At 45.9% G+C, this 288,358-nt stretch overlaps 2 protein-coding genes and 1 pseudogene across 4 annotated transcripts; all 3 read right to left on the reverse strand.

Moving 5' to 3' along the window:
- Positions 1 to 40,323: 40,323 nt before the first annotated feature.
- On the reverse strand, positions 40,324 to 64,065 carry RBP1 (retinol binding protein 1). Of its 2 annotated transcripts, XM_077130261.1 has the most exons (4): positions 63,899 to 64,065; positions 63,383 to 63,561; positions 42,871 to 42,972; positions 40,620 to 40,889 (listed from the first exon to the last, which is right to left on the reverse strand). In XM_077130261.1, the coding sequence occupies exons 1-4, from the start codon at positions 63,969 to 63,971 to the stop codon at positions 40,836 to 40,838; spliced, it is 408 nt and encodes a 135-aa protein (XP_076986376.1). In that variant the 5' UTR covers positions 63,972 to 64,065; the 3' UTR covers positions 40,620 to 40,835. The 2 variants fall into 2 exon arrangements, with proteins under 2 accessions (XP_076986375.1, XP_076986376.1); XM_077130260.1 differs by lacking the exons at positions 63,383 to 63,561; positions 63,899 to 64,065 and adding an exon at positions 54,250 to 54,783 and having other exon boundaries at positions 40,324 to 40,889.
- Positions 64,066 to 82,536: 18,471 nt separating this feature from the next.
- Positions 82,537 to 218,148, reverse strand: NMNAT3 (nicotinamide nucleotide adenylyltransferase 3). Of its 2 annotated transcripts, none has more exons than XM_077130259.1 (5): positions 217,967 to 218,148; positions 174,917 to 175,062; positions 98,945 to 99,128; positions 95,461 to 95,543; positions 82,537 to 83,386 (listed from the first exon to the last, which is right to left on the reverse strand). In XM_077130259.1, the coding sequence occupies exons 2-5, from the start codon at positions 175,023 to 175,025 to the stop codon at positions 83,004 to 83,006; spliced, it is 759 nt and encodes a 252-aa protein (XP_076986374.1). In that variant the 5' UTR covers positions 175,026 to 175,062; positions 217,967 to 218,148; the 3' UTR covers positions 82,537 to 83,003. The 2 variants fall into 2 exon arrangements, with proteins under 2 accessions (XP_076986374.1, XP_076986373.1); XM_077130258.1 differs by having other exon boundaries at positions 174,917 to 175,066.
- LOC143657787 (eukaryotic translation initiation factor 4B pseudogene) lies at positions 137,618 to 174,817 on the reverse strand (annotated as a pseudogene).
- Positions 218,149 to 288,358: the final 70,210 nt, after the last annotated feature.

Consider the following 288,358-nt stretch of genomic DNA (forward strand, 5'->3'; position numbering starts at 1 on the left):
GTTACCGGAAACGGAATCACAGGCTATCTTTGGTGGTTCCTGTGTTCCTTTCTTGAGTGTGCCCTGGGTATTCATCTAGACATTGGGGAAATGCCATGAATAAAATGGACAACTCAATATGATTTTATCCTGAATTATTTCGATCTTTGAGAGTCAAGATAATACTTTGGTTGTGTTGGGCCCTAGAAATCTATAGCTGTTTATGGATTTTCATGCACTAAAACAGGGGTCAGCGAGTGTTTTTTGTAAAGGGTCAGGTAGTAAATATTTTGGGCTTGTGGAACCTATGGTCTCTGTCACACTACTCAAACTCTGCCTTAAGAGCATGAAAGCAGCCATAGGCAATTCATAAATTAATGGACATGGCTGTATTTCAATAAAATGTAATTTATTTTTTTAAAAGGTGATGTCTCCACACTAAAATAAAACATGCTTCTGGACAATTGGAGCCACAATCAAAATGAAATGGCTCAGAAGAGCAGCTGCAGAGAGGGCTAGAAATTACCAGGAAGAACCAGCCAGCCTGACCTTTACTTAATCTCTGCACCAACAAATTCCACCCATCATTTCAGGTCTTGCTCTGATACCCTTGGCTGTAGATAGCCTTTATTGGCCACTCTGTCCTCTGCTCTTCCCCCCTCCTCACCTGTCTCACCACCAAGCCCTTTCGGGAGTCTCTTCTATTAGGCATCGAGTCTGGTTTTTCCTACTAGATTAAAAATTCCTAGGGAGCTGTAGCCTGGTCTCATCTTCCACCTTGTCTGGCTTATGGTAGGTTAACTGTCACTTATGCAAATAAAATAAATAAATACATAAGCATTAGGGAAATGCAGATGAAAACCGCAGTGAGGTACCACTTCATACTCTCTAAAATGGCTACTATGAAAAAAATGGAAAATCACAAGTGGTGGAGAGGATGTGGAGAATCAGGCACACCCATTCATTGCTGGTGGGAAGGTAAAATGGTACAGTCACTGTGGAAGGCAGTTCGGAGGTTCCTCAGAAAGTTAAGGGTAGAACTGCCATATAATCTGGCAAGCTCTGTTCTAGGTATATACTCAAAGCAGGGACATGGATAGATACTTGTCCACTGATGTTCATAGCAGCATTATTCACAATTGCCAAAAGACAGAAGCAACTCAAGTGTTCATCAACAGATGAATGAATAAGCAAAATATGACATCTCTGTCTCCACACACGCACACACGGGATGTTATGTAGTTATGAAAAGGAAACAAAGTTCTGATACATGCAACAACATGGATGAACCTTGAAGATATCATGTTGAGTGAGATAAAGCCAGACACAAAAGGACAAATAGTGCATGATCTCCCTGATGTGAAATAATTAGAATAAGCACATTTGTAGTCAGAAACTAGAATATAGGTTACCAGGGGCTGGGGAAGAGGTAGGGAATGGGGAGTTAAGACTTAATTGGTACAGAACTTCTGTTGGAGGTGATGGTAAAGTTTTGGTAGTGGATGCTGGTGATTGTAGCAAAACACCGTGGGTGGAATGACACTATCCAGGTGTATTTTTGAATATGGTTACAAGGAAAAACTTTAGGTTTCAGATATGTTAACAGAACTAAAAAAATTTTAAACTATAGAACTGTACAACACAGTGAATTTGGAAGTAAGCTATGAACTATAAATAAAAGTACAATCATAATAATATTCTTTCATCAATTTAAACAAAGCTACTACACTAATACAAAGTACTAAAAATAGGGGTTTATATGAGAAGTCTGTATTTTCTGCATTATTTTTCTATAAACCTACAACTTCTCTCATTTTATGGCCAACTAGAGTTCCCAGGATAAAATCATGCCAAATATGAGCTCATAATCCAAAACTGTAAAACACATATGAAAATAATCCACCAAGAGCAAGGATTAACAGAAACATACAGCCACATTTGTTGTCCAGGAGATTCAGATAATAAAATGATCATAAGCAGACTACAAAATAAGTATTTTTAAATGAATGAAGAAATTTTAAAAGCACTAGAAGCATGAGAAAGGAATATAATAATGTTTTCTAAAAATAGAAAAATAACCAGGGTTCCATAAATTTAAAATATGGTTACTAAAATTAAAATGGCAATAGATGAATTAAACAAGCACAGCTGAGGAGAGAATTAGTAAAATGGAAGATAGAGCCAAGGAAATAACCAGAAGTATGTAACATAGTACACAATTGTGGTGGAAATTTAGAACATCAAAATAAAAATAATTTTTTAATGTCTTTGAGAGAAGACAAAACGGCCATGCAAATTAACTAGGATGGAATAAGACTGATATCAGGCTTCTCAACAACTTTGATAGAAGACAACAATAACAATAACTTGTAACAGTTAAGGAAAAATATTCTTAAACAATAAGTCTAAACCCAGATAACTATCAGTCAAGTATGAAGGTTATAAAAATTTAGAAGTCTGAAATATAAGGGCTCCAAATTTGGAACAACCCAAACACCCATCAACAAACTAATGGGTAAGCAAATTGTGGTATATTCACATAAAGGAATAGTACTCAACAGTAAAAAGGCATTCTCTCCTGATATGCATGTACCATGTATGAATGTCATAGACATTATGCTGAGGGAAAGAAGTTTCCCACAAAAGATCACGTACTACTTGATTCCATTTACATGAACTTCTAGAAAAGAACAAATATAATCTACAGTGACAAAAAACAGATCAGTGTTTGGCAGGTATAGGGAGAAGAAGCAGGGACAGGCCAGGAAAGGGCACGAGGGAACTTTCAGGGGAGGGAGGGTAGCTTGATTTGTGTGGTTATTATACAGGTGTTTCTGTGTTTACAAGTGCCAAAACTCAAACTCTATAAGCTCCATGCCCCCCCCCTTTTTTGGTAGGTAAATTAAAACTTAATTAAAAAAAAGTGCTGATTATTTATATGAAAAACCTAAACTAAAATTCCATATGATACCACATGAGAAGTTGTTTGAGTGATATGAGTTAAATATGTGCTAAGGAATCTGTAATTGCCTGTTTGTCTAATTGTTTATAAGAAATATGTTAAAGAATTATCTTAAAAATTTAAGAGCAACTTCTAGAGCTATGGTACTCAAATTCCAGCAAATGTCAGAATTGTCTGGAGGGCTTATTAAAACACAGATTGCTGGACTCTACCCTAGAGCTTCTGATTCAGTGGAAATTTCTAATTTCATGAGAATTTCTGAGTCAGTGAGAATTTCCATTTCTGATAAGTTCCCAGACGATACTGATGTTGCTAGTTCCAGGACCACAGTTTGAGAATGACTGCTGTAGAAGAATAGAAATACAAAAGGAAACCAATAGAGGAGAATTAGAAAATCTTAAACAAAAAATGGAGTCAGCCACACAAAATTTTGAATCCAGTTTTTGCCACTTCCTAGAAATAGGACCCTGGGACTCTTACCATTTTTAATTCTCAGATTCATTCTTTGAGTCTCAGGGTTGTTGCAAGAATTCACTGTAATAATAAACATAACGCTCTTAGCAGAGTCCCTGGCACATAGTATGTGTAGGATGATTTTGATATGATATGGGTCATAGATCAAGCTCCTAGCAGTGTTTGACCTGTCTTAGGCCCTCAACGAAACACAGGTCCAGCTTACACTTCAGTCCCAGATCTGTGCATGTAGGGTGGAGGGTGATACTGGAGGGAAAAAGTGGAAGACAGTTGATTAGAGAAAGCAATTACCACTCAATGACTCAGTCAGTATTGTCCCTACATCTTCCATTCTAGGAGGACCACTTATTGCAGAATTAGCTCAGAAAAGCAACTTCCAATGTTCTGTCCGAGGGCGCCCAACACTTCACCCATACCTGACAAAGCTCATGCCTGGATGTTTTATTTCCTCAATCGCCTGGATGGTTCAACTTATAAACTTACTTAACACCAAGTCTTAGGTGGGTCATAAAACTACAAAATTCATCAGTCCTAAACCAGTCTTCCTACATTGTAGAAACCTTTCTGAAGACCACACTAAGAAGGGCAGAGGTGGGTTCCCCCAGGAGCTTGGATCTGCACGTGTATTCGTCAGCTAAGTATGAGCACAGCAAAAACTCCCTCGTGTCTACTGCAGTCCCTCAGAAGCAGGCTGACTGCTGGTAGCGGGGCCCCTTGGCTGGCTCCCTGAGGCCAGGCAGCCTTTCCTGCACCCTGCTCTCTCCTTTCTCTGAGGTAAGAAGGTGTTCCCTCAGCAGGAAACGAGCCATCCGCTGGATGCTTACTCAGCTTCTCCACAGGCGCCCATTCCTTCCCTCCCCTCCAGCACTGCCCCTGTGACTCGCATTTCTAATCCAATAGGGATATGGGAACCAGAGATTCCACCAGCTTTGTCTTCACTCCCAGTCCCCAGGAAGAGGGGGATCTGGGTGTCCCCCAGCCTTCAGATTGCTGGGCCTCGCCGTAGTTTTCTGTGTAAATTGTATCCCTTCTCTATTCTCACCCCCAGAGTAGGGAGGTCACAACCCCTCATCCCTCTCCATTCGCCCCCCCGCCCCCACCCTCTCACCTGCTCTCAGGATGAAGCAGGGGGCGGGCAGGGGGCGGGCAGGGGTCCTTCCAATCTCTTCCCATGGGGTTGCCCCTGCCTGTGCCCCTGGCATCCCGCCCCAAGGAAACTGCTGCCTCCTGAATTTTCTTTTCTCCAGATCCAAAGAATGTCTGACATTTTCATCTTATACACCTGGAAATCTTTCCAAATCAGCACACATCACCTACTTCATTCCATTCATTATTTCATTCTTATTTTATTGCATTTTTGAATAGGTAACTGTTTTAGTTTGCTGGCTACCAGAATGCAAAATACCAGAAAAGGAATGGCTTTTGAAAAGGGAAATTTAATAAGTTGCAAGCTGATAGTTCTAAGGCTGCAAAAATGTCCCAATTAAATCAAGGCTATAGAAACGTCCACTCTGAGGCATCAGGGAAAGATACCTTGGTTCAAGAAGGCTGATGACGTTCAGGGTTTCTCTCTCAGCTGGAAAGGCACATGGTGAACACGGCGACGTCTGCGAGCTTCCTCTCCAGGCTTCTCGTTTCGTGAAGCTCCCCAGGGAGCGTTTTCCTTCTTCATCTCCAAAGGTCTCTGGTTGCATGGACTTTCAGCCTTGTGGCTCTCGTCATTCTGAAGCCTTCTCCAAAATGTTTCCTCTTTTGAGGATTCCAGTAAACTAATCAAGCCTCACGTGGAATGGATGGAGCCACAATTCCCTCTCATCAAAGTTTAATACCCACAGCTGGGTGTGTCACACTCCATGGAGATAACCTAACCAAGCTTCCAACCTACGTGATTGAATAGGGATTCAAAGAAGCGGCTGCTTTTACAAAATGAGATTAGGATTAAAACGTGACTTTTCTAGGGTACATAAATCCTTTCAAACCGGCAGTAACATAGCCAACATATGAAAAGAAAACACATGATTTGAACATATGGTCCAAAAATCAAGCTTTTCACATCTTGCTTTTTTATCTAAAATATCTTGGCAAACTTTCCATATCAATCCAGAGAGTTTTCCCAGGCTTTCTGACTGTCACGTTATAGCCCCCCGCTGCGATGTATTGTAATGAGAGTAGCTAGTCTCCAGCCAGAGGGCATGGGATTAGGTGTAATCACCAGCACCTGATCTGTCTAGTACATGTGTTTTGTGTACATTATAGAAAATCTTACAGTGCCTTTCAAGTAGGTTGTTCTGAGTTTGGAGAGTTCTTGTTGCATCACATTCTTGCCAACCCTGTGCATTACCATACGATTTTGAAATATCTTTGCCAGATTAGTTTGTAAAAAAAATGCATTTTGCTGTTTTAATGCAGACTCCTTTGAATATGAGTACAATTGGGCATATTTTCAAATATTTATGAGAATTTCTTTTTTATGAGTTGCGTTTTCAGATCCTTTGACCATTTTAAATTGGACTGTTAGTCTTTTCTATTGATTTAAATATATATTGATTTAATATAGTAAGGACATTAATCCTACTGTGTAACTGGATTAATTATGTAACTGGATGAAAAAAAGGCTTCAGTTTCTCATTTGCCTTTTAACGTTCTTTACTATCCTTTTTCTTATTTTCTGTTTTTTACAAGTAATGCATGCAGTTGTTACCAAAGCCAAAATTCCAAAAGGCTTAAAAATGGGAATCTTTTACCCCACCTCCTACCGCTAAGTTTCTGCATCCCAGAAGCAGCCTTTTCATCTTTTAAAACTGTTTCCCTGGTGCTAACCTCTGCATTTCTGAAGTTTGTATCACTTTTCTTTATTACTTCAGTGTTAGACATTTTTAAATGGGCAAACACAGCTAGTGAGAATTCTGTCTAGTCCACTCATCAGGTTGTCCCTGCCTTTAATTGTCTTTAATTAGGCTATTTCACAGCTCTGTAGAGAAAGAAGTTAACTTGTAGAACTTACAGTAATGTAAATGTTTTCAGTCTTTAGTTAAGCAATTGATTTCTGATTATAACACTGCAAATGGGTTGTCTGGTAGGAATATAAATCTCTGCAAATGAAATCCTCATTTGAGCCAGTTTAATATCATACTGGTTCCCTCATTAATTAATGAGTTAGATAAAATATCGGCCAATTTGCCAAGTGTTCATTTTGTATTTATATGATAGCTCTGATTTGGTGCTGACAGTTTGGGAGGCCCATCTGAGTCGCACAATGGATACACTGGTCAGAGCCAGGAAAACTTTGTGCCCAGAGAAGTGTTAAATGTCATGAGCAGTTTAAGCAGAGGCCCCTTTTCTCTTGCCTCCTAGAAGTAAATCCTAGTCAACAACAGAACTTTTTTACTTTGCTCACTCTCTGTTCTCTGTAGTTTTTTTTCCTTGTTACTAATTTGTGTTTTTATTTTTAGCTCATTAATTGGCAAGTTAAACCTCATTTGGCAGCAGCAATCATTGCAAATTTGGGCTGTTGTCTGAGCATAGGTAATCTCTGTAGATGCATGAAACAGATCTATTCTCTGTTGGGTGAGGGATGACAGAAAAATCTCATTTGTCAGTCTATCTTGTTTGTCTGTTTTATCTGTTTGTCTATCTTGAATTCAAATCAGTTGCAACGTTCATGCCCTCTGGAGAAGGAGGAGAGGAAGGAGCACAGCTTTTTGATATCTGGGAGGGTGAATTAGTCTTTTCAAAGTTCTGTTATCCCTTGTGTCACTTGATCTGTGGCTAAAATTGCAAAATTTTTGTCCATAACTTGGAAACGCTTTTACCTTTCAATGTGTGAGTGTAACATTTTCCTATCTCTGGAAGGTGTAAATAAATTATCTTGCAAAATCTCTTAAAGGATCACATCTTGATTGGTTCATGGAATACATAAGTACTTATACAAATGAAATATCCTTAAAATATCTGGAAAGTAAAGAAATTGGACCTCTAACACATTAAAAGTGGTGTAAAAATGTGCTGAAATTATTCTTCCTGAAGCTGTCTTCAAAATGTTCTAAGAATCCAAACTCACATAATTAAGAAAAATGTTTGGCAACCAAGACTAGTTTAATAATGTGGGTTTAATAAAAACAACTTTGTCTTCTCTGATTTATCACTCTCAAGTAATATCATAAGCAAACAGTTTATGCTACTTGTGCATGCATTTCCTAAATATTAACAGGTTTATTGATCAAATAAACTAATGTTGCTCCTACACAAAGCTTAAGATTATGAAAAATGTGAATTTGTGTTTAACTAAATTGAATCATTATTCTGACAAACGATTTCAACAATGAATATGTTTTGTAGCATGTAATCTTGAAGATAATTTCCAAGATCTCAAAGTATCTTAAAACCTTGAGCTGGTAATAAATTGAATTAATTAATGTTAGATCAATGGATATCTAGATAATTTTTAAGTAAAATGTATTGTTTACTGAGCATAATTTTTATATGATGTTGGAGAGAATATATCAATAAGTCATGTCAATGAATATGCTTGTTTTTGCCACATAAGGTTGTATGTTACTGTAGAAAGCTGCATTAGGAGCTTTGCTAATCTGCTAAAATGCTTGAGTATGACAGATACTTCTCAATTATCCACTCTCTAGTTTTCTCTGAGAGTAGAAGTTAATTACTTTAGTTAACAGTTATAATTAAATGAGTGGTTGCAATAGAGACATAGAAAATACAGCTGAGTATATGCTTTTGCTTTTCTAAAGTAATAACTTTCAAGATGTTTGCCCTGCAGCCCTCTTTGCACTCTTAAAACTTATTGAGGACCCTAAAGAGATTTTGATGATATAGGTTATAACTAGTTATGTTTACTACATTAAAATCAAAACTGAGAAATGTTTAAAATGCTCATTTGTTGGTTCATTTGAAGATAGCAACATTGATTATAATGCATAAATAACATCTTAATATTCTTGTGAAATTAGTTTTGACCTGTGGACTCCCTGAGATTTGCATCAGAATAAAAGTGCCAGTTTGTTTAAGACTATGAAAGAGTATAATAAGACAAAACTTGGAAAGTCAATTTTACTTTCCTTGGTTTATAATATTAAGAATGTAAAGAAGCTATGAAAGGTATTAAAACTTTTATCAAGTCTTCTCAATCTGATGGGTCTGCTTTCTTGGTTTACTGACTGATGTCTTTCTGGGGTGATCAACCCTGCTGATTTGCCCGAGACTGGGCGTTTCCTGGGATGGAGGATTTTCAGTGCTAAAACCTAGAGGGTCCTGGGTGTTCGTTGGTTGCCCTAATTACCTTCTGTGTAATCTGCCACAAAAACAAAGATTCCGTGACTTACATGAGTAAATTTACATGCTTTATGTTGATCTTATGCCCTTCATTACAAAAAAGAAGTGAAAGAAGGAGGAGGAGAAAGTTTCCTCACTTTTGAAAATGCTAAGGTTCTTTACAGTTGTGTTAGCCTCTACATTTAATTTTAGATGTTTTATTGTCACTTTCATTCAATAGGCAGCCGAATATTGTTTCTCAGGAATTCATGATCCGATTTTGATCCAATGTCCATATCTCTTCTGACAACTTTTTTGAAGTGTTCTCCAAAAATTGGGTCTGAAATATAGAAAAATAAAGTAAACTTTCAGAGCATTTTGGTTTTTGCACCTAAAATGGTCTTTGCTATTTTCCAGAGGGCTCTTGATAAATCATTAATATTTGTTCTTTCCCCTTATAAAAAAAAGATACTATAAATAATTATGTTTGGTGGGTTGTGTGGGAAGAGTCATCAAATCAAAAAAGATGTGCAACTGTTTAAAAAGTTGAAAAAGTGATCAGATATTGACTAAAGATATGAATGAAGCTGATCTGAATAGGATGAAGATAAATCAGAATACAGGGTAAAGGATGATATGGCCTATATTTAAAACTTTCACTTCTGTGTGAGACAAAAGGAGGAGATGTTTATTTGATGTAAAACTTATATTTCGGGTAGTATATTATCTAATTTAGCTTGTATTGTCAGTTTATTTGAACACCATAATTACATGGAATCTTGAATAGGGAGTGAGATCTTGCTGGTTTGTCCAGGTTAGTGTGATGTGATAAATCCCAGAGTTATTTGGGCAGAGAATAAAAAGTGTTTGCAAAGTCTGCTTAGGGGACTGGGAAGTAAGGAGGAAATATTCAACTTCCCCATCTGGGGAATTCCTGATATTCTCGCAAGAAGTCAGGACAATGAGTTCAATAGGCTGAGCCCATGATCTTGGGGTTCAACCCTATGAAACTGATTCCTGAAAAGGAGAAGCTAAGCCTATTTATAATTATGCCTAAGAGTCACCCCCAGAAAGCCTCTTTTGTTGCTCAGATGTGGCCTCTCTCTCTAGGTCAACTTGGTAGGTGAACTCACTGTCCTCCCCACTTCATCGGTCATGACTGCCAGGAGTGTAAACCTCCCTGGCCAAGTGGGACAGAACTCCCAGGATGAGCTGGGACCTTGAATCAAGGGATTGAGAAAGCCTTCTTGACCAAAAAGGAGAAGAGAGAAATGAGACAAAATAAAATTCCAGAGGCTGAGAGAATTTCAGTCAGAGTCAAGAGGTTATCCTGGAGGTTATTCTCATAGACATCCCTTTTTAGTCTATGGTGTGTTGAAGTGGCTGAAGGTAAGCTCAACCTGAAACTGTTGAGCTGTGTTCCAGTAGCCTTGATTCTTGAAGAAGCTATATAACTATATAGATTTTACTATGTGACCATGTAATTGTCAAAACTTTATGTCTGATGCTCCTTTTATCCAGGTTATGGGCAGATGAGTGAAAAAAATAAGGACAAAAATAAATAAATAATAGGAGGGGATAAGGGGTAAAAAAAATTTGGGTAGATGGAAATACTAGTGGTCAATGAGAGGGAGAGGTAAGGGGTATGGATGTATGAGTTTTTTGTGTTTTGTTTTTGGGGGGGGGAGGGTGCATGGTCCGGGAATTGAACTTGGGTCTCTCACATGCAATTCAAGCATTCTACCTCAACCACCTGTGCACCCCTGGATGTATGAGTTTTTTTAAATTTCTTTTTCTGGAGTGATGCAAATATTCTAAGAAATGATGATGGTGATGAGTACCCAGCTATGTGATGATATTGTGAGCCATTGATAGTGTACTGCGGTGGACTGTATGTGGACTGTATGTGTGTGAAGATTTCTCAATAAAAATATTTTTTTCAAGGAAAGAGATAGTCAGCCTTCCCTAGGTTGAATTTGTTTAAGTAAAATGTTATTAATATAACATCTCAGAAATTTATGCCTTATGAGAATTTCCTGGAGATTTGTTGATGTCCTTACTTTCTGTATGTGCTTGACTATCAGGGGAAAACACTGACCAAAAGTCTTATAGAAAAGATTTGTTGAGTTTTCCTTATTTATCTGAGTATTAGTAGAGCTTTGCCTAATGTAATTAGTCAACAAAAAATATTTCATTACTGTTTAAAATGCTGTTTGGACACAGATTTGCATTTTATTTTATTTGAATCAAGTAATTTCTGGACCATTGGCTCTCAATGTGCATCAGAGCTAGCCATGCAGTATTATAGAAATACAGGTTTCCAGACCCTACTCCAAACTTACTTAATCTCTTTACTTGATATTCTTGGTGTATTATATATAAGGTATCTCAGGATTATTATATACTATATCTCAAGAATTTTTCCTCTATAAAATATATTCACTCATTTTTAAAATAAATTTGATGTGACATCACCATCTTAGAATGTAGACTTAATCATCACCTCAGAGACATTTTGTCTAAAAATTTTTTTTGGAATGGGTTGATTTCCTTTGTTCGGCATAATAGAAACAATCAGGTTTCCTTGTCTGTTGCATTATTCTTCTTTTGAACTCTCACCAGTTCTTTTACATTTGAAAAATTTCAGCAATAAAATAACTATTTGTCATCCCACCAACAGTTGTTGTTTTACAGTGATACTTACCTGGCATCTCTCCATGAGCTTCATGCTACAGCGTGTCTTTAATAAGGGACAACTTCAGAACCTTGTGGGAAATGATTGTACCACGTACTTCAAAACAGACTTCTCCAAATATAGATTTTGCTGGCATCGCTTAGGCAACTTTCAGGCTGCCTCAGTGGACTGAGTCTGAATTTCCAGAACTTTTCAGTGGAGAAGAAGTTGGCTTCCCGAGCCTGCTATCTCAAGGTCCAGTGAAAAAGAATTATTACACAGAACTGAACAGATTGATGAATGACATTTTACTGTGGCTATTTGGAATCGTGTTAATGATGCTGCTATAGTTTCCCAGGCTGCTGAAAGCAAATACCTTGAAATGGATCGGTTAACTGATGGGAATTGATTCACTCACAGTTTTGAGGGAAAATGTCCAAATCAAGGCATTTTCAAGGTGATGCTTCCCTCTCGAAGACCATCTGCGGCAGTCCTTGGCTTCTCTGTCCCAAGGCAAGGTGTGTGACAGCATCTGCTGGTCTCTTCTGCTCTTCTGGATTTCACTGATGTCAGCTTCTTGCTTTTGTGACTTTCCCTGGCTCTGTCTGCATTTCATTCTCTTATAAAGGGCTCCAGTAATAGGAGTAAGACCCACCCTGAGCGAGGTGGCCACACCTTCCTGAAGCAGTCTTGCCTAAACTTCCTAATTATAATGGGTTTATACCCACGGGAATGAATTAAATTTAAGAACATATTTTTCTGGGGTACTACAGCTTCAAATAACCACAGTTGCTTTAATGCACTATTTTCCAGAAATATTAGGAAGCCACTCTTCTCTCTTTTTAAAGTCTCAATAATTCATAGCAAGTAGGCAAACTCTTTTTAATCAACAAAAATGAAACATTTTTAAATGATCTCTAATTCTATCAACTCCTCAGAGTTTAGGAACTCTTATTGTCCCTTGCTTTTCACGGCAATGTAGTTATGTGCATGGATTTATTAAGGATCTGTCTTGTTCTTCTTCTTTTTTTTTTTAACCAGAGTAAATTTAAGCAAATTGACAGTACAACCAAGACCTTCCTGGAGTGTCATATTTCAGAACGATAATCTTTTAATGAGGCTACTTTTTTTTTTTTTTCTGCATGGGTAGGCACCAGGAATTGAACCCGAGTCTCAGGCATCACAGGTGAGAACTCTGCCACTGAGCCACCACTGCACTGCCCAGTGAGGCTACTTTTAAGAAACAAGGTTTGGCTGTACCTGTAGGGCTGTTGTCTACAATGACTTCCTGGGAAAGCTGGCCCAACACCTGGCTAACAGGTCCACTCTCCAGCGTGGTACGGAGGTCACTTTCCAGCAGCCCAGGACAGTTAAGATGTTTTAGGGACCTTGAAAAGAGATTAATTCATCTATACTTGCAGATAAAGTCGCAGTTTTGTGGACTTGTTTCTAGCCTTGGGATAGCAAATAATAGAAGCTTCTAAAAGTCCAATCTGAGATTTTTTATGAAAACTTCCAGACTAAAATTAATTTTGTAATCGTTCAATGTTGTATGGCTCTAAATACCACAAAACAAATGTAAAGAGACCTATAGTAACACTGTTACTGCATCGATGGAAATAATCAGGCCAAACCAAATGCGAACAGTCTAATTTTGTGTAATTAGTTATCCAGTACATTTCAAATAACTTCCTCATGATTTAAAATTCCATTTTCTCAACTACGTCGCCATGTGCAGTTGAGTCTATTTCTGGGTCTCTATTTTATGCCACTGACTCATCTGTTTTCATAGACTGGGGTCAAACTATTTTAATTTTGGTAATATCTGTAGAATTAGAGTTATTCCCCATCTTTTCTTTTCAGCCTCATGCAATGTTCCTGGCACATACATTTTGTTTATTTTTTCAGAATTAATGTAGATTGAATTTGTCTCACTTCTCAAATATCCGGTGATTAGTTTTACTGGGACCACATTCAATGTATACATTGATTTAGAAAAAATGGGCATTTAAGAAATGTTGAGTCTTCTCGTACAGTTACAAGGTAGGGTTTTACATTTATTCAAATCTCATTTTATATGAAGACAGTGTAAAGTTTTTGGTACTTCCATACTTTTATTAGTTATTTCTAAATATTTTATATGTTTTTGCTATTATAAATGGAATCTTTTTACCCATTATATTTTCGAATTGTTTCTTGTTTGTATCTAGGAAAGGTACTGATTTGGGCAGATTTGAACATTTCAATTAGCTCTTTGAATTCTCTTATTAGGAGCAATAATTTTTAGTTGGTTTGCTTTTATTTTCCATGTACCTAATCATTTCATCTGTAAATAATGATAGTGTTGCTTCCTCATTTCCAATTTCTGTACTTTGATTGCTTTTGAATGCCAACTGCAGTAGCTACTCCTTCTGGAAGATGGTTAAATGATGGTAAGGAGAGTGGACATTCTTCCCTTATTTTTGATTTTAGTACAAACACTCCTAATGCTTTAGCAGTAGTCAGATGTTAGCTTTTAGTCTGATATGTCTTGTCATATATGTGTATTTTATTAAGCTTATTTTTAAGCTAGTATCAGAAATGTATATTCAGCATCTAAGGAGAATAGAAATACATGATTTTCTCCTTTGACATATTAATATGATGAATCACATTGAACCTCATTACATGCCAGGAATTGACACTATTGGTCATGGTATATTCTTTTTTTTGTTAGAGAAATTGTGGGTTTATAGAACAATCACGCATAAAATACAGGATTCCCACACACCAACCCATCACCAGCACTTTGCCTTGGTGTGGAATCTTTGTTACAATTGATGATAACATACTTTTATAATTGTACTAATAATTAAAATCCATGGCTTAACTTAGGGTTCCCTGTTTGTGCAGTGTAGATCCATGGATTTTTTTTTATTTCATTCTGTTACTATATGTACAATCTAACACTTTGTCTTTTAATCATATTCAGATATACATATTTCATTGCTATTAATTGCATTCATAATGTTTGGGCTACCGTTACTGTCATTATTTGAGGGGTATAATCACTGACCTAGGAAAAAATCAACAGAATCGATATGCAGTCTGTTAGGAGTGATAAGAGAATTCAGAAAGTTTGCCAGGTATAAGAGCAACCTACAAAAATCAATAGCATTACCCTATGCCAGCCATAACTTACTAGAAAATATAATAAAAAAAGAAGAAACCGTTCAAAAGGCAAGAAATATACAGAGTCTAGGAATCACAGAGAGCAAGAACATGCAAAGTCTCTGTGGAGAGCTCTCAAAACTCTATTAAAGGACATAGAAGATGATTGAATAAACAGAGAGACATTCTATGCTCTTGACTGGGATAATTTAACATTCTAGAAGTTTCTCTCGAATTTCCCACAAGTTCATCTATAAATTCAATATAAGACCAAACAAAATTCCAGATGGACTTTTTAAGGAACATAATAAAATTACTCCAGTATCTATATAGAGGAATGAAGGTCCATAAATAACTGCACTTTATAAAGAAGAATAATAGGTGAGGATTTGTTTTACCAGATATTAAGATATACTACAAGGCCAGAGTAATAAATATGGTGCGGTATTGACACAAGCACAGATAAATAGACCAATGGAGCAGAATAAAAAACTCAGAGACAGACCCCTGTGTATGTGGGAAGTTAATGTAAGTAGAAGTAGCATCACAAATCAATGGGAAAGGGGCAGAGAATAAGCAAACTGGCTCACCATATAGAGAAAAATAAAAACAAGTATCTCCCTAACACCCCACACGAAGGTGCATTCTAGGTAAATTAAAAACCTAAAAGTGAATGGTGAAACTATAAAGTTATTGGAAGAAAATGTGGGAGACTTTCCTTGGTCCTAAGGGCAAAGAAAGACTTTTTAAACAAAACTTCAGAAGCACAAGCCATAAGGCAAAAGACTTATTAATTTTATAATTAATGCACTGTAAGTTTACAGAAAAGAAAACCCAACATTCTAACAAACACTTGAAATGCTGTGCAAACTCATTTGGAATCAGAGAAATGTGACTTATCACAACAGTGAGATATATCCATTAAATTGGCCAAAGGTAGAAGGCTGGATAATGTCAAGTGTGGTGGAGATAGAGGGATATGGAAACTTATGTCCCATTGGAGACCATGTAGTCAGTGCTGACAATGAAGAGAACAGTTTGGCCGAGTTCAGTCTAATCAAGCCCACACATTTCCTGCACCCCAGCTCTTTCATTCTTGGGTATATATTACTAGGCAATTTTCACATAGATCCATGAGGGGATTGCATAGGGATGCTGGAGGAAACCTGTGTATCCATTACTGGAAAGGTGAGGAACTAAAATGTGGTGGATGTACACTGTGAAGTATCAAACAGCCCTTAAAAGCACTGTGCTCAGCAAAAAAAATTTTTAAGTAGTATATACAAGGAGATACATTACATAATACTTTTGCATAAATTAAAAATACTGTACCATAGATTTACTTATTGAATCTTTACGACTTTTCACCCCTGGTCCCACACTGTATCAAGCAAACCTATCAAGATATAAATTATTTCCATTAGTCCAGAAAATAACCCCTGTACCCTCCAATCAATAACCACACCCATTATATGCACCTCTGTTTGATTTCTATCATTATATTTCAATTTTTCCAGTTCTTAAAATTTTACAAATGAAATAAATCAGAATGTACTCTTTGGTGTCAGCAACTTTTGCTCAAAATACTGTTTTAAGATTCACCCATATCATTGTGGATCAGAAGTTCACTAGGTTTTGCTTCTTGAATTTGACATCATCTACCTGTGCCACAGAATGTTAATCAATTTTCCTCTTGGTGGACACTTAAAATTTGGGCTATTGTGAATAAAGATGACATGAATAGTCATGCCCTCATCATACACACGTGTTTTCATTTCCCCTGAGTGACTACCTGAGGGCAAATGAGGTTAATCACATTGAGATATATATGGAATTCTTTCCTTTTAAACAACTCTCTTGAGGTATAATTTGCATGACATATATTTTACCTGATTTAAATATAAAATTCATTTATTTTTAGTAAATGTACAATTTAAGTAACCATCGCTGCAATCTGATTTTGAACATTTCTAATACCCCATAACGATCCCTCTTATTCCCCCCTCAAGTTCTCCCTCAGCTGCATTTGACACAGTTGGTCTCTCGGTACTTCTGGAAATGCTCTCCTCACTTGGCCTCCAGTTAACCACATTCTCCTTTTTAATTTTTCTCTGACCTCATTGTCGTTTCCTTCTCTATCTCCTCTGCTGGATTCTCTTTTTTTATGAAATCCCTAAACATTATTGCTTCCTCCAGTTCCCTCCCGGGACCATTATTTTCTTCTTCAGCAACTCATCTGCTCGCTGCCCACATTTAACCTCCTGGCTTTAAACATCTTCTATACTGGCAAGACTTTTACTGTATTAATCAAATCTTTCCCATGCAGTCCAGATTCACACATGGCTGCTTCCATCTCACCTCCTTGTACTTGCTGCTCCTCATTTTCTCCTTTCCCATGCATGGTGGCTCCATCCTGACAGCTGCTCAGGACACATCTTTGCTGTGTTTTTCTTCACCTTGCATCCATTCCATCAGCAATCTCATTTCCTGCCTGGTCAGAGCTGCAGTAGTCTTTGAGGATGACCGTGGAGTCTCTGAACCTTTCTCATTCTGCCCTTTCACCTCTACACTTTCTAAAGAGCATGATAAAAAGTGCATTTATGTGTTTATGTGTGTGTGTTGTAACATATTGTAAGGACTCAGGGCCTGGGTCCTGCTCTTGCCTCCATTTTGAGAGCTAGTCACTGCACACATCTACATACATGACTGGGACAGACATTAAAGGTCAAAGAATGTAAAACTGTCCTCCCTTAATCAGCTCTTGTGGGATTCTGCTGAAACTCCAAATCTTGTGAGACTAACCAAATCTTGCAAGACTCTACTGGAACTTAGAAGATGGCCCCCTCCTTGGCACACATTCTCTCTTGTTTGGGAAGAATGTTGACCAAGCAGCCACCATTGGGTAGAATTTTCTTCTTTTCCTAAGTCCCGAATTAAAACTCATGGGTAATATTCTGCCTGGCATGTCCTTTGGTCTTGGGGTGGTGTTGGGCTGGAATATTTGGTGAGCCAGCCAGGAGACTAAAGAGATACTGGCCATAAAGAGCACAAGTCTAGGGAAAGGAGACTCTGCAGGGGTAATCCTGGAGTGGTCTGCTTCCTTGTTGTGGGGAGGGGTCACCCACTTTTGTAACTGTGCTGCAGTTGGTTGGCTATTGTTAAATGTGGTATGGCTAACTACAGCAGGCTGTCTCAGAAAGACAGAGAAATCTGTAGATTTGATGGATGTGTTGAATGAGAGGCTATGCAATGCAGATAAAAGTTTAGAAATATTAGCATACCAGTATGTTAGAGTAAGAGTACAGACTGCCCAAGGGGCAAGTGAGGCATATTCTGACTTTCCCTAACTGGGACCCAAAGGCTTGGGATCCCTCCTATTCTTTATCTGATGATGAAAAGGAGAAAAAAAGAGGTTTGGGAAACAGAAGATGGAGTAATACCATCTTTTTATGCAGTGGCTCCAAAGGTTGCCTCTTTACTTCAAGGAATTAGCACTCAATTATATCGTTCCTTTAGTATTCTCTTAAATAGGGCCAATCAACCCAATTTTTGCCTTCATCTGGGAAAGAGAACAAAGGATTTTTATCATTCTCCCATGAGGCTATTTACATAGCTAGACCATCTGCCACAGGCTCGTAGCAAAGGATTTGTTTAAGTGAAGTGTAACTCTATTTCATTACATTGATGATGGCATGTTAACCAGAAATTCTTTTTCAAGACTAAAAGAAGTCTCAGACTTATTTCTATTTCATCTTAACAGTCAGGGATGGACAATTAATCACAATAAACTACGATGCTTTGTCTGAACTGTTAAATTCTTGGGTGTTGTATGGCTGAGAAAGGCAAAACTTATTCCTTTTTAAGTAATTGATAAGGTACAATGTTTTCCTATGCTGCATATACAAAAATAATTAAAAGCTTTCTTGGGATTGTTGGGATATTGGAAATCTTTTGTTTCTCACTTTGTCCAAATGCTAAAACCTGCATATATTTTGAATGGGAAAAGCCATTCCTGAGAATGGGATATACCTTCCACAGGCTGACTGTTGAAAAAGCCAAATTGGCTATAGCACCAACTCAGGCCTTATGGGGGTGGGGGAGGTGAGGAGAAGTGAGGGTGGACCCAGATGTGCCTTGTGAATTAGGTATGACCAGTACCAATATTGGCTTTGGGTGGGGCTTGTGGTAAAGGCAACAGGCAAAGAAAGTTCCCATCATCTTTTGGTCTGAATTACAATACAGCCCTTTAGGAAAACAACTATGTGCTGCCATAATGCCTTAAGGCAAGTTGAAAGACTAACTCAGTGGGAAGTTAAGAACAGCCATCCCCATACAGTGGTGGATACATGACACTGATGCTAAGCCTCACTCTGGCAGTGCACAATTAAGCACATTAGAAAAATGGAAAGCTTATCTGCTGCAGGGCAGCATTTTCAACATTTTCTTAGGTGCAGAAAGCATAATATCCTGACATCAGTTTCCTATGTGGAAGAACAATGCTTGCCCCTTCTTGCTGACCTTGCCAAGGTGGCTGTCTCTGTGCCTACCATTGACAGGTATGGCAGTATACATAAGTCTGCCTGGTATACTGATGGATCAGCATACAGGCAGCCAGCCTGTCAACTGTACAGCAGTAGCTGTACAACTTAGGATGGGCCACTATATGTGGGAAACTGGGATTGTGCAAAGTAGCCAATGAGCTATATTGTTGGCCATTGTTCATGAACCAAGCGATGTATTAACTATTTGTGCTGACAGTTGGGCAGTGTACCGGGACCTGACAGGGTGGAAGGTCACGCAGAAGCAAGAGCAATGGACTGTTGCTGGCCACCCCTTATGGAGAAAAGAAATCTGGGAAGACATCTGGAGTACCTGTCACAAGTGAAAGGTAATCTTATTTCATGCCTCTGCTATAATACTGATTCTTTACCTAGCAATATTGAAGCAAATGCTTTAGCAAAAATTCATAGTCTGAAGCCAACATTGCATGGGGCTGCTGAGTGGTTGTGTAGGAAGACAGGACACCAAGGTTACCAGACTCTGCGGAAACTGCACAGAAATTCCAGCTGCCCATCACCAGACAAAAACCAAAGAAGTTGTGGATGCCTGCTTCTCCTGTTTTCTGTGATGCCCATGTGTGCTTCCTCACCACATTGGTCGTGAGCAGATTCCAGTGGCCAGGTGGCCGTTACACCATATTGGGCGCCTTCTCTTATCTAGAAGTGTGAAATATGCTTTTGCAGCCATAGATATGGACAGTGGACTGCTGTTGGCCTTCCCAGTAGGGACAGCTAACCAAAGAGCTATAACATGCAGCTCAGAAAAGCTAAGTGCGTTTGTCAGGGTCCCTACACATGTGGACAATGATCTTTACCAGACAACTAACCCAAGCCTGGGTTACTGAACAGGTGTCTTAGGGACAGTTCATTTGCCTCACCATCCCACAGCAATGGGGTTAACTGAAAGAATGAATGGGCTTTGAAAGGGGTAATTAAAAGATAACAAGCAATCTCTGCAGCAGTGGGCATGCCAGTTGTATCTGGTCCTTATTTCCTGGCCCCAAACAGCTGCACCTTCTCCTGCTGAACTGGCTACAGTGGAACCCTTGCAGGTACTGTGAATTAGCTAAGAGGACCAGCAACGCTGCAGCCACAACGAGTTAATGAAAATAACTTGCTCTTGCCTGTGCTACAAACATTAAAAATTGGTGGAAATAAGGTTGATTGGCTGTGGTCCTGGCCAATGCAGCTGTGTGGGTTGGGAATCCTAAACTATGGAGTATTGGGGGCACCCAAAATTTAAGTATTAGACCACAGCTTACATGCAAGAAGCCAAAAGTTAGGAGTACATGGGTGGTTCAGTGGTAGAATGCAATGGCTTTGTTTCTTGAAAATTTAGTAAAATTTGCCAACGAAACCATCTGGGTCCAGTGCTATTGAGGGGAAGGGCATGCTTTGGCAACTTCTCAACTTGGTTCAAGGTCATTATTTATATTTTTAAATCTATTCTGGGGTCAGTTTTGATCTTTCATTTTTTGATTGAAAAATCTTCCATTTCTTGAAGAAATAACTGTACTTCCTTCTATTTCCTCTGTATTGGTGGCTATTTCCCTAATCTAATTTTCATTGTGTATACTTATGAGTTCTTTTTCTTGATTTGGTTAGCTGGTGGTTTATTTTATTTTAAAAGACCCAATTTTTGAATTTTCTCTATTTTTCTGTTTTCAGTGTCATTAATATCTGCTTTTTCCCTTCATCAATTTCTTCCTTGTACTTATTTTGCTCTTCTGTCTCTAAATTTAAAATTAATTCACTTATCTCCAGATATTCTCTGTTGAGGAATGATATACGTTTAAGGATATGATTATTTCCTCTGAGGCTAATTTCAGCAACAACCCTTAGGATATTTTACATGGTATTACCTTAAAAACTTTTATTTTGAAATAATTATAGATTCGTGAAAAGTTGCAAAAATAGTACAGGCACTCCCGTATGCCCACCACTCAGTCTTCTCCAACAATGAATCTCACATAACTGTGGGGCATTATCAAACCAGGAAATTGATGGGCACAGTACAATTAACTAGACTACAGTTCTGACTTGCATTTCTCCAGCGCTTTGCATGCCCTCATCTTTTGTATGTCTTTGTGCATAATGCTATGATATTTAATCACATGCATAGATTTGTACAACCACCAGCACAATCAAGCTACATAACTATTCTGTCCCACCCAGGAATTCCCTCCTGCTTCCCCTGCAAAGTCACGTGCTCCCTCCACTTCCCTGAGCATTGGTGACCCCTGATGTGTTCTCCAACACTGTAATTTGTCATTTAGGTGATGATATATAGATGGGATCATAGGGTACGTAGCCTTTTAGGATTGGCTTTTTCACTTTGCATAATGCCCCAAGATCCATCCAAATTGTTGCATTGTTTGTTCCTTTTTATTGCTGAGTAGTATTCCATTGTATATATGTAGCACAGCTTGTTTAGCCATACACTTTGGGTGTTTTTAGCTTTTGTCTGTTACAAATAAAGCTGCTGTGAGAATTCGTGTACAGGTTTTTGAGTTAACATAAGTTTTCATTTCTCAGGGATAAATGACCAAGAGTGTGATCGCTGGGTCATGTGCTAAATGTATGTTTAATATTTTAAGAAACTGCCAGATTATTTTCCAGAGTGCCAATACCATTTTGCATTCCCACCAGCAATATATGAGTGATCCTGTATTTCTCATCCTTGCCAGCACTTTCAGTATTTTTAATTTTAATAATTCTAATAGGTGTGTAGGGGTGTCTCATTGTGGTTTTAATTTGCATTTTTCTAATAACTAATGATGTTGAGCCTCACTTCATGTGCTTTTTTTGATACATAAAAGTTATCTGTTCGAGTTGAGAGGTTATCCTGGAGGTTCTTATTATGCATTAAGTAGATATCACCTTGTTATCCAAGATGTAATGGAGAGGCTGGAGGGAACTGCCTGAAAATGTAGAGCTGTGTTCCAGTAGCCATGTTTCTTGATGATGATTGTGTAATGGTACAGCTTTCACAATGTGACTGTGTGATTGTGAAAACCTTGTGTCTGATGCTCCTTTTATCTACCTTGTCAACAGACAAGTAGAACATATGGAATAAAAATAAATAATAAGGGGAACAAATGTTAAAATAAATTTAGTTTGCAATGCCAGTGATCAAAGAAAGGGAGGGGTAAGGGATATGGTATGTATAAATTTTTTTTCTGTTTTCATTTTCTTTTTCCAGATAGATGCAAATGTTAAAAGAAATGATCATGATGATGAATATGCAACTGTGTGATGATACTGTGAATTACTGATTATATATGTAGAACGAAATGATCAAAATAGGAATGTTTGCATTTGCTTGGTGTTTTTCGTATTTAAAAAAATAAAATAAAATAAGTAAAAAAAAAAGTTGTCTGTTCAGCTCTTTTTGCCCATTTTCCAATTGAATTGTTTGTTTTCTTATTGCTGAGTGTAGAGAGTTCTTTATCTATTCTGGATATGAGTTTTTGTCAGATTTGGATTTTGCAAATATTTGCTGCCATATAGTGTTTTTATTATCATCAATTTCTAACTATTCTGCCATTTCAGTTTTGATTGATTGTTTGATCCAACAGTTTTTTAAGGGAATATTTTTCCCTCTCCCAATCACCACGTGTAAGGCTTTGTTGTTGTTGTAACAGCTATGGTTTGGTTTGTTTTTGTTTTTGTTTTTGTTTCGTGGCCTGGGCAGGCTCCAGGGACCGAACCCCGTCTCCAGCATGGCAGGCAAGGACTCTGCCACTGAACCACCGTCGATTTCTGTTCGGTTCTTTTGTTGTTCATGCAATCAAATAATGTAGTTGGCATTATGTTTATTTATCAGAAATCAGTGACGTCCTCTTTATATATGAGCTATTTTTATTAATGCTCTCTGGGCATTAAAAAATAATTTTGACATTCAGGCTTGAGGGCATACATTCATTATACAAATATTAGTTCTACTTCAGTAATTATATGATTTTGGTGTCCTCTGTCTTTATTTGTTTTTGTAGCCTAGATATGATACTGCCTGAATGAGGTCCACAGGCAGACTTTGTTTCCAGTTGGATAATGGTGCCAAAAATATTGGCTCAAACTCCTTTCCCAGCTAGAAGGAAATTTTCGGTAGGATAAGGTCTCTGTCCAGAGGAATGTCTGTCATGATAATGTGATTCAAGTCAGAGGTGACCCCCTTGTGAAATAGACAGATGATACAGAGATGAGAAGGAAGCTGAGATGTTGGCAGACCTCTGAAAGGCTGAAAAAGGGGCAATGAAAAGAATGGAATTTAATAATGACAGAATGTCAACCATGGAAGTCATCCAGGGCTGGTGGTGAAGGCATCTTGTTTAGGTAGGGCCTTTAGCTGAGAAGAACAGATAAGGCTTGGGATGGGGGTGGGGGAATCTGGTTGATTACAGCAATCTTGAGGATTATCAATAGGGGCTATAATGTGGTGAGAGTCCCGAGGTGCAAAATTGCAAAGATTTTCTTAAGACATCCCAGGCATGATCTTGATATCCCAAATCAGATGATGCAATGCAAACCTCATCTGCATAGCCGCGCCCTCTTAGAGGTGGCCTCTTCTGTGGGCCAAAGGTTCCTACCCCTTGCTGCGTGGCAGGAAGATTTCTCCACATTTTCTGGAGGTCTTCCTAGTAGGGCCATAAATGATAAATGAAAGTACGGTCAAGGTTGGGTTGATAACCACAGTCTTTGAAGGTCAAGCTATTAATTAACCTACTTGCACAGTTCAATACCTGATAACTCAGAGAACACTGGGTGAAATGATGAGGGAGAGGACAGCAGCATCAGACAAGACCCTACCTGGCTGGAGAGAGTCTGATGGAAGCCATGAGCATGATCAAGTGGACCACAAGAAGGGTCCCTGGGATGGGTAACCTGACGATCCTTGTATGCCAGGATCACAGAAGCACCGAACCAATCAAAATCGAGTTGAATTAGTTAGGAGAAAATCAGTCAAGGAAGGCTTCTTGGAAGAGGGATGTTTCAGCCAGCACATAAGAATTTGCTAGAGAGGGAAGAGTGGGACATTTTTAGGAGGGACATGGGAAAAGAAATAATTCGGGGCAGGTAACATCACATTCAGTTCAGGAGAGGAGACTAGTTCAAACAGAAAGGTTGTGGCCAGGAACTTCAGGGAAGGACCTCAGGGAGGACCTCAGACATCGCAGTGACGAGGGAGGGCGCATTTAACAAGGAGTCAGGCTCCTCCTGTCAGTGTAGGCAGTTCCCTTAAATGCCCCCACCCCACACTCCCCTGGGTGCCCGAGGTGTCAAGGTGAGTCTATGATTGCCCTTTTAGATTAAGGCCTTGCATCCTTCAGGCTCTTCTTTTAGAAGCTAAAAGTCTGAAAATATTTCTTCACCCTGATAACCCCCCACACCCCAGTGTGCATCCACTGGGGCTGCATCTGGGCCCCCTAGAGTCTTCCCCACCTCTCCCTTTTCAAATGTCTGCGCAGCCTGCTCAGCCCATCCCCTGCGAGGGGCTTCCCTAGATTCCTGCACCACGTGCTGTTCTGTTTGCCAGCGAGATCCCACGCGCCTGTAGCGCTGGCCGCCCGGGAAGCAGCTGTCCCTGTCCCTGAAGGAATGCTCGCGGGGCAAGGGGATCCCACGCGTGTAGCGCTGGCAGCCCGGGAAGCAGCTGACCCTGATGGAATGCTCGCGGGGCAAGGGGATCCCACGCATGTAGCGCTGGCCGCCCGGGAAGCAGCTGACCCTGATGGAATGCTCGCAGGGTGAGGGGCCCAGCCTCGGCCCAGGCACCAGCTGGATGATCAGCCACATTGATGGAGGAATAAAAGATACCAGGGAGGCAGCTCAACTTCCTAAGGCCATTTTGAAACTGGTATCTGATATTTTCTTCTATTTATTTAGTTCCATCCAATTTTAAATAATTAAATTAAGAAGAGAACCACTGTCCTATTCTAGCCATTGGTTTTTAGCCTCTCCAGGATTCAAAAGAACTAATTGAGGTTTGCTCACTCCTCCTGACCCCTTTGCAACAGTGTCTCCTTTCTTCTAACACCGTGGCCAGAACCTGAAGTGTGGCCTCAGGGAACTGGCACAAGCTTTGGCATCAGAAAGACCCAGGGGCCAACCCAGAGCTGCCCGCTGGCTCTGCATGTGAGGCCTGGAAGAGCAGAGAGAACATCTTCCTATCAGCTGATGGGTCCAGAGGACAGGACATGCCAGTTCTCTGTGGTTCCTGAGACACTGTCTGCCACACAGAAGCCACCCTCACGCGTATCTGAGAGCCCCTGCAGAGTTATCTCATGCGGTGTGACAAATTACCCCAAAACCTAGTGACGTAAAACTGCATGAACATTTATCATCTCCCGGCTTCAGTGGGTGAGGAAGTTGAGAGCAGTTTAGCGATGCTGGAGGGCCTGTTAAAGGTGTTTGAGGCTGATGGTAGGAGGTCTCTCCACCGGGCAGCTCAAACGTCCTGGCGTGGGGGCCGGTCTCCCCAGGAGCCGGTGATCCGAGGCCGTGCAAAAGCCCAGAGGAAGCCGGATCCTTTCCTGACCAGCCTCAGAAGTCCCGGGTGTCACTTCTGCCCCAGCCCACGTTCAAGGGAAGGGGAATCAGACCCTGCCTTTTGAAGGAAGGTGTGCCAAAGAATTTGCCAACATACTTTAAAGCCACCGTAGCTCCTGCCTCCCCTAGGTCTCCCTCCTTCTCGTCCTCTGTCTTCACTTTCTCGTTCTTATTACTACTGTTCTTTCCCCAACCCCAGGGCCCGGGCTCCTTTGCCAAAGTTGTGTGTGCGTGTGTGTATGCGTGTGCGCGCACGTGTGCATGTGTGTGTGCGTGTGCGTGTGTGTGCACGTGTGTGTTGGTGGGGTGTGTGGATGCTGAGTTAGGTCCTAGAAATCTTAGGGGCACTGGGGGAGACTTTAGGTCCTTCACAATTTGACATTTGAATGTCTATAAGACAATTTTTTCTCTGGTTAACATTGAGACTGCCTCTTATTATAAAAATTTAATGCTTATAAAAATCTCTCATTCTGAATTTCAAAGACCACCCTCTCGGTAAGAGATGAGCGAGGAAGGAAGGAAAGTGGTTAGGGAGAAAGAACATTCTATCTTGATACATGTAAGTGAATAATTTTAAGCAATTTCACTAACTCCTCAGAGACAGTTTCTTTAGGAAGCTGGGATGATAATATTTGTTTTATAGGATTGTTATATTAGTTGCAAGTAACAGAATGCCAGCTCATCCTAGTTAAGAATAAACAAAAAGCCCAGGGTTAGCTGGCTTCAGGCAAGACTGGATCCTGTTGCTCGATGAAAAGGCACCTCTCCATCTCTTGCCTCCTCTTTCTTTCATTTCACTAAGACTCCATCCACTATATGGCTCTCAGCAGCTCCAGGCTTACCCTTTTGCATCCTCAAATGGTTGAAAGCAACTTTTCACCAGTAGTTTAAACTAAAAGTTCAGGATCATGCACTCGTCTCAGGTCCAGTAGCTAAGCCTGTGTTGTGTGTCCAAGCTTGAAATTAATTGGGGGGATGGAGGGGTTGGCTCTGCCCATGCAGCAAGGACTAGGTCTTACTAGGAGAAGAAAAGGGAAGACACAGAACAGGAGCACTGGTAGTGGTCCATAAACCTGATGGTGATTATTGAAGGAGAAAAAGTACAGAAAGTGCCTGGGAATTTATGGGAAATTTTTCCCCTGGATTTTTCTCCTTTCCTTTTCCTCCCTATTTAGTCATTTGATAAATCCTACAGATTCTAGATTCCCCCTTAGTACCGTTGATTGCAACAGCCCTTCTCACCACCCCAGTTGTTTTAGTGTGCCTGAATGGCTGTCACAAAACCACAACACAGGTTGGCTTTACAAGAGGAACTTATAGGCTCACAGTTTCAGAAGCCTGAAATCAAGGAAACAGCAGAACTTGCTTTATCCCCTAAATCTATAGTGTTCAGGTGCTGGTTGCTGGCAATTCTTGGGGTTCCTTGGCTTGAATCCCTGAGCCCAGCCACCTGGCGATGGCCTCTCCTTTATCTTCTGGGCTCCCACTGAATTCTGGCTTGGGCTCCTCCCTGTGACTTTCTCTCTCTACAAGGCCTCTAGCAATCTGATCAAGACCTACCCTCTTTCAGTTGGGCCACCCCTTACCTAAAGTAACTTCTTCAGAAGGCCCTATTTACAATGGCTTTGCAGCCACGGGGATGACGATTAAGACTGAGACAATGCTTTCTGTCGGGGTGCTCAAGTGCCCCCACCACACCCGTGTACTGCCCGCTCTGGCCTCGCTGCTGCTCTCCTGGCATATGTTGAGGGCAGTGTCCCACCAGCACCACTCCCGTCCTCCCAGAGCACCTGCCCTGCACCTAACTCTGGAAGGCCAACCTCCTGCACACACTTTCCGATGTCCTCTTAGCCCCAGAGCTCCATCTAGATGGTTTATGCCAGAGAAAGCGGCTGCCAGTGGTGGCAGAGCCAACTGGCTGGGCTGGAGAAGAGACACATGGTAGCCATGGCGCAGGGCACCACGGTTTCCTCTAACTCCGGAGACCAGAGCGCCTGTGAGCTGAGGGAGACCAGATGGCCAGAGAGTCCTGCAGCCTCTCCATCTCCATGTCCACCCAGCCTCACCCTCCATCCTACCTCAGGAGAAGCACTTACTTCCCATACTTTGATCAAAAATGGAAAGTACCTGGCTAACCCTGCCAGCCAGCTCATAGTAAAGGCAGATGGAGTTTGATTTTGTGTAGGCTCAGTTACTTATTTTAACTAGTTTTTTAAAGAGTTTTATTGTGGAAAATTTCAACTTCAAATATTTAACTAAATAGGATATTTGAATAGATTTTGTATCCCATCACCCATTTAGCACTTATCATCAGTCTTATTTCATCTTTATTCCTACTCCTCCTCCTTCTCCAATTATGTCTAAGCCAATCTCAGATATGATGGCCATTTATCCATAAAGATTTCAATGGGTATTGCTAAGACACAAAAATTCTTAAAATACTTGGCCATGCACATGAAAAGATTCTCAACTTCCATGGCTATTAGGGAAATACAAATCAAAACCACAATGAGATATCATCTGACATACTAGAATGGCCATAAATAAAAAAAAAAAACAGAAAACAACAAGTGCTGGAGAGGATGTGGAGAAAGAGGCACACTTATCCATTGTTGGTGGGAATGTAAAATGGGACAACCATTGTGGAAGGCAGTTTGGCAGTTCTTCAGGAAGCTAAGTATAGAATTGCCATATGATCCAGCAATCCCATTGCTGGTATCTGCTCAGAGGACATGAGGGCAAGGACACAAATGGACATTTGCACACTGATGTTTATAGCAGCATTAATTATGATTGTGGAGAAATGGAAACAGCCCAAATGTCCATCAATGGATGAGCGGCTAAACAAGCTGTGATACACGCATGCCATGGAATACTACCCAGCTGTAAGACAGAATAAAGTCATGACCCATGTAACAACGTGGATGGACCTTGAGGACGTTATGCTGACTGAAATAAGCCAGAAACAAAAGAACAAATACTGTATGGTCTCCCTAACACGAACCAACATTAATGAGTGAACTTTGAGAGTTAAAGAACACATGTTATCAGGAGATAGGAAGATGGTTGAGAGTGGGCATTTGGCGCTGAAGGAATATAGATTGTGTGATAGGACTGACTGTAAAGATTCAGAAACGGACAGCACAATACTATCTGACGGCAGGACAATAATACAAGCACACTGAACAAGCTGCATGTGAGCATGTTGAGGGAGGAGGGCTGGGGGCACATACAAAACCAGAAGGAAAGATAGAGGATAGAGACTGAGATAGAGTGGACAATGATGGTGATTAAATGTACAAATATAAAAATTATTTTGTGTGAGGGAGAACGAATGAATGTCAACATTACAAGTGGTTGAAAATGGGTGGTATACAGAAAGGGTATAATCAATGCAAGCTGCGGTCTATAGTCAACAGTAACACGGTAATATGCTCCCACTGAATGTAACAGGGCATTAGGCCCACACTAAATGTCAACGGGGGTGGGGGGCATGGGGGACGGATATGGATTCTTTGTGGAAGAAAAAGAAATGTTTTCATATAGATTATGGTGGTCAAGGCATGTCTATTTACTTAGGTTGGATTTTAAAATATGTGAATAAAATTGTTTAAAAATGAACAGAGAGAAACAAATGCTAGAGAAAATGTGAGAAAGAGATGCGCCTATCCACTGTTGGTAGGGAAATGGGAGGTGCAGCCCCTTGGAGGGCAGGGTGGTGGCTCCACAGGAGGCTGGGGTGGGGTTGCCATCAGATCCTGCAACTCCGTTGCTCAGTCTGTACCTGGAGGAACCGAGAGGTATAGCATGGAATTGTGTTTCAGTAGCCTTGATTCTTGAAGAAGACTGTATAATGATAAAGCTTTTACAATGTGAACATGTGATTGTGAAAACCTTGTGTCTGATGCTCCTTTAATCCAGGGAATGGACAGATGAGTAAAAAAAATTAAGAATAAAAATAAATAACTAATAGGGAAAGATGAAGGGTAAAAATTAGGTAGATTGAAATACTGTGGCTCAAAGAGAGGGAGGGGTGAAGAGTTTGGGGTGTATGATTTCTTTTTATTTCTTTTTCAGTGGTGATGCAAATGTTCTAAAAATGATCATGGTGATGAATGCACAAATATGGGATGCTATTGCAGCCACTGTTTGTATAATGTGGTTGGACTGGATGTGTGCAGATATTTCTCAATAACAGTTTTTAAAAAATGCATGGCCATAATGCCTTTTCACTCTTAAAAATGTAACAGTAATTCAAACACCCAGTTTGTATACAAATTTCTCTAATTTTCTCATGCAAGTTTTGTTTTATTTGATTCAGTTTATTTTGTTTTTAAAATCCATTTGTGAATCAGGAATCAAACAAGGCTATCTAGTACAATTAGCTGATATGATTCCTGAGTCTTTTAGGTTCTATGTTCCCTCCCCATATTTTCCCCCTTACAATTTATTTGTTGAAGAAAAAAAAAGACAGGTTGTTTGTCCTGTAGAGTTTGTCACAGTCTGCGTCTTGCTGATAGCATTCCCGTAGTGTCCTTTAACACGTTTCTCTGTCCTTGCATTTCCTTTAAATTTGTAGTCAGAGCAGACACGTGATCAGATTCCGAGTGGTTTTCTTGGCAATACCACTTCACAGGTGAAGGCATGAAGGAGGCAAATAGTGTCTGGTTGTGTCTCTATTTTGTGATGTCAACAGCCACTGATGATCATTGCCTCAACTCATTATCTTTCACGGCTTTTAACCATTTTTATTTTTTAAAGAGAATATATTCTCATTAAAAAATAATAAAGCATATAGATGATATAAGATGAAAAGAAAAAGTAAAGTTCATACTCTTGCCTCTGGCCCTCCACGTTTTACTCTTTAGAGGTTATCACTTTGACAAATTATTGGGCACTTGCAGTACTCCCAAAAATTGATATAATCAATTCAGGAAGGTGCGTGGGGATCTATTGCAGAGGTTTGCTAAGTGTGATACACACACGTGATCTGGTCTATTAAATGCATAAACACACCTATTTACATAAACAATCCCCCAAAATAAAGCAATGGAATATAATTACATACATTTATAATTATACCTAGATTATTATATTTTTATAAACTTCATAGAAGGGAAGTAACAATACAAGACAAACACCTAAGGAAATCTCAAGACGTACATGATTGGTTAACAAATGAATGACCATTTGAGAAAAGACTCTTGAGGGGGTTTTATTGTTTGTTAGTTTGTTTTTGACATGGGCAGGCACTGGGAATCGAACCTGGACCTGGTATGGCAGGCAAGCACTCTGCCTGCTGAGCCACCATGGCCTGCCCAACTCTTGTGGTTGTCAGCACAAAACCCCACTAGCTTAAGCTTGGAAGGGAAATTTGAAAAAAGGACACAGGAATAACCACTGGAGTCCACAGGTGGGAGGTGCCACTTGGCCTGATAAAGGGTTGTTGTGGCCAAGAACTGAAAAGCCATCAGGAACACAGCAGCAGCTGCCTTCCCAGGCTTCTCTCTGAGCCGTGGCTTCCTGTGTCTCTCCGTAGACCAGCCTTCTCTGCCTTCCCACACACCAGGCACAAGACCCCTTCCCCTGCACACAGAAGGGTGCAGCCACTCCAGAGGGCAGTGCAGGGTTCCTTGGGAGGCTAACTATAGAACGTCACATGATTCAGCAATCCCATTGCTAGGTGCATATGCAGAGAACTGAAGGTAAGGACACAAATGGGCATTTGCATACCGATGTTTATAGTGGCATTATTCATGTTTGCCAATAATCCATCAACTGGACGAGGGGCTAAAAAATGGTAAACAAGCTGTGGTATACACATAAGATGGAATACAATGCAGCTGTAAGACAGAATAAAGTCATGAAGCATGTAACAATGTGGATGGACCTTGAGGACATTATGCTGAGTGAAATCAGCCAGAAACAAAAGGACAAATACTGTATGGTCTCACTAATGTTAACTAACATTAACGAGGGAACTGTGAGTGTTAAAGGTGAGAACACAAGTTATCAGGAGATAGAAAGAGGGGAGAGATTGGGCATTTGCTGCTGAAGGAATACATACTGTGCAACAGGACTGAGCGTGAAGATTCAGAAATAGGGTGGGCCACAATGGCTCAGCAGGCAGAGTTCTCGCCTACCATGCCAGAGGACCCGGGTTCGATTCCTGGTGCCTACCCATGTTAAAAATATATATATATAGATTCAGAAATGGACAGCGCAATGCTAGCTGATGGCAGCACAATAATACAAGCACACTGAATGAAGCTGCATGTGAATATGGTTGAGGCGCCAGGGCTGGGGCATCTATGACACCAGAAGGAAAGACAGGAAAAGGCTGAGATGGTTTAACTTAGCAATGCCTAGAGTGGACAATGATGGTGATTAAGTGTACAAAATATAAGAATGTTTTCGCATGAGGGAGAATAAATGAAGGTCAACATTGCAAGGGGTTGAAAATGGGATGGTATACAGGAAAAAATATAATCAATGCAAATTAAGGTCTAGTCAACAGTAGCATTGTCATATTCCACTGATTGTAACAAAGGCAGTATGCTAAAACTAAATGTCAACAAGCAGGGATGTGGGGGAGGGGTATGGGATTCTTTGCAGAAGAAATGGAAATATCCTCATATACACTGTGGTGGTGAAGACTCGGCTATGCCTGCCATGCTGGAGACGCACCCAGGTTCAATTCCTGGTGCCTGCCCATTCAAAAAAAAAAAAAAAAGTTGAAAAAGTGATCAGGATCAGACTTCAACTAGAGATATGTTGAGATATTAATGAAGCTGATCTGATAGGACTAAGGTAAATCAGAATACAGGGTAAAGGATGATATGGTCTATATTTTAAAACTTCAACTTTGGTGTGAGACTAAAGGAGGAATGTTTATTTGGTGCAAAATTTATATTTTTGGTAGCGTATTATCTAATTTAACTTGTATGGTCAGTTTATTTGAATATTATAATTACATGGAACCTTGTATCGGGAGTGAGAGCTTATCGGTTTGCACAGGTTAGTGTGATGCCCTGATACATCCTAGAGTAATTTGGGCAGAGAATAAAAAAGTATTTGCAAAGTCCCCTGGAGGCACTGGGGAGAAAGGAGGAAATATTCAACTTTTCCATCTGGGGAACTCCTGATATTATCGAAAGCAGTGTAGACGACCATTTCAAAACTCTGAACCCTCGATCTTGGGGTTCACCCCTATGACACTTATTCTTGCAGAGGAGAAGCTAAACTTACTTATAATTATGCCTAAGAGTCGCCCCCATAGAACCTCTTTTGTTGCTTAGATGTGACCTCTCTCTCTAAGCCAACTCAGCAGGTGAACTCACTGCCCTCCCTGTACATGGGACATGACTCCCAGGGGTGTAAATCTCCCTGGCAATGTGGGACCTGGCTCCCAGGGATGAGCCAGGATCCGGCATCAAGGGATTGAGAAGGCCTTCTTGACCAAAAGGGAGAAGAGAAAAATGAGACAAAATAAAGTTTCAGTGGCTGAGAGATTTCAGAGTCGAGAGGTTATCCTGGAGATTATTCTTATGCATTATATAGCTCTCCTTTTTTAGTTCATGGTGTATTGGAGTAGCTGGAGGGAAGTACCTGAAACTGTGGAGCTGTGTCCAGAGCCTTGCTCCTTGAAGAAGATCATATAGGTCTTACAATGTGACCGTTGATTGTGAAAACCTTGTGGCTGACACTCCCTTTATCCAGGCTATGGACAGATGAGTAAGAAAATAAGAACAAAAAATAAATAATAGCAAGGGGTGGGAATAAAGGGTAAAAGAATTGGGTAGATTGCAATACTAGTGGGCAATGAGAGGAAGGGGTATGGGGTATGGTATGTACAAGTTTTTTCCTTTTTTCTCCTTATTTCTTTTTCTGTAGTGATGCAAATGTTGTACAAATGATCATGGTGATGAATACACTACTATGTGATGATATTGTGAGCCATTGATTATATACTTTGGATGGGCCAGATGGTGTGTGACGATATCTCAATAAAAATATTTTTTAAAAATTAAAGAAAACCAAAAGACCCCTCCCACCTGTCCTTGTGCCTTAAGGTTATGGATCCTTAATCTCAGCAATAGTAGAGACTCACCCATGTCTCTAAATCCCAGTTCCGGGCTCCTGGGAGAGATGATCTGATTGGCTCTGTGACCCCTGGTCCAATCAGCTATGGCTTTGGATCAGGACCTAATGCACAGACATGGCTGTAACTCCCTTCCGGCTGGTCTCAGGGAAGGAGGAGGATCATGAGACGGGAAGACAGTTCCCCAAAAGGTATAGCAGTCAGTCTTCTTAATTGCTAACAGAACCCACTTGTGTTAGTTTACAAGCTGTTGGAATGCAATATGCCAGAACTAGAACAGCTTTTAAAAAGGGAATTTAATAAGTTTCAAGTTTATGGTTTCAAGTCTATAAAATGTCCAAACTAAGGCAGCCATGGAAAGATACCTTAACTCAAGAAAGGTCAATGAGTCAGGAATACCTCTGTCAGCTGGTTAGTCACATGGCTGGCATCTCTTGGTCCCTTGCTCCTGGGCTCCGTTGTTTTTAGCCTCTGTTCCTGTGGGGGTTTCTCACTTTGCTTCTCTGGGGCTGGCCTTCATCTCTTGGCTTCCCTTGGCTCTCTCCAGGTTCTGGCTTGCTAACATCTCATGGTGACGTCTGCTGGACTCCAGGCATCTCCAAACATCTGCGTCTCTGTTTTCTAACATGCCGCCATTTGTGTTGGCTCTGCTCTGAAGTTTCTATCGGCTCTCTCTCCAAAATGCTTCCTCTTTTAAAGATCCACCTGGAATGGGTGAAGCCAATCTCCACCTAATCAAAAGGTCACCCTCACAATCAGCTGAGCCACAATTCTGTGGAGATCATCTAATTAAATGTCCAACCTACAGGACTGAATCAGGATTAAAAGAAACAGCTGCCACCACAAGATTGGGGCAGGAACCAGCACACCACTCTAGCTAGCTTACATGGAAAAGGAACTTATTATGGAAGTTAGGTGTTGCACTGTGCCAGTTTGAAAGGGTTATGTTTCTAGAAAAGCCTTGTAATCCTGACCCCATTGCGTGGAGCAGCCTTTTCTTTTAATCCCTATTCAGCACTCTAGGTTGGAAACTTGATTAGATTATCTCCACGGAGATGTGACTCAACCAGTTGTGGGTATTAAGCTTTGATTAGAAGGAGATGTAACTCCATACATTCCAGTTGGGTCTTGATTAGTTTACTGGAATCCTTTAAAAGAGGAAACATTTAGGAGATCCAGGAGAACCACAACAGAGCCATGAGAACCACGAGAGCCCACGCGGCCAGAGACGTTGGGAGATGAAGAAAGAAAACACCCTTGGGGGAGCTTCATGAAACAAGAAGTGTGGAGAGGAAGCTAGCAGACACTGCCATGCTCACCATGTGCCTTTCCAGTTGAAAGAGAAACCCTGAACTTCCTCGGCCTTTCTTGAGTGAAAGTAACCTCTTGTTGGTGCCTTAATTTGGACATTTTTATAGACTTGCTTTAATTGGGAAATTTTCATGGCCTTAGGACTATAAACTTGCAACTTAATAAATTCCCCCCCTTTAAAAGCCATTCCATTTCTGGTGTGTCGCATTCTGGCAGCTGGTGAACTGGGACACCCACAGATCTCCACAGTAAATCTTGGAGACTGCCTACGGGTCGAGACGGGTATACAATCTACCCTGCAGGCTGCCTCAGTGTCACTGCCAGCGCTATAGCACGCATGGCACTGGGCAGGGGAAACAGAAGTCCCACTGCTCGTGCCACCCAAAGCCACATCCCCCTGCTGCCACCGTGTCCACAGGATCAAATCCACCATCCCCCTCCTCGCGTGGTTCTCTTCCAGACCAGCGCAGCCCTCACGGACATCTAACTGGGGAGCATAGCAGGTCTTATGCTTGAATCCTGGCTGCAAACGAGGCGGTGAAAGTGAGTTCTGCTAGTACATGAGAGAGCTAAAATTTCTAATGAAGAAAATTCCCCACACATGAAAAAGCTCTTCATAGGATGATGGGCAGCGACCAATGTGACACATGCCCACGACGGATGTGTCAGAGCATCGTGAGACTGAGAGGAGGGCACTAGGAGTTCACACAGGGCCCACAACAGGGGCAGGCTGGGTGGGGAAGGGTCCCATTTGGCATCACATTCATGAAGGCTTCTCAGCTTTGACATTATTGCCAAATGAATTTATACAAAGAGGTCACAGAGAGACACGGGACAGAAAGAAGTTAAGTCTCCACTTTCAACCTGAGTACCACGCATGGAGCAGAGTGCCTCCGGCACACTGTGATTCATGGATTTGATAAATCCTATAATCATTTTGGGATCAACACAACATAGTCATATTTCATTGTTTCTTTGTGTGTATACTAAATTATTTAATTTGTTACTTGCACCCATTTAAAAAAAGCCACAGCCTTTGTAATTCTGACCTGGTATTTCTTCATTGTGGGGTGGGGGTGCACTCCCTTAAAAAAAAGAAAAGGTTAGGCTCATCCTTGAGTCTTGGAGCTCGAAGAAGGGGGTATTGAGGGCAGCAGGGAGCAGACGCAGGAGAGGAGCGGGGGACCCCAAACTTGTCTCTGAAGAGCTAGTAGGATCTTGATTTTTGGGGTGGGGTGGGATGATGTCACATTTGTAGGTGTCCCTTTTAGAGTGGCTCAAGTCTGTTTCCAAAGGTGCAGTCATCCTCGGGCCAACTCCTCTGAGAGTTCATCCCTGAGCCATTAGCAGGAGCCCACCACTCACCCTGCAGGCCCCAGCTCAGAGGGCCATGTGGGGCTGGGGTAGGTCAAGCACGGGAACTCAGGGTGGTGAGACCCCCAGACCCGCAGGTGGAGGTGGGGGGGCATGGGGTCATCACTCCTATCAGAGTTGGTGTGGATAAAGGAAATTCAGGAGCAATAAACAGCTGGATTGCAAGTCTTCAGCCCTCAAGCTGTTTAATTTGCACCTGAAAGGAATAGTAATGGTGTCCTAACACAGGTTATAAATTAGGGCTTCCACAGGGGTCCTTGAGGTTCACCTTGTCAGGATACTCACCTGGAAAGGTCTGGAGGGCTACATGGAGGCGGTGGAATCTCTGAAGTCCATCCTCCAGGCTGCCTGTGATGGGGGTCACTGCATCTGTGCAGCCGGAGCCCTGGGGTTCCGAACAGCATCTCGGGGTTGGGCGTGGCAGAGAATCTGCACCTGGGTTCACACCCCCAGGTGGGCTGGGAGTCCCTGCTCTAGCTTCCACCTGCCTGATTTGGGGGCCGCCCCTCCTGCATTCCTGCTGGCTGTTTTCCTGGCTCCCCCTGACCCTCGGCTCCCCCTGACCCTCGGCTCCTCCTGCTGTTCTGTTACAAGTCATGATGACTCCACACCTATGGTGCCTTTAAACTTTTTTTTTAACGCACATGCAAAAATTGGATTGTTATATGCTGGACATTGTTCAAATCCCTTTGCAAAGAAAATATATATCTACTCTAAGCTGCTTGCCTGGATTAAAGTAATTTAATCCTGACAAAAAGTCTGTGAGAATTTGTTAGCCCCAATTCAAAGATGAGTAAACTGAGTCACAAAGAATTCATGTGCTTCCCCTTCACCTCTTAGAGCTGGAAAGTAGCAGAGTTGGGATTTGAACCCAGGCCATGTGTCTCCAGAGACTTGGCAAGAACCTACCATCAGCCCAGGCTCAGCCTCTGCAGCTCCAGTTTCAGATGCAGCAAATTTGAGGTTAGAAGATGTATGTATTTTAATCAACTCTCACTTTGCACGTTTTGAAATAATGTAACACTCCTGTCCCCAGTTCAAAAATTGTCAGGCCCAGGGAACTGTAGGATGTGGGAACTCCTTTCAGAGGCTGGTGGCATGGGGGAGCTGGGCAGCAGGCAGCCTCCATCCTCTGTGGGTGGTTGTGGGCAGCGGCGATAGCCGCGATGCTTTGGGAATTCAGCATGTGACTCCATGCCTAGTGCCTGGCTGTGTGATCAGGCACCGCTGTCGGAACTGAAAATCCCTCTGATCCTCTAACAATGGCAGCCATGCATGAGTTAAGCAGCAGAGCTTGCAGTAATGATCAAGAACTGGAGCTCACATCAAAGCTTTGAACCAGTGGTAAGAGGAGCTAAGTGCCAAAAAGAAGGCCGGACGACCGCCATGACGCACGCAGCTGCCGATCTAGGAACAAGCCCTCTGCGAAATATTGGAGGGGCGCAGAGAAAATGAAAAGCAGCATCAAAGCCGATATATCCCACTGCCATTACAGATTAATGCATGATAGGAGACATCTCTACCTCTTTACATGTATTTTTGAGGAAGATTCGTCTCATATGAAGTGAATTTTTGAATTAAATGTGACTTCCTTGTGCTCAGTTCCTAAATGGTATCCCTTACTCTTTTTGCCTTTTACACTGAGAAAACGGCTGCTGGATTAGTTCTGCTGGAAGACTGGTAATGTCACTCTCCTGCTCAGAAACCTCCTGTGGCTCTCTACTGCTCACTAAAATAGGGTGTCTCTCCCGGAGCTGAAGCTCCCAAGGGTGGGGCTGTGACACTGACATGGCCATGAGTCCCCCCATCATTTGATCCCCCTGTTTCAGTTTCTTAGGTTGCTCAAGTAAATACCATGCAATGAGCTGGCTTAAAAAAAAAAGGAAGTTTCTTAGCTTATGATTTTGAGTCTAAAGAAAGTCCAAATGGAGGCATCATCAAGGCGTGCTTTCTCCCTGAGGACCGTGGCATTGCCGGGCTGGCTGCTCTTGATCCTTGGTACTTCACTTTGTCACACGGCCAGGCACATGGCAACTTCTGGTCTCTCCCTTCTTTTCCAGGTTCCACTGATTTCAATTATGGCTGCTTCCTCTGTGGCTTTCTCTCTCTCTCTCTTTCCTTCTCATCCTCCCTCCCTCATGTCTTAATTCATTCCACTTATAAAGAACTCAAATAATCGGATTAAAAGCCACCCTGACGGGGCTGGGCCACACACACAGAAGTAATCTCATTACAAGGTCCTCCAGACAATGGAAAGGATTACATTTAAGAACATGTTTTCTGTTTGCTGTACATAAAGTCCAAACCACTATGCCGCGTCACGTCGGGTGAGCCATTACGCATTGTAGGGGGAGGTCTGTGGGGGTCTCTGTGCCTGGGATGGGAAGGGAGGGCGGTCCAAGCGCTCCCGATGCCCAGTAGCATTGAGATGAGTGCCTGGCACATAACAGGCCACCAGCAGGTATCTGTGGGGCAAATGAATGCATGGTCTTTTGAAGAATTTTTGCCTTTGAGTTCTCTCTCTGGGAGAGACGAAGCTGCCAAAGTGAAGGGGTCTCCAGGATCTTATTTCTAGGGAAATGACCCCTGTAATAGAAAGTATGTCTCACATTTGCCTTGGGCAGAAACTCCCAACCTTGTCATTACTGACATTTTGGGCTCAATCCTTTGTGGAAGGGACAGTCCTGTGCATTGCAAGATGTTTAGCACAGCCCTGGCATCCACCCATTAGATGTCAACAGGTACACCCCACAAGCAGTGACAATCAAATATGTGTCCAGACACTCGAATGTCCACAGGGGGTGGGGACTAACTCACCCCCATTTGAGAACCACTGGCCTAGGGGAGTCTTTCTCAGCCCCAGTTGCACATTAGAATCGCCTGGGGTGCTTTAAAAACTGCTGCTGCCTGGGTCCTACCTCCAGACACTCAGATGTAATTGGTTCTGGGGAATAAACTGGATATAAGGAATTTTAAAAGCTCCCCAGGTGGCTCTAATGTGTGGCCAAGTGTGAGAACCACTGGTCTAGAGTGTGGCATTCCACACGTGCCACATGCATTACAAGTTTCACAGCCCACCTGTGCAGGAAATGTGGGTTTTTTTTTTTTTTGATTGACGAAGTGGGGCTCACTGGGGCCCAGCGAGCTGTGGTCAGGCCCTGTGAGTGGTGCGGGTGGGATTCAAACTCAGTTCATCTGGCTTCTAGCCCAGGATGTAGTTGGGGAAGACTGTGGGGTTGACCAATGGGGTCTTGAGCGTCTGAGTCTCCTCTTTCCCCATTGTTGTCCTTATGCGTCTCCCAACTCCCACCCCCCCTGCAGAATCCCCTCCCAGAACGATGTATCCAAGTTCTAGTCCGAACTACCTGTGAGTGTGACCTTGGAAATAGGGCCTTTGTAGCTAGAACTAAGATGAGGGCATGCTCCTCCAATGGGACTCGTGTCCTTATAAGAGGAAAAACTGGACATAGAGACACAGACACACAGGGGACAGGCCACCTGATGACAGCAGCGTGATGTGCCTTTGAGCCCAGGAACGCCAAAGGTGGCCGGCGGCCCCCAGAAGCTGGGGAGGGCAAGGAATGAACAACCCCCCATCAAGCCTCCAGAGGGACCACGGCCTTCCCGACACTCAGGTTTCAGGCTTCTGGCCTCCAGAACTGCGAGAGGATATGTTTCTGTGGTTTTACGTCCCCCCAGTTTGTGCCCTAGGAAACTACTATAGGTTTTGGTACTGGGAAGTAGAATGCTGCGTAACAAAACCTGCACATGCAAAAGGGGCAGGGATGATGGTGGGGTGGTGAGGTGTGAACCCATGCTACTCCCGAAACCACATCCACGAGGTGACGGCCTTTGTTTATGGTGCGCCTCGTTTTTGCTTTGGTCTTGATATTCTGTCCAGTTCCATTTCATCCCCAGATAACATGCTGAGCATCTCCTATGCATACGGTGCAGTTATGACGCTGCTCTCTGTTGCTCAGCTCTCCGTAGCTAGGCTCTAAGGTCACAGGGGTGGAAGGCACCTTCTCCTGATTTTTGCTGGCGCACTACACTACATTTTGGCCCTGGCTGGACGCATGGGGAAAGACATGCACGGGTGCAATATCAGGACTGATCTGCAGGTGGGTGGCTGGATTTCTCCCTTCCATCCAGGGGAAGAATCAGGAAAAGCCAGCTTCAGAAGCCTTGGAGGAAAAGCGAGCACGGTGGGGTTCTGAAGCTTTTCCAAAACAGACGTTTTAAGCAGAGATCACTTTTATTGGAAGCACTGTCTTAAGAAAATGAAAAGAGACAAAGCCAAGAGACAGATCTGCGAGCAGATGCCCAGGGCTGGCCGGACACCCCTGTGCCATGTTGTGCCCAGGGAGACCCCGGCCCACACTTCCGTGCCCCTCCCTCCTTGCAGCCAGGGTCCGGCCGGCGGCCGAGGCCTCAGTGGACCTTCTTAAACACTTGCTTGCAGATCACGCCCTGCGCTCGCATCTCCTGAAACAAAAGCACATGCTTGTTGCCAGCCAGAGCAAGGCCACACCTGCGAGCTTGGTGCATCCAGCTGTAGGAACTATGAAAACACCCACTGGCTGCTTTTTTTTTTTTTTCCCAAGAGTTGGTCCACTGCCCTGGAAAGGTGGCTGAACTGGCGATCAGACTGCTGCACACTGCATGGAGCTGGCTGGGGGAGCAAATGGGGCCCAGAGCTGACCCAGAGGACGCCCTGGTGCCTCCGCCATCTCCTCCCATCACCAAAGGGCCAAACGGCTCTAAGCACTTTTGAGGCCTCAGCCCAGGACAGGGTCTGTGTCCAGGCTGAAGGAGATTGGGCCCAGACACATGGCTAGCTCTGTAAGTTACACAACCAGGATTTGCAAACTAGCTCAGTGGTTCTCAGCTTCAGATGCACATTGCAGTCACCTGGGGAGTTGGATAAAAAGCCTGGGCCCCCGTGTGCACCAGTGATATCAGTATCTCACGGAGCGAACATGGAATTGGTATTTATTTCCCCCTGCAGGTGATTTTAAAACGCAGGCGGGAAAGCCCACGCATCCGCTAACCTGTCAGGTGGGAATGACAGCTCAGTGTTGCCACGTCTTTCAAGGTTTCTTGAAGAAGGTTGGGAATCTGGATATTTATATGACATCTCCCAATTTTTAAACTGTTGGCTGAAAAAGTACGAAGCCCTTTGAGGACCAAATAAAGCAGGTTTGTAACCTCGAGAGCCAGAGAACTGCTCAGCTGAAAGGGCCAATGGAGATCATTTAATCCACACTGTCTGCTCTGAGTTCAGGACACAGGCCCAAGGAGGGGCCTGGCTCCAGGTCTGCCTCTTAGGGGAGCCTGGCTCCAGGCTCTCCGCCCTCGGCCAAGCTGCCCCTGAAATTAACAGTCTCTCTTCAGCACTCACACGTCTCGAAGCTCTTGCAGACTCCGATCTCTGTGGAAACTCTGAGGTAGGGTGGCATTTTGCAGATGAGGCCAAGGGAAGGAAAAGACCTACTCGAGGGTTCCCAGTAAGCTGTGACCAGAATCTAGGGGACCCGGACCAGCTCCGTCCACCAGAGGAGGAGAGGTGGGGTGGCTAAGGGGTCAGAGGAGAGCTGGGAGGCCTCGCCTCAGGGGACATGTGCCTGTGCTATGTCCCAGGAAACAAGAGGCCTCAAGGACCACGGCCAGCCACTACCACGGATCTGTGTGTATTTTTCCCAGGCGGTGGACAGGGTGGAAGTGACTTTGACCTGAGGTTCCAAGCTGGAGGGCAGGGGGAGTGGGCCCAGCCTTGAGCTGAGGAAGGCTTCACCTGACCTAGATCTAGAGCATGTCCTAGAGAAGCTTAGAGAGTTCTCTATTGGCTCTGGCCTGCCATGGTTTGGCACGGTGAAAACAGATATCATCTGGGGGCAAAGTTTGGTTCTCCCACTTTCTGTATGTGCTACTTGGATATGCAACCTCATCTTTCAGAGTCCCCACATCCTCACCCCCCAGATAAGAACGATGGTACCTGGCCCATAGGGTTGCTGAGGAAGTGGGAGGAGCTAAGGAGTGACGGTGAGGAGATGCCCCCTTTGCTTCCCCCCCTCAGACTGGACACTGGATCAGCCGGGACCTTGAAAACTCATTGCTCAGATTTTGAAGTCACTTGAGCAACTTCTCCAGCCCCTTGGGAGAGAAGTTTTGGAGCAGAACCAAGGTCTTCCAAGGTCCACCCAGACCCAGCAGTGACCTCAGGAGACGTATCCCCCCCCCACCCAGCAGCTCACCAGGTGGAGGGGTGTTCCCCCCCGCCGCCCCCGCAGCTCACCAGGTGGAAGGGTGTTCCCCCCCGCCGCCCCCGCAGCTCACCAGGTGGAGGGGTGTTCCCCCCCCACGCCACCCCCCGCAGCTCACCAGGTGGAGGGGTGTTCCCCCCCGCCGCCCCCGCAGCTCACCAGGTGGAGGGGTGTTCCCCCCAACGCCGCCCCGTGCAGCTCACCAGGTGCAGCTCGTCGCCCTCGATCCACTGGGTCCAGCCGCGCCCCTCCTTCTCGCCCCTCTGCACACACTCGAGCTTGTCGCCGTCCCAGGTCACCGTGGTCTGCCACGCAGGAAGCACAGCCGTCAGTCAGGGGCGAGCAGCCCCCGGGAGCGGGGAGCCCCAACCTCGATAGCTGAGGGACGGACTCAGGCTGATTTCATTACAGAAGACTCACAGTCCACGGCTGCCTACGCACCCCCCTACCTGCCCCAACTGAACTCTGAAACTAAGACTTACAATTTACAAAAGGCTTCGTGAATGTCACTTAAAGTGTACTCTGCAGGGGACAAGTCACTGGGGTGGGGCTCTCAGGGCAAAGACTGAGGATGAGGCTAGTGGGGGGGAGGGGCTTCGAGGGCCGAGAAGACCCATGCAGTGGGTGAGGGCTGCGTCCCTGCAGCGTGCTGGCGTGGGGCCGACTTTCCAGGGCACCCGGCCCATCCCCGGACAGTTCATCCATTCATTCAGGGTTCCAGCCTCTTCTGGGTCGCGGGACACCAAACCATCCCACCCTTTCCCTAAAGAACCCGCCACCTCACGACGAGGATGACCCCAGGTATGAATGACCACGCGACAGGTGCAAACGGCGGCCCTGACCCGCTCAGCACCCGCTCTACCAGGCGCTCTCCACGCGGCTGGGTCCTCCTGCCTGCTCTGGGGCGCGGCTCAGCATCTCCACCCTCCCCACCGCGGCGCAGGGGCGTGCCCGGGTTGTCCAGACCTGAACAGAGGTCAGCGGGGCGCCCGCGTGCCCCTCCCCACTGCACTCCTCTGCTTCTTTACGTGCCCACGGTCTCCTTTTTTTGTGTGTGAAAAATAATGTATGCAAAAAACTATAAATTTCAAAGCACACTACCAAAGGCTGTGGGAGCCCAGATGGGATGTGAGGGAGGTGGGAGCTCGGGGAGGAGCCTGGGGGGAGAGGAGAATGGGGCACGGAGGCCCTGGGGCAGGGGTTCTCTGCAGACCGTGAGATGAAGGCAGAGAGACATGACTGCACAAGTCACGCTCAGGAAGTTCCTCAGATGGACACCAGGGAGCCCTGGGGACAGGACTACAATCCCATCGCCCTGCCTGGGCTCAGCAGAGTACAGATGACCACTGTCACCCCCACGGCCCGTGCACCCTCCCCAAGTCCTGTGGACCCCTGCTGGGTGCTGGGTGGGCTGCGGGCAAGACAGACAGGAGGAGGAGACCCAGTCTTTTGGGAGTGGCTCAAAGTGTAGGAATTTAGAGGCAGGGCCTTCCTGTCTCCCAGCCCGGTCAGGAGCAGTCTAGACGAGCCCTCTCTCACCCTGTGCCTCCCAGAGCTGGGTGTGAAAGGTGGAGAGGGCGTTTCTCCTATTTCAGCTGCCCGTCTCCTTTCCGATGTCCCTCCCTAAAGGGCAGCTGCACAGGACGAGCCTGCCTCCCCACGGCGGGGCTCTGAGCACGGGCACCCCTCCTTTGGGCCCCAGGGTTCCCATCTGTCATCCGAGGGGTGAGCAGGATTGGATCAGAGGTCTTGGCAGGGCAGGGCGGAGGGTCCAGGGCTCTGGTGGTCCTGCCTTGCCCGGCAGGGATTTGGCACGGTCAGGAACAGCCTCACAAGGACTTGGGAGATGAGGAGGAGTCCGGGGAATGGGTGTGGAGTGGGTGGGGCCGGATCCCACCCACACATCCTTCCCGGCACCTGCCCCCAGGCTCCCTTCTGGGATTTCTGGCTCCTGAGGGTGACGCTGCACAGCGGGGGCTGGTGGACTGCGGGGCCACCAGCGTCTGATGGGGGTTCACCTAGGCCCCTGCTCCCACCTGTCTGCAGAGCGGGCGGAGCATGCAAGGGTGTCCCTGCTCGGACACACGTCTGCGTGCACACACACCCCTGAACTGGAACGCCAGGGGGTAAGGTCTCAGGAGACACAGGCAGGGCGCCGCGCGCGCGCGGACACACACATACACACACACACACACACACACACACACACACACACACACACACACACACACACACACACACACACGGAGCCGCCCCCCCCCCCCCACGGAGCCAGGCTCCCACACCTGGTTCTGCATCGGTTTGGCCTCTCCGGGACTGCTGACTCAGAACTCTACTCTTCCCTTACAAAGGGATGGGCCTCAATCAGAAGCATGAGGAAGAATCGCTGGTTTTCAGTTACATGTTCACACCCTCGGTATTGGAAAATCCAAAAAAAAGCTCAAAGAAGAAAGCAGTAAAAAAAAAAAAAAAAAAGGGGGAGGGTGCCTATAATCTCCAAAGAAAAGAATTAATATTTTGATGTATTTCCTTCCAGCTTTTTCCCCCCTCTTTTCATCAATATATAAATTTTCTGTTTTTTACAATATTATTAAGATTGTATCATTTATGGTTTAGTATTCTAGTTTCTTCACTTAACAGGAGCAGTTTGCCACTTCAGCAAATATTCTCCATAAGCATTATTTTAATTGTTACGTGGTGTTCAGGAAATGGAAACGTAACATGCAGGGCCCAGTGCAAAATGAAAGTGCCGGGTCTTTGTTCAAAAGCACAGAGATGTTAAGAGGAGGCCACTGAGTATTAACCCAAGGCCAGGCACCCCCTTAGCTCTAGCCCCTGAACTGCCCCGGCCACTGGCCTGTGACCAGTTCTCCACTGTGCAGATGTCCCATCACTCAGCTGATGACCTGTTCTTGGACATTTAGGATTTTATTATTCTGTGCTATTGTAAGACTTCCGGGTACACATGGCCTGGAACACACTGTTTCCTTAGAATATAGTTCCACAAGAGGAAGGCCTGCCTCAAAGAGCACCCATCTCTCAGGCTTTGGATATATATTGCCAACTTGTCTCCAGAAAGCTCATGCACAGGTTCCAACACCAGTGCTGGGGGCTGACCATGAAAGAGGTGTTCGCCAACGTGTCAGCCTTTGCTCCTGGCCTACGGTGTCATCCTTTCCACATGGGGTGGCGTCCGGTAACAGGGCCACTTGGGTGTAAACAGCAATGCCTCGGCCCAAACGAATGATGGGTGGCAGAATTTCAGGCATGACAGCTCGAGGGACACAGGGAGGGAAAGGCTCTTTGGATGCAGAGAAGCCTTTCTTAGAGTCCTACAAATCAGACAGCATCAACAGAAGGATCCCTGATGCATGAACATTAACCCCAAGCTCTCGTTGACTCTCATCCTGAGTTTGATGGAACACGGGCTCTTCTCACCTGTCTGGGATGCAGTGGGGGTGCTGGAGGTTAGGTGGCTTGCTCAGCATCAACCAGCTAACGAGACAAAGAATCTGGGCTGGGACATGGCCTGCGTAGCTCAATGTTCCATGTCTTCCAGCCACAGCAGGCTACCTGGTAGATGCCCAGAAGTTGCCTGCTAAAGTCTTTGGGAGCCAAGAGACATGGGCATTGTGCTGGGACTGAGCAGAGGACACCTTCCAGTCTGCCCACTCGCTGCTGGACGTGGACGCTGCCAGAGCCTCTCCCCTTGGAGACCATCACAGCGAAGGGCAGTCAGAGAAGGGCACGGCCCAGGGTGGCTGACCCCGTGATCAGGGGAGCCCAGGGGCTGGCATGGCATGCCCAGAGGAGGGCTTTTAATTCTTGTAGGAAACAACCTAGTTTTAAGGAGTGGGAGAGGCATTCCAGGTAGTGTGGATAAGGACCCACGTTGGTGATAAGAGAGATGGGATAACAAGCAAGTGCTACAGAAACCTATGCTGGAAGTAGGGATAGCGACCGTGGGACTGAGGGCAGTCCAAGCCCAGTGCTGGGAAGTCGGACTGAGTCCTGGAGGGTGTCTGCAGTGCCTCCTGCCTTCACCAGCCCATGGCCATGACCTGTTGGGGGGAACCACCAGGGAGAGCACTCAGCAGGAGGGCCAGGAATGGGCCAGGCTGAACTCTGGGTTCAAGAGGCCTGGAAGCCCAGCTGCTGTTTGCTCTGAGCTCTCGGTTCCTGCCCCCGCCCCACTCCCACCTTGCATCTGATTGACTCCATATCCTTAACAAATGTTCCTCGGGACCAGACACACCAGGGTGCTGCATTCCTGGCTATTTGGAATGACTTTAGGCAACTGGATTAATTTCTCCGAGCTTCACACCTGATCTGCAAGAGAGCTAAATGATGCCTGCTGCGGTGGACTGCCGCCTTGGTGGCTGCCCATGAAGTACATACCATTTGCACCCTTTTGAAGTCCAACGGGACATTAGCAAGCATGTGGCAGGTACAGAAATTCATACATCAGGGCTGGCCTGCCTTCCCCCTTGGAACCCGGCTGGAATGGTCTAGGCTATTCTGCCAGAGAGAGAGGTCACATGGGGAATCCCAGCGGGATGGGAGGCAGGGAGGCCACGTGGAGGAGAACCGAGGAGTCCAGTTGAGCTTTCAGCGAGCACTGTCACATGAGGTGGAAACCGTGCCACCAATCTACAGAATCACAAGGGCTGTGGCGTTAAGCCATTAAGTTTTGGGGCAGTTTGTCTCACGGCAAGAGATAACACCTCCTTTTCAGGCTGTTCTGAGGCCTGGAGAAAATACACATGAAATGGATGGAGCTGGCATGTACGGGGCACTAGGTGATGGGAACCATGGTTACCGCCCCGACGCCCGGAGCTTGCACAGGGATGGGGCTTGCTGCATGAAGCTGAACAGTAACTAAAATCTGCCTCTGTTGTTTTAAGAGCTGGAGATTTCTGAAGCAGTGATGGACATGCTATCACCAAGGCTAAGTTTTTCTGAAGCTCCTTCCTTTCCAGGGAACTTGGATTCATTAGGAGACCTGGCAGGGGCTGCTGGCTGAGCCCACAGAGACCCCTCACCTGGGGCCCTCCTGGCTCTCCAGTGCTCCCAGGCCGGGCACTGTGGACCTGCTTCCCGGGGGGCAGGGCTGCAGCCTGTCTGTCCCGGGCGCAGGGCATGTGGAGGGCCTCGCCCACGGCCATTCTGCCTGCGAAGGCCAGAGCCCGGGCGGCCCCAGGTCTGACTTCGAAGCCCACGTGCACTTTAATTTTGGGAAAAAATTCACAAACCAGAGAGTGACCAGACACTTTCTATATAATACGAATCACTGAAAGATGCAAAATGGCCTTTCTTCCTAGAGTTTGTTTTTAAAGTGGGCTTCCCCCAGGAGGGGACGTATGGTCCCAGGGCAATGAGAAGTGTCCCCTGGCTCTGGGGCGTGGGTCAAATGAGTAGTTGGGTGTGCAGGGCAGGGGCTGGTAACAGAACCTGTGAAGTATCTGTCCTGTGCTGGGTGCTTTCCAAAAGGTTTTACTTGATTTTCAAGTTTTAGAGCTGAGAACACTTAGGCTTAGTTAAGTAAGGTGCCCAAGTCACCCAGGAGTTTGGGGTTGAACCATGATTTGGACCCAGTTCTTTTTGGCTAAAAAGTCTACAAGCTGTTCAGGTGGCAGGCTGAGTGAGGGGTGGGTGTTGACTCTCTTTTCTTCTCAGCCATTCTTAGGGGGCTGGCAATTGTCTAAAATCAGCATATTTAAGAGAAAAAGCCAGTTTCACTCTAAAAATTAAACTAACAAGCCTTAAAATGTGAACAAGCAATGAGAGACATAAAAGCTGTTAAAAACAGTAAAGCCATAAGGTCTTGGTGTGCATGAAAGAATGCCATTCTCTTACCATCGAGAAGCTAAGAGCAAATAATATGACAATGCTTGGGACAAAGAGAATCATAAAAATAAGACTAATAATTTTGATAACTGATTTTTTATATGTGTTAAACATGTCAGAAAGCGACAGGATAGATTTTAAAATAAGAAACCGTCAGACAGCTCAAGGCCGCATGGGGGCCAAGGTTCTGGATGGGGAGGAAGGAAATGGGGCTGGAGAAATCCACAGAGTCCCTGTGGAACTGCACCCATTCATTCCGTACATATTTTGAGTGTCCAAGCCAGGGCCTGGCACTGAGCATGGCCCGAAGGCTGGACCTGGCTTGGCCTGGAACAGCTCAGCCTGGAGGAACAATGGATATGGAAGCGGGCAATGCTGTTACCATGGTCTGTGCTGGGATGGGTGATGGGTGATCCCAGTTCCACACGGGGGATCAGGCCAGGCTTCCCGGAGGTCACTACACAGCACTGCTGTCGTTACCACTGTCACCATCATCACCACAGTGGCATGTATTGAATGCCCTCTAGGAGCCAGGCGGGGCACTAAGCGAAGTATGTGCCATATCAACTTGAATCCCTCTGACCTCCTGGGGTGGTTACTCTTCTCCCCATTTTACGGATGTGGAGAACGAGGCCTGAAGGTCATCCAGGCATGAAACGTGGAGGTGAGATTTGACTCTACAGCCTGGGTCCTTGGCCACTGTGCTCTGCAGTGCCCTGATCTAACCTGACCCTTGAATGAGTATGGGGTTTAGGGGATGGATTTTGTGGCATGGTTCTCTACAAAGGAAACAGCATTTAGCAATCATGGGTTCCATGACTCTTGCACACCCTACTCTCAGGGCCTACTGGAGAGGAAACAAGGAGATAGAGAATTTCGGCAGAACAGCCAAGTGCTGGGCAGATGGAGGCTGTGGAAGTGGGCATGTGCCTCATCCAGCCTCTGAGGGGGGGAAGATGGTCATCCTGGAGCTGAAGCCAAAAACACCACAGAAGTCAGGGTGAGCAGAAGTAGAAAGAGGAGGATGAACAAGGGAATTCCTGTCAGAGGGAACAGCATGGACAGATGCAGAGATCAGAGGCTGCAGGGGTGACAGGAGGGAGGCTTCTAAATGGGCTTGCCTGGTGGGAATTTAGTGGCATGACCTTCCCCCTGGAGCCTGACCCTGCACCTCCAACTCCAAAATCTACTGGGGAGACAGCTCACAGGCTCTCTTCTTCCTTGCATCGTGTCTTTACAGCTTCAGTTGGCCAAACCAGGTGGTATGGAAAAACCAGATGCTTGCTTATCTGGGAAGCAAAGCTGGCTGGGCTACCAGGAGTCAAGGCAATCAATCAGCCAGTTATCAGGTCCACCTGCAGAGGGGGAGGGAAATGGGGAGAGGACATGCCCTGCCAGAGAGTGCTCAGAGGGACTCGGGTGCACAGAGCTGACTCCAGGCCTTGCCCCTTCCGTGGGGGCTTTTGGCTGCTACTGTTTAATCTTTCAAGGAAAATTGCAGTAAATGTTTCTCAAAAGACATGCTAGCTCTATAACCAGGGAAGTGTGCGCAGGTCAGGGTGGAGAGGGGATTACCGCAGGGTCCCCACCTTAGAATCCACCTTAGAATGCACGGCTGAGAAAACGTGCATTACCATTTGTTGAATGAATGAATAGCAGAGAACATTCTAGGAGTACTCTTGTACTTTTTCAGGGAATGTATGTCCTTTTCTTTTAAGACAAAAATATCTCAGGCAACATAGATGTTTATTATTCTCCCATAGATTAACGTTATAGAAATAGGGTGGTGTGCCACCGGCTCTGAGAAATGACTTCTTGGGTTCCTACTATGCGCCAGGAACTTTGTAAACCATTTTCCACATAATGCTCAAGTCAGCTGGGTGGTGGGTGCCACTGCCTCATGTTACAGTTAGGAAACTGAGGCTCAGAAAATGCAGGCCCCTGCTCAGGGCACACGCCCGGGAGAGGTGTGTGAGGCACCCTTCAAACTCTCACCTGCTGGGCTCGCAGCCTTCATTCTGTGGCCACAGAGGCCGTGGCCGGCAATTAGCACCAGGCAGGCTGCAGGCTGGAGTCTGGCAGGGTCACCAGAGAGCAGCTTGGGCTGAGCTAGACATTCAGGAAAGAAATGGTCATAGGCCCTGGACAGAGGCAGGTCTGAGCTCAAATGCCATCCCAACCTCTTCCTAGCTGGGTGACACTGAGCAATTTGCTCGACCTCTCTGAGCCTTTATTTCCTCATCTGCAAAATGCAGCCCATGTGCCCTGCCACAGAGCAGAGGCATCAGGATGAAATGGAGCAAGGGGTTCCAAGGGTCTAGTTCAGGGTGGGACACGTAGACACATAATTGTCTGTAAACATTAGCTCTCTCTGCTTCTGGCCTTGGCCAGCCTGTTCTCTCCGGGTGTGGGGGGCACGTGCCCTTTCAGGCCAGCCTCCACTCATCTCACCCTGCCAGCTATTCGCACCTGCAGCAGCCACTACCAGAATGCTGTCTGCTGGGGGTCACCATTCATGGGGTGGAGGGGTTAATTATAGCAGCTGATATTTATGAAGCAGTTGCATTGCAGGCCTGGGCTCACCTAATCCTCACCATGAGGTCAGCACTCCATCCTTTATGAAATCCCCCTTTTTGCAGACAACGGGTGGCAAAGAAAAGTGGAGTCACGTGCCTGAGGCCAGCTGGTTTGTAAGTGGCAGAGGCGGGAATCCAAAGGTGTGGGCCTGGCTCCAGAGCTGAGCCCCTATAGCTCAGCCTCCCTGCTGGGCCCCAGCCTCAGAGGGAGCTGGGCTGTGGATGGCAGGAGGTTAAAAGAGGGCCAGGAACAGCTGCTTTCAGCCCTAGAAGCTGGAATTCACAGCCAGAAATGTGTCCAGCATTGTTGGGGAGAGTGGGATATGCATAAACCAGACAGACGCATCCCCAGTACCAGTACCTCCACTCCTTCAGCAAGGCAAGCTTCACACTGGAGATTTAACAAGCTCAGAGAGGGGGCGCAAGGGTAGTTCAGTGGTAGAATTCTTGCCTGCCATGCAGGAGTCTATGTGCTTCTCCCCAAAAACAAACAAGCAAAACAAACAAAAGACAAAAATTCAACAAATGGCACTGCAGTATCGGGATACTCACATGGAAAAATAATGAAATGTGACCCCGTCATTCAGCATACAGAAAAAAAAAGCTCACAGAGAAATGAATCCACAACTCTGTCCCCTTAAAGTAACAAGGAATACATCTCCCCCTGGTAACAATCGGAGTCAGGCTATCTGGATTCAGATCTCCTGGATTCAAATCTTAGCCCCATTAGCTACATAACCTCAAAAAAGTTGTACCTCTGTTCCGTGGAAAGTGCTTAGAAGAATCCCTGGCCTGTGCGAGCTATCAAACAAATATCAACTAAAATTTAAACAAGCAGTTCCTGCAGTCATGGGCAATGGCCACCACTTACTTTGTTTGAGGTTCTGCTATTTCTATTGAACAATCATTTAACAGGTATTGTGGAGTCCGTTATACTAGACCACAAAAATGTGGGACGTGCTGTGCAGAACCTCATGGATCGGTGCCAAGTGTCACAGGTGTCCTAGGGACAGCCGGGCAAAGGAAGGGATGGTGGCAGGATGGGGCGGCCAGGCCGGATCTGCAGAGCAGTGAATCCTGCACTGAGTCTCGTCCAGTAGGTACTATTCCGCCAGGAGACACACCTTAAGAGCACTGAGCCCCGGGAAGTGAGCAGAGAGATGCAAAAGAGGATGGTAAGTGAGGGAAGTGGGATGGGGCCGAGCATATGGTGTGAGGTAGAGGATGGGCCCCATCCTGGGGCGCCTGGGAGCCCTGAGGGTCTGCACTGGGGAGTGACAGTATGGTGAGATTCCCTTTTTAGAAGGTGAAGGATGGGCCGGCAGTGGTGAGGATGGTAGAGGGAGGTCACTGTGGAGATACTATAGTAATTAAATGAAATAATTCATGGAGAATGCTAAGCCTGGCATATAATAAGTGTTATAATATAATAAGAGATGTTGATGGTGGTTATTACTACAGGCAAGAGATTTTCAGAGCAGTGGGGATGGGGAAAGGGGAAGGAGAAGTTAAGAAGCTGAAATCTATGGAACCTGTTGACTTGACTGACTGCTCAGAAACATGTGGGACATTTGTCTCCATGCTGATGCTTTGTGTGGCTACGTAGTGGCCTATTGAATTAGAAAAGTCACTGCCTCTCTAAACACCGGAGGTTATCTGGCTTTAGTAACACCAGCAGGAGGCAGCCTGGTGTACAGACCACAAACTCACAAGTCAGAGGTCCCCCAAGTCCCAGGGCCACGGTGCCTGGGCAGGACCTTGGTTCCCCCCCACCCCCGTAAGACGGAGGAGGTGCCCCACCGCCCTAGACTGCTGGAGGAGCAAATGGACAGACAGACAGGGATAGGACAGGCCAGCCCCAGTGGGCCTTTGGATGGTGCTTGTGTCGGCTGCTCAGGATTACTCCTCCACAACCAGGCACACCTGGTACAGGTAGATGGAGCTTATTTTTTCCTTTTCTGGAATATAGTCCCAGAAGTAGTATCTCTGAGTCAAAGATAAGATGATTTTTTCTGACTCACTGTGCGTAGTTGGATGGTAATTTTGTTTCCCCATCTTCTAAGGGCAGGGCCGGTCCTGCCTGGAGCCGGGATGTACCGCCCTCTCTTTGCACTCACCTTGTTTGCGCCATTCTCCCCCCAGAGCACTCCTGCACTGTCTCCAGCTCAGGAGAGAGAAGGAAGAAGGAAGGAAGAGAGGAGGGAAGGAGGGAATATTAAACGGAGTTAGTACTCTGCGGCATTTGCATATTAAAGGATACACCTAGAGAAGTCTCTGGATAGTTAAGCAAAATAAATAAGGTCTGATGGCAGAATTTCAGACAGCCTGACAGATACGATACCCGGATACCCGGGGTTCCTCTTTGGAGGAGGGGATGGGAGCTTACACTCCAGCACAACTCCATTTATACAACCCAGGCAGCTACACCCGGTTTCCAGGGAGCAGGCTATTGTGACTCAGGCACAGACCTGGTTTCCAATCAACTCCAAGTCAAAAAATGCGTGAACTCCCACCCCTGTGAGAAGGTGGCTGCGCGGGCCAAGGGTGACTCATGGGGGAGTGTGGTCTGGGGGAGGGCAGAGTCTTCCTGCGGTTTTTCTCTTCCAACAAATGGGAGCTCACAGCCCTCCCCAGCTCACCTTCCAGACACTTCCTGTCCCACCCACCTCTTTAGGGGACCCGCACTGAGTGCATGCCTGGACATCCGCAGGGGCTGGGTAGCCGGCCCAGGCAGCCCAGGGAAGAGGGGCTCCAGGCTGAGTGTGCACTGAAATGCTGTCTCAGGCCCTGCTCAGACTTTGGCAGCTGAGACATCTGGAGGGCGGCAGGGCCGAGGGGAAGTCCTGGAGCAGCACTCGCAGGCTCTCCCACATGGCTGTCCTTTTCACCCCCCAGCCCCTGGGTCCCGGGGCAGCGGCTTCTGGAGAACAGGGCCCCTCCCAGCCTGCGCCGCCCGGCTCCCGGCACCCCGCACCCTGCTCCTCTCCCACCGCGCAGGGCCCTTCACCAGCTCCGGCCGCTTCGCCAGCTCTGTCCGGCTTTCCAGGCTGAGCCAAAGAAGAACGTTCTGCCTGCACTGCGGTGCCAGTGTAGCACCCACGCAGCACCCTGAGCCTGTCTGAAGTAATGCCCACCCCGCCTGCCCTTCTGGAGCCTTACCTTGCGCCTGGCCTGATGCGGGGGTCTATGCCCCCACTCCCCCGAATACGGTGGGGTCTCTGAGCCTGCTCTGACCAACAGAGTGTGGCAGAGGTCGCGACAGGACTCAGAGGCCAGGTCAGGCTTAACAAGGCCACCCACTTGGGCCTTGCTCCAGGGGACGCTCACTCGACAGCCCAGCTGGCAGGCGGTGGGACGGCCCGAGCAGCAGGGGTCAGCGAGAGGAGAGAGCCACCTGGCTGCTGGACCCCCTCCCAGGCAAGCTGTCCCCATCCCCGACGCGGCCTGCGGCAGGGACAAGCCTTCCCCTCTGCGCCCTGCCGAATGCTGATAAGTGAATAAAGTAAACGGCTGTTGTCTGAAGACACTAAGTTCCACAATGGCTTGTTTTACAGCGACAGAGAACTGATATTCCTCCTGGTCACGCTATTCCCACAGACACCCCCATCACATATTCTCACAAGCAGTGTGGACAACCAAAGCTACAGGCTGAGCCCCCAGTCTCGGGGTTTGTTCATATGAAACTTAACCCCACGAAGGATAGGTCAAACCTACTTAAAATTAGGCCTAAGGGTCACCCCCAAGAGAACCTCTTTTGTTGCTCAGATGTGGCCTCTCTCAGCCAATATAATAAGCAATCTCACCACCCTACCCCTGTCTATGTGGGACATGACTCCCAGGGGTGTGGACCTTCCTGGCAACGTGGGACAGAAATCCTAGAATGAGCTGAGACTCAGCATCAAGGGATTGAGAAAAACCCTAAAATGAGCTGAGACTCAGCATCAAGGGATTGAGAAAACCTTCTCGATCAAAAGGGGGAAGAGGGAAATGAGACAAAATAAAGTGTCCATGGCTGAGAGATTACGAACAGAGTTGAGAGGTTATCCTGGAGGTTATTCTTATGCATTAAGTAGATATCACCTTGTTAACCAAGATGTAATGGAGTGGCTGGAGGGAACTGCCTGAAACTGTAGAGCTGTGTGTTTCTAGATGATGATTCAATAATGATATAGCTTTCACAATGTGACTGTGGGATTGTGAAAACCTTGTGTCTGATGCTTCTTTTATCTACCTTGTCAACAGACGAGTAGAACATATGGAATAAAAATAAATAATAGGGAGAACAGATGTTAAAATAAATTTAGTAGATTGAAATGCTAGTGATCAATGAAAGGGAGGGGTAAGGAGTATGGTATGTATAATCTTTTCTTTCTGTTTGCGTTGTATTTCTTTTTCTGTTGTCTTTTATTTCTTTTTCTGAATTGATGCAAATGTTCTAAGAAATGATCATGATGATGAATATGCAACTATGTGATGATATTGTGAATTACTGATTAGATGTGGAGAACAGAATGATCACATGTTAAGAATGTTTTCGTTTGTTTGCTGCTTTTCTTAAATTAATAAAAAAAAAACCCATCACAGGTGCTCCTTTTATCCAGCACGCGTGTAGCACCTTGAACTTGTTTAAAGTAATTCCAGGGTATAGACAGATGAGGAAAAAAGAAGGATTAAAAAATAAATAACAACAGGGGAAGATAAAGGATAAAAACTGGGTAAATTGCAATCCTGTGGGTCAAAGAGAAGGAGGGGTAAGGGCTATGGGATGTATGAGTTCATTTTCCTTCTTTTTATTTCTTTTTTTTTAGAGTGATGCAAATGTTCTGAAAATGATCATGGTGAAGAAGACAAAGCGTGTGATGACACACTGAGTGTACAGTATGGTTGGGCTCTATGCGTGTGGATGTTTCTCAATAAAAACATTTTAAAAACCCACCAGGAGGGTTAACGCTGGCCCCTGTTATAGGTGACGACGCCGAGGCTCAGAGGGATGAGAGAGAGCTGGAGGGAGCAGGCGGGATTCAAATTCAGGTCAGTCCCACAGCCAAAGCCCCTCACTGCCCATCGCAGCCCCCCGGCCCCGCTGCACGCACAAATGGAATCACTTCCTCTGGCTCTCTGTCACAAACCTTTGAGGGCAGCTGCGTGTTTGGTGTCTCCAGCCAGACATGGCCCCTGGGGACAGGGCTGCACCTGTCCACTCTCAGTCGCACCACAGAGCTGGACACCCTTAGCCCAAAACCGAATTGTGGGGCAAATCTCCCCAGGAAGCTGGGACGGGCCAGCTCACCCCCGTTTCCCTTTCTTAGTAGCTGTCAGGACCCACAGCATCAGCACTGCCTGGACACCCATTAGAACAAATCCCAGGGGGCTGCCCGTGGCTTTTGTGTTGGAAACTCTGGGAGTGCAGTGTACTCAGCTTCAACCACTTATGGAAGTCTTAGCCTGTGGATTCTGACTTTTTAGGGAAACTTTTAGATGCAAGTGACAGAAATCCAACTCGAACAGCTGAAAGGGGAAGAAAGGTGAGGCTCTGGCTCCAGTACACGGGCAGCCCACCAGCGGGTCAGTGTGGGGACTTCGGCAACCGCGTAGACATGGCACACTCACTCTCTCTTGTGCCTGCTTCCCTGCTGGTCTCATCTCAGCTCCTCCTTCTGTGGGATCTCTCCAGGTGGCTGTAGAAGGCGGGGGTGGGTGGGTGGGGGGACTGACCTCATAAGCTCCAGGTTTACAAAACACCAGGTCATCACCTCTCTCCAACTGGCCTTAAATCAAACCCCAGGAAAGAGTGTGCATGGCGTGGCTTGGTGCCCAGCATCCTGTAACAGGCCCCGGGACTCTGCGGCCACCCTGGCCTGGGATGCTCACGCAGGAGACAACGTGTGCTGAGCTCGCAGCCCCTCCAGAACCCAACAAAAAAATGGGTGCTGCTCTGCCAGGGCGGGAAAACAATTTGGGGGCGAGGATCAAGCAGCTGTGACTCACTAACAAGCATGGGTGACTGCGCCTCGCCCCTCTCTCTGGGGTATCACTTGGGGGGCCCTGGCTCCCTATTGGACCTAGGATTTTGGCTCCACAAGCAGCTGTCCCTGAGCTACCTCCATGGTCCCCGAAGCTGCCCCGTGGCAGGGACAAAGCAGTGACTGGCTCCCATTTGCAGGTGGAAACAGTGAAGCAGCACATCCAACCACTCAGGCTTACTCTGCAGTTAGCAGGAGAGGGTTCAGAGCCAAGGCTGTGACCCCAAGACCTGCATTCCTGCTACACACCCTCACGCCTCCTTTCCAACAGCCTGTGCTTGGGGTGGCCTCAAGGCTCACAAAAACGATGGAGGTGGAGAGCTCTGTGGGCAGACCAGCTGGACCCTGCCCTCTGCCTGCAGCCGGTGGGGTGACTTTGGGCTAAAAAGGTACATTGTCCCTGGGCCTCAGCTGCTCACCTATAAAATGGCCATGATGCTACAGAACAGCGCGAGCACCGAAGGAGAAAGAGCGCGGGAAGGCGTTTGGTGTGGGCATGGCACTCAGTAGGGATTTAATAAATGCCCTTTTCCTCTGTTCCTGCCTTGCAGAAAACAAAACCTAACAAACCAGTGAGATTTCTGGAAACCAGTGAGATTTTTGGAAGCTACTTTGCGAATTTTATTTGGGTTGCTTTAATTCTTCTTTTCATAATCCTCAAAAGCACACTGCTGTCACCAATTTCAAAGGTCGGAGGACTATAGCTAAGACATGAAAGACACCCTGTGTTTCCGTCTTGGAAAGGACCCAGCTGAGTGCCAGGAACACAGGCCGGCCTGAGAGCTAACACAGGCTGAGCTCACAAGGCTCCCACACCCCAAGGCAAGCAGCTCCGCGGGGCAAGGAATTAATTCTGCTCCGGGCACTGGGCTGTTAAACATAAGAATAAAATAAATCTCTTTAATGGGCCAAGAACAGGATTAGAAAGCTGGTAAGAGTATAAACCCGTGTTAATAGGAGTTTGGAGGATTTCACCCATTATATGTATAATTGGGTGGATGGACAGATGGACTGAAGTGAGGAAGGGAGGGAAGGGAACAGGGGGATGGTTAAAAAAGAATTTAGAAAATCCATAAAGATTGGTATGAAAACATGGCTAAGAAATATTGAGTAGTGTGTGGTAAGGTCTTTTTCTTTTCTTTTTTTTTTAAGGCTTTAGATCGAGATATTGACCAATCCAGAGATAATAAATTTGGATTTATTGGATAGATAATAAATTTGAAGGTTTTCAGACAGACCCACCCGATCCTCTGGGGAGAGGAAGGGGCCAAGCAGGGGGAGGGGTCCTTTCCCCTTCTGACACACTCTCCTGTGCTATTTGAATTCTTTCCCTTTTATAAATAAACAAAGAAAGCAGCAGGGCGGAGGGCTGGAGGCGGAAGGCGGCTCTCTGGAGGGTCATCGTGAGTTCAAAGTTGAAGCTGAAGGCCAGGCCTCAGCAGGGAGGGGGGTCCTGTGAGAACAAAACTGCCTTCTCCAGGGAAAACCACCCCCCAACTACCAGGGCACCAGGCCAAACGGCCCTGCCACCACCGCACAGAGTCAGGTTCACGGCTCTGATTCCTGCTGGCTGAGGCTCAATCTGCTTCCACAAAAGCTGCTCTCACCGGGGATGGGGAGGGGAGAGGGGGCTAAAAACCAAATATTCCAAGAAATTCCACTCCCCAGGATAGGGGAGCGCGATTTGAAGGTCCCCCCACGCTGCCAAATCTCACTTCTGCCGCACTCACTCAATGAGGATGGCCTCTAACTAACTGGTCCTGGTGTTACGTGTCAATGGAGAGGCAGTGAGGACATCACTTAAAGCAGGGCCGCCTCTAGGTCTCTAGCTGAGACGTTTAGACGTTTCCACCCAAACTAGAGCCCCTGCTGCTGGAACTTCACATGAAAGGTGAGCTGTGCTGTGGAGTCTGCAGGGAGGCCGGAGAGCCATTTAAGGGGTCCACTCAGACCAGAGGATCCACTTCTCTGGCCAGTGGCACATGGCCCGAAACAGAGGTACAGAGAGATGTTTTGTTTCTCACATTTGAGCTGCATCGAGACTCCCTGGAGGGCTTGCCACAGATCCGGTCCCACGCCCAGAGGTGGGGCCCAAGGATTTTGTATTTCTCACAAGTTCCCTGGGAACACCGCAGAACTAAAGAAACCCACAGAGCAAATGATGACAAATGGCCACTGGATCCTGGGGTGAGGGTTGTGGTGAACTGGGGCGCGTTGCTTCTAAGGGGAGCCTCTGCACAGCGCCCCAGGCTCTGACCCCACGCCCAGGATTTTTTTTTTTTGAAACATTTTAACAAATAGTTATAGAACAGATTTTAAAGCTGGTGTGAGTGAGTTCCAGTTCCATGATTATTTGTTTTTACTTCTAGCTGTTCCAAGACACTGAAGACCAACAGAAATATCAATATAATGATTCAGCATTTGTTAAATCCTATCTTCTCTGTTATATTCCTCCTTCTCTTTAAATAACATAATACATAAAAGCAATAAATTTCAAAGCACATGGCAACAATTAGTTGTAGAACACATTTCAGACTTTGGTATAGGTTACAATTCCACAATTTTAGGTTTTTATTTCTAGACACGCCCAGTCTTTCTAGCTCTCTTGACTTTAAAAATTGTTTTGTTAAGAACAGCCAGAAACAGGAATTTCTCTGTGAAATCTTCCAGCCCTTGGCAATCATTGGCAACTGATACTGACATTTTTCTAACATCATGCGGCCTAAACAAAACACATCTGCAGGCCAGATTTCACCCCCCGGCTGCTGTCCCTAGTCACAGATAAGGTTCCCTGGAGAGAAGGCAAGAGACCCGGGCCTTTGGGGCGGGGTGTCTGCCTGACCGGCCTCTCCCAGCACACAGGGGCTGGCCCCGGCTGCCCAGGTCACAGGCAGCCTCCCTATTTTGTCCTCACTGTGCTTGACACCCCCACGCCCCCAGCTGCATTCTGCCCTCCAGCCTGCTGAGGTCTTTGCAGAGGCCCCAACCCTCCTCCTAGCCGGGCTTTCCCTCACCCCCCTGGCCTCTGCGCACAGGGCTCCCCCTGCTAGAACACCCTCCTCCCTTCTCTACATCTACCCTCACACTCGCCTGCCCTGCAGAGGCCTCACCCCTACCCTGGGGAACCCTCCCTGAGCACCGCCCCCAGCTCTGCACCCCTCCCCCCCACTCTCATCGCGGTCCTGGGCTGGGGTGGCCTGAAGGTGCTGCCGTCTCCTCCCCACCTCGGGCCACTCCTCAGGACACGCCAGGAGACCTGCCACCTCCGAGTCCCCAGGACTGGGGTCTGTCAGGGAACGGGCCGAATGCAGTTCTGCCGCCCTTGCCCTTGTCCTCATCCCGCTGTTTGTCTGGCTACCCTGTGTGTCCTTCAAGCACAGCTTGGTCTCCACTTCCCGTGGGCAGCTTCCCTGGCCTGGCAGGCTTGGGGCAGCGCGTGCGCAGCTTGGCTCTGCCGGCCACATCCTCTGGGCAGGGACCCGCGGCGATACCCGCCAGGAGCCCTCTCCCCAGTGTGGGGCTGCAAAGACGCTCGCAGGATCAACACAGAAACAAACGCACAGCAGATGAATGGTCTGTCCCCGCTCCAGGCTGGCGGGTGCAGGGCAGAAGGGGCAGCGGAGAACGTGATCTCCGGCAGCCACCACGGTGGCCCCTTGGCCGCAGCAGCCGCCCTCCCTGCAGCCGAGACCTGCCAGTTTCTCTCATCCCATCATCGGGCACCCCCACCCTCACCCCCGCTCTTCACCGTGGCACAGCGTACATCGGGGAGCTGGGACAAGGCCTCCTCAGTGGTCAGGGGAGGGCCCGAGCAGAGAGGCTGCCCCCCCCGAACAGGCAGCGACAACGGGAGCACGCGGCTGTCGACTTGGTGTGGGCCACCCTGATCCTGGGACAGCAAAGCTGACAACAAGTCCTACCCCGACTCACCTCGTTCAGCGGCTGGAACCCCTCACCCAAACTGCCCACCTGCCCCAGCCCCGTGCTGGGCTGAGAAGAGCCGGCGGCCACACGCTGTGTCGTTTGTGTCCCAGACCCTCCTTTCCTGCCCCCATCCGCTTGTCCTTTACATCTAAGTTCAGAAGTCACGGCCTCCCCAAACGCTGCCGGGACCCCTTCTCTGGGCTGTCACAACCCGTCACAGCACCGATCGCCCTGTGTTGGGACTGTGTGTGTCTCTACCACAAAACCCACAAGTTCCCGGACGCTGGGAATTGTTACCTGCTCAGCTCTGGCCAGTGCCGAGTGCAGAGCGCAGCCTTGGGGCAGAAGGGCAAGCACAGCCGTGGGTGACGGCAGGGACCCTGCAGCTGGGCAGACAGACTCGCACCCTCCTCCCACCCTTCACTTGAATGGCCCAGCATCACGGAGCACGTCATCGTGCTGGGTTTCCTGGTGGGTGCGGTGGGGCTGGACGTGGCGTAGTGAAGGCTCAGGGTGCTCAGATAAAATCTGAACAGCTCCTGGCACATTGCAAGCACTCAGTGAGTGTCGGCTGGTATTGCTAAGTGGGTTGTAAATGTTTCATGTGTTCATGGAAGAGGGTGACGATAATCAGCCAAGTACAGACCAACACACCCCAGAGGCCACCGTGGCCCGAAATGAAGATGTGCCCTGCGCAGCTGGGACAGAGACTGTTCTGAGGGTGCAGAGCTGCCCACAGCAGGCCTGGGAGCAGATCCTGGGCAGCTGCCAAAAACACAGCCCCTGCCCCCAGCCCCTGCCCCCAGCCTCTGCCCCAGCCCCTGCCCCAGCCTCTGACCCCAGCACCTGCCCCCAGCCTGTGCCCCCAGCCCCTGCCCCAGCCTCTGACCCCAACACCTGTCCCCAGCCCCTGCTCTAGCCCCAGCCCCAGCCTCAGCCCCTGCCCTAGCCCCTGCTCCAGCCTCTGACCCCAGCCCCAGCCCCAGCCCCAGCCCCAGCCCCAGCCCCTGCCCCTGTCCGAGGCTGACTCAGCTGGCTCACTCCTTCCCTCGGTGAGCCTCTCACGCAGATAAGAGGCCTCGGGCCTTTTAAAGGCACAACCTGATGTTTCACTACAACAAGGTTTTCTCCCATTGGGAGCCTCCAAGGACACTCCCCACCGGCCACCCCCTCTTCACCTCTCGTTCCAAACAGCAGCCTCGGACACCAGCTCCTGCCGAGCAAGCAAGGGGTGGGGCGGGGTGGCCCTCAGTGGGGGGCATCTGCAGCCACAGCCCTAACACCTCACCGTCTCAGCTCTCTCTGCGAGGGCGGGGGGGAGTCTGACAGAGAAGGCAGGACGGGGGCCAGGGTTCAAACCCCATCGCCACCAAGTCTGTGCCCCTCTCCGAACCTCAATCACTGTGTAACATGGAGCCCATCCCTTCCTCACGGCGCTGTGCTGTCGCCCTGGGAACCAGCCTAAGGGAGCAACGCACCGAAGAGCCCTGACCCCCCCAGTGACCCAGGGATGCTGATGGAGGGGTGGCAGCTGGGCTGACTTGCCGGAATCTGGGAGGCAGTGTTAATTGGGGTCTTCAGGTCACCAGCTTCCCACCCTTGGGGGAAACAGGGACTCACCCCCCCCCCCACACCCCAACCCCCGCTGCTCCTCTGGCCAGGGCTGCAGTGGCGCTGACCCACTGAGGAGATGTTGGCTACATGGGTTCAAAGGAGCTCAGTGGGCAGTTGGGGACGGGGGTGTGGAGCAGGGGATGGCCAGCAGCCAAATCCCTGCTTTGAAGAGAGGAGGGGCAGGTTAAGGGCTTCCTGCTCAGAAAAAGGCATCCCTGCTTCAGAGAGGCTTCATGCTAAGACATACAGAAAGTGAGCGTCTCAGAGGGGTTCCTTGTGTCTCTTCTTTCTTTTCTCACATCCCTCTCTCCTTCCACCAGCCCACAGTGCCGCCCACAGGCTTGCTGGGAATTCCAGTCCAGCCTCTCCTTGGCTGGGCAACTCTGGGCGTGTTGCTACATCTCCGAGACACCCTGTTCGCTCATCTGTAAAATGGGCACACTCATACGTCCCTCACAGGCTGTTGTGCAAATTAGGTCGGTCGTGTGCATAAAGCATCTGGCCCAATGCCTGGACATAGTGGAGACTCAACAAACCACAGCCTTCGTAACTATTCCCACGTGGTAGGGGCAGAGCCGCAGGCTTGTGCAGTCGGGGCTGCCTACAGCAGGGGTTGGGGGCGGGAGGATCCCCGGTAACCGGGAGCAGGCAGAGCCCCTGCCTCCCCCACCCACCCCACCCCCACCAGGCCCCGGACAGGAGGGGCCTGGCACGAGCTAGCGAGTCCTCACCATACACTTGCGGTCGTCTATGCCCGTCAGATCCTCCTCAAACTCCTTCCCAACCTGGAAATCCATGATGTAGTTCCTGAAAGTGCTCAGCGTGCGGATGACCATATGGTCGCCGTTCTGTATGATCTCTTTGTCTGGCTTCAGCAAGTTGGCAATTTTGCGCAAGGCCACATTGACATCTGCGGGGGGTGCGGAGGCAAAGGTGGGCGGGGAGGCCTCGGAGAGCCGGGCCCAGGGCCCGCTGCGCCCCAAACACCTCTGGGGTACCGCCGGCTTTGCGCTGTCTCGGCGCGGCGGGTCTGTGCCCTTTCCTCCAGCGCGCTTTGCTTCCTGTGTGCCACCCCCTTTTAAAACAAAAAGTAGCGAGCCAAGCCCGGCTTCTCCAGGGGAACCATCACATCCGCAGCCAACTATCTGACATCTGCCACCAACGCCCCCCCCCCCCCGAGTCCTGCTGCCACCCTCGGAGCGGCGGGCGCAGTCACCCCATCCGCTGTCGGGGCGCCCCGGGCTTACCGAGCGCGCGCAGGTACTCCTCGAAATTCTCGTTGCTCAGCATCTTCCAGTAGCCGGAGAAGTCCACGGGCATGGCGCGGGGCGGGCGCGGGCGGCTTCCACTCGGCCGGGGCAGCGGCGACCGAGCTGACCCGAGCGCGGGGAGGCCCGGAAATGCGCGCCCTCCCGCGGCGGGGGGCTCTGGGGGGCGGCGACAGCTGGACGCGTTGCTGCACAAAGCCCGCTGAGGAGCCCTGCAGCCGTCGCTCCTCCCCTCCCCCCGGGGGCGGGGGCGGGGGCGGGGGCCAGGTTTGTTCGCCGCCCTATCAAGGAAGAGGAGAGGGGGCAGGGGGCTGGGGTGAGGTTTGGGCCCCAACTCCTCCGTCCCTACGGGAAGTCTTCAAACGCCCTGAACTTCCCAGGCCCCGAGGGTTTGCTGGAGGGGTGGGGGAAGGGGCCGTTTGCTGGCCTTTGTCAAGAGCCCCGCGGTGGGGGGCCGGGGCGCGTGGGCGGCCAGGGTCGGGACTTCTGGGCAGTTTACCCTCGCTGAGAAATGTGGGGCGCTCTCCACCACCCTTGTCCCCACCCCGAATAAAAGGCAAAGCTGATGGCGTTCGGGGGGGGGGGCAGGTGGCTAGAAAAGGACCTCCGCGGCCACCCCGCCGCTGCGCGCACAAAGGCGAGGCCACGGGTCCCCACCCCGCCCACAGCCACCGGGCCTAGGCCACGTTTACTCACTTAATCCTCATTATTCCCAGGCAGCTCCTCTCCAGGACCTTAAGTCATTTCGCCAAAGGTGCAGAGATTTAGTGGGCTGGACGGGACTGAAAGCAGCATCTCTTGCATAGGGGGGTGCTGCAGACCAGGGGCCAGCGAGGCGCAGAGGGCAGGGGCCCTGCCACGGTCCGAGGAGGCCTGACCTCATTTTGCAGCTGCCCTTGCACACAGATCTGCTATGTCTTGGGGAGAAAGCCAGTCCACCCCCACATACCCCCTCCCAGGGCCCCCACTCTGAGGACTCCAGGCCCAGTGGGCAGACCTGCTGGCCCATGACCAGCCAGAGGGAGCTCTGCTCTCCCTGAGGCTGGAGCTGGCTGTGGGGAGGGAAGGCTTCAGAGCCCACCCTGTCCAAGGGGCTGCACACCCTGGCGGGCCACCAAATATGTCCCTGTTTGTCTTTATTTACTTTCAGTACTGTACCTTTTTACTTTTGGTTGCTTTCCAATGGGTTATTTACAGAATTACCTGTTGAAAATACAGAAAGGTATATTGTAAAAAGTGTCCTTCTGGGTGGGCCGTGGTGGCTCAGCAGGCAGAGTTCTGCCGGAGACCCAGGTTCAATTCCCGGTGCCTGCCCATGCAAAAAAACAAGGTGTCCTCATCCCTGCCTCCAGCTCCGCATTCCCCTTCCCCTAGCACCCGAGGTTTCCTGTTCCTGGTTAATGCTTCCGGAGATTATTTCATGCAGTGGTTCTCCAAGCCTGGTCTCCAGGCCAGCAGTGCAGGGATCAGATGGGAACTTGTGTGAACTGCAAATTCTCAGGCCCACCCCCTGCTGTCTGGGGGGGAGGCAAGCTGTGGTTTGACAAGCCCTCCGGGTGATTCAGATGTACAACCAAGTTTGAGAACCTCTGATTATGCAAATGTAAGCAACGGCCAATATACTGTTTTTATGTTTTTCTCCCCTTTTCAGTGAATGGCAGCATAGCACACCCTGTGCTCTGCACTTTGTATTTTCTTTTCTTTTTTTTTTTTCACTTACTCTATTTCAGGGACCTTTTCATAGCTGTACATAGAAAGTCTCCTCATTCTTTTGCACAGCTGTAGGATATTCCGTGGTTTATCCAGCCTCTCCCCTATTGCTGGACACTTAATGCACTTTCCCATCCTGTGCTATTAGAAACAGTGCTGCATCGAAGATCCCTGATCGCTTTTCATTCCCCTCCTGTGCAGAAATGTCATAGTGCTTTAAAACATCTGTCATTGCCACCAGGGAGATGGCATCCTCACATGGGTTGACTTTTTGACCTGCTATCGATGACTAAATATCTCTTTAAATTGCTTTCTGCACAAACCTCTGCCCCGAGTGGGAGTGGGGGTGGGCACGCTCTCCTCCCCCTTCAGCCCTGACATGGCCCCCCGTGGGGCCCCCGGTAGACCTCTCAGCACATCCCGCTGGATTTTCACTCCTGCCGAGTGAAAGAGCAGGGTTTCTCAATCTTGGCATGGTTGTCGTTTTGGGCCAGGTGACTCTTTGTTGTGGGGACTGTCCTGTGCATTGTAGGATGCTTAGAAGCATGCCTGGCCTCTCCCTACTAAATGCCAGTAGCACGCCCCCCACCCAAACTGTGACAACCACAGACATCTCCAGACATTGCCAAATGTTCCCCTGGGGGACGAAATTGGTCCCTGTCGAAGGCCATTGCTCCAGACAGCTATGCCCCACCAGGCCCCTGCTTTCGACCTCCCTGTCATCGGGCCCTGGGATGCTCAGGCCATCAGATCCCACAGGCCCTGGCTCCAAACCCTCCTAGACAGCCCAGGCTCAGCTTGGCAGGAGACTTAGGGCAGCCTAGCCCAGCCCTGCCTAACCTGAACGTACAAGAAGAGGCCCCTGGGGCTCATTTAGGCGGGTGGGTGGGCCTTGACCTATCTTAGGTTCCCTAAGACACCTGACTTGGGTTCCCTAAGACTTCTTTGCCCTCCTGGCTCACCAGGATGGAGGGCCAGCCAGAGCCATTCCTTGGTTCCTCCAGCCCCCAGCTAGTCTGCCCCTCTATCACCACCCAGGCTAGCCAAGTGGGTTTCTCATCCTTGTCAACCTCCTCACTGGGTGATGAGTCTCTGGAGATGGCTCATGCCAAATGCCCAGCACGGAGCCTGGCACACAGCAGGGGCCTGGCCAGCTCTGGCTTGTAACAGCAGGAGTAGTCCTCTCAGGCTCTAGGCAGAGGCCTGCCCCTCCCCTCCCTCTCTAATCCTCCCCTGGCCTCCTGAACAACCAGGATCTGGCAGCTTCTCCCTCCTCTGGCCACTTTGGACATCTGCTCACCTGACCCCACTCTTCTGAGCTCACCAGCGGAGCTGAGGGCCGTTGATTTGGCCTGGTGTGCCCTGTTCCCATCTGGTTTGGTTTAGTGTCCGGTAGTGTATCCTGCCCTTCCCAGGTGGGCTGTCCCAGATGCAGCCCCTAGGGCCTCTGCAGTTACTTTTGGAAGCAGCTGGAGATGGGCTGTGCATGCAGGCTCTAGCAGCAGACCAGACTGCCTGCTTTGAAGCTGGCTGTGTCACTGCCTCGTTGAGTGACTTGGGATATATTGCTTATCCTTTCTGCCTCAGTTCTCACATCTGTAAAATGGGGATGCTCAGACTCCTTACCTCTCAGGATTGTGAGGAGCAAAGGAGATGAGGGATGTAAGGATGTGGCCCCGAGAACTGTTTTGCTTGAGCCAGAGGAGACAGAGAAGTAAGGGGAAAAACACAGAAGTTGGTTGTTGCCTCTCAAGCAAAGAAAAGGAGGGCTCAATGCTTTCTTCTCAGGAACTGAACTGTGCTCTGGAGGGGTTGCAGCTTTGATTACATGCGATCAAATCCTCATGCCTGTAAGGGGGCAGCCTTCTGAATTTATTTGCAGGCATCTTCAGAAGAAACGTGGAGCTGCAGGAGATATGCTACCTTTCTTTTCCAGCCCTAGTCAATAGTCTGTGGGGAAAACAATCCCTGAGTTCCAGGATGCTCTTGATTTCAACCCAACTTCCACCCACTCACAGCCCACGTGTCTATCTGCTTTTTTAAAACTTTGGTATCTGCTTATGGTTTTCAGAGTCTACTCTAAGCCAATTCCTCCATGTGGGGAAATGTCTGGGGACCTCCCCTCACCTTGCAAGGGCACTTAGCCTTTCTGGAAGTTTAGTTCAGGTAGTCTGCTCTGCGCTCACCCTTCCCTGGTCCTTCAAGCATGCGTGTTCTAATGAATCATTTTTTGAGTTGTCTTGCTTTTATCACCACCTTCTACCTGGAATCAGAAGTCCTTATATTTTGCTTTTGGAAAATGTCAATTCAGTTTGTCTTCAATCCAGAGAGGCTGCCTCTTCCTTCTGCATCTTGATAATCTCACCCTGAAAATCGTCTAATCCCTCAGCAGGAAATCCAGTGTAGACTTGGCGTTCACCACTGTGCGTCCCTTTTCCCAGGGGTTACAACCCCACAAGTCCTGTCTATACTGGTTGCTCTCCAATGCCTTTAAACAGCTGTTTTGACATTTTATCCAGGTTTATCATTGCTTGTGGGGACTGCCTAATAAAAACTACTCCATTATGAGAGGAAAAAAAAGAAGGGGAAAAACAAGGGACAGCAGGGTGCTGGACCGTCCCCCGCCCCCCCTCGCCCCCTCTGGGGCTTTAAGATCAGACCAGTGAGATGGGGTGGAAAGTGCCCTGCGGCTGTGGGGAGGGAATGTTCGGCATTCCCCTGCCCATTCCACCTTGTTCCATTTAATCCACCAATCAGAAAGTATTTTGGGGGGTCCCTTCTGTCTGGAGTGATATCACTGGACATGTGTAAAGCACAGAAAGAGCAGCTTAGGAGAATATGTAGAGAAGAGGGAGGTGGTGTGAGGGGCTGGATGGGTCCAGGGCATGAGGCTCTAAAGACAGCCCAGGACTGCCAGGACCAGAGCAGAAGGAGGAGGCTGGGTGGGTGGAGGAGATGGGAGGGGTGCTGCAGGCAGGGGCCCACTTGGCACTGGTTGCGAGGTGCGGTTGACCAGGACGCCCCCGATGGGGTCTGCTTGCCCACCAGCCTTAAAGGAGAGCAGCTGCCGCTTAGGTGGGCTGAGGGCTCGTGCTGGGTTCCTGAACATTTCAACGTGCAAATGACACATCACTTCTACAAGCCCCAGAACTTAAACCTACTTTGGGGAGTGGTCTAGAAAATGGTTCTGCAGAGTGGGTCTGCTATCTTCCAGTTGACCCCTCATCCAATCGGAACATTGTTTCTGTAGATTGTGGCATACACTACATGAAAAGGTCTTCTCGCTCTTTCTCTGTTTTTCCCCTCCCTCGTTCCCTTCCTTCTTCACTCCCTTCCATCCTCCCTCCCTCACCCTCTTTGTTTTCTTTTCTGCTATCTGTTCCTTTCTCCTGCTTCTCCTCTTTCTCATGCCTCTTAACTCTTTTACTATGGAAAAGTTTAAAACTATATAAACAGAGAGAGAATAGTATATTGACCCCCCATGGATTCATCACCCAACTTCAGCAATTATTAACCCGTGGCCAATCTCATTCCATCTATATCTCTACCTACTCCCCCATTTCCAAAATCATTTTGAAGTAAATACCAGACATTATGTCGCTTCCTATGGAAACATTTTAAGAAGTATCTCTAAAAGAAAAGAACACATTTTTTTTATGAAAACACATAACCATAACACCATCATCGCAACTAAACACAGTAACATCAATTCCTTAACACTAGAAAGTAGTTAATTATCTCGTAGCATTTATCTGTTTGCTTGAATAGGACCCAAACAAGTTTCATACATTGCAGTTGGTTAATAAATCTCTTATATTTTATGGTTTATCCTTCCATTAAAATATATAAATATATATTCATATCTCTCCTTTCTTAAATGGTAGAATACTACATGCTTTTTATACTTAATAAGCCATGCTGGACACTACCCCCCAGTGATATAGGGACAGTGTCCTCAGTTCATCTTACAGCTGCAGAGCCTTCCCCTGTGTGCACGTGCCCTAGTTTAGTGAACCAGTGCCCTACTGATGGGCATTTGGTTTGTTTCCAGTCTTTTCCTGCTAAAAATAGTGCTGTAGCAAACAGTTTAAGTCTTTTTTATATTTTTGCCAGTCTGTCTTTGGGATAGATTCCTAGAAGAGGGGTGGTTGTGCCAAAACATGCATACTTTGTACTTCTGATATTACCCAATTTCCCTCTGGAGGATTGTACCACTTTGCCTTCCCACCAGCAGTCTATGGCAGGGTTTGTTTCCTCACAGCCTCGCTAACAGATTGCGATGCCAACCTTTTGGATTTTTGCAAGGTGAGAAGTAGTATGTCAGAGTAGTTTGCATTTGCATTTGGGGAGGGTTTCTTCCTTTCTTTCTTTTGTTTTGCATGGGCAGGCTCTGGAAATCGAACCGGGGTCTCTGGCATAGCACGTGAGAATTCTGCCATTGGGCCACTGTTGCACTGTCCTGGGAAGGGTTTTGATAACAAGAAGTGAGTAGTCATTTTCTTAACCAGGATTGTACAACACCCATTCGATTCCCTTTGTACATGTGGACGCTTATCAGAATGGGGAGAGAACTGCTGAGCACAGTACGAGTTCTGAGTGGTTTGATTGTTTATAAACTCAACCCACGGTCCCTAATCCTGATGTTACACCCCATGAGGGGTTACTCAGTGGAGCATACTACCAGGAGGCTGACCAGGCACAGAGCTCTGAGGGCCTCCTGGGATTTGATAAGATGGGAGGAGGTCTCATGGGCAGCCATAGCTGTCCACGGAGTCACGCAGGGGCCCAGTTCTTTTTTGGGGGGGGAGGGGGTGTCTTTTTCACATGCCAGACGCCTGCAGCTATTCCAGATGTGGTAGACTTCCCGGTTACTGCTAGATGGCCGGGGCAGCTTGGACAGGATGGTATGAAGGTGGGAGTTGGCAAGGATCCTGCCAAAGTGAGGATAATATAGTCCCAATTTTCCAGTTCTGTGGCTGCAAAGACATCTGTTTGCAAGGGAAATGCTGCCCAGAGTCTGAAGCCTGGGTCCGGTATAATCCTGTGATTTCTGGGGGGCAGGTGGGAAACCCACCAGCTTCTGCAGCAGTGCAGGAGGAAGCTACACACAGCAGTCCATGCCAGGTAGGGGATTGTCCTGGCTTGTCCTGGATCACAGCCCTGTACCACAGACTTTATGGAGTAGAGGCCCACTACTCCGGAAGAGGGAACTGGAGGAATTTCGGTAGAGTTGTGGACGTCTGACAGTAAGTTTCCCTGGGACATGTTCAGCTGGGAGACAGCATCTTGGAGAGTTGTGGCATAGCTGGTTGGAAGGAGGTCAGAAGCAGCCAGACTTTGAGTTTTAGTCTCATTTCGGTCTTTAAAGGGCTGTTTCATACTGTGGGAAATAGGGCAGATGGAAAGACTGGAGAATGTCATGTTTCCACACCTTACCGTGTCATGAGAGTGATGTGGAATGCTTTTTGCTCAGAAACATTAGTGAGATGTCAATGGGAGTTAAGTTACACCAGAGTCTCTGCCAGGTGGGCAGAGGGCCAGCATGATTTATCTGCCTATGGGTGCCCAGCCAGTGTCCCTCCCCTGGAATGTCCCAATGAAAGGGCTAAAGGTTATCTGAGAAGCTGCACCACTAGGGGCAGCCATTATCAAATTAGTTTTAGAAAAAAGATGGGTGTAGGCAAGTCTTGACTCACATGGTTGTTTCCTTTTCAATAGACCCATTGGGCCAGTGGCTGGGTAGAGGTGGCCAATCCCTTTTTTTGATCACTTACTGTGCTGGTTGGAAAGTATTACGCAACCCAGAAAAGCCATGTCTTACTCCTGTTCCAATCTTGTGGGGACAGCTGGTTTTTTTAATCCTGATTCAATACTGTGTGGTGGAAACTTTGATTAGGTTATCTCCACAGAGATGCGGCACGCCCAATTGTGGGCGTGACCTTTTGATTAGATGGAGATGTGACTCCACCCCTTCAGGGTGGGCCTTGATTAGTTTACTAGAGTGTTTAAAAGAGAAGACATTTTGGACAAACCTTAGAAACAAAGAGCCGAGCTGACGTCGACATTTGGAGATGGAGACAGAAGTAGCTTGGGTGCCAAGCAAGGACTCACAGAACGTGCAGACAGAGATGCTTGGAGAATTTTGCTTCAGAGCTGACACAGGTGTTGACGTGGAGAACAGAGACATGGATGTTTGGAGATGCTTGGAGCCCAGCAGATGTCACCATGAGATGCTAAGCAAGCTAGAACCTGGAGAGAGCCAAGGGAAGCCAAGAGATGAAAACCAGCCCTGGAGAAGTAAAGTGAGGAACCCCTGCAGGAACAGAGGCTGAAAGCAATGGAGCCCAGGAACAAGGGACCAGCAGATGCCAGCCACGTGACTACCCAGCTGACAGAGGCGTTCAGAAAAGCCTCCAGCCTTTCTTGATTGAAGGCAGCCTCTTACTGGTGCCTTAATTTGGACCTTCCACTTCCTTAGAACTGGAAACTTGTAACTTAAAAATTCCCTTTTTTTAAAAGCCATTCCAGTTCTGGTTATTGTATTCTGGCAGCTTAATAAATGAATACACTTACCTTGAGCAGTCTTGCTTAAATATTTGGTATAGTTGTGGTTTAGGACATGATCATGAGAGTGTGAGACTTAGAAGAAGGTTTATACAATTTTGTGTTTTCTCTTTGATGATTCATAAAATATGAGTTATATATATGCACAGCTTTCCCCATCTCCCTGCCTTCTATGGAAGACTATGAGTTTGCCTTCTCCACCCAGGCCTTCTTACCAAGCTAATCGAGGGGCTTGGGGGAGAGGAGGATTGGAGGAGGCCATCGAAAGGCTGCCTTGGAGGACAGAAGGTGAAAAGGTGGATTGGAAAGCAGAGAGGAGACAAGGAAGGGGAGGGCTGGGAGCAGTGGGGTGGGGACACAGAGTTCTTGTGCAGAGTTATGTGGTTTTGTGCTGACTGTAGGCCCCAGGATAAGATGTGATGCCATCTGTCTTCATTTTCAGAAAAGACTGAGCTTCAGAGAGGTTTTGTGACTTGGTCAAGGTCACATGATGGGGAGGGGCAGGGCTGGGACTGAATTTGTGTCTGGCACTGACTGACCCTGAAGCCCAAGGCCTTATCCACCCGCCGTCTCCTGAGCGAGGCCAGGGTTCCCGGGGAGCCGGCGGGCCTGCCGGAGCTCATAAACAAGCCCACGCGAGGGGACCCCAGAGAGAAAAGAAGGCTCCTATGTCATCATCGGCATGGAAGCAGGTTTTGAATCCCCACGTGAAATGAAAGCACAGGGCATATATTCTAAGCAGAAAAATCCATAAACAGTTAAAGATTAATGTACCTTAGTGAGGCTCTGGCCAGGTTTAAAAAGAATAAATCCTGCTAGACCAATGTTTTTGTGTTTTTGGGGCAGAATTATACAATGAAGAGACGAAAGGGGAGCAGCTGGTCAGACATGCACTGATTTCCAGGAAGCACTCAGAAATTTTCTGAGGACTTCCCCGGGCGTGAATTTGTATCAGGGCTGGGGCTGCCCTGTGAGGCTGTGGGAGGCAGCCCCAGGTGGGGGCTTGCAGGGGGAGGGGGGTGGGCTAAGATCACCCTTTCAGGGCTAGCCTAAGGCCACAGCCTATGTCCTGACCCCTTGGAAGGAGGAGAGGTCAAACATGCTTTAAGTCTGCATTCTACTCTTGTGGAAGGTTGCCCATCCACACTGATAAGAAATAGGCCAGGAACTCACTGATTCAGGGACAGAGAACACATTCCATCCAGCATTATAATCACCTTTGTACAGACTCTTCATCCGTGACCTCCGTTCCTGCTCACCCCACCTCCTGCCGGCAGAGTGACAGAATCCAGTGGGAGGGACAGGGCTGGGCTATGGAGGCTGGTTCTGAATCCTCGCCCCGCATTTCCCAGCTGTGTGGGCTTCAGTAAGTCATGTGACATCTCTTAGCCATCCCCCTCCTAGGGTAGTTTTGAGATGCCTGGTGCACACACCCTTGATGAATGTTGAGCCTTTCTCCTTGAGGTGATGAGAGGCTGTTGAATGTTTCTGACACCAGAGTGGCAGCAGCAAAATATGAAGATATTTTGGGACAAATGATCTTGGGTTGGGGTGAAGGACGGATGTACCGTAGCCTCTAAACATTTTACAAAAGCTCAGCTGAGGGCAAAGTGCCAGCCACCTCTGGGACACACCCCGCGTTTTTTTTCTCCCAAATCCCAATCCTCAGCTGAATGTTTCCGGAAGAGAGACCACTTGCTTCAGATTCCTGGGGTCGTGGTAAAACCTGGAGTCCTGGGCCCCCTCCAGCATACCGAATCAGTCTGGGCAGACTCAGAAAATGGCCTCTTTACCAGGTTCTCCAGGTGACTCTTACGCTCCTTGCACTCTGCAGTCTGAGCCGGGGTGCTGGTGCTGGGGGATCCCTCGGTTAGCCTGGCCCTGGCCCGTGCTCTGACCCTGGCACTAGAAAATTCTTGGATGCATACTAGGCCCAGGGTCTTTCTGAGAGCCTGGAGGCAATCAGAAAGCCTTGGCTTTCCTGTCTCTAGCAGCAGAACTCAGTAGGTGTGGTCGTGACTCTGCTAGGAGAGGATACTGTGGAGCCCGATGTGTGAGGGCTAAAGAAATTTCTAAAATCCTTTCCACAGCTGGCCCAGTGTCAACATAGATGCAAATGTCTAAGCTCAGCCTGGCTTTTCCAGGAAGACAGCACTGCTGACCGGGGCCACTGTCACCTCCACCCACCACTGTCCAGATGGCAGCTGCTGTCCGAGGGCACGTTTCACTCATTCTTCACCAGGGGTCTGAGTCTGTCTTTTCTTTTTCTTCTTTCCATCTTCCCCCCTCCCTTCCTTCCTTTTCTTCTCTCATTCTCCCTGCTTTCCTCTTACTTTCTAATTTCAAGCAAAAGAAACAGACTCTGGAGAACTTAAATAAGGAAATTTGCCGGAAAGATTGTCCCCAAGGGCTTAAAGAATTTATGGGAAATAAGAAACAAGTGCGACCTTGTATTAGGGACTGGTTAGAAATGGCCACAGGACAAATAAAACTCTGACCCGTTTTAGTCTGCTGCTGTGTTCTAGATTTAAATTCCAGGGGTGAGCATCCGGGTATGCACCACCGAAAGGGAATGAGGAAGAGAAGTGCTTAAAGGGAAATCAGGGTGCCATTAGGAAAGGGGGAGCAGGAGCTAGGCCATGCAGGCGTCCGCTCCATGGCGCACCTGGTCGGGGCACTGACAGGCCACACGACCTGCTTTCGCCCCAGCTGAGCACTCCAGGGGCCCAGTCCGGTGTGCGTGTGTTCGGGGTGGGGGTGGGCCAGCCTTGGGAACAGTGGCAACAGGGTGACCGGGCTGTGATGGAGGGACGGTGGGGGCTGCCGGAGCACAGAGGAGAGGCCCCCCTCCAGCTTTGGTGCAGGGAGGCTGGGGCATGGTCAGGAAAGCCAGTTCTTTGCATGGGGTCGCACCTTGAGATGAGAGAAATTCACTTCTCAAAAGCATCAATTTATACAAATTTGTCATCGGTCTGCTGAGAATCGGGGTTTGTTTCAGCTAAGCTGGAGCTCCAGAGAGGCTCCATGCCCCATACTTGGAGGCAGCCTCCTGGGGGTGCTGGCCCGGGCTGGTCTGCAGAGTCAGGGGGCTGTGGACGAGGCCCTGTGTACGTCCGTCCATTTGCTCCGCCCTCCCCTTTGGAAGCCACTTCCACCCAAACAGGCGCAGCGGCAATGATCCCTCTGCCCAACTGGCCCTCGCCCAGGTCCCCTCTGCTCATGGTGGGGAGGACAAGCGGGAAAGGACTGACACCCAGATGCCACCATCAGCCACCCTCCCCTTCCCCTCGCAGTGGCACGCCTGCTTCACCAGCAGCATGTCCTGCTCCCACCACCCCCGCGAAGCAGGAGCAAGATGACAGACGACAGAGGCACAACCTGCTGGGTTACTCTGTGACCTTAGGGGCGCTTACTCGAGTCACTGGAAGTAAGTCCCATCATTTTCTTCCCGCCTGCCCACCTCCCCCCTACAGACACTCACTGCCGCAGTTTCGGGAAGCAACAGGTGACCCTGCCCGCCCAGCCCTGGCCACACAGACTGGGGTGGACAAGTCCATCCTAGGCCTTGAGTCTCTTTCTGAGAGTCTGGAGTTGGGATGCTGAGATGAGGGATGAAGGTGGAAGGTCGTGTAGGCACAGGGCTGAAAGTGGAGCCCAGAAGCCAGCTTGTAGGTAGAGGAGGGCAGGAGGGAGAGAGGGAGGGAGTGGGGAAGAGAAAGAAAGAGAGAGTAGGAGATGGGAGAGGAAGAGAGAGGGGGAATGAGAAGAAGGTGGGAGAGGAAGAAAAGGAGAAGGAAGTTGGTGGTGGGGTGGTGAATTCCAATTCCTTCTTTCCCTTCTTTATGAAGCCTGTCTGTATGTCCTGTCCTTGGGTCCTTCCAATTCCTGGCATCTTGATGACATGCCACCCTCCCCGCCCCTCCTTTAGGCTAGCGTGAGGAGTTTCTGTTTGTCCTAAGGAAAAAACGAAACCTTGGCTACGGTGGCCAGCAAAGCGTAGGATCAATGTTTGCCCCCAACTGCTGTGTCTCTCTTTCCTTGGCAAGCGAATTCCTGAAATTCTTTGTTACAAAGTATCTACTGAAATGCAGAGATGGGCTCTGCTTTGACTCCTATTGAAGATGAAGAAGGTGACTCCCTGGAAAGGAATAAGGAAATGAAAATTTCAGCAGCTTTATGAGATTCAGCTTTTTTTTTCCCCAATTCAATTTACTTAAGAAGAATCTAGTGTCTAAAATCTGATAACACCTATTAAAATAAAAAGTACACATAACCATTTGACCCAGCAATATCACTCCCGGGAATCTATCCTACTAAAGCAATGGTTTGTAAAGGCTGATATATAAGGATGTTTACTGCACCGTTGTTTGCAGTAGCAAAAAACTGGAAAAAAAACCCTTTAGATAAGAACTTTCTAAACTGCTCCTCTGAGCCCTGCGTGACACATATTATTAAGTGTTTGTGGGTTTTAAAAGGGACTGTGTGTGCAAACATGCTTCAGAAACACTGGTTTAAACAAAGTTAAACAAGGCTTGTTTACCACGGGCTTCTCAAGCTACCAAGATGCTTATTCGGATATTAATTTATGAACTATTTATTGAACTCCTACTATGAGCCAGGAACTGTGGTCAAGACAAAGTCCCTGCTTTCAGGCAGCAGACGCAGGCACTGCTGGGGCAGTAGTTTCAGAAGTGACAAGGGTCACGAAGGAGAAGGGCCGCAGCCAGGAGGTGGGCAGAGGCAGCTGGGCCAGGGCTCCTGCGAGGTCCCCTGAGGCAGAGAGTTGAGAAGAGCTGGGACTGAGTCCAAGGAAGACAAGAAGGAAGAAAGCAAGTCAAGCAGGGGGAACCACACATGCACACGTGCCACGGTGGGGAAGAGAAGGGTGGGGTGCGGGACGGAGAGGTGTCCGCCCTGGCTGCAGCAGAGCCGAAAAGGGCTGTTGGAGGCGGAGAGGGGAGGCCCCCAGGAGGAGCTGGTCTTCACCCCAAGATCAAGCAAAGGAAGCTTGGAGGGATTTTTAAACAGCTTTATCGAGGTGCGAGTTGTATATCGAATTCCCTCATTTTACATGCACAGTTTGATGAGTTTTAGTGCTGGTACAGTCGTGCGTCTTTCCCCGCAGCCTGGTTTTAGGGTATTCCCATTACCCCCAGAAGCTCTCTGGGGCTTGTTTGCAGTCAGTCCCTCTCCCACCCATGAGCAGCCCCTGATCAGCTTTCTGCCTCTATAGATTTGCCTTTTCTAGAAATTCCATCTAAATGGAATTACAGTATGTCGTCTTATGTGCCTGGCTTCCTCCACTTAGCGAGTTTTGGGGTTCATTCATGTCGTCGCAGGTGCTGAACGGCGCCCCATTGGATGAATATAACACATTTTCTTTTTCCTTTCATGGGTAGATGGACATCTGGATTATTTCCAGTTTGGGGCTACAATGAATAATGCCACTGTAAACATCTGCATGCAAGCCCGAGTGGACGTATGGTTTCATCTCATTTCGGGGGCAGATTCCTAAGAGTGGAATTGCTGGACTGATGTTAACCATACTGGTGAGCATGAAGTACTCCGGTTTGCATTTCCCTAATGGCTCGTGGTATTGAGCATTTTTCAGGTGCTTGTTGTTTGTATATTTTTTTTGTGAAGTCTCTCTTTTGGGGGATCAGGTTTGGGTACTGGCGTGAAGGTCTCACAGGACTCAGCAGCAGTTCTGTTTACAGCTGAGGTGGCCCATGAAAGGACACATGGCAAGGTTTGCCAGGGTGAAAGACGCATCAGGTAGAATCTGGAGAGGTCCAGGTGCAGACTTGCAAAGTCCTCCCTCCCATGTGTTCAGCAATGACATGCAGGAACGCGTGTGCATGGCTCCACCCAGGGCGCCTGCTTGAGACTCGGAACCCAGGGTTTTTACTGTGAACTGCTGATGCAGGCACCCCCTGCTGTGCCACCGGCCACCCTTACGGGATTCCAGACTCCCAGAGGAGCAGCTGTCCACCACAGATCACACCGCGCCAAGCCTAGGCAAGTGAGCACGGCAGAGCCCAGTGGCCCGGGCACACCGCAGTCTCATCAGTTAGAAAAAGGACCTATTTCAAAAGCCGATTCTCAGACGCCAGCCAAGGGCCAGTCCTCTAAGCAGGGCCTTCTAAAGGACATCGGGTCTGCCGCTGGGTTAGCCCTGCCCCGCAGGTATCTATCCAAACCTTTTGCTCCTTGCTTTTATTGGGTTCTAAGTCTTCCTATTTTTGAGTTGTAAGAGTTCTTCACATATCCTGGATTCAAGTTGTTTTTGGATACATATTTTGTGACTATTTTCTTCCAGTGTGAGACTTGTCTTTTCATTTTCTCAGCGGTGTCCCTTGAACAAGTTGGACAGGGACGTAATATGGCCAGATTTGTGTGCCCACACAGACACACACACACGCACACCTGCAACTGCTCTGGATCCCGTGCAGAGAATGGACGGCAGGGATCAGAGCAGATGTGGGGAGACCTGTCCGGAGGCTGTGGCAATGGTGGACGTGACGGTGGCTCAGACTGGGGGTGGTAGGAGGGACAGAAAGAAGCGGCTGCCCATGAGGAACGGTCAGAAATTACGACTGACAGGCCTGCCAACCCACAGGAGAAAAAACGACAGGGCTCCCCAAACTTCCTTGACTACAGAACATAGCATTAGTACTGTCGTAAATAGCAAAGTGCCAGTTAATTTGTGTGGCTGTAGTGTTCTGGTAATTTGGGAAATGTGGGGCCAGATGAGCTTTAGGGTCCTTTCTAGTTCTCAGTCTATGGTGCCATGAAGTTCCTTTTGGGGTTATTTTGGCCATTCCAATATAATCGGAGGAATGTGCCTGGGCACACTACTACACATTGTTTATTAGTCACACACACATATGCATCTGCAATGCTGCAATGCTGGTCTAAGAAAATATAATTTCATGACTGAAGCTGCACGAAGTCTGTGCATACAGACTTTGTAAAAAACGAAGGCAGAAACATCGTTATATAGGAATTCCGAGAACGGGGAGGGAAGGAAATTCCTATTCATGTACTAACCCAATTACCAAACGCACCTCACAAATCCAGAGCACTATGAGTTTACAATGGGATTTCAAATCACACTGACCTAAGATGACCCCGACAGTATTACAGATGAGAAATGCTTCCCCGGGCCGGGGCACAGCGCTCCTCTCTCATTTGGGCTACCTATGCTATCACAGAAGGACCTTTACTTGAGGCTGGAAATTCTATTTACCCAGAAGCCCAAACCACTGTTTCTCTGTTCTTGGAAAAATAAACTAAATCCCTTGGCCAACTAGATACAAAGGAAGGCCTGAGGGACTGCAAAGGAAAATGAGATTAGGTATGCAGGTCAGTTTCAATGCAATGAATAGGGATGCAGCAGAAATACATATATTTTTTCTTCTGATACTAAGAAAAGGAAGGCCACATGAATCAATGAGACAAAATGAGAATACAGAAATAAGTTATACACACATACACATGCACATGCGTTTATAAAATAGGCTTTTTTTTTCTTAGTAGGGGACAATGAGGAGGCTCAGAAATGGATGTGTCACTTGGTGGAGTCGGTCACACACAGAGACATGGGCGAGAGGAATAAGCCTCTTCTCCAGGCTGGCTGGGCAAGGGGGATGGTGGCATGCAGGGATCCTGGCTCACTCCACAATAAAAACCTTTCCTGCCTCAGGGCCTCCGTACATGCTGTTCCCTCTGCTGGGAAGCCAGTTGCCCTCACTCACCCCCAAGCCTTGTGAACTCATCCTTCGTGACACAATCCGTCGCCACTGCCTTGGGGACGGGGGGCCCCTGCCGTCTACACTGTCATCAAGCTGAATCAATTCTTTGAGGTCTAAACCTCGTTTAATTTTGAGGGCCCCTTTTCAGAAAAAGAATCAAAGTTATGAGTCTGAAATTAGATGCCCACATAATGTGGGGCTCCCAGAGCCTTGGAAAGGGCCTGGGCAAGTGATGGGCCGAAGCTTACGCTTCATCAGCTCCGCGGGGACTCTGGTGCCTCCTGCTGCGGCGCACGGAGCACGCTGTGCATTTGCCTTCCGGGCGCCCGGCATGCTGGGAACGTAAGCTCCTGGAGGGCAGAGGCCGTGTCCATTTCGCTCACCGTTGTACCTCTCATGCCCAGTCCAGCACCTGGCAGTTGTCCTCCATCCATGATTTGAACAAATGAATCCCGAAATTTGAGTAATCATCATCATCATCATCATGAAACTCCCAGCTGCGACTCCTTGAGAATTTCCCACTTGCGGGGCCCGGAATGTTGGTGCTGAGTTTATGCTGGAATCCCTGGGCTGGAAAAACAGGAGTGAAAGAGCCACTCTGGGCCCTTGTCAACAAAGGGAGGTCGAAGCTGGACTGGGGCTGTGAGTCATGGATGTGGCTGCAATTCCTACCGTCACAGCACTGTGTTCCCACAGTAAACACAACTTCACCGCCCCCAAACAACAATAAAAACAAACACTGATCCTTTATAAGAGGATACCATTCTAAGAGTGGTGCTGCCTGGTCTTCCCTGCCGGGAAACAGAGGCCCCCCTCCTCATATGCACACCCCACAGACGTACACTTAACTAGAGGGCCTCAGCCGGGGGTACATATTTTGCACCTTGGAGGACATCCGGCAATGTTTGGGGGCCTTTCTGCTTGTTGTAATGGGGTGGGGGTGGGGGGGCTACTGGGATCTGTGGAGAGAGGACACGGGCGCTGCTAAGCATTCTACAGTGCACGGGATGCCCCCTCCCCGCCCCAGCAAAGAATTATCTGGCCCCAAATGTCAATCATGCTAAGGCTGAGCAACCCTGCCTGGAAACCCACAGACTTCCCCTATCACTTTTTCTCAACCCTACAACCGTTAGGATTTGGTTTCGGTTTTCCCCCCTCTGCCTTCTACACTCACCCAGGAGAGGGGGGCAACGTGGTCCAGAGGGCCAGCAGGAAGAGAGCGTCACCAGAGTAAACGGGACGTAATTTCAATCGAAAACTGACTGTAACAGGCACTGTTCTAGGCCACTGCAGTGAAGCACCTGGGAATTTTATTACAATGCAGATTCCCAGTGGGTCAGGGGTGGGACCTGAGCGTCTGCATTTCTAATAAGCTTCCAGGTGATTTTCAAACCTTGCTGGTCAGGGACCACATTTTCGAGTAGCAAATTTCTAGGCACTTCTGGGATGCTTCAGCAAGGAAACAAAGATCCCCCGCCTTTGGGGAGCTTCCAGTCTGGCTAGAAGTGTACTGGACACAAAGAAAGGGGACAGCTGGAGTAAGAGGCATTCAGAGTCTTAGAGAATTGGAGCTGGAAGAGAGCTTACAGGAAGTCTAATCAAACCTCTCCCTTTTAAAGGGAGAGCAACGAAGTCTCGCAGCGAGGAAGGGAGCTGGTCAAAGTCACACAGTGGCCTTGGCAGCTCTGGGGCAAGGCTGCTTGATTTCAAGTCACTTGAGTTGTCAGGGCCCCCTAGGAGGGCAACTCTCCACAGGGCTCCCCAGCACTCTGCACCCAGAAACTCTGATTTCCTACTTCACTTGTGTCCTTCATGTAGTGCATGAGGACACAGGGTACTTCTGGGGGAGATACCAGATTCCTTTCGACTGACCCTTTGTTTTAGTCATGGCGAAATCTGTAGCAAGGTAAGAGTTGGAGAAGTAAATTCTGAATGCAGTAAGCCTTTTGGTCAGCAAGTGTAAAAAGGAAACCCAAGGAGAATTAGGCCAATCTAAATCTCTTGCCAATCCAGAGTGGCAGGGCAAATCCCCAAGGCACATGGGCTGCTGCTCTCGCCAGAACAGGGCCAAGAACCCAGGGTTCAAATTAGAAAACCATCTGCATTGTGTTGAGAAGCAATTGCTTCCTCCACTGCCAGGGCCTGGGCACATAAACTCTCAAATTCACGCCCGTCTGACTGAAACAGCCGCAAATTTCATGGAGTACCCAAAAAGAAGTGCAACATCTGTTTTTTCAGGCATTAATAATGTAACAAAAGAGGGAAAAAAGAGAACGTTTCATTAGTATTTTTTGATGTCAATTTATTATTTATCCCTTTGCTAGAATTCAAACAGGAAGGCAGTGATAAAACATTAAAAAACATCCTTTGGCCCTGTCCAGGCATCTGTCTTACCTCCGTTCCTTTCTAGAAAGCAGCATATCAGAAGCCCTGGCGTTTATAGAATGACAGCATTAAAAATATCTTCTGTATCAAAAATATTGAGGATCACTCCTTAGAATTTCGTTTACATTTTATGAACGGCCAGTAGGCAGGCAGGCAATGAATGGCTCCTAAAGGAAATGTCACTGTGAATCAGCAAAGTGCAGCTTCCAGGTTTTTAACTCCTTTATTACGGTTAGTCTGTTTGAAACATGGGCACTGGCAGTCTCCACGGTTTGGCAGTTTGCACCCGTCCAACCTCTTCCACCAAGACCAGGGTGCTTGCACCGGTCCCAGCTGAAGCGCCCCAGGGCCCCTGTCCTGGCTGGTGGAAGGCGGTCCGCGAGCACATTTCCTCGTGGGGTGACACAAGGGTGGGCCTCCCCACCCCCCTGCCCACCTCGCACTGTCAGGCTTGCCCAATCCTACCGCCCGCCGCCATCTCAACTTCTTTGATCAATGTCCATCCTTGCGCTGTAGACATTTTCTTCCGAAAGAAGGAATTCCCATCTGGGCCAGAAAGTGCCTTGGAAGTAAAAGTCATCGCGGAATCACAGCCAACGGGACCAGGCGGCACCGCAGCAGACCTTACCCCGCACGCCGGGGGCAGGGGCAGGGGCTCCGCGGAGGGCACCCTAGCTCGCGTCCCCTCCGCTCCTCGGGGGGCCTGTGCGCTGGCCGGGGTCGTCCCCGGCGTAGAGCTGGTGGGCGCGGATGTAGGCGACCACAGCGTCGGGGAGCAGCTCCCGGACGCAGCAGCCCTGGCGGAGCGCGCGGCGCGCGGCAGTGGCACTGCCCTCGCTGTGCAGTGGCGCCCGCGCCACGTGGATGTTGTGCCGGAAGCGCCGCAGCACCGGCGAGGCCGCGATGCAGCCCTCGGGGTCGTGCCCCGCCCGGCCCACGCACACCAGCCCGAAGCGCTCCACGATCTCCTGCACGTGCGCTGCCTGCCAGAGCCCGGGCGTCTGGAAGGTCTTGAGGACGTCGGCCCCGCACAGCAGCTTCAGCTCCGGCGCGCCTGGAACGACAGGGGTGGGGCCCGCCGGTCACCTGGGGGCGCGGGGGCTCGCTGCCCGGGGGGCGCCGCGCGGTCCCCTGGGAGATGGCAGAGGCTGCTCCTGGGAAGCATCGGGAACTCAAAGGCTCGCGCTCATGCCTTAGCAGAAGAATAAAAAGGGAACTGGAAACTACTTTGGCATAGATGTAAGGAATGATGTCACCGCTCGGTCTTTTATTTCACGTCTGCAAATGACCAAGTTATTTAAAAAATATATGTTTTTCACTGTTTTAACTGAAATCTGACTGTGGCTGTTGGAACGCAGAGCAGAGAGGTCCAGAGGCGGGGATGCTGTGCTGGGAGCCTCTCCTGAGGGACGGGAAGGTGCTCAGAGCCGTGGAACTAGCAAGGTATATGGGCCTGGAGCGAGGCACCGCCCTGCTCAAAACCCATGTCAGTCCCACACTCTGACCTCAAACCTGGTCCTTTTTATTTTTTTTTTTGAATATTTTTATTGAGAAATCTTCACACACATACGGTCCATCCACAGTATACAATCAGTGGCTCACAATATATTCATCTCCATGATCATTTTTAGAACATTGTATCACTCCAGAAAAAAGAAATAAAGAGACAAACATCCCATACCCCTCCCTCTTACTGACCACTAGTAATTCAATCTACCCATTTTTTTTTTTTACCCCGTAACCCCCCTATTATTTATTTTTCCTTATTTTTTTACTCATCTGTCTGTATCCTGGATAAAAGGAGCATCAGACACGTTTTCACAATCACACGGGTCACACTGTAAAAGCTATATAGTTATACAGTCTTCTTCAAGGAGCAAGGCTACTGGAACACAGCTCAACAGTTTCAGCTACTTCTCTCCAGCCACTCCAATACACCATGACGTAAAAAGGGACATCTATACAATGTGTAAGAATAACCTACAGGATAACATCTCAATTCTGTTTGAAATCTCTCAGCCACTGAAACTTTATTTTGTCTCATTTCCGTCTTCCCCCTTTTGGTCAAGAAGGCTCTCTCAATACCATGAATCTGGGTCCCAGTAAATCCCAGGAGTTCTGTCACACATTGCCTGGGAGATTTACACCCCTGGGAGTCATGTCCCATGTAGGGGGGGGGGGCAGTGAGTTCACCTGCTGAGTTGGCTTAGAGAGAGAGGCCACATCTGAGCACCAAAAGAGGTTTTTTGGGGGTGACTCTTAGGCATAATTATAAATAGGCTTAGCCTCTCCTTTGCAGGAATAAGTTTCAGAGTACAGAGCCCCAAGATCGAGGGCTCAGCCTATTGAATTGGTTGTCCCCATTGCTTGCAAGAATATCAGAATTTCCCAGATGGGGAAGTTTAATATTTCCTCCTTTCTCTTCAGTCCCCCAAGAAAATACTGCAAATACTTTTTTTATTCTTTGCCCAAATTACTCTGGGATATATCATGTCATCACACTAACCTGTAAAAACCAACAAAATTCTCACGCCCTATTCAGGATTCCATGTAATTCTGATATTCAAATAAACTGACCATGCAAGTTGAATTAGATAACGCATTACCCAAAATTTAAATTCTGCACCAAATAAACATCTCCTCCTTTGGTCTCATACAGAAGTTGAAATTTAACAATATGAGCCATGTCACTCTTTGCCCTGCATTCTGATTTACCTTAGTCCTATCCAGATCAGCTTCATTCATATCTCTAGTTGAAGTCTGATCACTTTTTCAACTTTTTAAACAGTTGCTGTATGGGGTTCTGCTGATTTTCATAGATTCAGGCTCTCACTCTGAGTCTCATGTGTCACATAAATACTCAAAGTTCCAGGGAACAACCAGGTTATACACAAGTAGTTCAGTATCTCAGAATTTAGATAGAGCAGTTACCACTCCAGAATACACGTGGCTGCTGTAAGAGCTTTCATTCTAGGACCCTTTACAATAGGCGCCAGCCTGATAACCCATACCCTCAACTTCAATTCCCTGAGTTTGTATGTTATACTTAGTCCATATGAGTGAGGTATGATAATATTTCTTTGTTTCTGACATTTCATCCAATATACAGTCCTTAAGGTTTATATACCTAGTTGCATGCCTCACAACTTCATTCCTTCTTGCAGCTGCTCAGTAGTCCGTTTCTGTGTACACCCCAGTCCTCCCTTCCATTCCTCAGTGGATGTACCCCCAAAACCTGGTAAGATTATACTTCTAAAGTAAATTAATTTACTTATACAGTAAAATCTTTTCAGAAAGTTTAAAGGATTTTATAATTATACTGTTAATTATAAAGGACTTTTGGGTAACCCTAGTTAATAGCCCTTCATTTCAGTTTTCAATAAAATAAAGTGCAGGAACAACTTATCGGTGTGAATAATCCTGTGGCATTTGTTCAAACAGGATGGTGACTGTGATGATAAAACGATGCCTAACATTTACGGGGCACCTTTGCTGGGTATGTTATGCATGTGGTCTCACTTGACCCTCAGAACTGCTGTATGGGGTAGGGATCATTGTTGTGACCATTTTCCAGAGGGGAAACTGAGGCACGAAGAGGCAGCGACTTGCCCGAGGCCCCGCCCGGAGGAGGCGCCTGCAGAGGGCAGCTGTAACCACCGGGCTCTGCTGCCGCCTGCTGGCCGTGGCGTGCACTCGCATCCTAGCCAGGGGCCTTCCTTGCGGGCACTGTGCAGGAACCCCCGGGAAAAGGAGGTCCACACTAGAAGCAGGAGGCAGGGCTCTGGTGCTCCTGGAAGCTGCTGCCAGCGTCAGTCCCAGGAAGGCCGGTGGAAGGCCTCAGTAAGTGGTCATCTTACGCCCTTTTAACATGCGGCCTTCGAGGGCATCTGGGTGTGAGCGAGAAATGGCTGTACAAAGGAGCCCTGGACTGGCTGCGGGATGGAAAGCATGAGGCTGTATACGCCATGGAGATGTCTGCGCTCCGGCTTGTTGCAGCCAAGACCCTGCCTTCTCGGGGCTCCGTTTTCCCATCCATGGCAGGACGAGCACCCGATGACTTCACTCATCTTGGAGTGGCCACTGGCATCACTAGATCAGCACAAAGTTGATTCGACGGTGCTGAATGCACACTTTATTCAGACATTCATTCACTCGTGCACGTGTGCATGCTTAGTGCTCAGCATCCAGGACTCCGAGCCAGGGACCCTACATGCAACTTTGGCCTACGCATTCAAAAGTTCGTGCACCCTCAACTTGCAAATGGGGATATTAATATCCTTACCTTATAGAGATATTTTAAAATTAAATGAGCTCATAAATATTAAGTACTTAGAACTGTGCTAGACAGTGTAAAGGCAGCATGTGTTAACTGCCCTTCATTCATTTATCCATCTACCCATTTCCATCTGCTAGGGTTCTGCTCTAGAAAAACAGAATCAACAGGTGATATCCATAAATACAAAATGTATGAAAGTGTCTCACGCAACGGTGGGGATGTCAGAGTCCAGGGTCCTTAGGGCAGGCTGCGAGCTGGCAGCTCCCATGAAGGTCCTCGACAAACTCTCGGGAGAGGCTGGCTGGCCGAAGCAGGAAGAGTGACCGTCTCAGAATGAATCCTTCTTAAAAGCCTTCTGGTGATTAGATTAAGTATCACTCATTGCAGAAGACACTCCCTTTAGCTGACTGCAGATGCAATCAGCTGTGGATGCAGCCAACGTGCTCATGATTTAAGTCCATGAAATGTCGTCACAGCAATAGGTGGGCCAGAGCTTGCTTGACCAGACAACTGGGCACCACCAACTGGCCAAGCTGATGCATGACCCTGACCATCACACTATTCACCCCCCAATCTGTTCCTCTAAACACCCAGTCAACACTGACGGAGCCCTGGGCTTTGAAAAGTTGACCAAGAAGAAATTTACAGAGACGGTGAAGGAAGTGCGACTGGAACTTTTTCGATTGTTTGATTGCCCTAAATCTGTGACATCAGAGAGCATCAACTTGGGGTCCATGGGCACTGGGTTCCCTGGGAAAGTTAGTTAGCTCAGCCTCTGATTCCTCAGCTGTGACATGGGGCTAATATAACCCACTCTGGAAGCTATGGAAAGTGCAGGATGCAGAGACGGCAACGTCAAGTGCTTGCCTGGTGCAGCGGCTAGAACAGCCACAAGGGTGGTAACAGTCAGAGCAACCCACAGACACTCCCACGAGTGGGAGCGCTTGGTCTAAACACGAGAGGACAGTAGAAATGAAGCCACACACTGGTTCCGAAGGCGGCATCCAAATGAGACACGCGAGGCCACCTTGGAATATTCGGTGTCAAATGGAAACAGACAAAGTGCCTCTAGGGTTGTAGAGAAGGGAGTCCCTGCAAGCTTGCTGAGCTGGGCGTGGCACATCAGCCAGAGTTGGGTTGTCAAAGGACACCAGGTTTTGTCCACCACAAAGGATCACACCCAAGCGGCCCAGAGCTCAGCAACCGCATGACTGAGTCCAAAGAAACTGCAAATCTCAGGAGTGATGGGCCAGGCAGGGCTCCGGCAGCCAGAAAATGCTGAGTTCATCATGTAATTCACAACCCTGGGGTGTGACAGCACACGATGAAATACACAGCACACAGAGGGTCCTTTCCAGATACGGCACTAGGAACTTACATGCCACCTCATCAGAGGTCAAACCTATGCTGAGAGCCCTGCCTTTCTTTTTCTAACTACTCTTTCTTTTCTTCTCCTGATTACAAACGTGAAATCTGTGTCCATGATGGAACATATGGAAAATATGTAAGTATTTAAAGTAGGAAATAACAACCATCGGTAATTCTACTTTCTGGAAAAAGAATCATCAATATTTTGGTGTATTTCATTAGTCTTTTCTATCTAATTGGCTATGCAAACAGATGTGAAAGAATATTCATATGTTTATAGATATATAAATACAAAACATACTTGAGATTATTTACACAGCATTTTGTGACCTGTTTTTTTTCACACTTATCTCATAAGCATTTCTCAGTTTCATGAAAACCTTTTGTGTGGACCCTTCACCCTGTGTATATAGTATAATCTACGTAAACATTCCCTTATACGTAAACATTGAGGCTGCTTTTATTTTCTGCCATTGTAAAAATTAATGTAATAAAGATTTTTCTGTACAAATATCTGTCCCAATTTCTAATTATTTCCTTAGCCAGATTCCTTGAAGAGGAATCTATTGAGCAAACAGCATGGACATTTTTGAAAGCCTCTGATATATATTTTTGATAACTTAAAAAGCCTACTTTTCATTGGTGTAAACTTCCTTTTTCACCAGTAGCTTTAGAAGGGAACAAGATGAGTATATTTGGGGCCTGAAAGAGAGGGGATACAGGGCAAACAGCCAACATTATAGGGGTAGGGTGAGAAGCGCTACGAAAAGAATATGGGTGCATCTGGGGGAGGGGAGGGCCCAGTTTGATGAAGGTAGCTGCGGGGGGTGGGGGGAAGGGTCCCCAGGGAACAAGAGCTGTTGATGGGTCTCATAGGATAGACAGTGTTCAAAGGGGGAGGGAAGAAGGGAAAGGGGTGGAGGGGCAGGCCCGATAAGGAGCTAAGATAGGGATTCTGGGATTCTGGAAGCATCTGCAGAGAGTTGAAGCATGAGAGGCTGGCATCCTCAGCTAGGCAGGCCCTCTGGCATCCGCCTGGCTGCCTCTGCCCCTCATTGGGGGCTCCAGGCCTCCCCAGTGCCGGGGAGCGTCCCACACTTAGGCTGCTTTTGTGCCTAACTCAGACTGTCCCCTAAACCCTGACCACAGATAATCTACTCATCTGACGCATCTCGGGCAGGCGCCTCCTCCTCCAGGAAGCCTTCCTAATCCACACCTGGCCTCACCACCATTCTCAGGCCTGACTCCCAGCTCAGGTAGGGGGGGGGATGGCTGTCTTTTTTCTCAGCCTGGGCCGGGAGCCTGGCCAGGAGACTGCCTGCAGGACCCTGTCGGAGAGACTGCTGAGCCAGAAAGAAGGTGGAGGTTGAGGATGGGACCTGGGTCACAGTCACGGCTGGGGCTGGAGGAAGAGGCAGGCAGAGAGCAGAGGAGTGCAACGAACGCCATGTGAGTGATGATATGCGTGATGCAGTCTTTCTTTCTTAGCTTCCTACTCTAGTGCACAGCTCCCCAAACAGACAGTAAAGCACATCCACGAGGTACCTATTAAAAACCCAGCATCTGGGCCTCAAGCCCCTTCAGGGGTCTGGGCAGTTGCAGGAATTAGTGTTTGTAACAAGCTCTGCAGGCGATTCTGCTCGCGGTGGTCCTTCGCCCAGCATTTGGGGGCCACTGCTCCAGGGATTGCTATGAAACCTTGGCCTTTAGGGTCTGGGGATTTTTGAATCCTTTTAGAAGAGTGTTGTTCAATCTCTGCTCTGGGAAGAGTCGTCCCAAGAAATATTAATATGCGTTCAAAAAAAGTTCCACAATCAAAAAGTTGTAAAAATCCTGCAAGCCGTTTCCCATTCCTGTAGCCCCACCCTGCACATGAGCTAGTTGTGCACGTTGGAACAAGGGCTCTGAGCAGTCCTGCTGTAGGGAATCCACTTAGGTTTGTGTAACCTTGGGGTGCCCAAACCCTTGTGATCTGGAAGTACCGCCCGCCAAGCAGGGCTGGGAGAGCCTGCAGCAGCAGACCTGGCGCAAGGAGGGCCTGCTGGTGCACTGGCCCGGGAGACCAGTGGTTTTTCTGCTGCTGTCCCATCCTGCCCTGTCACACCACACTGCGTCCATCCTGCCTTGTCACAGCACACTGTGCCCATCCTGCCCTCCCACACCACACTGCGTCCATCCTGCCCTGTCACACCACACTGCGTCCATCCTGCCTTGTCACAGCACACTGTGTCCATCCTGCCCCGTCACACCACACTGTGTCCATCCTGCCCTCCCACTCCACACTGTGTCCATCCTGCCCCGTCACACCACACTGTGTCCATCCTGCCCCGTCACACCACACTGTGTCCATCCTGCCCCGTCACACCACACTGTGCCCATCCTGCCCCGTCACACCACACTGTGTCCATCCTGCCCCGTCACACCACACTGTGCCCATCCTGCCCCGTCACACCACACTGTGTCCATCCTGCCCCGTCACACCACACTGTGTCCATCCTGCCCTCCCACACCACACTGTGTCCATCCTGCCCTGTCACACCACACTGTGTCCATCCTGCCCTCCCACACCACACTGTGTCCATCCTGCCCCGTCACACCACACTGTGTCCATCCTGCCCCGTCACACCACACTGTGTCCATCCTGCCCCGTCACACCACACTGTGTCCATCCTGCCCCGTCACACCACACTGTGTCCATCCTGCCCTGTCACACCACACTGTGTCCGTCCTGCCCTCCCACACCACACTGTGCCCATCCTGCCCCGTCACACCACACTGTGTCCATCCTGCCCTGTCACGCCACACTGTGTCCATCCTGCCCTCCCACACCACACTGTGCCCATCCTGCCCTGTCACACCACACTGTGTCCGTCCTGCCCTCCCACACCACACTGTGCCCATCCTGCCCTGTCACACCACACTGTGTCCGTCCTGCCCTCCCACACCACACTGTGCCCATCCTGCCCCGTCACAGCACACTGTGTCCATCCTGCCCTCCCACACCACACTGTGTCCATCCTGCCTTGTCACATCACACTGTGTCCATCCTGCCCTGTCACACCACACTGTGTCCATCCTGCCTTGTCACATCACACTGTGTCCATCCTGCCCTCCCACACCACACTGTGTCCATCCTGCCTTGTCACATCACACTGTGTCCATCCTGCCCTGTCACACCACACTGTGTCCATCCTGCCCTCCCACACCACACTGTGTCCGTCCTGCCCTCCCACACCACACTGTGCCCATCCTGCCCCGTCACACCACACTGTGTCCGTCCTGCCCTGTCACGCCACACTGTGTCCATCCTGCCCCGTCACACCACACTGTGTCCATCCTGCCCTGTCACACCACACTGTGTCCGTCCTGCCCTCCCACACCACACTGTGCCCATCCTGCCCCGTCACACCACACTGTGTCCATCCTGCCCTGTCACACCACACTGTGTCCATCCTGCCCTCCCACACCACACTGTGTCCGTCCTGCCCTCCCACACCACACTGTGTCCGTCCTGCCCTCCCACACCACACTGTGTCCGTCCTGCCCTCCCACACCACACTGTGTCCATCCTGCCCTGTCACGCCACACTGTGTCCATCCTGCCCCGTCACACCACACTGTGTCCATCCTGCCTTGTCACAGCACACTGTGTCCATCCTGCCCCGTCACACCACACTGTGTCCGTCCTGCCCCGTCACACCACACTGTGTCCATCCTGCCCTGTCACGCCACACTGTGTCCATCCTGCCTTGTCACAGCATACTGTGTCCATCCTGCCCTCCCACGCCACACTGTGTCCATCCTGCCTTGTCACAGCATACTGTGTCCATCCTGCCCTGTCACGCCACACTGTGTCCATCCTGCCCTGTCACGCCACACTGTGTCCATCCTGCCCCGTCACATCACACTGTGCCCATCCTGCCCTGTCACGCCACACTGTGTCCATCCTGCCCTCCCACATCACACTGTGTCCATCCTGCCCCGTCACACCACACTGTGTCCATCCTGCCCCGTCACACCACACTGTGTCCATCCTGCCCTGTCACGCCACACTGTGTCCGTCCTGCCCTGTCACGCCACACTGTGTCCATCCTGCCCCGTCACATCACACTGTGCCCATCCTGCCCTGTCACGCCACACTGTGTCCATCCTGCCTTGTCACAGCATACTGTGTCCATCCTGCCCTCCCACGCCACACTGTGTCCATCCTGCCCTCCCACGCCACACTGTGTCCATCCTGCCCCGTCACATCACACTGTGTCCATCCTGCCCTGTCACACCACACTGTGTCCATCCTGCCCTCCCACATCACACTGTGCCCATCCTGCCCTGTCACACCACACTGTGTCCATCCTGCCCTCCCACGCCACAGTGTCCATCCTGCCCTTCCACACCACACTGTGCCCATCCTGCCTTGTCACGCCACACTGTGCCCATCCTGCCCTCCCACACCACACTGTGTCCATCCTGCCTTGTCACACCACACTGTGTCCATCCTGCCCTGTCACGCCACACTGTGTCCGTCCTGCCCTGTCACGCCACACTGTGTCCATCCTGCCCCGTCACATCACACTGTGTCCATCCTGCCCTGTCACGCCACACTGTGTCCATCCTGCCTTGTCACAGCATACTGTGTCCATCCTGCCCTCCCACGCCACACTGTGTCCATCCTGCCCTCCCACGCCACACTGTGTCCATCCTGCCCTCCCACGCCACACTGTGTCCATCCTGCCCCGTCACATCACACTGTGTCCATCCTGCCCTGTCACACCACACTGTGTCCATCCTGCCCTCCCACATCACACTGTGCCCATCCTGCCCTGTCACACCACACTGTGTCCATCCTGCCCTCCCACATCACACTGTGCCCATCCTGCCCTGTCACACCACACTGTGTCCATCCTGCCCTCCCACGCCACAGTGTCCATCCTGCCCTTCCACACCACACTGTGCCCATCCTGCCTTGTCACGCCACACTGTGCCCATCCTGCCCTCCCACACCACACTGTGTCCATCCTGCCTTGTCACACCACACTGTGTCCATCCTGCCCTGTCACGCCACACTGTGTCCGTCCTGCCCTGTCACGCCACACTGTGTCCATCCTGCCCCGTCACATCACACTGTGTCCATCCTGCCCTGTCACGCCACACTGTGTCCATCCTGCCCTGTCACACCACACTGTGTCCATCCTGCCCCGTCACACCACACTGTGTCCATCCTGCCCTCCCACGCCACACTGTGTCCATCCTGCCCTCCCACGCCACACTGTGTCCATCCTGCCCCGTCACATCACACTGTGTCCATCCTGCCCTGTCACACCACACTGTGTCCATCCTGCCCTCCCACATCACACTGTGCCCATCCTGCCCTGTCACACCACACTGTGTCCATCCTGCCCTCCCACATCACACTGTGCCCATCCTGCCCTGTCACACCACACTGTGTCCATCCTGCCCTCCCACATCACACTGTGCCCATCCTGCCCTGTCACATCACACTGTGTCCATCCTGCCCTGTCACGCCACACTGTGTCCGTCCTGCCCTGTCACGCCACACTGTGTCCATCCTGCCCCGTCACATCACACTGTGCCCATCCTGCCCTGTCACGCCACACTGTGTCCATCCTGCCTTGTCACAGCATACTGTGTCCATCCTGCCCTCCCACACCACACTGTGTCCGTCCTGCCCTCCCACTCCACACTGTGTCCATCCTGCCCTGTCACGCCACACTGTGTCCATCCTGCCTTGTCACAGCATACTGTGTCCATCCTGCCCTCCCACACCACACTGTGTCCGTCCTGCCCTCCCACTCCACACTGTGTCCATCCTGCCCTGTCACGCCACACTGTGTCCATCCTGCCTTGTCACAGCATACTGTGTCCATCCTGCCCTGTCACGCCACACTGTGTCCATCCTGCCCTGTCACGCCACACTGTGTCCATCCTGCCCCGTCACATCACACTGTGCCCATCCTGCCCTGTCACGCCACACTGTGTCCATCCTGCCCTGTCACGCCACACTGTGTCCATCCTGCCCCGTCACACCACACTGTGTCCATCCTGCCCTGTCACGCCACACTGTGTCCGTCCTGCCCTGTCACGCCACACTGTGTCCATCCTGCCCCGTCACATCACACTGTGCCCATCCTGCCCTGTCACGCCACACTGTGTCCATCCTGCCTTGTCACAGCATACTGTGTCCATCCTGCCCTCCCACGCCACACTGTGTCCATCCTGCCCTCCCACGCCACACTGTGTCCATCCTGCCCCGTCACATCACACTGTGTCCATCCTGCCCTGTCACACCACACTGTGTCCATCCTGCCCTCCCACATCACACTGTGCCCATCCTGCCCTGTCACACCACACTGTGTCCATCCTGCCCTCCCACGCCACAGTGTCCATCCTGCCCTTCCACACCACACTGTGCCCATCCTGCCTTGTCACGCCACACTGTGCCCATCCTGCCCTCCCACACCACACTGTGTCCATCCTGCCTTGTCACACCACACTGTGTCCATCCTGCCCTGTCACGCCACACTGTGTCCGTCCTGCCCTGTCACGCCACACTGTGTCCATCCTGCCCCGTCACATCACACTGTGTCCATCCTGCCCTGTCACGCCACACTGTGTCCGTCCTGCCCTGTCACGCCACACTGTGTCCATCCTGCCCCGTCACATCACACTGTGCCCATCCTGCCCTGTCACGCCACACTGTGTCCATCCTGCCTTGTCACAGCATACTGTGTCCATCCTGCCCTCCCACGCCACACTGTGTCCATCCTGCCTTGTCACGCCACACTGTGCCCCTCTCTGATCGCGGGAAGGGATACGTGTGGCCCCAGGGCCAGGGCTGTCACAGAGAAGTGAGGGCAGTCTGAAGGCACAGCCAACGAGATTCCATCCAACACCAGGAGGGGACACGGGCAGAAACCCAGGCTCACACACACTGATAGCAGAATCCAAATGCACGTTGAATACCCGTCTGCGAGGAGACCACAACGAAACATCTAAACAGCAGCTTTAGAGTGTCCATTTCTCTGCTCAAGTTTTTGTTTTAAATATTTTTTTCCGATGAAACAAAACAACATACAAACACGGACATTCTTAACATACGAACATTCCCTACTTGGTGTACAATCAGTGTCTGCTCAGGTTTCTTAATGGTGCATTTTGTCCTCACACAGGCTAAGGCTTTTAAAAGAACCCCAGCGTTAGGCACCACTTATCCCCGTCAGAGCGCAAGTCCCAAGGTGGGGAAGCTGACGTTGGGCCTAAAGCCCAAAATAAGCATTGCCGTTTACCAGGTGGTGGCGACCGGCTGTCTAATCCGACCCTGCAGCCTCAGAGGTGCCACCCACCCGGGCGGGCCTCAGACTCCTTATCTGTCGGCAGAGGGCAGGACTCGGGTTCCCGCTGGGGGCCCCTGGATCCGCACGTGCACCCCCAGCCCCCACCCTCTGCGGACGAGTGGGCCCCACCAACCTGCGCTGGCCGGGGAGGGGGCCCGGCTGGGGCCCGGGGTGTCCGCCTGGGGCCGGGCTCGCAGCAGCTCACCGTGGTGGTGCCTGCAACAGAAACACGTGGTCAGGGGGCTGGCCTGCAGCCGCCAAGGCCCCCCGCCTCCACCAGCCTTTGTTCATTTCCGTCCGCTCGCCCCCCCCTGCAGCAGGGCCTGGGGGAGGCGCTCAGGCCGGGGTCCTCAGGGGCGCCCCATCCAGGGGGGCTCGCTGCCTTCTGTGAGGGCCGGGGGCGGGGGATTGGCTTCCGTCTACCCCTGTAGCTTTTTCTTCAATGTCTCCCACTTTTTTCCCCAAAGAAAGCCAGAGTTGGGTGGGGGTTACGGACATGGGCTATTCAAACCCCAGAGACCTGGCTTCCACGTGGCTCTGCCGTCTCCCAGCGCTGACCTGGCAACTCCTTGCAGCCTCGCCTTTCATCGGCGAAGCAGGGACCATGGCACCCACCGAGACTTCTTGCAAAGGTCAATGAGCGAAGGACCCCCTTCGGCGCTGGCGGGGCCTGTGGGCCACGCGGGCCCTCGGGGACGCTGCCGCTTGTCACACCCGGTGCGTCACAGCCCACCGGGGCCGTGGCTGGGACTCCGCGCGAGGGGGTCCGGTCTCGGCGAGGGCGTTTCGTCGCCGGCAGCACGTGGAACGATGAGAGCACCCACCTCTACTGGTGCCCATGGGCGCGAAAGGTGCCGGCGCACAGCACAGAGTCCGTCTCGTCACACGTCAGCGTCCCAAACAGGACGAGACCCTGCACCGGCACGGCCGGCTCTCCGGGCAACCGATTCAAATCCAGAGAACCCTGCCCCTTCCCGTCTATTAAACAGGGAAGCACTACCCCCTTCCACGTGTCGGTGGGCTCTTTTGTTTTCCACTTACTGAATGTGTCATTTCCAGAGCTGTATTTGGGGGCGGGGAGGGGGCACTGCCTGGTGGGAAGATCATGTGCTCTGCAGCCCCCATGACTGGGCCCACACGTTCTGTCCGTCCTGCTTGCCTGGGCCAGCTGCTGCCCTCAGAGCCCCCGGCCCCATCTGTTAACTGGTTATGAAAATGAACACCAGCCTGACCTGCACGGTTCAACAGGGCACAAACGGAGCAGAGGCGAGGGGGACTGCTGCCATGCTCCTAAAGTCACCTGTCTGTATAACCTTAGCCCAGATTATATATATTTTTTTGGTATGAGCAGGCTCCAGGAATTAAACCTGGGTCTCCTGCATGTCAGACGAGAATTCTACCACTGAGCCACCCTTGCATTGACCTAACCAGATTTTTAATATCTTAAAGAAAATGCTTTTGCTCATTTACAGTCAGTCAAACAATTCTTCTAATGCAGTGGATACATTTTGGAGATGAAGCTCATGCCAAGTAGTGAAATAAAATCTTAATCAGCTGTCTGCTAGAATTGTGCTGAATATTTATTTCAGCGAGTCTCAACCTTGGCTGCACGAAAGAAATAATCTGTGACCTTTTTAAAAATACCCATTTCTAGATTCTACTGCAGAAAAGTCAGAATTCCTGAGAGCATAAAAAAAATCTTCCCAGGTGATTCCTGCGGCCAGGTTGAGACAGCAGGTTTGAGTGGCTCTCCGTCCAGTCGGAAGGCTGGCTGGCGTTCCTGGTGACCAAGCCTGCATCCTCCGCCCTGGCCATGCATCAGCCCCATTGGTGAACTCTTACACATCCCTGTGCCACCCAGGCAATTGCATCCTCTGGAGTGAGACTTAGGCAGAAAGTACTTTAAAAAATTCCCTGGATGATTCTAACATGCAGCCAGGGTTGAGACGCACCGGACCAAGGATGTAGAAAAATAAATAAATAAGTAAATAAAAGAACGCGTTGGGTAAAATCTTAGCTCGCACCTGTATCTTGCTGCAGAAGCAGTAGCGATGCTACATAGTACTGTGGTCTTTTCCTGTTTACCCATTAATGGCTTATCTGTGTTGAGGATAAGTTAGGGGACAGTGCAGGGGATGCAGGGAAGCCAACATTATTAAGCAACTATCACAAACTAGGTCTCTTGCTCACACCTGTATCATTTAATTCGTACAGTATCCCAGTGAAGTAGGGGGTGTATTCCCATCTAACAGGTGAGGAAATGAGGCTGGGGGGGGTGGGGGCTAAATCACTCACATCAAGTCACCTGGCTAGTGAATTTGGCTCCAAAGCCAGCTCTCATAGGGTGGAAGAGAAAGTATCTATTTGCTTTTGACAGCATATTAAAGCAAAATGATTTGCTGGATTATGTAGTTTTTGCTCCTATTCCCTTCCATTAGCTTGATAAATAAGAGATGGCTGTTTGTGCTGTTCTAAAAGGATGATCTAGGTATTCATTTATTCCTTACATAATTCTCAATCTAAGAATTTTTGCTTATACCAATGGATTAAAAAAAAAAGGCAGCATGTATCCTATTAATTATTTCATATTTATTCAACCCTTTTAATTTGGTAACAAGTTTTGCAGTAGCTGGCTTTTACCCCAGTAGAAGGTAAGTAGTAAGAAAAAAGATACAGAAACTAAACGGCTGGAAACATCTTTCCTCCTAAGTGATTTGAGGATAAGTGAAAAATGAAAACCAAAACAGATTATGCAGAAGTCTGCAGTTATTTGACCTTGCAGTCTCCCATTCCCGGGCAATCCGAGATTTCCACGCTGGGCAGACGACGCAGTCCCTCTCAGCAGACCTGGCCCCGTGAGTGATGAGGCAGGCCACCGCAGTGTCCTGGCAGTGGGGGCAGAGCTGGCCAGTCCCCCAGGTGGGTCGTTCTGCTTCTCTGCGGCCTCCCCTCAAAGTTTCCCAAACTCCAGTCACTAACCCATTTTCCTAACACACGGGGCATTCTCAGGGCTTATAAACACTCCATTACTTAGTAATTCCCAAAAGGAAACAAGATCCATGTGACTATTTCTAGACTTACAGTTTGTCTATTTCTATTTTACCTATGTCTGATCACCCAGGGCCTGCACCATTAGAAAAGATGACTTATTACCCAAACGCAGTTTGCAGTGTAGTTAGTGATGACATAAAAATAAAAAGTCCCATTTACTGAGTAACATTATGTGGTTTTGGGTCAGGGAAGTTCTTTCCATCTTTTTATCCTCATGAGGTGGTGTGGTCCCCATTTTGCAAGTGAGAAGTGTATCTCAAGAAATGAAGTGACCTGTCCAGAGTCACCCAGCTGGTAAGTGGAGGCACCGGCACCCCGAGGCTGAACTGGCCACTGGTCGGGCATGTCCTGCAGGGACCCCACCCCTGACGGGAGGGCAGGCCCGTCCCCCGTGATTGCTCAGGGGCGGCCCTGAGGACAGGAATGAGCTGGTCTCTAAGGAGAGAGGCTGCAGGGCCTCTGGCTGGGATGGCCTGGCCCGAGCTCCCCCCACCCAGCTCTTGCCCCACGGCCCTGTCGACGGCTCCCCGACCCCGGCCGCTGCCCAAGAGGATGCCTGCCGTTACCTCAGCACCTTCACCGTCTCCGTCCACTGCACCTGCTCACTCTCCCAGGCGTCCACCCGGATCCAGTCAGACGTCTGCAGGGCCAGCCGCGCCATGGCCACCCGGTGCCGGGCGGCCGCCAGGTCCTTCTTCCCGTAGCCGTCGTTGACAGGTGAGACGATGCCTCCAATCACCTGGTACAGTCCTAGGAGGGCGGGAAGGTGGACAGGCGACAGTGGGCAGGGGACAGGGGACAGTGGGCAGGGGACAGGGGACAGTGGACAGGCGACAGTGGGCAGGGGACAGGGGATACGACGTCTCCTAGGAGGGCGGGACGGTGGACAGGCGACAGTGGGCAGGGGACAGTGGACAGGGGACAGTGGGCAGGGGACAGTGGACAGGGGACACGACGCCTCCTAGGAGGGCGGGATGGTGGACAGGCGACAGCGGGCAGGGGACAGTGGACAGGGGACCGCGGGCAGGGGACAGTGGGCAGGGGACAGTGGGCAGGGGATACGACGTCTCCTAGGAGGGTGGGACAGTGGACAGGGGACATGACGCCTCCTAGGAGGGCGGGACAGCAGACAGGGGAAATGACACCTCCCAGGATGGCGGGACAGTGGCACTGCACGTGCAGACACGCACCAGGCAGCCTGAATTCAGGCAGGTGCTAAGATGCTCCATGCCCTACCCTGAGTGGTGCAAATCCTGGCGTTTTCTTGGGGGTTGGGGTGTTGGCCCCCTTAGGCGACGGTGAAGGTGCTCCCTTAGGGACACGTGCCTCTCCTCCGGGGCTTCTACAACCCAGAGAAGCACGTCCTCATGGCAGGGGCTGCAAAGGTGGCACCCGGCCTCCCTGCTGCGATGAGCACAGGAGGTGTTTGAGGGCCATCTGGGCTGCCCCTGTGGGGGATGTATCAGGGCACCCTGGTCCTCGAATCATGTGTGGGACAATGGTTCCACAGCTTCTTGGCCCAAACAGGGGGTTCGGGGATCAACATGAAGGGATGGGAGTTAACACGGTCTGGGGTTGGTGGGCGATGGGACAGAATCCACCGCGCAGGCCCCTTGCCCGCCATTGTGCTGCTGGCGGAAGGGGACACCTAATGTGGAACAGACACCAGCTGGGCCGACCCACCATGCCGACCACCCGGGGACCAGAGAATGGGGCCTTGTAGGTGGAGAACAAAAGTGACACTGAAGAAACTTCAGAGGACCATCCTGGAAACAGCACGAATGGGGATTCCAAGACTCTGGGGTGGGAGCTCCAGCTCTACCGCTTAGAGGACAGCTTACACAAAAATCAAGCTGGTTAAAAAATAAAATACCCTCCTATCTGTAAAATGGGATGATACCTGCTTTGCAGGACCTGGCTGTTGGGGTGCAACTGGCGTTTGTGTAATGGGATAACATATGCTGTATTTACAAAAAATTGTATTATGAACTATAAGATGCATATAAATGGCAAAAGACACATACAATTTGACAAAGTGTGTCCTGTGTAACTATTGCCTAGGTTAAGATTCAGAACCCTTCTGGGACCCCAGAAGTTCCTAACCACAAGCCCCCCGCACTAGAGGGGTCACTATCCTTACTCTTACTACATTAATCCCTTTCTCTCCTTTACCATGTATTTGTACCTCCTTACAAGATACAGATTCATTTTGTCTGCTTTCGAAATCTTTAGACATGGAACCATACCTGAATGCCTTCTTCTGCTATGGCTTTTTCACGCGAGGTAAATAAAAGTCATGTAGTACATCCAGCTTTATTGCTGTATAATATTCCACTGCATAACTGTATCCCAAATAATTGATCTAGTCTACTATCGAAGGACTTGGTTTCTGGCTTTGGACAACAACAAACGATGCTGCTGTGAAAACCCTTGCACACGGGTGTGCCTTCCCCTGGGGCACACATCTGAGTGCAGCTGCTGGGTGATGGGTAGGCGTGTTTGCAGTTTTAATTTTCCTAATCACTGATGAGTTTTTCCCCCATACTTAATAAACACTCAAACTTCATTTTTTGTGAAATGCCAGTTCCAGTATTTTGCCTAATTTTGGGGGTTGTCTGCCTTTTTTCACTGATTTGTAGAGTTCTTCAAATATGCAAATATTGCCCTCTGCTGGTTGACTAAAAGTGTCACAAATATCTCTTTCTACTTTATGGCTTGTCTTATTGTTTCTTTTTTTAAGGGATATTTTGAAAAAAACAGACATTCTTAATTTTACTGTAGTCAATTTAGTTTTCCCTTTTAGTGCATTTTGAGTCATAAAGGCAATTTTTCACATCATAAAATCTTTACAATTTTGCTTTTTACAAAAAAAAGACCCCTTTTTTGGGGGGGGTCTGTGCCAATTTGAAAGTATTATGTACCCCAGAAAAGCCATGTTTTAATCCTGATCAAATCTTGTGGGAGCAGCTGTTTCTTTAATGCTGATTCAGTACTGTAGGTTAGAAACCTTACATTAGATTATCTCCACAGAGATATGTCTCACCCAATTGTAGGTGTGACTTTTGATTAGATGGAGATGTGACTCTACCATTCCAGGAAGACCTTGATTAGTTTACTGGAATCTTTTAAAAGAGGAAACATTTAGGAGAGAGTCAGAAATGACAGAAGTGACAGAAGCCTCAGAGCTGACACAGAGAGCAGATGTCGATGCTTGGAGAACAGCTGCTTCAAAGAGACATACGGATGTCTGGAGATGCAGGGAGGCCAGCAGACATCACCACATGTTAAGCAAACCAGAACCTGGGGAGAGCCAAGGGAAGCCAAGAGACGAAACCCAGCCCTGGAGAAGCAAAGTGAGGAGCCCCCACAGGAACAGAGGCTGAACAGAGCCCAGGAGCAGGGGACCAGCAGATGCCAGCCGTGTGACTTCCCAGCTGACAGAGGCGTTCCTGATCCAGTGGCCTTTCTTGAATAAAGGTATCTTTCCCTGGATACCTTGGTCTGAACAATTTTATAGGCTTAGAACTATAAAAGTGTAACTTACTAAATTTCCCTTTTTGAAAGCCATTCCAGTGCTGGTATATCGCATTCCAGCAGCTTCCAAACTAACACAGGGTCTTCGTGCATGACAGAAGTCCAGTTAAATTGTTTTCCAATTGGACAGTCAGTTTTTCCAACAATATTTACTGAAAAGACTACCCCTCTCCCCATGCTCAGCAGTCATACCCCTATCAGGCACCAGGTGACCATCTCCGCATGGCTGTGTTTTTGGACCATCTGTTCTGGTCGATGCTCGCTTTGTCTGCCCTTGTCCAATACCACACTGCCCTGCTTAATGGAACTGTCATACGTCTTGATGCCAGTTAAGCAATCCTCCCATCTCAGTCCTCTTCAAGGGTGTCTTTGTGATTCTTGTGTGTGTGCGTGTTTTGTTTGTTCATTTTTCACATGGGCAGGCATCGGGAATCGAACCCGGGTCTCCGGCATGGCAGGCAAGAACCCTGCCACTGAGCCGCCATGGCCTGCCCATCTTTGTAATTCTTGACCCTTTGCATTTTTCACATAAATTTTAGGAAGGGCTTTTCAAGCAAAAATAATATAACCTCTCAACCCCACCCAAAAAAAAGAGACCCTGTTAAGATTTTGATAAGAATGGAATTGAATTGGTTTGGAGCTCTGTTACCCAAAAAACCATATTCTTAGACCTAATCCATTCTTGTGGGTGTGAATTCTTACAAATAGGATCTTTTGTTGAGGTTACTGCAGTTAAGAAGTGGTCCAGCCGAGTCAGGATGCATCTAACTCTATTACTGAAGGCCTGGTAGGGAAGGGCACAGAGAGAGACCAAAGTCCAAAGTCAACAGAACCTGGAAGGGGAGGGAGAGGCCAGGAGAGGCCGCCATGCATGTTGCCACGTGACAGAGGAGCCCAGGACCAGCATCTGCCGGGGGCAGCCCTAGAACCACAGTCCTCTGGGGGAGAGTACTGCCTTGACCACACCTTGATTTGGGATTCCCCCAGCCTCAAAACTGTGAGCCACTAAACGCCATGTTCAAGCCAACCTATTACAGGGCATTTAGAAGCCAGGAAACTAAAACAAATCTATAATTCAATTTAGAGATAACTGACATATTTACAATATTGGGCTTTTCAATCAATGAACATGGTATATCTTTCAATTTATTTTAATGTCTCTAAATAAAGTTTTACAGTTTTCCTTGTAGAAATCTTACACATTTTTTTGTAGGATTTATTTATATTTTTTGATGCCACTGTAAACAAAATTTAAAAATACTTTGTTGCTGACAGTTTATTTACAGATTCTGTTGGATCTTCTATGTTCAAAATAAAAGTAGTTGGAAATGCTGAAAATTTTGCTTCTTCATTTCCAATATTTGTGCCTTTTATTTATTTTTCTTTTGCATTGTTTTTGATTTCTAATAGAATGCTGAATAGAGATGGTGTCAGTCGGCATCCTTGCTAATTCCCACTATCAGAGGAAAAGCTTTCCGTATTTCACTATTCTATTTGCTGTTTGCTGAATGTTTTCTGTAGATATCCTTTCTCAATTGTGGCAGGGAAAGTGCCAAGTGTTCATTAAGAGCTGTTTTCATTTTTCCTGTCCCTGGGCATACAGGAAGCCAATATTTCTTAGTTTTGCTTGAAATTTGATTGGGTTCAAGTAATTTGACTGAGTTATGGCCAGCAGGATGTGGGTGACAGTGAGGTGCGTCCCATCCAGGCTTGACCATAAAAGCTCTTGCACGAATCCCAACCACAAGGAGAACCATTTTCAAGCATTATGATGGCTGTCATTTAAAACAATGGGAAACAAGTGTTGGAGAGGATGTGGAGAAACAGGAACACTCACTCACTGCTGGTGGGACACACGTGACACACGGATAAGCCTGGACAACATCAAGTTGAGTGAAATAAGCCAGACACAAAAGGACAAATATTGTGTGATCTCACTGATCTGAAATAACTAGAATAAACAAACTCATAGAGTCAGAATCTAGAAAACAGGTTACCAGGGGACGGGATGAGGGAGGCGGGACAGGGAAGGGGAAGTCAATGCCTAAAATATGCAGCGCTCCTGTTTGGAATGATGGTAACGTTTTGGTAATGGGTGGTGGTGTTGGCAGATAACATTATTAATGTAATTAACAGCACTGAAATATGTATTTGAATGTGATTAAAAGGGGGAAATGTTAGACTGCACATATGGTAACAGAAAAATTAAAAAAAAAATCTACGGAATTACACTATAGAAACAATAAACCCTAAATTAAACCATGGACTAAATTAATAGTACAATTATAAAAATGTGCTTTCATCAGTTGTAACAAACGTTTCCCACCAGTACAAGTTGTTAATTGAGTGGTATATAGGAATCCTGTACTTTATGCATGATTGTTCTGTAAACCTACAACTTCTCTAATAAAGAAGAAAAGCAAATAAAGCTCCAGCATGACCTTACCATTCTCTCATATTTAATCTGGAAAGCCAAAAGATGGGGCCCCAGGTGAGGATACCCGAGCTGCTGCTTGGAAGCAATCACCCTGCTGTTCTGCAGAACCTACCTGGGATTTATCTTCAATAGGACACCACTGAGATTTGGGGGATTTGTTACTGCAGCATAGCCTAGCTTATCCTGACAAATACGTTACTTTAAGAGATGTTCCCTGCTGTTTGTAGTTTGGTAAATGATTTTGTCATAAATGAATGTTGAATTTTTTCTTTTTTTTTTTTTTTTTTTGGCATGGGCAGGCACTGGGAATTGAACCTGGGCCTCTGGCATGGCAGGTGAAAATTTTGCCACTGAGCCACCCTTGCCCGCCCGAATATTGAATTTTATCAAACTTTTTTTTCTGCAACTCTTAAAATGATCATGTGATTTTTCTCCTTCAGTCAGCTGATATGGTGAGTTACACAGATTTAATTTTCTAATCTTAAACAAACATTGCATTCCTGAAATAAACCTGACTTGGTCAAGATATACTATCATTTTAATGTATTGATGCATTCGCTTTGCTAAATATACTTCTTAGGAAGTAAGACAGGTTTATAATTTTCATTTCTCTTCCTGTTGTAGTCAGGTTTTGGTTTCAAGGTTATGCTAGCCTCATGATATGTTGGGGATTTCCCCCCTTTTCCATCTCTAAAAGACTTGTATGAGACTGAAATACCATCTTAAGTGCTGGTAGAATTTACCAGTGTAGTTTTATGAGGTTAGGTTTTAATTGGAATGATGATTTCTGACCACTGATTTAATAGTTATGATTCAGATTTTTCTTTCTTCATTATAATCTTTGACAACTGTCTTAGTTTCCAGGCTGCTGAGACAAATACCACACAATGAGTTGGCTTAATAGGACTCTATTGGCTCACCGGTTTCAGAGGCTGGAAGACTCGTTTCCTCTTGGGTCAGCGGTTTCTTGCTGGCCAGGACTCCTTGGGATTCCTTGGGTTTTCTGTCACATGGCAAGATCCTCTCCTTGTCTTTTGCATTCTGACTTCCAGCTTTTGCTCTTCCACTTTGTGTCCATAAAGCCACCAGTCACAGGCTAAGACCCAACCTCACTCAGTTGGGCCACACCGTAATTAAAAATGACATCTTCAAAGGACCTGTTGATTATGGGTTCACACCCAAAGTAATGGATTAAAATTAAAAAGTGTTCCCCTAAACACCCCAGGGCACATAATTCAGTCTATCACAGCAACTTAAATATTTTTTTTAGGACTATATCAATTATATGTAAATTTTGAAATATTTGGCATAAGGTTTATAATATTCTGATCTGTTTTAATTCTGTGCTATCTGTAGTGATATGCTCTGTTCATTCCTAATGTTTGTTGCGTCTCTCTATTCTTTTTTCTTGCTCAGTATTGCTAGAGGTTTGTCATTTTATTAGTCTTTTCAAAGAACCAACTTTTGGCTTTATTGATCTTCTCTACAGAATGTTTATTTCCTATTTCATCAATTTCTGTTCTTATTTTATTAATCCTACACTCCGACTGTTTTTGAGGTTATTTTGCTGTTCTTTTTCTAGCTTCTTGTGATGGATGCTCAGCTAATTAATTAGCAGTTTGTCTTTTTTTCTAATGTACAAAGTGCAGGCTGTAACATTTCCCCATAAGCCTGTCTTTATTTCTCACAAGTTTTGATATGTAGTATTTTCATGATGATTCAGTTTAAATTTTTCCAATTTCCATTACAATATCTATTTTGACCCATAAGTTATTTAGAAATATTTTTCTTAATTACCAAACAGATGGGAAGTTTTGGTTATCTTTTTGTTACTGATGTCTAATTTAGTTGCATTATGGTCATAGAACATAATCATTTCAATCACTGGAAATGTAGTGATGTTTGCTTTCTGTCCCAGCATATGGTTAAATTTGGAAGATGTTTCATGAAAAGACTGTATTCTTTGTTTCTTTAAGTGATGAAAAGACTGTATTCTGAGGTTGTTGGGTTCAGCGTTCTGTCCCTTCGATCAGGATTGCTAAGTATTTTGTGTAAAGCCATGTTCTTCCTGATTTTTTGACTGTCTGGTCTATCAGTTACTGAGAAAGGTATGTTAAATCTCCCACTATGATTGAGAATTTGTCTGTTTCCATTTAGCTCTTTTGATTATCATTTCATATATTCTGAGGCCATGTTATTATTATTATACTATCTTTCTGTGCATTGAGCCTCCTTACCTCTAGTAATGCTTTTTGACTTAAAGTCTTTCTTATTTCTTTTCTTCTTACTTGCTATGGCTTTCTTTTGCCCACAGTTTTCTAATTTCTTGAAATAGGAACTTGCAAATGGTCCTGTGCTTTTAATTTTGCTTCCCATGTTTGCTGATAGTGTATAGAAATGTAACTGATTTTTGCATGTGTGTTCATCTTTATCTTCCAACTAAACTCATTTATTCTAGTTTTTTTTTTTTTTTTAAGATTCCTTGGGATTTCCTACATAGACAATCATGTCATCTGTAAATAGGGCAAGTTTTCTTTCTTCCTCTCCAATCTGTATCACTCTATCCACCCATCTGCCTGTCTCTGTTTACCTATCTATCAGTCCCATTTTCTGAACTTGAATGTATGTTGTATACATTATACTTCTTTAAAACTTAATCCTGTCATGTACATTTCCTAAGAACAAGGATTTCACTTATGGACCCATATTAAGTGCAGTTATCAAGTTCAAGAAAATTAACATTCATATAAAGCTTATAGGCCATACTCCAATTTTTTCAGATTTCCCAGTAAGGTCCTTTTGAGATTTTCCTTCTCCCTTATTAGATTCCGTCTAGGATCATGCTTTGCATTTAATTGTCATTGACTCTGTAGATGTTCGTTTCTTCTTTTTTTTTTTAAATTGTGGGAACATATATATAACATAAACTTTCCCATCTCAACCTCTCCCAAGCATACCATTCAATGGGATAAATCATATCCATGATGTTACAGTGCCTTTACCTTCTTCCATTCCTAAAACTTTCCCATCTCTCCAAACAGAAACCCTTCTACCTATTAAGTATTAACTCTCAGTTTTAGTTTGCTAAAGTTGCTGGAATGAAATATACCAGAAATGGATTGGCTTTTATAAAGGGGATTTATTAAGTTACAAGTTTACAGTTCTTAATTAAAAATGTCCATTAAAAATGTCCAAACTAAGATATCCAGATAAAGAGGATCTCTTTCTTGACTCTGAAGAAAGGCCATGTGGCATCTGGGTTTCCTCAGCCACATGGGAAGGCACATGGCTGGTGTCTGCTGGTCCATTCTTTGCTTCTCTGGGGACACAACTCTGGGTTCTGGCTTGCTTAGCATCTCATGGGAAGGCACATGGAGATGTCTGCTGGGCTCCTCTCTGGGCTTCTGGTTTCAAACAACTCTTGCAGATCCTGTGGGTACTTTTGATATTTTCCTCTGCATCTCCAAATGTCTGTGTCTAAGATTTCTCTGTACTGGGTATTCAAGTATCTCCGTTGGTAATCCGAACAACTTCAAATGTCTGCATCCATGTCAGCTCTTTTAAGGACTCCAGTAAACTAATCAAGACCCACCTTGAATGGGTGGAGTCTCATCTCCAGCTAATCAAAAGGTCACACCCACAACTGGGTAGAGTCACACCTCCATGGAAGTAATCTAATCAAAAGGCTACACCACAGTCGAGTAGGCCAATCTGTATGGAAACAATCTAATCCAAGGTTCCTCCCTAAACAAAATGTCTGGCCCCACCAGCCTGGATCAAGATTGAAAGCAAATGCCTTTTCTAGGGTACATAACTATTTCAAACTAGCACACTCCTCATTCCCCCGTCTGTTGCCTTTGGAAACCTGTACTCTACATTTTGTCTCTCTGAGCTTACCAATTCTCTGATATGTTCTTTGTCATTCAAGTGGGGCTTAAATTTAACATCCTAAATCTATAACAATCTCATATGCTTCGATACCAACTTAACTTTAATGGTGTATAAAGATTAAGTTCTTTTACTCCTTCACCCCCCACTTTTATGTAGTTCTTTGTAACAAATTACTTGTTTAAACATTATGAGTCCCAAAACACCAATTTCTCATTACATTTTATGCATTTGCCTTTTAGAGACTATAGGAAGTAAAAAGTGGAATTACAAACCAAAAATACAATAGCACTGGCATTTATATTTACCAAATCACCCTTACTGGAGATCCTTAGTTCTTCATGTGGCTCCAATCTACTGTCTAGTGTTCCTTCCTTCCAGCCTGCAGAACTCTTTTGAGAATCTCTTATGGGCCTGCCTAACGGTGACAAACTCCCTCATCTTTTTTCTGTTCATCTGTGAATGTCTAAATCTCTTCCTCATTTTCGAGAGACAGTTTTGCAAGGTATAGAATTCTTGGTTGGCAATATTTTTCCTTAAGTACTTTAAATATGGCATCCCACTGCTGCCTTACCCTCATTGTTTCTGACGAGAAATTAGCATTTAACCTTACTGAGGCTCCCTTGTGGCTTTCAAAATTCCTCTTTACCTCTGGCATTCCACAGTTTGATTATGATGTGGTGTGGTGTGGGTCTATTTGGATTTATCCTGTTTGGAGTTTGTTGAGCATCTTGGAGGTATATATTCATGTCTTTCATTAAATTTGGGAAATTGTCCTTTCTTCTCCTTCTGGGCCTCCCACAATGCATATACTGGCACCACTGATGGTATCTCACATGTACTTCAGGCTCTGCTTACTTTACTTCATTCTTTCTTCCTTGTGTTCCTCAGACTGGGTGATTTCAATTTTCTTATTTTCAAGTTCATTTATTCTTATGCCAGCTCCAATCTGCTACTGAACCACTGTGGGAGATTTTTAGGTTGTGTTACAGAGGTCTTCAGTTCCATTTGACTCCTTTTCATAATTTTCATCCTGTATTGATATTACCTTTGTATTCATCTCTGTTGTTTACTTAATTTTCTTTAGTTCTTTCTCCATGTTTTCCTTTATCTCTTTGAGCATATTTAGGGCCAGCTTTTTAAAATCTTTGTCTAGTATGTCCCAGGTTTGGTCCTCTTCCTTAATAATTTCTAATGCTTTAAAATTCTCATCTGCCTAGGCTATTGCTTCCTGTTTCTTTGTATGTTTTGTAATAATTTGTTGAAGCCTGGACATCTTGATATTTTAATGTTAATTCTGGAATTTAGACTCTGAGACATCTGTTCCTTCAGTTTGTATCCTGCTAGTGTTATGACAGGGCTTCCCTTGAAAGCTAGGATCTAATGAAAAATAAAATAAAAAGGAAGAGAAAAAAGAAAACGCCCTCCCTAGTCTGCAGACTGACCTGAGCGAATGCTCTCCTTCAGAGCTTGTCCATTCAATGAGTTTAGAAAATAGCTGGAAGTCAAAGCCCAGGGTCTTCCCCGACCCCTTTTGTGTATGCATCATGTTTTGGGCAGGCTTGTGTGTCCTAGGAAGTCTGCTGTTTACATGAATGTGAATGTTCCCTCTTCCCTAGGAAATGGTTTCCTAATGCTCTAGGCACTGCACTCTATGTCCTACAGTCAGCAACACCTTTCCCCAGGCACCACGGCTTGATTGCTTTCCCACAGCATTCTGCAGGGGAGCTTTGTGAGCTGCCTTCTACATGCAGGCAAGTTCTGGGATGGTGAGCCTGAGATGAGTGTTCTGATTCAATCCCTCAGGCCACCTACAGACAGACTGAGCTAGACATACATATTCCAGCACATGCGCAAGGATGACTCTCCTCCCTCCAGCACTGAGACCCACATGCTGAGCCAGTGGGGGGCTGGGGAAGGGGCCAGCCAGGGTGCCAGGAGATGCTGCCACTTCTAGGTTGCATTCTTCTTGAAGTGACGGTCACCCTGCTACTGCAATCCTTTAAGTGTATTCTGGAGCTTTGAGAAAGATGTTTCTGGCAGTACTTGCTGGTTGTTCAAAGCTTCTACAGGAGGTCAGAGCCCCAAAGCTTCTCACTGCCCTCTTGATTGGGATGGGGCCTGAAAATCCATGACTTTTAGTTCTTGATTTGAGACCTTTCTTTTTTTTCTCATGTAAGCATTTAGTGTTATAAATATCCCCCATAGCTGCATCCAATATACTTTGATATTTGTATTTTCATTTTTATTCAGTTATATATATTTTTTATTTCCTTTAAGACTTTCTCGTTGACTCATGGATTATTTACAAGTGCGTTATTTAATTTTTAAGTGTTTACTATTTCCCTGTTGTCTTTTTTAAATGTCTAATTTGATTCCACTATGGTCAGAAAACATACTCTGTGATTTCAGTTCTTTCAAATTTGTTGAGGTTTGTTTTATGGCCTAGGATATGGTCTTCGGATGCTTGAAAAAATATACGTATTGTGTTGTGGTTAGGCAGCATTTTAAACACATCTATTAGATCCTGGTAGTTGATTGTATTGTGCAGTTCTTCTATATCCTTGCTGGTTTTCTGTCAATTTCTGAGAGTGGAGTGCTGAAGCCCTACCTATAATTGTGAATTTGTCCATTTCTCCTTTCAGTTTTATTGGGTTTGCTTCATGCATTTTCAGACTTTGTTTGGTGGAGCTTTTTGGTATATATTTTTCTGTTTGGTATACATTTAGGGTTTTAGAGAATGTATTTAAGGTTTTTGTATCCATCAACAGAAGAGTGGCTAAACAAGCTGTGGCCTGTACATAAGATGGAATATTATGCAGCTGTAAGACAGAATAAAGTTGTGAAGTTTAACAACATGGATGGGCCTTAAGGACATTATGCTGAGTGAGATTAGCCAGAAACAAAAGGACAAATACTGTATGGTCTCATTAATATGAACTGACATTAGTGAATAAACTTGGAGAATTTCATTGGTAACAGACCATCAGGAGATAGAAATAGGGTAAGATATTGGGTAATTGGAGCTGAAGGGATACAGAGTGTGCAACAGGACTGATTGTAAAAACTCAGAAATGGACAGCACAATACTACCTAACTGTAATACAGTTATATTAAATCACTGAATGAAGCTGAATGTGAGAATGATAGAGGGAGGAGAGATGGGGGCACAAATGAAATCAGAAAGAAAGACAATAACGACTGAGATGGTAAACTCTAGGAATGCCTAGAGTGTACAATGATAGTGACTAAATGTACAAATTTAAAAATGTTTTTGCATGAGGAAGAACAAAGGAATGTCATTACTGCAGGGTGCTGAAAATAGATGGTAATTCATATTTTAAAATTTTAACTTGTGTGAGACTAAAGCAAAAACTGTTTATTTGGTACAAAATTTTTATTTAGACTAGTGCATTTCCTTATATAACTTATGTGGACAGCTTAACTGAACACCATAAGTAATGGAACCTTAAGTAGGGCATAAGCTTTTGTAGGTTTGTCCAGAGTGAAGCCCCAATAAATTCCAGAGTGATTTGAACAGTGAGTAAAAAAGTATTTGCAAAGTCCCCTTGGGGGAATGGTCAGAAAGGGGGAAAATTCAACCTCCCCAAATGGAGAATTCTTGATCTTCTCACAAGCAGTGCAGACAACCAAAGCAATAGGCTGAGTCCCCAATCTTGGGGTTTGTTCATATGAAACTTAACCCCATAAAGGATAGGTCAAGCCTACTTAAAATTAGGCCTAACAGTCACCCCCAAGAGAACCTCTTTTGTTGCTCAGATGTGGCCTCTCTCTTCAGCCAACACAACAAGCAAACTCACCACCCTCTCCCGTCTACGTGGGACATGACTCCCAGGGGTGTGGATCTTCCTGGCAATGTGGGACAGAAATCCTAGAATGAGCTGAGACTCAGCATCAAGGGATTGGGAAAAGCTTCTAGACCAAAAGGGGAAGAGGGAAATGAGACAAAATAAAGTGTCAGTGGTTCAGAGATTCCAAACAGAGTTGAGAGGTTATCCTGGAGGTTATTCTTATGCATTAAATAGATATCACTTTGTTAGTCAAGATGCAACGGAGAGGCTGGAGGGAACTGCCTGAAAATGTAGAGCTGTGTTCCAGTAGCCATGTTTCTTGAAGATGATTGTATAATGATATAGCTTTCACAATGTGACTGTGTGATTGTGAAAACCTAGTGTCTGATGCTCCTTTTATCTACCTTATCAACAGATGAATAAAACATATGGCATATAAATAAATAGGGGAACAAATGTTAAAATAAATTTAGTAGATTGAAATGCTAGCGATCAATGAAAGGGAGGGGTAAGGGGTATGGTATGTATGATTTTTTTTCTGTTGTCTTTTTATTTCTTTTTCTGAATTGATGAAAATACTCTAAAATGATCATGATGATGAATATGCAACTAAAAAAAGAAAGAAAAGAACCTCCCTACATATAAGTGCATTCTAGAGGGAACACTAGTTATTGGAGACAGATTTATTGGGGGTGGTGGTGAGGGGGACAAGTGGATAACCACATTCAAATTAAATATCCTATTAGCATTAGTATATTCCATATTAAATTTGTAAAGGCAATGTCCCTTCTTCCTCTCAACTTATATTGCAAGGTCTCATCACTATTTTATCCAGTAACAAGCCAGAGAATTCTCAATCCGTTGGGTGGAAGGCCAGAGTCATAGAGAATTGATATGAATGACAATTTAATTACATACTATTTCACCTATACCCACATGCTACCTTTTATCGAAAAAATAAACTTTGCTTATAGATTTAAAAAAAAATTTTTTATGTCTTCTTGGTGGATTTTCATTGAACTTTTAATTTTGCTTATTTTATTCATCATTTGTAGAAGTTCTGATTGGTTATTTGTCAAATCTGGTTAGTCAGTTTTATAGTATCCTTGTTCTTTAAAAGATGTTAACTTTTAAAATCTCTATCTGATAATTTCAATATCAAAGTCTGTACAAGAAAAGATAAACTTGAATAAAAACGTACCTGACAGAGACTGAGCTTTAAACTGGAAGATAGTTAGTTGTCTTGAAGTGGAATATATATATTTTGCAGAAACGGATGGCTCAGGAGCAAGTTGAGTTGTTACAGAAGATAAAAAATTACATTCTGAGTCTCAGTACATAAAACTGGACCCTTAAAAGAGATGGGGTCAGTGAGAGCGAGAGTGAGAGCAAGGGAGTGAGGGGGGCTGGGAGGACGTTCTCCTGTTGGGCCACATTTAACCTTCACCCTGGTGTCTGTTGTACCCCTGAGGAAACTGGGGGTGCGGGGGTGTAGGGGACATGGCCCCTCCAGGAGGTTCTGCTGGGCATGCCGGGTACCAGGCATCTCCTGTGAGGCTTAGTTCATCCTGACAAGGGAGTCTGTGTACTGACAAGTCACTGATTTGCTATAGCACCCGGGAGAGGAAAGTCAATAAAAGTAACCATCTGAGCTGAAAATGAAAAGGGAGGTCAAGACTAATTCGACTGATCCTTCCTTCTCATCCTCCAAATGGTCACCTGAGACCCAGCCTTTCCCCTTCCTCACTTGTCTTTGCCACAACCCCAGCGCGGCCCCTTCCGGGAGGCCATCTCCAAGCCCCCAGCTCTGCTGCCCAGGCATACCTCCATCTCACCTATTTGCCTCTGTCTCCCCCACAGTTTGCTCCTGCAGGCCTCCGGGATGTGACTGTCTTTTCACTCTGGGTAAGGTGCCTGGCTCCTCACTCAGCAGGAAACCGTCCAGTCCTTACTGCGGGGTTATGTAATACAAGGCCAGCACCCAAGCAAGATGCATAGAATTTGTTCATCTCTATTCCCTCGGGAAGCCCTAATAAAATGGCAATAAAGGCATAAAAATAGTATGAAACCACAAGGGCAAAAGAGTGGGAAAGGAGATAACAGTAGGTGGGAACAGTCAGCAGAATTTTGGAAGCTGGAGAGCTGCTGAAGAAGTGGTGACAGACCAAGCAGAGCCCACGAACAGGGAAGGGGCTACCCAGCAGGGGGACACTGGTACTGGAGGAGGAAGCAGTCCCTCCAGCTGGGGTGGCCGAGGACCAGCAGACAGGAAGACTAGTTGAGAATGGGTCTAGGGGGCCCTTCGGCCCACCCGGTCACCTATTCTACTCTCCATTCTTACAGAAGTCCAGAAATCTGCTCTCTGCTGAGGGTGGACCAGAAACGTTCCCGACACAGCTGGTGGCAGGTGGAGGTACGTCAGTAAGACAGGAGGATTAAATTCACCCCAGAACCCTGGGCTGGAGGGTGTCTTCTTAGGGAAGAGAGCACCCAGGAGACCTACAGAAAGTGCCCTTCACATAGGGCCCAACTTTGGGTCACGAAGGTCACAGCTCGCCTCGTACACCCACAGCTTCCGGTCAGAATCTTAGCACCTGGCCTAGAAATGTGAGCGGTCAGGCTAGGAGGAGACACATTTTAAAGAGATGCCTACAGGAAGGAGGCCCAAACAACCCGCAGGGGAGAAGGAGCTCAGGGGAAACAAAGGAAATGCAGGGAGCAAAAGGGAAATTTCAAAGGCCTCCAAATAATGTGGTCAGAAAGACAGGAGATACGTCACATCTCTGAAACAAGAATGGAGTGCTCTATAAAGGAGCGGCCAGAAAATAGGAAGGATCTCTTAGAAATTAAAAAAAAAAGGTGCCTCATGGAACTTATATTCTGGTGGATGAAAGCAGCAAAAAATCCAATTAGGAGAAGTGTTAGATGATAAATTTAAGGAAATAATATGTTAAAGAGCAGATAAATTAGACAATCCGCCAGGAGGTCCAATCTAACTAATAGAAATGCCTGAAAGAAATAAAAGAAAAACGACGAGAAGAAATTATCAAATAAATAATATAAATATTTTCCCAAACTAGGACATACGTTTTAACTACCAAAGGCCCTCTGAGGGCTCAGCACTTTGAATAAAGAAAATCTGTATGATGTCAAATCATTATAAAATTTCAGAGTAGCAGGTTTAGAGAGAGATCCTAGAAGTTTCCAGAGAGAGAAAACCACAGGCCTGGGACTCAGGATAGCACTGGACTTCTCAGTAGCAATTCTGGAATTCAGAGGACAATGGATTAATGTCTTCAAAGAATGAAAGGGATGTGATTTCCAACCCAGAATCCTATATTTGGGTCAAACTGCCAACGAGAACAACAGCTGGTGTACTTTTTCTATTATGGGAAGATAGTAAATACGTTAGGTTTTGTGAACCACATACTGTCTTTGTCATATATTCTTTTATTTTTTTAACTTTTTAAAAATATATAAGAAATTTTAAATGGAAATGGGTTACAGGGCAGATATGGCCCATGGGCTGTAGCTTACCAACCTCTGGATTTGACAGTGGAATAAAATTGGGTTCATATATGCAAGGTCTCAGAAAATTTATCTCCTCTACACTCATTCTCAGAAAGCTGTGGGAGGGTGTACCCTACTAAAACGAGAAAGTAAACCCCAAAAGAGAAAAGCATTGGATCCAAGGAATGTGGGTTCCAAGTCAGGAGAAGGGCAAAGGGCATCCCCAGGAAGAGTGAAGGGAAATCTCATGATGCTGCTGTGCAGCTGGCAGAGAGGGAGCTTGTATACACGGAGCTGGACCGCTCCAGGGGATACGAGCAGAGGCAAAATGGAACAGACAGACAACCTGATGAGTCTGTGCTAAGAAAAGCTCTCAAATTCTTCTGGCATTAGTGATGAGTATAAGGAAACTCGGGAGACAAATAAATGAAGCAATCATTAATTCTAGGAAAAACCAAAGTTTATATGCTAGGCAATGGAATAATACTGTACTGCACGGTTCAGTTATAAACACTATTTACACTGACATCACTGCGAACAATAAATATTAACCAAAATTTGTGAGCTAATCAATTTGGCAGCATGTGGTGGAGGTGAAGTGTGATTGTGAGGGTGGAGGTGTGAGCAAGTTAAATTTTTATTTTTCATAACTGGAAGCCAATGGATAGCACTAAAACTGAAAAATTAAGAAACAACAGTTTAAGTTTGTTTATTTAAAAATAGAGACTCATATACCAGAAGAAAACATTTGAAAAAGTCAAAAGTGATTGTTCTGGGAACCAGGAATCAGAATTGAGGAAGGTCAGAACAAATGACACTCTTAGCCTTATACAGGCGTACCTTGTTTCATTTTGCTTTGCTTTATTGCTTTGCAGATATTGCGTATTTTTACAAACTGAAGGTTTGTGGCAACCCTCAGTTGAGAAAGTATATTGGTGCCATTTTTTCAATAGCATGTGCTGCTCATTTTGTGTCTCTGTGTCACATTTTGGTAAGTCTTGCAATATTTCACACTTTTTCATTATTATATTGGTTATGGTGATCTGTGATCAGTGATTTTTAAAATTACTATCACAACTTTTTTGGGGCGCCATGAACTGGGCCATATAAGAAGGTGAACTTAATTGATAAGTGTGTGTTTTCTGACTTTTCCACTGACCTCTCCTCAGGCCTCCTTATAGCCTGACACACAACAATATGGAAATCAGGCCAGCTAATAAGCCCACAGTGGATTCCAAGTGTTGATGTGAAAGGAAGAGCCACATGACTGTCATTTTAAATCAAAAGCTAGAAATAATTAAGCTTAGTGGAAGAAACATGTCAAAGGCTGAGACAGGCTGAAAGTTCGGCCTCTTGTGCCAAACAGTCAGCCAGATTGTGGAAAAAGGAAAAGTGCTTGTAGGTAATTAAACGTGCTACTCCGCCGAGCACATGAATGATAAAAAAGCAAAACAGCCTTATTGCTGATATGGAGAAACTTTTAGTGGGCTAGGTAGAAGATCAAGATTCCCTTAAGCCAAAGCCAAATCCAGAGCAAGGTCCTAACTCTCTTCAGTTCCATGAAGGCTGAGAGAGGTAAGGAGCTGCAGAAGAAAAGTTTGAAGCTAGGAGGGGCTGATTTATGAGGTTTCAGGAAAGATGCTGTCACCGTAACTTAAAAGTGCAAGGTGAAGCAGCAAGTGCTGATGTAGATGCTGCAGCAACTTATCCAGAAAAGTTTGCTAAGATAACTCATAAAGATGGCTATACTAAACAACAGATTTTCAATGGAGATGAAACAGCCTTCTATTGGAAAAAGATGCCGTCTAGGACTTTCATAGTTAGAGAGAAGTCAATGCCTGACTTCAAAGGACAGGTTGATCTCTAGTTAGGGGCTAATGCAGCTGGTGACTTTAAGTTGAAGTCAGTGCTTATTTACCATTCCAAATACCTGAGCACCCTAAAGAATTGTACTAAATCTACTCTTCCTGTACTCTATAAATGGAACAACAAAGACTGGATGCCAGCACATTTTTTTTTACAACACGGTATATTGAATATTTTCAGACCACTGTTGAGAACTACTGCTCAGAAAAAAAAATTCCCTTCCAAATATTACTGCTTATTGACAATACACCTGGTCACCCAAAAGCTTTGCTGGAGATGTACAATGAGATTAATGTTGTTTTCATGCCTGCTAACACAGCATCCATTCTGCAGCCCATGGATCAAGGAGTCATTTCGACTTTCAAGCCTAATTACTTAAGAAACACATTTCATGAGACTATAGTTGCTATAGATAGTGACTGCTCAGATAGATATGCGCAAAGTAAATTAAAACCTTCTGGAAAGGATCCACGATACTAGAGGTCATTAAGAATATACATGATTCATGGGAGGAATCAAAATACCAACATGAACAGGAGTTCAGAAGAAGTTGACTCCAACTTGAGGCGTTCCCTACTTTAGTGGAGGAAGTCACTGAAGATATGGTGGGAATAGCAAGACAACTAGAATTAGAAGAGGAGCCTGAATATATGGCTGAATTGCTTTAATCTCATGATAAAACTTTAATGGATGAGGAGTTGTTTCCAAGAGATGAGCAAAAAAAGAGGTTTCTTCTGATGGAACCCATTCCTGGTGAAGAAGCTATGAACATGTTGAAATGTCAACAAAGTATTTACAATATTACATAAACTGAGTTGACAGATCAGCTGCAGGGTTTGAGAGGACTGATTCCAATTCTGAAAGACGTTCTATTGTGGGTAAAACGCTATCAAACAGCATTGCATGCTACAGAGATATCTTTTGTAAAAGGAAGAGTCTATTGATGTGGAAAACTTCACTGTTGCCTTATTTTAAGAAATTGCCCCAGCCACCCCAACCTTTTACAGCAATCACCCTGATCCGTCAGCAGCCACTAATGTCAAGGCAAGACCCTTCACCAGCAAAAAGGCAACTTCTCATTGAAGGCTCAAGTGATGGCTAGCATTTTTAGCAATAAAGTAATTTTTAAATTAAGGTATGCACATTGCTTTTTTAGACATAATGCTATTGCACACTTAACTCGACTATAATATAGCATAAACACAGCTTTTAGATGTGCTCAGAGACCAAAAAATTCATGTGATTTGCTTTATTTCGATATTTGCTTTATTGCAGTGGCCTGGAACTGAACCTGCGATATCTCTGAAGTATGCATGTCATAATATGACTTTTAAATATATATATATATATATATATACACACACATAATACTTTGATAAAAGTAAAAATAAATAAAAATTAATGCTTATTGTAGAAATACTACAGTATGCTGAAAAGCATAAAGGATCCAAAAATTAACAAAACACATCCAAGAGGTTACTAATGACATTTTGGTTCATTCTCTGTCTTTTTCTTCTCTATATTTTTCTTCATACAATGTAAATTCAATTTTCTATCCTTTTTTATTTAGATAATAATAAGCATTTTTCTTGATCATTAACACTCTTGAAAACACCATTATAATGACTGCATAATAATGGAGATTTCAAAATATAATCAATATATTGTGAACATCTTCATAGATCAATCTTGGTTGCAAATTTTGGATCATTTCTTAAGATAAATTATTAGAAAGGAAAATTATTGGCTTGAACATCTGGGGGGCTCTTGCTACATCTTGCCAACAGCTTTGCAGAAATTCTGAACAAAGAAACAGGTATACGGGAGAGCCCATCTCATTGCACTCTAGGCAGTGCAGGGTTCGCTTATTTAAAAGCATCTTTGCCAATTTGTAGAATTTTTTTTGGTGATTTAAAACCCACCTTTAAAAAGTCTATATGCAATTTATTTTTATCATTTATCAGACACTAATATTTCTACTTGTGGGAACTACCTACTCACAGCCCTTGCTCATTTATCTACTGTCAGGTATGAACAGTTTTTTAACAAGTTTATTAGATTTTACCTCTAAGGTGTGCAATCATAAAGAGAGGATCGTCTGCTGAAGCCTGGGCTTTTTCTCCTAACTTCTCTTTCCTGGCTGCAAAGGAATTGGGTAATGGTCTCAGGCAGACTAAGGCATTCCCCTGGGTGTGATGAAAAGCTTCAAGCCTTTACCTCAGCGATCATTTTTAATGCTTGCTCCTCCGCCTGCACTGTTCTCTATGTCTCATCTCTCTCATAACTTCCATCTCATCCTTTCCTTGAGTTCTCCAAGAATTCTCAGACTGGGGCTCTCACATTCCATTTTAGCCACCAGAAATATCCTCCCTGCTGCCCCTTGTCCACTGAGCATTAATTTGGCAATTACATTTTTCATTCCAAAAGTACTTCATTGCCCGAAATCTGCTCCTTTTCCACCGCAGTCTGTTTTTTTGCAATGGTCACATTTTCCTCTTGAATCTCACAGAGAACCAGAAATTTAAATTCTTTTATCTTCTTAAATGGAGGGCTGCTTGTCCTGAATCTGTAGGCTGGCACTGTCATTGGAACTGCAGCATCTTCTCGCACGAACTGTGATTCTTCTCTGACAGCTCAGGCCCCCCGGGGAAGTATGAGGGCAGGTGTCCCTGTCGGAGCCCAGGATGGTCCCTATTTAATTATCTCCTTCACAGCAAAAGGACACAGGTAGCATTTAAGTTTATTGCAATTTTTATTTGCACTTTAGAAATACACTTGCTTACGTAGTTCAAGGGGGGAGATGTAGGGCAAGGGAAACAGCCCCGAGAGGGAATTCTCCACATGTAGGGTTTAGCCTTAGCATTTTACTGCCTGAAATATATAGAGATGAAATCAAATTGATTTTTTCCCTCAAACAGCAAAGTTTGAGCTTCCTTTTATTAAACAATCTGCTCCCCTCAGTTTTTTTTTTGTTTTTCTGTTATCATAAATTAACTTCTTAAAAATCTTTTTATTATGAAATAATTTCAAACCATGGGAAAGCTGAAAAAATAAAACAATAGAGAGAATTTCAATATACCCCCTACCCAGATATCCTGTTTTAATGTCTAACATTTTGCCAATTTGTTTTTTTCTCTATCACCTACCTACCTAATGTATGATCTTTCTGTCATCGATTTTCTAACCATCTGAGAGATTGCAAATATCATGCTTCTTTAACACTTAATACTTCCATGTATATTTCCTCATCATATTAAGTACAATTATCAAGTTTAAGGAATGTAATATCAATGTAAATTTTTACTATCATCCCAATAATGTCCTTTTGGTATTTTCTCCTCCATTATTAGATTAAATCCAGGATCATGGATTGCATTTAATTGTTATTATCTCTTTAGTCTTTCTTAAAAAATGTGGTAATACATATACAACAAAAAATTTCCCAATTTCAAGCATTCACAATGTTGTGGTACTATCACCATCATTCATTAACTTCTTTTTTGGATGCATGGGCTGGGAAATGAAATCCATTAACTGTTAGAGGAACCACTCAACTTTTCCACATGACTGCGCCATTTTACATTCCCACCAACAATGAATGAGCATTCCTGCTTTCTCCACATCCTTGTCAGCACCTATTTTTAGTGTTTTAGAAATAATAGACAATCTGGTAGTTGTGAAGTGGTAATTTTGACTTGTATGTCTTAAATGCTAATGATGTTAAACATCTTTTCATGTGTATTGGCCATTCGTATATCATCTTTGGAGAAATATCTATTCAAGTTCTTTGCCCAGTTTTAAATTGGGTTGTTCGTCTTTTTGTTGTTGAGGTTGTAGCTTTTAAGATAGTCTAGATATTAAACCTTTATTGGGTATATGGTTTCCAAATATTTTCTTCTATTCTGTAAATTCTCTTCTCTATTGCTTGGTAATGTACTTTTTGATATGCAAAAGTTTTTACTTCTGACAGAGTCCAATTTATCTATTTTTTTCTTTTGCTGCTTGTGATGTTTAAAAGTCTATTTCCTGGTATAAAATCATAAGATATTGCCCTATGTTTTCTTCTAGGAATTTTATAGATTTAGTTCTTATATTTTATAGCTTTGGTTTTTATATTTGGGTCTTATATTTTGAGTTCATTTCTGTATATGGGGTGAGGTAGGATTCTACCCCCATTCTTTTGCATATGGATATCCAGTTTTCCCAGCATCATTTGTTGAAAAGATTATTCTTTCTCTGTCTAGTGAACTTAACATCCTTGTAAAAATCAGTTTGCCACAGATATGTAGGTTATTTCTAAACTCTCACATCTTTTTCACTGGTCTATTATCTCTATTCCGGTATCAGTACCATATTGTTTTGATTACTGCTGCTTTGTAATAGGTTTTAAAATTCTTTGTCTCTAGATATTTCCTAATTTGGTTATTTAAGAGTATTATTATTTAATTTTCACATATTTGTGAATTTTACAGTTATCCTTCTGCTATCGATTTCTAGCTTCATTCCATTATGGATATGATACGTTGTACTAGTTCAATATTTTTTAATTTATTGAGATTTATTTAGTGAACTAATATATAGTCTATCCCAGAAAATAATCCAGGAGTACTAGGGAATGATTTGTATTTCTGCTATTGTTGGGTGAAATGTTTTCCTAAGAGTCCACTAGAAGTTGGTTGTTTAAGGTATCATTCAAATCTTCTATTTTCTTATTTATCTTGTGTCTAGATGTTCTATCCATTATTAAAAGTGTGCACTGTAGTCTTCTACCATTAACATAGAACTATTTCTCCATTCAAATAAATTTTCCCCTCCTTTTCCCTTTTCTTCTCCTTCTGGGACACCCACAACACGTATATTTGCACTTCATATTATCATTCAATTCCCTGAGTCCCTGCTCATATTTTTCCATTTTTTTCCCTATAGTTTCTGTTTCTTGTCGGATTTCAGATGTTCCATCCTCCAGTTCACTAATCCTAACCTCTGTCTCTTGAAATCTACCATTGTAGGTTTCCATTGTTTTTTTCATCTCTTCTACTGTACCTTTCATCCCCATAAGTTCCGTGATTTGTTTTTTCAGACTTTCCATTTCTTCTTTTTGTTCATTCCTTGCCTTCTTCATATCCTCCCTCAATTCATTGATTTGGTTTTTGATGAGGTTTTCCAGGTCTGTTTGTATATTCTGAATTAATTGTTTCAGCTCCTGTATCTCATTTGAACTATTGGTTTGTTCCTTTGACTGGGCCAGATCTTCAATTTTCCTGGTGTGATTTGTTATTTTTTTGCTGGCATCTAGACATTTAATTACCTTAATTAGTTTATTCTGGAGATTGCTTTCACTTATCTTACCTAGGGTTTTCTTGCTAGATGAGTTTGCTGTCTATCTGTTCTTTGACCTTCAGATCAGCTTTATCTGGACCTCTAGCTTAGGTTTTGTTTAACAGAGGATAATTTTTCAGTTCTTGTTTTCTTGTCCTGCGTGTATGGTGCCTTTCCACCCCCCACCCTTAGGAGGGTCTACATAGGTATTATAGACCCCAGCCGGGTTTTCCCGGACTAAACTGGCTCCTATCAGGGGGAAGGAGTCACCTGAATCAGTTTTCCCTGAGAGTGAGACCCAGCAGGTTGAAAGACTTTCCTGTGAAGTCTCTGGACTCTGTTTTTCTTGTCCTGCCCAATATATGGCGCTTGTCTGCCTGCAGGTCCCACCAGCGTAAGATGATGCAGTACCTTTAATTTTGGCTGGGGGCGTAGTGGAGACCGAGGAGAGGTTGTAGGCTGGTTTTAATGGCTTCAAATTACCAAGCCCTGGTGTCTGGATTGCTTCAGGGAAGGATTCCACCTGAGTTGGGCTTCACCCCTCCCCTGGGGAAGGCACAGGTGGGAGACAACCCTGAAAGCAGCCCGTTTCTGCCTATGCCTGGGGCAGTTGCAGCCCGAGAAGTCCTGCCGCTGAATCCAGAGGCAGCCAAGCCTCCATAGAAACACAGCCACAAATCCTCCATTTCCTCCCCTTTTCTCTTTTTCTGTTAGCCCAATAAGCGACCTCCGCCTTGACCAGGTTCACCTGAGCTGGGGGCCTATTTTTAGTAGTCAGAATTTGTTAATTAATCCCACAATTGGTGTTTGATTGTGCCCAGTCCCTGCTGCTGGTAAAGTCCTTTCCTTTCCCCTCTGGGAAGCGGCCTGTGGGGGAGGGGCGCCGGCCACCACAGCTTTGAGAACTCACGGTTCTGGGGGGGCTCGCAGCCAGTCCAGCTGGTCCAGACTGGGGTACGCTGTGTGTCTGGTCACTGACGTGGCCCCAGGAGCTGTTCTGTACTGTTTCTGGTTATTTAGTAGTTGTTCTGGAGGACGAACTAAAATGCGTACATTGTTAAGCCGCCATCTTGGCCTGCATCTCTCCATTCAAATATATTAATGTTTGCTTCGTATATATGAGGCTCTGACATTAGGGTCACATATATTTGCAACTGTAACGCCTTCTTGTTGAACTGACCCTTTTACCAGTTTATAGTGACCTTTGTATTTTTTTCACATGGGCAGGCACTGGGAATTGAACCCAGGTTTCTGGCATGGCAGGTGAGAAATCTGTCACTGAGCCACCGTTGCCCTCCACTTTGTATCAGATTTCGATTTAAGGTCTATTATGTCTGATATTAGTATAGCTATCCCAGCTCTGTTTTAGTTACTCTGTGAATGACGTAGTTTTCTTTTCATCATTTCACTTTCAACCTACTTGAATTGTAGGTAAGTATCTTAAAAACAGCACATAGTTTGGTCATGCCTCTATATCCATTCTGCCAAACTTCCTTTTGAGTGAAGAGTTTTAAACATTTTATATTTAAATAATTACTGATAATGTAGGACTTCCTTCTGTCATTTTGTTATTTTTTCTTTGTAAGTCTTAAATCTCTTTATCCCTCAACTCTTCTGTTAATATTTACTTTCATATGCATTTGATTTTTGTATTGCACCTTTTTAAGGCCCTTCTCATTTTTTGGTAATTTTTCCCCCTATATTTTTGAATAAAAATTAAAACACAACTTATTGAAACTTGTGAGATGAAGCAAAGACAGGTCTCAGAGGGAATATTATAGCTGTGAATGCTTACATTAAAAAGAAGAAAGACCTCAAATCAGTAGCCTAACCTCATACCTAGAGGGACGAGAAAAAGAAGAGCAAACTAAATCCAAAGTGAGCAGAAAGAAGTTAATAAAGACGAGAGCAGATTTAAATGAAAGAAGGGAGTAGAAAAGCAACAGAGAGAATCAATGAAACCAAAAGTTTATTTCTTTTAAAAAAACAACAAACATTTTAGCTAGACTGACAAAGGAAAAACAGAAGGGATGGATATAATAAAATTAGAAAAATCAGTGGAGGTGGAGGGACATTGCTGTTCACCTTACAAGAATAAAAAGGATTATAGGAGAACACTATGAACAATTGTACACCAACAAATTAGATAACTTAGTGAAATGAACAAATACCTAGAAACAAACAAATTACTGAAACTGGCTCAAGAATAAATAGAAGATCTCAACAGACCAAAACACAAAAATAACACAAGTCCTTCTCAAAGTCTTCCAAAATACTGAGGAGGAGAAGGAAACACTTCTTAACTCACTTTATTAGGTCAAGATCACCCTAATACCAAAGCCTTATAAAAATATCACAGGCAAAGAAAATTACAGCCCAATATTCCATATGAACATAGACACAAACTGAATTCAACAGCAGATTAAAAGGATTACACACATGACCAAGCAGAATTTATCCTGGGAATGCAAGAGTGGGTCAGTGTATTAGTTAGGGTTCTCTAGAGAAACAGAATCAACAGGGAACACTTGCAAATATAAAATTTATGAAAGTGTCTCACGTGACCGTAGGAACGCAGAGTCCAAAATCCACAGGGCAAGCTGCGAAGCCGATTACTCCGATGGATGGCCTGGATGAACTCCACAGGAGAGGCTCACCAGCCAAAGCAGGAATGGAACCTGTCTCCTCTGAGTCCTCCTTAAAAGGCTTCCAATGATTGCATTTAGCATCACTAATTGCAGAAGACACTCCCCCTTGGCTGATTACAAATGGAATCAGCTGTGGATGTAGCTGATGTGATCATGACCTAATCCTATGAAATGTCCTCATTGCAACAGACAGGCCAGCGCTTGCCCAATCAGATGAACAGGTACCACAACTTGGCCAAGTTGACACCTGTCCCTAACCATGACAGTCAGCATAAGAAAATCAGTGTTATACACTACATTAACAGAGTGAAGGGAGAAAAGCACATGATTATCTCAAGTGATACAGAAAGGTATTTGACAAAATCTAGCACCTTTTCTCAATAAAGTGATTGAGAAAACTAGGAACATTTCCTCAAGATGATTAAGGACATATATGAAAAACCCACAGCTAATATTCTCAGTGGTGAAAAACTGAAAGCTTTCCCCCTAAGTTCAGGAATGAGACAAGGATACCCACTTTAATTACTGCTATTCAGCACTGTACTAGAAATGCAAGCCAGAGTAATTAATCAAGAAAAAGAAATAAAAGACATCCATTTGGAAAAGAAGAAATAAAATCATTCCTATTCACAGATGACATGATCCTATATATAGAAAGTCCTGAAGAATCTACACGAAACCTACTAGAGTTAATAAATGAATTCAGCAACGTGCCCTGGGGAGAGGATCAGGAAAGACACTAAAAGCCTTTCTGATGACTTCCTGAAGCTGTGCTTTCCCAGTCTGTCCAGAAGATGACCTCCCTCAGCAAACTGTTTCCTGCACCCCTAAGGAGGTACTGTGTCTTTAAATTTCCATGGCCTCTGCCCTTGTCAGGGGGAGGGCCGAAACAGTGGCTGCTGTCTCCCTTTTGTCCAGAGCATATTGAAACAGTAGCTCAGAGCCAGGACCCAGCAATCCAGTTTTGCTAACGAAAAGCTGTGATCATTGCTTGTGTCTTTATTGAGAGTCTCATATTGTCCATTCATTGTTTTCATGATATCCTTTAGTTATCTCTCTTTCTTTTCTTTAATCTCCTTGAGCATACTGGGATCATTTTTAAACGCCTTTGGCTGGTATGTCCAATATCTGGTCTTCTTCATTGATGGTTTCTGCGTTTTTATCTTGTTTCTTTGGATGAGCTGTCCATTGGGTCACAGAGGAGGAGGAGGAGGAGGAGGGGTCAGCAAGCTCCTCCTACCATTTTTTATGTGTCTCCCTACATATATATGCATTTCCATATCTATACATGCACTCACAGAGGCAGATATGTGATATGCATATCAGAGGGAATTTTGTTCACGTTTTTTTTCTTTGGGGGTGGTGGTGTAAGGGCCAGCAGTTGAACCTGGGTCTCCTGCATGGCAGGCAAGAATTCTACCACTGAACTACCTGTGCACCCTCCTCCTAACATTTTTGTAAGTTGAATTTTTTGATTCAGCACTTGCCCAGTTACTGCATCCCTGCCAGTGTTTACTGGAGCTCTGAGGAAGATGGATCTGCCAGTTTTTGCTTGTTGTTCAAAGATTCTCTAGGGGAATGGAACCCTGGAAGGTCTTACACTGCCATTATGGTCAACTAGAAGACCATCCTTTAATTCTTTGTCCTTTCTTTGTTTTAGGTCTTTGAACATATTTAGGACCATCTTTATAAAAGTCTCTGTCTGGTATGTCCAAAGTCTGTATTCTTTGTAGATGGTTTCTGAATTTTTACCCAGTTCCTTTGGATGGGTCACTGTTTCCTGTTTCTTTGCATGCTTTGCAATCTTTTGTTGCATACTGGACATTTTGATATTTTAATGCCTTAACTCTGGAATTCAGTCCCTGAGATATCTGTTCCTTAAGCTTGTATCCAATTAGTGTTAAGACTGAAACTTCCTTGGATGCCAGGAGCTAACAAAAAGAAAAAAAAAAACAACCCACAACACCTTTAACAGTCTTTGCAGACTGGCTCTGTGTTGGGGTGCTCTCCTTCAGAACTCAGCCACCTAACAATTACCCTGAATAACAGGCTGAGATGCAAGGGCATGGTCCTCTCCAGCCTTTTGTGAGCGTGCGCCTTGGCCTGGGCATGCACTTGTTGCGTTAGGAATTCCCCTGTTCACCTGGATCTGAATGATTCCCTTCCTCCTAGGAAACAGTCTTTCCTCTCAATGTGGCACTATATCTTATGTCTTAAAACTGAGAAGCATTTGTCCCAGGCCACTGCAATTTGATTGTTCCTTACCCTGATTCAGATGTCCAGTGTGTTGCTTCTGCATGCAGGGTAATTTCTGGGAGAGTGAACCTCTGGCAAGCACCCTGGTTCAGTCCTTCAGACTGCCACCAGATAGATTAGTAAAGACATATCTACACCCTGGTATGTACACAAGGCTTACTCCGCTCCTTCCAGAAGCCAGAAAAGGAACTCATAATGAGAGACTACCAAGCAGGGGGGAAGATGAGGGAAGGGCCAGCAACAGTGCTATGAGGTTTGCCTACTGTTTTTAAGTTATCTTAGTTTGGCACTCACCCAATCAATTTTCTCCCTGGTTCCAAAGTTCTGAGGAAGATGGTCCTGGGAGGTTTTGCATGCTGTTTAAAAATTATGTGGGGACAGAATGTTGGAGCATCTCACTCCACCATCTTGTTGATGTCACTCTTTATGATAATTTTTAATATAAACTTTATTTCTTATAGACATAGTGTGCCATCTGGAGTGAGTGACAGACTCATTCAATCACTTTCATTTTATACTATATTTTAATATCTGTGAGAGATTTCTGAGAAGAACAACCTTGGGTTTATTTTCTAAAGATAAAAAATAAAGAAAAATTCCCACTGGTGTTTTCTCGGGACAGCTAATCAATTAAATGACAGTTTTCCCTTGTGGATGTGGCCGTGCTCTCAGCCGAGGGGCAGGGCTGCTTTCCTTGGTGCCCTTCAATGCAAGGTGAGCCCTGAGGAAGGTGTGCTTGGCTATGTCTCTCATGAATGGGATCTTTTTTTGCATTATTTTATGACATATTTTTTCCATTACACTAAATTACAACTTTTACATAGGAAATCCTGTACTGTGGTAGATTTATTTTTAATCTGGGCTACCTTGCTGAACTTAATAGTTCTAAGAAGTCTTTAAATGCCTCTCCTGGATGTTCTGGGGATATAACAACATCACTGGCAAATAACAAAAACCGAGTTTCCTTTCTATAACTGTATTTCTTGTTTTGGACTGATGCTACTGGAAAATAACAGTGGTGTGAGTAGGCATTCCCATCTATTTCCATACTTCTCTCAGCATGTGTCTTAAATGTTATACCATTATGCAGCATGCTAAAGAAGTATCCTTATAGTTCTAATTTACTAAAAGCTTTTTGTAGAAAAATCCCTGAGTGGGTGTTGGATTTTACAGAATGACTTTTAACTGTGTATTGAGATGATGATTTAAGTTTCATAAAAATATATTGTCTTAATAATGCAATATATTAGCAGATAAGTTTATGGTATATTGTCCTTGAATACCTGGGATAAATGCCACCTGGTCATGCTGAATTATGCTTTTATTAGCAATTTGATAACCTACTACTTTATATGGGTATTTTGCATCAATGATTATACGTTAAACACTAGCTGTAATGCCACAATTTCCTTATCCAATTTTCTTTGTACTAGAAAATGGCTATGGTAGATTGAATTATTGGTCCCAATTCCTCACTCTGCCATTATAGCGCTGTACATTCACACTTCTGCCGCTGAATCATCATGGGCAGAATGTACTTCCCTGTCCCTCAACTTTGGGCTTGGCCATGAGACGTGCTTCAGTCAGTGGCCTATTAGCAGATGTGACGTGAACGGAAGCTTAAAATGGGCTTTTTTGGTGGGGCTTGCACTGCTGTGCCTTGTATCTGTGCCCCACTGACCCACAGAACTGTGACAAAAAGTGGTATATACATACAATGGATTATTCAGTGGTAAAAAAGGAATGAAGTTCCATACATGTGAAAACATGAATGAACCTTGAAGACATCATATGGAGTGAAATAAGTCAGACATAAAAGGACAAATATTGTATGATTTCAGTGATATGAAATAATTAGAATAAGCTAACTCATAGGGTCAGAATCTAGTATACATGTTATCAGGGATGGATGAGGGGGGTGGAATAAGGAATGGGAAGTTAATGTTTAAAATGTGCATCTGGAAGGATGGAAATGTTTCTGTAATGAGTGGTGGTGATAGTACCAAAACACTGTGAGTATAATTAGCATCATGAATATAATCAACAGCACTGAAATATGTATCTGAACATGGTTAAAAGGGGAAATGTTAGGATTTATACATGGTATTAGGATAAAAAGTAACACAACTTCTCTAATAAAAACTAAGATTTAAACATGCAAAAAAGGAAATAAATTGCTTATTCCTGTATGCTATATTTCACTGTTATTTTTTGATACAGAAGAAGATGACTGATGAAATGTCTTATCTGAAAACCAAAAAGTATGTAAATGCCAGTTTTAAAACGTAGATAATAAAAAAATATTTTTTTATTGAGAATCTTCACACACATACAATCCAACCATATTATACACTCAGTGGCTCACAATATCATCACACAATTGTGTATTCATCACCACAATCATTTTTAGTACATTTGCATCACCCCAGAAAAAGAAATAAGAAAAAGTTCATATATCCCATACCCCTCTCATTGACCACTAGCATTTCAATCTACCCAATTCTTTACCATTTATCCCCCTTATTATTATTATTATTATTATTATTTTTGCATGGGCAGGCACCGGGAATCAAACCCAGGTCTCTGGCATGGCAGGTGAGAACTCTGCCTGCTGAGCCACCATGGCCCACCCTATTCCCCTTATTATTTATTTAATTTTTATCCTTATTTTTTTTTTACTTATCCATCCATACCCTGGATAAAAGGAGCATCAGACACAAGGTTTTCACAATCACATGGTCACACTGTAAAAGCTACAGAGTTATACAGTTGTTTTCAAGAATCAAGGCTACTGGAACACAGTTCAACAGTTGCAGGTACTTCCCTCCAGACACTCCAATACACCATAAACTGAAAAGGGATATCTATGTAATGTGTAAGAATAACCTCCAGGATAACTTCTCAACTCTGAAATTCTTCAGCCACTGAAACTATTTTGTCTCATTTCTCTCTTCCCCCTTTTGGTCAAGAAGGCTTTCTCAGTCCCATGATGTTGGGTCCTGGTTCAACCTGGGAGTTCTGTCCCACGTTGCCAGAGAGATTTACACCCCTGGGAGTCATGTCCCACATAGCGGGGAGGGCAGTGAGTTCATCTGCTGAGTTGGCTTAGAGAGGCCACATCTGAGCAACAAAAGAGGTTCTATGGGGGTGACTCTTAGGCATAATTATAAGTAGGCTTAGCTTCTCCTTCACAGGAATAAGCTTCATAGGGACGAACCCCAAGATTGGAAGCTCAGTCTATGGATTTGGTTATCCCCATTGTTTGCGAAAATATCAGGAATTCCCAAGATGGGGAAGTTGAATATGTCATCCTTTCTCCCCAGTCCTCCAAGAGGATTTTGCAGATACTTTTTTATTTTCTGCCCAAATTACTCTGGGATATATCGGGGCATCACACTAACCTGTACAAACCAACAAGATCTCACGCCCTATTCAAGATTCCATGTACTTATGGTGTTCAAGTAAACTGACCATACAAGTTAAATTAGGTAATACACTACCCAAAATATAAATTTTGCTCCAAATAAACCTATCTTCCTTTGAAGACCTGGATATTTTAAACTACTAAGAATTAGAGGAGGGAACAATGAGCAGTTCCCAGAACTTAGCTGGTGCTGAGTGATTGTTACTTCCTCCACCCATCAGCCTGATGGGCTCAGCTGAGCAGGGAGCTGCGTCCTACCATATTTTCCAGAAGAGCCACACCTTTGTCTCCCGTCTCATGTGCTGCTCTGTATCTCAGCCACTCCTCCATTGAGAGATGAAATCCCCGCTCCTCCCTGGAGAGACCTCACAGAGAGGCCACGTGAAGGCCAACAGCTGACCAGCCCCCAGCATCACCTGGGGCCATGTGAGTAAAGAAGTGACTCCTGCCTCTGGCCGTCAAGTCATTCCCAGCCCTGAGTCCTCCCTGCTGAGACCCCGCAGCTGAGGAGCAGAGGCGAGCCATCCCACCACGCCCCGTCCAGCTTCCTGACCCCTGAGACTGAACTGATGACAGAAAGTGACGGTCTGAGAGGAGGTGGCGAAGGTGGCCAAGCGGTGCCACGGGGTGGCAAATGGGGTCACTCTGGGTGTGGTGAGGAGACACCTCCTACCACGCTCCTCCTGCAGCTCCCCAGAACTGACCTGAACAAATAAGAACTCCCCCCAACCCCCACGAGACTGGGCTTCAATAGAACATTCCTGCTGCTTCCACGGCAGAAGCCCCACCCACCGTGGAGCAAAACCTTAACAGCATCGGAAGACTTGATTATTTCCAAAGAGACTGCCTTGGCACGTGTACCAGCAGTTGACTAGGAAGTGCCATGCCTCTTTAAAACAAAATGACACTTGTCAAACAATTAAGAAACCATGAGGTGACGCTTGGACTGACTGTCTGTAAAGCAGGCTAAGCCCTAGTTCTCCACTCCCCTCCGTCCGGCTCCCCTCCCCGGGTGTTTGTGGGGAGACCTGAGCACCCCAGGGGCACAGCTGGCCCAGCCCTGATCCACTCCACAGACCCTTTCATCTATTTTCTTCTTTCTCTGGTTCGTGGACTAAAAGGCACACTGGGAAACAGTGCCTTGGGGGGCAACATCTTTTAAGAAGCATCAAGAGCAACTAGTGCTGGCAGGAATCAAACAAACAGGGAAAGAAGCCAGACAGATCACAAGGAGGTTAAAAGAAAAGAAAAGAAAAAAAAAGAGCAGGATCTAAACTGAACAGGTATGTGGGTCTTCACACAGAGGCGATGGTGAGTAAACTCGGTGTTTTAATGTGGCTGAGGCTGCCCAGGCCATCTGGACGCCCTTCTCCTCATTTTCTCCCTCCGACTTCAAGCTTATTGAACACGTTTTGCAGTTTTTGCTGTTGTGGCTCCTCCAGCAAGAACTCCCTTTGCCTCATGGTCCAGACTAACCCGGGAAAGCCTGGTGACTGCTCTGCTCTGTGCCCTGCTGGCCAAAAGTGCCCAAGCACTTCAAAGGACACCGTGTGCCTGGATCCGGCAGCCAGGAGCAGCGGGAAAGCACAGCCACCCATCACCCGGGGGGACCTCGGCTCCCAGCCAGGCCAGCAGCCGGGCCACGGGGGTGACTCCCGGCCCATCTGCCCTCCTCGGCCGCGGCACCTCCGTCTGACCCTGAGTCCCCTGGCCCCCTTCTGTGCAGCGTCTCTCTCTCACCTCGCAAGGGCTCCTCCTGCCCACCACAAAGGCCCCTGGTTGCGTCAATGCCAAGCCTTTCAGCATGAGGTTTCTGTTTCCTTCATTTCCAAACACTGTGCTTTCCTTGTGTGCAACTTCTTAAGATCTCGGCAGAATCAGCAACCTGGGGTTTGAAGCTTCCCTCTGATTGTGATACAACAGTCCCTTGTTCCCAGCATCTCCTGCCCCGCCCCTCTCTCGGCCATGCTGTCCCCTGGTCTCAGGCACTGGGCGCTGGCCGGGGCGGCAGTGACAGGGCCTCCGGTGGCCACTCCCTTGGTCTTGTGCGTCCCACGCCCTTCCAGGGCACGTGAACCCCCTTCTTTTGCACATCTTCTGCCCTCCACCAAACTCTCGGCGGTCTCTCTGCCTGCGAACGCAGCAAGTGTCCTGGCAGCATGGCTGTTAGAAAGAACTCACTGCAAGTCCCAAATGCTGGACTCTGTGGCTTATCAGACACTCATTACCTCCTCTTTGGGGGCCTTAGACCCAGCAGAAACTTCACAAAGGGAGAAAGGCAGTGTGTGTGTGTGTGTGTGTGTGTGTGTGTGTGTGTGTGTGTAGGAGGGGTCAGAAGGGCTCATGGTGGGCACCTCAGTGTGGAATCTACACAAAGGGGCTCTGTTCCCTATTAACATGTAATCCGACTTGGGCAATTCATCATTTCAGTTGTGCTCTCAAAAAGGTTGTGTCGCAGCAGGACCTCCAGGTCCAGTGGGCAGCGGCAGACCCGAGTGTGGGGCCTGGCTTTGCCGCATGTGGGCTGTGTGGCCTGGGGCAAGTCACTGAACCTCTCTGTGCCTGTACTGTGAGAATAACACCAACTAAGCCATAAGGCTGGTGTCAGAATCAAATGAGCTAAGATGCAAGACAGACATCAGTTCAGGGCAGACATGCAGTTGGAGAGCACTCTGGAAACCTCAGTTGAATCTGAAACCTCGCCTACCTGCTCCCTTTTGTTGCTACAAACACCATTTCTTTTCTGCTTAAGTCAAGGGGGAGGCCCATTCGTTTATTTAGTGGACATTCTGGCTTGCACTTCAAGCCAGGCAGTGTGCTAACACTGGGTTCAGAAATACATATGGTGAGATTCCTGCCCTTACGGGGTGCTCAGTCCCATGGGGAGGTGGACACGGGGCTCCCCAGCCCAGAAGAGGCACTGGGCAGGTTTCCTCAAGGAGGGGACGTGTAAACTGAGTCACGTAAGATGCCGAGGGTAGGTGACGACCTAAGAAAGGCAAAGCCTTATTAAACAAATCAATTCTTTCCACTTGCACAGTATTGAAAAGAGATTAAAAAAAAATCTCTGAGCACCTGAAGCTTGATGACTCCTTGATTCTGACCAACATCCTTGTCCATTTCTTGATACTTTTTCAATGGTAATTTACACTCAAGGAAACTGTGCAAGATCTGCTAAAGGATTCAATAAAACAGGTCACAGAGCTAAATGCTGTGGTGAAACATGGGGCTTAATTTTATGGAAAAAATTGAAACCGTTTGCTGGCCTTTTTGCATTAGTCACATGACCAGGAGCCCTCTATCTGGGTAAGGAAACTGGTTTCCTAACTCTTTAAGCAGCCCTGGTGGGGCTGTGACCCTGGCCCTCCAAACTAGCTGACGATGCATCAGGGAAGAGACCCGAGCAGCCCCTGCCACCTCTGAAGCCCAGGCTGAAAGGACAAATGCCAGGAACTGGAAGTTTTCCTAGGATGCACATTTGGCAGAATGAACAGGAAAGGGACAGCATTTCAGCATCAGTTCCTCACCCTGCATTTCTCAAAGTCAGGTCTGCATGGGTACTGTTGCTATAAATGCCTATTCCAGGCTGGACCCCAGACCTGCTCCATCTAACTCTTTGGGATAAGGCTTAGGGGTTTTAATTTTTATGGGCACCCCAGGTGGTTCTCATGCACCTCTGGAGAGCCATGGATTGGCACTGACTACAGAGAGACCACGTCCTTTCAGTCGCCCACAGTTATTTTATAAACTGGCACCATGCTCCAAAGTAAACAAGGACCACTTTTTCTATAATGACAAAATTTCATCAGTATGGAATAAAAGGGTATGAGTTTTGTAGTTGTGTTTTATGGCGCTCAGTGCAATTTCATTTTTGAAGTCCTTTTCTAATAATACTCCTAATCGACAAGATTATTGTTCCATCAGTCAATTCTGATAATGGTTTGAGTTGACCATTTCTGTTTGCAATATAAGATATAATTTAGAGTTGATAAACTAACTTAAAAGCTAATCATTCTCACCAAGCCCTAACAAATCAGTTTCTCTGGGTGGGGGTGGGGACTTTTAAAAAAAGCTTTATTTTTCTTTTCATTTCAAGTGTTGTTTAGATTTCAACTGTTCTGTGTAATGGTGAATAGGCACCTACCACCAACCCCAAAGTAAAAGAGCTCAGTGATCAGATAAGCCTGGGAAACACTGGGTTAGACAAAGTGAAGCAGGCTTCCTTACTGATGTGTGGGGATCACCAAGAAGGGGACAGAATTCCAGGGCTTATGAAGCTCATTTGGTTTTCATGGAACATTCACTCCACTGGACAAGTGTTCAGATGACCTCACTCAGTGAAATTCTCAGTTAACTCCACTGGAAAATTACATCAGGGGATCAGGCTGGTTTTCTTTAGATGGACTGCCATACCCAGAGGTGACAGACCCAGAGGAAAGTGTTACAACTGTAGGTGTATATTAGATCACCTGGAATCCTTCTGGAAAACAAACCTCCGTGACCTCCACACTCAGGTTTAAGCACTGCTCTAAATGATTAGGCTCAGTCTTCTTGACCACCCGCCAGCACCACCACTGCCATCAAATGGTGATCAACACCATTGACCAACACCATGACCCCGGCCCCATCACACTGATCGCGTCATCACCATCTACTATGGCCAGCAAGACCACTGCCACCACCACCTTGACCCACACCATCGCCAATTACCCCCAGCCCCCCTACACCCACACCACCACCTCACCATGACCCAACACCAGCACCACTGCCTCCACATGCCAATAGCGCCAGCACCATCGCCATCTCTGCCCTTACCCCACACCACCACCCACCAGCACCACGCCACTGCCACACCTCTGCTCGACACTGCTACCACTGCCACTCGTGTGGTCACCGCCATGCGGCAACCACCTGAACTGCTGTCAGAGCAGCTCCTGCCACTACTGTGTCCATCTTTACCATGCCCCGGCTAGAAGAGGATAGAAAAACACAGTGCTATTATTCCAGGTTTGCACCCAAAGGCTAGAAGGCTAGATATCAAAGCATGTATATCTCAGTAACCTAGGGGGACCAAACATGGTGTCACAGCAGAAGCCTGGGCTCTGAGGTCTTGGCTCTGCACAGGCCCTCTCCTCCAGTTCCCTCCATCACAGGAGTCCACAAAGCCCCACACTGCCATGGCAGCTGAGCTGCCCGAGGGCTCCAGCCCCAGGCCACCTTCAGAAATGTGGCAGCTCAGCTTCAGCAGCAGTTAGGGAGCAGCAACTCGTGCTAAGCCACGTGGCAGCCAAGGATGTGCTTTAAAACCAGGACAAAAATAAATGCTGCTTTGAGGATCCAGGCCAGGGGAGTCCTAGCAGATGTGTGCTTAACTGACTCAACTGTGTGCTCTGGTTTATGTAAACTGTTGTACAGTCATATTTTATACATGCACTACCATTTACACTGTACATATGTAAGTGTACAATAATGACGATGGCTGATGTGTACTGAGTGCTGACAAAGGGTCAGGAATTGTGCCAAGGGCTTCCCAGGTACCAGCTCTTTAATCCTCACAACTCCTCTGTGAAAGAAGTCTGATGGTTATTCCCATTTTCCTGATGAGCAAACCATGGCACAGAGAGGCTAAGTAACTAGTCCAAGGTCCACAGCTAATTAATTGTAGCACTGGGGCGTGAACTTGAGCAGTCTGATTCCAGGGCCCATGATGTCAACCAAAAGCCCACACTGTTAAAAGACTCACATGCAGCATATAAACAACTGCTGTCAAAGAGCATCACGTGTGCTAACCTGCATGGGGTAATTTAAGGGATTTTAATCAATTATCATGGATTGTGCGTGATATGACTCGTGGTCATTTTTGAGCCTAACTGCATCGAGGATGCAAGTCCACTAAATTGCAAGGGGAAAAAAAGAGAAAAATGAAAGACCACCAGGTACAAAACAGTACGGTATAAAATACGATGGTGGCGGGATGACGGCTGGCTGGGCACGGCGCTCGTTAATTTGTGGAATATATTCGCAGGGAGGTGCTGAGCTGGGCAGGGCACTGGACAAGGCAGTGCCACCCTCCTGCCCCTTACTCTACAGCTTATAATGCGTGTCTGAGGCTTGACTGGGCCTCAAGACAAAGAAACCTTAGGCTCGAATGGCTATAACATTTTCCAAGCCCTTCCACAGATGGCAAGAGGCCTGAGGGACAGACTCGGGGTGGCTCTTGGGGGGGGGGTGCGTTGCAGGGGGCACCCCCAGGTGCTCATCAATCCTTTCCCTTCACCCAGTTTCATTCATGACACATCTTGATATTATACTCGATCACTCTGAGAACACACCTGTTTATTAAATCTTAAAAATATACAGACGTATGTAACATATGTATATCCTACACATATCCAGACACCCACAATTAGAAAGGTTTTCTCCAACAGCGTCGAGCTGGATTTCACCCGGCCAGGCAAGGCTGCTTGTCAGAGGTGCTGTGGTTCCTGTACTGGGGGAGGGCGCTGGGCCTCAGCTCCGGGGTCCCACCATCACTGTCACCCTCGTCATCCTCACCTTCATGCTGAGTGTCCAGGGCACACCAGACTCTGCTGGGTGTCGACAGGGCTTGAGCTTTTTACTTTTAGTGTTTTGGGTGCAGGGGCCGGAAATCAAGCCCGGTTTTCCTGCATGACAGGTGAGCATCCCTCCATGGAACCTCCAGGCACCTGGTCTATCGGTTTTTTTTTTTTTTACATGGGCAGGCACCGGGAATCGAACCCAGGTCCTCTGGCATCGCAGGCGAGCATTCCTGCCTGCTGAGCTACCGTGGCCCGCCCCGGTCTATGGGTTTTGCAGCCTCACAAGTCTCAGAGAGGTGTCAGGACCCTCCTAGATGTGACCAAGGTGGCACTGGCTGGAATTCACGTGTTGGGACTTGAAACAGCTCCATTTATCTGGTTTTGGAGGTTTTGCTTGTTTGTGTGTTTTGTTCATTTTAACTATGCTAAGAATGCTTAGATTAAGGTTCTTCATTTCTAAAAGGAGGTGAAATCCTCCTATCTCACCAGGGTTGCTTTGGCAACGAAATGAATACATGGGAAATCACTTTGTGAAATGTGAGGAGCCATAAAATATAATCTTATTACTATTATTTTGGTTTCAGGTGATACAATTAATTTTTGTACTGTATCACAAATTTACTTAAATATTTAGATAATCATTTCACTATAACTGGCTTCCTTTATAATTCTACACATTCATTTAACTTTTTACTTTGAAATAATGTTATACCTACAAGTTGCAAAGACGGCAGAGACCCCACATCCTCCACTCCGCTTCTGCTAGTGCTGACATCTATAACCTCAGGGCAGTGATTTAAACCCGGAAACTGACGTTAATGCATCACTGGTCACTCAGCTAGAAACCTCATTCGCACGCTCCTTATTGTCCTAGGAGGCTCTCGGACGGGAACCGGTCCAGGACCCTGCGTTGCATGTCTCCTCCATCCCGGGACAGCTCCTCCGTCTTTCATGGCCTGGACAATTTAGAAAAGTAGTGTTCAATTATTTTGCAGACTCACCCTCAGTTTGGTTCCTCTGATGTTTCCTCATGACTAGTCTGAACTTATACGCTTCAGGCAACAACAGCTCAGAGGGAAGCTGTGTCCTTCTCAGTGTCTCCTCTTGGGGGGACCCGACGTAGGTTTCTCTTGATCCTGGTGATACTGATTTTGATCACGCGGTTGGGATCGTGTCCGTCAGATTTGTCCATTGTTAAGGTTACTATTTTTCCCCTTTGTAACTAAGAAGTATGTGGTGGGAGACACTTTTGAGCGCATGTAAATATCTTCTTCCCTGTCGTACTTTTACCCACTAATTTTAGTACCCATTGATGATTCTTGCCTACAACAATCAGTACTGCGCTGTGTGCCAAATGGTGATTTTCTATTGTCATCATTCCTTACATATCATTAAGTAGAATTCTACTGTGAGGAAGAACTGTCCTTTTTCCTGCATTTATTTATTGATTCCATCATTTATTTACATGAGTACAGGCTCATGGGTATTTATTTATTCTATGAGGTATAATCTGTTACTATCATTATTCATTTTGTTTCTCAAAATATGCCACATTTGCCCAATGGAAGCTCCTTCAGATTGGGCCCTGTGTCTTTCTGTTTTCTAGGAGATGGTACGTTTTATTTTACCTTGTCAGGACAGAGGTTTGATTTGCTCTTGAATGTTCCAGGATGGAGAGAGACTAGGAGAAAGCACAACATAGAGGTTTATTCGGTGCAATCTTCCCCTCATTTTCATCTTCGCTGTCAGCTGAGAGAGCAGCACACTTGTCTCAGCACTGAACTTAGAGGCTGGATTTTCTTCAGTTTTCTTTGGCTCAGGTGTGGATCTGGACTCTTGCTCCTTCTTGCCATCTTCCCCACCAGACTCTTCCAGCGGTCTCTGCTCCCTCCGACTCCTGGACCACGGATGGAGTTCCCACTTTGGCCTTTTGGGACATTCACCCCATCTTCCTTATTTCATCTTTTCTTGCTGATCCTTCCTCAGATGGTTGAGCTGAAGGTACTTTTCTGCCAAGCGTAGGAGACGGCTTCTATACGTCTGAGCTCCGAGATGGAGCAGGAAGGTTGGAATTTTGCTTCTCCCAAGCCTCCTCCTGTGGTGCAGGGGCTGGCGTTACCTTTAAAGGTTGATCAGATGTCTTCTCCCTTACCAAGTGTTTCATCTTCTAGAACCTTCTCGCTTTTCCTCCTTCCTGCGTGCTGATCTGACTACTTCCGCCAGATGTGGTGGGGGTGCTGGTCTGCGATGACTCACTTCTTCTCCTCGACCGTTTCCGTGCCTCAGTTTCTTCATTTTTGCCACCTTGAGTGTCTTCCCTAGCAGCTGTGTCCATAGGCTTTGCCCCTCCAAGGATGGAAACTGCTCCACTGGGCTGGGAAGTGCCAGCAGAGGACCATCTTCCTTAGGAGTCCCCCTAGGGTTCAGGTTCAGGGTGGGTCTTCGGAGGGGACCTCTGTCATCACGTCCATAATCATCTCGAGAGGAACCATCTCTGGAGCTCCATGACCCACCATCCCGACTGTCGTGCCTGTCATCACAGCAGTCCCTGGCTCCTCTGTGGCCACCGTCCCTGCGGTACCCACCACCCAATGCTCTCTGCCACTGCCTGTCCTGGAGTCACAGCCTCTGTCACAGTCTCTGCCACCTCGGCCAGCACCGCGATCCACACGCCCGCGTGGGCTGTCACCGTACTGGCCTGAATCATAACGTCATGGACAGGCATCCCCAAAGCTATCGTCACCTTCTCTAGGTGGGTGGCCCTCAAAGCTCTCTGTGGCAGGATGGTCCTCAGTTGGTACCTGTTTCGTCAGCATCCGCATTTCTATCTCGGCCAAAAGAATGACCCTCCCTGTCTTTACCCTGTGCTTGATCAGCAACGTCCATTCGAATTCTCCTGTTACCTGGAGACTCTACCGTGAGACTCAGGGCACTGAACAGGGACTTCCAGGTCCTCAAGCCAGGCACAACCAAAGCCTCTCAACCTCTCTGGATTTCTCAGTTCATGTGGCAAATGCATCACACTTATATTTAGTCCTGTAAAGATCTCCTTAATGGAATCATCCATCACATCAGAGGGCAGGCTCCCTAGAAAAGCTGTGTATGGCGGTGATTTGGGAAGATACTGGGTTCCTGAGCTGCTCGTGCAGCAGTGGGAAGCATGGAATGATCAATTATAGGTACACCCCACACATCATCGGTTACAGGTACCCCACACACAGTGTTACTGTGCCACATGGTTGAAGCATCTCCTTCCAGACCATCTGTTTCATCGGCCCAGCTGACAGGTCTGGGAACAGAGGTGCCCCAGACCCCTGGTAGGGTCCCCCACCCGTGCCCACCCTCAGCCAGGACGTCAGGGAGGGAGACCGCCTTCCCTTCTCATTCTTCTTCTTTGCTGAGGCCGCCACGGTGGGAGAGGAGAGTGGACGCGGGGCTCCTGTGCCCCTTTGACATGCCTCCCATCATCTTTAAAGCACTTCCTTTCTTTCAGGCACTACTAGAAGTTCTGGCTCATCACGTCCTCCTGCCTCAGTCCTGGAATCAACCATTTCCCCAAAGAGCCCTGATTTCTTTGATTGGAGAATGGCATTTAGAAACCCAAAGGACTAGTTGTGCTCATTGCAACTGGGACATCATGGTTTTGACGCCCTCCTAGAGGACAGAGCTATCAAATTACATAAATCTATATATCTGTATGCAAACTTACACACAGACCTCTGCAATTATTACTATAATTATCCATCTGTTTGTCTATTAAAAAGCCAGGAGTTCATACTGTTACCTCTGATCCCAATCCAATGCCACAATTTTAATGTTAGTCCTCCCCCTTCTCTATGGCTATTTCCGTTCTTCTGAGAAACCTGGCTCTATTGTTCACAATAATTTACTTATTTGCTCATTCCTAGTATGTACGTAAGGTACTTTCAAAATTACTAACTTACAGTCCTGCGACAAATGAACTTATGCAACTAGAGAATAGTACCCGTATATAGTTCTTATTTACATATAGTCCTTTTTATGTTTAGCCTTACATTATCCAGCCATGCTGCTGCTTTCCAGAGCAATCCAGGTTAGCTCTATCCTTTCCCACTGCCTTTGGTGAGGTCACGTAGTCCGTGTGTGAGACAATTAGGCTCATTTGTACTGTTTGTAGTTCATCTTGGGTTCCTTTCACATCCAGGTTGACTTTAATTAGATATTTTGTTTTTTGAGTGTGTGATATCATGTTCTAAGATTCAGAACGATATAAAAAAGCACACTTAGAGAAGTGTCTGGCTGCCCTCCTCCTGGGTTCTCCCCCGTTCCCCTGTTCTTTTCCCATCCCCACCCATCTCCTGTAAGAAACCAATCTCATTAGCTTATAAATTCTATTCTTAAATGAGTTTGTCCTTTTGAGATAGATTTATTTTCTATAATTATCACTAACTTATAAGTCTCGCCAAGGTCTAACTCTGTCTCGACAATCCCATCCTTAGAAATATTTATACAAACACATCTTTTCAATTCTCTTTTAATTAACACCCTCTGTGCTGTTAGGAACTTATTTCACTGATGTTTTATTTGATTCCGTCCAGGGTTTTCTGAATGCTCTTTGCAGGGTTCTCTTTATGGTCTCCTTAGCACAGAAGCCAACTGCTGGTCTCTGACTCTGAGTGGCTGCTGCTTCCCATCTGGAAGATAGAGTTATAGGTCGAGCAGAATAAGCTCGGAGCTGTTCCCTCAGGGAAACAAGGGCTCAGCAGAGGTGGAGGGGACCAAAGATCTGGTCAAGAGATGGGGAGCCCCACAGAGATGATGAGAGCACGGGCTCTGCATGTAAGGAGCCTGGGGCTTCTCCTTTCCCTTGCTGGGGAAATCTCCTGCAAAACACACGATCTCTCCAGGCCCCAACTCCTATAGCTGTGAAATGGGGATGTTTATACTTAGCTCACAGGATGCTTTGAGGATGAAGTGACTGTTTGAAAACCTATGGCGTGGAAGAGGAGGCTCAGTGAAGGACAGCTTGACTTCTCACTCCACCCTTTCATACCTGAGATAGTTTGTTGTTTCACTTTGCTTTTGTGTTTTGTAATTTTCAAATGAAGTTTTTTTTTTGTTGGTTTTGAGGTAAGTGTAGATTTGTATGTTATCGTAAGAAAATGCAGAGAAGTCTGTGCATCCTTTACCCAGTTTTCCCCAAAGGTAACATCTTGCAAAACTACAGAACGAGATCACAACCAGCAAACCGACACTGTCACAATGCACAGAGCTTATTCAGACCCCACCTCTTTTACATGTACGTACTTCATACACGTGCATACGTGCAAAGTTTTATGAAGTCTTACCACACCTGTAGTTCATGCATATGCCACCATGGTCAAGATCCCTGACAGTTACATCATTATAAGGAAACTTCCTGTTGCCACCTTCCCCCTCCCCCTTTTTTTCCCCATGGGCAGTTTCCGGGAACCGAACCCGGGTCTCTGGCATAGCAGGCGAGAACTCTGCCACTGAGCCACCATCGCACTGGCCCCTGCAGCCCTTTCATAACCACACACATCTCCCCCCGGCCTCTCCCAAAGCTCGTTCCTAACTCCTGGCAACCACCGATCTGCTCTCCTTTATATGATCTTGTCATTTCAAGAACGTTACATAAACAGAATCCTATTGTATGTAGCCTTTTAGGACTGGCATTTTTCACTCAGCATAATTCCCTGGAGATTCATCCAAGCTGTTGGGTGCTAGTTCATGCCTCGTCGTGGCCGAGTTTCCCTGCTATGGCTGCAGCAGTGTGTTTAACTGTTCACCTGCTGAAGGACGTCAGGGTCATTTCCAGTTCCTGGCCACTGTGAACAGAGCTCTAATGAACAACTGTGAACAGGTTTTTATGGGAACATAATGTTTCATTTCTCTGGGATAAATGGCCAGAAGTGTAGTTGCTGGGTTGTATGGTATTTGTGTGTTGAGCTTTATAAGAAATTGCCAAACCATCTTCCAGAGTAGTTGTGTCATTTTACACTAACCCCAGCAGGTCTGAATTATGCACTTTTTCTGCATCCTTGCAGTATTGCCACTATATTCTACTTTAGCCATTTTGATAGGTGTGTAGTAACAGCTCATTGTGTTTTCACGTGCATCTCTCTAATGGCTAATGTTGACTAGCTATCTCTTCATGCATTTTTTTTTTGCCACTTGTATGTCCCTGTCAGTGAAATATCTCTTCATGTCGTTTGCCCATTTTCTAATTTGCCCATCTGCGTTTTCATTAAGTTCTGAGAATTCATTATATATTCTAGATATTACTGCTTTGTTGGATATGTGGTTTACAATTTCAACTCTTTTTGAGGAATAAAGCAGAGTTAAACTAAATAGGCAAAAAATAAAGCAAATATGCTCACTTGCTTTAGTTTTGTATTTGGTTGGGGAAAAGGAGAATGGGTGGGAAGGAGGGAGGGATTTTATAGCTGATAAGGACATGAGTAATGGTCTCGCATTTTCCAGCATCCTGCACAGCAGCAGGTAACGCAGCGGGAGGCAGCAGGCGGAGCCTTGGGGAAGTGTGCAAAGGTCTCCTCTGGGAGGTGCTCAACCCAGCACGGGCAGTGGGAAGCCTGGCACAGAGCCTCATGCCTCAGGGACCCGGTCAAGACCTGTCTCATTTAAGCTACATCTCAAGGTAGGCTTATAAGGACACGGGGTATGCCAATCTGTCATTAAATCAGGAAAACACCTCCTTTGGAAAGAATCCGGGTGCTAACACATGCGTAGCCTCCACCCCGCAGAGCCTCACGTGGTAGAGAAACAATTACCTTGGTTCAAAACAATTGCTGGAGCAACTCAACATTCTTAAATGTGTCTCCTTCAGAAAAAAAATGTTTTAAATTAGAAATGTGAGAATGAACAGCTGTTCAGGCCAGGCTGGAGAACTGCCCATGACTATAGGTTAAAATCATTCCGTTTGCTTAATAAATGTCTGCGTGAGCTCGAGACTGAAACAACATGCTGAAATTATATAACATTTGCCCACATTCTTGTGGAGTCTCTTAGCGCCCAGCAGACCTGCCTTAAACAGAATTATTACAGCTTAATTTCTTTCTTTATCTCAGATGATACTGCAGCAGCTTATCATGATGCATCTGGTGCCCTCCACACCACTGCGTAACAAAGGATCAAAATTAAAATCACAGGGGTGGCAACAGGGGCATGCATCACCCTGAGTGCTCATCAGACTTTTCTTTTTTTTTATTTAACACAGAAAACTGTTGGCGTGAATGCTATTACAATAAATAGGCTTCAATTTAAAATGCAGGATGCTGAGAGGAAACACTGGGAGTCATAAAATACCTTTCTCCTCCTCAAGGTTGCCCAAAGGGGGAAAAAAAAAGGACAAGGCTTTGGACTGGGCTGTTATCTTATCTTTATGATGCAATTTAATCTGGGATGCCACAGGCACAGCACGTGGGAAAGGCTCCTTAGGAAATAACATCATAAAGTATCAAGAAAGGGCTAAAGAAAGCAGGAAACACCTTTTGTGGTTTTCTCCCTTCCATGAATAGAAACGAGAAGATTATGTTAACCTGTCTGGTTGTGACCACGGGAAGAGGAGAGCCTTTAAGGCTGCATTGTGTTGGGGTTTTATGTACGGCACCTCATTTAAGCCTCGCCATACACAACCCTGCGAGGTTAGGAGATTGGAGTCCTATGTTACAGTTGAGGAAACACGGGGGTGAAGCAAATCGCTCAAGGTCATGCAGCCAGGGAGCCGGTTTAAAACCGAGGCTGACCACAGCCATGGCTCTCTGGGACTCCATGGTACTCTGTAGGAAGGGAGCAGTGTCCGCTCTCGTGGGTTGTGGGATCCCAGGGAAAGCAGAACGAGAGACGGGACTCCCTGGGCTCAGGAGAGCCAAGTCAGAGTCAAGCTTGGACAGCAAGCCAGCACTGGGTGGGCCTGTGGGCTGGCCACCCTCAGCCTAGGCTCGCCACCTGGACCCTACCTAGGATGGGCGGAGACTTAGCCAAGAGCAGATCACTGCCCCCTTCTGCTCCATGAGTGGAGAGAGGTAAGATTTTCCTCTATAGAGGCACCTGTTCTGTCAATTCCAGAAAAATCGAAAAGCTAAACTCTGGAGATGGAAGTCTGTGAGCCTGAGTTTCATCTAGAGCAAAACCAGGGACAAGAGTCAAAAACGGACAGTTTCTGAACACTTAGAAAAGGTGATAAACAGGTAAGTAAGAGCCACGAAGGCTGAACTTCAGATAACTGACAAGGTCTCACAAGATCACCTTGGCAACGAGAAGGGGAACGCACACTGGATCAGGCTGCAGACAGCTGGGCTGTCCAGGGTTGCACTACTGCCCTGTGAAGAGGGCCTGGACTCTCGTTCAGCAAGTTCTGGAAGGGATCTGAGCCATCTAGGTACAGGCTGCTCCTCTGGGCTGTCTGAGGACACCTGTGCCAGAAAGCACAGGAGGAGCGAACCAAGGCTCCTTCCACGGCTGGGACTTGCCGGGTAGGCCTCCAGCGAGCCACCTGATTAAACACTTGCAATGACTCCCGTTCACTGTAAGTACACATTCCTTTCCTGGAATTTCAGACTCCAAGGTCGAGCCCCACAACTCCCCTGCTTCCCGCTAGTCCATCCAGACTCTCTGATCTCATCAACTGTCCTTGGAACCTGCAAGTTCAGGTGTTACAAAGGCCTGCTGCTGCATCTCTGCAGCATGGGGCAGTGAGGACACTGGGTTTGAGGTAAGGGAGACCTGGGTGTAAGCCCCAAACCCCTCACATATTAGCTGTGTAAGTGACAACCTCTCTGAGCCCGTTTCCTTATCTGTAAAGATAGGGATACTATGTCCTCCTGACCACTGAACACCTCCTGCATTCCTATCCTCGCATCTACATGATCTCATTTAATCACTATGGCCATGTGATGACCTCTTATGCTTAAAATATTCTTTCCTTACCAACCTCCCTCCTTACCCCAATTGATTCAAAGCCTCTTGAATGTAGGAGCCAGAAGCACCTTCATCTTTGTAAAATCCTGTACTTGGGAGGTTACATATCCTAAGGCACTTATCTTCTACCTGTGGTCATTTTCACAGGGTTCTAATACATCCTTGCCCTGACTCAGCTGCCCACTCCTCCCAAACTCTTCCACTCCTCCCTCTATAATGACACACTCCGAAATAGCTCCTCCTTCTTCGCTGAGAGTTCCTGGTCACTTCCCTGGTCTCTATCTATCTACTGTCAATAAGGTCATGAATTTACACATAGGTTTTAGTGCTTGGCCCTTCATGTTACCCTCCACCCCCAATCTGGTCATTAACCTGGTCATTTCCAAGTCCACATGGACAACTCATCTGACAACTTGGTTCCTACCATCTCGTCTCCAAAGGCTTCTGCTCTGCACCTGAGGCCACCCCTGGGTTCCTTCAGGCCCTGGACCTTGTTTCCCCAAGATCCCTCCACCCCAGAGTTGTTGATCTCTGCCCCTCCGCTCTGACCACATACTTAGCTCTTCCTGGTACTTATTCTACCAATTCTGGTAAGACATGACTTCCACCTCCCAGGGTCTTCTGCCGGTTCTTGACTGTTTCTAGCTCATCGATGCTCTTCTGTTGCACTTTATTTTTGATCCACCTGCGATCCCAAGGTCAGCCCTTTCAATGATCCCCAACACAATGCCCCAAACCCCATGCTTTTCCATACTTTCTCCGTGTCCATCAAGCAAAACTTCTCTCCTGGTTGAACCTAGGGACCCTCTTTCTCTATGGTTGCCCCAGGACAGCTAAGAGCTGCTGGGAAAGGCCACCCTGCAGGTCATCTGATAACAATGGCTCCAGATGGGTGACCTCACACTGCTCGACAGTCCACTCTGAGCCTGTGGCCCGTGATCTCCTATAGCACGTCCACCATCTGCCCTCCCCAGGCCTCTGGCTCTCCAGCTCCTGCTTATGCTTAGCTGAGAACCATGCTGCCTAACGTGGTGGACAAGAGAAGGAAGTGCCCCATTTCCCTGCAACCAAACACGGCTTATAAATACTTGTCCTGCCCATCTGCCCTGCAGATGCAATAGTCTGGGGTCAACCCCTCCCCCTGGGCCCGGGCTCCTACCCTCTCCTCTCTGAATCTGCTTTTGAGGAAACATCAGACCAACCTAAATTGAGGGATGTTCTACAGAAATCACTGGACCGTACAGAAATGTCAGTGTCATGAAAGACAAAGACTAGAGAAATATTCTTGACTAAAGAAGACCTATAGAGACACAAAAAAACTGAATGCAATCCATCATCTTGGATTTGTTTTTTCTTTATTTATTGTACAGGGACCATACCACAAGGCTGAGGACCGACCATGGCAAATATGTCTTGCTTACTCCACAGTGTAATTTTTTTTTAAATGATCCAATGTTTAACATTTCATACCTTTCTTTTTACCTTTTTATTTTGTCACAATTCCAGAAATAAAAAAAAGTTGCAAGACAGTACAAAGAATTTTCATTTATCCTTCATTCAGATTCCCCAAATGTTAACATTTTACCACATTTGCTTTATTCCTGCTTCTCTCTATGCACACATATACATATGTATATATATATATTTTCTGAACCAGTTGAGTAAGTTGCCCTTTATTCCTCAAAACCTTAGTATGCTTCCTAAAAACAAAAACACTCTCTTACCTAGCTGCAATACAATGGTAAAAATCAATACCTCGACACACATTATTATCTAACCTACAACACAATTACCTAATCTAATCTAATACTATTATCAATATTATTACCTAAAGCTATAGACCCAACTCATATTTCCTTAATTGTCCCAATAATATCCACAACAGCAAGAAATAAAGAAAAAACAAACCCAAGATGATGGACTGCCTTCAGTTTTTTTGTGTCTCTATAGTCTTCTCTAGTTAAGAATATTTCTCTAGTCTTTGTCTTTCATGACACTGACATTTCTGTACGGTCCAGTGATTTCTGTAGAACATCCCTCAATTTAGGTTGGTCTGATGTTTCCTCAAGAGCAGATTCAGGGTGTGAACTTCTGGCTGAGCTGAGCGGTGACAGTGGGCATCTCTCAGCATGTGCGATCGCCAAACACATGAGGCCAATACTGTCCATTTGGGGGATGCTAACTTTGATCATCTGGTGAAAGGGTGTCTGCCAGCCTTCTCCATCGTAAATTATTATTTTTAACTTTGTAATCAGTACCTACATTGTTAGGAGAGCATTTGTGACTGTGTAATATCTCGCTATTTCATTAGTTTTAGAATCTGTCTAAGCAGTTTTAGAGCACATTAATGATTCTTACACGAATCAGTTATTGTGATGGCTGCTGAATGGAGATTTTCTAACTCCAGCATTTCCTCTACACTTATTTAGTTACATTCTACTTACTATAAGGGAAAGTTTTCCCTTCTTCCCCATTTATTGGTTTGCCCATTTAATTAATTAATTAATCAATTAATATCAGTTTATACTCACATATTGTCTACTTTATTCAATGAGCTATATTCCTTTACTTTAATTTTAAATTTTATATGAAAAATTTTCCAGATTTGGCCAGTAGGAACTCCTTCAAGGTGGCTCCTGTGTCCTTTTTGACATGTCCCCATTATTTGAGTATTTTCTTCTTTTGTAGCTCCACAAATTGTTCCCAACTTGTGCCCTGCCCCAGCACCAGAATCAACCACTTTTCCAAGGATCCATTTAAATAAAGAATAGGTATTTAAAAACCAAGACTTGCACACTAGGTTGTACTATTGCTACTGGGATCATGTATTTCTAGGCCCTCCAGCAGTCAGGGGTAAGATGCAGATGTACACGTGTCTGTCTACACTCCCATACACCTGTCTGTCTGTCTAATCTTTCTAGTTTAGCTATCCATGAGTTCACATTAATACCTAAAATTCCAATCCCCCATCACCGGTTTTTGTTCATATTTCTACCTCTCTTCTACAACAGTGAGAATCATGACTTCCATTATCCACAAGATATTTAGTTATCGCTCAGTCCTGGAATGCATAGCAAGTGGTTTCAGAATTGTTAACCTACCTCTCTGGAAAAAAGAAACCTACTTACTAGAGTTGAACATTTGTTTACAGCTGAATATTTTTGTCCTGTATTTTATTTTTGCAAACAGTGGCAGTCAATAATCTTTTGAACACAAAAATTCATATTTCTAGCTTCTCTTGAGAAATCAGCAGATATGGCCATCTTCCCCTTTGGACAGGGAGTTGTGCTCTCCCAGGACTGCGAGTCGCAGTTGCTACCTCTGCCTCTCCCTATAAATAATCCCTTCTCTCTTTTGTACATTACCCCGTTACCAAAAGAACTGTCTTTATAAACTGCCTCTATTTCCTCTTCTTTGATTCTTTCCTGAATTCATAGCCCCTTTGGCTGTCAATAACTACTTTAAAACAAAACCCCTCTTGCAAAGATTGCTACCAACTTTATGTGGCTAAACCCCACAGATGTTTTTCAGTCTTGCTCTAACTCGGCTGGGAACCACTCCTCTTTCCTATCTCTGGGACAGAAACAGCCCTGGCTTGCTCCTTTCTCCCAGGTTCCCGGGACTCCTTCGTGAGCTCACCCTCCTTGGTAGGGCTGCTCAACGCCAAGGTTCTCCGGGTGCCTCTCTCCCTCCAGCTCCTCCTCCATCATCTCCTCTACTATGGATAACTTCATTTACCATCACCAGGTGACTCTCAAATGTCTCCCTCTAGTCCTATCTTCTCCTCCAAGCCCTACCCACCAAAAAAAATCCACCCCTGGACTCTGCCTGGGTCAATCACCAGTGCTCACACCAGTTGTGTTGGGAATGTCTCTTCTGTGGCACGGGTAGCGCATAATTTTACCTGTGTAGGACTTGGTTATGTCTGTCTCCCCCACTGGCATGTGAGCCCCAGGCGGACAGGGGCTACTTCTGTCCCCTGCACTGTCCCTGCCTCCAGCCCAGAACCCAGTGCAGACAGGCACGCAACAGGAATTCATGGAATGGATGGAGGTACCCTGGCTCAGTGGTCAAGACTGTGGATTCTGGGGCCAACTGACTCTGTGACCCTGGGCTAGTTACTCTATCTCTCTGTGCCTCAGCTTCCTCATCTGCAAAACAGGGGGACAGAAGCAGTTCCCAATTCATAAAACTGTTATGAGATTAAATGAATTCATGCATTGCACTTTAGAACACTACCTGGCAAAAAGAAAGGATGATATAAGTGTTTGCTAAATATGTAAAACAAACAGGGGCTAAAATAGTCATTAAATGAATATGTATTAATTAAACTGACAGTTAAGCCTAATTTTCAAAACACGAGATACAAGTAGACTGTGGTTGAATTATAGTCCAAGAGTAAAATTATATTGAACAGAAATAACAGACTATCTAAATATCAGAAAACAGGATTTAAATTTAATTCAAACTCCATTAGTAAGTTCGTGACTACATGTTGGGAAAACAACCACTTACAACTGGGAATACATCCAACATCTTGAGAGAAATGCAGGCTCAATATATTCAGTGAATGCTTTAGGTATGTCTGAAGTTATTGACTAGTCATTTGTTAGGTTGTATCATTTCTGTCAAAAATCAGCCAAACCAGAATAAAATCCCAAAACAAATTTTCTAAAAACACCCATGCCCACTCCACAAATTCATCCATCAAGGCTTTGAGAGTCTCTGGGTATGTCAAGCACAGCATGGAGTGAGTAAAGGACTAGACTATAAAACACAGAAAATCCACAGATACCACACACCTGCTCTAGCCCACATTTTATTCCAAAACATTCTTTCAAGTAAAGGAGTGTTCAATAATCACAGGGCTCAACATTTATCCACTAAGCATGCATGACTTTGCCAGAGTATTATTAACAATGGAAATCAGCAGATATAAGTTTCTTTCTATTTTAACATATGGTTTTCTAATTAGAAAGCGGGTTTGTTAATCACAGGATCAAAGAGAGTTGAAGTTCTGATATATTATAGGCTCTGGCAGTTTTTCAGGTTTGGTCATTGTTTGAGGAGATAAAGAAGTAAACACAGCTAGGAAGGACCATTCAGGTTTGAAGAAGGGATGCTTGTGAGCAAAGGGAAAGAGTTTGAAACAAAAAGGAATTAGAGCCATGCCAGCAAAATAGGGAGACACTACAAATAATCTATTAAAAGGCACTAAACAAATTGCTTCAGCTTGTTTCATTCGATCTGCATGCATGCATGCAATATTGAATTAAAGCTGTGAGTTTCAATGAAAATACCCCAATATAAGGTAGATTGATTTGAAAACTGTGGGGATGGACTTTCAACCAGGCTTAACTGTGCGCTGGTTCCGATGGAGAGTAAGGGCATGGTGTGAGGGGCTGTCTCTGCGTAAACGATGGTCAGCTTTAGGCTCGGGGAACAGATCTGCAGGCCGTGGTGGCTGCAGCCAGTGTCCGAGGCTGTGGCAGGAGGAGGTGACATTTGACCGTGCAGAATGAGGGGACGTCACACTCCGTACCTTTCGTGATGGCAAGAACGTCCTCTCCCTTTGACCTGGTACCAGCTGACTGCACCAGCCTCCTCTCTCCAGGGCTGGAATCTGATTCTCTCCAATCACCATGTTTTTCCCGGCTGCATGCACACGGCCCTGAGCTATGCCTGGCCAAGCCTCTCTCGTTCTTCGAGCCTTGGGTATCACTAATCCCACACGGTCTTGAGAACTGTAGCTTTACAATCAGGGTTACCATCAGGCAGTGTTAGTCTTCCCACTTTATTCTTCCTTTTCAAACTTATTTCGTCTATTCCAGGTCATTTGCATTTCATAAGAATTTTAGAATCAGCTTATCAATTTCTACCAAAAAAAATCTGTTGAGATTGCAAGTGGATTGTACTGAACTTATAGATAACTTTTGAGAGAACTGAAAACTTAACACCATTCAGTCTTTTGCCTTATGAACAAGGTATATCACTCCATTTAATTAGTTGCTTTTAATTTCTCTCAGAAGTTTTTTTTTCTCAGAAGTTTTTAATGTGTAGCACTTGCACACTTTTGTCAGATTAAACCCTAAGAATTTCTTTTTTTTATACTATTATAAATAGTATTATCTTTAAGTTTCAATTTATGATCCTTTGGCACCATTATATAGAAATACAACTGATTTTTATTCGTTGATCTTGTATCTAATAACATTACTAAACTCACATATTAGTCCTAGTAGTTTTTAAATATATTCTTGAATTTTCTCCATAGACAATAACCATCCCATCTGCAAATAAAGAGAGTCTACTTTTCCCATTATAATACAGAAGTCTTTTATTTCTTTTTCTTGCTTTATTGTTTCGACTAGAATCTCTACTATAATGTTGAATAGAAGTTGTTTAGTGGATATTCTTATCTTCCTGATATGATGGGTAAAGCATTCAGTATTTCACCATTAAAAATGATTTTAGCTGTAAAGAGATGATTTTTTTTTTTAAATCAGGAATGGATATAGGTTTTTGAAAACTATCTTTTCTGCGTCTATTGAGAAAATAATGTTTGTTTTATTTTTTAGTTTGTCAATATATTCAATTATAGTGATTGATTTTTTCTCACTAATACGAACTAACATTTTTAAAATTTATTTTTAATTTAATTTTTAAATTTTTATTAATAAACCAGTCAACATACAATATGAACATTCTTTTTTTAATCACATAGTTTTATATTCATCATTATGATCATTTCTTAGAACATTTGCATCAATTCAGAAAAAGAAATAAAAAGAAAACAGAAAAAAATTCATATATACCATACCCCTTAACCCTCCCTTTCATTCATCACTAGCATTTCAATCTACTAAATTTATTTTAACATTTGTTCTCCCATCATTTATTTATTTTAATCCATTTGTTTTACTCATCTGTCCATAAGGTAGATAAAAGAAGCATCAGACACAAGGTTTTCACAATCACAGTCACACTGCGAAAAGCTATATCATTATACAATCATCTTCAAGAAACATGGCTACTGGAACACAGCTCTACATTTTCAGGCAGTTTCCTCCAGCCTCTGTTATGCCTTAACTAAAAAAGTGGTATCTATTTAATGCGTAAGAATAACCTCCAGGATAACCTCTCGACTCTGTTTGGAATCTCTCAGCCATTGATACTTAATTTTGTCTCATTTCTCTATTCCCCCTTTCAGTCGAAAGGTTTTCTCAATCCCTTGCTGCTGAGTCCTAGCTCATTCCGGGATTTCTGTCCCACATTGCCAGAAAGGTTCACACCCCTGGGAGTCCTGTCCCACATAGACAGGGGGAGGGCAGTGAGTTTGTGTGCTGTGTTGGCTGAGAGAGAGAGACCACATCTGAGGAACAAAAGGGGCTCTCCTGGGGGTGACTCTTAGGCCTAATTTTAAGTAGGTTTAGCCTATCCTTTATGGGTTTAAGTTTCATATGAACAAACCCCAAGATTGGGGGCTCAGCCTATTGTTTTGGTTTTCCCCACTGCTTGTGAGAATATCAAGAATTCTCCACTTGGGGAAGCTGAATTTTCCCCCTTTCTCACCATTCCCCCAAGGGGACTTTGCAAATACTTTTTTATTCACTGTTCAAATCCTTCTGGGATTTATCAAGGCATCACTCTGGACAAACCTACAAAATCTCATCCCTACTCAAGGTTCCATGTACTTATGGTGTTCAATTAAGCTGTCCACATAAGTTATATTAGGAAACGCACTAGTTGAAATATAAATTTTGTACCAAATAAACATTTTTTGCTTTAGTCTCACACACAAGTTAAAGTTTCAAAATATTAATTACCATCTATTTTCAACACCCTGCATTATTGACATTCCTTTGCTCTTCCTCATCCAAAACACTTTTAAATTTGTGCACTTAGTTACTATCATTATACACTCGAGACATTCCTAGATTATACCATCTCAGTCTTTACCGTATATCTTTCCTTCTGATTTCATTTGTGCCCCCAGCCCTCCTCCCGCTATCATTCTCACATTCAGCTTCATTCAGTGTTCTAACATTATTGTATTAGTTAGGTAGTATTGTGCTATCCATTTCTGAATTTTTACAATTACCTAATATCTACTCTATTTCTATCTCCTGATGGTCTCTGTTCTTAACTGAAATTATTCAAGTTCCATTCATTAATGTTAGTTCATATCAGTGAGACCATACAGTATTTGTCCTTTTGTTTTTAGCTAATCTCACTCAGCATAATATCTTTAAGGTCCATCCATGTTGTTACATACTTCATAACTTTATTCTGTCTTACAGCTACATAATATTTCATAGTATATATACCACAGCTTTTTAGCCACTCTTCTGTTGATGGACATTTTGGTTGTTTCCATCTCTTGGCTATTGTAAATAACGCTGCTATGAACATTGGTGTGCAAATGTCCATTTGTGTCTTTTCCCTCATGTCCTCTGAGTAGATACCTAGCAATGGTATTGCCAGGTCATATGGCAATTCTATACTTAGCTTCCTGGGAATCCGCCAAACTGCCTTCCACAGTGGTTGTACCATTTAACATTCCCACCAACACACAGTTATCTACACAGTGGGTAAGTGTGCCTCTTTCTCCACATCTTCTCCAGCACTTGTCATTTTCTGTTTTATTGATAATGGTGATTCTGGCGGGTGTGAGATGACATCTCATTGTGGTTTTGATTTGCATTTCCCTAATAGCCAGGGAAGTTGAGCATCTTTTCATGTGCCTTTGGTCATTTGTATTTCCTCTTCTGAGAAGTGTCTGTTCAAGTCTTTTGCCCATTTTGTAATTGGGTTGTCTTGTCTTTTTGTTGTTGAGTTGAACAATCTCTTTATATATTCTGGATACTAGATTTTATCTGATATATTGTTTCCAAATATTGTCTCCCACTGTGTAGGCTCTCTTTTTACTTTCTTGATGAAGTTTTTTGATGCACAAAGTATTTAATTTTGAGAAATTCCCGTTTATTTATTTATTTCTTCAATGCTTGTGCTTTGGGTGTAAGGTCTATAAAACCATCTCCTATTATAAGATATTTCCCTACATTTTCTTCTAACAGTTTTATGGTCTTAGATCTAATGTTTAGGTCTTTGATCCATTTTGAGTTAACTTTTGTATAGGGTGTGAGATACGGGTCCTTTTTCATTCTTTTCATATGGATATCCAGTTCTCTAGACACCATTTATTGAAGAGACTGTTCTGTCCCAGGTGAGTTGGCTTGACTGTCTTATCAAACATCAATTTTCTACAGATGAGAGGGTCTATAAGTGAATACTATTCAATTCCATTGGTCAGTATATCTATCTTTATGCCAGTACCATGATGTTTTGACCACTGTAGCTTCGTAATACGTCTTAAAGTCAGGTAGCGTGAAAACTCTGACTTCATTTTTCTTTCTCAGGATAATTTTAGTTTCAGGGCACCCTGACCCTCCAGATAAGTTTGGTTATTGGTTTTTCTATTTCTGAAAAGTAAGTTTTTGGGATTTTAATTGGTATTTCATTGAATCTGTAAATCAATTTAGGTAGAATTCATATCTTAATTACATTTAGTCTTCCAATCCATGAACACAGTATGCCCTTCCATTTATTTAGGTCTTCTGTGATTTCTTTTCACAATTTCTTATAGTTTTCTCTGTATAGGTCTGTTGTCTCTTTAGTCAAATTTATTCCTAAATATTTTATTCTTTTGGTTGCAATTGTAAATGGAATTTTTTTCTTGATTTCCCCCTCAGATTGTCCATTACTAGTGTATAGAAGCACTACAGATAAAAATTTTGAGTGTTGATCTTGTAACCTGCCACTTTGCTGTACTCATTTATTAGCTCTAGTAGTTTTGCTGTGGACTTTTTGGGGTTTTCGACATGTAGTATATCATCCACAAACAGTGAGAGTTTTACTTCTTCCTTTCCAATTTTGATGCCTATATTTCTTTATCTTGTCTAATTGCTCTGGCTAGAACTTCCAACACAATATTAAATAACGATGGTGACAGTGGACATCCTTGTCTTGTTCCTGATCTTAGGGGAGAAAATTTTCAGTTTTTCCCCATTGAGGATGATGTTAGCTGTGGGTTTTTCATATATTCCCTTTATCATGTTAAGGAAGTTCCCTTCTATTCCTATCCTTTGGAGTATTTTCAACCGGAAAGGATGTTGAATTTTGTCAGATGCCTTTTCTGCATCAATCAAGATGATCATGTGGCTTTTCCCACTTTGATTTGTTGATATGGTGTATTACAGTAATTGATTTTCTTATTTTGAACCATCTTTGCATACCTGGGGTGAATCCTACTTGGTCATGGTGCATAATTCTTTTAATATGCTGTTGGATTTGATTTGCAAGAATTCTGTTGAGGATTTTTGCATCTATATTCATAAGAGAGATTGGTCTGTAGTTTTCTTTTTTTTTGTAATATCTTTGTCTGGTTTTGGTATGTAGGTGATGTTGGTTTCATAGAATGAAGGTAGCTTTCCCTCCTCTTCAATTTTTTGAAGAATTTGAGCAGGATTGGTACTAATTCTTTCTTGAATGTTTAGTAGAATTCACATGTGAAGCCATCTGGTCCTGGACTTTTCTTTTTGGAGAGCTTCTTAATGACTGTTTCAATTTCTTTAGTTGTGATTGGTTTGTTGAGGTCATCTATTTCTTCTTGAGTCAACATTGGTTGTTCATGCCTTCCTAGGAAGTTGTCCATTTCATCTACATTGTCGACTTTATTAGCATAAAGTTGTTCATAGTATTCTGTCATTACTTCCTTTATTTCTGTGGGGTCAGTGCTTATGTCTCTTCTTCCATTTCTGATTTTATTTATTTGCATCCTCTCTCTTCTTCTTTTTGTCAATCATGCTAAGGGTCCATCAATCTTATCGATTTTCTCATAGAACCAGCTTCTGGTTTTGCTGACTTTCTCAATTGTTTCATATTCTCAATTTCATTTATTTCTACTGTAATCTTCATTATTTCTTTTTTTGCTTGCTTTGGTGTTAGTTTGCTGTTCTCTCTCTAGTTCTTCCAAGTGTATTGCTAATTCCTCGATTTTTGCTCTTTCTTCTTTTTTGATATAGGTATTTAGGGCAATAAATTTCCCTCTCAGAACTGCCTTTGCTGCATCCCATACATTTTGAGATGTTGTGTTTTCATCTTCATTTGCCTCGAGATATTTACTGATTTCTCTTGTAATTTCTTCCTTGACCCACTAGTTGTTTAAGAGTGTGTTGTGGAGCCTCCATATATTTGTGAATTTTCTGGCACTCTGCCTATTACTCATTTCCAACTTCATTCCTTTATGATCTGAGAAAGTGTTTTGTATGATTTCAATCTTTTTAAATTTATTGAGACTTGCTTTGTGACTGACCCAGCATATGGTTTATCCTTGAATATGATCCATGAGCACTTGAGAAAAAAGTATATCCTCTCTGTTATGGGATGTAATGTTCTATAAATGTCTGTTAAGTCTAGCTCATTTACTGTATTATTCAAATTCTCTTTTTCTTTATTGATCCTCTGTCTAGATGTTCTGTCCATTGATGAGAGTGGGGAATTGAAGTCTCCAAATATTATGGCAGATGTGCCTATTTCTGTTTTCCATGTTTGCCTCATGTATTTTGGAGTACTCTGGCTCAGTGCATAAATATTTATGATTGTTATGTCTTCTTGTTGAATTGTTCCTTTTACTAGTACATAGTATCCTTCTTTGTCTCTTTTAACTGTTTTGCATTTGAAGTCTAATTTGTTGGATATTAGTATAGCTACTCCTGCTCTTTTCTGATTGTTATTTGCATGAAATATCTTTTCCCAACCTTTCACTTTCAACATATGTTTATCCTTGGGTCTAGGATGTGTTTCCTGTAGACAGCATATAGATGGGTCCTGTTTTTTAATCCATTCTGCCGTCTATGTCTTTTAATTGGGAACTTTAGTGATTGATTTTTAAGCAGTTTTATTGAGATATATTCACATACCGTATAATCTATCAAAAGTGTACCAGTCACTGGATTTTAGGATTATCACAGAATTGTGTATTCATAACCACAATCAATTTTAGAATATTTTCATTACTCTGAAAAGAAAATCCTTATATCCCTCAGAAGTCACCTCTCAATCTGCCTATCCATCTCTAGCCCTATATAACCTCTAATCTAATTCTGTCTCTACAAAGGTAGTTACATTTACATTTTATATAAATGAAATAATACAGTATGCAGTACTTTGTATCTAGCTTCTTTCAATTAGCATAAGGTTTTTTAAAATTATTATTTTTTAATTACAGAAGTTGTAGGTTTACATAAAAATCATGTAAAAAATACAGAGTTCCCATATTCCACTCTATTGTTGACACTTTGCATTGGAATGCTACCTCTGTTACAAGTGATGAAAGAATATTCAAATATTACTGTTAACTGAAATGCATAGTTTACATTAGGGATATTTTTTCCTACATACCACACTATTATTAATAGTTTGCAATAGTGTTGTCTATTGGTTATAATTCATGAAAGAACATTCTTATAATTGTACTATTAACCATAGTTCATTGCTCACAACGGCTTCACTGTTATATACAGTCCCATGTTTTATCTTCAAACTTACCTTCCAGTAACATACATGACCCAAGACTTCCCCTTTCAACCACATTCACAAACATAATTCAGTGCCTCAGTCACCTTCCTGTCCCTTCTCTAACTTTTCCATGGAGCAGGGCTGATCTCGAGTTCAAGACCCTGAAGGTCTCGAGCTCAAGACCCTGAAGAAATAAAAGAAATCATAAGAGGATACTATGAACAACTATATGCCAACAAACTAGACAACTTAGATGAAATGGAAAAATCCCTGGAAACATCAAACAACCTACATTGACTCAAGGAGAAGTAGAAGATCTCATCAAACCAATCACAAGTAAAGAGATTCAATCAGTCATCAAAAAATCTTCTGACAAAGAAAAGCCCAGGGCCTGATGGCTTCACAGGGGAATTTTATCAAACATTCCATAAAGAACTAACACCAATCCTGCTCAAACTTTTCCAAAACATTGAGGAAAAAGGAACTCTACCAAACTCATTTTATGAAGCTAATATCATTTTAATACCAAAACTGGGTAAAAATGCTATAAGAAAGGAAAACTACAGGCCAATCTCCCTAATGAACATAGATGTAAAAATTTTCAATAAAATATTAGCAATTCGAATCCAATAGCACATTAAAGAATTATACACCATGACCAGGTGGGGTTTATACCAGGAATGCAGGGATGGTTCAACACAAGAAAATCATTAATGTAATAAAGCACATTAACAAATTGAAAGGGAAAATCATATGATCATCTCGATTGATGCTGAAAAAGCATTTGCCAAAATTCAGTATCCATTTCTGATAAAAACACTCCAAAAGATAAGAATCAAAGGTAACTACCTCAATATGATAAAGGGAACATATGAAAAATCCAATAGCCAGCATTGTACTCAATGGAGAGAGGCTGAAAGCCTTCCCCCTAAGATCAGGTCACCACTATTATTCAACATTGTGCTAGAAGTTCTAGCTAGAGCAATCAGGTAGGACAAAGAAATAAAAGGCATCCAAATAGGAAAGGAGGAAATAAAACTCTCATTATTTGCAGATGATATGCTACTATACTTGGAACATCTTGAGAAATCTACAGCAAAGTTACTTGAGCTAATAAACAAATTCAGCAAGGTGGTGGGATATAAAGTTTATGTGTAAAAATCAGTAACATTTCTATATACAAGCAATGACCTAGCTGAGGAGTCACTTAAGAAAAAAATTCCATTGAAAATAGCAACTAAAAGAATCAAATACTTAGGAATGAACTTCACTAGGGACGTAAAGTACACAGAAAACTTCACTGTACACAGAAAACTACATAACACAGCTAAAAGAAATCAAAGGAGACCTAAATAGGTGGAAAGACATTCCCTGCTCATGGATAGGAAGGCTAAATATAGTTAAGATGTCAATTCTCCCCAAACTGATCCATAGATTCAAAACAGTAGCAATCAAAATTCCAACAACCTACACTGAAGATTTGCAAAAGCTAACTACCACATTCATCTGGAAGGGAAAGAGACCCTGAATACCTAAAAGCATCCAAAAAAAGAAGAATGAAGTGGGAGGATTAACACTCCCTGACTTTAAAACCTACTATAAAGCCACAGTGGTCAAAACAGCATGGTACTGGCACAAAGACAGAAGCATTGACCAATGGAATAGAGTGCAGAAATAGACCAACAAATCTATGGTCAACTGATTTTTGACATGGCCCCCAAATCCTCTGAACTGGGACAAAATAGTCTTTCCAATAGTTGGGCATGGAAGAACTGGCTATCAATAACCAAGAGAATGAAAGAGGACCCTTATCTAATACCCTACAAAAAATTAACTCAAAGTAGATCAAACATCTAAATATAAGAACTAACAGCATAAAACTTCTAGAAGAAAATGTAGGGAAACATCTTCAAGACCTGGTAATAGGAGGTGGCTTCCTAAACTTTATACGCAAAGTGCAAGCAACAAAAGAGAAAAAGAGATAAACAGAAACTCCTCAAAATCAAATGTTTCTGCACCTCAAAAGACTTTGTCAAAAAGGTGAAGAGGCAGCCAAACCTGAATAGCTAAAAGCATCCAAAAAAAGACAGAAGCATTGGCCAATGGAATTGAGTCAAGAGTGTAGAAATAGACCAAACAAATATATGGCCAACTGAATTTTGTCAAGGCCCCAAATCCTCTGAACTGGGACAACAATTCCGTCCTGACCAACAGGGGGAAAGAAGTGTAATCAATATAGTATCAGTAGCAGAGACAGTTCAAATTGAGTCAAGAAGCTACTGTGGAGTTTGCTCTTACGCAAGCTTCAGGTAGACCTTGCTACCTATCATAACTTGCCAACCCCCAACCAGGACCATTCCAGTCAATCCTAAAGAACACCTAGGGCAATATATAAGATTCCACAAGCGTTCCAGGCACTAGAGTAACTTCCTAGAAATCTACAACCTTCACATGGATCCTGGTCCAGATAAGTCCTGAAACCTAGCCCAGCCTCTCCAGAACATCAGCTAGTTCCATCTCCCTACCCCGTATTAGTGACAGACCCTACCAATATAAAAAATTTAGAATTGCCATAGCCCAAACAACCCTAAAGAAAAGTATGGAAAGATGAAAGGTGATGACAGAATTATGCACAGAAGATAGGACTTAGCAAATGAGTATGAATGCTGAATCATTAAATTATCTTTTAGTCTCCAGTATTTTAGAGTAACTAGAAGTAAAAATCTAAAATTGTGAAATTGTAACTCATGTCAAAGTCTGAAATATGTTCTACAACTAATTGTGGTAGCGTGCTTTGAAATTTATAGTTTTTTTGTAAATATGTTACTTTTCACAAAAAAAAGAAGTAAAAAAAATCGATTGTGATGATAAAGTATTTAAGACCTCTAGCCTCCTATATTCTGGAGTAGCTAAAAGGAAAAATCTGAAATGATCATATGGTAGCTCATGACAAACTCTGGGATCTGTCCTGTAACCACTCGTTGAAGAGTGCTTTGAAAACTATTGCTTTTTGATTTCTTTGCTTTGTATATATGTTATACTATATAATAAAAGAAGTTTAAAAAAAGTTTTTAGTTTTGAGGTTCCATTTATCTATTTTTTCTTTTGTTGTTTGTGTTTTGAGTGTAAAGCCTAAGAAACCATTGCCTATCACAAGATCTTGAAGATGCTTCCCTACATTTTTTCGTAGGAGTTTTATGGGCCTGGTTCTTATATTTAGGTTTTTAATCCATTTAATTTAATTTTTGATAGAGTGCAAGATAGGGGAACTCTTTCATTCTTTTGTGTATGGATAGTCAATTCTTTAGCACTATTTTTGAAGGAATTATTGTGTCCTAGTTGAGTGAACCTGGTATGCCTGTCAAATAGAAATTGGCCACAGATGTAAGGGTCTATTTCTGAACTCTCAATTCAATTCTACTGGTCAATATGTTTATCTTTATGCCAATACTATGCTGTTTTGACCATTCTAGCTTTATAACATGCTTTAAAATCAAGAATTGTGATGCTGACACTTCGTTCCTCTTTTTCAAGACTATTCAGGGGCACTTTACCCTTCCAAATAAATTTGTTAACTGGCTTTCCATTTCTGTAAGGTAGGCTGTTAGAATTTTGATTGGGGTTGCATTGAATCTGTAAGTCAGTTTGGGCAAAATTCACATCTTCAATATTTAGTCTTCCAGTACATGAACACAGAAGGTCTGTCCATTTATTTAGGGTCTTTTGATTTCTTTTAGTAATATCTTGTAGATTTCTATACACAAGTCCTTTACAGACTTGTTTAAATTTATTCCTAGATATTTGATTATTTTAGTTGTTTTTGTAAATGGATTGTTTTCTCCATTTTCTCCTCAGATTGCTCATTACTAGTGTATAGAAACACTACTGATTTTTGCATGCTATTCTTCTATCCTGCCCCTTTGCTGAACTCATTTATTAGCTCTGGTAGCTTTATAGATGTTTTCGGTAACTTTCTACACAAAGGAGCATGTTATCTGCAAATAGTGAAAGTTTTACTTCTCCCTTTCCAGTTTGGATGTCTTTTATAGTTTTTCCTACCTACCTGCGCTAGCTAGAACTTTTAGGGCCATGCTGAATAACAGTGGTGACAGTGGGCATATTTACCCTCTTCCAGATCTTAGAGGGAAAGCTTTCAGTCTTTCACCATCATTCAGTATGATGGTAGCTGTGGGTTTTCTTATATGCCTCTGACTTTAGTTTACTAAAGCTGCTTTAAAAAGGGAATTTATAAGTTACGAGTTTATAGTGCTAAGGACATGAAAATGTTCAAATTAAGGCACCAACAAGAGGTTACCTTCATTCAAGAAAGGTTGATTCTGTCTGGAACACCTCTGTCAGCTGGGAAGGCACAAGGTGATGTCTGCTAGTTTTCTCTACTTGTTTCTTCAATGGCTTCCCCAGGAGTGTTTTCTTTCATTTCCAAATGTCTCTGGCTGTGCGGGCTCTGCTGGCATTGGAACTTTTTCCAAAATGGTTCCTTCTTAAAGGGTTCCAATAAGCAACCCCAACTTGAATGGGTGGAGACACATCTCCATGGAAACCACCTAATCAAAAGTTCCCACCCAAGGTTCAATGTTCTAGGGTAACTTTCGAGAAATCTACAACCTCCAGTTGTGTCCCTAGACCAGATAAGTCCTGAAATGCAAAGGACCCAGCCTCCCCAGAACATTAACTAGTTCCATCCCCCTATTCCATATTATCAACAGCCCCTTTCAACATGAAAAAGTTAGAATGGGCATCACCCAGTTACCCCTAAAGAGCGGGAGAAAGATCAAAGGTGATGGAGAAATTATACAAAGAAGTAGGGTTTAACAAACGAGTATGATTGCTAAATCATTATACTGATATTTCTTTTAGTCTCCAGTATCATACAGCAGCTAGAAAAATCTCCTAAATTTGTGGAACTCTAAACCAAATTCTGAAATCTGTTCTGTGACTAAGTGTTGTGATGCATTTTGAAATTTATTGCTTTTTTATATATATGCTATTTTTCACAAGAAAGAAAAATAAAAGATGAATTGTGTTTTGTAGCCTTGAAGATTGATTTCAAGATCTTTTTTTGTAATTTAAATATATAAAGTATGCAGGAAGTGCTTTTGTTAAGGAAAAAGAGAACACTTTTTCCTCTAAAGTAAAATAACTGATTGTTGCAGAATGAGAAACAAGAATATGCAGGACAAAATGGATGGATATAGAAAGTTATAGAAGCTTTGTTGGAAGGGAATTTTATTGGTTGTGGTTAAGGTTGGCTAAGATTTTATAGTTTTATAAGATTTTTAATATTTTTCTTATCACACGATTCTTCATGCAAAACCAGAATTTGGTTTTCACTCTGCTAAAATGACAATGCTTTCTTGGATTATTTGTTTGCTCTTAGTGAGAAGCTATAAAAGGTTTTTAACCATCTGAGTAATCTGCTAGATGTCAAAGATTCTATGTCTTATCAGACCAGTATCCTTATTAATATGTATGTTACCTATCTCCTTCCTTATTGTTTTGGACAATGCCTCCCCACCTTCAAAAAAATCATGTCTTTTTAAAATCATGTTAACTCCTCTATTTACTTTCAAACTTTTGTCACCTTGATTAAATAAAGAACCAAAATAAAAACAAGTTACCATCCACAATTGGGTGGGTCAAATCTCCATGGAAACAATCTTGGCAATATTTGATGATGCTTAAAGAATATGGCTTTTCTGGGGTACACAACAGTTTCAAACTGGCATACCTCCCTTTATAATGTTGAGGAAATTTCCTTCTACTTCTATATTTCGAAGTGTTTTTATCAAGAAAGGATGCTAGATTTTGTCAAATGCCTCTTCTGCATCAATTGAGATGATCATGTGGTTCTTTTCCCCCTTGGATTTGTTAATGTAGTTTAGTGCATTGATTTTCTTGTGTTGAACCACACTTCATACCTGGAATAAAACCCACTTGATCATGGTAGGTTTGCTTTTAATGTGTGGCTGGATTTTTTTTTTAACATAACAAAACTTTATTTATTGCTCAGACTACATTTTCTACACAAGACACAGAGGATTCTACACCATATAGTCACCCAGCAACTATGGTTTTGAAGGTTTCCACAATAGTTTAGACAGGAAAAGGGGGAATGATAAATGACATGAAAGTCTTCCAGGAAGTAACACGTCACTTTTGATTACATTTCATCAGCTAAATCAAGTCACATAGCAACATCTAGCTTCAAGGAACAGGAAAATAAAACCCTACACCATGCCCCAAAGAACGAGAAATAAAATATCTGCAGTGGCCTTACTGACTACCACAATTCTAACTGTAGTTCTTTTGTAGGTGATCTGTTTTTTCTTTCTGACTGTTTTAAAGATGTACTCTTGCTTTGGTGTTCTAGTTTAACTACATTGTATTTAGGTGTAAAGTTTTCTGTATTTTTTAAAAATCCTGTGCTGCCTTTGGAAATTTTGGTTTTCTTGACTCAAATTCTCAGGCATTATCTCTTTGGATATGGCCTCTCTTTTATTTTCTCATTTTCTTGGACAACAGTTTGCATATACTTTAGACATTCTCATTCTATCCTCCATATAACTTCACTTTCATATCTTCCATCCACTTGCCTCTAGAGTGTTATATTCTGGGTAATTTATTCAGAGTAATATTCTAACTAATTAATTCCCTATTTAGCTCAGTCCAATCCACTTTTAATTACAATCTATTGCATTTATTTTTTAATGATAACATTTTTTATTTCTAAAGGTTCTATTTGTTTTTTCCAAATCTTACTGCTAATTTTTCAGTCCCTTCCTTTTGTTTGTTCACTTTTCCAAAACAACTTCTTACTGAGTTGAGAGCCATGCAACACATAATTAATTGTTTTAAATTGGACAATTCAGTGGCATTCAGTATATTCAGAATGTTGTGCAACCACCATCTCTAGTTTCAAAAAAGTTTCCATCCCTCCAGAAGAAAATACTTTTCTCATCAGCATGTGATAACCATCAATCTACTTTCTGTTGGTGTCTTAGTTTTAGTGGCTGGATTCTTTTACTACGTGGCTTGATGTGATTTACAAATATTTTGTTGAGGATTTTTGTATCCATATTCATTATTAGAGAAATTGGTCTGTAATTTTCTTTCTTTATATTATCTGTATCTGGCTTTGGTATTTGGGTGATGTTGGCCTCATACAATGAGTTAGCTAGTGTTTCTTCCTCTTCCATTTTTTGGAAGAGTTTGAGCAAAATTGGTATTAATTCTTTTTGGAATGACTGGTAAAATTCACCTGTGGAGCTATCTTGTCTCGGGCTTTTCTTTTTGGGGAAGTTTCTGATGACTGATCCAAACTCTTCACTTGTAATTTTTCTGGTGAAGTCTTCTATTTCTTCCAGAGTCAGTGAAGGTTGTTTGTGTGTTTCTAGGAATTTGTCCATTTTTCTAGGTTGTCTAATTTGTTGGCATACAGTTGTTCATAATATCCTCTTGTGATCCTTTATATTTCTGTGGGGTCAGCAGTAACGCCCCCTCTCTTTTTCTAGTCCCTCCAGGTATGTAGTTAGTTAGTGGATTAGAGCTCTTTTCTTTTCTTTCTTTCTTTCTTTGTTTAGGTGCATGGTCCAGGAATTGAACCCAGGTCTCCTGCATGGAATACCACTGAACCACTCATGCACCCTCTCTTCTGTTTTAATGTAGACACTCGGGGCTTTAATTTTCCCTCTCAGCACTTCCTCCACTGCATTCCATTAGTCTGATACGTTATATTCTCATTTTTATTCATCTCCAGATATTTACTAATTTTTCTTGCAATTTCTTCTTTGACCCACTGGTTGTTTAAGAGAGTGTTAACTTCCATAAATTTGTGCATTTTCCAGTTCTCTGCCTATTATTGATTTCCAGTTCCATTCAGTTATGATCAGAGAAAGTACTGTGTGTAATTTCAATCTTTTAAAATTTATTTAGACTTGTTCTGTGATCTAACATTGGGCTATCCTTGGGAATGGTCCATGAGCACATGAGAAAAATGTATATCCTGTGTTTAGGAGTGCACTAAACAGTCATGTTAACTCCTCTATTTACTTTCAAACTTTTGTCACCTTGATTAAATAAAGAACCAAAATAAAAACAAGTTACCATCCACAATTGGGTGGGTCAAATCTCCATGGAAACAATCTTGGCAATATTTGATGATGCTTAAAGAATATGGCTTTTCTGGGGTACACAACAGTTTCAAACTGGCATACCTCCCTTTATCATGTTGAGGAAATTACATGATACATATTCTGTATATGTCTGTTAGGTCTAGTTCACTTATATTATTCAATTCTTCTGTTTCCTTATTGATACCCTGTCTAGATGTTCTATCTATTGATGAGAGTGCTGTATTGAGGTTTCTAATTATTACTGTAGGTATGTCTATTTCTCCCTTCAGTTTGGCAGTGTTTGCCTCATCTACTTTGGGCACTAAGGATAGTGCATAAATATTTATGATGGTTATTTCTTCTTGGGGGATTGACCCTTTTATTAACATGTAATGTTCTTCTTTGTCTCATAACAGTTTTGCATTTAAAATCTATTTTGTCCAATATTAGTATAGCTACCCCAGCTCTTTTTTGTTTGTTATTGTTGGTGTGGAATATCTTTTTCCAACCCTTCACTTTCAAATTATTTGCATTTTCGTGTCTAAGGTGATTCTCTTATAGATGCATATAGTCGTATCACATTTTTAAAAATTCATGCTGCCAATCTGTGCCTTTTGACTGGGGAGGTTAATCCATAGACATTCAATGTTATTACTGTAAAGGCAGTACTTACTTCAATCATTTCGTCCTTTGGTTTTTATGTTGTATCTTATTTTTGTCTCTCTTTCTACACTTTTGATTAACCTTACTGATAACCCTCACTTCTACACTCTACTCTAAGCCTGCATCTTCTATCTTTTCCTTTTACCCTGCAGAACTCCATTTAGTTTTTCTGTTTTCTTTCTTTCTTCACATGGGCAGGCACTGGGAATTGAACCCGAGCCTCCAGCATGGCAGGCGAGAACTCTGCCTGCTAGAGGCATGGCCTGCCCTTTTTTTCCCCCTTTAGTATTTTTTGTAAGACAGATCTCTTGTTGATTGAACTCTCTCAGTTTCTGTTTTCTGTGAATATTTTAAACTCTTCCTCATTTTTGAAGGGCAGTTTTGCTGGATGAAGAATTCTTGGCTAGGAGTTTTTCTCTTCAAGTACTTAAATATATGATACCACTGCCTTTTTGCCTCTGTGGTTTCTGATCAGAAATCACACCTTAGTCTTACTGTGATTCCGTTTTGTGGGATGAATTGCTCTTCTCTTGCTGCTTTCAGGATTCTCTTTTTATCTTTGGCATTTGACAATGCGATTAGTATGTGTCTTGGAGTAGGTCCATCTGGATTAATTCTGTTTGGAGTATTTTGTGCTTCTTAGACATGAATATTTATGTCTTTCATAAGAGTTGGGAAATTTTTGGCCGTTATTTCCTCAAATATTCTTTCTGCTTATTTTTCCTTCTCTTTTCCTAGTAGGACACCCATGACAAATATGTTTGTGCTCTTCGTGCTGTCATTCAAATCCCTGAGACCCTACTCAAGTTTTTCCATTCTTTTTTCTAGCTCTTCTTCTGCCTGTAAGATTTCAATGGCCTCCTCTTCTAGTTCACTGATTCTTTCTTCTGCCTGGTCAAACCTGCTGTAGTATGCCCCTAGTGTATTTTAATCTCTTCTATGTGTCTTTCATTCCCATAATTTTTATGTTCCTTTTTATACTTTCAAATTCTTCTTTATGCTCCTACAATATCATCTTTTTTAAAAAATATCTTTATTGAGAAATATACACACACAGAGTCCAACCATATTATACAATAATGACTCAGAATACCATCATAGCTGTCTATTCTTTAACAAGATCATTTTTCAAACCTTTGCATCATTCCAGAAAAAGAAAAAAAAGAACCCATACATCTCATTCCCTTTACCCCTCTCTCTCATTGACTCACAGTACTTCAATCTCCCCAATTTTCACTCTCTATCTCCCTTTATTATTTATTTATCTTTATCCTTATTTATTATTATTTTTTTTGCTCATCTGTCCACACTCAAGATAAAAAGAGCACCAGACACAAGATTTTCACAATCACACAGTTACATTGTAAAAGCTATATAGTTATACAGTCTTCTTCAAATATCAAGGTGCTCCACAGTATCTTCATAATAACCTTTATCTCTTTACCCATATATTCTTTCATCTCCTGAATTGGTTTAAGAGATTTGTTCCTTTGACTTGGCCATATCTTCTTGTTTGTTAGTACGACTTGTAACTTTTTGCTGGTGTCTAGGCGTCTGATTACCTGGATGAGTTTACTCTGAAGGTGCTGACCTCTCCCTCACCTAGAGTCTTACTGTTGACTGACTTTGTGTTATGGCTCTTCTTTGGCCTTGGTTCAACTTCTCCTAGACTTTTAGAACACCCTGTGTTTAACAGAACAGATTTTTTTTTTATATCTTCTTCATCTGATTCTTTCCCTGGATATGTGGAACAACTTTTAAGACTGACTATTCATGCAATTATTTTATCTCCAGGAGAAAGCTTCCTTCCCTTTTTCCCTCTCCGGGAGTCTTGATCTCTCTCTCTCTCTCTCTCTCTCTCTCTCTCTCTTTTTTTTTCCTTTGCCTCTACAATTTTTTTTTAACACTCCTTTCATTTTCCCTAGCTGCTTTTACCTGGAGGCCAAATTCTGGGAGGAGGGTACTGGAATACAGTTCCTTTTCCTGTAATGTCCTTGTCAAGTTTTGATATCATGGTAATACTGACTTCATTGATGGAGTTTGATTTCCCAGAAAAATTTTACAACTGTTATTATTCTTCCTTATATGTTTGGTAGAATTCACCAGTGAAGTTATCTTTCTCTGCGTGGGAAATTTATTTTTTATTAATTAAAAAAAATTAACAACAAACAAAACATTAAGATATCATTCCATTCTACATATACAATCAGTAATTCTTAATATCATCACATAGTTGCATATTCATCATTTCTTAGAACATTTGCATCGATTTAGAAAAAGAAATAAAAAGACAACAGAAAAAGAAATAAAACAATAACAGAGAAAAAAAAGATTATACATACCATACCCCTTACCCCTCACTTTCATTTACCACTAGCATTTCAAACTAAATTTATTTTAACATTTGTTCCCCTTATTATTTTTTTTTTATTCCATATGTTCTACTCTTCTGTTGATATAGTAGATAAAAGGAGCATCAGACACAAGGTTTTTACATTCACAGAGTCTCATTGTGAAAGCTATATCATTGTTCAATCATCATCAAGAAACATGGCTACTGGAACACAGCTCTACATTTTCAGGCAGTTCCCTCCAGCCTCTCCACTACATCTTGAACAACAAGGTGGTATCTACTTAATGCGTAAGAATAACCTCCAGGATAACTTCTCGACTCTGTTTGGAATCTCTCAGCCATTGACACTTAGTCTCATTTCACTCTTCCCCCTTTGTTAGAGAAGGTTCTCTCAATCCCCTGATGTTAATTCTCAGCTCATTCTAGGGCTTTTCTCAGTCCCTTGATGCTGAGTCTCAGCTCATTCCAGGATCTCTGTCCCACGTTGCCAGGAAGGTCCACACCCCTGGGAGTCATGTCCCACGTAAACAGGAGGAGGGTGGTGAGATTGCTAGTTCTGTTGGCTGGAGAGAGAGGCCACATCTGAGCAACAAGAGAGGTTCTCTTGGAGGTGACTCTTAGTCCTAATTTTAAGTAGGCTTGACCTATCTTTTGTGGGGTTAAGTTTCATATGAATAAACCCCAAGACTGGGGGCTCAGCCTATAGCTTTGGTTGTCCACACTGCTTGTGAGAATATCAAGAATTCAACTTGGGGAAGTTGAATTTCTCCCCGCTCTCACCATTCCCCAAAGGGGGCTTGCTGTGGGAAATTTTTTTAATCAAAAATTCAATTTCTTCAATTGACAAGAATATTCAGGCTGTGTTCTTCTTCTTATGTGAGCTTTGGTAGTGTCTTTCAAAGGATTTTCCCATTCCAAATAAACTGTCAAATGTATTGGTATATAGCTTTTCATAATGTTCCTTAGTATCATTTTGATGTTAGTAGTTATGCCATCTTTCTCATCCTGGCTATTAGTATTTGTGGGTTCTTTCTTTTTTTCCCTTGTAAGTCTGGCTAGAGGTTAATCAATTTTATTGATTTTTTTCAAAGAAACAGCTCTTGGTTTCTTTGATTATATCTAATGTTTTTCTGTGTTCTATTTCATTGATTTCTGCTCTGATCTTTATTACTTTCTTTGTTCTACTTTGTGCTTCATTTGCTCTTCTATTCCTAGTTTCTTAAGGTGGAAGCAGAAGTCATTTGTCTGAGGCCTTCCCCTTTCTAAACTATATAGGTGTTTAGTGGTATAAATTTCTCCCTAAATACTTCTTTTGTGACATCCCAACATTTTTATGTTTTGTTTTCATTTTCATTCAATTTAATAAATTTTCTAATTTACATTTTGATTTCTTTTGTGACCTATGGAGTTTTAGAAGTGTGTTATTCCATTTCTAAATATTTGGGAACCTTCCAGAACTCTTTCAGCTATTGTTTTAAAATGGATTTCTATTGTAGTCAGAGAATACATTTATTATTACTTAAATCCTTTGATATCTATTGAGACTTCTTTTATGGCCCAGAATATAGTCTATCTTGGTAAATGTTCTATGCAACATTGAAAAGAAAATATATTCTGCTGATATTTGGTGGAGTGTTTTACAAATGCCAACCATATCAGGCTGACTGATGGTGCTGTACAAGACTTCTATATCCTTACTGATCTTCTGGTTAGTCTATCAGCTAGTGAAAAAGTGATGTTAAAATATCTGCCATTAATTCTTCTTTTCAATTCTCTATGTTTTTGCTTCATGTGTTTTGAAATTCTATTATCAAGTGCAAAAACATTTAGGATTGCTATTATCTCTTGATGAACTGACCCATATATAATTATTAATTGACCTTTTATTGCCTTTCTCTGAAATCCGCTTTCTCTGATATTACTAGAATCACTCCATTTTTCTTTTATTTATGTTAGCATGGGATACCTCTGCCCATCTTTTTACTTTTAATCTATTTGTGTCTTTATATTTCAAGTGTGTTTCTTATAGGATTAGATAGCTGGGTCTCATTTATTTTATTCAATCTGATGATCTCTTGGTCATTAGATTACTTATATTTAATGAGACTATTGATATGATTAGATTTAAGTCCAGAATCTTGTTATTTGTTTTCTATTTTTCCCATCTGTTCTTTTTCTCTCTTCTTTTGGATCCATTAAGCATATTCTGATTTTGTTTTATCTACTTTGTAGGGATACTAGTGTAACTATTTGCTTAGTTATTTTAATGGTCACATTAGTATACATTTTTAACTTATCACAATCTACCTTTAAGATATATCATACCACTTCATGTATAAGAAGCATGCTTCCATTTCTCCCCTCCCAACCTTTATGCAACTATTGTCATATATTTAACTTCTGTATATGTTATGAGCTTCACAATGCATTATTACTTTGTTTAAACAGTAAATCATGTTTTAAACAAATTTAAATTAAAAAGTATGCATTTACCCATATGGTCACCAGCCATTTCCAGTGCTCTTCATTCCTTTGGGTAGCTCTACATATCCACTTGGTATCATCTTCCTTCTGCCTGAAGGATTTTCTTTGACACTTCTTACAGTGTGGGTCTGCTAGTGTGAATTCTTCAGCTTTTATATATATGAACAGGTCCTTATGTTGCCTTCATTTTGAATGACACTTTCTCTAGATACAGAATGGATATGAAATTCTAGGTTGACAGCTTCTTCTTTGAGCACTTTAAAGACATTCTCTGCTTCTTACAAGTAATCTGCTGTCATCCTTCTCTTTGTGCCTCTGACTTTTCAGCTTTTCCACTTTATAACTGGTTTTGAGCAATGTGATGATGATGGTGTTTTTCATGTTTCTTGTGCTTGGAGTGTGTTGAACTACTTGGCACTGTGGGTTTGTTATTTTAATCAAATCTGCAAGCATGTCAGTCATTATTTCTTCAATTATTTTTTACTGTTCCCCCTCTTCATTTCACTTCGGGGATTCCAATTACTAGTATATTAAGTACTTAAAGTTATCCCACAGCTTACTGATGTTCTTTTCTGTGCTTTAAAAATTTTTTTTTCTGTGTTTCCTTTTGGATAGTTTCCATTGTGTATCTTCAAGCTCAAGAGCACTAATCTTTCATTAATCCTATCCAGTGTATTTGTTGTCATCGCACACACTGTAGTTCTCATCTCTAAAAGTTTGATATGGTTCTTCTGTATATTTTCCATGACTCTACTTAACTTTTTGAACATGGGAACATAATTATAATAAATGCTTTATTATCCTAATTTTAACATCTGTGTCAGTTTGAGTTCAGTTTCAGTACACTTTTCTCTTCATGTGGGAATGGGTAAGGACATAGGCATTTTTTGGCACAGAAGGCCACACTGCCCTTCAAACGTGCTTTACCGCTCATCCGATCACTACCATACAGAAGACTGTCTATTTCACAATCTTGCCTGCAGTGAATTTTGTCACTCTTTCATCTTTGCCAATCTCATAGGCTACAACAATTTACTCACTCAACAGATACTTCCTGAGGACCAATCTATGCCCAGCGAAGGACGGTGGCAGTTCAGTGGTGCCCCAGCCCCAGCAGCTGTCCTCACGGTGCTTCCAACCTTGTGATGTGTACAGGTTTTCAGTTGCATTTTCATTAATTATCAGTGATGTGGAGCATCTTTTCCCACGTTTACTGGCCATTTATATTTCTTTGGTATACTGCCTACTAATGCCCATTAACCAGTTTTAACGGGGTTATTTTTTTTTTTTAATTCCTTTGTAAGAGTTCTTTATTTACTAAGAATAGACATCCATTTTCTCATTTTGAATAATAAGTTGTGCTTTGTAAAAAAGACATTTTTTAAAAAATAAAACACATTTGTACAAAATTCCTTTGAAAAAATGACTTATACATCACTTAATTACTAACTTTTTCTATATTAAAAGTAAATGATTCTGGCATAACAGTAGTGACCTTAAAGGCAAAATTTTTTTGAGTACAGAGATGTGAAATATATATAAAATATATAACACAAACATAAATACATAATGAATGAATGCTTTCATATGTACCTGACATTAACATATAAATAATCACGCAGATTCCAAAAGCCACTGCACTCCCTTAATAATAAAATGGGAAGTCAAGGAGATGAAATGGTCCCAGCTTGAATATTTCTGGCAAAGCAGTGCCATCTGTACTGGAAATGTCCTTCGTACCAGATTGTTAATCTTTAAAACTCTAAGATCTGTTTTTCAGAAGGAGAAAATGTCCGAACCCCCACTGGACCTGTGTCATACCCACTGAGGGACCACGGGGACCCACAGAAGCTCATTCTGCTCTGCGATGGCCGTGCAGGTGAACCTCGGGAGCCGGAGGGAGCCCTGGAGGAGACACGGGCTCCCCGAGTGCCTGGTGCCTTTGACGGACAAGGCGAGGTGGGGAGGACCCGGGGCAGGGGTCACCTCTGCGGCCAGGGAGGTGACTCCTCCTGAGACCAGGACGGAAGACATGTGCACTCCAGGGAGGCTGTGAGGGGATCACCTGAGTAGCTGTAACCATGGTGACGATGCCCATCCATGCTCCCCTGGACCCGGCAGCCCCGGACTGACCTGTCTGGTGCAGGTGTTCTCTGGCCACCTCGAACAAGCGCAGGTGCATGTTGGTGATGGGGTTGAACGAGCCGCAGGCCAGCAGCACCACGGGGATTCGGCTCTTCATCTTGTCGGGTGCATCCACACCTCCTGCAGCGGCCACCCTGCCTTCAGGGGGACAAAACTCATGTCAGGGAATTCACACTGAGACATTCATCCAGGCCAGTGTCTCACAGCCACAAACTGACCATCACTCTTTACCTGCAAGATGCCTGAAAGAGGCAGCAATAATGAAATTGATGGAAGGTTTGCCAAAGTATGCGCCTTCCCCAGCCAAACCCCTCACCACCCCAAGAAGCTGCTGACCTGCTCAGGGCACTGGGGACTGTAGGGTCAAGGCTGGGACTGGAAGGCTGGGTCCAGAGTCCACACTCTGTCCTTAACCTCTACACTCTCCCTGAGCTCTGCAGGTTACCATGGGTCAAGAGGAAGCCTCTGAGACCCCCTAATGTCAAACAAAACTCATGAAGTCTCAGAATGAATAGATACCTTTAAATAAAACTTTTTATTTTGACATAATTTCTGACTTACTAAAAAAAAAACTAAACAGTACAAAGAATTCTTGCGTACACTTCACATAGATTATCCAAATGCGAATATTTCATCATGCTTGTGTATCATTCGTTCTCTCTCCCCATATATATATAATATATATACACACAGCCGGTCTCTCCCAGCTCCCTCTGAGGCAGCAGGAACATCCCTTATGTATGAGAAGAAAGCTGCCCACCAGCTGCTGTAGCTCCTCCCAGGGAGGCTGGATGGCTTGGTGAGATATTATTTGCAAAGTGTTCTGAGCAATTCACAAGCGCAGACCCGCACTAAGTGTCTCTGAAGTGGGTGGCTGCTTCTCACAACTAGCTTTTCAAAGTTCAATTTTATTTTGGCAAAATATAATTTGGGGGGGGGCGGTTGTTAAAACATGTAACTGCACCATCTCATGTAACCTGGTGTTTTGATTTATTTTTCCCAAAGTTCCCAGAAACTGTAAATTAGAGCATCTGCTTGAAAGACAGCTTCGACGGGAAGGAAGTGTGAGGTTGGGAAGGAGATTTTTAATGACAACGAATAAGTGCCTCTCTTCCTTCTGTGCAGTGGGTAGCTTAAGCCTTGCTTCTCCAGGAGTGACGGCCTTGGCAGGCATCGCAGCCACAGGACGCAGGGAGTGCACTTTCCCAAGCTCACCCACATAGCCAGTAGCACCTGCATAACTTGTATACTCCGATTTACTTCAACTAAACACTCACTCATACTCCAGCCCAGAGAATTACAGTGATAGCTTGAAATGGACTCACTCCAGAGGTCCCCAGGAGGAAAATTTTCCAGCTATACTCAAACCTGGCTCCAGTCCGAGTGCCACCCTCATCAGACACAAGGCTTGGTATGCCATAAAAGTGTCTCATCTGGGGCAGGCCACGGTGGCTCAGCAGGCAAGAATGCTTGCCTGCCATGCCAGAGGACCTGGGTTTGATTCCTGGTGCCTGCCCGTGTTAAAAAAAAAAAAAAAAGTGTCTCATTTGCCCTCATCATCTAATCATGTCTAGTGAGATGAAGCAAGTGTGGATGAGACTGTTGATATTGGAAAAAGGCTTCTCATCAATAAGCATTTAATGGAGGTCCACAGAGCAAGCAATAATTGCTGCTGAAGGATTTAACACATTAGAAGGGGGCAAATGGCCTTCTTAGAGTTTACCATTAACCTGCAGATGAGGCAACAGTTTCCATGCTGAGCTGCACGCCCTCTCCAGGGGACCAGCTCCTGCTTTACAGTCATCTGGGCAGAACTTCATCCTGCTCCTTGAGTACAAGATGCCACTTTCTTCCTTCTCTCTTCTGCAAATGTCGTTACAGTCCGTGGAAACACCATCCCCAGCCCCGCCACCCTGGTGATACAACTTCAAGGTTATCTCCTTGGAATCTTTACCTGATGCCTGCCCTCCTGCTGCTAACGCTGTACCTGTTACACATTTCGCTCCTTCTCCAATCACAGAGCCGTCACTGCTTTGCATCATGCTCGGTACTCTCAACTCCCAGCACAGTGGCCAGCATGTAGTAGGTGCTCAGGAAATGTGGGTGGAATGAATGAAGGAATGAGTGACTGTTTCTAGCCAAATGTTCTCCAGATGGTCACCTCCTCTCTTTGGACTTGTCTCAAGCAGTCAATAGGCTGGGGCTTCCAGATGTATGAACAGGCCGTTCTAGCTTCCTAAAGGCACCAAAATCTCCACCTCAACACCCCACAGTACTGACCAAGGCAAGACATTCCTGCCCTGTGGCACCACCTTAAACCCCACAACCCCACTCACAGGGACCCCCTGGCCCTCCTGAAAGCTGACACCGAGATAGATCACATCATCTGTGGGAAGGACAACTAAAGACACAGGAGGCGCCGGGTGAGGTGAGGTGAGGGTGAGGGCTCACTCGTGGCACCTCACTGTGCTGGGCTGGGTATCAGCCCCATCCTAATCACCGGAACCAGTGAATGTGTCACATGACAGACGGACTCTGCAGATGTGATCAGGAGAGGATCCTGAGATGGGAACATGATACTAGATTATCCAGGTGGGTCCATCTCATCACAAGGGTCCTTATAAGATGGAGGTGGGAGAGACAGAAAGACAGAGAAAGATGTAAGGCTGGAAGCAGAGGTCTAAGACGAGAGAAGAGCCTGGCTTTGAAGATGGAGGAAGAGGCCATGAGCCAAGCTACGCAGGTGACTTCCAGAAGCAGGAAAAGGCAAGGGCATGGATTCTTCCCTAGAGCCCCCAGAAGGAACACAGGCCTGTCCACATCACTGTTTCAGACTTGTGGCCTCCAGAACCATGAGAGAATCACACATTTGTGTTGCCTTAAGCCTCTAAGCTTGTGGTAATTTGTTATAGCAGCAACTGGAAACTAATACACACCTATTTAGGGGGTAGGCTCAGATGTGGCCTTGTAGCTGGGGAGGGAAAGAAGAGAGGAGCTGAGCTGCTGAGAAGGATAAAGGAGAGTGTCTCAGGCCAGGAACAGGCGGGAACAAAGGTCCAGAAATAACTGCACAGCAAGGCAGCTCTCTGTGGGCGCAGGGTGGTGGTGGTGGGGGGCTAAAAGCACATCAGTGGGGCTTGAGCACAGGTGTGGGCCAACAGGCAACGAGCCCAAGCCAGGCTGCACAGGGCGGAGGGGCACGGCTCGTCCAGAGCCCTGTGCTGCTTCGATTTTGTCCTATGGACCATGAGGACAGGACATGACTTTCTCAGATTTACGATTCAGAACACACACTCAGATGCTCCTGGGCTGGGGGTGGGGGGTGCATCAGGAAGCCCCAGGATGGGCTCAGGAGAGGAGCTGTCCCCAGGACCTGGTTGCCTTGCTCCCCAGCTTCCAGGGATGGCACTCTTCGCTGCCCACATCTCACCTTGCTCAGCAGATAAAGAGGTGCTTCCCAATGCCCCAGAAGTACTAAATTCTAACCAGGCGTGCACCCCCGTCCATCACAGAGACAGAGGAGGGAAAGGCGGGTGGGAAGGTTAAGCGCCGTCACTGCGGAGGTAATGTGCTAAGGCTCACGGCAATTTGCCTTCCCTGCAGTGCGTGCCCTTTATTGGGGACCGCTCCCCACAAGTGGCCAAAAACATGTTTATTATCGACATAAAGCAGATGGCTTCAGGCAAAATGGAAATGAATTCTCCAAACATCTTTCATTACACAGACATCTTGACCAGACTTCTCTTCTTAAAGGAAACAAGAGTTGCAGCTTGTATTCGGGAGGGGGGGGGGGGGTTGACGACCACGTTTTTCAGCACCCCGGGAAATCATTTACATCTGGGCGAGGGTGTCAACTTCTTCAGGGCCATCAACCTTCATGCGATCTCCAGCTACTTTTCCCTTCCAACTTGGTGGGCGTCGCCTGCTGTTGCTATGGGCACACCGTGCGGCTAAGAACAAAAGCAAAGAGAGACTCTTTTGTCCGTGCGAGGATCCTCTACCCGTCACCTCTTGGAGGAAATATATGTGCCAATTAAGCACTTGCTCTAATTAGAAGACTCAGGAAAAAGGGCAGCCCATCCCTTTGGTTTCAAGAACTTTCAAAAGACACGAAGGAGCAAAGGGAGTGGAATGAAGACACACGCAACCCCATGCTTGGCTGTTTGGGATTAATCTCAACTGCTGATGGAAGGTGGGACCGAATAACAGCTCCTGGTTTACTGGGTTCCTGGGCACTGCACACACATTCTTTCAGTTGCACCTGGAAGGGAAGAGCTTGGGCTTGCATTCTGGTGAAGCACCTAATCAAGTTCTCTGAGCTTCGGGGAGCCAGGGGGAAAATGGAGATAATCACACATGGCTCCCAGAGCTGTTGGGAGGTTATGGAAGTTGACTCACCTAGCAGTTGGGAATTGGCCCATAAAGGCTTCTCTAGAAATATTAGCGCCTTTCTCTTTCCTTTCATTATGTTAGAAACAGAGTTTGCCATCTTCTACTCCTGCTTCCAATGGCCTGTTCCCCTTGTCTGAAAAAGACTCCAATAATTTTCTAGCCACCTGTGATCACAACTTGCCAGCCCTCAGGCATACACTTGGCACCCTCCTGCCTGTTAGAGCTGGCCTGGGGGGAGGTTACTGCAGAAGGGTACTCCCAAGGAAGGCTGCAGTTTTCCATCCAGCTCGGACAGTGACAACTCAGCGCCAGGTACCACTGGTCCCTGGAATTGAGGAGGAGTCAATACTGAGAAACAGGAACACGTAATTTGGTATCATTCCGGTAGACCTGCTCATGAAGTGTTATTAAGCTTTAGAATAAAATACCTCCAATCACAGCTAACTTGGAGCAGAGAAGGTAGAGGAGGGGGAGAAGTTGAGAAGGAGTGCTTGTGGTCTGCTCTGAGGAATGCAGGGTATTGTGCTGGGGCCCTGGAGATATGGGAATAAATAAATTCTGGCCCCTGTTCCCAAGAGGTTTACAGTGTAGCTAGAAAATACCCTGAGGACGTAAGAGTCTACCAGCAACTCCCAACATCCATTCCCCTTTCTCTTTAGTTACAGAACCCCTGACTTGAGGCACAATGCCACATCCCCCAGTCCCCTCTCCAGTTACATGGGGCCACCTGACTTAAATTCTGACCAGTGAACTATGAATGGGAGTGCTGTGTGATACTGCCTGGCATTCTCTTTAAAATGGAAAACCCGGCTTTTCTCCTCCTCCCCAGTACTGCCATCTGGAATGTGATGGCTGGAACATGGCAGCTAACTGAACCCTGAGGACAAGGGCCAAATGCAGGTTTGACAGAGAGTAAACGCAGAGAAAGTCAAGAACTTGATTCCGTGAAGCTTCCATTCCAGTCCCAGACTGCCTACCTCCAGCTTTCTTTTATTTGAAGGAGAAATACTCTTCTAAACCACCATTATTTTCTATTTTTCTGTTATATGCTGCCAAACCTAATTCTAACTGATACACCGATGCCTAAGGAATGTTTATTGAATCATTATATAAAGATATGAGAAAGTATGTAAAGTTTTACAAGTTTCTCTTGCCCCTGTTAAACCTATTTTATATGCAGAAACTCAAATGGATATTGTTTGAAAGGGAAAATACACCTAAGAAAACAACTACCATAATTTAATTTTTATATGAATTTTTCATGGGGGGAAAACCCTTACTCAGGACTCTAGAGGGCTGAAAAATACAGCAGCAAATCTGCTTTTCTGTGGCTCACAAAAACCAGGCACTGCCCTATCTCCATCCCCCAAAACAGATTCATTATGGTGTGCTGTCGCACTCTGCTTCAAGTGGGCATTTGCCATATGGCTTGGTAGTTTAATGGTTTTCTGATACTTGACAAAAATGAAGCCCAATCATTTTGCAAGGAGTCTGCATTCCTAGATGGGTCTTTTCCAAATAACAGCTGTGCCTCAAAATTGAGTTACTCAATTTGCAATTTGTGGACACAATACTCAAACATTTACAAGTGAGAAAAGCCTCAAATCACTTGGGCTATTTCCAGGACACAGAATTTGTGAAGTTTTCAGCAATGTTCTGGGGGTGCAGCTGTCAACAAGCTCAAGCCAATGCCTTTGACACACCAAACCCCGGAGGCAGCAGTGATGTCCTACTTATCACCAGGCAGGCAGAGCTGACCACAAACCAGTGGGAGAGAAAGACAGGAGAGAATTAAGCCTCACCCTGAATCTCATGGACTAAATCCCTATGCCTCTCTCTCTACTTTCTACCATATTTGTGTAGATAACACCCAAATCTACGGTTCAAATACTGACCACTCTGATGGGCCCCTAAAGACCTGAGAGATGTCCACCTGACACTGGCGTAAGACAAAGCCAGACAAACTTGGGCTCAAAGCCAACTACCATGTCCTGAGTGACCCTGATGGAGTGTATCAGTCAGGAGAGACCAGGAGGGCTGCATTGACAAACAAGCCCAAATTTTTAGTGGCTTAAAATAATAAAGGTTTATTTCATGTTCATATTTCACACCCATTCTTTTGGTTGGGGGCTCTGCTCTCTGCCATCATTGTCTCTCAATCCAGGACTCATGTCAACAAAGCAACCACTCCCTGGAACAGAGAAAGCTCACAGGGCCCTTTACCAGCAATTATATGCTTGGCTCCAAACTGGCACCAATCAGTATATGACCCACTCAACCACAGCAAGTTAGAAAGGACAATTCAACTCTGCTACCTGGAGGTGCCGAGCCAGAAATGTTTGCTGAATAACCTTATGCCAAAATCAGTGAGTTAATCAACTTCCCTGGGCCTCAGAGAAGAGCCACATGGCAAATGGAGATAACTTGTACGGTGATCCTGAAGGTTACAGAGTGAACCCATGGATAGCACTGTGATGTACCCCAGAAAAGGCCATGTTCTTTTACTCCATTCTTGTGGGTGCCGACCTATGGTAGGTGGGACCTTTTGGTAACTGAGATGTGACCAGCCAATTACAGGTGGGTCTTCATCCTTTACCAGATCTGTTTATGAGAGGATAAAGGGAAGGAACATAGAGAGAGAGACTTGAGAGAGAAATGCCCCAGAGATGCTAACAGAGGTCCCCCAGAAGCTCAGAAAGAGAAACTGAAAGAGCCAGAACCTAAAAGTAGCAACAACTGGGAGAGGAGGACCAGCAGAGGCCACCATGTGCCTTCCATGTGACAGAGGAGCCCCAGATGCCACCAGCCTTTCTTCAGAGAAGGCACTGTCCTGTTGATGCCTTAATTGGGACATTGTCATGGCCTTCAAGCTGCAAATCTGTAAACTAATAACTTCTCATTGTAAAAGCCAACCCATTTCAGGTAGACTGCATTCCAGCAAACCCCAGTAAGAACTAGCACAGTGCTCGGCCCACAGGAGGATCTCCCAAAATATTAGCTCCTTTCTGCCTTTCCTCATGTTCAACACATAAATGCATGATTCATCTTCTTTCACATCTGCTTCTGGCTGCCTGTTCTGCTGATCTGAAAGAGTTCTCATTGTTTATCTCATTACTCATGATCAAAACCTGCCAGTCTGCTGTGATAGCTCATCCTGTCCCAGCTCCCTTTCCAGGCAGCCTCCAAGTACAGCCAATATCCCCTACGTAAGATCTTCACCTCCCACTGCCACCGAGACCCACCCCAACAGAGGAGCTCATTTCCTTGCTGTATTAATTAGGTTCTCTTGATTGCAAATGAGAGAAATTCTGGTTATCTTTGCTTCCCCACTAAAGGTGAAGCAGAGAAAGAGCATGGAGAGTTATCAGGCTACTAGGCCATCTCACAGAATAAAGGAAGAGTTGAACAGGAGCTCTCCGGGTGGGCAAGGGGCAGAGTAGCCCCAGGGACTCAGAAGACAGGATCCCACAGGGTTGCACGGGCCCATATCCAGGCACAGTGCTGCCCTGGAGAGTGGTGATGATGTGGCCGGATGCCACTCTTCCTCTTGGCCACAGCTCCCACACGTAAGGTCAGAGAAACTCTGGAATCGCCTTCCAACACCAACTTGGCCCCACACCAATCTATTCTCAATATGCTAAGCAGATGAACCAGTCCCAAAGATCAGGTTCAATTACTCAAACTAATCTGATAAACTATTGAATGCCTGCAATGCACCAGGCACTGCATGAGGCATGGAGTTCCCAGGATGAATAGATCAAATCTGGGCCCTTCTGCAAACCGCTGATCAAGTTTCTGCTGACATTTATTTGTTAGGCCACGTCCTTCATCTGGTATCGGGACTTTGCAGATTTTGGCCTCACTACACCTTTCCTACTTGTCTCCTGACCACCCCCTCTGTCCCCTACCTGGGTGCACATCCTCAGGACCACCAGCCATTCTCTGATGTATCTTCTGCATATCCCTGCTTCTTGGGTCTCAGTTAATGCCATTTCCCAGTGCTGGAATGGTCCCTATTTCAACTTCCTGGGGAGCTTCATGGGATGCCTGCTGCAAAGTGAGTACTCCCTTTTCTGACCTCTGAGTGCTCAGAGGGCACGCCTATGTTGCTGAGTCCTGCTGTTTTCTGGCCTGGTAGACTGCAAATCCCTGAGGGCCTGACGCAGAGAGTGGTGAATAAGGAATATTCATTTATTGTGGGGCGAAGTAAAAGTGAAAAGTAGGTCCAAATGAGAACCTGGGAGCACCAGCCACTTCATGGGCTTGGCTGAAGTGGGTATAAGCAGCTGAGAAACAAACATTCCCCAAACCAATACAGCAGAGCTCCAAGTCTGCCCACCCTCCCATCCCCTTTCCCACTTTCAGCACCTGGCCCTACCTGGTTTCTGGGTTTGCCCATTTTGATCTAGCTCTTGTGAGAGTCTGTGGCCAAGCTGGGGTCTCAGGCTCCCATCTGGACTTGAATTTTGCCCTCAACACATGCATCTGCTGCCCTGGCTCAGTCCCACCTCAGGCCTCGGATTCCTGATTCCTGCCTCAGGCACCCTCTGTTCCTCTGTCCTTGGCCAGCCCGTGCCCAGCGCTGGGGGCCATGCCCAGGGCACCCTGCCCCAGGCCAGGAGTGGGCAGTGAGCCACACTGAGTGCTGGGAGGCAGGCCACCTCCTCTGCAGCCCCCGGGGCTTCCCTGTGTGGGAGCAAAAGGCAGAAGCAACTGTTCATAATGACGGCAGGAGACGGCCCGAGGCCCTGCCAGTGCCCAGAGCACAAAACAGGCAGCCGCCAGCTTCTTCCCTCTCCCTCGCCTCACCACCCTGTCAGTTCCAGCTTTGCAGTGTCCTCACTGTCCAGCTTTCTCTCAATCTCCACGGTCACTGCCTTACATCGGGGCTCCTGATTTCTCACCCGGACTCAAAGCACTCCTAACCTGTTTCTCACCTCCCACCTCACCTCCTTTGATTCACCCTCTGCCCAACTATCCAGGGAATCATTTTTCTTTTTTCCAGTTGATTTTTTAAAATTAGAGTTGTTATAGAGTTACAGAAAAATCATGCATAAAATACAGGATTCCCATATCCCACCCTATTATTAACACCTTGCATTAGAGTGCTACACTTGTTACAATTCATAATAGAATTGTGTATTTCATATGTGTACTGTAGTCCCTCGTTTACAGTAGGGATCACTGATTGTGTTTATACGGCCTTGTGTTTTTTTTAAAATTTATATTCTAGTAACATACACAAAACCTATAATTTTCCTCTTTTAATCACATTAAAAAATATGTCAGTCCTGTTAATTACATTTGCACCGTGTGCTACCATCACCTCCATTCATTACCAAAACTTTACAATCAATCCAAATAAAATCTCTGTACAATTGAAGCATTAACGTCCCATTCCATCTATTCCCTGCTAAACCCTCCTCATCTCCAACTGCTATCTGGATGATGTTGAAACTCCTTAGCGTGGCATCCACAGCCTCTTAGAATCCGGGCAGGCTCTACTTCCCCAGCCTCAACACGCATGCACCAACTTCTTCCCCATTTCTGCCGTCTCCAGTTGCTCTGCCATCTCTCAGTGCTGTGTCCAGTCCCGTCACTTTATGCCAGGCCAGTGGCTACTCCTCCCTCCGATGTCACCTAGGGTCCACCTCCTCCAGGAAGCTTCCTGACTCCAGTTCCTTCTCAGTTGGGTTGCGGTCCCCTTCCCTGGGCTTCCACATCCCTTTGGGCCTTTCCTTCTTGTACCTCATCCTACTTTACTGAGTGTCCCGGTCTGTCTCCACTATTGGACTGAGAGCTCCTCGAGAGCAGAGAATGGGTTTTATTTTCTCTATCTCCAGCTTGAACCACAAGGACTCGCTCAGAATAGGTTTAGGACAGGATGCACAGAATAAACAAATGAAATGTATATTTGATGAATTCAAAACAAGGACAATGTTGGGAGACAAGTCTCCACGACTCTCTCATGTTTCTGGACATCTTCCAAGCAAGACACTGACAGCCCTTAGTTCTGGATGTTCCTTGTTCTGAAAACATCTTTTCAAGGATGTCTGTAGAGGAAACAGCTTTGGAAGATAGAGATACTGTCTCTCTACAGAGCAAAGGCAGGCATAGTTACTGTCCAGTATAATGAACATAATGTCTCTTCTTAGAGCAAAGAGCAGGTATGCTTAGTGCTTGTTCTAAAATCTACGGGTTCCCCAAGGGCCTGAGTCTCTTCTGTAACACAGTCCACTGCATGTGCTGGTATTGCCTGACCCTCTACCCTCTGCAGTGTGGGCATAGGGGCTTGGGAAAGTGGTGCAACTAAATGCTGAGTCTGGCTACTGTTATTGCTGTGAATAGTGAAGTCCTTTGCCTCTGACCCAGCAGCCTCTTGTCTCCTGTCAGCATCTAGGAAACTACGACAGGTTAACTTGTTAATCTGCAAGTAGGGGAAAACCTCAGACTCGACAGCTCTTGGCAGACAGGAGAGCCAATTCTGGACTGCCCCAGGTAATGCAGGAAATTCCATGGAGGGAGGGACAACTGAGAAGGATGCTGAGATGTTAGAGGGCATGATGCAGAAGTCAGTTCTTTTATTTTTGCCAGGAAGCAGCTCAGATGAAAGTGGTTATCTACACAACCAGGTCCTCGGCTGGAAATGAGATCTGCCGGAACCCCACTTTTCAGTGAGGACAGTTCATGGATGGGACCAAGGGTGGGGGTGGGCTGTGCTTATATATATGTCCGAGGTATCCTCGGGTAGAAATGGTGAACTGAGAAGCAGGGTGAGTGGCTGAGTTCAAAGTCAAGAAAATTAAGTTAAACAGAAGGGGGCTGGGGACCCAGGTTTCACCCTGCACTCGGGTGGGTAGAAGCAATCTGATGGGGGAAGGAACTCAAGTCCAGCCAGGCTGTTCTGGTCTTGAGGACCGAAGATTCTGATAAACAAGAAGGAAAACTTGAGGAGGAAAACAATGTGACAGCTGTCTCCCCTATGCTGCCATCAGCCTGAGCCCTACAACCTCCAATTCCCTTGGGGTGAAGTTTAGGACCAGCACTACACCCAAAAATTCTACCAAGAAGACTACTTTGCTTTAGCTTGCATTTTCATTCACTCACTCACTCATTCATTCATTCATTCATTCACTCATTCATTCATTCATTCAAAAAGAAAACCAGATGTCCCTACTACCAGGCTCCTCCAGGGAGCAGACGGCTAATGGGGAGATGCTGAAACCCCGGGGTCAGCTCCCCGATGCCAGACAGGCCTGCGGAGGCCCAGGGAGCCACAGGATCGGGATGAAAGGGAGTCTCGCTGCTCAAGCGTGGGAGTTTATTTGAAAATGTCCCAGAGCACAACAAAATCAAGTTGAGAGCAATCCCCTCCACGCTCACGGTGAAGCAAATTCTACCTCCAGAAGTTATAAGCAGAATAGCCCACCTTCCCCTCTTTACTGAACTGTGAGCAGACTGCCGTGGCCATGAAGAGATAATACAAAGCTGGGCAGTGGTGAAGAACTCGGGGCAGATCTCAGCCAGGGTTGGGGCTGTGATGAACTGAAATGCATAATGGAGTTGGTATAACACGCACTTAATAGTATATATATAAAACGGTTACTGTGTTGGCTGGAAATTAGGCCAAAATAGTGGGCAGTTCATAGAAACAACTGCAGACCATATGATTATTTTAAATTTTTTATTAATTAAAAAAAAATTACAAGAAAGAAACACAAACATTCCCAACACATATACTCAGCAATTCACAATATCATCACATAATTGCATATTCATCATCATGATCATTTCCCAGAACATTTGCATCAATTCAGAGAAAGAAATAAAAAGACAACAGAAAAATAAACAAAAACAGAAAAATAAATTTTACATACCATACCCCTTACCCCTCCCTTTCATTGATCACTAGCATTTAAACTAAATTTATTTTGACATTTGTTCCCCCTAGTATTTATTTTCATTCCATATGCTCTACTTATCTGTTGACAAGGTAGATAAAAGGAGCATCAGACACAAGGTTTTCACAATCACACAGTCACGTTGCGAAAGCTATGTCATTATACAATCATCATCAAGAAACACGGCTACTGGAACACAGCTCTACATTTTCAGGCAGTTCCCTCCAGCCTCTCCACTACATCTTGAATAACAAGGTGATATCTACTTAATGCATAAGAATAACCTACAGGATAACCTCTCGACTCTGTTTGGAATCTCTCAGCCATTGATACTTTGTCTCATTTCATTCTTCCCCCTTTTGGTCGAGAAGGTTTTCTCAATTCCTTGATGCTGAATCTCAGCTCATTCTGGGATTTCTGTCCCATGTTGCCAGGAAGATCCACACCCCTGGGAGTCATGTCCCCATGTAGACAGGGGGTGGGGGGGTGAGTTTGCTTGCTGTAATGGCTGGAGAGAGAGGCCACATCTGAGCAACAAAAGAGATTCTCTTGGGGGTGACTCTTAGGCCTAATTTTAAGTAGGCTTGACCTATCCCCTGTGGGGTTAAGTTTCATATGAACAAACCCCAAGACTGGGGGCTCAGCCTATAGCTTTGGTTGTCCACACTGCTTGTGAGAATATCAAGAATTCAACCTGGAGAAGTTGACTTTTCCCCCGTTCTCACCATTCACCGAAGGGGACTTTGCAAATACTTTTCCACTCACTGATCAAATCACTCTGGGATTCATCAGGGCATCACCTGGACAAACCAACAAAATCTCATGTCCTATACAAAGTTCCATGTACTTAAGGTGTTCAACCAACTATCTACATAAGTTATATTAGGAGATGCACTAGTCAAAGTATAAATTTGTACCAAATAAACATTTTTTGCTTTAGTCTCACATATAAGTTGAAATTTTAAAATATTAATTACCATCTATTTTCAGCACACTGCAGTAATGACATTCTTTTGTTCTTCCTCATGCAAAAACATTTTTTTAATTTGTACATTTAGTCACTAGACCATATGATTCTTAACAGACAACCTCATTCGACATTTTGTTCCTTTCCTCAGTTAATGCTTCAGAGTCCACCAGCAGAATTGGCTGGACATGTCCTGTCCGTGCCCTCCACCCAAGCCCTTGCACAGGTAGGCCTCGTTCACACTCAGGCGTGTGCACACACACACGGCGCAGGGTGCGGGGCCGCCGTGGGGTCTGTGGCCTGAGACCGCCTGTGCTGGCCTTTGGGGAGAGCCCTGGAACGGAGAAAGTGGGCATTCACGAGCGGCATGGCCTTCAGTTTCTGTAAAATGAGGACCATCACAAAGCTCTCCCATGGGAGGTGGGGTGTGTGTGAACATGAACTAAAAACACGCGTCTGTGTCTGTCTCTGCTGGGGCCCCTGCTTAGAATCCCTTTCTATGCATGTCTACTCGGTAAACGCTGTTTCCCAAGCACCCACACATAGTAGCTACCTACAAACGGTCTCTGCTGTGAAGTTTCCTCTGACGCCAGGCTTTAATTCCACTGCACTGCTTGTGCGCCTCTCCCTCGAGTCCTCGTTTTCTGTTCTATTAGGGCTGCTTTGAGACCTACTGGCTGCCCAAACCAAGAGGATCACGGACTCACAGAACCGGCGCCTGCCTGACCTGCTCCCAGAGTCAGCTCTACCTAGAGCACTTCAATGATGTGAGCCCACAACGTTCTTCTTTATCAATGACGAGACCCTGAGTCTGGGTCATGCTACTTGCAACAAAAATCAACCTAACTGATAAAATACTTGCTCTGAAATGTCAGAACACTAAAGACAAAGAAAAGACCCTAAAAATTTAGTGAATGAGGAAAAGGAAATTCACAGACAAAAATGAAAATCAGACTGCCACATGACCTCTCACTTACAACAGCAGAAGCAAAAGACAATAGAACAGTGCTGGCATTCTTCTAGAATTCTCTATCTGGCCAAAACACTAATTAAATATGAGGACAGAATAAAAACAGTTTTAGATATGAAAAGACTTGTAGGCAGTCTTAGGAAGTTCTTTGAGAATGGAATCCAGTGAAATAAAGAAGGAAAATCAGGAAAGTAGAAGACAAAGGATCCAACCCAGGGGTATGGTGAAGGCAGGATGAGAGTTGTGCTGCCTAAAGAGCAACCGTGCAAGCCAGGGCAGGGCAGGAAAATGTGGGGCTCTAAGAAAAAGTGAATGCCATGAAATGGACAAATGCTGGCAAGCTTGATTAAACTGAGGATATGCTGAAAGCATTCCTTTCTTGACAATAACCAAAAGAGAAGGAATATTAAAAATTAAAAGCAAAACAAAAAGCTATATAAATAGCATGGTCCCAAAATACCATGCATTAAAATGTGACATGATTTTGAAAGCCCTTTATGGACTATGAGAAAAGAAAATTCATTTGACTTTGATGTTATGAATTTCCCTTTGAATGATCCAGTACTAACTGACCCAGAGGTGAACAATATATTATGTGGTCATAATGATTTAAATCCTACTGAATGATGTTTGACTTTTAGAGTCAATCCAGTGGCAAAGCATAGGGGGCTGAGTTGTGATCAGAGGATGGAACGTTAACGTTACACCCTTGGCAATGAAAGAGTACAGCGCCAAAGAGAAGTGGACGGGGGAAGAAAGATAAGAAGGGGATTCGTACCAGTATTTTCCTCTTACCTTGTAGAGACTATAGATACTGGTTAAAGTTGATGAGCATCAAACAGAGATTTGGCTGTTACAGATACAGGAAAAATAGTGCCTTAAACAAGGCAAGGGTTAGTCTTTTAACCCATAAAATGAAGTTGAAAGGTAGTGCAGGGAAGGCACAGCAGCTCTGATATCATCAATATCCCAGGATCCCTCTAGATTTTTTTCTCTGTCATCCTTGGTACATGGCTTCCATCTACCCTCATGACTGTCTCGCAGTTGCATAATGTCTGCTGTCGCTCCAGCCATCATGTCTGTGTTCCAAGGAGGAAGAAGGAAGAGGGAGAAAGGGCAAAAGGCTTTCCTGGTGAGTAAGCTTACTTTATAAATAGCTTTCCTGAAGTCTTACCCAACAACTTGCCTTCATATTTCCCTGGCCAGAACACAATCACATAGCCACTCTTATCACAAACAAATGGTGATAGGAGTTTTTTTTAGATGAAACATTATTGCTCTCAGTAAAACTAGATTTGTTTTAGTAAGGAAGAAGCAGAGAATGGATATTGGGTAGGTGACTCACAGACAGTGACTCAAGAGACAGAAGCATATTATTTAAAATAAAAGGATAACCAAGAAGAATAAAAATAAAATACAACCATCAAAAATGAGAGGAAGGAGAAAGGGTAGTGGGTGGACTGTATAAATTAGTTACATCTTAATCTTTCATAATGGGACTCAATTGTTATCTTAACAGCATGTAATTTAGAGCTGTATATTTAAACAGGGAAAGAATGTTTAAAAGACCAAGAAGGCCACAGGAGCTTCCCTTCAGGAAGTGGGCAAGGGGGTGGGGATGGAGCTGTAACTTTTTATTAAAAGCCCCTCTGTATGATTTGTTTAAAAAATCACATGCATTATTATTTTGATTTTTATAAAGGAGGGTTCAGTGTATTACTTCGGGAACCAAAGTGTGCCTGTATTTCCTTTACCTTTGGTAACTCTTCACTGGCTTAGAAAGGGACTTGAGCCAGCCATTGCAGAGTTCTCTTTACTTTACTTGTTTCAATTCATTCTTATTTTGAAGCTCTAGCCATTCACATTTCTTTATTAGAAGGCAGACTTGGGGAGATGCAGTGCCTCGTCTCTATGTCCATGCTGGGGCAGTCCCCTAAGCCCATCCTGTCTGAAATAGGGCAGCCTGCATCTCTGCAATCTTTGCACACGCTTGCTGCCCGTGGGCCACGCCCACCTGCTGAACTCTCTGCAGGGAAGTAAGTTCCGTACCTGCCTGCTCTGCACAGTCACAGTACTGCCCTAATGTCTCTATAATACATGAATAGGCAGTGGCCAAAGGGAGTTCTGCTGTAATAGGCAGTCGTTCGGGCCATTTCGGACTAAATCCTAGGATGCACATGATAATGCTGAGCGATGCAGTTTAATTCATGAGCACGCAGGTCTGCTGTGAAATTGGGAAATGGAAGTGTAAGACATTAGCATTCACATGGCAAGGGGAGGGCCTCTAACAGGCCTTTCCTGGGGAGGACCGAGGTGTTTGATGGTCCAGCACACGCTGTCAGTTAGATGTGCAATCACGAACCTCATCCTGGTATGTTCAGTGCCGTCCACCTCCGGAGCGGAGGCAGGTCTCTGGCCTTAGGCCCTCAATATTGTCCAACACCCTCCACTCTCTTTGAGTACAGAACGTCTGCACGCACGGCTTCTGGGCAGATTTAAAGCATGAATTTCGTGCTGTGGGTGTGCTTTGATAGGAAGGAAGGTAGAACAGACAATCCTCAGTTTCCTTCTAGTGAGGGAATGCAAAGCTATTACACATCTAAGTATTCGTCAACGTAAAAGAAGAAACAGGCACATTTGTTATTTAAGTCATAGCTGTCGTGCATCTGATTGATACCACACAGTCTCTGGTTCGAGGAGCGTCTCCGAAAGTTCGTTCTGACCTTGACTCTGCCTCATCTTTTCGGCCAATTTCTTTCAATGCACAGTTAAATAACATCTATTTCTGCCTTCCTTCTAAGTGAAAATTCACCCTTCCAAAAGGTTCAAAGGAAGTATCAAGCACGCCCCAGCAATAAGGTGAAATATATTGGAAAAGCAGCTGGAAAACCTTACTGTAGGAGACTGAATAACTTCTCCAAAGACAGAGGCGCCTAATCCCTGGAACCTGCTAAAGTGACTGCACCTGTGGGAAAAGTCTTTGCAGATGGGATTAAGGGAAGGAAATGGAGAGGAGATGCTTAACCTGGATTATCCCAGAGGGTGGTAAATGTAACCATGTGCATCCTTATAAGAGCGAGGGAGGGAGGGAGGGACCACCACCCCAGAGGAAAAGGCCACGTGGAGCTGGGCCAGCGAGTAGAAGAGGGTGGTCTGAAGACTGGACTGATGTGGCCACAAACCAGAGGATGTGGCAGCCGCAGAAGCTGCAAGAGGCAAGGAGAGGACGCTTCCCTGGAGCCCCTGGCGGGAGGGGGGCACGTTGATTTCAGCCCAGCAACACCGATTTTGGCCTTCTGGCCCCTCGAACTGTGAGTGAATGCACCCCTGTTGTTGCAGGCCACCCAGATGGCAGTCATTGCTACAGGAGCTACAAGAGACTCACACGCCCACGGGGGAGCTGCAGGAAGGGGCTTCAGTGTAACAAAACCAACCCCAACACTCGACGGGCCCTTTGATGGTGATCGGCAGAGTTCAACACACAGCGGTCAGGTCCATGGGGGGCAACTCAAGAAAAGCCAAACCCAGGGCCCTGGGGACAGCGCTGGGGAAGGAGCCTGACCTTGCAATGTCCTTTCACGGATTTGCAAACTTATTAATGAATAAAGTGGGGAGCAGGAGGCTGAGTGCATGTGGGAAAGAGATCTAATTCTAAAGCAAACATCTGACCAGACAAGGGAGAAGAGGGGACCTGGGATTAAATAAACTGCTCATAAATTAACCACGTGGCTCGGATAGGGGTGCATGGGGGGTTACATTAGGGAAGCACATCTCCAAATACAGGTGGGGTAATTATTAATAAACATGGCCACAGGCCTGCATAAATTATAAGGCTGTTCCCTGAAGGTTTATCTTTAATAGTGAAAAATTAGAGGCCAAATGTCTATCAACAGGGAACTGGACGAATTCCATGGAACATTACCCAACTGTTACAAAGAGTATGTATCTACCTATACTGCAAGATTACTAATAAGCAACATTGTTTCAAAAAAAGCAAGTTGCAGACAACATTATAGGATTATCTCATATTGGTAACACAAAGCTATACATTTTGTTGGAATATACAGGAACAATAGATAATAGATATACACCTACATACACTGCAAATTCATCAGATGGTATGTACCACACAGTAACAGTCATTACCTCCACCAGAGTACTAGGGTGGCTGGGGGGATGGCAGGAGGGGGAGTGGACACAGACTTGGACTTTTTACTTTGTAGGAATACGCATTTCCCCCAGTGGATAGTTTTTTGTTTGTTTTCTTAAAAAAAAATGCAATCAAAGCATATTATAAGAAGCTTGTCTAGTACGGCGCCTGGTAAGCAAGAGAGGCCCTCAGAAACTGTTTGCTAACTAGCAGCTGTGAAGCCGATGGACTTCAGAAGTCATTTGTGGCTTCTCAGGTTTCCTACAACTCCCCTAAAGCCACAGGGCTGAAGGCAAAAATAAAAAAAGAAAAGAAAAAACAGCAACAAAAACTTGGCTTTTTGCATCAAGCTCCCTGGTGATGCTACCATATATTTAAAAAAAAAAAAGTCAATAGAATAAGCTCCCAGGCTAGTGGCTTTTGCAGTTGCCACAGGAGTGGGGTGCAAAGTCACTATACGGCGACTCAGCAGCGTCACTCCAGGCCAGCCAGGGGAACCTGTCTCTTGTGCCCATCCCCCTGAGACAGGCGGTGCTGGGACGCTTCTGAAGCTGCTGCACCCTCCAGACGAGCACATTTCTCCGGGCAGCGCAGCAGGCCCAGGGCCGGGCGCAGCAGTGACCAGGGGGCAGGGCCCGCTCCCCTCCCGAGCCCGGCAGCCTTTAGGAACGACACCTACCTGGGTCAGCTCCTTCACATCCGAAGGGAGAGCCCTCGGGTGGAAACAGTTCCCCGATGCTGGACCACTCAAAATGCTGTTTGTGATGAATGCACATTTAGGCTGAGCAACCGTGTGCCGAAAAGGCATTAAGACGGCTGCGGGAGGACGCACTGATCTCACAACGTTCACCAGGGACACTGAAGACGTGCATGAGGTGCCTCTCGGGACCCTGAAGCAAGCTGAGATCCCAGGAACAATAAGAAACGACGAATGCAGATCCTTTTCGGATAAATAAGAGGAGGGGCATGAATCACTTCCCCCCATGAGCTCAGTGCCCTGAATGCAGTGGGTTCCTACAGACACTTCTTAAGTGATGGCTCCTGAAGAAATGACTGCCTTTTGCTGAGTGAAATGAGTCAACCCGCCTTCTTCCATTCCTAAGTACTATGAAGTGTTTATTTTTCAAGTTATGCTTCTTTAAGATTTGCTGCAAATGTTTAACAGTCATGACATTTTATTCCTTATTACAAATTTCAGAAGAAACTTTTACCCTCCCCCTGTATTTTAAAGAAATAGTCACAAAAACATGGAAGGTTGGGAGCAGGATTTTTCCTTAAGGAGAAGGAATGCTCAGTCTAAAAGGCTTTTGCTTGATTGAAATATTTAACTGTTGGTTTTGAGCTTTCATTTGCAGAATGCTGATATCTGATCCAGTTAGTCCCTCTATTTTATAGTTAAAGACACTGAGGTCCAGAGAGGTGAAGAAACTTATCCAAGGTCACACAGTAGGTTAATAACAGAGCTTGGGGCTCCGAGCCCCAGCCCAAGGCTGAGACTTCTATTCAACTGTGACACTACATATAAACCAAACTCTTTGGTTACGGAGATTTTTTTCATTTCATCTAAGGAACGCATTGTAATCTAGAGTCCACGATGCTATACTTAGTAAGACAGGCATCCCTGGCACCATCGCAGGAGAGAAAGAAGTTTCCTTTTGCGAAGGTAATAAATTCAGAGAAATATAAGGTTGAAAAGAACCTGGAGTGATTCTCTATTCCATTTCCCTTCCTTGAGGCACAAATCGCTGCCATCATTCCAGGACAAAAGTATCTATCTTATTTCTAAAACCCTTCAGGGAAGATTTCAAAACTCCACTTACAAAAAAGGACTATCTGATTTCCCTTCAACCATAGGCTCCAAGAAATAACTATAGAAAACTACCTCACAGTCCTTTAAATAAAATATATATAAAAATGTCCTTGCTCCAGTAACTCAAAAGCGATTCTTTAAAACCTCTACCTTCTGGTTTAGTCCAGTACAAACGCTTCTGTATAAAAGGGAATCATTTTGGAAAATCAGAGGAACATGGAGTTGTCATGAAACCTCAACTGTGAATTTTGTAAGAATTTCTAAGAATATGGGAGACACACTCAGGCCTAACTGTCTGAAGAATACCGACAGAAAGTATAACATTTAAGACCTGCAGAGCATAAAACATCTGTAACATGAAAACTCTAGACTTAAAAACTACATGATGGCTCTCACTATCTGATTTTCATTTCTAGGTTCTGTAGGAGGTCATCTTTTTTTTTTTTTCGCAAAGTAGTTTCTGTCATGCCTTAGCTTGAGAAAGTGCATTGCCAAGTGAGCTGAAGGAAAAAGATAATAAAAACCAAAACAGATTGAAAATCCCACCACTGATTCATACCAAATGATTCAAGAGCCAGAGGTTATTCCGAGAGGAGGAAGCCTGCCTAACACCCGTGATATTAAGAGAGGAAAAGCTAATAACGTGTGGCACCTGATCTGAGAAAGATGATGCTACTGACCCACAGCCAACGGGCTGCAGGCTTTGCTGTGTTTGCCCTCAGCTGTGATGAGAGCCCAAGCTCCTGAAAACCCAGGGGTGCATCTCAGAGCAACCGCTGGAACTAAGGTGGCTTCAGTCTGGGGGTGCAGCCTGAGCCGTGCTATGGGGAGCTGGCCACGTCTCGGCCTTGGAGTCCCAGGCTCTGAGCTCGGTGGGGAGGTGGGGGGCAGCGCATGGCCCTCCTAACCTCACCCCACCCCCGGCCCCAATGGCTTGTCACATCCTCCCGTGGCTCTCAGGCAGCATCAGTCCCAGCGACTTCTCCCCTCTCTGTTTCTCTGGAGCAAGTGTTTCTCTGAGTGCTGCCCACCGCCCCCAGCAGGGGTGGGTGTCCAGGCACTCTCCCCTCCACAGTGACCTTCCTTCCTCACGGGTGGGGTCTCCATAGACCACGAGGCGTCCCGAGATGGGGGATGCGCAGATGGTTGAGGAAAGCTGCATGCTGCGGGACGTGACTGCGTGCCACCCAGGGGCCACCTTGCTAGTTGTTTTATGTGATGTCAGTGGGCGCCATTACTCTCCATTTACAGGTAACTAAACGGGCTCTCAGAGAAGTGACGCTTCGGCCCTGCGCTGCACGGCTCCCCAGCTCGCTCCTCTGGCCGGGCTGCCCGCTTCCTAAGACCTGGCTGTGACAGGACACCCTTTGGGGGCAAAGGGACTCACTCAGCTGTGCCACAGGCCCTGCAAGGCTGCACTGCTGGGGACTTCACAGCTCCAGTTCCCAGGTTTCCCACAGTATGAGGCTGAAACGGAATTGCGAAGGTCTCAAAAGCGAGTTAAATTCACTTTAAATTTTGAACGCAAAAGCAAACAGTCGCAGTCTCTTTCCCTAGGAGAGGGGACAGATATCCAATAAACCATCATCCCTTGCTTCCCTCCAGAGAGCCTGGGACACACAAATGCAGGACTGCCGCTCGGAGGCAGATGACTTCGGCTGTAACTCTAGAAGTCCAAAAGCAAATGCAATAAAAGAAAACTGCGCCTAACCAGTGAGATCACATTCACTCAGGAGGATTAAAAAAAGTTCCAAGTACAAGATGGGTTTCATGATAAACATCTTGCCTCTGTAAAGGAAAGGATGGATCCAGGAAAAAAAAATGCTAGAAGTTCCAGTTTAAGGAATTGCTGCTTCATAAATGTCACTTTATCGGTTTTATTCTGTCATCTTCTGTGTCTACTCCATTTTATAAAAATACGTATACTTGGTTTAATGGTTCCTAAGAGGTCTTCCTGGAAATAAAATGAGACTCATAGGTGGAATTTTTAAAATATTCAGATGCAAAAAAAAAAACCATACTTCTCAAGGTGATGGGGAAAAATGCAGAAAGTAAAAGCGACACTTAAAAACCTCATAATAAAAACACAACACTGTTCAATTCAAAAATAGAAATCAGAAGCTAGGAATCAGCTTCTGCGAACTGAAGTCACTGTTTTCTGAGCAAACATTCCCTCAGCAGTTCCTCTATTATCATCTTCCTCAATCAGAGTCCCGCGGGCAGGGAGGAAGGCATTTGCAGACCCCGAACCCTTTCTCCAGTTCTGTACCAGCATCGTCTCAGCCTGACTCCTCTCTCGGCTCCCTGTTTTGCCTCATTTCTCAAAGCAAATGTCTGGCCTCTCTGTCCCGGCACGTGGCACACTGGCCCCTCCGTTCACTGCCTCCGGGAACTCAACCTGTCACCATGCTCTTTTCTCCCATCAAAGGGGCTCCCCGTCCCACACCGTCCACCTTCCCTGCCCATCCCAGGATGGACACGGCTCCCGGCTCCCGGCACCTAGGGACCTTCGAGGCTGGCACTTCTACTGCATCTAAGACCAACCCATCTGTTCTTAGATTCCTGATGTTCAAGGTGCACAGAGTGCTTAATAACTGCTCGCGAACAAACATGCGGCGCCCTGCTCCTTGTCACAGCTGCTTAGGAGTCGCTCGCCTCCTTCCTCTCCTTGGCCGACACCATCTCCTCCAAGTCCCCACAAATGAACAGCTTCCTAGGAGTCATTCCAGCCTTCTGGCTTTTCCTTCCGCCACCACCCCCATCTCCACCTAAAAGAAACCCAAATCCTGTAGGTCCCTGTCCTGGCTCTCTCGAGCCCCCTCCCTTCCCGGCTCTCCGTGACGCCCCAGCCCAGGTCCCCTCTCCTCATGCACCGTGGCCACCACCCAGCCTCTCCCGACACAGGCCTGGGCACACCCTCTGCTCCCTGTGTCCTCAGGCTGGAGCCCAAGCTTGGGCACAAGGCACCGAGGTGACCCAGGATCTGGCCTTTGCCTGCCCGTGAAGCCCCAGCGTCCGGCAGCGAGTCCCTCGGGACCACCCAGGGCGGGTCTGCAGGCAGCTGCCCCACAGGCCCCTGACCCAACTGGACAGCGCCCCGTGTGGGCCGGTGAGGCAGGAACAAATGGTTAAAGCAGGAATCATTTAAAATTGTCTGCATGACATATACATATATATATATATTTTAAATCAAAACCTATAAAGGTGGGTGATTTGATCCAGGGCTGAGGCTTCATTTTGAGGCAGGGATTGGAGCTCTCGTGGCCTTCCTAGGCCCCACCCACGAGTGACAAGCCCCCACTTGGTTTTTGCGGGGACCTAGGGATGCACGAGAGGCAACACGAGGGCAGGATGAGCCTAGATTCCTCAGTCCCCCCGCCACTCCCAGCACCCTTCTTTCAGAGTCCAGATCAACACAACTGAGCCCATCGTGGTTCCGGGGTGGGGACTGCAGGGGACCACAGCAACTCCCACCTCTGTTTTTCCACCTTCCCAAAGCATTCAATTAGGTTCCAAAACACCCAACTCTTCCCTTTCCACTCATACACCCGTTACATACTATACAATCAAGTTACACGACTATGCTAACAAGCACAACGGCACGGACCTGTGTGAAAGGTGCTCCCGCACGCACGGGGATGGGGGCAGAGGGCTCAGCGCCGCCCCCTCGGAGGGTGTGGTGGGTGGGCCTCGGCTCAGCGCTGCCCGCCACCCACACTGCACTGTGAGTCCAGGACAGGCACAGCCGGGCTCAGCTCGTCACCTTTCATGGCTTCCGAGCCCAGCACACGACGGCAACACAGTGTGGGCTTAGGGAATGCGGACACACGAGCCGCCCCCACAGACCGGCCCTGTCCCAGCCCCAGAAACTCCTCTAACAAATTCAGCCCGACTAACACCTCCTCCCTCCCTCCTCCCTCCTGCCTGAGTCACCAGCAGCAACACATGCTGTACTCAACCCAGAGTGCGACAGTTTCGCAGAGCCAGACACAAGGGACCAGAGACATTTTCTAATCCAGCCTCATCGCCCCACAGGTCAAGAGGTGGGGACAAGCTTTGTGGTCCCTTGGGATTAGCACCTTTGCCCCCACCACTCAGCTCAGTCTCCTCTCCCCTCGTGTCCCTCTGCCTCCAGGAGCTGGTGGAGCCCACGGCACACACATGGGGCTCTGGCACAGCACGCAGGCAGCGAGGACGCTGGAAGATAATGGCGAGCTGCAAAGCAAGTGTTCAGGAAGTGGTCCTGCACATTTAAATAGTCATCTTTAAACCAGGGGCTGATTTAAAAGTAAACACTGAGCCCCCACTGCCCCGTGAGCCTGGACCTGACTCAGAATAAGGGTGGGGAGAAAAGCAGCCACTGGGAGAGGCATCCCCTGCCCACCAGCCCACCACGGAGACAGCAAGACGTGGGGCCACAGAGCAAGGGCAGATCGGGGAGAAGTGTGCCGCTGGGCTCACCACCAATTCCTTAATAGCATTGACCTCCTTCTGATGCTGAGAGCGCTTATGTGACCTTCAATAGTTCCAATAATATCACAAAAATAAAATACAATGCAGCAAACACGGTGCTGCCCTGATTACTGTACAGAGGCACGGAGAATTTATAAAAGTGGTAAAACCATTATGTCTCCCAGGCCAACTCTGATTTTGACTCAAAAACTGGGCAGGCCTGCATCACAGTCCACCCTTACTTAGCCCATCACAACACTGAACAGGAACACTGAGAACCCAAATATCCCATTTGGTTGTGGGATGCATGCTGGAGTTTGTTTTATCCACGGTGCTAGGTCATAGCTGGGCTCACTCAAAGACACATCTGAAAATCATTTCAAAGCCCCTGACTGCCTTCACCATCCCTTCGTTTAGCCAATGCCAGTCAGCACCTACCATGTGCCAGGGAGATGGAGTCAGGCAAACCACAGCTCTCACCTGTCTGGTGAGGGCAGCAGGGGACAGGCAGACTAACAGATGGCCATGGTCCACAGCGGTAACGGCTGGCATGAGTGGAATCAGAGAGAGCCTGGGGCACAGAGAGGCCCCAGTCCAGCCAGGTTCGGGGAGGGTCTATGAAGAAGGTATGGAAGGTTTCCAGGAGGAAACAATAAGCATTTTGGGTTTTGAAGGTTGAATAGGAGTGGGGTAAGCAGCAGCATTTGCAAAAGTCTGAGAATGCGAGTGACCACTGGGTATGACAGAGCTGTTAAGAGGGTCGCTGGAATAGCCAAGGTGGCCGTGGGGATGTCAAGGACTTTTAAGGCCAGTTCACCAAAGGCCTAGTGTTCTGTGGTGATGGGGTCACCTCCACCCTGAAGGGGGTGGTTGGAGAGACCCAGCAAGTCACCAGTCCACAAGTGATTCCCCAAGGGCCCTGAACAGCTGAGTCGCTCTCAGAGACACCCGCCTTTATTCACTTCTCCTGAGGCAACACTGACTTCAAACCCTCATGAGCAAACAGGCCTCCAACCAAGCTGGCCTTCCCTTCCCTGAAGCCCCTTTCTGAGGCCACCGCTATTTTCAATTGCATTTGAATTTCAACAAGTGATCAACATATGCTCATGTTTCCATTTACAGGTTTTTGATTTTCATCCTGGCATTGTAGCTGCAAATTACCCATTTTCTATTATAATTATTTTTACTTCTCTAATTGAAGAAGGAAAAGAAACACTCTGAAACTGCTCAAGTTCCTGTGCCACAGAGGGAGGGAAGAATTAAGTACTGCCGCATCTTTAGCCGATGGCGATACAACAGCAAGAGTTGGAGAAATGAAATGTAAGCCTGTGGGTTGTGGTAGCCGGACCTTTGGAGGAGCTCAAGTGCTCACCGTGATCAGTTTTCCTAAAGCACGGAGCAGGCGGTGCAAACCCGGGAAGAGCTCGGGGGCGGAGGGTTGCAGCCGCTCTCCAGAAGTGCATCCCTCAACCTTGGGCCGCGCTAGGAGATGGACTGGTTCCCTGTGTTCCCGGGCACCACCAAGTCCTGCTTTTTCTGCTTCTAGAAGGAATTTTAATGACGGGAATGTCACTAAGCCACATGCATCCAGGCAATGGAAGTGTTTGGTCGTGCAACAACCGGAATTCTGCGAGGACCCAACACGCTAATGTATCCTGATCTGCCTGGGGAAGCGCAGGACGGGCTGTCTTTCTGTCCTGGGGTGGGGGGGTGTCGCACAGGCTCGGTGATGGGAGGGAGGCACTGAAATTCAGGTCTCTAAAGTGAAATGAGGAGAACCCTACCCCGCAGAGGTGCAGACCTACTGACAGCTTAATGTCCCATTTAATTGCGTGTAACATGAATTGACAGAGCGGCACGTGACAGAGCAGGGCCTGGAAGGTGCCGCTGGCGGTCTGGTTTCTAAAGCGAAGCTCAGATGCACTGAACACTTCTGTTGCTGGTGCCGAAGCTGTTCGTTAAGAAACTGAGTCCAAATTCCCTCCATGTGGGCTTATCCTCGGTCCTGGGGGCAGAGGAGGAGACTTGGGTCCCTGCTCTCAGGGAACCCATCCCAGCTGAGGAGTCGGACACGGAGAGGAAAAAACAACAAACAAGCAGTGAAAGTTCATCACACTGTGAGTGTTTAAAGGCAAAAAAAAAATCGTATCACTATAGTTGTGGAAGTTCTGAATGTTGCTCTCTCTTCATACTTTCAGCTCTCAGAGGTGGCAATCATAAATCAGAAGCATAATAAATCAATTATATCAATACAAATAACAAGAGCTAAAACTTTAGTACGGTGTACTAGGCACTTCTCACGTCTATTAATTCATATTTTGGCAGAACCTATATTGTGCCTTTAGCTACAGTGTCTTTTTGTATTTTTATTTAAATCTTTGCAAACACAAAATTAATCTATGCAGAGAAGTGTTAGCATCTTGCCTCTGACAGGGACACGGAAACTCGGGGCTCGTCTAGGACAGGTCCCAGGTAACAGAGTGGGTAGTAGCTCCCGTCTCTGACACAAAGACCACCGCACTCCCCATCGCCGCCCGAGGTTCCAGAAACTGGCAGCGGCCCAGACCGAGTCCAGAGGCTCCTCCACCCAAGGCCCAGGCTCTTTGGTATTCCAGATGCGCTTACCCATGTTTGCAGGGAAGCAATAGATGAAATCGGCCTACTAACCGGCATACTAACCATCTTTTAGACCCATCCTGAATTCCTCCCTCTATGGCAAATTGTCCTCCTGCCTGTGCGTCTCAAGATCCTTGGGGGGAGAGAGGGAGGGTAGAGGCAGGTTGGCAGGCAGGCAGCAGAGGCAGCTCTCCCAGGGAGCCTGGGCGCGGGGGGCCTGCACTCAAAGCTCAGCAGAGGTGGTCACGGAGGGGTGTGGTGAGGGGTGCCGCGTCCGTGGGGTGTGGTGAGGGGTGCCGCGTCCGTGGGGTGCAGTGTGGCCTCTGGGAGCACGTGCCCTGGGGGTGCTGAGGGCGGGTCTTTTGTGGAAGGGTCTGATGGAGAGGGGGTCAATGGGGTGCCTCACGGAGGGGTGCTGTGGCTGCGGGCAGGGGATGCTGTGGGGCTGCGCTGGGTACTGTGGAAAGCATTTGTGGGCGCATGTGCCATGGGGGGTGTTGTGGGGTGTGGCTCAGGACGTGCCACGAGGGCATACTGTGGGGGATCTGCCGTGGGGGTATGTCGTGATAGTGTGCTATGGGGGGTTGTGCTGAGGGTGGGGAGGCCTTGCCGTCCAGAGAGGAGCCTCAGGACTCTGGTCACTATGGGGGGCACCCTTGAGGACCCCCTACGGTGCCTGGAAGGCTGCTCCTGCCTGCAGAGACTGCTAAGCTCGTGCACACACTGCCAGCCCCCATCCCACCCCCCTGCGCTCAGGACACCCAGGGAGCCACCAGGGGTGGCATGTTCTGTGAGGGGCTGCTGGCTGGAGAAGCCTGGGGAACCCCCTGCCCCCCCCACCGGTTTCCTTGCCCGCTCGTACCCTCTCTGTGGCCAGGCCCAGGCAGTACTGGCAGGTCACACGTGGCACAGCCTCTGCACTGCAACTCTCCCACAGTTCACTGCCCAGGGGCCCCCTCCAGGACACAGCATGGTGAAAGAAATGCCACTGGGTTTGTCCCCAGGTGCTGGGGCCAGCCCAGAGGCGCCGGATCTCCAGTCTTCTCACCAGGTGCAGCAGCCTCTCCGAAGGTCCTGCCCCCACCCTGTGCTCACCAGCCCGCCCTGCCTCTGTTGCCTTCATCTTCTTCAAGGAGCCGCCCCCACCCTAGAAGATCCACCGGGAGGCAAATGCTGAAAGGGCCGGACATACGCGCACTTGCTTACTTGTTTTAAATGTATATGCCAATTTTTCCCAACCTTTAACTTGAAAATACATTAATTCAAACATTCAGCAAAGCTGAAAGAATTTCACAGTGAACACCTGGGTATCTACCACCCAGATTCTGCTTGTTTTATCACAAGGCTATCCTTCCATCATTCATCAATCCAGGCTATTTTTTTTTTATGCCTTTCAAAGTAAGCTGCAAAAACAAAAAAAAGGGTGATGCACTGGTGGCTCAGTGGCAGAATTCTTGCCTGCTGTGCCAGAGACCTGGGTTCAATTCCCGGAGCCTGCCCATGATAAAAAAGCAAAACAAAACAAACAAAAAACCAAAGTAAGTTGTGGACAGCAGTTCACTTCTCCCTAACCACTTCAGCACGCATATTATTAACTAGAGTTCAATATCTGTTTAGAGTGTTTATTATTTTGGACATACAATGAAATGCACAAGTCTTGAGGGTGCCACTGGACAAACTTTGACAAACGCATGTACTTGCTTAACTCAAACCCTTTTCAGGACACAGAACGTCCTATCACCCCCAGGAAGTTCTGTCGTGTCCCTTCCCACCCAATCCTCTGCCCTCCCCTCCCCCGAGCAATGCTAGTGTACATGTTTTCCCACCACAGATTAGTTTTGCCTGTTCTAGAATTTTCCACGTAAATGGATTCATGTAGTATGTAGTCTCCGGAGTCTGGCTTCCTTGGGCACGATGCCTTTGAGATGTGTCCATGCTGATGCATGCAGCAGCAGTTTGTTCCTTTGTACGGCTGAGCAGGTCCCACTTTTTGGCAGTTATACCACAGTCTGGTCTCCTGTTGACAAATTACTTTTTTAAAAGTAAAGATTGCTACTTGATCAAAGTTATTCTGTCATGAAGTCACTCTCACTTGCATTCAGACGTGTCAATTGCGAAGAAGATAAGCACATCTCTGCCTGGCTCATTAGAGTATACGAAGAACAAAAACAACAGAGTTCATCGCCTTTGTGACAGGAAAAAAAGATTGCAAAGCACAATTCTAGAGTAGAGGATCCCAAACTGGGATGGGATGGCAAGGTGATTCTAGGTGAGAACTCCTAAGAAGTATCAATAGAAAATATATCTGTTTTTACATGTATGCCCCATTTATGGCCTGGGAAGCAAGTTTTCTTCTATGAAGTTTTCCCTTTAAAGAAATTTAGTGACATGAAAGAATATTCAATTTAAAGAAAAATGCTATTGAGGTTTTACAATGAAAATATTTAAAAAAAGAAAAGCTAAGCTAACAAAATGGGGAGGGCAGTGCTATGGAAAAAAAAACAAATGTGAGACTTGTCTGCAAGTATGTGAGGTGCGGGAAACATCATCTGGAGCTCTGGTTGTCAATCCTGGATGTCATGAGGACCATCTGGGGTTTAACAATTACCCACCCTGGGTCCAGCAGGCAGCGCTGCTCACAGGCCTGGTCAGAGAGGACCCAGGCATCAAGATACTTTTTTTTTTTTTAAACTTTTTTATTGTATAATATAACATATACAAAGCAAAGAAAGAAAAAAGAAATAGTTTTCAAAGCACTCTTCAACAAGCAGTTATAGCAAAGATCTCAAAGTTTGTTTTCTGGATACCATCCTCTCAAAATTTTCCTTCTAGTTGCTCCTTCTAGAACATTGGATGCTAGAAGGAATAAATACATTTTATCATCATAATCAACTCTTTTTCTGTGAAATATAACATGTATAGAAAAATGCAATAAATTGCAAAGCACAGAGCAACCATTAGTTGTAGAAGAGATTTCAGAATTTGGTATGGGTTACAATTCCACAATTTTAGGTTGGCATCAACAGATTTTAAACACTCTGCTGTGAGTGCTACATGCACCAGGCATGCTCTAGAAAGCAGTGGTTCTCAAAGTGAGGTTCACGGGCCCGGCAGTATCACCTGGGCACTTGTCACAAATGTAAATTATCAGGCTCCATCCCAGACCCACTGAATCAGAAACCGTGGGGCTGAGGACCAGGAATCCAGGGTTTAACGAGCTCCCTGGTGGTTCTGATGCTCACGTGCTCTCGGGTTTGACAACCTCTGCTCTAGAGGCCAGCAGGACATACCCTTTAAGCAGCCTCTACCGAGCTCCGGAGGCTGAGGTCTTCACCATCACGGCAGCAACCCAGCCAAGGTAAAGCCTCACCTGGTCCTGCCCCTAGAGGGAAGGCAGGAGGGTGCCAGACGATGAGCAGCTGCTGACCCGTTCGTTACCTGTGTCCACCTCAGTTCATCCACAAGCCAGTTAATCAGCCCCCAGAAAATTAAGTTGACTATAATTTTATTTTAACCATGATTTTTGATTATCAGTGACCGCCTTCCACTCCATTATCCTTGTTAACTGAGAACTGACTATGCAGTTAAAATGAATATTTCCTCCTCTCCCAGAGCTGTACCAGATTTATCTTAAGGTCCCCAGTAGTTCAAAAATGTGATAGCTACAGCTATATTGTTCTAACACAATTCAATTCACCATGAATCTATGAAATTATCTCTATGTTATTAATTGGAAATAATTACCACTATTATGCATGCATTTATCCAGAGGTTTATAGGAAAGGAAGAGTTTTAGTTGAAGGCTAGAGAACTACACTGGTATTCGGCAATGATAGTGGCTAGCAATGATGACTCAGTGATAAGATGTTCAACATAGTCCTGCAGATTTGGTAAAGTCCTTGGAAATCTGCTACCTTTCAGTTAAACAGAACATAAAGTGAGAGCAAACATTCTGACAGCTGCTGCTGTCTGGCGATTTTGGTAAGGAAAATGCAAAGCAAGAGAGAGGAGGCTGATGGGAGACCAGGGAATCTGATGATCTAGTCCAATACTAAATTTGAAAACTGAACTTTCATGCACAATCCTAAAGATTAAGAATGTACCATAGAAAATGCACTGGGGAATCTGAAGTGACAAAGGCAAAGCATATTAAGTCGTATGTACCACGAGATGTCACACATGACACGATAGCCCGTTCCTTAAATCATCATACAGGCCACTGCAAAGGAAAAGCCAGCCTGCCAGTGTATGGAAGTGACACTGCAGGGGATCATTCAGTGACCAGATGTTCTAGTTTGCTAGCTGCCAGAATGCAGTATACCCGAAACGGAATGGCTTTTAAAAGGAGGAATTTAATGAGTTACTAGTTTACAGTTCTGAACTAGCCGAGAAAATGTCCCAATTAAAACAAGTCTATAGAAATGTCCAATCTAAGCATCCAGAGACAGATACCTTGGTTCAAGACGGCTGATGAATTTCAGGGTTTCTTTCTCAAGTGAGAAGGCACATGGCGAACAAAGAGTTTCTCTCTCATCTGGAAGGGCACATGGTGAACACGGCATCATCTGCTAGCTTCTTCTCCTGGCTTCTGGTTTCATGAAGTTTCCCGGGAGGCGTTTTCCTTCTTCACCTCCAAAGGTCACTGGCTCGTGGACTCTCTGCTCCATGGTGCTGCAGCATTCTCTGCTCTCTCCGAATCTCCTTCATTCTTCAAAATGTTTCCTCTTTTATAGGACTCCAGAAACTAATCAAGGCCCACCCAATTGGGTGGAGACATGTTATCACCTAATTCAGCTCAACAACCACTCTTGATTTGGTTACATCTCCAGGGAGATGATCTGATTACATACAGTATTGAATAGGGATGATTCTGCCTTTATGAAATGGAATTTAAATTAAAACATGGCTTTTCTAGGGGACATACATCCTTTCAAACCAGCACACCAGGCATCAAAAAACACTCGGCCCACTGTCTTATTTACTTGACTCAGGACTGACCATATGGAGCTCAACAAAAGCCCCCGTGCAGAGCCGGAAATGCCAGGGTCCGGCCTGCCCCTGCGGACCCCCCTCCACTGCTGCTCCCCAGCCGCGCCTCTCCCACTGAAAGGCGCCTCTCCCACCGCAGCTCGTGTCTTACTGCTGGGGGTGCAGGGGCTTCAAGGAGCGAGAGCTCTGGTCCGAATTTGCATCCAATACCGGGCGCACCTTAAGTGATCAGTGAATGCCTTTGAAAAAAAATGTTATGAGCCCACAGAAAAGTTGGGAAAATTGTACAATGAACTGCCACACAGGTCCGCGAGTAAAGGTTCCCATATTTACTCCCACGTTGATCCCCCTGCAGTATACCAAGGTACACTATAGATGGCACGGCATTTCGCTTCTAAGGACTTCAGGATGTATCTCTACAAAATAAGGCCACGCTATCACACGGCCACGATACCATGATCACACCTGACAAAATGAACACCAATGAACCAGAGTCCCTCGATATCATCTAATACCAGTTCGAATGTCGGTGAATGCCTCTCGAAGAAATAAAATACAGACACAACAGCAGTGGCTTCAAGAGAGAATGACAGAAGCGAATGCTCCCACAACTGCCCCAGGAAGCGAGCATGCCCCCATACGCTGTCCCTGGAGACGGTCAGGGGACCTTGCTGCCACCGGCCCACCAGCCTCATTCCCGTAGGCCCATGGGGGCAGTCGGCCGTCCTCTCCAACCCCGTGACCGGTGTGGTCCGGGAGGCTGCCAGGCCTGGCTTGTGGTACAGGCTCTGCCACTTCTGTGCAGTCTGGCCTTGAGCACGCTGCCTAGCCCCCTAGGGCCTCTGCTGGCACATCTGCAGTATGGGAAAGTAAGGCCTGCCTCCAGGGCTGTCATGAAGATAAAATGAATCAATGACACTGGCTCCGTGGAGCAGTTAGCACATTGCCTGGCCTATAACAGACTCATGGAAGTTTGGCCCCAACAGTAATAATTTTTAAGGCCATAAGGGTAGTCAAAGGCAACTGGGCTGAGGGTTGATAGAGGCCCAAGTGTCAGAGAGAGGCCCGCATCTTACCCAACCCCCTGGAGGGACTCTGCCCGACGGAAGCGACTGTGGGGTCAGCGCTTCCCTGGCTTCTGTTCCTCTGATAGAGGAACGGCTCTAGGACTACAGGAGAAAGGTCACATCACTAGAGGGACAGAAGAGCTTCCTATGGGTTCCCTTCACCATTCGACCTGACCAACTGGGTGTCTCAATACTCCTCTCGTCTCCCACTTGGGGGTGAGGCCCTGACCCTCATGTCAGGGGCACCAACCTTGGTTCTTCAAAGATACCTGCCCATTAGCTCCCCTCTCCTTCCTCCGTATTCGCGCTTACCACTGCCCACCACCACCACTGCTCATTAAGGATCGATGGCATTCCAGGGGCTCTACTGGGTAATTTCAGGGGCATCGGTGCCCTGACCCCACACTAGACTTCTGAGGTAGGCACGATTATCCCTCTTTATAGGTGAAGTAGCTTCTCATTGCTGCTGCAACAAATGACCACAAACAGATCAAAATAATTCACAGTTTTTATCTTAGATTTCTGAAATGGGCCACACTGGCCAACAGGGCGTCAGCAGGGCTGCACTCCAAAGGCTCAAGGGTGGATCCATTTCCCACCCTCTCTGGCTTGAGAGGCTCCCATGTTCCTTGGCCCTTGGTCCTGTTACATCTCTAAAGCCGACAGTGGCTGGTTCAGGTCTTCTCACGCTTCACATACGAAGGCATAACAGAGATTCACCAGCAGGGAATTAGATGTAGTTCTTGGTTTGCGTCCTACACGCTTAGTTTCACTTACACTTAGAGCGGTTTACCAGTGACCCCTGGGAGGCAGCGGGACAAACCAGAGGAGCCAGTCCTCAGCTGGTCCTATGACGGGAGGACCAGTGCAGCACACGTGAAACTCGCAGTGACAAGAGCCACAGAAGCCAGCGGCCAGCAGGCACCTGGAAACAGGGCCCAGCTCTTGAAGGGAATGCGGTGGAGACAAGGATGTGGGGTATCTGCGTATCGGTGCTAGATAGCAACCAGGGCGTGGGTGAAATCATCTAGGTGGGTGCTGAGGGCGGACGCTGAGGGGATGCCAGCAGGGGAAAGGCAGCAGAAAGAGAAGTCAGAAAAGAAACAGAGAGAAGGAAGGAAGATGCGAGAAAGAACAGTTCAAAAGTTGGAACGGTCAGAGACACAAAGGATGTCCCCTGGGCTTGGCGGTGTGGGGGCATCTGCTAACCCATAGCAGAGCAGTCCTGAAGTGGCAGAGAAAAATTAAAGTCTCAGCATTCTGGGACAGTTTGAAGCTGTAGGTACCCCAGAAAAGACCATGCTCTTCTAATCCATTCCTGTCGGCACATACCTATCGTAGGTGGGAACTTTGGATTAGGTTATATCGACTGAGATGCCAGAAGCTGGAAGCAAGGAAACTGGGAGCAAAGGACCAGCAGATCCAGCCCTGTGCCCTCCCAAGTGACGGGACAGTTCCACACGCCAGCAGCCTGTCTTGAGAGTCCAGGAATCATTCTGTTGATGCTTTGAGATGGACAATGTCATGGTTTAGAACTTTAAATTGTAAGCTAATAATTCCCATTGTAAAAGCCAACCCACTTCTGGTATACTGCATTTCACCAGCTTTAGCAAACCCAAACACATTCCCATCAGTACAAATGACTTTAATCAGGCTTTATGAAAGGCTGAACAGCAATTTATTTGGGCTCCCTGCTTTATCTTCTGAAGAATATTAGAGAAAAACATAATGCACAGGATAGAAGGCAAGCGTGGGTGGTTCAATGGTAGAATTCTCATCTGCCACATGACAGAAGGCAAAAGGGAAGGGAGACAAACACTGGCAAAATTAATACCTACCAGGCATAACCAGAGTTGCGCCAACAAGGTGGTCAAACCAGCTGCCTCCTGAATTTGTCTTCTTAATTTTTTTTTTTTCAGACACAGACTATGAAAGTTTCCTATGATGACCCCTCACAGCAATGACAGGAACAAAAGAAAAGCTCTGCCTCCGTGAGAGCGTGGAGAATCCTTACATTTCGTTGGTAGGCCAACTCTGACGCATCTGTACGGCTGCCTGGCACACATCGAGGAGGACACAGGGCTTGGGTATGAATCGGAGACGTCTGCCATGAGCACAGGGCACGGGACTAGGGCGTGAACACCTGTTGTGTGCCACTCAGGCTGGAGAGAAGGCACGCAAAATCACCGTTCGAAGGGAAATGAACTCATTCCTCTAAAACACTGAGTTCTTTTTTTTTTGCATGGACAGGCACCGGGAACTGAACCTGGGTCTCTGGCATGGCAGGCAAAAACTCTGCCACTGAGCCACTGCAGCCCACCCTAAAACACTGAGATCTTGAATCCTTTCTTTACGACTCCTACAATGCCCCTCGCTCAGAGCAAATGAACCTTAATGTACTGAGCCTGCCACATGGACAATTTTTAAGTCTTCTCTTGGAGTAAGGTCTTTGTTTGCAGCAACAAATATTCCACTAGACAATAATAATAACACACATATGGGAATGTTCCTACAATCTATATTATGCCCCCAGATTTCTACCACTATTTCTCTTCCATGCATAGAAAAATAAAAGCATATAACTAGGACTGGAGGGGGGTGCGAGGGTAGTCAGTGGTAGAATTCTCGCCTGCCCTGTGGCAGACCTGGGTTCAATTCCTGGCCCATGGACTGCCTCCCAAATAAACAAACAAACAAACAAATGAAAAAACAACCAAACAAAACATTCAACAAATGGTGCTGCAATAAGGGGATACACGCATGGAAAAAGAACGAAATGTGACCCCTACCATACAGCATACAAAATAAAAAAAAAGGATTGGGACCCACAAAATTGGAGTGAATTAAGTCGAAATGTCTGCCCAGTCATACTGTATGCCTCCACTATGAAGAGATGTGTTGATGAAGAGCTTGCTAAATCTTTAATTGGAGATGGAGTGTTCTATATAAAAGCAATGGCCATACAACATTTATCAGGGTGCCTGAAGCCACAATTATAGAAATTCTCTTTCATCCTCTTGTATTAGTGTCAGTATAGTAAATTCAGTTATATTAATATTTAAGCATGCCACTGGAGACATAATCGTGGGTCAATACAAATGAGATTAAATGTTTTCTTCTAATTAATTTCTGTTTTAAGATCATCTTAATGCACTCAAGAAATAACAGGAAAAATCCTTCTGTGGCAGAAGGGAAAACACTGCCCTCATAAAAATAAACTTATACACTCAGACCCTTTCTAAAGTGTTGGGTCTGAAACTGCAGAGCTGCAGAGCATACGTGTTCTGCCATGTGAATAAAATATTTCCCATCTAGCTCAACTCACTGGGAAAAATACATGGTAATATTTTTCTTACTTTAAATTTTCTTCCTATGACTTTTTTGGTAAATTTTTTGAGTTGATTCCCACTTATGGAGTCTTCGATGTTGTGTAAGCAGGTCTCTGACTTTAGCCCCAAATTACGGATTTGGTTACTGTCAGTTTAATTCTCCTGGTGCTCAGGAAGAATGCTGCCAGCAGACACGTGGGTGCCGTGGCCTGAGCCTTAGGCTTTCCTGCTTTAGAGCAAGTCAGCGTGGCTCCCGGTGGTCAGCATCTGCATCCCCTTGCCCGGATGTTAACCTGGGGACCAGAACCTACCAGAAGGTACCAGGGAATCAGCTCCTCCTAAAGGAACAACGGGAATGGCGCATATACACCCAGCCCCAAACCCCATGAGAGGCAAATCTGAGTAGGTGTTCACACTGGCGCCCAGAGACCCCACAGGGTTAAGCTCTGGTTTCCTGCAGTGGGGACCTCCTTGACAGTACCTTTCACTGGTTGCAGTTCCTGTCTCTAGCTCAGTTTCCCCACTTCTTGCTAGTGCTTCCAGGGCTCTCCTCCCCAATATACTAGTAAGACTCAAATTTTTGTCCCAGAGTCTGCTTCTGGGGAAGCCACATAAAGACAGACATCAGGATTTACCAATTGCAGTAGTTAGTGGTTCAGGTGTCAGCCTGGCCAGGTGATGGTGCCCAGGTGTTCTGTGGCTGTGGACTTCAATCACCAGCATGTGGAATTCACCTATGCTGATACATCTGCAGTCAGCTAAGGGGAGGGACTTCTGCAATGAGTGATGTTGAATTAGCTGGAGGTTTAAAAGTGGGAGGTCAGAAGACAGCTCAGAATCTCAGACCCACATGTTAGGAGATGCAGAAAGGAATCGCCCAGGAAAGGCTGTTGGATCCCAGAAGCCAGGAGATGAGCCCAGCAGACGTCACCTTGTGCCTTCCCATGTTGCAGAGACACTCAGATGAAAGCCAGCTGCCTCTCCTCCAAAGAACTGTAAATTTGTAACTAAACAAATTCCCTTATTAAAAGTCAGTCCATCTCTGGTGTATTGCGTTCTGGCACCATGGGCAAACCAGAACACCAATGCGTGGTCAAATGAATGCGTTCAAGAACTATTGCTTTAGGACATACTGTTGACCATGCACTGGGCTCTTATCAGCATTAGGCAGCAAGAGCTATATGGGAACGGGACGGCCTCAGGGGACACAGGCATTAGGAACACAGAACCCAGTCTCTGAGGGATGGAGTGCCATGATAAGGGGTTAGAGTGATGCAGAGCTGCCTCAAGCAATTGCTGACACTGTGTGTGTATGAGTGTTGGGAGGAGGGGGTGCTGAAACTGTTGTCCCACCAGTGAGGTCCCTGATATTTGTAAACCTTGTTGCCCTTCCCAGAGAGCAAACAGGCTGCCTCTTGCTCCCGAGGGCAGGGCTGGCTGACGGAGGGCCAGGATGCCATAAGGCTGCACATGTCTGCCAGCCCTCTTGCCTCTCCTCCCTGCAAAACACTGTGGCTAGATGAGAAGGAGCCGAGTCCAGGCACTGACCCCACGTTTGCCTTTACTATGTCCACTCTGCTGCTGCAAGTCAGTTCCAGCACCTGTGCCCAGGCCCTGTCCTATGCCCACAGCTCAGCTTTATAAGAGGAAGCATGAGAGGTGGGGATGGATGGATGGGAGAAAGCAGGAAGGAAGACTGGTTCCAATCTAATACCACCTGAGGAGCCCTAAAAAGTTCATGTTGACTGATGGACACATTGACTCCTCAGAAGCCTTTCATAAATATCCACCACTTAACATACACTTTCAAAAGGCATAAATACGCTGTGTCAGCCTTTATGGAAGGGAGATTTCCAGAACCACATGAGTAAAATCCTATTAAGCTGCACCCTGGGAACAGGACTTCTCCACCATGCACAGACTGCAGCCGTCCCCACCCCACCCAGAAGGGCACGGGGGTCTCTTCAGCTTCTGCAGCGATGCCGGCTGCCTCCCTCTGCTCCGGGGATGGGGCAGCATACCTCTCAGAATAAAGTCTACGGACGCACTTTGTCAACAGCCCTAGCCGCAAACAAACAAAATAGCTCTCTAATAATACTCAGTCATGAAGGGAGAATGTTTCCTGAGGCTGTTTGGATCACATCTTATTTTAAAAAGACCTCTGCGGTTTATTTTCTCCTTATTCTCAGTGGAACGCAATGGCTTTGAAGGCAGGCTGAAATGGTAGGGCTTACCTGCTGGGGACCCGGGCCCGGGGGCCGCCCATGCAGACGGGAGGGTGGTGGGCTGCCCCTGTGGACACCAGCGGTCAGCTCTGTGCCTCTTTCCTCCAGAGGGCAATACATTAGCACCAGTGAGACAAAGTCTCTGCTGGCCCCTCAGCCCGGGGAGCTCGCGGGTGCACCTCGTCCCTGGAGGGAGAGGCCCCCAGCGCCCACCGCGCAGATGTGCTCCCTGCTGAGCTGTGGCCCGTGTGCTGCGTCCAGTGTGCGACACGTGGTGCTGAGAGCTGGCGCCCCAGGAGCACAGCATCCGAGGAGGGGCTTGGTGAACTTTTAAGTGCTAGGGGGATGTGAGCATTAGCATTATACTACTGTTTGGAAGCTGCGCACAACGAAGATTACATTGGCAGCATAAAACATGTTTACCAGAACTAATATAAAATTACCAACCAACAGTCTTCATGGTATAGGAATGAATGAATATAAGCCTCCAGCCCACAGCGATGGGCCCGCTGTCTCTATTCACACTCTCTCTACTTGTGGGTCTGTCCCGGCTTTACCCCTCATGGCATGCCCATGCCAGGTATCTCCTTTGAGCACCCCAGTTTATGCACTGTTTGGGGTATGCATTTAGGTACTTAATTTTGTCTTTATTAACTCTGTCTGCTGAAGTCTGTGGACTCCATGAGGATTGGGACTGTGCCATTTTGGCCCACATTCTGATACCAGGACACTGCCCGAAGCCTGGCACATAGAAGCTGCTCCACTGGTATTTCTGGAAGGAAGGAAAGCAAGGAGGGAGGGAAGGACAGACAGAGGGAGAGGGAGGGGTAATGTGCCAGGAACAGCGCTGGGCACCAGGAACTCTTGTCCCATTCGCCATGGAAGTGAACACAGCACAGCACTGCAGGAGGGAGTCTCAGGGCGCTGGAGAAGGCCATGCCCAACACAGGTGTCCTGGTTGCCCTGGGAGAAGGCAGGTGTGACGACTCAGACGGGGCAGCTGCCATGGGAGGCCAGCTTTAGGGGCAGGTCTGGCCAGATGCAGGGTCCGCAGGAAGGCAGGCAGGTAGGTGCAGAGCAGGCCGGCACGGAGGGGGAGGCCAGGCCTGGCGATGGCCCTGACTTTCAGAACATGCTGTCGGCCTCATCCAAGGCATGTAACACCCATGACTGAGGACCTCAAATTTCCCCCAGAGCTGATCTCCCCAGGTTCACACTAGCAACAAAATGCCCTTCTAGTCCTACTCCCTAGATGGACGCAACAGGTGTCCGTGTGCGGGGACAGACAGCGATGAAGACTCGCGAGCCGTCTCAGTCTGCTAGGCACCACCTCACAGACCGGCACGGCTAAAGCGGGGGCAGGAGCCGCAGTCCTGAGGCCGCCCTGACAAAATGGGATCTGTCCGTCTTAACCGGGGAACTATGATAAACGAGCCAAGATGGGCACTGGTCAGGACAAGCCACGTTATCCAAGAGCTTTGACAGCTCAAAGTGGTTTAACATAGATGCATGGGAGATTTATCTAAATGATAAAACACCTGAACTTGAAAGGCACATAAATTTTAACTTCAGATTTTTTTTTTCCTTTTAAGATTTCATAGTCAAGTGCTTTACGTAATGAATGAAACGCACAAAGAGTTAAGCACACAAGGTCTTGTCCGGTGAGTGTCTGAAGAGAGCCCTTGTTTCTGAGTTCAGAATCAGCACCACCCACTTGTGTCGGTGGCTTTAGCACACCTCCCCATGCTTCAGTTTCCTCATCGCAGTGCAGAGCCCGGGAAAGCGTAATAAACAGAATAATAATAATAACAATGGCAGCTATTACTGACCGAGCACCCACTGCACCGTGTGCTGTGAATGCAGGTCATCACTTCACAGGCTTTCCTTGCTTAATGTGCCCACAACAGCCCTCTGAGTTACGCACAACGCTTCCCATTTTACAGATGCAAAAACTGAGGCTTAAGGAGCTGCTGTGGCGTGCAGGCAAGGCCACCAGGGCAGTTCTATCTGCCGCTAATGCTGCAGTGTTCAACACCAAGCTGCAACAAATGCGAAAACGCTTCGACCACAGCAAACGCTTAAAAACACTGGTTATCTTTATCCTCATCCTCCTCTTTCCAGAGCACTTACACACAGAGAAGAGTTTGCTTATTTTCATATCCCTCATGGCCCCCGTTCTCCTCTGGGGGTGGGGGTTGCAGAATTGGAGCACCCCAGCTCCCACACCAGCCACGGACAGTGAAGGGACCCAGATCAGGGGAGGGAAGGGTCCACATGGGGCAGAGCAGCCCCTCGCTGGGACCTACACCCAGGAGGGTTAGAGACACATCCCGGAAAAGTCAATTTTAACTTCAGATCTCTTTCAATGCTAGTTTTCCCCCTGACTTTGGCTGCGTGTTCTCCGGCCTGAGTCATCACACACCAGGCTGTCTGCGGCGTGGCTGCCCAGGAGGCTTTATCACCACTGAACACACCTCTCCCGCCAGGGCTGATGCTTTCCAGTCAAACCACCGCAACAGATAATCCAACCTCCCACTAATCACCCTGCACAGTCCCTCAGATGCAACCCCCTGCCTCCCCACTGCTTCATTTCACCGATTTTTGCCCAGAATAAAGGAATAATAACGATGGCAGTACATGTCGGGCACGGCTAGATGTATTTTATGCATAATAACCTATTAATAACCCTTTAAGAGGGCACTATTATGATTCCTATTTTAGCATGTTTTGGGACATGCCAAGACCTGTGTTAAGCCCCCTCAATCCTTTGAATCCCAGGAGGGACACTTATGAACTCAACTCAGGGTCGGCTACAGAGCTGAGAGGTGACAGGGTCAGGTGGCTGCCACACAGCCATGGTCTGAGCAGGGAGGCAGGGGTCGCACGGAGGTTCTGCTACCTACTGTCCTGTTTATTTCGACAAAAGGAGCCTGACCCCTCCCTCAACTTCGTCTCCTGGGCAGTTATCAGGGGGCCACACGGCAGCCAGGAGGCACTGGTGAAAGTCAGGAAGCAACTGGGGCTCAGCTGTGCAGTGGTGGGAGGACCCGGGGCTGGCCGGGTAAGGAGAGGCTTCTGGGAAACATTTGCCAGGCCAGGGCCCCAGGGCCTTCCCCTCTGGCCAGAAGGCTGAAACCCCTCATCTGAGCTCGCAGGGCTCCGAGCACCTGAGGCTGGAACCTTCAGACTCTCGGTTTACTTCTCCACCTCGTCCTGCACTAGAAAGTGAGCTCCGGGAGGGCTGGGCCCCGCCTGACCCCACCCTCAAAGCCGGTGTACAGCGGGCAGCGCTTAATCGTGTCAAAATGAATGAGTGAATCAGTCACCATTTTGCAGGCTAGGCTGTTGGCGACTCTACTGAGCACCCCTCCACATGCAGACCTGGAAACAGGGCTGGGGGAGAGAAGTGAGCCTGCGCAGAGGCAGGCTGGGGGTGGTCCATCCCACAACCATCCTGCCTCCACCCCGACACCCCTTCACCTGGGCTGCCCCTGCCGCGCACCGGAACTGCACCAGGTGAAATGCATTCAACAGCCCACTCCCCATTTCACAGAAGAGGAAGTGAGGAACTGAGGCACACTGGCCCTGCAGGCCCCTGCAGGTCAGCACAGCGGACCTTCCCTGTGCTCTGCTGTTCCCCAACCAGCAAGTCTCGGATTCCTCTTGAAGTCTCAGCTCCAGCCCATTTAACAGGACCACGTGTGAGATGCGCTCCCAGCACCCTGCATTTTCACCATCGTCCCAGCTCTTAGAACAGTGTAACATCCCCTGTGGGTGTGTGCAACATCTGTTTGCCGTGGGTCTCTCCAGCCAGGCTGGGGCCTCACCGAAGGGCCTCACCGGCCAGCTTGCTCACCACTGCGTCCCCAGCACTCAGCACCGCCGGGGACGCGCAGGGGCACACGGGAACGATTTGTTGCACACTTATAAGTATTCGCTGAGTGCACTAGCGCTGGAGGTGGGGCCCAAGTGTGCGCTCTACCCGGCTCGGCTCGGAGCCACAGGTGGCCCGGGGTCGGCGCCGACACGCTGCAGCGACAAGGGGTGGCGGGCGGCGGTGCAGGCACACCTCGGGTCCGGGCCTCCGGGGCTGGCGGCCGGCCGCGCCCCCCCCGCCGCCACCTGTCACCCGGCGCGGGCACCCAGGCCGGAATCCTAGGTGGCGCTTACCTGCTCGGAGGGGGTTCCGCAGCTGTCCTGAGCGCGCACGGGGAACCGCGGGGGGCTGCTGGGGGACGCGCTCCGCCCTACCGCGGTTCTCGGCCAGCGCACGGCCTGCACCGGAAGGCCCGGCGGGAGCCCGCCCCAGCCCCTACTTGGCGGGGTCCAGGGTCAACTCCACCTCGGGCTCTCCCGGGCGGTGGGCGGAGTCCGCGGAGAATTTAGCTGCCCGCCCCGGCCCCGCCGCGCCCCGCCCCGCCCCTCGCCGCGCCCCGCCCCCTCGCTGTGGGCGGGCCATAAAGAGACCCTAGGCCCTAGCCCCGCCCCTAGCCCCATGCCCTGCCTACTGGCCCCACCCTCAATCCGAAGCCCACCCTCTGGCCCTCTACCGCAAAGGGTGCTTTTGTATAGTGTGCACGAATGCTTTTTATCTTCCTGGTTTATATTCAGTTTTTATTATCTTTATTTAATGTTACTTTATTTCTCAAACTGAATTAAAAAGTATATCAAGGTAAGGCATGGGCACTTAAAAAAAATAAACTTATAATGAGAGCACCAGGCGGTTCTCCCTTGCTGCCCACCTACAGCCCTTTTATCACCTGCTGCATTTAGTACTTCTGGTGTCACCCCCTTGTCTTTAAAATATATATAAGCTTACACAGCTATTTCTTGATTTATTTATTGACTTTCTGCCATGTTAGATGAGGATTTACTCTCTTACTGAGCCCTGCCTCCCTTCTCCTGATATATTTACAACCCTGTTCTTAAGTTCTGCCATGCTGAGCTCTGAGACCTCAAACCAGGAGTGGATGCAGGTTTTCTGAGGCTACCCAATGGGGGGTGGGTAGCAGGGGCTGAGCTCTTTTAGAAAGAGAACACAGAATTCAGGCTTGCAGATGAACATTTATTTAGGATGAGAAAAGAAACCTCAACAAAATCCTGGGCCTTGGAGACTCCCCATCTCCTGAGATCCTCTGAGATAATTTACTTCCTGCATTTGCTTCCTGAATGCTGCCTGGCTTCTCCTCCCTACCCAGATCCTGCCATAATCCCATCACTCACTGGGGTCTTACAGGTAACAGGTCTTAAAGTTCAAGATTCACCAGCTCTGCCAAGAGGATTTCCTAATGGAGTGGATGGGAGTGTGCAAAAAAGAGAGACTTCAAGGATGTCATCAGGCTTTGTGATTGCTGTCTACTTCATTTCCAGCTTTTCCCAGCATCAGTGGCAAATCCTCCCGTTTAGTAGGAAGAGTGGCTCATAAAGCTGGCTCTGAGCCTCTGTCTCCAGCACACATGCTCAAGTGCTCCCATGAGGCCATCTAGGCATGTATATGACCCCACTTTTAGCAGGGCCCATGAACTTGCCCTTCTTGTATCAGCACACAGCTAGCAACCACTGAGTGCCAGGATGAAGGCGCTGACCCCCTCTCCCCCAGTCAGACTGGAGAAATGCAGTGCATGCCCTCCCTGAGACGCCCTCCTCTCTCCAGGGAGTTCAGCCCTTGCTTCCTTCTCCTCCTCTCACTCTCCCTCTCCTTCCCATTTCCAGCTCCTAAAAGATCAGGAACCTGGACGTAAATCCTACTTGGCTGTGAAATGTGGCTCCAGGCTGACCCTGGGACGGTCACTTACCTCTCTGTAATTGGAGGCAACAGCCCCTATCACACTAGGGGTAGGGGAGGAATCAGTGGTTTAATATCCAAATGCACAAGGATAATCTTCTCAGAGGTTCTCTTAGTGGTAACTGCCTTTGTCCTCCAGCAGGGTGGGAGATGCGTGAGGAAGGCAAAGTCTTTCTAAGAATCTACATGCAGCAAGTGGCAGCACAAGTTGAAGACAGCCCAGCCCGTAGACCGAAAGCAAGAGCCAAGTCACGTAATGTGGGGCCTAGCCTGGGAAAGGAGAGGCTGGGCACAGGCAGCAAGAAGAGACACTGGGCAAAACGTGCCAGGCCAAGGGAAGCATTCTTTCCCTGGGGGAGTGGAGGCTTGGGCTAGGAGGAAGTCTGGCTTCCTGGGAGAAAAGCGGTGGTAAGACCCTCACACAACAGACAAGCTTCACCCACTCTAAGGCTGAGAAATCCGTTCTGGAGAGCTCCTAATTTGTTAGATGGGGGAACACCTAGGTGAGACTCATGTTCTTTGCTTAAAGGCCTACTGGATCGTGTATAATGGAAAAATATTTTTGGATATTCCCTTATGGATAAATTTGGTTTCTCCTGAATCGTATCTGATGCTTCAAGGAAGGTGGCCAGGTCTCTCAGGAGCAGATCCTGAGCCAAGGGGTTGAGTGATTTACCATTGAGCTCAATCAGTTCACAACCTTCCTCTGCTCCAAAGCCCATCCTGGCTTCCACAATTAGGATAAAATCCCCAATTCCCCACCAAGGCCTCAAGGCCCTGCAAGACCTGCCCAAGCTCTCCAGCCACTCCTTGGCTCCAGGTTCCTTGGTATGTTGCTGTTCCTTGACCTCAGAGCCATTGCATTGCCATTCTCCCTGTTGGAAGTGATACCCAGCCTCCTACTCTAAAGGTAACCTGCCCAATTCCTTAGCTTTCTCATAGACCACCTTACCCAAACCCAAAACAAAAGCCATCCCACCATATTCATAGCACGTATTATCTGACATTGTAGTATATGTTTTATCGGTTATCTGCCCACTTGCCCCCTTAATATAAGGTCTGAAAAGGATTGGGTTTTTATGTACTTTGTTCTCTGATATATCCCCACACCCAGAACAGAGGCTGGACCTAGTAGGTTTTCAATAAATATTTGTTGAATAAATGAAGGAAGGAAGGAAGGAAGGAAGGAGGAAGGAAGGAAGGAAGGAAGGACGCATAGCTGGATTGAGTGAATAAAAGTATAAACAAAATTAGTGAATATACAATTCAAAAATAATCTAGAATGCAGACTTTCAGCTACCCCAGACTGGATTCCTCTTAAATAGAAAAGAATTCTTGTAGGAGAGAGAGAAAAACAAAATAAAATGAAGAGGAGGGGTTACATTATATAATCTGAGTCACAGTTACAGAACTTTTGCCATTTTATATTCGACCCAATGTCTGTGTTAAATATTTAAGGATAGTTTAACTTAGCTTGAAAGACAATATACTTGTTTAAAAGCAGCAAAAGGTAGAAAGATGCCCTTTCAGTACTTCTGAGTGCCGTTGGAGAGCCCAGGATAGTAACTGGTTACCTGAAAACAGAGGCATTGTTCAAATATTAAAGGTCTCACTCATTTCTTTTCTCTGCATACTTTTTAAATTCCTTCTTCTCACTTTTTTTTTTTGCCCCTTCAGCAACTGTGCAATTCATACACTAAAGTTAATAGAAATGTTTCATGGATAATTAAATGCAGCTAAGCAATGAGCTTTTGCTAGAACATAAGGCCAAACTGGGGCTACTTTGCTGTTCTAACAAAGGAACTTTTCCTTGAATGTACAGACCATGACTTTTACATTTCTGGGCTTTTGCAGGGTAGATGCATGTCTTATGCAGAAGAACCTTCAAAATGAAAAGCAAATCCTTCCCTCAAACCAAGTTTTACAGTGGTGCAATTGAGATAGCTTGTAATCAAGAACAGTTGAAACAAAACCATAGAACTGACACTTGGATCCTTGAAAATATGACAAGAAGAGACTAAATATTGCCTGTTTACTGAGGAAACATTGCAATCTGGTGCCAACAGTAGTGGAGCCGGTTTTGTTTGGGGTCTACTTGGGCTTAATTGCCTAAATGGTGCAATTCCAGCTCCATAAACCTGCAAACTGCCTTTCCTATCAGAGCTTTTACATTCCACCCCTGCTGCTAAAACCCTAGCCTCAGTTTTGAGGTCAGCCTGTGTCTACTTGGTACAAAAAGGGACTTCTGGAGGAGGTCACAACCACAGTGCAGTCCACACAATGGAAAGCACTTTAAGAATAACTCATTTCTTTACAAATGAGGAAAGACAATCCAAAGAAGCTAAGTAATTTTCTCAAGATCACACAGATGGTCAGAAATGGCTGGGAGTATCAGTCAAGATTTCTTTTTGCTTTGTTGCAAACAACAGAAACAGCTCGGCTAACTAAGTAGGAGGGAGCTTATTGGCAGGACCAGGCCTTCAGAATTACGAAGGAGGCTGGAGGTCCAGACTTCAAAGAAATGGGCAGGAAGAAGGCAGTTCAAAAAAGCGAGAAAGGGTGGATGCCAGTGATTATCTCTTACCGGAGATGGTTTCGGCAGATAGATGCAGGGATAGATGATTAAATTCTGTCTGTTTTTGTCCTTGTTTCACTTACCCATGAGTCAAGTGCTGGGAGAGACCCTCTGATGGGCCAAGATCAGGATACATTCCCTTGGCTGTCCTGGGAAGGGTGTTGGTACACCTTTTCACCTTGGTTGTTAAGGGGATCGCATCCTCCCCTTCCACTAAGACTGTGATAGTAGAGAAAGGCAATTACTCAGAAGGAAACCCCAAAGGGTGCTGTTAGGAGGGAGGCAGGATGAAGTAAACCCCTAAATAGTTTAGACTGGCGGACTCCCTTGCAGCTTGAGGTGGCCATGAGAAGCAAACAGGAGTCTGCTGGGAATCACTAGGAAGGTTTTACTTTCCAAACACAGGAGCTCCCTCTCCCTGTTCCCCTTCCTTCTTCTGGCCTGGAAAGTGGATGTGTGGCTGGAGACACAAACTCCAAAGCCATATACTGAGAACAGCTGAGCAAATAAAATGTCTATCATTTATTAAATACATCATGAAGCTGCTGTACTACCCCTCAACTGCCTACCTCCAGACTCTTATTTTATTAGAAAAGTAAAACCTCTAAGCCAGCCTAGCTGGGTATCATGCAGCCAAACACAATCCGATATTACAAAATGGTACAAGAATTCTGGTCTCTTGACCTCTTCTGCAGCAGAAGCCCTGTTCTGCTTACAAAGGCATTACTCCTGACCTCAAGGAGTTTATGATCTAATTGAACCATAAAATAATGCTCCAAAGTCACTGGAAAGAAAGAACCTGTAATGTGTAATACACTCTGAGCAGGGAATAACAGACGACAGCAAAAACACAACAGCCCTGTTGCCTAGGCCCCTGCCCCACTCTTTGTCTGTCATTACTGTTCCTTTCTGCATCTCCTACTTCTCCTCTTCTCTGCTCCTTCCTCTTAGCTTATAGAGAGGCCCAAATCTCTTCTATCCTAAAACAACCCCTCCTTTACCTAATGACCTCCGTCATTACCAATTTCTTCGTATCTGAACTTTTCAAAAGAGAAGTTTGTCTCCATCTTCTCTCCTTAACCCAGAGCACCCAGCCTCTCTTTTTACCTCCACACTGAAGCTGCTCTCACTGCCTGCTATTTCCTATGGGTGCTTCGTCATCCTTACTTTACCGTGTGCTGCATTTGACTTGTGGAAATGTTGGCACTTTCTTGATAAAACCTCCTCCTTCCTTGGCTCTGTGACCACACTTTCTCCTGGTTTTCCTCCTGCCTCCTGAATGTGCATACTCTCTTGCTGGGATGGTTAATCAAAAGGCATCGGACAAAGCCCTAGATTGGGGGACAATACCTATATTAGTTAGGGTTCTCTAGAGAAACAGAATCAGCAGGAAATATCTGCAGATAGAAAATTAAGAAGTGTCTCACGTAACCGTGGGAATGCAGAGTCCAAAATCCGCAGGGCAGGCTGTGAAGCTGACATCTCCAATTAAGCGTCTGGATGAACTTCACAGGAGAGGCCCATAGGCCGAAGCAGGAAAAGAGACTGTCTCTTCTGAATCCTCCTTAAAAACCTCCCAGTGATTAGATCAAATGTCACTCATTGCAGAAGACGCTCCCCTTGGCTGATGACAAATGCAGTCAGCTGTGGATGCAGCCAACATGATCATGATTTAATTCTATGAAATGTCCTCATAGTAACAGACAGGCCAGCACCTGCCCAACCAGACAAGCGGGTACCACCACCTGGCCAAGTTGACACATGAACCTGACCATGACAATACCCCTCCCTAGAAACTGAATCACGAGCAGAGAGACAGAGACACTAAACCTGGTTGCGTTCATTCATTGCATTGGCAGTGGGTAGTGCCCTTTGGAGTTGTTCAAAAACTCCTGCCACTCAGAGCCCCAGAGCTGCTCGGGTCCCTGTCCTCCCCCCACCACCTGGTTCTTCAGCACCATTAGCCAGAGGCTATTTCTGCTGCTGGTGTCCAGAGAAGGCTGTCAGAGCTGGGCAATGTGCAGTCCTCTAAACCAACATGTGCAGAGCAGGCTGTGGGCCCTGGTTTGTACCTATGTCTTCAGGGAGCTCACCCTTCTGGGCTCAGATGAAATTTCACCCCCTCCTCTGTGCAGGCCCCGCATCCACAGCCTTACAGCCAAACCATGTTGCTCTTTCCACTCTACCACCTTGGGAACGCCCCGTCCTGACTTCCTGGGGCCCTCAATGGCCCTGTTCACATTTGACCATTGTGCACAGTCAGAGGCGTCTGTCCATTTCCAGACTACCCAATGGGCCTCTTAGGCCCACAGGACCATATCCTATTCTTTCCTCACTATCCCAGCGTATTAGCTAGGGTTCTCTAGAGAAACAGAATCAACAGGAGATATTTGTAAATATAAAGTTTATGAAAGTGTCTCATGCAACTGTGGGGATATAGAGTCCAAGGTCTGTAGGGCAGGCGGCAAGCTGGCAGCTCCCATGATGGTCCTCAAGGAATTCTCAGGAGAGGCTGGCTGGCTGAAGCAGGAAGAGTGATTGTCTCTTCTAAATCCTCCTTAAAAGCCTTCTGGTGATTAGAGTAAGTGTCACTCGTTGTAGAAGACACTCCCCTTAGGTGACTGCAAATGCAATCAGCTGTGGATGCAGCCATTGTGCTCATGATTTAAGTCCATGGAATATTCTCACAGCAACAGACAGGCCAGCTCTTGCCCGACCAGACGACCGGGCACCACCACCTGACCAAATTGACACATGAGCCTGACCATGACACCTGGTGTCTCTAACTTGTGCTGCCCTCAGTGAGAGATCTAGAAGGGGATGACAGAACTCCTGAGGACAAGGTCAGATCTCTGAACTTGGCTCTGTCTTCTGAGCAGGAGCTGGCAATGCACATTGCAGGGCCTCAGACTGCAGCCCTCCTGGCGGGGAGGATCCTGCCCGTGCACTCTTTCCCCACTCCTCCTCCTGCCCTTCGTGCCTGTTTGGTTCTCCATAGAGCAGATGCTGCAGAGAGTGAGGGGAAGGGGCACAGGGTTCAGGGGAGTCACCTGTGAAAGGAAACAGATGGGAGCCAGAGTGGGTGAGGAGCTGTGAGCGCATGAAGCCACCCTGCCCCAGGGAGCAGATGGCCTCAGAGGAGCTGTGCATCCCACAGAGATGGCCAGGCCCCTGCACCCCCACTCGGCTGCATCATCAACCGGGGGCAACCCCAGAATTGCACCACCTCGACTCCAGGGACAGCCTGAAAAGCTCACACTAGAGTCTCTCCAGCAACCATGCCTGAGACTTGTCGGGCCGGGGGTCCTTTCTGCCAGGGGATGTGAACAGGGCATCTGTGTGCCTGGCGCATCTTCTGCCAACCAGTATTTGTCTATGGGGGTCCATGGGGGGGGGGTGGCCTAGGTCCCCACACAGCTCCTGACTCTGCATCAAAGTCACTCACAAAATTAGGCAGACTAGGGCTATATCTATAGGCAGGGACGGGTTTTGCCCAGATCCCAGGTCCTCACATAAAACCTAGTGATGAAAGCGTCACCACTCACCGAAGCAGAAGCCCAGAGGTGGGTCTTGGGTCGTGGTCTCCTTCCCACCCGCCCGGACCCCCGCTGACCCCCCACCCACACCCTCCCACAGCCGAAGCGCCCTCGTCTGTGTGCAGCCCTCCACTTCACCTGCTGCCGGGCTGGGTCAGGGTCTTGGCTGGCTGCACGAGTGAAGCAATGCGTGGACTCCGGAATGGGAGAAGCCAGCGTGACGGCCCAGCCGAAAGAGTGCAGGCAGGATGAAATGGGAAGAGAAAAGAACAAATTGAATAAAGACACCTCAGCCACAGAACTACTGAGCCCGTCGTTTAGGGATGCGATGACCATGTCTGCTTCTTCCTCTCACCTCCAGGGATTCTTTGAGAATTCACTTGACTGTTTCATCCAGTGGCAGGAACAGTGTCTGCTTTCGCTCCTGCCTGTTTCCCAGTGGTGACAGCTTTCCTTTTAGCTCTGCGCCTGCAGGTTTTTGGTTAAGTCCCCGTGCTTCCCAAGAAGGCAGCCTTGCTGCAGGCAGGGAGAGGGCGGATTGCCTGTGAAGGCTGCCTGGCTCTGTGGATAGCAGACAGTAAAAGGAAAGTGACTGCACTAACCCTGTGCCTTTCTCCTGTCCATTTCTCTGGCTTCCTGTTTTGCCCCGATGGCACCTGGGCCTCGAGCCTCAAGCTGTGGCCACAGTTGGTAGGAGCTCAGTGGCCCTGGAGGGAAGGAAGTCAGAGGGTGTGCTCCCCTGACATGGCCTTATAATAACTTATAGCCAAGTACCAGTTGGCCTGCCTTTCCCTGGGCCAGTGCAGGGACTGGCCCTGACAGCTGCCCCTTCAAGAGAGCAGGCTGTAGAAATACACCTTAGAGGAGGAGACAATTTTCCCAAGGTCATTTACAGAAAGGACAAGTAGAACTCCCCACTAATGCTTTGGTCGAGACTTCTGTTTTTTTCTCACTAAGGGAAGGAAGTATGAAACGGATTAGTAACTGCTTATGCATTTGCAGTTTTACCCATGTTGAGTCAATCAGCTTAGCTGTGCTGTGGTGACCAGCAGGCCCCAATGGCAGTCGTTTACAAAACAAAGGTCTCTTTCCTGTCCAGGTTACATGTGAGCACCAGCTCTGTCCCATCCTATGCTCGTACTGATGGTGATGACCTGCTCAGGGACTTTGCCACGTGACAGAGGAAAGAGAGGGGCATGCAGAAACATGAGCCGCTCCTAATGCTTGCATGGAGGTGGCATGTCATTATGAATGCACGTTTCATTAACCAAAGCAAGGCACGTGCCACTTCCAAGCTCAATAGCCTAAGGAGGCATAGGCCTCCCACGGTTCACAGGGCCAAGCCTGATGTCAGTGAGGAGGGAAAATGCGACCTCCCACCCCCCCTTCCCGGGAGCGCTAGTATTGCTCAGGTGACAAATCCAACAAAGAGCTGCCAGTGAGGGAGCTCGGATCATCTCCTAAAATACCAGGTAAGTGAAAGGCTTTTCACCTGCCTGGCAAAAGAGACCATGCACCTCTGGAGAAGCAGTGTGGTTTAGTGGCTGAGGACCCAAGTTCTACTTTGCTGCGTGACCCTGAACATATTGTCTACCCTTTCTGAACCTCCACATGGACATATTCATATCTGCCTAATAAGGGCATTGTGAAGATTAAACCAGATTATCTGGCAGGTACATGATACATTGGAGATTTTATTATGTTAACATAGAACATTCTTGCTGGGGACGATGTGAAAAATTCAGAAAACTAGGAAGAAATAAACAACCCTAAATTATTTCTTGCCACCAAAGAAAGCCAGTATTAAAATTTTGGCATATTTCCTTCCAAAGATGAAAGCACGCTATTTTTAAAACTGCAGCTGTTTCTGCATTTGGGAAGAAGGACGAGGAAGACATTTGTTTGAGAAGACACCTTACTGGGCTTATTAGCTCCCCTCCCTTTGTCCTCTTGGCTAGTCTGGGTGGGAAAAAAACTTGAAACAAAAGTTTTTGGAATTTTCTGCATTATAATTAAACAAAAGTTTTTCGGTTGTCTGCTGAAAGCCAAAGATTGTTGGGGCTCTGAAATTGGAAAAGAAACGATATATAAACACAGGGGAAAGCGTAGAGAGAGGACCTGAGGCAGAGAAACAGATCCACACAGGGCAGAAGTGAGGGGATCAGAGAGAGGCTGACAGAGATAAAGAGAGGGATGGAGCAAAAGGGACACAGAGAGGGACCTACGGGTAAAAGACAGAGAGAAGCAGGGAAATGGAGGCAGAGAAGAGCTTAGCACCCCATCACACCATATAAACTGCCTCCTCAGTAAAGAGACACCAAGCAGATCTCATCCAGACCCAGCATGTGTAGTGAGCTTTAGACTCTGTGTGCTAGTTTGCTAGCTGCCAGAATGCGATATACCAGAAACAGAATGGCTTTAAAAAGGGAAATTAATAAGTTGCAAGTTTACAGTTCTAAGGCCGTGAAAATGTTCCAGTTAAAGCAAGTCTAAAAAAAAGTTCCAATTAAGGCACCGACTAGAGGTTACCTTCACTCAAGAAAGGCCGATGATGTTCAAGGTTTCTCTCTCAACTGGAAAGGCACATGCTGAACATGGCAACATCTGCCAGCTTTCTCTCTAGGCTTCTTGCTTCATGAAGCTCCCCAGGGGCGTTTTCCTGTTTCATCTCCAAAGGTCTCTGGTTGCTTGGGCTCTCTGCTTCATTCTCGTAGCTCTAAAAGGGGACTCTCTCCAAAATGTTCCCTTTTTTAAAGGATTCCAGTAAAGTAAGCAAGACCCACCTGGAATAGGTATGAGTCACATCTCTGTGGAGATAATCGAATCAATTTCCCACCATACAGTACTGAATAGGGTTTAAAAGAAAGGGCTGCCACACAAGATTGAATCAGGATTGAAACATGGCTTTTCCAGGATACACAATCCTTTCAAACATCACACGCTGCATCCCGATTCTTAGCCCTTCGCTGAGCCAACCCTCTCCTATTAAACTTCCAGGACAGAAGTCTGGTTCCCCAAATGGCCTGATGTCGCTGGTGCCTCGGGGAAGACAGCAGGACCATTGACATGCAGCCTCATGAGCGGGCAGAAGGAACTGTGCTGAGTTAGCCCACTGAGACTGATGGCTGTGCTAAGGGGAGACCTTAAAATGAGGGGTGAGGGGCTACCCCCTCTCTCAGGGTATCCTTGAAATCTCAAGGATAAGGCTTTGGATTCCTGCATTTCTGTGAAAGTGGGGTTTGAGTTATTGTACTTGGCTTTCAGAGGAAGATTTAAGTGATATGTACTACATGTCAAATATGGTCGGTATCTAATAACATTAGTTATATACTGTGGCCATATAAATATAAATATACAAGTATGTAAAAATAAATGCATTTATAAATATATGTATTTGACAGAGTAGAAATCCTACCATCCATATATTGTCTATCCTGTTTTTTCCTCTAAGCATTATATTTCAGACATTCTTTTACATTGTTACAAATGCTCTATAAACACCATTTTAGAGCATTTACCTTTTAACAGCCTAACAGCCACTGAGTTGCCCTCCCCCGGCCTCCTGCTCCTTCCACCCCCCACACCTGCCCCTGCCTCCCACCTGCTTTGTTTTATGAGTTCCTCCTGGTCCAGATAGAGGAGGGGCCTCTGACAAGGTCCTTTGTGGGCTCAATTATGGAAAACATGGTCTGAGTCATCAGATGAGTGATTGTCGTGTCCCTCCTGCCTGCTCCAGGAGCCATCACGGGACGTGTCCGGCGTGAAGGCGCTATTTTGTTATTTGCCATTGTTGGTAATGAAAAGATGAAATTGGACCCTATGAGCACAACATGTAGGCAGCACCATAATTAGCCCTCTGGAAGGTGAAGGATCCACTTTAAAATAAAAGAAAATAGCTTTACTCCCACAATGAAATGGCTCCAATTTTCCAGCCAATGCAGAGCCTGCACTATTTCTATAATTATGTCCCCCAGGTCTCCTAGTCACTGTAATTTCTTCCTTTCTTTTTCTCTCTCTTTCCTCTTTCTTCCTGTCTTACTCCTAAGTAAATTCCCTTTGGTACAAAGAAGGCTAAACAATATTATTTGCCCACAGAGGGAAAAGCTCTTATTCACATGATGTATTATTTTATTTTGAAAAGTAGAAAAATAAAAAGACAAAGAATTCGGTTCTGAACTTAGTAGAGGTGTGCTGTCTAAAAGTTGGACCAAACCTATACAGGTGAGACTTGGTCTTGTTCCGTTGTGAAAGGGCAGGTGCCCTGAGCAAGGAAAAGTTGGTTCCTGGGAAGTAACTGACAGAGGTGGCAAATCACAGGCAGGATGGCAGCAAGGTGCTGGGGCCGTGCACCCAGGGCTCAGCCAGCTCTGACTTAGCTCTGCAACCAACTGCAGCCCGACACCAACATACTCCCTCTCTGTACCTCCGTTTCCTCACCTGTAAAATACATAAATGTTCCCACCTTGCAGACTTGTTGGGAGCATGCAAAAGTGCCTGGCACAGTGTCTGAGATAGGGTCAGGCCTCAGCAATGGCACTTATTCCTTTTCAACTGTAGTCATCGAATGAATGAACATTTAAGGCACAGAGAGCCTGAGCTGAAAATGACTCATTGATTTCAAAAGACTTAGAGCCCCAGAAGCCTGGAAGATGGTCAAAGTGAAAATCCTTTGATTTTCTCAAAGCAGCACTTCGAGGTGTTTTGCAGCAAACAATCTTGCAAGACAGGTTTTGTTGTCCTTGTTTTACAGTCCAGGAAACAGAAACTGCAGCAATTTGCCCAAGGCCACCCATCTCCTAAGTGGCGGGGCTAAGATTTAAATCCCATTTTACCTGACTCCAAAACCTTAATGCATTTCTCTGTATCTTTGCTGAAATCCTTTCCTGGCTCTATTATAGACTGATTCTTCATCTGCAAAATGGGCGTGTTGCTTGTGAAAGTGACCAAGGACACGGCTTTGTCATCAGACAGACCTGAATCCAGGGTCCAGAGCCCTTATCTTCTAGTCGTGTGACTTCAGGTGAGGCATTTCCTGGGCTGCATCTGTGAAATAAGAACTCTGATAGGAACTGTCTTGCAGTTGCCATGGACATAAATGAGATACTGTTTATAAAGTAAGTGTGTGTGTAGTCGCTGGCATTTTGTAAGTGCCCAGAAACATGATAGTTTTAACGATGTCACATTCTATGTTGTCGTGAGGACTCATTGAGGTCACAGATGAAAAAGGCTTAATAACTTGGGAAGCCCTAGATTCTTTTTTGGCCACTGTTTACACATTTTGTGCTACCCATTTCCATGGCCCGCCTGGCAATACGGGTCTTTGGGCCTTTGGAGTGTGTTGTGAGAAAAGCACCCCAATGCCTCTAACAGCTCTCAGCTCGGGGCTGTCCCCAGAACATTGAAGAGACTGTCAGCCTATGAAAATATTTGCATGAGACTTCAGCAGCCAGTACAGAGGATTAAGCAGCAATCCCCCCTTCCTGATTTGTTTTACTGAAGATTCTAGTTAAACAGAGTCCTTTCTCCTCAGTACACAGCAGCCTGGGGACCTGTCAAGGGTGGAGGTGAGGAGGAGAGAAGCTGATCTGTGGTTAAAGATGCACCGTGAATCACCAGCTAACAAATCGTGTCCTTCAGGAAGTCTAAAAATCGACTGCAGTGTCCATTTACTGCCCCAGCCTGGGAATTGGTGGCCCAGACCTGGGGACAGAGAAGTCACTGTCTTTGCTGGATCTCAGGGCCACGTGGCACAGGTGGTGGGAGATCAGACGGGTAGGGCTGGAAGGGAGGCATATGACAATCCTTGGGGACCCACGTTCCTCTGCCCACACTTTTCTGCCTTCTTCCCTTCCTTCTCACAAATGGTTATTGATCCCCACTGAAGCCAGGTCTTGGTCTCGGCCCTGAGCTAGAGATGGAATCTGACTTGGCTCTGGACACAAGAGGTACAGAGAAGTAAAGGGCAGTGACATTTATTGACCGGTAGTGAGAGAGGAAGCTGCGGTGGGGGCTCAGAGGGGAGTTCAGGGTCGGGGGTGGTGGTGGGTGTCGAGGAAGGTCTTCTGGAAGAAATGTCCTCTGAGCTGAGCTGGAGGAATTGAGACATATTGGACAGACAGGCGTGAGGCTTGGAAGAGTGTAGGCAATGCCTGGCGGCCCTTGGGGTAATAATGCAAGTAGTTTAGTGCGAGGGGAGAGTGGAGGGACAGAGCAGGGAGAGCAAGAGTGAAAAGGGATGAGGCCAGAGAGGCAGGCTGGAGCTGGGCATGAAACCACCTACTAACCAAGACATTGCAAGAAGAATGAGTCGGAAAAGCCCATGGGCGTCTGATGAATTCAAATCCCAGTTCTGTCACTTAGCAGCTGTATAGCTGTAGGCAGGTTTCCCATGTCCAAAATTCAGTTTCCTCACCTTTGTAGATGGAAATCCTAACACCATGCTCACAGGGGTAAATCTCCGTTTGGACACTTAGCAAGCGGTACTTCATTCATTTCTCCTGGGATAGGAATTGGCGAGAATGTGGGACAGGAAACCAGGCAGGTGGGCATCTGGTCAGTAAACCCTTCCCCTCTAGCAGAACCACCTACTGCCAAGCCCTTTGAGGTAGGTATCGTAGCTGGAACCGTGGAACCTGTAGCCCCCAGCAGTCACCAGATCCCAGCCTCTCTGTTAGGATGTGAGGCCGATGAGGTGTCCCTCTGTTTCTGCAGCCTCGGGGCAGTCACATGGTGATGCATGTGGGAGTATCAGTGAGGCCCTTACCTTAGGGAGAATGGATATTTACAAGCTGGCAATGTGTATTAGCTGTGAGTTTCATTTATATTCTCTTACCAGAACAAAAAAAATTTTGCAGGGGGAAACTGTGTATTTCAGTACTTAGCAATGGTTCTAGAACAGAGCTCGGTAGATGTTGGGTTAGTGGCTGTATGAGACATTGGTTCTCTCCTGCTTTCTGTTTCTCTCCAGTACTACTTATCTTCCTTCAATAATGTAGGAAGTCCCAAATCGTGGAGTGCAGGGAGGTTATCCCAGAATCCCAGCTTCCCGTTGCTCCCCAAATCATCCAGAGAAGACGGCCAGGAGTGTTGAGTCTTGCTCCATCTTCTCAGAAGGACCCTTTCCACATTATGGGTGTCATAGCACCACCTTATCATGCCACTGAGACCTGGGACAGACAGGTAGTGGAGTAAGGCCTTCTAGAGCCCCAGATATCACATCATAGAACAGTTATGGCTCCTAATATTATGAAAGTCATCCTACTCTCAAGCTACCAAACCCAGAAGTTATGGTCTATATACAAATTCTGATTCATAGATACATTTAATTTGATGCAAACAATGTTAAAAGGCTCAAACCAATATTTAAAGATCAGATTTTATATGCAAAATAAAGGGTCTCGTTTTTCTTGGAAAATGAAAGATCTGGCAACATTATCTTCTCTATTGCATGGAAGGGGCCATGTGGTCTCCAGTTGCCTCATCGCCCCGCACTCATTGCACAGTGTGTGCAGGAATACTGCCCCCAGCCAGAGGCCCTCGCGGATTTTACCTGCCTGGCCCTGGGACAATGGGGTAGGCACTGGTGAGCGCTGGTCCGACTGTGGCTCACTTCAGAAGAGTTTGGGCCAGTGGGTCAGCCACCACGGAAAGAATGTGTACTTTGACTCCATTCTCCAACTCATCCCCCATTTCTTATGCACAAGACTCACCTCCCAACCTCAAGGACTCCTCATCCTCTGAAGGTATGGCATCCTCAGGTGCCCTTTTGGAATGCTGGCACTTGTCTTTCCACCTCTTCAAATCCAGACCATCTTTCAAGGCCAGATCAGCCTCCTCTTCCAGGAAGCCTGCCTGAGCAACCTTGTCCTTCTCACTTTCTGCACCAGGTTTCCAACCACACCTCCACTGGCACTCGCGTACTCTAGAAGCGAGAGCAATGCGGTGAACACTAAGGGTGGGTTTGGGCTTCTTGGCTCTGGTCAAGCTCAGCACGCTGCCTCCATGCTTCCCGCCAGGATTGCACAAAGCACTCCCAAGTCCAGCTCTAAAATGTTTTAGATAGAAAATCATTTTATCTAAAAAGATAAATGTGGCTTTTATTGAGGGTCTCATAGGTAGGTAGAAGGGGGAATTCTATAACGTGTTTTTTTTAATCAAACCTTTGTAAATATTCCCTTTAAAAACATTCCTCCAGCAACGAACCTCTTTCCCTTCTCTCTCTCCTTTCTCTACATCTCCTCTCTTTAGCTCCTCCAGCCTTGCTCTTCTTCTCTCCCACCCCAGGGCCTCCCCGACACACAACTCCAGGGGTACTGTTCACACCGTAGTCCGTGCGACTGGTATCCCCTGTCCCCTGTGTGGTTACTTTTGGTGACCCTGCTACACCTTCAAAACCCAAGAGTTAGCATGCCGTCTCCCTCAGACCAAAGCCGCCGTGTCAGCACCGCAGACGGTGTCCCGTGCCCCAGAACCCGGCCGTCCATCCTCCCTCCACAACCATTTTCTCCAGGAACCGTTCACCACAGGCCTCGGTGAGCTAAGCACAGCCCTCCTGCAAGCTAGCGGGATGCGGTGAAGCTCTATTTTTTGTATCCATCTTGGACTTGAGCAAATGGAGGCTTCAAATTCACACAGTTACCAAGAAGCATAGCTGGCACTTAAACTCCTAACTCTCTCCTCCAAACTCACTCTTGGCACAATTGCACAACACTTGCCTTTCTGTTTGGATTGTGGACAGGGAAATGTTGTGTTCTAGAGTTTTATTTATATACTCTATTATATACTGAATTTAGGAACTCATGGCAAAAAAGATCAAACACCTTTAGCTTATTAAAGATACCACCACATGCAGCATTCCTAGTCCACGTGAGGCAGTCAGCCTGTTAGATCTGATGCACAGACACTGCACCAGCCTATCTGTGTTTTAAGCCCAGTTCTACCCCTGCTGTGTGACCTTCAACAAGTTGCTTCACTTCTTAGTGCCTCAGTTTCCATATCTGTAATTTTGGGATTAATAACCTTGCACAATTGTTGTGATTAAACAAGTTAATAAGTACAAACACTTAGAATAAGTGCTATATAAGTGTAAGCTAGTGTTATCACTAAAAGTATTGGATGCTCATGCTCTAGCTTGACTCTTCTAGAAAAGCAAAATAAAGGGAAAATGATAAACAGATCCCATTAGTTCAAGAAGCCTTGAGACCTGGAAAATTATTTTGAGGATATTTTATCAACTTGGCTGATTAGTGAAGAAAAGAATTGGTTGGCAGTTTGAATTGTTCCAATCTTGGTCCAGGGGTGGATTCGATTGTAACTGTGGCTTAAATCACAAGCTCTGGTTGTCCCAGGAAGCACCACGGTCCTCTGGCCCCTGGCGCCTGGCCCTGAGCTAATCTGCATGCCTGCATTCAAGTCAACATGACGGAGCTAGTCAAAGCAAAGAGGAGAGAGAGAAAGACAGGACATTTTTTTCTTTACTGTCCAGCACAAGAGTAGAGTCCCTTAATGGCATAAATGAATTTAGTTTTCCATTATTCATTGCTAAATGAATTTAGTTATCCATTATTTAAAAAAGCAAAATGGATTTAGTTATCCATTATTTTTACTAAAGTGAAAAGTGGATCCCACATTCCCAAGCAATAGAAACTCCAGTATCAAACTCAAGCTACAACAAGAGGAGAGTTTTGGAAATCTAGCTTGGATTTTTGAAATTAATGGATACTTTTATGAAACTTAACACACTATATATTAAGCTATATGCCCGCTTCTGCAAAACACCAAAATAAATGCTCCCCCTGTATTTCCCTTTCCCCCCTGCCTCCCAGCCTGAAATACTATTTCAGAGTTGGGCAGAGGTCCAAACAACAAGGCTTCCCCTCCTAGACGGTCCTTCTAATTCAGCCAGTACCTGGGCTTCCAGCAAATGCAGGCCAAGTCCTCCACTCTGGCAAGGAAATAGCCTAGATGATTGCAGAGGATAAGAACAGCTTTGAAATAAGAGTTTTTCTTCCTCTACTCCCTTTCTAAAATCGGTAAATTTGTGTCCTGCTGAGTCTGCTCAGCATCTGGGCCCAGGCATGGTTGGCATAGTTCTGGTCCTTTCCGAGAGCATCCTTTGGGACCGTGTGCCCAGTTCATCACAACAGCATGCATCATTTGTGCTGTTTGCAGTGCAGCTAAAATTCATAAATCTAAACCAAGAAATGCAAGGCAGGAACTCTTCAAGAGGGAGCAGGGATTTTCTGTTCACTATGGAGAAGTCAATACATATGCATTTGCTAATGCCCACGTCCTCAGCCAACCCGTCTCGGCCCAATTTCCAATTGGGTGGCTCCCTGGCTTTAATGGGCTGGTGTGGGCATTCATTTTTGTTAATTCTGCAGCCAACAGTTTCCTCGCTGCCTAAAGCCCCATGCAGAATGTGATTTGTTATTTCTCATTAGAAGGGAAAAGGCGTAGCCCCATTCTCCACGACTTTCATAAATCACATTTTCAGGGGGGTTTAGTATGCTAGTACATTTCTGAGCACAGAGCCTGACAGGAATAATCCCAAGGATGTGGGTCCTTGTCGGGCAGCCAGAACTCAGAGCACTTCTGTGATCCCATCTGTGATTCACTGAACATCCGTGCTGAGGCACAGACAAAGGTGAATTAGTTCCAGACAAAAATGCATCGATGCTCTATTGAATAGTCAATTATTAAACACATAATAGAATCTGTGGTTAGCAAGGCATGCTGCAGATGTGCCAGGTTTGCATAGGTTCTACCAGAAAAGGAAGTTGGCTTGTAATTTTTGAAAAAATTAAATAATTTCTTGAAATTAATTTTTAATCAATTTTTTTTAATTACCTAAAATTTAAAAATTAAGGTGAGGTTGGAAGCACACATTTTTCCTTAGAGGTAAATGTGAGATTTCTGTTTATTATTTATGTTTTCTTCCAGTTCTCCCTTTCATTAGACCTTATGGCATGCATGGTCAACTCGAGAAACTCAACAGTTAGTGCTTCTGGAAAGGACTTCTAGGGGTGGACTGTTCAACAACCTTTATATATTATTTGGTTTGTTTTAGCCTTTATTCAATTTATGTGTGAATATGGATGTGTGTGTCATTCTGAAAGCCAGAGGCTGCTAGCAAACTAGTGTGTCATGCTCCTTGCCTTTCCACCATGTACCTTTGCTCTCAGATTACTGGGCAGCAGCATTGAGCAAGCTCTCTTTCTGGTTCCAGGCTCGCCCCACACCGCCTCAGGCTGTCCTGGGTGGGTGGTCTGGTTTGCTAGCTGCTGGAATGCAAGACCACAGAGACGGACTGGCTTTTAATAAAAGGGGATTTATTTTGTTAGTTCTTCAGAGGAAAGGCAGCTAACTGTCCACTGAGGTTCTTTCTTATATGGAAAGGCACAGGATGATCTCTGCTGGCCTTCTCTCCAGACCTCTGGGTTCCAACAACTTTCCCCAGGGTGATTCCTTTCCGCATCTCCAAAGGCCTGGGCTGAGCTGCAAGTGCTGAGATGAGGGGTGCTGAGCTGCTTGGGCTGTGCTATGTTGGTTGAGCGCTCTCATTTAAGCACCAGCCAATTAAATCAAACATCATTTATTGCAGCAAGCATGCCTCCTAGCCGACTGCAGATGTAATCAGCAACAGATGAGGTTCACATGCCATCGGCACATGTCCACAGCAATATATCTAGGCATCTTCACCTGGCCAAGTTGACAACTGAATCTAACTACCACAGTGGGAGAGGCTGTTCTGTTTGGATACAGAGTGCTGCCTTGAGCCTCAGCTGGGAAGAATCAGAAAGGTTAAAGCAATGCTAGGTACAAGTTCATCCTTTAACTCTCGCCAGTGTCAATGGACAGTAGTTGCTCTAGGTTCCACTCCTCCCTATGTGTCTTTGGGCAAACCACCTCCCCTTTTACTCTGTAAAAACTATCTGTGAAATGGGTGGGTTGAATTATAAAAAGGAGTATTTTTTCATCTTTGGTTGTTTATAAACAAACTGAAATCAGATGCCAAATTTTGGATGCATGTGTGATTTTTGAATAGTCTTAACATTTGGGATGTAAACATAAGATGACTTCATCTTTCTTTAATCGTTGCTTTCAACTGTGTAGGTTGCCTCTCTCTTTCATCCCTTAGTGACATCTTAGGGAGATTCTATCACTTTTTGTGATTTTCCATCATTAGAAGTTGAGTCCCGTTTAGAGTTTCAATCTGAAGCTCAAGTTCAGCCTTCTTGCTTCTTCTCCCCTAGTGAAGATTTCACCCTTGACTTTGGACCTGCAGAGAGAAGGGGTCTGTAGCCTGGAACCTTAGAGTTAGGGGCATGGGCTTTGCCTTTTAGACACTTGCTTCCCTCCACTCTTCGGGTCTAAGTCCTCTAGGGTTCAGGGCATGGAGGATGAAACACCTCCCACCTGATAACTCATCAGTGGTGGGGATGCAGGAACCAGGGGACTCACTAAGGTTTGGTGTGGATCTCACACTGGCTTGTGACTATCAGGTGTGACATCCTGCATTGATGGTGTACTTGGAGTTTTGAGAAGTGTTCACCTTCTCCCTAGATGAGAACTTCTCCAGAATGGGACAGCCTGAATTTTCTTCATTCCATTGAATGGTCCATGCTCCCAACCTCCTCTCCATGTGAGACATGGGTCATGGTTTCACTTGGCCACTGGTCACCTGGACAGTTCATATCTTCTGTGCATTCCTCTCACCTCAGCCCTCCTCTTGGGGCCATGAGAATGGGGGGAGATTCCTCTCCTGCACCAGCCACAGGTCATGCCCGGTGGAAGTGGTCGTGGTGGTGGTCAAGGTGATGGTCTCTCTGCACCGTGGCGTTCATTTACACCTCTCAAGTGTAAGCACACTTATATTCCAACCTTTAGAAATTTCTAGGAGAGAAGCACACCCAAATTTTTGTGTAGACATAAACCCAAATTCCCGGGAACATGTGTCAAGCTCTCCCCAAATTTCATGGTCCTACTCTACTCCATTCCAGTATCAGCACAACAGGGGCATGTGAGTGCTAAGTTTACCAAGCCATGTATGGGTATGAGATGCCAGCCCCACCCTGCCCCTGCTTCTTGCAGGCTCCCACAATCTCCGTGAACTCATCTCTTGGAGCCTCATGCACCTGACTTTGGCAAAGAGTTGGGACCGTCTTCATCCCAGACCTACCATTCTCCTCAGACCCTCCTCACCTGGATTGCATAGCCTTGTAGAGCACAGGGAGGCTCCCATCGCAGGCTCCACCATCTCCCCCTCAAGCCCTGGGTGTGAGTATCTGGTCTAATTGCTTTGTGCTCTCTTTATATCATGGGGGTACATGGGATTACCCCCAGCTTTGGGATTAGCTGACAATTTTAGGGCCACTGATAGAAAGAAATCCACACTCAACATTTCATTATGAGTGTGTGTATTTGAGTTTCTCTGATTTCATTCAAACTTTGGAGGGTCACACAATCCCCCCAATTTAAGAGCTATTGACAAGATATGTAAAGTAATCTGGCTCTTAAAGTTGGAGCTGAGATATCCCTGCACTTCAGTATTAATTGGGAAGGTTGGCAAGACAATACCCCCTTTCTTTCTGCTCCTATTCTTGAAGCAGCGCCTGAATGTTGGGGTGACTGTACTGAGTTCTGAAAGGAGTCCTCACAGGAAAGGGAGATGACATGCCCTGTCCCATCTCTTTGATCAGGGAGGTCATGGCTAATGTCCCTTGCCTCCACTAGAGCAGCAGGTCTTGGGGCAGGAAGGTGACCCAGTGAGAGCTGGTCCTATGGTGGGCTGAGAAATGTTACTATGGGGCCTGCCCTGGGGGGGGGGTTCACCAGGGGCTGGGAAGGCCCCACCTGGCAGAGTCTGCATGCAAGGTAAGGTGGGGGTGTCCAGTGAGGCAAACTGTCTCCAGTCCTGCTACTGCTTGCTTATTTACCCCAGAATGCTAATGCTAGCACTAAACAAAGTCTAATTCCGAAGTCCCTTTCTGGTCTCAACCATACCTACAGGCATGTGGGAAGGGCTCTTGTGTCCAAATGGCTTTCTCTCCTCTCCCTGCACCATACCTCTCCCCTGGATAATGCGTGGGCAGCACCCCAACTTAGTTCAAAGTTTTTAGGAATTTAAGCTAGTCTAAACTATGGTAACCAATAAACTCCCAAATCTCAGTGGTTTAGCACAGGAGTTTATTTATTACCCTGATAGATCTGAGATGGGGCAGCAAGGGCCAGCCTTCACCTGGTGACTCAGAGAGCCAGACTCCCTCCACCTCGGGCTGGTGCTGTCTTGACACATGTCCTTCAAGGGCTCCGTGGTAGAAGATGGGAGGGATGGAGCCAATCCCCTGGCTGCATCAGTCTTAGAAGCTCTGGGCTTTAATTTCCCTAAAGAATGCTGCATTTCCTCATAAGCGCTTCTAGATGGTCATCATGCAGGAGGGATATTTCTTTCTCCATGATAGATTATGGTAATGTTCTTGCCCAATAATTCTGCAATGAGTTAGGACCTGACTCAGTCAAACCTCACTGGGTCTGGTAATGACACTGGGCGTTTATATAGCCATTTGATTTCCCAGGTGCTTTCAGATTTATCATCTCATTTCACTCTTTCAACATTCTTCTTAGGAGGTGAAGGTGAGCTTGCTCCCTGCACTGTCCTGTTGGAGAAGCTGGGCATGGCAGAGCTCAGGGCCTCACCTGTGTCCCACGGGGGTGTCTGGCCCATCCAGTGGCACAGTGAAATGAGGGTGAAGCAGATGGGTGAATGCTCAGTTCCCTCTTGGAGACCCTCTCCTACCTCTCTCCCACTTCCCCTCAGGTATCTTCCTTTTTCCACCTGTTTGGAACCTGTCCTTCCGTGGTCATTGCCACCACCCCAGAGCTTGCAGAGCCCTGAGTGTCTGATTTACTTATGAGGTCATAATTCAGTGGGCTCCCACTGGATCCTGGACGAGGACCCTAAGCAAAGCTCGTGGGGTTTGAGGTGGGCAACATGTATCCCTTTGTGAAATTCCCAGAAGAGGTTTTTTAAGGCTCTTCAGAATGTTAGAGAATGTGCTTGGCAATTTAAATTGTGAAAAACGAACCACAGCTCTGTTTGGTATGACAGTGTACAGCTGCAATTTTTTAATCAAAAGAAAAGGAATAGAGACTTTGGGCTAAACGGGTTGTTTTGTGCACATGTATTTATCCCCACTCCCTCCAGGAATGCCACCCAAATGGCAGAAATAGAAACAGATGGTACACATCTTCACCAACAAGGCGAATGGAAACGGAGATGACAGTGGGAAAAAGGGATCAGTGCATTTTGGGGAGACCAAGAGCCAGCAGTGGTGACCCTGAGATGCTGAGTCTGCGGGGGTGGGGGGTGCCAGAGGGGCTGCCTGCTCCACCCCAGGAGCTGAAAGGTCCAGGGACAGGAAGACCCAGCTACCTCCAAAGGCAAAGGTGAGGCTCAAGGCAGCCCCAGGAAATGGAGCTCTGAGTGAGGGCCCGTTAGACCCCCAGTGCCCTCTTCACTGGCTGGCCAGGGGCACGTCTCTGAAGAAAATGCCGGGGAGCCTCTGAGCTCAGGGCCAAGGGCCACACTGGAAAACGGGAATAAACAGTCCCTCTCCTCTTCTTAGCTTCCAGAATGCTGACAGCCTACCATGTAAAAATTATTCCAGAATAGAGAACAAAAAGGTAGAAATAGTAAGACCAAAAACATTTTTAAAAAAAAGGAAAGGAAGAAAGAAAAAGAAAATGATGGGCTCAGTCAGAGAAGTCTAAATCCAACTAACAGGAGCTCCAAGAGAGAACAGAAAAGATTGGTGGGAGCAAATTATCAAAGAGATAATAAAAATACATTTCCCAGAACTGAAGGACATAAGCTCCAGAAGGAAAGGGCTGCCACCTGCCCAGCACACGGATGAAAGATGACCCATGCCATGGCCGCAGTAGCAGAGATGAAGCAAAGATCCTGAAATTTTTTGTAGATAGGAGAAAAATATATATACATATATATAAAAAGAAGTGGGAATCGAAATGGCATTGGACTTCTTAACAGCAGCCCCAGATGCTGGCAGATAAGAAGCAATCCTTCAAAACCCTTTGGGGAAATGTTTGCTTGTCTAGAATTCTTTGCATGGACAAACTATCAAGGGTAAAACCATAACTTCTCATGCACTCTCTTTTGGGAGGGTGTGCGCCACAGAAAGGAAGGAGCCATAGGTGGGGGTGGGGGAAGACCTGGCATCCAGGAGACAGAGGGATCAACACAGAGAAAGGGGAAGAGGTCTTGCAAGCCCGTGAGGAAGAAGTCCCCGCTGACTGTGCAGAAGCGCTGGCGAGTAACTGTCCCGACAGCCGCGGGGGGACGCAGGGGTCCGGAAGCACCGTCACCAGGGAGAAAATGCAACTCCGAGACTGTCTCATATATTTGACTCTAACGAGAAGGGTTTTCAGTGTGAATCAGTGATTGATGCATAGAAAAACAAGACAATGAAAAGGTAAGGCTATTTCTACTTCGGAAAAAATGAAAGCGTGTATAAGAAAATAAATGTAGTTACAAGGCGCTGTTTGGCTCCGTTGTGGTCCAGTACTGTAGACAGGGTGATGCACCCCCAGCTGTGAGGTGTTAGTCCTGAGGGGCCAGGGATGGGGGGCAGGGCGTGGGGAGGGGTCCAGGATGGGATGTGAAAAGGGCTCACTCCTCGCCTTTCCCAGCAGAAGTTGCTGCGTCCTGCCTAAACCACATCAAGGACCAGCCTTATAAGCATCGTACTTAGAAATATGAAGATAAATACCAGAAAGAAACAAGCAAAAGAATTGCAAGATTTTCCTCGGAGCAGCAGGGCTGGGGTGTGGGGGTGAGAGGGGAGGTCAGAGCAGGGCAGATACAGGTTTTGTGGTGCCTGAAGCTCACACAGTTTGGGGACCCTTCTTAGGAGAAGCAATTGCAAATCCAAAATTAGGAACAAGCCTTTGGAAGGGGGCTGTACAAATGAGTGCCCCTGAAGCTTCTACGATGGCCGCTTCCCAGGTCAGGGGACACTGCTGGTCATTAGAAACCTTTCAGCATTGTTTACTGCTTAGCACCATGGACATGCACTACTTTATATACATTTTTAGAAAAAGAAAAACATGAGCATGTTGTTAAAATCCAACTGACCATGTCACTTCAATGAAACCATTTCTACTTGACTTCTTGCACTGCTGTTTGGCCCAAACAGGTTTGGGCATGATGCTACTTGCTCATATCTTTGCATTGCTTCGTGCACAAAGCCCTTCCCCTCACATACGAAAAAGGTCGGATGAATTTTCAGATACAGCTTTGTGTTTGCTTAGCCAAGAGCTGTAGTGCTAATATGTTTTTTTTTTTTTTTTTTAAAAAGTCTCTGTTCCCTCCCGGACCCCATGGTAGAGTCATATGAGGTTCCTGGAGGCAGAGTCTACTCACCTTAGCCCGAGCTGCCATCACAGCTTCTGGGCTGGGTCACTTATTAGCGGAAGCCCTGGTTTTGGGAGAATGTGCAATGGATACCTCAGATGTCCTGCTTCCGTTGGCATTGCTCAGGCCAGAGCTCCAGGGAGGGAGCAAGGAGGGGGAATCAGGAAGGAAGTATCAGGGGGTCCCACAGAGTGCTACAGCTGGTCTCCTTCTAATTCCCCAAAAAGCATCTATCAGGGCCATTAGCCTGTGGAAATGGTTCCACTGTAATTGGCCGTGCAAACGTTTCAGCTCATTCAATAGACGGTGGACATCAACCACAAAGAGCACCGCACAAGGCTCTGTGCTGGAAGGACCCAGGATGAGTCTGACTGCGGCTCGGGCTTGCCTACTTCAGCTCAGCCCCAGAGCTGCCCTCCTGCCCTTCTTTGCCCTTCTGCAGGCCCAGCTCTGCTCACAGAACTGGGGATTCAAACACAGATAGAGAAGACGCAGTTCCTGCCCTCTGGACGTCACTGCTTTGCCAGGGGCCGTGGACCAGAAGAGAAACCCAAGCTGCCCTTGCTTCTAGGAAAGCTGCAGTCCATCTGTGAAAGTCAGATAGGTATGTTTAAATCTGGAGTCCAGGAGAATGGAATTCAGAGAAGGTGAAGAAACTGTCTGTAATTGGAGAATTTCTTCTAGATAGGGTATTGTCCTTTTCCTGTGCCTGAGATTTATTTAATTTACAATTAAATGAAGAAAAAAATCAAAGCACAGATATTCTCTTATTAAAAGCACCCAATTAAATATTGATCAAATAAACTGGAACTGGCAATTGCTGCAGTTTTTCCCCTTCTCTGGTACATAGAGATGCTGTATCATGAGCCCCAGATACCTGAATAAATTCTATTAAACCAATAAAAGTCAGCCTGGGAAACCTCCTCCAGGAAGCCTTCCCGGATGTCCAGGCTGGACAAGGCCTGGCTCTGTGCCCCGACTCTCTGGGAGTCCTATCAAAGCATGGGCCACATGGAATGGAAGTGCCTGTTTCCTCACCAGACTACTATTACTTTCAGGAATGGGTCACTGATTAGCACAGAGCCTGGTCCAGAACTGGGTGGATGCCCAAAGGAGGTTTCTTTCATGAACTTGTAGCAGCTGTTGTTTATGAGAGATTCCCTTCAGGCTGTCGGGGGTGGGGGAGGGTGCTCCTGAGTGGGGTGGGGGCAGAGGCTCCCTCCCGCCGTGCGTCATATCCTATCTCCTCCAGGACAAGTTGGGGCTCTGGGCCCAGAGCCGATGCCCTTTCTCCTGGCCCTCAGGTCGGTCCCCACTCCAGGCTGTAAGAAAGCCCCTCAGTGCCATTTCCCCGAACGTCCCGTGCAGCCTGTCTGAGAACTGGGAGTTCACTGTATACTTCACTGCACACGGGATCAGATGCTTAAACTTCTCTTCCTACATTCACGCCTGTCCTTTCTGTCTGACAATCTGTTTTCTCCATGTTAACTATGGGATCCTGTGAAAAATGTGATACAATTTGGGACCCAGGAGCTAAAAAACATTCCTAAGTGGGCTTCTCTAGATCTGACTGAGTTAAAATACTTACAAATCCTTAACAGGAAGTCAACCTATTTCATGGAAATGGGACTAAAATCCAAGCAGGCAAATAACCCAATTAAAAAGTGAGCAAAGAATCTGAATAGATGTTTCCCAACAAAAGATCTGCAAATGACCAGTAAACACACGAGAAGATGCTCAACATCTAGTCATTAGGGAAATGCAACTCAAAACTGTGAAATATCATTTCATACCCACTAGGACAGCTACAATTTAAAAAGTCAGATAATAATAAGTGTTGGCGAGGATGCAGAGAAACTGCAGTCCTCGCACACTGCTTCCTGGTGGGGATGTAGAAAGATGCAGCATCATCAGAAAACAATTCCTTAGAAAGTTAAGCATAGAGTTACCCTATGGCTCAGCAATTCTACTTCTAGGGACATATACAAGAGAAATGAAAATATGTCCATATAAAAACCTGTACTCAAAGATTCATAGCAGCATTATTCATAATAGCTAAAAAGTACACCCCCACCCCCACCCTGAGCCCACTACTTATGTACAAAGGCACTCAGCCAATATTTACTGACCTAGCAGGCCTGATCCGAACTTGATTTTGCAGAGACAGACAAGGTGCTAAGAAAGAATCACCCTGGGATAAGCCCTTAAAGGGTCTCCTCCACTGCTCCCAACAGAGAGAGCAGGCCTCCGGGGCGCACCAACTCTCCCGTGCAGAGTCCCACCTCCCGCCCCTGGGGCAAGTGTCAGCGGGGGGAGGGGGCATTAGTGCCAAACCGATACCATATTCCCGATGGCCCTTGCTGAGCCAGTCCTCCCGCCGCCCCTGGATCCTCCCCCAGGACGGGGCAGTGGTGGCCCGCATTTGACGGAGGCCAGGTCAGAGTACTGCCTGCTCTCCACCACTACATCTCTCTGGATCTAGAATGTCTCTGACAAAATGCTTGTTAAGACTATTTTTAAAAAGTCACATTTAGTACCGAAGTGATGCCAGAAATGCAGCCTATAAAGAAAGACGACAAATGATCACTTCCTCTTCCGATCCATTCAAGCCTGAAGCTGGAAGACTTACTGCAGGGTCTATTCTTGGACATTTGAGACAGAAGTTTCTTTCTTTCTTTATATATATATATATATATATATTTATGCCATTCAAAATGTAATGCTCTCAGCACTCTGGGAATCTAAGGATAGCATGAGCCAGTTAAGTAGAGTATGCCCGATGGAAGGGTCACAGGTAATGGTAATATGTAATTTTTGATATTGATGAAATGGGACAATGTACTCCATAGGGAATATACTATGAAGACTCCACATCATAGCGGCAAACACTTCTGTAGAACCAACAGATGCTGTTTTAAGTAGTGCATTCCATATTTATAATCACCCCTTAGGAAATCAATATTATTATTATCTGCATCTTACAGATGATGAAACTGAAGCCCAGAGAGGTTAAGTACCGTACCTAAATTCACACAGCTAGAATGTGACGGAGTTAGAATTCAAAACTCAGGCAGCCAGGCTTCAGAGCATGGGCTCTTAACCTCTGCCCTGACTGCTTTTTGGATGCACATCCTTAGAGGTCATAACGGCAGAGTCAGAAAAGGCTTCTTGGAGGCAGTGGGTAGAGACTGTTTGGCCCTTGAAAAGGGGGCATCCTGCAGGCCTCCTCTGACCACTCCACCAGTTTTGCCCCCACCGTCCCTTGTGCTCTCTCTTGCTGTTACTCTGACCAGTGCTTGCCGACCTCACTGGACTCTGAGCGCTGTGAGAGCAGAGCCCCGTCTCGTCATCTCTGTGCCACCCTCCCCCCAGCCCAGGGTCTGCTCCACGGGAGGAATCCACTCACCTTCGGCTCCACAGAGTTGTTGGAAGGAATGGGGGGTAGGGTCTCAGGTTAGGCAACTCCATGAGCAAGAGCATGGCAGCGGGATGGAATGGAGGGTCCGCAGAGGGCCCAGTGGAAGCAGACAGTCAGTGGTGGGTCCAGGCCAGACAGGGGGATGCGGCCAAGACTGCAGAGGACTCCGACTGCGGGGAGGATGTCTGAGTTTACCGGAGGCCACAGGAGCATCGGAGCTGTCTGAGCGCGGATCGACTGGTGGACAAAGCCTTGGGAAGATTGCTGGTAACTGTCAGGCGGTGGTTTACAGGGGGAAATGGACGGGAGGCAGAGGAGGAACGAGCAAAATCAGAACAGACTCTAAGTCAATTTGAAGAAAGAGCCGAATGGAAACGCGCCATGCGCTGAGGGAGGTAGCGGCTCCCAATGGGTCCTGGGGAACAGTGGAGGGAGGCGGCGTGGGCACGAGCCCGCCCTTGCCGGGGCTGCCTTGGAGAGAAGGCCTGGGGCTCTGGTCAGAGGGCCCAGCCGGCTGTCCCGACCCCAGCCCACCGCTGCCTGCTCGGAGCTGCCCGCGGTGGTGACCTGCCCTCGCGTGCACGGGGCCTGCGGCTGTCGCCCTGTCCCCGAGGCTGCGCTCCGCTCTGGCGCCGGAACCGAACTCCGTTAGGATGCTCCATGGGGCTGCGTCGAAGAAAGCATGGCTCAGGCTCAGCACTGATGCCAATGCCAACTCTGATCTGAAAACAGCCCTGTCTTGGGGAGGCTGGGTTTTCTCTTATGAGCTCCGCTTGAGTTCCCAAGGGAAGTAGAATACTCATTTATAAGAAGAATAAAATCGTTTTCTGGTTTTGGCAGTGGCTCTGCAGCAGGTGTGGGCCTCTGGGCTGGGTCTTGCTAACAGACGCGCTCCCTTCAGGCAAAGTTGGGGCCGCCGGCCCTGGGGCCACGGCGCACCCCCGCTGGCGGCTGGGAGGCAGCAGTGACCTTAGTCCGGCAGAGTGCGCTGCGCTGGCGTCCCACGCTGCTCCCTCGTCTTTCCGTCTTCCGAGGATGCTCTCGCCAGCCTCGCTCGCCATCTAGCCACTTCCATCCTCCAGGCCCAGAAGGAAATGTCCCTTATTTAGTAACCACCGTCCCCACCCCAGGACTCTCCTGTCTGCGGAAGTCCTCTCTCAGCTCCTGGACCATTTAATCAGCTCAGGTAAGCTCTCAGCGTGGCCCTTGACTTCCCATGTGTTAGTTCTCGCCCTTCGTGCCTTCCTCAGGGCAGGGGCGCCCCTCGGTGTGCAACCAAGAGCCCGCTGCACCTGGGCCAGAATCTGGACCTGCAGTTTACTGCCAGAAGACCTGGGGCACATCACTTCATGTCTCTGAGCCTCAGTTTTTGCATCTGCAAAATGGGGATTATAATGGCAAGCTCATAGGGTCGCTGGGAGTGCTTGAGAAGGCAGTTTGTTTAGGACCCTTGGCAAGTTGCCTGTCATTATTCTCAATTAGTGGTTGCTACCATTATCTTCCTCCCTCTCATTATCATCATTCCTTATATCCCAAAGGAATATAAAGTTCTTAGCTTGTCATCACCATCAGTCCATGGTGGACCCTTTCCAGGTCTGTCGTTTATTTACTATTCATCTGCTTGTTCCCACCACCCGTTCTCTGATCTGCAGGCCATTGGTTTCTCCCCAGGAGGCTACTACTCTTATGAATCTTATTTTTAAATACTTCAGTATGCATGTCTCCTTCTCTAACCAGCCAGGTATGCTCAGTAAAGGTCTGACTTCTCCGTAGGTGCAGCAGGCACCAGGCTTAGGGCCACAGACTTGCAGGGGCCTATGAAAATATTCTAGTTTCAAATATTTTTTTAAAATCAGAAGAAAAAGGTGACTATAATAACAATAAATATAGATTTAATGACTCTGGTCTGGACTATACTAATCTTTATACCAGCATTGGTAAATTACAGCTTTTAATATTTTCTACAGAGAGAGTGGCCCATGATGACGAATATATCCAGGGCCCACCAAAGTGCTCATGGGCCTCTGGTTCAACAGACATTAATTAGAAGGCCCACCTTTGGGTGTTCCTGGTAATGGTATAACCGTGTCTTCAGGGCGGGAGCTTGCTGGAGCCTGGGAACCCAGGGAAGGGCTGGGCACCCGTAGGAGCTCGGGAAATGCAGCTGCTCTCCAAAGACTGAGAACTTCCCCGATCTTTCCTAGCAATTCAAGATATGTCATGTGACTGAGAGTTTCCTACAATCTTATAGATTCCAGAAACTTAATTATTAGGGATCTTGAGGAATAAAATCCAACCAAGGTGGAGAACACTATTTGTCAAATAGGCTTTGGACATGAACAATTGTGGAAATTTGAAACATTCTTTCCTTGGGCAACAGGTGAGCAGATGTGCTATGGCCAGAGCCAGAGTTCTCCAGGGCCTTTGGCAAAAGGGCTGCCTTAGGAACCCCAAAACCTTGATGCTTAACTCCTGAAGCCCCTTCTGGCTTTTTAATTCCATAAATGGAGGGGTAGGGTGGGGACGGGGCATGCCTCCCCACCTTTCTTCTTAATGTGCATGCTGTTTGCATGGGGAGGGCAGGGGGCTTCTAGGAGTAGGGGCACGAGCCTGCTCTCATCCTTTGAGCCCTTTCCTGGGACGCGAACCCCAAAGGCCTGGGTGTCCAAAGGACTTCCAGGAGGTGATGTCATGGGTTTGGTGTTGGACCCACCCTGGGGCTAAGCTGGTGTCCTGGGGGGAAGGTGCTGTCATACAAGAATGGCTGGGGAAGAGCTTTTACATGGAACCCTCTTTCCAGGTGGGGGTGCCTGGGGAGATTTCTACCACTCCCGCAACTGTAATAGTAGTTAATATTTAGAGAACACTTGCTACCTGCCCACGATCACATTTAACCCTCACAACCATTTTGCGGGGACATGCTTTTTATCTGTATTTACAAATGAAGAAAATAAGACTCAGAGAGGTTAAGGAATCCAGTTAGTGTTTCCAGGACACGAAACCATGTTTTCTGATGCCGGAGCTGGTTCTTTGCACTGTTCTCCACCCAGCTCTCAGCAGCATGCAGAGATGCGCTGAGGCAGCCGAGGGGACTGCTTGATTTTCTGGAAAGAACGTCGTTTCAGGTTTCAAGGTGGCACCGAATGCTCTGGACATCTTTGATTGTAGTGCTGGCTGATTACAGGCACCATGAGTTTCCTCGTTGTCATACCACTTGAGGTCTTTTAAAACACACAGCGTTACTATGGAACACAGAATCAATAAAGAAATAATGACGGCTAATGCCCACTGAGCCCCTGCTGCCAAACAGACATCCTTTAACCGTCAAGGAATCCTTCAGTCTAGGCACTATTAGCATTTCCGTTTTACAGCTGAAGAAACTGAGTCAGGGTCACAGTGAAGTAACTTGCTCAAGGTGGTATCTATTAAATGGAAAAGCCGGGATCCGAAGTCAGGCAGTTTCCTTCAGAACCTGGCTCGCTGGTTGCCTTGCCATGTGCTCTCTCTCCTTTCCTCTTTTCTCCCCTCCGCCCAGTAGGACTTCAGTATAGACTTGTTGGTTCATCGCTCATCTTCCCCACCAGCCCCTGCTGGACCCTCTGCAGGCTTGTTGTCTATTTACTACGTATCTATTTATTCCCACCACCCATTCTCTGATCTCCAGGCCATTGCTTTCTCCCCAGGAAGCTGCTTCTCTTATGAATTTGATTTTAAAATACTTCAATATGCATGTCTCCTTATAAAATATCTGCAGTTGTTTTATGCATGCTTGGGTTTTAATTTATATAAAAAGTATCATGCCATAAAACCCACTCTGGTTCTTGCTTTTCCCACTCAACTCCATGCTTTTAGGATCTATCCATGTTGCTTTATGCACATCTAGTCCACAGCCCCTCAATGCTGTCTGCATTTTATTCTCCAGCACATTTCACTTAATTATCCCTCCAGTGATGGACTCCCAAGCTTAACTTTCTGCTATTACAAATAATAGCGCTGTTGACAAACATCCTCATACTGGTTCTTTTACTAGATCTGTGGAAAATCTCTGGGTTGTATAAATGGAAGTGGAATTGCTGGATCATAGGAAATAAATACCCATAATTTTACTAAATTCTGCTAAATTGCTTTCCAAAACAGCTGTACCAACTTAAAACTCTTACCAAGCAGTGCATGAGTTCCCCTCTCCTCACATCCTCACGTCCTCACCTGAACTATGAATTACCCACTTTTCTAATTTCTGCTACTCTGTCGAATATAAAGCACTCTTCGTCATGATTTAATCTGCATATCTTTGATTACTAGAGCATCAACTCATTACCCGTTTGGATCCCCATTCTGTGAATTGCCTTTTCATAGTCTTGCCCCTAAAAAAAGAAAGCAAATAAACTGGATTTCCAGTAGATTATTAACCTGTTATTGGTATGCCATTCCAATTTCAATTGCAGCTGGATTTTTGAAGAACTTGGCAAACCCATAACCAAAATTTGTGAGGAAGGATGGAGGAACATGAATAGTTAAGTCAATAAAAAATGAAGAGTCACTGGTCTGTTAACTTTGTGGTGATCTTTGTTGTATCTCATGACTACCAAATTTGATTATCTACTGTGATGGTTAATTCCATGGGTCAACTGTCTAGGTTATGGTGTCCAGTTGTTTGTTCAAGGAAGCACTAGCCTGGCTGTAACTGTAAAGTTTTCCTATAGATGAGTGTAAATCAGAGGTCAGTTGATTGCATCCATGGCTGATTGCATCTACAATCAACAAAGGAGATTTCCTTCAGCCATGAGAAGAGTCTCCTAGTCCAATCAATTGGAGGCCTTAGAGGGAGAACTGAGGATTTCTGCAGTTAAAAAGAAGAATTTCAATCTCTACATTAGTCAGCCCCCTTTTTTGGGGTGAATCAATGTTACTTTTACTGAGTTTTCAACCTGTGAATTTGGACTTGCCAATTGGACGAGCCAATTCCTATAGTAAATCGTGTGATATCTACATATGTATCCTGTTGGTTCTGTTTCTCTGGAGAGCCATAATAAACCTACTTAAAAGATTTTTTTTTGCCTATGGCTTGTGTTTCTTGCGTGTTAGTTTATGGGTATTCAACTACATTTTTCCTGGGTGGTTTATAGTTTCTCTTTCCATACATAGGTGTTTGTCCCATCTGGAATCTTTGGGGTACAGGGGGTATCCAGCTTTACTTTTCTCCTTTTAGTGAACCAGTTTCCCAGCACCACTGAGCAAACAAAATTCCCTTTTCGCATTGTTCTCTGGTACCACCTTAATCAATATAAAGTCCCCGTATGTGTATGGACGCCTTTGTCCTATCAGGTGTTGGGCCATTTCTGTTCCTAGGCCAGCTCATAGGAGCTATGCTATTATAAGAACGGCTTTGCAGCATGTTTTACTGTCCTAGGGTGAGTCTCCCTTCTTGGCTCTTCATTTTTTTATTGACTTAGCTATTTATGTTCCTTTATTCTTTCTTATAGATTTTGGCATGGTTTTGTCAAATTCTCCAAAAGAATCCGCTTCAATTTTGACATGGATTGCATTGAATTTTTTGTACTCATTAGGGAGACAATCTATTTGCTATGTTAAGCTGTTTTTACCCATGATCCTGGTCTAGCTCTGTTATTACACATATCTTCATTTATATCCTCTTATCAGTTAAAAGAAACTCCATACAAGACTCGTTTTATTTATAGATACCTTCCGGTTTTTGTTCTTACTGTGTGTGATGACTTATTTTATCATGTTTTCTAATTCTTGTACTAGCTTCTTTGCTAAATTCTCTGAAAGTTATAAATGGTGTCTAGAGAATTTTCTTGCTACTTCTCTTGAGTATGTTTTCTTTAAAAAAGTGACAGCTGGGAATTTTCTTTTTTGTTTATTCTTCTCCTTTTCTTTCCTGGTCACAGAGCACAGGCCAGGACCTTCAGTGTCTGCTCAAACAGCGATAACCAGCAGAGCTGACACTCTTTGCCCTGTGCAGTAACTCCTAATGAAATGGACACCTCGTGCCTCTTTTAGAATCCCCAGTGGAAAGTTAATAGGAACACAAGTTGCCTTTCCCTCCCTTAAGACTGAGTTGCACCTTTCTTATGAAAGCTTATAATTTTTACTGGGAAAACAGATGTCACTTTATTCTTAATATGTCCACACATGCACACCTGCCAAACATGTCTAACAAGAAGCCAACAGGAGGAGGAGAGGAGGAAGGAATGTCATGATTTGAAGCTGTATGTACTCAGAAAAGATCATGTTCTTTTAATCCATTCCTGTGGGTACAGACCTACTGAGGGTGGGAACTTTAGGTTAGGATATTTCATTTGATGCCTTCCCCAGGGTGGGTCTTTTTATTAATGCAATTTTATTGAGATCTATTGTATATTCGTATGCCATATACTCATTCAAATTGTGCAATCAGCAGTTCACAGTATCATCATGCAGCTGTGCGTCCATTACAATTGATTTTTGAACATTTCCATTACTCCAAAAAATAAAAATAAGTATGAAAGTAAAAAAAACATCCAGAACATCCCAGACCTTCCTCCCCACAATTAATTAATTAATTAATTCATTCATTCATTCGTACTCATCTGTCCACATACTGGGTAAAGGGAGAATCAGTAACAAGGTTTTCACGATCGTGTGGTCACACCTTAAATGTTCTACAGTTATTCAGTCATCTTCAAGAATCAAAGCCTATTGGATCCAGTGCAACAGTTTCTGATATTTCCCTCCAGCTACTCCAAGACACCAAAACCTGAAATGGGATATCTATATACTGCATAAGAATAACCTCCAGAATGAACTCTTGACTCCATTTGAAATCTCTCATCCACTAAAGCCTTATTTTGTCTCATTTCTCTTCCCTCTTTTGGTCATGAGGCTTTTTCAGTCCCATGAAGCTGGGGCCAGGACCGACCCCAGGGTCATGTCCCACCTTGACGGGGAGATTTACACCCAGAGTGGGTCCTAATCCTCTTCCTGGAGCCCCTTATAAGAGGAGAAAAGACACCAGAAAAAGCCCCCAAGAAACTGAGAGAGGAAGCTACATTTGCATAGCCTAAGAACAGGAGGCTTGTAAGTTAATAAGTTCCCATTGTAAAAGCCAACCCATATTTTGTATACTGCATTTCATCAGCTTGAACAAACTAAAGAAGGAGGTATGGGAAGGGACAGGAGACAACTAGAGACAACTTTTTTGCTTCTAGAGAGCTGTGTCTCAATTCCTGCTTGACCACAAAGCTTTGTCTAATCTGTGATTCTTTTCATAGGTTAAAGTCTCAAAGCAGAGTCCCTGGATTAAACATGCCTTTGGATACATGTGATGTTTAAGCTTCATTCATTCATCCAGCACTTACATGTGGTGTGCCTACGAGGCTGGCACGGTGCTAGGTACTGCATGTGATTTATTTTAAAAAGTTTTCACTGGAGTCCTTTGTTAACATAAAAAAAAGATGTGTGTTTACGATCCTTAAGTTTAAAGGATTCACGCATGGCTTTAAGAAAGTGAGCCACGGGAGGCAGAAAGACCTGCCGATAGAAAAGGATGGGCCGCACCAGCGAACACACAGCCCAGTGATGGCAATCTGATATGAGGTGGAGGCAATGAAAGCTCTTTGACACTTTAACCTTCTCTCTCCAGAACTCATCCTCTAGTTAGGCGTGGGGCAGACACGTAAATGCACAGACTGAACCCAGGACATGGTTTGAATGAGTCAGGCCCCAGTGGGTGTAAGGTGGAGAGGATGGTTGACTGTGGCCAGAGCTGGGGGGAGGAGAGGTGGGACGGCCTTGTTGGGAAGTTGACTCACGTTGAGTCTTGAGGAGTGAACAGGCAGCTTGGAGAACACTTGTGTGTTTGGGAGTCGTGGACTTTCAGAGAGCTCAGTGGTCTGCGTCAGGCAGAGCCAAGTGTGAGTCAGCTCCTCAGTTAAAAGCTCTGTGTTGCTCAACAAACTAGATGGCTTTGCTGAGCTTCTCTATAAAACAGTGTTAATACTACTAAGCATCAGAAATTTTAGAGAGGGTTAGAGAAAGATCACGTAGGGAAGACATTCAGTGCATTCCTGGTACAGAGAAGATCAGAGTCTCTTCCTCATTCTCTCTTCATATTCATATGTAGGCAGCAGAGTGGCCCTCCTGCTGCAGACCAATGCTTCCATGTCCAGGCAGTTCAGTGGTGAGCTGGACACTGATGGATGCCGTGCTTAGAGAGGACTGCTTTTCAATGGGGCTAATGACCTCCACACTGTTGTTAAACATATCAGATGCTAGTAAGGACCCCAGGGTGGCCTCCATCTCTGGCTCAAACATGGCTTTGGAGAGAAGTCTATGTTGTATTTGTGTGCAGCCAGACTTTGACCAGAGTGCTCTGAGTTTGAAGTCCAGTTGCACCAACTATAAGCTGGGTGACCTTAGAAGAGCACTTAATTTCTCTGAGCCTTAGTTTTCTTACCTGCAAGTGGAGATAATAGTAATTATGTCATAGGATGGTCAAGAGGTCAGATGAGATACCCTGTCTGTTTTCTGGCACAAGAAGAGTGCATAATACAGTAGTTACGTCGTTGTGCAAAAAAAAAAAAAATACATAGAAAAGGTGATGCCTGGAACATGAATAGACGCTTGCTAGGCAGCTATGCTGGTGGGGTTTCCAGGTGGGAGGAAGCTGTTGGACAAAGACCCTGAGGCATGAAGTAGCCTGACATTTCAGGAAACCGTGAGTGGCTTGGTTTGACTGGAGCACGATGTAGGAGAGAGGAGGGATATACATTGTGGCATACACATAGACAATTGTAGATGTCTTAGGTGGTTCTCTAATTGCCTTGAATGTGTGTCTGGTCAGCTGGGGACAATGGCTGGTTCCTTGGTGTTGGGGGCTCCTGTCTGGGGTGCTGCTTGGCACCTGGACCAGCTGAGCACCCTTGCGAAGAGCTCTTTAGGTTCTGGGTATAGCTACCAGCATGGTGAGTCACGGCGAGGAGGGAGGCTGGAGAAGTCTTGGTCAGCGTCTCCTCCATCTGAATGAATCTCTGATCCTGAGGGGCTCCAGCCCATCCTCAACCAGAGCTCTCTGTGGCCTCTTTGCAGGCAAGAGGAGGTTGCATTTCGGGGTATCCTCTCTGCTCAGCCACAGCAGCCTTATGACTCCTTCTGGTATGATGCTGCAGCCTGCCTCCCTGACCCAGCTACTTCTCCAGCCATTGCCTGCCACCCGGTCCCAAATCCAATGACACTTACCTTTTTTTTTTCACAACAGCATCCTATTTCTAGTACCAGTTTCTGTGTTAGGGTTCAATCAGGGAAGTGGAGCCACTGTACATGTTATGGGATAAAGGATTTATTATAAGAATTAGATCTTTCACAATAGGGAGAGGAGCTTGGAAATAGAAGTCTGAAGGGGGAAGCTGGAGGGTCAGGAAAAGTCACCAACTTCCTGAAGCACTGACATGGGTGGGCAAGTTGGAGCTTGTAGGGAAAATCGGAGAAACCAGTCAGGTTCAGCTGCTGAAGTGGAAATTTGAATGGGGAATTCATGGAGAGTGCTATGGGAAGCTGTTACCTCTCTATAGCTACTGCCTCTGTGGTAACCAGTGTCTGGTGATGAGGCTAGAGATTGAGAGAAAGAGCTAGACACAGAGCGATAGAGAGCAAGGTCGATTTGGAATCTGCCAGACAATTCTGTGTCTGTCTGTCCACCCGATGATCTTGAAGACTTTCAGGGAGAAATGGTGGCTGCTTCCCTTCCATCTCCTAAATCTCATGTGATTTCTTCTTTTAGCCAACTTGAACTTGGAAGCACAAAGAGAAGGTGATCTGGGGAACACATTTTCTAACTAGACTAATTGTCAATAAAGCAGTTCATCTCAGTAACTCTTTGAGGTGCTCTGAAAAAGATGGGATCTGAGATCTAACAGTTTGCATAACTACTGCAGTCTATAACCATCATCATTCATACATTAAAGGTCCCAGAAGTCTTGCTGAAAGGAAACCCATTTAATTTTGGTCAAGCATTCCCCAAACTTCTTGGCCACTCAACTGCCTTTTTGCTGGGCGTGCAGCTATCAACCACCTATGTGCCGTGGAGTGGGTTTGGGAACTGCTGACTGGTGGCACTCTTTTAAGAAGTTATCCAGCGTTGGCTCAGCCACCTTCCTGACCATGCCCCACCTCCAGACTGCTCTGCCTTTCTTCCTCAGACAGCTCCTCTCTCTCCTCCTGCCCTGAGTGTCAAGCCCACCATCTTCTCCTCCTGGTCATTATCAGCACGTTGAATTGCCAGGGCTGACCCCATGAGGGTGGACCAGCAGGGCTGACATCAGTGTTGGTAGCAGATCTCACGCGGTCATGGGCACTGTGGTCTACTGAATCATGTCCACCAACAGAAGACATGCTCTTAATCTCAGTCCATGTTCTGTGGCTGTGAACTTATTTGTAAATAGGGCCCTTTGAAGATGTATTATTAGCTAAGATGTGAACTCATTGTGAATAGAGTGACCAAACTGAACCAGGGTGGGCCTTAATCTCTCTTACTGTGTGCTTTACAAATTAAAACCCAAAGTCAGAAAAAGGCGCAGGTCGAAACTGGAACTCAGTAGAAACCAGAGAGCAGACACAGGGAGGGAGACATTACCATGTGTTGGGAGGCGGAAATACAAGCCAAGGAGCGTCGAGCCAGCACCAGATCACAACCGATCTGGGAGAAAGCATGACTAACTGATGCCTTCATGTGTGGTCTTCTGTCCCCTAAGACCATGAGCCAAAGAATTCTTGTTGTTTGTGCCAACCCATTGTGTGGGATTTGTCAAATCAGCATGGCAAATTAGGATATGTGAAGAGAGTCTTGAGGAACTCAGCCTGTAAGTTTCCAGCTATCTACTCTTCAACACAGTCTGTCCCTAATCATGTTTATTTGTGACTGATTCACTTTCTGAACCAGTTAGAGGAGACTCCTGCCTGAAATAGCATCTTGCTCAGCCCTTTGCATGGCAAGATACTTCATTGAATGGGAGAAGATGGGTCCCATGGCATTGGGCAGTGAGTCACTCATAGCCCCAGGAGAGTCTTTGGGAGGGGCACACATGTGACTCTTGCCTATCATATGGGTCAGAGTGCATACAATATCAAGCCCAGCTATGTAGATAAATGATAGGGATCACTGTTTAGATACCACACTAAATGAGCAGCCATGTGTTTCCAAATCTTTTACCTACGGTCCAGGCTGTTGTGATGTTTACACTTTGTCCTTGCAGATCCTGTGGATCTGAACAAATACATTCTCCAGTGGTGGAGATGGCCCGAAATCCCAGCTGTCAGTCCAGATACAACCAGAGCAGAGGATGGCTTTGCAGTGCATGTGGATGGTCCTCTTTGCTTTGTCAATTTAATCATTCATTGAAGACTTTAAAGCCGAGTTTTACCTAAATCCAACTGGATCTTGGTATTGGAAACGTAAAAATAAAACACAGACATATTTCTGACAAGATTGCAGCAATTGGTTAGCTTGACAGGGCTTTAAATAGCTATTATGGGGAAAGAGCTGTAGAGTCTAAAAAGAATGCATTCCATTTCTCGCCTCCTGGGTCCCCACTCCCAGGGGTCAGTGGGCAAAAGAGCTATAATTATACCTCAAGTGGTTTTAATGACACAAGAGGGAATTCTGAAGTGCGAGGTCATAGCAAAAGCAGGGGTCTATGTTCAGTTGGGCACAGTTCACAAATCTCCTGGCTTTCTCCACATAAAAAGAGTCCTAAGAATTCCTGAGAGACAAGATTCCCTGGAGGGAACCCAGGGATGGAAATAGATGCATTTATTTTAAGCACTTTGTAACCAAACGCTTCTCCACTTTTCAACTCTTGTAAGTTAGGACTCTGAAGACGGAGAGGTTTGGGGTGATTTTCCATATTCCTTAGGAAAACTCCTCCATGGGTGAAAATTCCTAGTGTCTCCTCGTGGAACCAGTGTCCTCTGAAATGCCCTGTGTTTATGAATGTGTGTGTATGATGTGTGCATTGGTGTGTGTGTGTGTGTGTAAGGGAGATGTGTTGAAATGGTCATCCTGGCTCAACACCACACCTCTGGCTCCCCTTAAATTTGCTCTCCTGCTGTGGGGGGTGGTCAGGAAATCCTTGGCGACCGCTGAGGGGACTCCCTGGAAGGGAGTGAAGCCAGTCTTTCCAGCCTGAGCTGCCCTCCCTGAGCCAGCTAACTCTGCAGCATGGATGCTGGCCAAGCAGACACCATTTTTCGGAGAACCAGCAGAGGGAGCTTGGAGTGGAAGGCAAGAGCCACCAAGGACCTGGATGGAGCATTAGCAGTCTCACTTCCATCTGTTGCCCTCTTTTTATGACACCAAACAAATAGCAAAGGACCTTTCCCTGAAGTTGTAGGTGGATTTTTGCTTCTCAGCTGATCAGAGGCACCTGGTCCCCCACCCACAGGGAACGTGGTCAAGGAGAGAGCAAAACCATCTTCTGATTCAGACACGGCCTTAATGAAGCACAACCTGTTCACTGGTGTCCTTGCTGCGAGACTGCCCTTCCCACCCCCTGGGCACAGAAAGCCTTGGGAAGTGGGAGCAGCTGTCCCATGGTGGGGAGACATGATTTGCTGTCATGACCTGACACATGAAGGTCAAGGTGATCTTTCAATAAGGAGGCTTTGTTTCACTTTATTTTCCCTTCTTATTTGAGGTATGCTATCCATAGCATCAAATGTGTGGAATGTACAAATGGCGAGTGCTCAGTTCAGTGATTGTTCACCTATGTAAATAGTAAACATTCCTAGCATCTCATACGGGTCCTCTGTGCCCCTTCCCACACAGCACTATACTCCCGAGGCGATCACTATTTAGTCATCTTCCACCACGGGTAAGTTTTGCTGGTTGAACTCATACACTGCATTCACTTTTGTTTCTGGCTTCTTTTACCCAATATACCGACTTTATAATTTGTCCATGTGGTTTTAGCACAAGCAGTCCATTTTTTTTTGCTGAGCAGGCTTCCATTGGATGTACATACCACAACTTGCTTATCTATTCTTCTAAATGATACACATTTTGATTGTTACCAATTTTTGGTGGTTACAAATAAAGCTGCTATGAGCATACATTCTTGTACAAGTCTTTATGTGGACATATGTGCTCATATCTGTTGGGAATATATTGAAAAATGGAATTGCAGGGTATAGGGTAGGTTTATGTTTAGCTTTAGTAGGTAAATATATCTGTTTTATAAAGTGTTGAACCAATTTACATTCCTGCCGGTAGTGAAGGCATTTACACTGGGTGGTTATTTTTTAAATTTTTTTAATTTTTTATTTTTCTCTCTATTATCATTTTATTTCTTTTTCTGTTGTCATTTTTTTTTATTTTTTATCATTTGCATGGGTTGACACCAGGAATTGAACTGGTGTCTCCGTCAGGCGAGAGCTCTGCCTGCTGAGCCACCGTGGCCCGCCCTCTACTGGGTAGTTTTAAACCAAGATTTTCACGGTCTCACTTCCAACCTAGCTCCACACTGCTCTGCTGGCTCTCCAGTGGGCTCCACTTGACCCGGCACTCCACCCTACTCATGAGCAGGGGGCTATCTGGAGGGAGCCTGAGGAGTGCAGTCTGAGTTCAAGGCCGTGGGTAGTTGCTGGTGAATACTAGGAATCATTCTGAGGTCGAGGAGAGAGCAAGCTTCTGATCCAGAAACAGAAGCAGCCTTTTTGGGGGCACTTGCCTCTCCCCTCGCTGTACTGTTGGGGATCATAATGATGGTAGCCGTGGACGCCTCCTCCCAAATCCCTCGGGTGGGCCACTGTCTCCTCCAATCATCACAGTCATCTGAGATGGTGCCCAACAACATTTCCGCTTAGAAAATGAGGAAACTGAGACTCAGTGGGGTTAGGCAGCCCACTCTAGGCCACATAACTAGCAGGAGGAGGGTGTGATTCATACTCTTGTCTAAATACAAAACTCCTTGTATTGGGAATTGAATCTGGTTCCCCCACAAAAGACTTGCTCAAGTCTTAATGGGGTGCCTGTGGGCATGCGCCCATTCATAAGAGGATCTCTGAAGATGCTACTGTTTGCTAAGGCGTCAGCTCATTTGTGAATAGGATCTTCAAAGGTCCAGTTTAGGTGAAGCCAAAGTGAATCGGCCGGGCCTTATACTCCATGCGGCTGGAGGCCTTAGAAAACCCTCAGTCGGCCTGAAGATGTTAGAAGAAGCGGGAGGAGAGAGATCAACAAGTGATGGCGGGACCGCAGCGCGGAATCCGAATGGCTCCGCGGGAAGCCTGGCCTGGCTGATGCCTCGGGTTTGGACCTGTACCTTCAAAACTGGGAGAAAACAAATACTGGCTGTTGAAGTCAATCCAGTGTGTGGTATTTGTCATAGCAGCCCTGGAAATTTACCTTGCTCTTCTTTCCTTTTGTGATGTCATTTCTTCTTTGAAAATATGTATTTGGTGCATATTCAAAAGCGTGCAAATAGGAAATACACAAAAAGCAAGCCATCCTTCCACCTCTCATACCACCTAGTTCTTCTCCCCAGAGAACCGTTAACCACAGTTTCCAGCTCCTGCCCGCTCTTTCAGAGATCATCTGTGCATTTATTTACAAGTAGAGACAATATAATCTTTTCTCCCCATGCACCTAATTTAAAAATTATGTTGGCTAGCTTTTCATTTTACTATGCACGATGGCCTCTTTTTCACAGCAGTACTATAATGTGTTTAACCATTCCTTTTTTGATGGACATTTCGGTTGTCTGCAATTATTTGCTATTATGACAAATGCTGGCACAAATGTCCTTGTACGTATGCCACTTTTGCAAGTGCATCTGTACGATAAATGTCTAGAAGTGGGATTGCTGGGTCAAAGGGAATGTGCATCATTAAGTTCCACGAGTACTGTCAACCTGCCCTCTGTAAGGCAAAACCGGCGTGTCAGAGCCAGATTGCCCAAGAGAAGTCAGATCTCTGAGTGTTGAGACACTGTCATCACCCATCGTCAGGCTGGCACACAGTGTCTGCCAACGTGTGAATGAAAGAAGCTCTCCCCTTAACCAACACTGCAGTTGGTTCTGGGAGCTTCTTTTGGGTCCAGTCACTGCGGGAGCTGCTGGCCTCCCTGTACGCTTCTCCGCATCACAGCTTTCCCCAACTCCTCTCTGGTGGCCGTGCCCTTGTAGGGTTGTCTCCCACTATAGATACAAAGACTTAAGGACAAGTGCCTCTTTTCCACCTTTTTTCATTATGTATCAGCTCTGACATTGTGAGACTGGGACGTCCGAATCAGTGTGGGACTGCCATTTAGTTACTGAGTTCTAACCAAGCAAAAAAGACAACTTTACCATGCTCTCAGAAGAATGCATACATTTCTGAGGCTTTTTCCACTACCTGCTTAATCTTCTTAAATTTTCCCAAACTAGGGGCAGAATAGTCTTAAAGGCAGGGTAAGGCGTAAGCCTGAGAAGGAACCAGCTGTGGCTAGGAGTGACTAGATCCTCTGAGAGTGAGATTTCAGGCACTGAAATCGGATGAGTGGCAGGAAAAGTTAGGGTGTTTAAGCCAACCCATCTCAGTATTCTTAAACCTTCTCTGCAGCTGGTTGTCTAAATAGAGGCCTGGCGGATTTCATTCCCTCCTCCACCCTGAGCTCTTCCCTAAGTAGAGTGTGCCATAGGGCAAAGAGAGGCCTCCTTTTCCAGGACAAAAGGCTCCTGCCAAGCGCTGCCTTCATTTACATTTTGTTGACTTATTAAACCAAAATCCAAATGTTTCATTACTCTCAATTACATTTATTAACGGAAGCTAAAAGCTTCTGTGGGTGAAGCTTATTGGAACATATGGTCAACCTTCCATCTCTGAGAGCCTGGGGCTCAGGAGAGCAAGAAAACAAGAAGCTGAGATTTTAATGCCCAGTTGGCTTTTCTTGTCTCCTCCCCCACAAATAATGCAATAAAAGGAGCTCTTCCTACCTTATGAGGAGGATTGGCCAGTTCAACGCAAAGCCCAGAGAAAAGGGAGGAAAAGCTAGGAGGTGAACTCAAATAATGTGAGTGAGGTCTGTGGACACCAACTTCAGTTACTTCTCAAACTTGGGTTCATTTTTCGATAATTTCAACACTCCAACCCTTGGTTGGAGAAGAGTTGTGGATACTGGGCCCTGTAAAAGCCCAATATCCAGGGTGACTGTGTCTAGAGAAAGAGCTCAAGCTGTCATAGGGGAAGAGAGAGAGGCCAAGGGGTTGGTGATATCAGGGAAGGCTTTTGGGAGAAGGTGGGGCTGTCTTTGATTTGCAGGGTGGATGGCATTTGGTCATGTGAAGAGTGGGGAGAAAATTCCTAGTTAGGTGACACCGAGTGTGCAGATGTGCACAAGCAAGGGTGGATAAGATGTACTTGTGGATAGTGAACACAAAAGACAGTCCCATGTAGAGTGATGGGAAATGAAATGAGATGGGGAGGTAGGGAGGTGGAGGAGATGTTTGCACCTTACTCTGAGAGATATTTTCTGATGTAGTGCCTGAGAGAGTAGGGGGGCAGAAATAGAAATTAAGAAAGATGATCCGACAGCTCAGCAAGGCTTAGTTCGCTTGGATGCAGCAGACATTCGCTGGAGCCCCACTGGGTGCCAGGCCTTGAGACTGGTGCTGAAGACACATGCAGGAAAATGCCCAGTCTTCAGTCTTGCCAGGTGGAGGACACAACCTTGTGGGGGATCATTTGTCGGTGGTGGGAGCCAAGGAAGATCAATTAGGTGACAAGAAGACGTCCCAGGTGTGAAAATAGATGGGTCTGAGACAGGGCTTTGTGGTGCGGAGGGGAGGAAGAGCAGATGGAAGAAGGGATTTGGAGAAAGGAGTTAAAGGCCAAGGGACTGGTGGGATTTTAATGATGTGATGGGAAAGAGCTCATCTTTATTGAGTGCTTCATAATCACCCTATGAGCAGATTTTGTCAGCCGTTGCACTATTGACATTTTGGACTGGGAAATTCTTTGTCATCGGGGCTGGTCTGTGCACTGGGGGATGTTTAGCTGCATCTCCGGTCTCTACCTGCAAAATGTCTATAGCACCAAAGTGTGACAGCCAAACATGTGTTCAGGTGCTGCCGTGTCCCTTGGGAAGCAAAATTGTCCCTGCTTGAGAACCTCGGTCTGATGTGAGAAAATTGAGGCTCAGGAAAGACAAAAAAACTTTTTTTAGGGTGTTTCAACCAGAAATTGAACTGGGCTTTGAACCTAGGGTATCTGACTGTGAATCTTGCATTCTTAGCCACTAAGCGATGCTGGATGAGTGGGGGGCGAAGAACTGATGTCAGCAAGGAGGAGTAGAGAGATGACTGTGGAATGCTGTGCCTTCGGGAAGCCACTCCCTGCCAGTGCTCTTAGAATAGAGCTGGGTACCAGAATGGACACAGCTCAGCACAGTAGCAGGTGGCACCTAGTTAATCAGAATTCTCTTAAGACTGTAACTTCTAGAATATCAGAGTCAAAGAGGGAAACAATCTTAGATTAAAATGCATTTTGTGGTTAAAAAGTTGATAGGCTGAAAAAAAAATTATAAGTCTGGAAATGATGTTTGCTTCTCCCCAAATCTAATTCAGGACACACACTGCCACAATAAAATCTATTGATATGTCAGTTCATCTCACATTGGAATAATGTTAAATTAATTTATAAGCTAAAACACCTGGTGAATCAGTTAAAAAGCATGGTGCTTTTCAGAGCATCTTCTCTGCTTCTTCCATCTCATTCCACACTGCTTCTTAGCATTCATTTATTTATTTAACAAATGTAGTATTGTGACGTTTAATAGTATCAAGATTGGAGCTGGGGCTGTAAAGATAAGATACAGGCTCTGCCCTCGACTCACAGACTCACAGCCTGTTGATCAGCCTATGGCAGGTGTGTGCATCATAGAGCACTCCCAAGAAGAGCTTTGGGGTGACGTAGGAATTAGGTATACCTAATATGAGTCACTTCAGGGAATGGAAGCAGCATACGCAAAGGTTGGAAGCATGACAGAGCTTGGAGTTTTAGAAAGAATTATCACTTAATATGGCTGCAAGATAAGGACACAGCTTGGATTTCAGGCAAGCCACACCCTCATTGGACTTGTTTCTTTCCATTGTGCCCTTGTTTCTCCTTCAGGGACCTTCAGCTCACCTTCCAGCAGTTTGCCACCTTTGCGTGTCAAGTCCCTTCTTCACAAAGCCTTCCTTAGGTACTGTCATGTCCCTGCTGTCTCTCTCTCACCATTCACAGCTCTCAGGGGCCACACCCCTCATTTCAGTAATAACCAAATTTGTATCAATAGAATGAGGTGCTTTGGTGACAGGAGTTATGTCTCATAATCTGAGCAGGCATTTAAGAAAGGGGTGCTAAAGAAACACTCTCTGCTGGGTTTCCTTTCACTTCATTGATTGTTCCTTCTCGATCTTATATGAGACCTTTTCTGCCTCTTTGTATCCAAGTGTCCCAAAAATTCTGGTCGTGGTTGTGCAAGTCCTTCTCTATCTATATATATGATGTTTGACTAAGCTCCCACTCCATCTTTAGCTACTAACCACTTGCTGATAACTCTCAGTCCAGCCAAGAGCTCTGCATGCATCCCAGGTCTATCACCACCAGTCCCTCCCTCCCCGGGGGCCTCCAAACTCACCATATTCTAAACAGAACTCATCATCCTTACCAACACCTCCAAACTTGCTATTCTTCTTTTTGAATTCCGTAGCCTGGTAAATGGCACCAATGTCAATCCAGGTGCTTATCCAGAAATTTAAGCAACTTTCTAGAATTCTCTCTCCCTCTCCAATCCCATCAGACACCAAACCCAATAGATTGTCCCACAGATTAATTTTGGAACCTGTACCTTCTGCTCTATCCCTCTTCACAATTGGTTCAAGTTTAAATTCTTTTCTTGCTGAGATGCCTGCCATTAACTGTTTTCCTTGTCTCAAGAGGAGTCCCAATATCTTTATAAAAACCAAGTCTGATAATGCCATTCTTCTATTTAAAGTTTTCAGGCAAGTTTTAGGCACGGTATTTAAAACCCTCAGGTGAAAACTCAAGATGTTTCGCAACTTCAATCCAACCACCTTCTTCAAGAAGTTCCTTGGTGGCAAAATCATAAGAATACAGGGATTCTGTAATATTTGTCAAATGGGTAAATATGTCTTAAGTCTCCTACATGCTATCTGAGAGTCTTTTTAGCTTGGAGTTGGATAATGTAACTTTTTTACCCAGCATCATGCATAGGGCCTGTAGTTCATATTAACTGGGTCTGATCTAAGACCTCTCTGCCTGTCCTAACAATCATTATTTGGCCTAGAGAAGGTAAATTCCCTGTCACGTCATTAGGTCATTATTAAATGTCTTGCCTTCTCACACAGAACATGCCAGGAATGAGTGTCCTTCAAAAAGGAGCTGGCCTTTTTATTAACAGGCTTCTCTGATTTCATATAAAGAGGACTTAGAGCTTTATTCCACAGTATTTGCTAGAGAATCAGAACCTTCCGAGATTTTTATTTGTTAGGAATAAATCTGTCTACCTGCACAATGCTTGCTGAGCTATTTATTACTTTACTAGCTATAACAATATCTTATGTGTTAATGCTTTCATAATACGGAAGTGCTTTCCCATGCAGTCTCTCACTGTTATTTCTGATCTTTGTGAGGGTGGAATGGCAGGTATTGCTATCTGAGGAGCAGGACTTGGATTTGGATTCAGTTTCTTTTGGCTCCCAGTCCAATGTTCATTTGACCCATTTTACCTAGAGTGCCTCTTATGGGAAATAATTGACCTTTGTAAAACTTTAGCTTCCAAAGTTTATTTCATTTAGGTAAAACCTTCTGCTTTCTTCCTTTATCCTCTTGCTTTCCAGCTCACTTTCAATACCGGTAGATAGATGAAGAAGATGGCAGCTAAGGTTCTCTTTCTGTTCTAGTACTTTTGGATGACTATCCAGAGAAACTGCTGCTTTGTTAGTATTTTAGCACCTCGGACAGTGCCCCCACCCACTGCTAGAGGCCCAAGTCTGTCTTTAGTTTTCTGTCTGAGCCCTGAAGGGCATTTCTGTTGGGTTTGGAGATCAAAGAGCCATTGCAACCTAGAGAACCAGGACAGGGGACACTGCTAGCTGTAACCTTACCCCCGTCTGGTGAGGTGAACTCACTTGTAAATATGAGCTTGGAAAATATTATTCTGCTGAGGCCTAAATTAAGATGACAGCCCTGTACCTCCAGATGACGAAAGTGAGTTCTCCTGGAGAACTCACAAGGCCAGGTCCTGCTGCACTGATGGTGGGGCACATTGATCACATGGGGCCCAGCCCCTGGGGCTTTGAGAGACAAGCAGCACTAGGTAAAAATAAACAGTGCTTGGTACACAAAGCCAAAGAGAATGCCAAAATAACCACTCAGGGGGCTCACTCCACCTTGAAAGCTCCTTCTGTCTTCCAGCTCTGCTTCCTGAATTCTTATTTCCCCTTCAGGACTCAGCTCTGATGTCACCTTCTCTGGGGAACCTACCTTCAACCCCCAACTTTGAGTGAATTGTTCTGACTAGGTTCTCCCTGTAGCATTTTGCACTCTTTCTGATTATGTCTTTTAGAAAGAGACTGTGTAGTGTAGGGTCAAAAACCTGAATTCTGCAACCATCCTGCTAGGTTGGGACCCTGAATCTACCATAGGCAGATTATTTAGCCTCTCTAGTTCTTCATCTATGAAATAAGGATGATGATGGTGATGGTGATGGTGAGGACAGCACCTGCCACCCAGGACTGTTTCCTGGCATGCAGCAGGTAGTTTGTGACCACCGTTATCTGACTAGCCATGCTTAGAATACGTATTTGTATCCCTCTGCACATAGTCGTTTTTTGCAGGTATTCTTTCAGCTCCCTGCCTCACATAATAGGTGCTCAATAGGCATTTGCTGAATTGTTTATTGACTTGAAATGAATCAAGACTTGTACAGGAAGACCAATATTGAATCAGTCAACCAATCAATGAAAATTGTGTTAAGTGCTGACCATAAACAAGTCTGTGCTAAGATTTATAGGCATTATTATAGTATAAAAAAGCACTTACTATAATATAATATTGTTATTTTCTTTGATTATAATGTAATACATTCCTTTAAATACCAAACTCCAGAGTCTAGCACAGAGCAGGATCCTTAGTAGACATTTAACAAATGTGTAGTGAACCAAATTTCCTTCCTAAGTCTAAAATAAATGATTGGTTTACAAAAATCGAAATCACTCAAACCTTTTCAAGAATCACTTCCCAAAGGCAGGTGATGACACCTGCATCCCATCGTGAGCCATTCACAGAGCAGCCCAGAAGGAGCCCTCAGGACCCAGTGCTTCCCTCTGAAATTAATATATGTATATATTAATTATATATATATATAGTTTGGAATAATTATAATTTCACAGGAAGTTGCAAGTAGAGTACAGAGAGGTTCAGTGCACCCAAAGGTGATGTCTTACATAACTGTGGTACAATACCAAAACCAAGACACTAACACCGATGCAACATGTGTGTATAGCTACCCTCTGTGCACCCATGTGAGGTGTCAGGAGCAAGGGCTCCAGTGGAGACAATCCAAAGGCAATGGGGTGGGGTGTCTCAGCTGCTTGTGTTCACAAGAGGCCCTGCCAGAGATGTGTGAGGAGCTCTCAGGTGGCCCAGGCTGTCCGCCTCACCCAGGGAAGGGCCGATCAGACCTGGAGATTTACTGTGCCAGCTTTCCTCATCTTGCCGCAGGTTGCTCCGTATCTGGGAGACTCCCCCCACCCCAGAACCTAATCCTTCCATGGATCCCCAATCCTAGACTTGCCTTGGTGTCTTCTCCTTGACTCAGACCCACTGTTTTCCAAGGGTCCGATCCACATTTACGAGGAAGGATGGAGGCAGAGCCAAGTGTGCTGAAGACACCCACCACCCAGCCCTGTTTATGAAGCTGCAAATAACCTGCTCACCAATGTGTCGGCAATGGTATTTTACAGGTGTTTAGAACACCTCATAAAGGCCTTTTATTCAGCATGCTTAATTTTAAATAGGCCTTTAAATTGTAGGGCATCTAAATGTCACGGTGCTTTGAATATTTATATACCTTCTCCAAGGAGAAAAACAGCAGAAATGGCCAAGATGGAGGGAAGGACTGGGCCACCATCCCCAGCTGCTCCATCGGGAAACTTTGGGGAATGCTGGGAGGCAGGCGCCACCCTCCTCAGCTGGGAGAGAGATGTGGCTGTTCCGAGCCCCCCAGCAGCTGTGCGGTGGCATCGCGGCAGTCGAACCCTGTCCCAGAAAGAATGTGGCGAGTGAGCAGTGCACCCCACACAGCATGGGGCAGTGTGAGCAGAGACAGCTGAAGGACTGCCATGTGCCAGGTTCCTTCCAGAGCTTAGTTTAATGCTCACGACAACCAAATTAGGCAGTTGTTTTAATTTAATTTTAAGTACTTCATTAATTGCCCTCCTTACATTCTATTCCAAGTGGTTCTCAGTTGGGATCCTCACTCAGCCTTACATCCCTTCATATCCCTATGTTGTAAAGAACGACAAATAACAGGGGAAATAATTTTTATGTCCATTTGAGCCAATTCTCACTTTCACGTCTGCAGGCAAAGCACCTACTGTGTGCCGGCGCTCTGCTGGGGGCATGGAGAAGATGCCGCATTTGGAAGAGGATTTAACAAGGGCGCTTCACTTCGTCCCATTTTCTCACTCGTGCATTGGTTTGTTTATTCTGTCAACAAACTTCTGCTGAACAGTGATGAGGTTCACGATGAGGAATACAGAGAAGCTATGAAGCACATCCCTCCAGGAGCTCACACGACAATGGGGGTAGGGGATAAGAAAACTGACAATTAGGAGTTAATATGGTACCTGCTCTGATAGGAAATGTGCAAGGAACAGGAACAGCAGGGGGGAATTTGCCCAGCCTCACGCTTGCCATCCTTCCCTCCTTCCTCCTGTAAAAGATTATTAGGCATTTTATTAAGGGAGTCACCACATGCCAATCACCTCAAGAGACAATGGGAAAGCACTTCCTTGGATCTCGTACTCTCAGCTACCGGAGTTTTCACAGCCTCATCCTACTCTGGGACTATTCTATACTTTCTCTTTTTTCTGTGAGTAAGTGAAGTCCTGAAAAAACATGATTGAAAGGCGCTTTCTGTTATTTTTTGAGTAACGACTAGTCTTTCCCCCTGAGCTAAAGGTGATGGCACTGGCAGAAGGGCAGGGAGTTTGCTAGCAGGGGGAGTGTATTAGTTAGGGTTCTCTAGAGAAACAGAATCAACAGGGAACACTTGCAAATATAAAATTTATGAAAGTGTCTCACGTGACCGTAGGAATGCAGAGTCCAAAATCCACAGGGCAGGCTGCGAAGCCGACGACTCCAATGGATGGCCTGGATGAACTCCACAGGAGAGGCTCACCAGCCAAAGCAGGAATGCAACCTGTATCCTCTGAGTCCTCCTTAAAAGGCTTCCCATGATTGGATTTAGCATCACTAATTGCAGAAGACACTCCCCTTTGGCTGATTACAAATGGAATCAGCTGTGGATGTAGCTGACGTGATCATGACCTAATCCTATGAAATGTCCTCATTGCAACAGACAGGCCAGCACTTGCCCAATCAGATGAACAGGTACCACAACTTGGCCAAGTTGACACCTGTCCCTAACCATGACAGGGAGGCTGCAAGCCCAGCTGTGGTGTGAGGTCCACAGAGGGAAGGGTCGTGGAGCCGTTTCCATGCCAGGGGCCAAGCCTCCTTCGGGTTGGCACTGTGAGAACAGCAGGGCACGCCACCTGGACTCTATTGTCCATAGAAGCCACCCAGTAAGTGTCATTATGTATATACAGCGTTTGTTATATCGGCTAAGGTATGCTTATTATTGTTAAATGAAAACGTTCTTAATTATGGGCTTGGGTGTGGAGAAGCTGATGTAAAACAAAAGATCTGGGTTTAAGTTCTACAATGAAGGCACAGGTTTGAGTCAATAACAGACGTTTATTCCTCCCTCAGTAACTGTCCAAGCCCAGGCCAAGGGTTGGGGCTGGAGGAAGCCTTCCGTAGGCTCCTTTGCTGGATCAACTGCCTCCTTGGCAGCTGGGGCGGAGGCTTCCCCGGGCTTGTCCTCGCAGTGCTGTGCATTCAGGCCACATGTCACTCAGGGACATGGCCACGCTTAGCTGCAAAAGAGTGTGGATACGTGGCCTAGCTGGTGCCTGGAAGTAACCAGTAGCCAGGCTCTGCTGTGGGTACCGAGTGCCACGTGAGGTTGCTCAACTGCAGTGCAGGAAAACTGTCCACGAGAGTTTTGGTAGCTTGGTGAGTGTGAGATCTGGAACCGAAAAAGCGTGTCAGGCATTGTGATGATGAGAGAAGACTGTGTCACTCCAGGAAGATGTGTTTTAGCTCCTGCTGCCCTTAGCACTTATATGAGTCTTTGGCTGCCTTTGTCATCCATTAATTAGCTCTTTTAAAGACGACGTATTGGGCACCAACAAATGCGTTGGAATTTCTTGCAAATGCCAGGGCTAAAAACAGGCTACTGAGCCATTCCCTGACTTGTGGAGCTTACAGTCCAGTGCAGAGACAGAGAGTAGGTGTCGTGAAGTATTTCAGACACTTTGCTAGGAGTCTGCCAGGAGCGCAGGGGTGGGGAGTCACCACAGAGGTAGAGAGGTTCCGGTAGGGTTCACGGGGTCAGCAAAGACTTTGGAGAGGAGCAGAAGCATGAACAAAATCCTGGGAGATGAGGGTCATGCATTTAAGCTTCATATTTGAAAGAGGATGGAATTTGTAGTGAAAACTATCTGTGGTCAGCGTCTTAGTTCTCTCCCTTACTAGCTGTATAACCAGGAGAAAGTTACTCAACTTTTCTAAACCCTGGTTTCTTCATTTGCAAAGCAGGTGCAATAAACTATTTTTTGCAATTATATAACAAAGTTTTTAAGACATGGTTTTTTATTTTACCAGCTACTGAAACAAGTGCCATACAATGGATTGGCTTAAAAAAAGGAATTTAGTGGCTCCTGGTTTCAGAGGCTGGAAGGTGTGCTTCCCCCCAGAGTTGGTATCTTCTGGCTGGCTGGTAATCTTTGGGGTTCACTGGCTTTTCTGTCACCTGGCAGGGCACAAGGTGGTGGCTTCTTTCCTTGCGGGTCTGCTGACTTCCAGCTTCTAGCTGCTTCTGGTGGCTTCTCTCTGAGGTCTCCATGGGTAGGACTAAAACCCAGCCTAATTCAGCTGGGCCACCCCTTAGCTGAAGTGACCTCATCGAAAGGTCGCATTTACAGTGGGTTCACACGGACAGAAACAGATTAAGAACAAGTTCTTCTGAAGTACATAATTCTAAGCCACCACGGTTTACCCTCTGGATCCCCAAAGACATGTTCTCACATGAAAAATACATTCATTCCATCACAACATCCCAAAAGCCTTAAGTCATTTAAGTAACAATGCTAAGTATAAAGTTTTATCAAAACCAGTTATGGATGTGGTCTGTCCTGGAGCACACTTCCTCTCCATCTGATGGACCTTGGAAACAAGATATCTGCTCCCAAAATACAATGGTGGGACAGGCATAGGCTAGACATTCCCATTCCAGGAGGAGAAATTGGAAGGAAATCAGGGAACACAGTTTCCAAACAAGTCTGAAATCCAGCTGTGCAAACTCCATTAGATCTCAAGGTCTGAAAGTTATTAGAGGTTGATGCTTTGTTCAGCGGACCTGGTAGAGTGGCAGTGCCACCCCTTCCAGGTGTTTGCACAGTGGTCCCTCCAAACACCAGGGTAGATGGCCTGCCCCCTCCAAGTGCTGGGGTGAATCTGCCCTTCCCACACATGTGGGTAGGCTTGCTGACTTCACCAAGGAGGTCTTTTCGGTCCAGAACTTTCCTTGCTTTTTTCTGCCCTTAAAGTTACTCTTCCTTCAATTTGCCCCTTTTTGGTTGCTTTTAGTTCAGGCTGGCAGTGGTTGTGCTCATAAATATTTTGCAGAAAACTTGTCAGCTTTGCATGTGGTTCAAGTGGGTCCAAACCATCAGAGAGTAGAATTTCCACCGATCCTTCTTGGATAATTGCGTTTCTAGTCCTGACCTCTGCTGGAATGGCTGACTGGATCTATTTTAGTCACACCTTTTCTAACTGAAAAGGGTTGTTCAGTTAAACCCTCACAAGAAGCCCCATCCTCTGGGGCCTCACTTCTGGGGAGGTCCCTGACAGAGCAGCATCTTTCCCTAGTCTCAGAGCACACTATCAGAGTAAGTTAAAATTTTATCAGTTTCTGATTTCTTTGTGTTTAAGAGTTCAGGTCTCAGCTTATCATATTTCTTCACATTTTACTCTAAGCCGCAAGGAAAACCAGGCTGTACTTTCTTTTTTTAAAAAATTTTTTATTAATTAAAAAAAAAATTACAAGAAGCACAAACATTCCCAACACATACACTCAGCAATTCACAATATCATCACATAGTTGCATACTCATCATCATGATCATTTCCCACACATTTGCATCAGTTCAGAAAAAGACATAAAAAGACAACAGAAAAAATAAAACAAAAACAGAAAAAAATATTTTACATACCATACCCCTTACCCCTTGCTTTCATTGATCACTAGCATTTCAAACTAAATTTATTTTAACATTTGTTCCCCCTATTATTTATTTTTATTCCATATATTCTACTCGTCTGTTGACAAGGTAGATAAAAGGAGCATCAGATACAAGGTTTTCACGATCACACAGTCTCATTGTGAAAGCTATATCATTATACAATCATCATCAAGAAACATGGCTACTGGAACACAGCTCTACATTTTCAGGCAGTTCCCTCCAGCCTCTCCATTACATCTTGAATAACAAGATGATATCTACTTGATGCATAAGAATAACCTGCAGGATAACCTCTCGACTCTGTTTGGAATCTCTCAGCCATTGACACTTTGTCTCATTTCCCTCTTCCCCCTTTTGGTCGAGAAGGTTTTCTCAATCCCTTGATGCTAAGTCTCAGCTCATTCTAGGGTTTTTATCAATCCCTTGATGCGGAGTCTCTGCTCATTCCAAGATCTCTGTCCCACGTTGCCAGGAAGGTCCACACCCCTGGGAGTCATGTCCCACGTAGAGAGGGGGAGGGTGGTGAGACTGCTCGTCGTGTTGGCTGGAGAGAGAGGCCACATCTGAGCAACAAAAGAGGCTCTCTTGGGGGTGACTCTTAGCAGGCTGTACTTTCTATACTTAGCTTGGAAATCTCCTTAGCTAAATATCCAGGTTCATCGCTTTCAAGTTCTGCCTTCCACACAATACCAGAACATGGGCTGTTTCCATCCAATCCCTCACAATTCTTCCAGCTTCTACTCATAACCCAATTCCAAAGCTGTTTCCACATTTTTAGGTGTTTGTCATAGCAGTACCCCATTATATTTTACAAAAACTGTTATAGTTTCCCAGCTGCTAAAGTAAATACTGTACAACGTGTTGGCCTAACAACAAGAATTTATGCCTCCTGGGGTTGGTATTGTCTGTCTGTCTGGCAATCTTTGGGGCTCCTTGGCTTTTCCATCACATAGCAGCATCTCCTATGTTCTTTTCTGGGTTTTGCTGACTTTCAGCTTCTGGTTGCTTCCTCCAGTTTACTGTCTCTCTGTCTCTCACCTTCTCCATAAAACCTCCAATAATAGGGTTAAGACCCATCCTGATTCGATTAGTGAAGTAACCTCATCAACATGTCCTATTTGCAATGGGTTCACACCCACAGGAATGGATTAAGTTTGAGAACATGTTTTTCTGGGGTACATAACTCCAAGCCAACACACACGATATTTTATATGTAAATTCTTAGGTGTGAGCAGAGCAGAAGTGGCATTCCAGGTGTGGGGAGAGCACGTACAGATCAGCAGTGATGAAGCTGCTGGGAGCACTGACCCGCAAAAATTCCATATGGCCTGAGAGTTGGGTGCAGAGATGAGCAGTGGGGCAGGGAGGTCAGGGAATGAAGCTGCACTGGGGGGTGCTCTTGAAGGGCCCTGTGGGAACAGGGGGTCTTCACAGGCTTTTGGGAAAAGGGGGTGACAAAGTCTCATGGAGTACTGCCTCCTTTGGGTGCTGAAATGCCCCTAAAACATACCCATTTTGGGACTCCTTCTTCTGGCAACTGTGTTTGTAGTGAGAGGTTGAGCATAAGAAAAACGTCTTTTCCTGTTTGCTGCTGTTGACTTTACTTACCCCACTCTTGGGGTGGTACCTCTTGGTCAAGCTGCACATTCCTAGAAGGGCAAACGGCATTGCAGCATTGACTATATATACCAGGAAGACCGTCTAATGGAACCATTTAGCAGGAAGTGAGCCAAAAGCTGGGAGAGAGAGAGAGAGAGAGAGAGAGAGAGAGAGAGAGAGAGAGAGAGAGAGAGAGAAGAAAAGCCCAGTTCACTGACTATACTAACTTCAAAACAAACAGAGGATATGGGCTCAGCAAATGGCATGGGGAAATACCAGCATGTGTAAACAGGAAGTCACAGGAGGCATATGTTGGCCACACTCCACCCACACAGCTTCTCCAGACACTGTCCATTCATCAATGCTGTATGAGGATGACTAGCAGGGAAGCAAAGCACAGATCAGAAATGAGCAGAGGCACCAGCTGTACAATGCCTGCTTTCGGAGGGGCCTCATCGCCGTGTCTGTGCTGCTGGGCAGTGGGGCACTTGGCATCCTCTTGGCCAAGTGGGGACATTCAAGTATTCTTTTGAGAGGGCTGGCCTTGGCATGGGAAGTGCTGGGATTAAAGGTAACTCTGCCCCTTAACAGTGGTTTAACCTTGGACAGTTCGATTAATCTTTTTGCTCTGATTTTCTTTAACTTTAAAACACCCAGCCCACAAGCAAATATGAGTCATGCATTCTTTCGGCAAATATTTCCTGAGTACTTACTCCAGGTTAGATTGTAGGTTGGACCCAGGAGAAAGGAAGATAACTAAGATAAGCCTGCCAGGAGCTCCCCATCTAGTGGGGAGGCAGCCCCATAAACAGATGTTCATGCCAGGCCTCATGGCAGCCAGTGGTGGGTATCTAGCCCAGCTTGAGAGGTCATGAGGGATGCTTCCTGGAGGGTCTTGACTTCTGCGTGAAGCAGGAAACAAGGTCACGTGCTGAGAGCAAGGACATAGGGATATGGTAGGGAAGTAAAGAACGTGATGAGGGTATGAAATGGCTGATAAGGAGAGTATGGAGTAATTCCACCCTGTGTGGCCAAAATGGTGGCTCAGAGGATCATTGCACCCAGGAGGCTGTGTGCACAGTAGAAAGTGACGGATGCCGAAGGGAATTGCGTTGTTGGTTTTTGCTAACAGTTGGTATTGGTATTGACTGATACTTTTCTATATAGACCTTCCACTTGGTGCACTCATTGACTAAAGTGGCTTCACTACTCCCTGATACATCTGTGTGTATTCCTGTCCTGTCTATTTGCTCAACTATCCTGCTCCTTCTTCTCCATTGAGATGAACTCACACTACCCTCCAAGGCTCTTTTCCAGATTCACCTCCTCCAGGAAGCCATCCTGGGATGCTGCTGCCTCTGTTTCTACTCTGTGAGTGCCTTCCCTCCCATCTGGGAGTCTGGAAGCCCTGACTGTCAGGTCCTTCACTTGGCTGAATGTGTGCTCCCTTAGATATCCCTTAAATTGTGCTCAGTCTCCCACCTGACTCTGTCACCTGGCTCCTGAGGATGATGGGCAGCAGGATTTGACCTTAGATGGTCGAGTGATGATGCAGGTTACAGACCATGTCCAGGGCTGCCACGGCTGAGCAATAGGAGTGCTCCAGGACAGTGGGGACGGAGACCCCTGGAAGAGCTAGGCACGTCTAAGATTGACAAGGCTTTTGCTTGACCAGAGGAGAGCAGATGGAAAGGAAACTGGAAAGAGTCTGGGGTCTGGACGAGGAGGCTGGTCGTTGTGCGAGAACTGAGAGTTTCAGAAGGGCTCTGAACACTACGTGGGAGTTGCGGGAGGATGGGCTGGCAGAGGGGGCCAGGGTGGGAAGTCATTGGGTCAGATAGGATCGAGCAGGCAAAGAGCCTCTATGCCACATAGTTTGTTGGAGCCAGTTTAATAAGGTAGCACCATCAGCAGCAGGCAGCCAGAAGCCTTGGCTGTTGGGAGGTGTGGTAGGGGACGGAGGGAAGAAGCTTGCTAGAGCCTATGACAGGCTGCCCATGGGGGACTAGAACCACAGAGGTCATGCAGTCCCTGCTGAAGACGTGTCCCAAAGCCAAGCGAGCAGGGAGTCAAGGCCCTGGCTTCTTTCTTCTTCTCGCTCTCACCTTTGACTGAATCAACCCGAAGCTGCTGGAAGCTTCCTAGGAGCTTGGAAAACACAGCCTGCAGTGGCCAGTACTTCCGTCCTACAGAGTAAGGGAAGGGCGGGGATGGACCTGAGGGAAAATAACCCCAGGACCAGCAGGCGTGCTTTGTGACTGTCCTCCCAACAAAGCCCCTCCTCCTAGCTCAAGGCTGTCCATACGCAGACCTTCTGTGGATAAGTTCCTGTGCACTGACGGACACCCCGAACCTCGTGTTCAGCTCTTGGCATGCCATCTTTGGGGGCCAGAGAGTCTGGGGTGCAGGTCTAGCAGCCTGGGGGTAACAGAGGGCAGGGAGCCTGACTCCCAGGGACAGGGTGATGGATGGGGGCGTGCCTGTGCCTCCCGCCCTCACTACCCACCCCCACCTCCGGCTCCTGGCAGCTCTCACCTCTCACTCCCATTGTGCCCAGTCGGCATTTCTCTGCCTCATCATGGTAATCACCATTGACAGCTATCGACTAGTGGTGACAGGGCTGAGAGCTGAAGGTGAGGGAGAGAAAGATTTCCTCATTTCGGGCAGGGTTTCCACAGGCTCGGTAAGGTGGGGCACCCCACTCTTATCCAAAGTCCATAACCTAAAGCCTATGGCCCCTTCGCTCCCCATTTCCTACCCTTTTAAATGGGACCACTTTGATGTCCAGGTAAGGGCCACCTCCTCCAGGAAGGCTACCTGACTGTTCCAGCTGATGGAGGCATTTCCCCCTCCCTGAAATCTGAGCAGATGTGATCACTATCAACCATTTAAGGCTAGGGTATCTTAAAGCAGAGGTTTTCACACTCCAGCGGGTATCTGGAGGACTTGTAGAAACTCAGCTTGCTGCACTCCTCCCCAGCATTTCTAGGTGGAGTCCGAGAATTTGCATTTGTAACCCGTTCCCAGGTGATGGGGATACTGCCAGCCTAAAGAATTGCTGTCTAAGGTGATAATTATCGCTTAGTAGGGCAAGCTGATTTCAGTAACGACTCTGTAAAATTCTAGGCAGGGAAGGGACCCTTTTGAAAAGGCCTGGTGTTTTGGTAAAAGTAGATGCTTAATAAAGTATTGCTTATATTAACTAAAAATGATTTTTTTCCCCTTGTGAATGCCAGGGAAGGGGAGGAAAGAAGACTTTAAGATTATTGGGCTGTATTTTCATGATGCTGTAAAATCTTCAGACTTAATCTACATAATGCCACTTTCCCTTGTTTTCAAATGAATTAGTCTGTAAAGTGTTTAGAGTAATGCCTGCACCATGTTAAATGCTACAGAAATCTCTTATTATTATTATTCTCCGTGTAGGGAGAGCCCTAGAATTCTGCAGAGCCCCTTGATCTGAAGTCCAATCTCTGACCTGGGACAGTGGAGGAAACAGCAATGGTTACTTTCTGCCTTGGATGACTCAATTTTTTTTTTTCTTTTTCTGTAGTGAAATGCCCCAAGGGGGTCAGCAGAAGTTACCTTTTGAGGCACGGACTGTGAATGAGCTTTATTTTCTTCTTTGTACATCTCTGGACTTTCCTGATCTTCCCTCACAAACATCTCCTAACTGTTTTAAAAGTCATGGGCACCTCCGGCACAAGCAGTTCACAAGACGCAAGTTCAGCCCACGGGCTCAAACACTCACCTGTCCAGCCCCTCACCAGTGCGAACATCGCTCCACCTGGGGCCAGCGGCCCTATTAATCACTCACTCTTTCCTTCGTCTATGCACTCACTCATTCATTCACTTAAAAATACCGAGTGGGCATTTAGTCCATGTGCTCCCTGTGCTGAGATTCAAAGCTGCAAAGGCAGAGCAATGAGCAGTTAAGGGCCCAGCTTTGGCAATAGGAAGCCCTGGGGTCTCACCCCGGCTCTGCTGCCTGCTTATTGCCTAAGTGCCCCTCGGCATGCATCAGTGTTCTCATCTGTTAAATGGGGAGATGCTACGTTGGTCACAAGGTCTCTGTGGGGATGACATGAGGGTGAGCCCAGTGCCCGCACACGAGCTGTCATCCCTACGGTCGCTGTTCTAAGAGGTAGGTCCCATCTCAGGGACATGGCAACTTCAGCAATCAAGGACACTCGTGCAGATGGCCTTCCCCTCTCCCACCACGCGGGGTTTAGTGGAGAGTAGCATCCTTGTCTTTGAGTTGTGAACTCTGAAGTCCAGAGAATCAAGGGACTGGCTCAGAATGCCACAAGTCCCCAACCCCCACCCTGATGGGACCTCTGTGTAGCCCCATGGGACTTGTGGGGTGATGCATGGTGACTAACCTTCTTACTAGCTAATGACTTTGCTTTGTGCTTTGTATTATGGAGCTGAGCCAATTTTGCTGCCTCAGTGAAACTTCTTCAGCGCCAGTGTCCACTAAACTCAGGGAGGCCTTCTTTTCTAAGGACTGAAGCCCAAGGGAATGGTTCTAACCCAGCTGTGGCCAGGACATCTCACACCTGCTGTAGCAGAGAGGAGCCTCAGCGCATCGCGTTCAGTAGGACAATCTGCAACAAAACCCCTTTAGGAGCTGAAAACTGCCACCTGCCGTGGCAGGTATTCTTAGAGGAATATCAAGGGAGCACACAGAAACACTAGCACAAATATCTTTCAACATTAATACTGAGATTAGAATAAGCTGGACAGCAATAGCATGCTGAGTGAGAGAGTGGGAGACCTGGGAATTTGAGAGTCAGTGGATTGTGGGGCGTTTGATTCAGGCAAAACATGACATTTTGGAGGCGGTGGTGTCGCTTCTCCAAGGGAGAGATCTGGTGTATCCATCAAAAGACACTGGAGTCCTTCCCGAAGAGTAGGATTAGATTCAGATAGGCAGAAAGCCACCACCTGGCAGGGGAGATAGAGAGCCAGGCGGTGGTTCCAGCACCAGCTGCGCCCAGCTGCGTGGCCTTGGGTAGGCGAATGGGCATCTCTGAGATGCAGAGTTCTCATCTGTAAAGTCATAACAGCTTCTTCAGAGATGTCGGGAACTTTGCTTGTGAGCTAGGAAGTGCCATACAAATGCAATTTTTGCAATAAATAAATACAAATGTAGTCATGCCTTATGGTGGAGTTAGGTGGCAAAGTCACAAATGAACATTTTCAGAGATGGAACTTGTGTGCTTCTTATGGTTCAGGCCTTTTATTGAGAAAACTGTTTGCAATCTATTATGTACCTCTGCCTTCTTAGACACAGTCTAGTGCTTGTTGCCTTTTTTTTTCTTTCTGCCTCTCTACATTGTTAGGCTGTCAGCTGCTATTTTTCTTTTATTTCTATAGAAGAAAATATCAAACTTATACAAAAGTAGAGAACATAGTATAATACATTCCCATTTACTCATCATCCAGCTTCAATAATCATCAATTCATAGCTAGTCTTGTTTCCTCCATACACTCTGCCTACTGCCTTCCCACCTGGCTCCAGGTTATTTTAGAACAAATTCCAGATACCCTACCATTTCACCCTTAAATATTTCAGGCTGTAGCTCCCTAAGATAAAGAATCTTAAAAAAATCATAGCTACAGTACCATTATCAGATCTAAAAATTAGCAATAATTCTCTAACATCATCAAATAGCTTATCTGTGCTCAAATTTTGCTGATTGCCTCACATGTATTTTTTTTAAGTTTGCTTGAATAAGGATATAAATAAGGTCAATACATTGCAATGAAATGACAAAATGCCAAAGACTCTTCTAATCTGTAGTTTCCCCCAACCTTCTTTTACTCCCTTGAAATTTATTTATTGGAGAGTCAGGGTCATCTCTTCCTGGAGAATTGATCATACTTTGGAGGTTGCTGATAGTTTTCACTTGGTCAAGTTTAACAATTCCCTTCCTTTATCGTCTGTTTTTCATGCAAACCAGTGGATTAAATCCAGAGACTTTGCCATATTGAGGTTTGGTTTATTATTTATTTATTTATTTATTTATTTTTGCAAGAACCGGTGGTGCAGCAAATCCCATCAGGAGGGGGCAGCATCTGTTTGTCTCTTTCTGTGCTTGTGGTAGCCATTGATGCTCATTGTCCAGACTGGTCAATTCCCTGGGAATGGCAAAATGTTGGGACACTCGTTCTATCGTGCCTGTTTTGCTTATTACCTAAAATACTTCTATAAATAGACATTTCTCTTCATCAACTGAGTGGCAACTCTGAGGGGTAATTCATTTAGGGAAAGCAAGATAAATCCTCAATCATTTCCCCTCTTCATCAGTTTTCAAGCATATTCATTGGTCCATTTGTGCCCTCCAGCGATGACCAAACAGCTGGACTTTGATTGGTATGAACTCCTACATTTAAATGCATTTGATGTGTTTTAATCTACTGCAGTTACTATCACTGCCGTCATTATCGAAGCTCAGATCGCGTCTCCCTGGCCAGCGGGAGCCTCTTCGAGTTTGCTCCAGAGTCCTTTTGACAGGACCCTAGAAATCTTTGATATGTTCCTTGCTTTTTAAGTATCACAAGATGTTTCAGACTCAGATTCCTACCGCAGACCTGTAATCAGACATTCCTCTTAGGAACAGCGGGAAATGGCATTAGAAGCGCCCATGACCATTGGCTTAGTTCTTGTTTCTGGGCATTTCCAGTGGACTGAGATAGGAAAATTGTATGCGCACGTATGTATGGGCATGTGCACACATCTATATGTATCCATACATGATAAAATATGTCGTGAATTAATACTGCTACTTCCAGTTAAGATGTAAGATTATAGAATTTTATTTAACCTCATTGATTTTAGGCCTCTGTGCCTTTTTTCACTTACTGAGAATATAATTCCTCAATGTCACTACATAATTACTCATTTGGTTTATTGCACAACGCATGCGCACTACCGTCTGATGATAATAATACAATTTGCTACCACGAATGTTATGATTAAAACATTAAACAAGGGTTTAAGAATTTTTTTGCAGTTCTTTTTGTCCTTTGGAAATATTCCACTAGGGATGGACCTAGAGTCAAATTAGTGTTTTACGATTCCTTGAGATAATTCCTCTCTGTGTGGGACCACTACCAACAGAACACAGAGTTAAGTTTTCTTATTTCATTTCAGTTTTGACTTTAATAGATTATTTTTCGAAAATTTAATCTTGTTTTACACTTACGTATTTACATGGTTCCATAATTAAACCTATAAAACAGGGTAAATTTAAAGAAGTTTCATTTCAATCCACTTTTAATATAAGCAAGCATGTTTTTATATGTTTATAAATCCTCCTTTTGTAGATAATTGGTAGCATACAGCATACACTATCTATTTTTTTCATCTTGCTTTTTGCATTTAATATACGCTAGAGATTCCTCCGCAGTAGGATAAAGATTTATTCCTTGTTCCTTTTCACATCTGGTACCATTTTTTATAGATATCTAGGCCCGTTTCTCACAATCTACCTTCGAGTTTAAAGGGTTGAACCTTTGTGCCTTGGGCTGAAGCCCTCCCAGCTTACAAGAATTGTGTGCAAATAAGAGTTAGCAGGTCCTGAGGAGCTCGGCAGTAAGGGACCGGTGTGCTCTCTCCAGTAGGCATCCTGACTGCTGCACTAGGTGTTTGTAGCTCAATAAAAATTAGTTGAATCAAATTGCTTCAAAATGCCTTGATATCTTTCCAGTAGTCGGAACAGTTGCTGCTACAATAGAAACCGCTGCCTTCGCGGCAGACATACCCATGGCATTCGGTCCTTACAACAGAACACCCGCGGCTGGCAAAGACAGTGGTGTCCGAAAATCATCACTTTGTTGTTTGGAATTTCTTCTGAAAAAAAACCCTGTAATTCCTGGGGATCGGGCAGGCTTAAGGATGAAAAGCACCGCTGGGCAGGACTCATCTGAACACAAGGTCACGCTGTAAACGGGGGTGGGGGCTCATCACTTCTCTTCCTCAACATCACTTTATTGATTGATTCATATATTCATGGGTTTGCTGAATTTTTAAAAATAAACAGATTTTGTGCATCTACTACTTCCAGATACAATGCTGGAACTTGGAACCGAGAGCAATTGCCTTCCTCCTCTGAGCCCTTTGGATCTCTCCCCTTCTCCTTGGAAAATTCCTATATGACCTATCTATTCTCCATTCCAGAAAGCTGAATCCTTCTTCCCGAGAGGCATGTTTAAATCCAGGCAGGGATGAGGGCTGGGCCAGTGTCTTGAACCTTTGTTCAGCTCTAAAGAGAGTTTTCAATAGTATGCCTTCAGTTCATCCCGCTGAAAGCATCTGTTTATTTTTGTAGTTAAATCTGAAACAGACTCAGGCCAAATATATTCAGGTCTTCATAAAATACTTATGAAATTTTTTAAAATTAAAGGTTTAATTGGTTAAGCATTAATTATGTAGCTGTTTGTGGCGTGGAAATAATTGGCCCCTTTGCTAATTATAGACTCCGCTCTGTTTTCCCACAACGGAAAGGTCTTCAGCTCTGTTTGCTGTGGAGCACAGTTTGCCTTCTTTTCTGCAGAAACCACTCACTCCTCACGAAAATATGGATGGGTTAGGTCTAGTATTACTGTGTTAATGCTGTAGCCTTATGTTTAAAACAATTTGCTTTTAAAGACTTTTACAAATTGCTCCACTTATGTCTTCAGTCCATGCTATTAAGTCACCTCCCGGGGTTACTGCGAGCGCGAGGAGATAACGTGAAGAGAGAGCTGTAACGGGAGTGGCCAGCAGGAAGACAACCACGCTCACGGGATGTGAAAAGCAGGACTCCTCAAAAAAAATGCACACATGCATTCACACACACCTGAATCCACACTTAGTGCTCATGAACATGCCGAAGGAGGCACACAGACACACTCTCACATGCACACACATCCCTCCTATAGGTACGCTCATGAACACATGCACACAAACCTATAATGTACGCACTCACGCACAACTATATACAGTCACATACCTACTTATACCTGTACTCGCAGATGTGCTCATGCACTTTCACACCCATACATCCACTCACACCCACACTCTCACACACTCATCCACACATCTATGCATAAATACTCATAAAACAACATGCATACACACATGCATACACACATACTCCCACACGTACACTCTCACACACGTACAAACAGGCTCAGATACACACATTCGTTTATGCCACTCTTCATCACTAAAGGAGTTTGAAATGGCATTTCAGATGAAAGCTGTTCCATCCTTCCAATGCTATACTCTCTCCACCGTATTCAGAAACCAGACACCAGGATGGAGAGTCACCAATTGCCATGAATTTTGTCCTGGTTGACCCATTGGGTATCAGCCTCTCTTAGATTCAAACCTAAGGGACAGGTTTTCAGGGCAAACCTTAGCCCCAGTAGCAGTGTCTGAAAGCAGTGAGGCAAGTTTTATAATCTCCGCTCCCCAGTTGGGCAAAGTGAGGCAGGAAGAGGGGCTGGGACTCGTCCAAGTTCACCCAGGGAGGCCACAGGGAGCGGGCACAGCCCAGAGCCTGCTCCCAGGGGGACGTGGCCACTCAGGTTTTGGGCTGAGGTTTCTCTCATGGCACTCCCAGGAAGAGAGGCTTGTTTTTGGTTTCTAAACAATCTCTGCCATTAATGAATCCTTTAATCAAACCATTAGTCACATTTTTCATTATCCAAAATGACCCCTGGATAAAGCCCTCTACATTGTTCGGAGGAAATGGCCATATATTTTGCATCTCATTTATCAAACTTTTATGAAGTGGCAATTAGGTGTCTCCCTCACGAGCCAGGCACGGTCTGAAACTGCTGGGAATGTAATTTTTCTGAGCACTAATTCATTGCTGTCTCTCCTAGTGACAGAGAATGAAGCTGATCCTACAAGTGAGACGGCCTTCAGAAAGGAAATGAAAGAACTGCTTGCTTAGCGTGGGTCTTTTCCAGGGAAGATGAGATTTACATGGAGGTTTTCTCTGGGGAACCTAAAATTCAGACCTGCAGACCCTGGTAAGGGTCAGCCTTCCTGTGTGAGGTCAGACCATATAGATCCAAAGTCATGGCCAAATCCGACTGGCCCAGCCCTTTGTGGGTCCCCGATGCAGAGCCTGTCTTTACAGGCTCTCGTTGTGGTCTTGGAAGGAGCCCAGGATGAGAGGCTTTGGGCAGGAATCGATCTGTATTTCTCTGAGCAGAGTGGAGGCCCCCAGTGTCAGGCTGCACCAACTACTGCCTTGTTAACATTTTGTTCTCCCATTTCCCTTCCCTTCTGCGTGACCAGTGGTTCTCAAAGTGTGGTCCCCATGCCAGCAGCATCAGCATCACCTGGGAACTTTTTGAAATGCACATTCTCAGGCCCTACCTCAAACCAGCTGAGTCAGAAATCCCGGCGTGGGGCAGGGATCTGTTTTGACAAGTCCTCCAGCAGAGTCCTGCCATTGAAGTTAGAGAAACACTGCTCCAGAAAAACACTCTCTTGATGTGGAAGTTGTGTGTGTGTGTGGATTCATTTGCTAATACTGCTGGAATGTAGTATACCAGAAACGGAATGGCTTTCAAAAAGGCAATGTATTAAGTTGCAAGTTTATAATTCTAAGACCATAGAAATATCCAAACCAAGGCAACCAGACAAAGATACCTTAACTCTAAAGAAATGCCAATATCTGTCACATGGGAAGACATGTGGCTGGTGTTTGCTGGTCCTTGTTCCCAGTTCCGTTGCTCCCAGCTTCCGATGCCAGTGGTTTCTTCTCTAAGCATCTGTGGGCCTTCACTTAGCTCCTTTGGGACACAACTTTGGGTTCTGGCTTGCTTAGCAGCTCATGGGAAGGACATGGAAACATCTGCTGGGCTCTGCATCTCCAAAGATGCCTGTCTGGGCATCTGTTCTCTCTGTCGGCAATCCATGCATCTCCAAGCATCTCTGTCAGCTCTGAAGCAAATGTTCTCCAAGCATCTGCATCTGAGGTTTATACAAAATGTCTCCCCTTTTAAAGGGTTCTAGTAAACTAATCAAGACCCACCTTGAATGGATGGAGTCACATCTCATCTAATCAAAAGGTCACACCCACAGTTGGGTGTAACATGTCTCCATGTAAACAATCCAATCAAAGTTTAAACCCTAAACAATAGATCTAGTGCCACAAGATTAGATCATGATTAAAACATGGCTTTTCTGGGGTACACAATAGTCTCAAACCGGCACAGTGGGGAAGACACATACAGCAGCCCGGTCATTTTCAGAGCTGGCCTCAGCTCAGTGATGAAGGAGAAACAGTGTGTCATGAGCAGTCACATGCATCCTGGGCAGGGGAGAGAAAGGCTGACAAGCTGAACTACCCTAGGGGGTGGGAGGTAAAGGCAGCAAGGCAGAAGATAGGGAGGTAAAGCTCAGCCATTTGATTAAGGCAGTGTTAATTAAATTACTCTTTGCACCTATGCATTTAATAAATATTTTGGAAGGAAGTACCTTGAATATAGGTAAATATCCCATCATTCATCAAACTTTTGCCACTAATTTTAACATCCACTGATGCATCCTGGATGAATTAATTATCGCTATGATGGTTGCCAAATAGTGATTTTTCTAATTCCATTATTTTACGTTTGTCCATTGGTATTCCACAGTAAGGAAAACCTTCACTTTCCCCCATTATTTAATTGATTAATGTTTTAAAATGTTTTAATCTCAATATAAACTCATGGATCCCTGTTTTATTCAGTGAGTTATAACCCTTGACTATCATCATGCATTTTAATTAGTAGGAGCCCTTTCAAATTGATCTCTGTGTCCTTTTGGCATGCCCCCAAAATTCTTTGAGGACTGTCGTAATTTCTGGCTACTAAAAGATGTTCTAGCGTCATCTTGTGCTTTTCTTGCCACAGCCCTGGAATCAGCCATTTCTGTAAGGAGATCTGGTTCGTTTCAGCATAAAATGGTATTTAGAAACCTAGATCTGAGCCCCAGGTGTGTTCATTGCAATTGGGGTGTTGCTGATCCCAGGAGCATGTGTGCGTGCACCCCATACTCATTCCTTTCTGTTCTTGTTTCCGTGTCTATCTCTCTGTTTTGAAAACCATGACTTCCCTCCAGTTCCTCTCATTCCAATGCACAACCGCAGGGCTCATTCTAGGAATCTCTCTTCCCACGTTTGCAACCCCCTGTGCTGGTTCGAAACTATTAGACACCCTAGAAAAGCCATGTTTTAATCCTGATCCAATCTTGTGGGGATAGTCATTTCTTCTAATCCTGATTTAATATTATAGGATGGAAACTTTTGATAAGATTATCTCCACAAAGACATGGCCTGCTTAATTGTGGGTGTGAGCTTTTGATTATATGGAGATGCGACTGCACCCATTCAAGGTGGGTTTTGATTAGTTTACTAGAGTCCCTTGAAAAGGAAACATTTTGAAGGAACCTCAGATGCAGATGCTTGGAGAACATTGCTTTAGAGTTGACAGAGATATGGATATTTGGAGATGCTTGGCGTGCCAACAGAGAGAGCAGATGCTTAGATGTGGGCAGAGCTCAGCAGATGTTGCCATGTGACTTTCCAAGAGATGTTAAGTGAGCCAGAGCAAAGAGTTGTGTCCCAGAGGAACTGGGTGATGGCCCACAGATGCTTAGAGAGTAAACCACTGACACCAGAAGATGGAAGCAAAAGAATACTAAGAATGACCAATAGAAGCAGCCAAGCGACTTCCCAGCAGACAGAGGTGTTCCAAATGGCATCAGCCTTTCTTGAGTGAAGGTAGCCTCTTACTGTTGCCTTAATTTGGGCATTTTCACAGCCTTACAACTGTAAACTTGTAACATAATAAATTCTCTTTATAAAAGCTGTTCTATTTCTGCTATGTTGCATTCTGGCAGGTTACCAAACTAATGGACCTCCTTTCCCTATAGTGAGAAACATAGTCCCCCATTATCCTTACTACATTTACGTGTTTGAGCAATCCCCTGTGTCCAGTCTCCTGTGGGCAATGGCTCCCCCATGTGAGAGCCTTTCTCTCACCAATTTCTAGGCAATTCCAAACCTCCCCACCTCCATTGATCATGAATGCACTCCCCATTCCTTCAGGCTCTAACATGCAACTCCAGCCCTGTCACCCCCTCACGCAGATTGCCCCTTTACCCTGCTTGAATCCTAACTCTGCTCAGGCTGTGGCACCCTGCTTCAGGATGCAGTCACCCATTCACGCCCAGTGGGAGGTGCTGCCTTCACCCCTCACCCATGCCAGGCTGCTACAGTCCCTCCCCTGGGTGGAGGTTCTCTTCTCTGGGCTTCAGCTCTGATCCCTCCCAAGGGGCTGCTGCTCCCCTGTGTCCCCCAAACACGGACGCTTCCCTTGCTCACACCCACCTATTGAGTTGGGGGTAGAACTAGGAAGGGAGGGAGCCACTGTATGGTTTCTAATGCTGCGTGCACCCGCATCCCCTCAATACCTGCTGTGCCTGTGTGCGGTGGGCAGGGCTGGCTGACACTGAGAAGGTAAGTGGGTTGGCAACGCGCAGCCGGCTCACTAATGACATGGCTGGGACCAGCTCCAGGCCTCCTGACATGCAG

Source organism: Tamandua tetradactyla, chromosome 15 (assembly GCF_023851605.1).
Source record: "Tamandua tetradactyla isolate mTamTet1 chromosome 15, mTamTet1.pri, whole genome shotgun sequence".
NCBI classification, from domain to species: Eukaryota; Metazoa; Chordata; class Mammalia; order Pilosa; family Myrmecophagidae; genus Tamandua; species Tamandua tetradactyla.

Bases quoted from the DNA above. Each gene is read 5' to 3' on its own strand.
- RBP1 (XM_077130260.1), bottom strand. From the start codon at position 54,522: ATGGGGACAGCTTGCCTGGGAGGGGGTCCAGCAGCCAGGTGGCTCTCT. The intron at 42,973-54,249 runs GTAAGGCTCCAG...CCTGCGTGGCAG, and splicing joins CGCATCAGGCCAGGCGCAAG to ACCACGGTGACCTGGGACGG. The intron at 40,890-42,870 runs GTGAGCTGCACG...CTTTTGTTTCAG, and splicing joins AGGGCGACGAGCTGCACCTG to GAGATGCGAGCGCAGGGCGT.
- NMNAT3 (XM_077130259.1), bottom strand. From the start codon at position 175,025: ATGAAGAGCCGAATCCCCGTGGTGCTGCTGGCCTGCGGCTCGTTCAAC. The intron at 99,129-174,916 runs GTCAGTCCGGGG...CCGCCCTCCTAG, and splicing joins AGAACACCTGCACCAGACAG to GACTGTACCAGGTGATTGGA. The intron at 83,387-95,460 runs GTTGGTGGGGCC...CTGTCGTTCCAG, and splicing joins CCCCTCCCCGGCCAGCGCAG to GCGCGCCGGAGCTGAAGCTG.